This window comes from Corvus moneduloides, chromosome 6 (assembly GCF_009650955.1).
Source record: "Corvus moneduloides isolate bCorMon1 chromosome 6, bCorMon1.pri, whole genome shotgun sequence".
In the NCBI taxonomy this organism is placed as follows: Eukaryota; Metazoa; Chordata; class Aves; order Passeriformes; family Corvidae; genus Corvus; species Corvus moneduloides.
In genome coordinates, this window is record NC_045481.1 from 36040169 (window position 1) to 36315602 (window position 275434).

Consider the following 275434-nt stretch of genomic DNA (forward strand, 5'->3'; position numbering starts at 1 on the left):
TGTGTTTTGCAGATTAGCTTGGTAAGGAGAGTTTTAAATGTCATGTCAAAATAATCATTGTAATAGAATTTGGCATCCTGAACCAAAAATGATGTGTTTGTTCACATGTATCTAGAACTAAAAGAGGCCTTTCTTCTCACCAGATCAAATTTCTCAGTAATTACTGACATCTGCACCACTGCCAGTTTATTTGGTGTAGTCTGGTTACAGGACCGGATTGCATAACCCCAGGTCCTGCAAATAAGCAGTGTGCATCTTTTCTTTTCTTTGAACCAGTATTTCATTTCACGTGTACTGAACAATAGCAACAGTTTGGGAATTTTTACTTGTTTGCTTTCCTGAAGTCTGCATGTTCTGTCAGGATGGACACTTAGTCTTTAGGAAAAAATCACACTACAGAATAAATGAAAGAATGTTTCTAAGATTATTTATTTGCAAATATATATATATATATTTGCTCCTCTGTAAAGATTATGGATAATTGTTTTCTGCTCATTCCCCTCCTTTCCAGCAGCCCTTAATTCAACATGACATGGAAAGATGTATTAGACAAACCATTGACTGTTATGTTGTCATCAGATCTAATTACTCCTCGGGCTGCGTTGCTCGCTTACTTACTGAGACCATCATTTGAATCCTGTGCATTTGATCTGTCCTTGCAGGCTGTGGAGATGCTGGCAGGCCCCAGTCCTTTCTGAGGGACAGGGAAGGTGTTTCGTTCTTCTTTCCCTCTACTTCTCACAGTGTTGACTTCAGGCCTTATGGAGAGGGTGGCCAAGGAGGTTGGTGTGGGGATGAAAGCCTCTTGGACAATCCCCTGTGGTCCCCAGGAGGTGTCCTGTGTATCTCCTCACCAGAAAGCTGGTTAGGTGCGATGGAGGATGTCTTCCCAGCACAACTCCTTGTGTTACTGTCTAGAGGAGCTTCGCAAATTTTCCAGTTTGACACTCTGAACAAAACAGTTTCTTCTTTTAGGAAGAGCTTTTGTTTTGAAACATTCTTAACATTTAAAAGTAGTCATTAATATTTTTCACTCTTTGCTTTAATCTGAAGGATTCATCACTGTCCTGCTTTGGAAATTTTTTCACCTCAAATATTAAATAGTTTTATGACATGTGGGACCTGTTTCTTCCTCTTCTTAGATCATAAAAATCCTAGTAAAGGGTTGGAGGATTTTTTTTTTAAAGTTTGTATAAGCCACCTCTCACTGCTTGGTATTTTTGTTACCCAGTTGATTTCTTAAGGAGAAATCAACCCAGTTTGGGAATAACTCTGTTAAAGGTACCAATTTTTTTTTTTTTTTTACTGAGCTGTATTATGCTAAAGTAATTGTTTTGATCTGGCTGATGAGTAGATGGAGGCAGAATGGAAAAAGGTACCTCTGTATCCATTAATACCTCTCTAGACACCTACACTATTGAGACTATCATTCTTATTTGTGTCAAAAGGATTTTGATCACAATTTTGGTAGGTGTCCTTTTGGTGCAATATTTTAGATCAAAGCCTGTAAATCATGTAGTTTTGTGTGCAGCTAAGCTCAAGTTCTGCCAAATTGCATGAGATATGGCTGATGCTTACAGTAGTGGCAAAAATTAAATCTCATGGTTTAATAGGAGAGCAGATTTTATCAATAGTCTCTAAACTCTGCAGGATGAGATCATCATTACGTCAATGTCTTACACAGTGCTGAGTATTTTGACACTGGAACAATGGTGTTTGTCTTTTATTAGAAACAAATTGAACAGTTGGGGACAAAGGTCTCCCACTCTGGTGCAGGAATGGTCAGTGCCTCCAGGTGCTGCTTGGTCTCTGCGTGGGTTTTTGTGTTGTTTTGGTTTTGTTTTGTTTTTTAAAGTGGTTTTACTATGAATATAGAAATGAGAGCTTTTATACTTCATCTTGTAATGGGTTTGTAAAAAATGCATTTACCCAAGTAGACTTCCTAGATGGTGAAGCACAGAGCTTGCAAATGCCGCACTGGCTGCTAGACACACCACTGGGGAGAAATCAGGGATGAGAGAAAAGGCTGCAAGAAAAAACAGATTGGAGGGCTCTAACACTTTCACTACAGTTAGTGACATACTATATGTCTTTAAAAAAAATTAGTTGTTAAAATAATGGCCATTGTTAGCTGGGGATGATAACCTTAAGCTATCTACTAAGAGACTACAGTGCTGTCTCCCACAACAGTTGTGTGAACGTTGCATTGTACATTTGTGTCTGTGACTGGCAAAACTAGAATTAGATACAGCAATCTAAGTATGCCTGAGAAGATAAGGTATGCGTAGCTTTATTTTGCAGGGTTTGTACCAAGTGGCTTGCTTTTTCAGCCTGAGCAGTTATTTAAAATTCTAGGATAGTGAATTGTCCCTCTTGTGTTGCTGGGAAAACTTCAAAGAGAGAGTGAGGTAGCTTAATGCTTTTTTCCTCAAATGTTCCCAGGGCCCCTGTTAAATACACTAGAAATTGGAATGCCTGTGGTCTGCTTTCAGACAGATACTCAAAGAGTATGATTTTTGTGTCTCCTCCTCAGACTTTTAGAGGTATGAACGTGATGGGGAAACTGCACTTCTGCCTTGTGTGTGCCTCTGGGTGAGAGGAAGGGTTGATTCTCTTTGGCTCAGAGACCTGTGAAGAAGCACAAGTATGTCTCACATGAACTATCCTCAGCTTGGCAGCTTCATACTGTCATTTGCTTCTAGTGCTAAAACCAGCGTAGTTGAGTGTGGTGTTGTAGTTAGATGTTGTAGCTCCCACTCATTGTGGAAAAGCATGAGAAGTTTCACTTCTACCAGTGCCACTTTCTACAATTTTCCTGCCGTCCACAAGAGCAGGAGTGGGTGTTCCCAGTGGTTGCTCCCCTGTTTTGTTCTTAACTAGCTCTGTGTTTCCTTCTTTCATACATCTCAAACCCATATGCATAAAGAATATGCACAAAAGAGCTGATAGATTTGTCAATGGTGTCTCTCAGTGTAGCATGTACCGTAGTGAGAAGTTCAACCCCAATTTTTCCTGATTTAAGATGGCTATGAAATAACCTGAGGGGCACCATTTGGCTAAGAGCACAGAAATCACTGATGTTTTCAAAATTACAATTGCACAGTCAGGCCCTTAGTAATTACAGAAATATTCTTCCAGCTGAGCTGTCTTCCCTAGAACATGCAGAGAACCCGGGCATGATTGCAAAACAGTCCTAGAAATATCTTGCCATGTAGTTTTCAATCCTTCATCTTAAACCTGGTTCATAGAGTTCACATTTTTTGACATCAGCATCTTCTCTGAACACTTGTCTAAGTTTCAAACTCTTTCTTGGCCCCTTTATGACAAATGTCCAGAACAAAACATTGCATTTCCCCTCCAGCAGGGTGGAGGGAGAAGCTAGAGATACCGCATTCCCTCACAGTGCACTGCCTCTATGTAATACATTCTAGCGGTGCTTTATTATTTTCTCTGCTATGTTGTCACTAATTTTTGTCTTAACATGCTATATCCCCAACACTCCTAAGACTGCTGTTTGCTGTGTGTCCACGTGCACTGAATTCTTGTGGTTTGAATTGTTTTTACCAGGTATGCTGGTTCTGCATTTTTCTCCAGCTGAATTCACTCTTGGTGTTTGTCTTCCTCCAGTTTGTCTGCAACAGTGGAGTCCTGCAGTTACTAAAGGTAAGAAACTACAGTTCAAGTTAGTCTTGTTGCAGCAGGTCTAGTGATTTTTGCATCATTCTCCCACTGCAATCTTCATGAGCACACTTTTAACTCTTACTTCATCAAATACTATTTTAAATCAAACCAAGCGTAGTAACGATTCTCATTTCTCTTTGTAGAAACTCCTCTCATGCTACTCCTTGTTTTCATTTTACATTGTTATTTCAGTAGTGTCTTACCCCGTTTCTGTTGCCAAGATTCTGTCTGTATCCAAGGCACCTTAAATAATTTTGAGTAAGACAGTGAGAGATGATGTATCAATTACTAATATCCAAGTAGATGGCCTCTGTGGCACTCCCTTTGTGCATCATTGTAATTCTGCTTGATTTAAACTGTTTGGGTGCAGCGTGTACAGTTGTAGAGATAGGGAAGATTCCTCACTAATGAAGACCTGCTGTTTTGTAATGCTACAGCATGTTCCAGCCTATTCCAGTGCCATGTGCATCACGTGGGATCTGGGCTGACAGCCAGTGCAAATGTTTCTTCAAGGACTTTAGGACATATTCTAATTATGTTTAGATTCTCCCACTCTCTTTTCATCTGAAGGATGTCACTCTGCTCATTTCAAAGTGAGCTGCAAAGTGCTCCATCTGCCAGGATGAGAGGGGTCTGCTGGTGCACTTGTGTGAGAGGCAGTAGGATAGCTGGCTTTGTGAGCAGCTCTTTAACCTCCAGCTGTGAAAAGTCCCAGGCCATTGAACACTGTCAGGGCTTGGCCAGCATCCAGCAGTGTTTTCATCCAGTGCTGGAGGAGATGTAAAATTTCCTGGAAGAAAGAGCTTCATTTCTCTGAGCCTAGCAGGGAAGAAGGGGCAATGAGTTGTGGGATGAAGCATCTGAAAAAAGCAACATTTTGTGGAGAAAAGTGAAGGAAAAATATATTTGGGGGACCTCTGCACATGAACACATGTATTCTCTCTCAATCTGGTATTTAATGTATGTGATGGCACTACAGGATCCTTTTAAGGGGAACTGGAATTGCAAAACAGCATGCAAGAGTAAAGGCCATTGTGCAATACTGTGCACTGAAATGTAATTCTGTGAGGTGAATACACTGAGGACAGATCTACATCTATGTGCTATGTGGCAAATGAGACTCTGCCTTTCTGTGGGCGTGTGGAACAGTCTGAAGGCTTTTGAAAAGGCGCAGACTCCGCCTGAAGGAAATTTTCCTCATGTGGGGAGGAAGCAGAGAGGCACGCTTTTCTGTCCTTAGTTTGCAAGTTCCCCAGGGGCGAGCCTGCATTCTTGTCTCTGCCATGGTGTGTGCCCCCTGGCCAGACAGTCAGCACTAAACAGCATGGGTTCTTTCTTGGGGAGCCACATGCAATATCACCTCAGACAAATTAATTTCTCAAGGGTGATATTGTTACATCAGATACTTGGCTAATTAATGATTCTTATGGTCTAGGCAAGTGCATTAATTAACCGGATACATAAGAAAGTCTGGGTCAAACTTCAGAAAGTCGGCCAGACTCACGTAATCCCTTGTGGCTGCTGGGATCACCCTGCTGTCTGATGTGACCTGAGTAATCAGGGTGTTGAGACTGGCATGTCTCAGTCCTGATTCTCACAAGTTCAGTTGTGCTCAGCAGCCATTTGACGCTGTTGTGAGTGGCAAGTGTGTACAGGAGTAAGTTTTTGTGTGAATTCTGGGACCAGTGTTACTTATGGAGCTGAAGGCAGGGAAGGTAAAGGGTTTAAAATTTCTAGGCTGCATCTCCCTAACAGAACACAAGCCACCTTCAAGTGGTACATGGCCCAGTAACTGTGGTTGCCACTGATTGTGATAGTCATTGTGAATGCTTTCAATAGAAGATGAGGCTGTTGCAGCATTTGTTGTTGGATAGATCTTCTCCTGGAAAAAAACCAGGAATTTTATATTTTGTTCCTTCCATCTTGCTCAAACATAAGATTAGGAGAGAGGAAGAGAAACTGAGTTAGTTCTCTTTGCCTATGCATGATTTGTATTGCTGTTAAGCTTACTTACCTCAATATATGTAAGAAAGTCAGGCTGTGCTCTTGGGACTGGATGCACAGGACTGGAGTAGGCATCTGGCTTGAAGAGGTTTCTTTGTACTTTAATGGGTACTGCACGGGGTTCCCAAGAGAATTCTTCAGATGAAAGCTGTTTTCTGTGGACTCTGTGCACAGAGTCTCATTATTGCTCTGGCTTTTGCTGCACAGCACATATGTTACTGCAGGGCTGTCAGCCCTTCAGTCGATTTCTACAACGCAATAAAAATAAGTAGATTAACCAAGCAAAGAAGATTAGAGACACTTTGGGGAAGGAAAGGGAAGGGAAGAGGATGAGCAGCAGAGAGTATAAAAAGAGAGCACAAGACTGTGATTGCCAGACGTCCTGGTGCATGTTGCCCAGGGTGGCTTTCTTTGTCCCTTTCGGGTTTGGGTTGGGCAGACTGAACAGAACTGATCCTGACACCATGTCCAGAGAGAAACTGGAGTCACTGGTCAAGAACATGGAGATCATGCTCTCTGAGGTAGAGCAGCTGAAGATCCACTGCACCAAGCAGACGGAGGAGGTGAACCAGGTGGTACAGGAACTGCGCCGAGAGAACAGGGAGCTGACGGAGAAGTACGAGCTCATCTGTCAGGACCTGAAGGAGGCCAAGGAGGCCATTGCCCAGCTGCAGGACACCAAGTTTGCCTTTGAGGCAAAGGAGCGGCAAGCACAGAAGCTCAACCGGCAGCTGTGAAGCGGCAGGAAAGAGAAGCAAGAGATTTCTTACCCTGATCTAAGAGTAAACAGAAGCCTTTAACAGCTGCAACTGAAAATCCCTGGATTGGTAAAAGCAACCCTTTCCCTTTCTCCTCAGAAAAAACCTGTGTGCTGGAAAAAAGTCATCTCTGTGGAGGCAAGATCTCAGGCGCAGCTGGAATTCTGCCCCAGAAGGGTCCTTTGTTAATGACTAAAGACCTCATTATGCTGGGAGAGAACTCTAATTCCAGAATCCCTTGTCAGAGATCTGAGCCATAGGCATATGGAAACAGCTGCCAGGATTTGGGCATCTTCTCATGCCCCGTAGGGGTTGCACAAGGACAGAGCCTGGGAAAAGAACTGTCACTGCCTTGAGCCACTGGAGAGAGCTGTGCCACGAGAGTCTGCTGAGATGGAGAGAAGGATCATCGTCTTGACAGCCCCTGTTGCTCTGTTTTGTTGCTAACTTTTCTCTGCTGGGCAGCGAGGCTGTAGTGCTGTCCTTAGTAGGGTGTCAGCTTCCTTGCTGACTGATGCTGGAAGACATCAGCAAGAGCTTATGTCGTGCCTCATGCTTCCAAGTACTTTCTACCAAGGGCATGTTGGTCCAGAGGATCTTTTAATGCTATTACAGTCGGTGTTGTCCTCCTCCAATTCCAAAGTGAAGTATAAGAACTGGAAAGGTTTCTGTCTTGATTTCCATTTCAGTAGTGTTAAATCCTAATGACTCCATGTTTAGTATGCTAGAGTTAAAACCTCTGCTGAATGTAACACTTTTTTAACCAAAGAGCTATGTTTTGGCACCAGATTTACTTTTCTTTAGCGGAAGTAATGTGTATAAATGAACCGGGAATTACGAGGGATAAATGTATGTGGGCATGGGGGTGAGAATTGCTTGTCAGAGGTTTTGCTTTCAACTTTTCTCTCTGCTCCTGTATCTCCTAAGCAGCATTTGGCGTAATCAGTGCCAAGCCCAGCTAAGAGCAGGTGACTTTAGACTCCACAGTGAATAGTGTGAGATCTCTGGGGAGAGTGTGGAAAGAGTGCTGAGAGAAAAAGCCTGAATGTTTAAATGGAGAATAGCTGGAATAGTTCCAGGAGGATCTTTCTTCATGTTGGCTGTGAGGTAGCCAGCTTCTTTCTTCCCTCCAAAGCTTTGCTGTATTGTTATCTCTGCCTGGCAAGCTCCCTATTCCCAGCAAGGGCTGATGTTTGGGAGAAGCAGAGGAGCTGTTTCCATTGCTGACAGCCTCAGGGTATGTGTGGCACCAGGAGCCCAGGTGCACTCTGTGGGGGGAAAGGGAGTCAGCTAAGAGGGAAGGGAAACCTGTCGGCTTTAGTTTCCCTAAAGGTTTGGGCAGGGCAGAATAGTTCAGCAAGACTCAGTCCAGCCATGGTGAAAATAACTGTAGTTTTGTCAATCACTATAAAATACTGAGATCAGGCCTAGAATTGGCTGATTATTGTTCCTTCTTTGCCCTCCTCTCTGCCACATCAGTCTTTGCCTGGTCTAAAGCCTTTGGAAATTCAAATCTTCCCATTAATTTGACTGAGCTCTGGGCAAGACCTTCTGAGCAAAAGGCTGATGTTTGTGTGGCATCCATGGGGAACAGGTTTTTCTGGTTTTGTTTCATGTGATACCATGTTTTGTTAAATTTGTATGATCTAGACTTTTATTTTTTTGCTATTTTGGGTGGAGCAGATTAGATTATCCAGAAAACATTTGGGAGATTGGAGACTGTCCTTTATGTTTTCAAATGTAATCTGAATACAAATAGCCAGCCCTGACCCTTTGCTCCTTGCTCACCAGTGACAGCTTGGGGAGCACAAGAAGTCAACATTAATCACCATATTTGTTTGTCTAAGAACTAAAAATGTTTTCTCTTGAAATCAGTTCTCTAGCTCAAATCTGTTTACCACCTGTGATTTCTTCTACTTTTTATATATCATTAAAATGTAAAACCAAAATAAAAGGAAAACAAACAGCTGAGGGAGTGTCTGTTCTGGATAAGGCATTGCCTCATTTAATGTATGTATATGTTACTTTTTGAGTGTGTGTGTGTGTTTATGCTTGCTGAATATAATTATTCCTGTTTAAATCCTGTGCATCAAGGAATGGGCAAGCAGAGACCCCTCCAGATCTCTCTGTGTTCACAGATTAATCTCTCTAAATGAGATTCTCTGTGTGGCTGCCAAGTTTGCCCTACGCAGTATTTAAATCCATGATACAGAAAAAGAAAATGGGATTGCAGTGTCCTTGTGATCAGTTTCTTAATAATTAGTAGGATTCAAAGTGTCTACTTTTAAGGAAAGCTGTAGGAATGATTTCCTGTAAATAACCCAGGATTTGGGGTGGGACATCAGAAAAACTAGATGTGCTATACAGTGCTAGAAAAAATTAACACCACTTCCCTTCCAATAGACTCAGTTGTGTCCTGGTTTTGCTTACATGACTTAAACTCAAGAGCAGTTGGGCTGGTTTAAAAATAATGTTCATTCCATTACATGTAGTTCCTCTGGTTTTTTACAGGCAAATCTTTGTGTATCCAAGTATAGTCTTAGCAATGGAATAGTGCCTTCACTTGTATCCTGAGGTGCAGTGTATTGGAGTGCCTTTCACAACAAAGTTTGCACAGAATTAGTCACAGCACTTTGAAGTTGTTTTTTGCTTTTTGAACACTGACATTATCATTACATGCTGCTTTTCTTCTTTAAACCGCCTAAGGATGAAGAGCTGAAACTTGGTGTAGCATTATCAACTTGTTTAGAAAGCTGGCCTGAATAAAAGTCTCACCTGATTTGGGTGAGAATCAAAATAAATATGAAGTGACAGGCTTACCATTTCACTCACCTTGGAAATGGATGAAGAGAGGTATCTAATTCTTTGAATATAAAGAGTAAATTTATTTGAAAGCTCTCTTGGAGAGCACAGCACAGGAATTGGCTCAGTTGTTAAGAAGGGACTAGGAGAAGAGAATCCTGCCAGACCAAGTGCCTGTGAGTTGGTCTGTTCCTGAAGCAGATTATAGCAAAATACTGGTGATTGCACTGGTTTCCACAGTTCTGAGCTGCATTATGTGAAAGTGTCCAAGAAGGGAGACTGGGAGCAATGAAGCTGATACCTCTTTACTCTCTTGCATTGCTGACTTCAGTGGCTGCAAGCTGGCAAACCACAATAAAATCAGCTCTGCTTGTAGCTGTATCTGTACAAAAGTTACAAAAGTTGTATGGGTCAGCTCCTCTGCAGCAGTCCTCAGCACCTGAGAGAGTTCATGTGTGGCCTGGCCTCTGGAGCAGATATAAACCAGTGCAAGAGATACTGCAAGAGGATAACAGGCTTTGATGCAGTTAAGTTGTACAGCAGAGCCCACTGGTGTGTAATACACTTTCCACCCTTCCTCTAAGGACTTTGTAATGTCTCCTGAACATGAAATTGAGCTGCTTTTCCTGAAGGGTTGACAGGATTCATTCTGTATACTGAGAAGCTGTCATTCAGAGGACTAAATGACATGCCTATCCTGCAATAGTGAGTGAGAGTCTGGGAAGAATGGAGTTATTGGTGCACTATTCAAGTTTGAAAAAAGCTCAGTTCAGGTTGAATCAAAATATACTGTCATTTCTTTAAAAAGTAATAAGTTAAAAAATCAGTATGTCAAAAGATTCATTGTTTTGGGAGTAAGCTGAAGCTTCCTATTTTCAGACCCTTGTGCAGCTGATGGACAGAGAGACATGCCACAATGTCCCCAGTAGCAGTGGACTTGATTTGGCATCCCAGAGACCCTTATTCCTTTACCTTCTCATTCAGCCATCAACACACTTACCTAGGACGTAAGATTGCTGTTCAGTATTATTCTGTGCTCAGATATATTTGAGCATATCCCCTGGATAAGATGCAAGTAGTAGGCTAAAGTATGTGAATGGCTGTCCATGTCCCTTGATTAGGCCGCTGCTCTTATCTAAGAAACTGGATATTACTCTGAACACAAAGCAAGGCACACATCCCATTTTTAAGCATGTGACCCAACCGTAATCACAACACCCCAGATCCTTGCTCTTTGGCTAAATGACGAAGTGAGCAATCAAGAACACCAGTTTGTAATGTGACTATGCCATGGTTTCCTGATCACTGTAGTCTCCTGGGAGGTTCAGACTTTGAAACCAAACTGAACACAGATTCTTCTCTTCCTTGCATGAATGCTCAAGCTTCTCTTCTGGAAACTTTGTGAGTCTTGCCTGAGTTTTTTGGTTGCTGTTCAGGGGGAGAGGACAGGAGGTAGAAGAGTTAGGTGTTAAGTTCCCCCTGGGGAAGAAGCAGGGTGTTTTGGTTTTATTTCTCAGTAATTAATTTCTCTGAAGTCAAGTCTGTTTTGCCCATGACAGTAACCAGTGAGTAATCTTCCTGTCTTTATCATGTTTGACAAGTTTTTCCGTCAGTTTGTTTTCCTCTGTTGTATTGAGGATGAGGAGTGATAGAGCATCTTGGTGGTTATCTGGCGACCAGCTAAGGTCAACCCTCTACAGTGCTGTAAGTGTTAAGACAGCCATAACTACTTAGACAGGAGCTCTGTCCAGTAGAGCATGCAGATCTTTAGATAGTCTTTGGAAACAGCCTCTGGCAGTAAGGAATCCTGGTAGTTTATTCCCATGAAAGGTATAACAAAAGAGAAAGCAGAAGTCTTGCTACTGACCTCTGGCCATGTAACTGTTGAAATCCCAATGCCACAGCTCCTGTAGAGGTTGCTTCTTGCCAGAGGTACTTCACTGATCAGGCTAGAAAGGATATCATGTTCGGCAGTATCCATTCACCATGCATTCACCTCAACTGTTTCTTCTTGACCTCATCTGGGACACCCAGATGCCAGGCTAGCCGCTGGACTGATCTAGTAGCAAGAGGCAAATGCCTGTGGTCCTGCTGTGTTCATTCCACAGTGACCTGTCAGTGCCTTACCAAGAGATGAGAAAGGTCTTGAATCAGTGGATTATCTTGCTTTCACTAAAGGGTAAGTGATGAAAACAGTTTCAACACAAGGTCATGTCCTTTCTCCCAGAGGAAAGGTACATATGCAAAACTTTCTGTGAAACCATGGGGCAAAGGTTTACTTCATATTTGCATTGCCTTTGCATTGCATTGCCACTAAGCACTGGCCTTGAGCTCAAATCCTACACTAACAGCTTGATTTTGTCACATCTCTGCTGGAACCAGGAAGTATGAGCAGATTATTCTTTCCTTTTTTTTTTTTTTAATAAAAGAAATGTAATTAATGTTTCATGTTGCTTAGTTGTCGGAAAAGTCTGGTCACTTCTTTTTTTTATTTCAGCATCTCAAGAGCTCATCAATTAAGTCTCTATGGGGTTAAAATTAATCCAGATGTGTTTACACAGTATCTGCTTTAATGCAGTAGGCACAGCTGTTTTTTGGATGTATCCTGGCTAGATTCCAACATGAGCAGTCACATTTTCCCTGTCTCTGTACTCCCTTGTAGTTTATCAACAAGAACACAAGAACTACAAGAACATTATTAAGCTTGGTATTTCAAAAAAACGTTAATTGAGGTCCCACTGCCATGAGAGGCATTTTAATGATTGGGTATTTATAAATTCATCTGAAGTTGTGGGGTTTTTTGAACTTTTGGGATTGGATTTCAAGTCTTTTCTTGCCAAGGGGATAAAAGCTTTAAACTGATACGAAAGTTTGGTTTATTCATAGAAGGCCAGGAGTTCAGGTTTTGGTTTGATCAAATACCATGAAGCTTAGGATATAAGGTGACAGCTGGCAGGATGACATTAGCCAATGGCTAATTGAGAGTACAGGTTGAAAAAGGAAAAAGCACATGCTCATGTAACTTCTTCCTGATGGAAAAGGAGGGACCACAGCTTGGCCCAAGGCCCAAATTTATTTTTCTTAAAAGAAAATTTGAATCTAAAGGGGCAGGACAATAATTTCTATATTGTTAATTAGGAATTAACAATATCCAATTTTTGTTTCTCCTGACAAGGATAACAGAGGTAGCCATGCATCTGCACCGCCATTAGATGTTCTTCTGAGGTGTATTGTGTCTTCCAATATCTTGTGGTTCCCTGGTTGCTTGGTGGAGGTGTTGCCATTTTGTGTGGGCTTCCTGTTAGAGCGTATCCTTGATTATTGTTACAGAGTTAGCTTAGACCGGAAAGTACAGGATTGCTTTTGCTTGTGGAAAAGATGTAACTTTTATTTGAACTCTGTTCCCTGTGGGATGTGTAATGGTAGGATTTGAGTACTGTGTACCTTTCATGGCTAGCTGCTAGACAGGGATTGAACAGCAGGGATGAAGCGAGCCGTATCCCTGGAATAAAATTGCTTCTGTGTCACCTGATGCATTTACGAGTCTGCTAGAAACTTCCATTTGGAGCTGCGCACATCTAGGCTTGTCAACAGTTGGCAAGGATATTGTCTCTTTTGATCATCTAAAGCAGCAGCATGGCCAAGAAGACAGTAGTAATACCAGTTCTGGAGATTCCATTGCACATCTTGATGTCTTCCTTGAAAGATCCAACATGTGGAGTTACCTGAAGGTAGAAGCTTCATCTTTCCTTTGGAAAGCAAGGTTCTCTCTCTTATGGTTACAAATGAACTACCAATGTAAAAGGACTCTAAAACTGGAAGGCAAAACATAAAAGATCAACCCAAACTTAAGACTTTAAAGCTATTCTCATAATCTTGGAGACCTCGGTCATTATATTAAATACGGTTAAAATGCTGGTAGCTGTTATAATTGCTGGACCAAAATCTATTTTTCCAGATCTGTGGTCTCTGTATTTCGTTATTTATTTGTTTTATACTAAGCAGAGAACAAAATCAATGGGGGGCAGATTTATCTGTTTGCAAAATAAAACAACAGCAACACATAAGTTGTTATGCAATGTTTTCTCTAGTATCCACATGATTAAAAACACAAGTTTTTCCTTGTAATGCATCCAACTAGATTCCTTTTCCTTTAACAGTTTTTATGTTGTTAAGTTGTCCTTCACAGGAGTTTTCAGGGGGTTTCTGAATGCATGGCATTTGTTAGAGGAAACAAAAATTGAGAAAACTATGCTGCCATTGTCTGGTTAAATTCATGTCTGTATCCGAAGTGCTGCTATTTTCAGATTTTGGAGGTCTGCTTACCTTTGCCTCCACTCCAGTCTAGCTGTGAATTGTATTTAAGTTCAAAGTTTCTTTTGTCAAAAGCATATTTGTGAACTGTGATTCAGGCTGTAGTTTTAAAGTAAATGTAAAGTTAAATATTTTTTTCAGAGTTAAGAACTTACTGAAAATTAATACCGAAGGGATCTATGGATAGCCGTCTCTCTTCTGATGTGATGCCTACAGCTAAAATAAAACTAGTTACAAAGGGCTCCACCCCTGCAACAACTTTAGGCACAGTTTAGAGCTCATGTGTGTGCTCACACACAGACTACAGAAGCTAGAAACAATTCCACGGCAGGCGTGCCTGTGTGCATGCTTACGACTCTGGCTTTCCAAAGCAAAAGTGAAAACTGTTGTGAAGAAACCGAGAGGCTGAAGGGGTTAAATGAAATACAACTCTGCTTTTCCTGTGCGGTAAGGATTAGTAACCAAACAGAAGCAGGAGAGGAGAGCACTGAAGTGCCACTGTTTCAACAAGATCGATTGGAAAGAGGGTTCTGGAGCTTGACTGCAGAGTGTCTCCAACTTTTGTGCTCACCTGTCACAGGCACATGCAGAAGGTAGGAGTTGACTTTGTGTTCTGGGCTGTTTCCTGATCCCTCTACCTGGATATCTATTCTCTATTAGTCTTTTCAGTGCTGTTTGTGCTCTTCAAACTATTTTTCATTTCCCACCTTTTTTCTTTCCTTTCAGTTGAAGGAGTACAGGGGAGAGGAGAGACCAGAGTCCTTATGAGTGCAAAATTTTATTTCTTAGGAGGGAGGGAAGCAGATGCTCTATGTGTTCGGTGAACACGCATACCTTTGACACGCATTTACTCACAGTGGGACCTCATGTGCGCGCAGCTGCTGTTCCCGGTGTTGCGGCTGGGGGGAGCAGGGAGTGCCCGGGAAGGCCCTGTCTGTGTGACACGGTGCCGGGCGAGTCCCGTGGGGTCAGACGCACATGCTCTGTCAGCGCGCAGGGTGCGAGGCAAATGGAGCGGGGCTATCGACTGGAGAATCGGAGCTTTTGCACGCGGGCACAAAGGCTGTGTGGGCGCTACGGCCCTTGCAGCCCCTCGCTGTGCTCCCTGGAGAGCTCCGGTGCCAGCAGGTGCTGAGGGGCACCGGGCCGGTGCTGCTTTAGCTGCGTGAGGGGAGCCGTGAGGGAGGCCCGGCCAAACGATGCCGTCAGAGCCAACAGACCTGTTTGTGAAAGGGAGGTTTTCAGCACCGGGTCTCCCATCCCTGAGGGAGCCTGACATGTGAGGCAGGCCAAGGCAGCAGCTGCAGGGACCTGTCCTGGCATGGAGGAGGTGTAATGGTCTGGAAGCAGTGTGGAAGTGCAGTAGATATGCCTGGTAGACTGGATGTTCCTTGTAGGTGGATGGTCACATGGAAGTAGAGGAGCAGTTTGAAAATCAGTCTCAAGGCCTTGGTGGGGGTAATATTAGCTTTGAATGGAGACCCTAAGACTAGGAATAACTAGTATTAGTACAGGAGTTTAGTAAGAGGGTATGTTTCTTTAGGTCTGCCTGTAGAAACCTTAAAGTGACTTTGTAAACACCTTTGTTTGTTACTTTGGAAAGTGTCTACACAAACACAGGTTTACCCTTCCTGCATTGTACTTCCAAGGCCCTTCAACAGCTTCTTTGTAAACTGGCTTGCAGCCTGTATGTTTTTATCCCACCTTCTCAGAGATGTACCACACACTTTGATGCCAGAGCATCCTCAGTCTCTGTAGACAGAGCAGCCATGAAAATCCATTGTTTCTGAGGTGCAGTGTGAGGATGAGCCAAAGTGCTACACAGCCATGTGTGTATTGGACAGCTTCACTCTGGGCTTCCAGGACAAATGCTCTGCTCTTACAGGGAGCAAAGGGAGGTGTTTGTGATGAGGAACAAGGGTAGGTAAAGTCACACGTCTTTGGTATGGCACTAACTAAAACTAATATTTATTCATGTCAGTGAATTAAATGATTGATAAAATGAAAAAAATTAAAACAGAGCAAATTTGCTGTCTCTGGAAGTTTTGATGCTTTTTTTCTGTCCAGTGTGAGATAACTGAGACTTCTTTTTCGGGCCTATTTTCAGATTCTTATACAATGTGAAGTGTCCTGACACCTTAAAGGTGTTTGGTTTTGAAATATTGTGCACTATGAGTGTAAGTGCTTGATGGCATTACAGAAATGCTGGGTTTGGGGTAGTGTCTTTGTAGCATTTGCCTAATCCAAATCTGTTCACTAGTAAACAGTCTGAAGGTAGCATTTGATAGAAGGTGTGTGATGAGTGATTTGAGGTGATTTTCAAGCAAGGATGTAGAGCTGTGTTTGGTGGTTTCTGTACGTATGTTTAAAAGAATATTAGGTAAAAACCAAAATTGTCTCAATTTTAAGGGAAAGTAGCCACCACTGTGCTGTAAAGAACTTAGAGAATGGATGATCTGAAATGTTGCTGTTCAGTAAGTGTAAGTAACTTCTGATGCAGATCACTTCACTTAGGCTTTGGGATGGACTCTCTCAGATCCAGCTGCTTACCAGCTTGGTAAAGGAGAATGCAGGTAGATCTCACCTAATCTAGCTGCTTCAGGGATTAATTGCCTCTCAAAATTCTTTTGGAGTCTAGGAGAATGGCCGTGTCCAGACTTGCTAAAAGGAAACAGGAAAGCAGTTACGTTGTTGCAACTGGCTTTCTTGGTAGTACTTTGAGTCAAAGGTGCAAAGTTTATTCTTTTTGTTCTGTTAAAATAGGAAACCTGGGAGAAAAAACCCACCCCTCTGATCTTGATTGTGGACCGCTTCTTCTGAATATAATGCAAATCAGGCAAAATACTGTTCTGTGCCTCAGGACAGATTGAGCTTAGGCTACCAGAAGGCTTTCTCTTTGTTCTCTGGGGACCTTAAATGTTAATAAAATGTTTACCATTTTATTCGTTCACGTATGTGCCTAGTGACTTATAATACACAGCAAACAAATAGGTTTTTTTTAAGAGGATGGGAGCTGCTGTTTTGCATGAGAACAGCACCTAGAATACACAGGATGCAATTACAGTAGTCCTCACAATTAGCATTATAGGCTCATCCTTAGCTGAGTGAAGGGGAAGATGTTTTCCTGGTGGCATATTGATGCTCAGTGAACACCAGAGGAAACAGGTTGCTTTGCTGTTGGGTCTGTGGGAAGGATGATACAAAAGTGATGTAAGCCCCACAATGTACCTGGCATAGCTGCTGAGCCCAGGCAGTGACGGATGACTGCTTGGATTCAGGACAGTCATTTGCAGTTATGCCCATTGTATGATGGACTTGTCAAAAGGACTTATTTCTCTCAAAATGATAGTCTGCTGGATACAGCTTCACAGTCTCATTTTTTATCACTCCTGGATCTGAACTGCGATTTGTTGTGGTCCAGTCTTGTCTTGGACAAGGAATAATAAGGGCTGCTAGACGTTTGGGAAGGGATTTTTATATTGAAGTACTTGAGTGGGTGTCTACTCATATGCATAGCCTATGATCAAATCATTTGTTTATGCTTTCTCACACAATAACAAGCTCACCTTCCTGACATGCAGACATGATGTATAGAAAACAAGTGCCATCCACAGATTGTTTATTTTTCTGCCTAGCCCTTAAAGCAGTAATTGGAGGCTCTGGTTTGGGCATCTGTGGGAGAAACCAGCTTCAGAGCAAAGAACCAATTTATTTTTAGATCACACCGTTGTCATTTTGCTGTGATCACACCGTCGAGCATGTGCTTCCTTTGAGAGCTCTCCAGGCACTGCAGTGTGATCACACCCTCCTCAGATCATTTTTTATGAAGTTAATTTTTAGTGACAGATGAAAGATGCTAGGGCCAGTATTCTTAGAGACAGCAGCCCCAATTCCACTAGCACATATTCTCCCTCCTAAGTTTGTTAGTCTAAAGTTCTGGTTTAGGTTGTGATTTTGTTCCATTTTTGTTTCTTTTAGTTCACCTCATGTTACTCATCTTTCCCTTGCACAGTAATGTAAGCCCACAGACTTCTCTGGGGGAATTTCTGCCTCATACCACTGAAGGTGTGTCTGCATCACAGTCAGTAGGGGTGATTCCTTAGGGAAGAGATGTACCTGTACAAGCGTGGTGTGTTTGACATGTTTACACATATATATATATATATATATAAAAGACTGAGTTAACTTTAGATGAAATAAGCTATCTTAGGTTCCAGAAACAATGCAGAGGCAGCAGCAATCAAAACCCACATGAGGTTCAGGGTAAATAGTCTCATGTTTTCCTGTCTATTATTAGTCCCCAAGCAAATTTATTTAAAGGTTTTACAGGTGTTCCTTCTGCATATATACTACAAGCATACTGTTGAATGTAGTGCTAACATCCTCTCAGTGAACAGAGATGTAAATCTTGCAAAGAGAGGCAGAGAAAAATTTACATTGTTTTAAAATCTCCTCTTGAGATAACTCTAGGTTTTTATTTTTATTTTTTAACCCATTGCACAGCACAGAAATTGACATGTTTATATTTAGGATGGAATGAAGTCAAATAAATTTGAAGCCATCTTCTAGCATGAAAATCCTTTAATCCTTTATTTTCCTAAAGAATTCTCAAAAATTTGAATTGTAAGGGATTAGTCTCAGCTGGGTAACATGGTTAGGTAGGGGTTGGAGAGTGAAGTCCCTCCCACTGTAAGTGAAGAGCAGGTTTGAGACCACCTCAGGAAAGAGAATAGGCACAAGTTTGTGGGGCCTGATGAGATGCATCCCAAGGTCCTGAGGGAACTGACTGATGTGGTTGACAAGCCACTCTCCATGATATTTGAAAAGTCATGGCAGTCAGGCAAACTCCCCAGTGACTGGAAAAAGGGAAACATTTTTCCTATTTTTAAAAAGAGAAGAAAGGAAGACCCAGCAAACTAAAGACTTGTGAGCCTCCCTTCTGTGCCTGGGAAGATCGTGGAGCAGATCCTCCTGGAAGCAATGCTAAGATGCATGTTAGGAGACGTGGGAGAGGAGGGGACAAGACAAGGAGGGGATCCAAGAGAGGCCAGCATGCTTCACTAAAAGCAAATCCTGCCTGCCTAGCCTGGTGCCCTTCTGTGGTGGAGTGACTGCAGTGGTTGACAAGGGAGGACTGACTGATGTCATCTACCTAGAATTCTGTAAGGCTTCTGACATGGTCCATATGAAGGACTTGGCAGTTCTCATGGATGTAAAGCTGGACATGAACTGACAGTATGTGCTCATAGCCCAGAAAACCAACCACATCCTGGGCTGCACCCAAAGCAGCGTGGCCAGCAGGGCAAGGGAGGGGATTCTCCTGTTCTACCCTTGTGAGACCCCGCCTGGAATACTGTGTCCAGGTCTGGTGTCCTCAGACCTGCTGGAGCAAGTCTAGAAGAGGCCACAAGATGTTCAGAGGGCTGGAGCACCTCTTCTATGAAGAAAGGCTGAGACAGCTGGGATTGCTCAGCCTGGAGAAGAGAAGGCTCCAGAGACACCTTATTGCTGCCTTTTGGTATTTAAAAGGAACTTAAAAAAAGATGGTGAGTGACATTTTATGTTGGCAGATAGTGATAGCACAAGGGGTAATGGTGCTAAACAAAAAGAGGGGAGATTTAGATTAGATATTAGGAGGAAATTCTTTACTCAGAAAGTTGTGAGGCACTGAACAGATTTCCCAGAAAAACTGGGAATGTCCCATCCCTGGAAGTTCAAGGCCGGGTCAGATGGTGCTTTGAACAACCTGGTCTAGTGAAAGGTGTCCCTGCCCATGGCAGGGGGGTTGAACTAAATGATCTTTAATGTCCCTTCCAACCCAATCCATTCTATTATTTATAAACAGCAGCAGTGCTCAGTGTCAGTTAATATTTCAGGTCAGGCTAAATAACTCATAGAAATGAAGCTTAAGCTGTGACAGGGCAGTCACAGCTTAATATAAATATAATATAAAGACTGTTAGCCATTCCTCTTCAATTTGTGTTTGGGGTATTTTATCCTTGTCATGTATTTTCCATAGGCAGTGTGTGGCTTCTTTTTGCAGTGTCTAAATCAGTCTGTGTGCTTGTCATTATCCCTACATGCTCCCAGATTTAATTAACAGCTAAGCACAGTGAGACTACCAAAATAGAAAGCAGAATCCTATCTTTACTCCTTATAATAAATCTCTGGCTGCAAATCTAATAGTGGGAGGCTAGTTGCATAAAATTGAGTCTGAGCTGATATTAATAGGTAGACAGAAAATTGCCCTCATGAAATACTCCATTAGCTCCTGCAAAGGGCTGGCATAGTGATTAGATTTGCTTGGAAGACGCTGCTTCACTGCCCTAAGCCTGAGATACATCATTGTGGATTTTGGAGAGCAAGAATAAGGCAGGTCTGCATCTTCCCCACCCACTGATAGGGTATGGTGTGAGGCCTTACTAGAATCTGTGTGCTGATCTTGCTCTTGAGCCTGATGATTTTTCAGCTACTATTTTGTGTGATTTCAGTATTCAGAGGCTGCTGTGGCTTCCCCAGGTGTTGCTGAATCTTGCTTTGCTGTAGAAGTCCTCTGTAGAAAACAGTCAGTCTGTGTCAGCCACGTGAAGTGATGGCCTAGTGCAGATTAATGTGCCTGTTAGGAATCAGGCTGAAGACTGAGTTGAAAACCATTGATAAAGCAGGCTTGAAGATGCTTCTGTGTTACCACTACTCAGTTCTCCAGCCAGCTGGTGCTCTGCTGCTGTGCTTGTTAGTAAGTTTTTCTAACTTTTTTTTTCTTTTCATTTAACAAGGTGAATTTTAAAGTTATTCTAGCTGAAAGTTTGTCTGTCATAATATGCCTAACATGGCTGAAAGTATATCTCACTGGGATAACTTTCTTGATGAGGATTCTTCAACTTCTAACGTATTTAGAATGAATAAGTAAATCTGGATACCAATGGTAAAGACACTGCCGTAAAACGTCTGCTCAGACAATTTGTGCTTTCTTTATTTTCTCTCCTTTCCCATTAAGCCCTTTCAGCCAGTCTTGTGCTTAAACTCATTTATAAACATTTACCCCTTGCTTTGTATACAAACAGCTCTTTATGAATGTGGTTCATTGCATGGTCAAGACAAAGGCACTTCAGCATTCTTCTGTTTTAACGGGCACATGGACATTATTTAGCTTATCTGCCCCAACCCAAGGACATAAGGCCCAGGATCTTCTTTGAAAAATTGTCCAAAAAAGGATGGCTTACTGTGGTTGGGGAAGAAAACAGGCATGTTAAGAAGTATCTTGAATGTGATATCATCTGCTTAAAGTGGTGATTTGTTTCCTGGTTCCTCTAGGCTGTATGATGTCATCCTTCTGCTCTCCCCACTCAGCTCACATCCTAAGCAAAGGGAGGTTTTTCCCTGTCCTTGATCCCTGCTCCATAGAGCCCCTTTCTGTCCCAATCTTCATCTCAGCTTCTTTCTGTGCGGGTATGTTTTCCCTTTTTAATTCTTCCAGCAAAAACTTAAAAGGTGCTTCTCAGTTGTCAAGACAAACAAAAGCACGCTGGAACAAAGATATGCTGGATGTTTTTTAAAGCAAAGAAAAAATCATAATGTCTTTAGAAAATGTAGTGAATGTAAAAGCTCAAAGACTTTGCTCTGAGTCAATGACTCAAAAAATTTATGTCAGTGAATAACCAGGCAACATATCATCATCCTTTCTGGCTTCCCACCTCCTTCAACCAAATTTCTAAAAATAAAACATCAAAGTGAGATCTGATCTGTTAAAGGGGAGTGGAGGAAAGGGAAGGAATTTCTGAAAAGGTGTGAGTAGTAGGATCCCTGTGGCAACATTTGCTTTAGTGCTGGATGTGCTAAACTTTACAATAAGCCATTTCTGTTGATATTGCAACAGGTAAATATTTATTGCCAGGATGGCCAACCTGTATCTCACAAGCTGTGCATGCAAAGGCAGCTTTCTGTGTCAGGGTTACTTCAAAGGGAATGATAGATCCATACTGGGTAATTCAAATTCCCATCAGGGAGATGAAATGGCTTCTAAGGACCTGCCAAAGTCAGTAATGCTGGGTGGCTTTGCCACTTTCCCTGCATGTCCAGATAAATCTCATCTAGATTAGGCAAGTGGAACCCTGAAGGGGTCTTCTGCCTATGAACCACTCCTAGAACAATCCCTGACCCACACCTGTGATATGTGTCTTTGGCCAAAGATGATTTAGAAATGTAGTTCACAGGCCAAAGAAGGCTGGTCTGCCTTTTGTGCTAAACAGAAAAGAACCACGTAACACTGGCTGTCCAATTATTTTCAAAAAGAACAGAGAAAACCTGATAAATGTGTAAGTAATGGAACTCATGAAACTTGTTTTATTCTGACTTTGTGATCTGATTCTGTAGTGCCTAAACAGCTTAAGTTCTTGCTTACACACGGCTGAGTTATTCATAACATTACTTTTAAGTTTGGATTTCCTTCCTGTTGAAAAGAAAAACTCATCATCTAAATGGATTAAAAGTTCAACACATCTCTTCATCCTGGTCCAGTATCTTTTACCTCAAAATGTAACTTTATTGCTTTTGAGACCCTGAAATTAGACAACTGATTCAAAGTTGTTTTTTCATATATATATACAGGCAACGTAGGTCTTGTTTCCCCAGGGACATGGATGTTAAGAGGTTGTTTGGAAAAGTGGCCAAGTTTAAGTAAGCAATCTTATTTGTGCATTGGAAGGCAGGGTTTACACACGTGAAGTAAACATAGGAGTCATTAAAACTATCCTTGATTCTAAAACATACTCCTGGTCTCCATGAAGATTTGACTGATCTTGCTAAGTCTGGCTGGACCTGGACAAGAGTTTCTAACTAAATAAAATATTTTTACAGCAGCTCACTGCTGGCTCCACTATAGAGAAGTGTCCAAGTCTGCCTATTTTCTAGAACTTCTGTTTATAAAGGCAAAAACTTCTTTCCTAAGTGGGTTCAGCGTCAAGCCCTGAAAATAAGGGTGCTTATCCCAGTTTCCAGTGGTAGTGGAGTTCTTGTGTTCTGTTCAGTTAGGAAATTGCAGCTACGCCCTCTGTAGTCCTTTCACCCTCCCACCCTCCTGTTTTGGAATAGAAGGTTCCCAAGTTGCTAAAGTTAGATTCCAGTTTGAACTTCTTCAGTGTTTGGAGAAGCTTGGGTCAGCATCTTTTATAGAAAACAGTCCAGAGCTGAACTCTGAAGCCAGTTCTTTTTGACCAAGCTCACAGATGGCTGGAACCACTCCTCACTTTTTAAGTCTTTTATTCATCTCACACGAGCAGTTAATGCCAGATGTGACTGTCTAGACAATTTGAATCTCTTCTGGTGTATGAGCAGAGATTTCAGCTGGGCATACTTCTATTTTTGGTTAAAGATTCTGGTTGCTCCTTACTTGTGAACTCATAAACCCTCTCCCTGAGATAACTTCATATTTTAGCACTATGGCAGGAATTCCTCCTTGTGAGCTTTCCAGCAGCTGTTCCATAGCTTGAGCATAAAGTCACCATTTCCCCTCAGGCCCTGCTGCTGTTTCTGGGTGGAGGAGGGGTGGAGATGCTGTTCTAGCACACAGTGGGAAAAGGAAGCTGGGGAGGGTTGAAGAAAACTGGAGATGGGCAGGAGGTTCAGGGAGCAGCAGCTGCTGTTGTTACAAGTGAAAGCACAGTAAAACACTGTCCTTCTCATTTCTTCCCCCCGCATGTCCAGCCTGCAGTGAGAAGAATGGCAAACAAGCAGAATAAACATGTGCTGCTGTACCCCAGGTCCTACAAGGACTTAAAAGGCCATTAAATCCAGAAACAGAACTTGACCCTTTTTTTAAGGTTTCAGACAGATTCTTCAGTCCCATCTGTTGTGGTTGAAACTAAGGTGAAAGGAATCAATGCTGAATTCTACATCTGAGGAGGATTTTAAAATAACAAGTTTGTTGATGTTCAGATAATCAAATACAATATTTGTTTTCCAGTGGGGATTTTCATAGGATACAGACAGCCCTGTTCTTCCTTCTGATGATGCTTCCTGGAATCTCTTGACTAGTTTAATAGGGCTGGATGGTCTAAACATTTTAATGCTAAATTTGGGACATATGATAGCAATCTCCATGCAAGTGCAATGGCACGAAAGTACAAGCAAGCACCAGAGCTATAACCTCTTGCTGCTTTGATGCACGGGGTTGCCCCATACATTGGATTCTGACTATGGTTGTCTACTCAGAGAATCTTTTTGTCCTAACTGGCTAAAAACGTCCAAGATACTAACTACCTGGGGAATGGGAGCCCCAGTGACATGCTCCTGTAGCCTCTTCTCCAGAAGCCTTGTGTGGTTTGGTCCCAGCTCCCTGCCTGCCTCTTGGTTCAGATGCTAGAAATAGCTAGCAGACAGTTCATTAGCAGCAGAACAAGGTTTAGATTTTCAAGGCCATATCCGTGGACCTGAGAGGTGCCTGGAAATGGAATATGTGAGAGAGGAGAGCTGGGGAGGAGATTTTTCTTTTTCCTCTGAGTAGTAGGAACAGGAGCTGATCTCAAATATTTACCTCTGATACCAACACCATTCAAGGAAGATGCTGCTTTCACAATGCCTTTTCCTAGTGCTGTGGGCACATTATAATGTCATTCAGGAGAACCTGGCTGTTTGTGTGTGTGGATCTTGTAGCAAAAGGATCTCTTCTTGCCTGTGCTTCCCCTGAGAAAGGATATGACGCTTGGTAGGGTGTGACACAGATCCAGCCTGATTTGGTCATTGGCCTCTAGCCTCTACAGTACAGAGAGCATTCTTTACCTCTTCTGGAGGGTATCCCCAGGTTGTTTCTTCTTTGATTTGAATAGGAAGAGTAGTAGCACATGTGGGTGATAGAGGGTACATAGTCTTCCCTCAGTTTCCTAAAAATGATTAACTGAAATTAATGAAAGTCTTTTTATATAAAAAGCTCCTATATTTTCATTTTCTTATGAATCTTATGATTGGCACTCAGTATTTAGGGAGAGAAGTTTATCTGTGCTTGTTTTCCCAATTCTGTTTCCCCTGTTCATTGCTAATTTGCACACAGAATTTGATGCAACTGAACTTTTTTAGTAGCTTTTACATCTGAAAGAGAAAGTCTTTAGGAACAAGCTTTTTATTCTCAGCATGCTGAATGTTGGGAGAGTTAAAATCCATGGTATATATGGACTTGGAGAGTTGTAGTAAGATCTGTTCATTGAGGCCTAGGACTGTAAGAAAAATGGCTGCCCATCATAAAGTAACCTGAAATACTCAAACACCAGATGGAGTAAGTTTCATTTTGGTTATTTCTTGGTTGTGATGTCATTTTCTTTCAATGTTATAATTGTTAATAGTGATACACATTCTGTATTTTATCTGGATTTAATAGGCCAGGCTAAAGGAGCTATATATGAAGTTTTAATATTAAAACAGATGTTACAAGGACTGATGAAATAAACATTTCTTCCTTGATGCTTCTGTGTGCTGTGAAAGGAAAATTTCTCCTTTTACCTTTCCTTTCCAAGTTAGAAAGAATCTCAAACTAGATAAAACTGTGCTAGAGATATCCAGTCCATCTCTTTTTTTTTTTTTCCTGGGCTTAACTGGTCACAGGACCATGAGGAATGGTGATGAGAAAGAGTCAGTCTGTAGTGGCTGAAGTGTCCCTGCACAGCTGTGAACACTGGTGAGTGGTGGTTGGTGTGGGCTGCAACTCAAAAGAGGAAAGATTAAGTAGAAACAGGGAGTACCAGCAAAATATTGTGGTCCCATAATGCCCCAAATTTAAGAACAGTTGTATTCTGCCTTACCAGCCTACATGACCTGATCTCCTCTCTAGCTCTGCAAAGGGGATATAACTATTCATGGTGAAATCTAGCTATGGCTGTCCATGATGCATTGTTGGATTTTAAACAAGCACAACCACACAAGATGAATGTAGGGTACAGAAATGTTAATTGTGGAATTTTTTACCCTGGGTTGGTTGAAGTCATTGCAATCTTCAAGTGTTTTATCAGGTGTATACATAAAGGAGTGGGAGGGCAGACATGCAACAGCATGCACCTTCCACTGTGCCTGGGGATGGTGTTCTCATAATACCAGAGGAAAGTTCAGGGAAATATTTACTCTCAGTAATTATATCCTGGCTTTCTGTGCAGGGTAATTTCAGTCTTTGCAGATGCCTTCATCTATCCAGGGAGTGTAGTGATAAAACTGCTTTTCTTCTCTCCCTTTTATTTTACTTCCACCTCCATTTTTACTGCATGGTATGGTAGCTTTTCCACTAGCAGCAAAGAAGCAAGCAATCCTGATGAGTAATTTTTCTGTTCCCACAGGCAGAGATGAAGAACTTATTCCTTCTGCTCATGCTAACAACGATGTCACCTTCCGCATTTTCAGTAAGTAAATGCTCTTCTGAACACTGTTACAAGAAATGAAAGATACTTCTGTTAAGAATTGTGAACATCTGTAATTCAAGTGCTTTGTAGAAAGTATTTCTGAAAGAGCTAATAGGTTCAAGTCATCAGGCCTATTGTGGTACATCTTATGAAAAGTCTAACATGGCAATTAAATAATAGAATTCTGGTAGTGCCTTTAGTTCCAGGGATGTTATCTGCAAAGCAGTAATTGCTGTCCCCTGCTTCAAAGCTAGAGAGAGCTATCACTTGAAATAAAGAGAATGGATTTTTGGTTAGCTCGTTTTTCTCTTTTCTTTGGACTTAGAAGTATTAGCCATGTGGTTTAGCTTTACTGGGAGAGGTTACTTTATGTTAAGCCAATTTGATATTATCAGAAAAAGAATGCAGCTATTAAGAACTGGGATTCCTCTTCCTTTCTGAGTAAGAAGCAGGATCTTTCTGAAGTAAATGCAGCTTGAGAACAGTTTTTCCCTGACTTGAAGTTAAACTTTGGACATCTAAGGTAAAAGATGACCTGCAGAGTAGAGTGGAAGTGTTAGCAAAGGAAGATATTACATGTTTGTTAGGTGTAAAGGAACAGAGAGTGCAGGGAAGAAAGAGGCAATTATCACTTGGAGTAAGTGTTTTGCTTTCTAGGCCACCTTTGAAGATAAGGGATGAGAGATCAGAAATCAAGCAGAGTTAGTTGCCGTATTTTCTCTTACAGATGGAAATATGCTTAAATGAGTGTTAGCTATCTCACATCTAATAAAAAAATCATACTGTATGTTAAAAGAAACAGAAATGGAATATATTACATTCTGTTCATCTGTTCACCTGCCTATCTCCAATTTGGAGATTTTGGTGATTTTTTTAGAAGGGATATGTCTGAAATACCCTGAGACTATGAAGGCTGACATTTCTCTGTAGCATTAGACTCCACCCCCTGCATGCAATCAATAGTTCCTCTTGAAGCCGTGCTGAATGAAAGGAGAAGCTTTTGCTTGGCCACCACTTAAGTTCAGTTTCCCTGACATTCTGGATCTGTCCAAATCATGAGGAAGCAGGAAGATCCAGCAGTACTGAGGCACTCTGCTGTAGTAATTCTCCATTTTGTTTCTAGTAGAGAAGTGAGAAATGGTGTTTGTTTCATGTGGGCCATTCCTTACCAGATGCTAATGCAATCAGGCTGAACCATAGCACGAGATGGTCCACTTGCAAGAGCTGGAAATGTCAGGACTGATTGTAGTGATGGAACTCAGGTTTGTACTAGATCAAGCTGGGCACCAAAAGAATGGTGGGGTTCCCTGAACTCCCCCAGATGGGACAGCTCTGAAAAAGCAGTGCCTGTTTCACCTTTTATGATCTTTAGGCATTAGATCATGTCCAATACTTACATTTGATCCTAGATTGTACTGCCAGTGTGCTAAAGTGAAGGCTGGCTTGAGGCTTGGCTGAAATTCATACTCAAATACATTTCCTCTGAACACCATTTCTTTCTATGGATCTGCATTTCTAGGTTGAAATGCTGGATTTCAATTTATTGTAAATAAATCAACATTGTTATTGTTTAAGGTGTTAATCTATTGAATAAACTTTTAGATGCCTTAACCAGGTTTGACACAAAGGGCAGAAGGTGCATGAGGACATCAAAGTTAAGGTCCTACAGAAACAGTATAAATTACTGTGAGGACAGAGAAAGAGGAGATTTTACTAATATTCCTATGGAGGGAAAGGTAGAAAACATGCACAAGACTAATTGTACCGGGTAGGACCACTTTATTTTGCCCTGTATCCTCTCTCCAGCTATGTCACAAAATGTGTCTAGAAAAAAAACATTAAAAGATAGGCAAGTACAGTTTCCCCCAATACACTTCCAGTTTATGAACCCTTTGAGCTTGAGATGTCGCTTTCTCTTCCCTGAATTTGGTCAATGCCTCCTTGAAGCCATAACACCAAGATCCTACTCTTGAGAGCTAAATATCAACTCCCATGTAGTGATTTATTAATGTTAATTAATAATTAATAAATAATAGCAATTTGGGATAGGATTTGTGTTTTCTCCTGTGCATCACTTAAGTTGCCTATATGAAATCTCCACTGTCATTTTAGTGATAAATCACTTATACTATGTTTTTCCATAGTTCTTTGCAGTATGTCTCTGGGTTTCTGTTGTCCTTTATTACCCTGTATATTACCCTTATCATCTGCTTTCATTACTTCAGTGGTTTTGGCATAACTAATAAATGTGTTGAGGCATTCAGGCTCCTTATGGAATTCTGCTGCTAATGTCAGTTCTTGCAGTGGAGGAAGATTTTACTCCTGCTTTTGTCTTTGGGCCACCTGCTCATTATCCATTGAAGAGCTGTCCTTCTGACTACTTAACTTCTTCAAAGCTTTATTTGAAGGATTGTTTTGAAAGTTCATTGGAAATCTGAGCGTATCTGGCATGTTACCCTTGTTGACATGTTTGTGAATTGAAGAACTGCAATATGCTTAGAAGGATTTGCCTTTAAAAGCCCTATTGACTTTTTCCCAAACATCCTGTATTTATGCAGGTGCCTGCTAGTTCTGTTCTTTGTTATAAGTTCTATTAATTTATCAGCTGACGTCAGTTTTACGCTCTGTGAATGTACAGTTCTATGGGTTCCCCTGGGATCATTTTGTAAACTGGTGTCAGATTTTCCACTTTCCAATAATCACATGTTGAAGTGGATTTAGCTGAGAGGGTTGTCTGCTAGTATTAACAGTTTATCCATTTCAACCTTGAGTTCCTGTTAGGCCCCTTGGATAAACAACTTCTGGTGACTTCATACTGTGTGTTTTGTCCACTTTTCCAAACAAGTTTGGGGTCATAAAGTTAACTTACAATCATCCTCTTTGTAGAATTTTCTGAATGTGCTCCATTTCTTCCACAAGGATTCCAAGAATTAATTTCACTTCTCTGCAATGGCTGTATCTTTTCAGAGTTCTTTAAATTCTCTCATCATCTCCAGGCCACCCAGAGTTTGTGGAAGTCTTTCCACTTCTGAAAAGTCACTGGTTCCTGCTCTGCCTGCTACCCAGCAAGCCAGCACAGTTCTGTAGGGCAGCACACCCCGAGCTGTGCAGTGCACCAGCCATGCACCATATCCTGCCCAGCTGACAGGAAATCAGTCGGTGTGGAAGAAGCCAGCTTTAGGGTGGGACAGCCCAAAGAGAGGTAGCACAGTGAGGAGTGTTGAAGAGTTGAACAGGGAACATGGAAAAGAACTGTGAATCATGAGGGAGCGGGTTCAATGGTGTAGGGAGAATCTGAAGTGTTTTGAGAAAATTAAGATGTCAGGGAACTGCTGGATTTTCCTGGATTTGTTAGAGGGGATATGCTAATGAGCCATGGCTAGGGTGAGAGGAGGATGAAAGGAAATGTACATAGTGAGTGTAAACCACAAGCCATTAAAACTGATGAAGACTGGATTTTTTTTCCTTGTCTTCGTAAAGCAGCTTGTCTTAATAAGATACTCAGTTCTTCTGCACCACTTTGTATTTTACTTCCTGCTGACACCATCTTTTTCACTTTCATTCTTGTTTTTCTAGTTTTACTCAAATACAATTCTTTGATTGCTTATTCATTATTCATAAAAATGATACTTGGCATTATTCACCTTCAAAGCTCTTTGCAGGCCTGCTGTGTCTGAGCCAAGATCAATGGTTAAGACAGAATTATAAAAAAATGCTTTGCTGATGTGGTTTGGATTAATTAGCTTATTTTTGGTAACATTTTTGGCTAAAATCCTAGCCGGTTGCAGATGGAGTCATCTTGAAAATGCATATTGGCATAGCAGCAGATATCTAAATTATAAACACGTAAGATATACTGAATATTTCAGCTCCCTTTCAATTAAGTTTGAGGGTTGGATACCACATGTGCAGAGCTTAGCTATGTGGAAATATATTAGAGGTGGTCATCACTGTAGTACTGGGTAGTTCTTCTGGATATAGAAAGGAGAAGAAAATGGTTCATATCCCAAAGAGCACATGGTCTAAGAATACGCTCCATGTGGGTTGTTTTTGTTAGGGCCCTGAGGACACTACTAGGCTTTACTGGCCCTGACTGGACTCTCCACACCCAGCCCATTGCCCAGGACCCCCTCGTAGCCTCCTGGGGCTGCTGGCTCCTGCCCCAGTGATGCTGCAGTGAGGATCTGCACAACTCTACCTGGCCAGCCATGGACCCTGATGAGCCAGGCCCACCTGCATTCCCATCTCCCAGCCTGTTTTCAGGTGGAGGTGCCCAATTCCTAGGGCTGGGGCTGTGCCCTGGCTTATGCTGCTCCCTGTCTTGCAGTGCTGTCCTGGGAGAGCATCCCACTACTGGCCCCTAGCCAAAAGAGAGCAGCCAACCTTTGGGGCACCTTGACAATTTTCTTTCTTTTTCCCTTTCTGTTATTAACTTTTCTCTCAGCAATTAACTTTTCCCTAAGCACTTTTTATTCAAAGTTAGCAAAGCTGCATTTTTTCACTGGAGACTTCTTACTTGCCAAGACTTTGGCAATGAAACCATTACAGAAGTGATAGTGGTGATAGTTTTCTTTTGTAATGTTGGTTTTCACCCTTCTTTCCTACATGTTTCCTAAATTAGGCTATGGTTCAGGGTGTGTCAAAATAAATATTAACCATATTTCAGAAATGATAAACACCAGAAAGTAGATATTTATTAAATAAAATGATGCAGTGTTATTTCAAAAATACTAAGGTTAAAGAGAGAGAGTCTGGTTTTGACTGTAGTTTTAAGCCGTGGAAACACTACATAATGTAACTGTAACAGCATACTACTCATTTTATCATTGTGAACAATATCTGTTTTCTGTGGGTAACAGCTGTACAGGGCCTTGTCGTCAGCCTCTATTTCCCGCCATGTTCTCCCTGGCAGCACTGAGATTTGTATCTGACCCCAGTGGAACCTAGCAAGCATGTGAAGCTGCCCCAGAAGTCACAGTAACAACGTTTCGGTGTCCAAAATGATGCTTTAGTTGCATCTCAGTGGGCCAAAGTTATGCAGCCTGCTGGGCTAAAGGTTGCAGTGGCCTTGTCCGAAACCTCTTGGGCATGGCGTGGTTATAAGTAACCAAGTGCTTTGAGAAGCGACTGTTGGAGTGGTGTAACAGGATGTTTTGTTGCTGCTCGTCAGTCTGGAAAAGCAGCACCAAAAAAAAAATCACAAAATAATTCAGGTTGACTATCTCTGAGTCCTGAAAGGTGCCCAAGGAGCAAGAGTAAGAATTTGCCTGAGATGTAGGTTGTCTGGACGTGTGACTGCAGAACTTCACTGCTCACTTGGGACTGGATAGCAAATTGATATTTGCTTTGATAGCTTGCTAGTATTTGAGTTGCAACAAGGCACTAGGAAATTATTCCCACTGAATCACTTGTCCACAGTTGGTGATATGAACTTTGTGGATCACTGCATGCCTGCAATGCATTTGTCTGGGAAGCACAGTCCTCTTCCCATGCATAGTTTCCTATCCATCTCATCAAAGTGACTGGAAAGTTTTTCAAGGGCCCCTTTTAAACTGTTCCTACATAGAGACAGCATTTTCTGTCTTTCTGAGTCAAGTCCCATTCATAGCTTCTCTTCCAGTGCATGTTTCATACACAAAAATAAGCACTGAATGGTATATAATAAGCTATCTAAGACATTTTTTCAGAATTCTTTTGTTTGCATGTGATGCATACTGGGATTGTCTTTGTAGATGAGGTCTGGAGGTCTAATGACTCAGAGGCGTAGCTTTTTATGTGCTGATGATATCAGATACAGTTGGCCTGGTAACAGCAGATGCTGCAACTACATCAGCAGTTTGTCTGTCTAGAAACTGATGAAAGCAATGCAGTGTTCATAAAAATGAAATCCCTGGCCTTCTAAACTTCTATACCACAGCAGCCTGTATGCAAATGAGCCCTGAGAGCATGCAGTGCCAGAGTCATGGGCAATATCAATATTCCCAGAAAGGATGCATTGCTGGTGTCTTAACTGGCCATAAAGCTGGACAGAGCAGTTGGGCATTAACTGACTGCTCTTTCGTGTGTTTTTAGAAGTCAGGGAAGATGGTTGTATGCATTTTCTTATTTCTCTTGAAACAATAAAATATATATTTAATGCAGATAAAGAAACTACATTCTTGTATGCATGTTAGGCTGAAGCAAGGGAAGAATGGAACCAAATGAATTTGTAACAGTGATGAAGATTGTAGATTTTTCATTCTGAAATCCATGAGGAAATGGAATTCAGTTGTCCTGGCTGACATGAGATAAAAGCATTCCAGAGTCTGAAGAAAGCAGAAAGAGGCTTTTGGAACAGAAACTGGCTGACAGCATCTAAAAATGTCGTGTTATAAGGTTATGTAATAATATATCTATTATTTATTATAAATATGCAGCTTTATATTTGCCTGTACACATGTGTGCAGTTACTGAAGCAATGAGGACCGTACACAGATTTGCAAATATGTGAGTTGGGCCCCTATTAAAATGTTTCTCTGGCACTGTACAGCTTTGGGAGGATTCTTTCATCTGATGTTCCTTTCGGGGTGTACATAAATGGAGTGATACTGAGAAAAATGATTGTTCCTGCATTCTGTGGATGCATAAGCCTTACAACAAAGAGTCGCTGCAGATTTTACTCTCTATAGAAGGAATAAATAATGCTGGTTCTGTAGGAGAGATATTGGAATATTTATCAGGGTGGTGTGTGTGTGTCAAGGAAGGGTTTTCTATCCTAATTGCCTTCCAGTAATCTGACTTTCAAATGCTCCTCCTTTGGATTTTTATCTACATGTTTCCTTCTCCCTTATGCTGACTGAAAGGTCCCTTGTTTCCAGGGTGAGCTAATACTGCTCCTAAATCAGTCAGTTGATACAGAGGAATAAGACTGCCAAGAAACAGTGGTGGCATATTTTATTCTTTTGAGGGTAAGGGAGGAGGGATTACAGGGGGAGGAATTAGGTGTCTGAAAGCAAAACTTGGGAAAATAAGATTGCTGAAAAAACCTTGCTGAAAGCTAAAACTCTATTGCTGGGATTATGCCCAGAAAGGCAAATGAGAATGCGGAAGACAAACAGTGAGCTCAGTATCTGGAATGAAAGAATGGGAGAAGGGTTTGGCACAGGGTCAGGGAGATGTTGACTTGGCCAAGAGGAGGTATGTAGAAGTGGCTGTAACCTGAGTAGTGCCATTGAATGAACGGGGCGAACACAGAGTTAGTCTGAACCAGAAGTATTAGAAAAAATTGCACAGAACTTGTGTGAAGGAAAGTAAGTAGCTGGGCTAGGAAGAAAGTGTTTCACATTAGAGGAATATAGGTAATAGTTTGGGGTGACTCTGCAGCTAGATCGTTGTGGGTAATTTGGTAGTAAATGCATAAATATGATTGGCTAATATTTCTGACAGTTGCTCTGCCAAAAGCAGGGAATTATTCCTTAAAAGAGGGTGAAGTAAAGAAACAAGACTGTAACTTGGACATACAGTAAGGCAGGGAGTGTGTGTGTAAAATTATAAAACCTGTCCAAATGACAAGGGAGGGTTAACCCATGCATCTTGCCTGAGATGGACTCACTGGATGATTTATTAGACTAGCTCCTATTTCTAGCAGAGACTTGGATGTTTGTGTGTGGAGGCTAATTAGATCACATCACAATAATTTTTTACCTTTTTTTTCTCTGCCTGCCCACACTTCACTACCACAAATGTCTCAGTGCCCAAATGGCATGCACTGCCTTCTCAGCTGTACAGTTGTATACATAAACTGCCCTACAGGTGCAGCTGCACAGCAAACCCTGTTTTTACAGTGTCACTCACCATGTAACCCTGCACCTACTTTCTTTTTTCAAGCAGAATTAATCCTGCTGCATCTTGCAAATATAAATTTTTTCCTTAGGATATTGCCATTCTTCCCACTAACCACACATGCCCTGCTGTATGTGGATCCCATCAGCTGCAGTAGGCCTTTTTCCCCTGAAAATATGATATTTTTATATTTCTAAGACAATGTATTTTGGTTGGTTCCATCACACTTGTAAATTTTTGTTTGTATTATGGTTATTTCTCTTAATGTTGGTATCCAGCTTTCTAAATACAAGATTAATTAAGGCTGTAGCTAATGATGGCCCAGACCTTGACATCATCACTGGACACAGTTGGGTAAGGGGAAAAAAGGTCCATATATGGAATTTTGTTGCAGTAAAAAGTTTGTGCTGGGGCTTTTCTTTCTGCTTCCTTTACTTCTCTTAAGTAGTGGACTTAGAGCCAAGGATTTGGGTTTAAGTGGCTCTATTGATCTGGTGTGCAGTGACAGTGCTCGTAGTCCCTGAAGTAATGATTTGCCTTTGCTGCCTTGCTGAGAGGAAGATGTTATCCTCTTAGATCATTATTCAAAAGTGCTGAGATTCTATGAATAGACAAACAGTAGCAGTTAAGGGAGATTATGAAGCTGGATGTGCTATATGGCTTCAGGGAGCTAATATTCCTAGATACTAGAGGCCTGGTCTTTCTGATGTTTTACTCTGCGCTACTTTTCATGTTAGGAATACAGAACAGCAAGACAGCCTTTTTGCAAGAGAGCACATAGGATCTCTGCTTCATTTCCCTTTTTTTTTTCTTTTTTCCTGCATTGCCATGTCTTTTTTCTATGTCTGTGGGGTTTTTTATTTACAGGGCCGCCGGATGAAACGGCAGTTTGATGTCTGGGGGAGCTGGGGTGAATGGGGCAAGTGCAGTCGGAGCTGCGGCGGTGGAGTCAGCTTTCGGCACCGGCGCTGCTATTCCCAAAGGTGAGGGCTACCCTCCTTTTCTTTCTTTTCTTTCTTTTCTTTCTTTTCTTTCTTTTCTTTCTTTTCTTTAAATGTGTTGTACTGTTACTGAGCTCCTGCAGATATGTTCCAATATACATCCAGAAAAAAAAAGACTTAGTGTTTGATCCCAGGGGAATGAGTCCACTTTGAGATGAACCTCAGTTTCAGTCTTGTCACTGCTGTTTTGAGTAGTGCCCTCTTCAACACATGCTTGCTTGGCTCCTTTGATAGAGCACAGCAGTTTCTGTGTGAGATTTGAGGCTGTGCAATCAGGGGATCGGCATGGTAGCAGCTGTTCAATCAGGTCTAGTGTGGCAAGCCTTGAGGGAGATGGAGAACAGACCAGAGCAGTTGGTTTCTCTCCTGAGAGGTGGTGACAGTGCTGAGGTTTCCTCAGGTTTATGACTCCCAGGATGGTAAATTGCCCTGGAAGAAACGAAAGAGTGAATTTGGCTCAAGCAGCGTTAGCACTGTGCCACCTCATTTGCAGCTGGGTTAGCTGCATCCTAATGAGGATGATGACTGGTACTGCACCTGTTAGGAATGATGGACCTTAGAGATCCTGTTGTGGGTGAAAACAAAGCAAAGGAGGAAAAAAAAGCCAGACTCTCAATAATATCCTGAAAAAAAAGCCTCTTGCTGTTTGGAGAAATGAGAGGAGGTTTTGTAATAGAAGAAGCCAGAGTTATTAAGCACTGCTGCTTCCCACACAGAATAAAGAAAGGTCTCTTTTGAAGGCTGCCCATTGTGGTTTATACTTGCCAGAATCTCTGGAGGTCTGTCTCTCCATTTTAGGAACACTGAGGTGTTAGGCATTGATTGACTTTTTAGATCAATTTCCTTCATAATTGTTACTCTCCATAATTCTCAGCTAGGATCATTTTCTTTCTGCTTCCTTTACTTCTCTTAAGTACTGGACTTAGAGGCAAGGATTTGCATTTGAAATATTTGAAATATTTGGGAATAAGGGTGTTGCACACTTTCCAAAGGCATGTTTAGCTCTTCCTAGTAAGGGGCCTATTGTGCACAAAAAAATCAAGATAGATGATGCACAAAGATATTCTGAATTGGCCACTATCTTCCTGCTGCTCATAACATGTTTCTCTTTCTTGTATGGACACCTCGACCCTTTGCTGGTGGACAGTGGACTAAAATCTCAGCTTCCATTATTTAGTTGAAACATGGCCCTGAAGAGATGTGCTGCAGTTGTTCATGGTGTGTGTCTCATTCATGCCAGAACATGAACCATAGCATAAAATACCACTAGAAAATGCCAGCTTGCTTTAGTGGTGAAGAAGTGCATTTTGGTTATTTTGCCGTTTCAGGGAATTCTGTGAGGGTGATATGCTTGGTGTGAAGGTGATTTGTAACGTCTGCCATGAGATGACTTTTTGCTTGTGTATTCTTCAGAGAGCTCCATGTATTTTCTCTGTCTTCCAGGACAGAAGGTCCTTCCAGTTGTGTTGGACCGTCACGAAGCTATCGGTCATGTAATGTTCAGGTATAGTGCTCTGGTTTTGGGTTTTCTTGCCTGTTGCTTCTTTTCCCTACACAAACATCATTCTTATTTCTGACGTTTCCCCACACAAACATCAGAAAGAAGATGTGATCATTAGTTCCTGTTTCTCTGATGTCACTGGTGGATGCAGTTCATTAACAGTACCCCTTCAAAAGTACACTGAATTATGCCCCAATTTAAATGGGAGGAATAAGAATAAACCCCAAATTTTTATTGTATATTTTATTTTCCTCCTTTTTTATAATAGTCCAATGCAAACATTTTCTCTTCCAAACAGAACTGCCCAGAAGGCTCCCGGGATTTCCGGGCAGAGCAGTGTGCAGAGTTTGATGGGACAGAATTCCAAGGCAAGAAATATAAGTGGCTTCCATATTATGGAGGTAATGATAAACATGTGGGGTTACACTTCATTGATACCTATCAACAGTATGTTTTGAAGTGACTAATGTTTTTACTGTAGTATCCCTGCAGGGTACTTCCTTAGTGGGAGTGGGGGGCAGGAGTTGGCATGGAAAAAATCCTTTTGCCAGCTGCAAAGCATTGCTGTCCTGAAGACACTGGATGCATGGGCCAAGAGACAGCATTGCAGCAATACGTACTTGTCTCTTGTAACAGCCACTCCTTCAGAAACATTGCTCAAGGAAATCTGGAATTGATTGCAGCTAGGTTCTGAAGTATTAGAGGAGCAGAAGTTCTGCTGTATTTTCCAATATTGGCAAAAGAACATTAGCAGGGAACAAGAGAAGCAAATGTATATAATTAATGAGTGCTTCAGAAAATGTGACATCTCTTCAATCGGCCCATGCTTTCTTGAGGAACCAGCTCAGAAGGCAGGTGTGGGAACCAGGGGTCCTTGCTCTGAGCTTTGATATGGTATCATTCAGAGTTGGTTAGCAAATTATAAGGGATTTAAAGATGGATTTAAAGGGTTTTTTGTTGATTGTTAAAATAACAATTCTGTATCAACACTTGTTCTGACTCTTGAAAGCCCTGTACTCCAAGGGAGTAGAAGAGCAATGCTACTAAAGAATAACCAAATATCCACTTAGACCAATGTCCCCTGAGGAAATATATGCATACAGTGAGGCTTTACCAGGGTATTTTTCCAGCCTCCAGCAGTTTGTGACTCAGAAATTCGTTCAATATCTGCCACTTAGAATCAGTCCACCCCTCTGTCTCTGCTCCTGTGATCTAGAACTAGGCTCCTGGTGCAGTATCAAACTATTATATAGTGTTTCTTTTTTCTCTCCTGCCAGCACCTAATAAGTGTGAGTTAAACTGTATTCCCAAGGGAGAAAACTTCTACTACAGGCACAAGGAAGCAGTGGTAGATGGGACTACCTGTGAACCTGGCAAGCGAGATATCTGTGTAGCGGGAGTTTGTCAGGTTAGTCATCTTGTTACTTCCTTCATTCATCACTGGGTCTGTCAATCTTTCTGTTGCCTCCCTTTGTTCTACTTGACCTTACATAATAGCATCAGGAAAGGTGAATCGTTCAGTTTCAAGGTGCTGAGGAGCATGTGGACAGCATGTATCTGGCTCTGGATGCGAAATAGCAGATTTCAGCTTTGTTGTTTCTCTGTCTACTCCTCTGCCCTATCCTGGCTTTCCAGGCTCCCTAGATTTAGGCTTTCTCAATAGATGTGTTCAGCATTTGGCCTGTTTTTTTTCCTCTGTCATTACAGTTTATTCCTATTAATGCTCCTGTGCTCTGACAGGCTGTTGGCTGTGATAATATGCTGGAATCTGCCAAGAAGGAGGACAAGTGCCTGCAGTGTGGAGGAGATGGCAGCACCTGCTATGGTGTGAAGGGCACTTTTGATGTGGCCAGCCTCCCCAAAGGTACAGATGATCCTAGGTAGTTTGGGCAGGTGAGAAGGAGAGAGTTAAACCAAAAATCAACTGCTACAAGGGCTGGTGGGGACACCTGCTCATGCGATTGTTATAGGCATGCTTGGATGTTCACTTGAAATATGTGTATGGTGTGTGACCTTAACATCAGAAAAGGTACTGTTGGCTTTATCCTGGGAATCGCTTCCTTAATCTGTGTCCATACTGAAGTACTTGCTGTGATGCTGGTGTCTTTCCCTGCTCCCTCTCCAGCAGGTGCTATAAATGCACCATAATGACATCACCATACACCGCCTTTGTGAGGCTGTCCAGTGTCTTGATAGCCCTACCAGGACACATACAGGGCTAGAAATGGGACTGCATCTTCTGCATTTGGCCAATTTTGAAAAAATTAAAGATGTCAACTGCACTTGTGGTCACATGTCTCTATGTTGAACTCCAATATGATTCTTGCTGAAATTCCAAAGATTTTAAAATGTAGAAACCAGACTTTTCTGAGGTGTCATTGGAGTTTTTTACACATGGACTGATCTGTGGATAATGTAGGCTGAGGCTATTCAGCATGCAGTTAAAGTGACAATGGAAATGCTTCATGTCACCAACAAAAAGTTCATCTAGTTGTTCAGGCACCAATGAAACCATGAGCATCTTTGGCACAGAAGGGTGCTGTGTGCCATCCACAGTCAGATATTGAATAATCCCCCTTTTTTTTCAGGTTACAATCAAATCTTTATTATCCCTATGGGAGCCACAAGCATCCAAATTAAGGAGGTTATGCCCAGCAGGAACTTCCTAGGTATGATTGATGTCAGAATCTGTGTGTCAGTCCATTTGGATTCCAGCCATTATGCTAAAATCTGGTTTTCAGGTATGGGGTTTGGGATGTTTACCTTGAGGGCTTGATATGGCAGAGTGAAAAACTGAATATCAGGATCTAAATGTTGAGCATCCTTGAAATGTGAGTGATGCACAGCTCTGGGCTTCACATTTACCTCATTTTTTCGCCTGTGGAGATCTTGCTGTTGAGTGGGGAATAAAAGTACCCAAACCACATCGAGACTTCCTGCCTGTAACTTAAAAGGAGTCTAGTTGATATAGCAAAATTTGGCTATGACTTCAGTTGTTTGGTAAATGCAAACCCTACCTACTCCTGCCATCTAGAAGTCTGGGGTGGGCTTCTTTTCCCCATAGATTACTTATGGGTATTTGTACAGCCTCAAACTCTGGTCATTCTGCAGAGGGTGAAAAGGAGGGAGAAAAGGCCTTGCCTAGCTTTCTGGGCAGGGCTGAGGAAATTCCAGTGGAGAAAGAAGATACTCTTCTGCTTTCTGAGTGTTCCATCACTCAGCTCTTAGGACAGATCAGTCTGGTGATGTTTTCCTTTGTAGAAAACTGGATTCAGCACACATCTTGCTTTCTGAATAGAGTATCTGATGAACCAGATAGTGGTGTAAAGGCATTGGAGTGTGAATCCCACATCTTAATGGCAAGCAGGACGAAAGCTGACATCAGCTGTGCCCCAGCAACTAACAGTGGGGAATGCAGAGGAAGGGCAGGAATATGCTGGAGGCATTTGGCTGTGCAGCAAAAAAGCGCTTGATCTGCAGCAAAGCTGGCAAGAACCACTGTTTGAATGTGGAGCAGCTTCTGATAAAAAAGCCATCCAGGAAGGGAAGGTCAGCATTGATGGAGGATGATGGTCACCCTCATTTGCTTGTGGCACAGTACTGATTGGAAACAGGAGCAACCCTGTGGAGTTATGATCCTCTTTCTCTGGCATGTGGGTTTGTCCAGCCGTCAAGAATGTGCGAGGGGAGTATTACCTGAACGGGCACTGGACAATCGACTTCAGCCGGGCGCTGCAGGTGGCCAGCACGGTGCTGCACTATGACCGTGGCTCGGAGGGTGATGTGGCACCAGAGCTCCTCCATGCCCGGGGTCCCACCACAGAACCTCTTGTCATTGAGGTGAGCAGCTGTGCCTTCCCCTGCTGACACTCTGCTCTCGCTTTGCGCAGTGGGAATGCGCTGGTGGGTACCACTCGGGAAAAACTGAAGATGTAACAGGGCCCTCAGGAATCTTACAAGGCTGTGGGCCTTCAAGCTAGAACAAGGTGGTTTTTTGCAGAAATAGCACTTATTGCTGGTCTCGTTCTAGTGCCCAGAAATGAGCAGTGCAAGGCTCGATGTTGGTTTCCTGCCTATTCCTTTGGGCTCTGACTTTAAGGCAGGCAAGAGTCAGCACCAAATGGTGTTGGGGCAGGGACAGGCTCCAGGACACTGCTTGTTATACTGTGCTGTAGGGCAGGAAAGATATTTCCTGTGCCAGGAGCAGCTGGAACTTCTAAAGCCAAGAGGGATTAATGTTCCCTTCTCTGAAAAATAATGCTCTCCACATTATGATAGAAGGCAAGGAGAAAATACAGTGCAGAGAATTGGTGCTTCTCGAAAGGGAGGGGTGCAAGTCAGCTCAAACCCTCAGACATGGTGGGAAAATGCTATGAAAAGTGTAATTTCCCTGATTTCCTCCCATGCTTTTGCAGCTCATCAGCCAGGAGCCAAACACAGGGGTACAGTATGAGTATTACCTGCCTCTGCAAGGACAGGCCTCGGGTTACAGCTGGAGCTACAGTTCCTGGAGTGAGTGCAGCTCCGAATGTGGAGGAGGTAAGGTGAGAGGACCTGATCCATGGTGGCTGGTGTGGGGTTTATAGCCACACCCTGCAGGCAGTGTGACAGTGTGCTGCCCTCTGCAGCAGCTTCCCAGCAGTCTTCTGCTGGAAGGCAGCAGAGGTATCTGCAGTGTATTGCTAAGGTTTTGTCAAGGGAGGGCCATGCATCACAATCACAACAGGATTGTGCCCCATTCCTTGTTCTGTCTTATTTTCCATTCCCTAGTCCTCAAACATATTACTAGGACCTGTTAAGAATCTTCATAGATAGCCTTTGTTTTGTTTTGCTTCAGGTCTTCATAGTCTTTTCAACCACTTGAGAGCTCCTCTCCAAAGAGACCTGGCCTACATTAGTGAATCACATCATTCTCCTCTGCTACAGCCTGGAAGATTCCCTCTCTCCAAGAGGACTGTCAGATCTCCTGGGGTGTCCCATCATATTCAGTTTACAGATTCCTCCATGAGCAACATCATGGATTTTAAGCTTAAAAGAAAAACAAACCAAAAAACTTCAGTCAAACAAACAAAAAAACCCTCTCCAGCTGATTAGTATATAGAGTTCTTATCAGCCTCTTCTGGGCTTCTGTTCTAATGGCCATTTTGGCAGCTTTTGCCATACTGACATTGTAGGTGCTAAAATTGTCTTTGTCTAGGCACTCAAACCCTGTAGGAAGAATGAAGAGTTGCAAGTTTTGCTCCCATATCCAGTCTTCACAAGACTGACCTTTAAAGTCTAACAGGAGACCCCCCCAGCTCTGCTGCACACTGCACACATCTTGCAGGGCTCCTTCATGAGCAGCTTATGGGTAGGGCACTTCCCTTGTGGGCCCCAATCCATAATATAACAGGAAAATTCCCCTCAGCTACACAGAACTATGCTGTCTCCCTTGCTCTTCCCGTAGGATCCTATACTGTGGGAAGGCATCATTTGTCCATATAGTGAGAGACAGAGAACTGCACCTGTCTCTTCTCCAGAATGGCTGGGACAGATGTGGGTTCTACATGACTTTAGAAACTTGTCTTGCCAGCCCCAGTGCATTGCAGACCTAGTCCTGGGTAGCTTGTGTTGATCAGATACTCTCTTGCTTGTCCTCTAGGTTTCCAGTACCGCTTGGTGTTTTGTACCATAGACAATGAAATTTATCCGGACTATATGTGCAGGAATAAACCACAACCAGACAATAACCGGACGTGCGGTCATCAGCCTTGTCCCCAGACAAAACGGTACAATTTCTTTCCTTCTTCTGGACTCTGATTTCTTCTCGAGGTGCTTTTGGAACCGAGAAAAAGAGTGACCCTCTCACTTCTGCCCTCCAGCATGGTTCTCTCCGAGGAGGTACTTCACTTCTTAGAGAAAGCCAAAGACAAAAGATGGGGATAATAACACAGTGAGGAGCATGTCTGTATGCACAAGGAAAGGGCTTAATACGTCCTGTGTTCATTCTGTAGACCAATTGAATTTGCCTTCCAAAACAGGATTGTGGAAGACAGTTGTCTAGCCCATGTAGGAGATACGAAACAGATTCTCTGGCTTTTCTTCTCTTGAGCTGGAGCCTACAAAGATAGAGTAGAAGGTCTGAGCTGGTGCCATTTTATGTCATTTCTGCATTCCCAGTGTCCTTTCTGTTAGAAAGGGATGAATCCTGGAGTCTTTTCATTCTCTGGCATTTTCAAACTGTTTCACCCAGCCATTTCCACCTTGTCCCTCACAGCTGGCTTCACTTGGCTCTTAATGCACATCCAGAGCTGTAACATGAGCATTAGCTGCGTATCTGTGTATCAGTGGAGGCCTCTGAGAGTGCTGGTGTGTGTGAGAGGGCACCTGGGAGCATTTCTGAATACGTTAGCCTGTAGCTACTTGTTTTAAGTTCTTTAAAACCTTTGTTCTATATATAAAGGACTTCTTACATCTACCTGCCGCAAGCCTGGAGTCACAGCAGCGCTCGGAGCTCTCAGATGAAGAGGTAACGAGGAGAAGGAAGTTACAGAAAGCACAGGGAGGCAGTGGCTCTCTTCTGCTCTCCACCTAGTTGCCCGCTGAAGTCCGTGGGGGCTTTCCTCTTTGGCACTGGTGGTAGAAGTGGGTGTTGCTTTGCTTTTGATTCTTGCCAGTGAAAGTGGTGGTGGAGGGTGCTGGCTGGCAGCTTTGCTTCGGTGGCTGCACGTGCCTCTGGAAACTTGATTCTTAGTGGACTGAGAAGGGGACAATTTCTTCATAGCTTCTGGCTGCTTATTCTCACGTTTTCTCTGGAATCAGGGTAAAGAAGTCCTGGAAGATTTTTTAAAAATAAATTTACTTATCAAGATATATAATAGAACATAAATGAAAAGAGAGCATGATCGATTGGGCAATTGTAACATTGGCCAGCATGCTGTAGCGAAAGCCTTAGGGTTTCTTAAAAGCTCTTCTTTCTTTGGCATGGGCCCTATAGCAGGCAGAAAAGAGCCTGTAAGGTGTGATGAGTACAAGGATGCGACAGATACAATAATGTACACTGAGATATGAGAAGTTAAAAGTATCAAAAGCAAAACACTTGTCCACCAGCAAGCTGTTAATAGCTTAGGACTGGCAATTTTTGCCCTCTGATGAGGGTCCCAGCCTTATGGTTGACCTTGTCTTACAAAGGAAATGAAACAAGCGTCAGAGATGTCTTGACTCGCAATTGAAGGAAGCTGTAGGTGATGATCCCATCTGGTTGATACAACCTTTCCAAAACTGTATATTTGCTTTATAGGAGGCAGAATACAGGTGTTGGGGGGAGTTGTTCCCACTGGAGCTTTTGAAAAAACTTGACCAATTAATTTGTTATAAGCCCTGCAACCACATCATTGTAAATGGCTTCTACTGAATGTATTTGTTCCCTTTCCAAAGGAAACATTTTATAGTGAAGGCCATTCAGTTTTGGGTTGACATTTGCATCTTTAGCAATAAAGAAGGGTGTGTTTAGGAGCTGACCATGGCAGAGTCTGCTGTGGAATTCCTGTTAGGATGTGAATGTGAATTGGCTGGCTGAAACTCGGTTAAGGGGTGGTTAAGGACCAGACTAGGGAAGTAGCTGGAATGCTGGGGAAGAAAACATGAACTAGCTTCACTCCCTGGCTTGGCCTTACCTGGCTGCAAGGGGACATAGCAGCTGGCAAAGCAGATCACCATGATGCTACCCCTCCACAACCAGTGCCTTTGGACTGCACTACATGCTGGATTTGGGGATGAAACATCATATTATCCCTGAAGCCAGGCCATGCAAGCTGTGCTTCCAGCTACCTGGCTAGCTCTGAGAAGCTGGAGTGGCCATGGGCAGAGATTTTAGCATCTAAACAGATTGTTTTGTGGACATTCCTCTTGTTAGCAAGTGCGTATCATTTCTGCAGCAGCTTCAGCAACCAAAGACAGGACAAAATCTATTTACATTTTTGTGGGCTTTTTGTATGCATGCCACAGTTAGAGAATTTGACTGATGGGAGGAATAAACCAGCTTTCTACTGGCTGTCAGTGAAAAGTTAAGAACTTCTGAGAGTGTCTGGCATGGTTTGCAGGCAGAGTGAGGACTTGGCTTGGTTTTACTGTTTCGGATAATGTCTGGAGTGTATAGTGTGGGGTTTTAGGCTGTTGTGGTAGCTTTTCTTTTAGCTGATCTGGATTGTTTACTTTGAACTTTTTCTTACTTTTTCTTTGATATTCTATTCCAGGCATAACATTTTTGCAGACATCAGGAGACCAAAACCCATGGAGAGAGATCTTCCCCTTCTGGGAGAGAGCTCTGCATTTCCAGAGAAACAAGTGTTTTGTAGATGGATTCTCTGGAGTGGGACTAATGCTCTGCATTGCCAATTAAGCTGGGCACGCTTGGTCAAATGGGAACTCGCCTCCGATTCTATTCTGCAAAGGGGCATCATCCCTGTTTGATTTCTATAGGAATGTGGCACTGACTCTTCTGTGCCCCCTGGCAGTTTGGCTGGGCTTACTTTTTTTTTTGGCTGATTCTGTGACCTGCAGGTGGAAAACGGGAGAGTGGGGATCCTGCTCAGCTACCTGTGGCGGGGGCACCCAGACTCGCTCCGTGTACTGCGTGGCCTTTGATGGGCAGAGCTCGCAGGGGGTGGTGGATGACGCCGAGTGCATGGCCTTCGCCCAGCAGCCGCGCCGCAGCCAGCCCTGCAACGTCAGGCAGTGTGCCAGCTGGAGCACGGGGCCCTGGTCCGAGGTCAGTGCCCCCGGGCAGGTAACAGCCTCTCGGCACCTATTGGAGGCGGATCTGCCAAAGCCTGGGGAGAAAGAGACAGGCTCCTATTCTGGGACTACAGAAAGCACATGTCCCTGGATAGGTGGTGTACAGAGAACTTGCCCCTGCAGCCTCTGATGCCCTCCTATGAACACATCCCTGTTCCTCAAAACTGTGCATGCTCCTGCACCTCTGCTCTTCTCGTTGCATATTCTCTCTTCTCTGCTCTGCCAATCATTCCTCACTGCTGTGTTTTTATCAGACCCCCCCACACCTGGCACTGGCTTGGTTTCTGAGCCAGGCCTGGCAAAGGTGGAGGGTGGGCAGGAGAGCTGCTGTCCATCAACTGAGGATGTGCAGTAGCACACCCTGCTCTGTGAAACAGGAGCTCATGGCTTCTGCCTGTGCTGATTATTTCCATGCATTTTGCTGCCTCAGCATCGCCAGCCCAGGACAGCAATACCACCATCACAACCCCAAGATACTCTCGAAACACTGGTGACCTGCTGTTTGCTGTGTGTCTGCACAGGGCTTCTCCAAACACAGCCATATGGTGCATTTTTGATGCTTGTGTGCATTTATATCTGCAGGAGAGGAAACGGCTCAAACTGTGTGTGCTCAGTGCAGCCAGATAGGCTTTTAGAAGGCATCTTACATTCCAAGGGCTTAGAAAGTAAAGAGAAAGTCTACTCAGTCCCTGAAGTACAGGTGAATTTTCCTCTTTTAGAAGAGGTACATGCATGCTTGCAACATTTGACTTGCAATTTTGTGGTTGTACTTAGACTGTCTGAGTTGCGCAACAGCACAAAATGCAACTTCGAGACATGATCACCTAGACTGGAAAGTCCTTCCACCCCCTCTTTTCCCCCACCTTGTGAGATGTAAGGTGTGACTTTGGGGTTGTGGAGTAAGAGCACTATTTGGGGAAGGCACCAAGAGTCATGTTCTTACAAACTGATTCCCAAGTGATTCATTCCAGGATTCTCAGAAGTGACTGTGTTTCGCATACTCTCAGAGTTAAAAGGTTGCTCTGGTAAATGAATGGTTGAAACTCAGCTGGGAAGCTCATCTGAAGTGATTCAGACTGTCCCCAAGTTAATGCTCTCTGTAAGATACCTTAGTAATTCATGTAGGAGTAGGTTGGATTCCAGGAAACACTGCTGTGAATTTAAGAGGGCATTGAAAATGTCACAAACTAGTATAGAAGTTGTCACAGCTCCATGCTGTAAAAATAGAGCACAAGGTCTTCAGGCAAAAGACATAAGTAATATGAGAACCTAACCTTTTACCTTCCCTAAAATTCTTTACCTTGGATTGATTTTAATCAGATGCAAATAACATGAGTTTCCAGATATTTTCAACCATTTTTTGTTCTTGGGGTATTCTGCAGTGTTGATATCTTTCTAAATTCATCCTCCACATCTCCTTTGGGAAGAGATCAAGAGTAATTATATGACTAGTCCAAAATCATCCAGTGAGCTCCAGATCTCCCAGACCCTATCCCATGCTCCCATGCCTTATTGTCTCCTCTACAGTATAAACACCTACTCTGCTAACTCCCACCCCAGAAAATTATTTTAATGATAGCTGGTTGTTTCAGGCAGTCCCAAAATGGTGCTCTGCTCTAATGACAGGGAGCCCAGCCTGGAACTGCAAGAGGAAACCAGGTGCTTCTTTGTAATTGTTGGGCCCCTCTCTGCAGTGCTCAGCCAGCTGTGGGGAAGGAGTCCAGACCCGGACTGTCACCTGCAGGACGCAGCAGGGCTCTCAGGCTCAGGACTTCGCTTGTCTAATGGAGCCAAAGCCATCAGCCACCCAGCCCTGCCTTAAGGAGAACTGCATCCAGGAAATCGGCTGGCACGTTGGAGACTGGGGTCTGGTGAGCACCTCACTGTCATGGCTCAGAAATTACTGATTGTGTTGCTATGCTCCTCACAAACAAGCTTTGATCCGTGCAGTCTGCACTCTGGCTGAGGCTGGGAGCAAGTACTGCTTCATTACCAGCCCCTTGGCTCACAGTTGTGTTGTAACTGGCAGTGGTAATGCTCCAGTTAATCTGATGCCTGCTTTGTATGCAGCTGCTACAAAAATAAATCCTTCTGAGGGGAGATTATCGTTTCAGTGACAGTGGCAAAATGCAGCCAATAAGCTCAAACAATCCATTCTTGCTGCTTACTCCCAATTCTTTGCTCCATCGCTGTGGGCAGCAGAACAGCTCTCTGGCCAAATGTGGCTTAGAGCTCTAGGCTTCAGGACTGGTCATTGCACTTGGTGATATGCTTTAAAATACATTTTTGTAATTATTCAGATAAACTGTGCTTCAGATGGATTAATCTTGTTTTTGTGGTGGAAGCCAGACTCTGTTCAACCTGGGAAAAGTGTTGGGGGGTACAGATACAGGTAGATCCAATGCATCAGGTGACTTCCAAACACACTTTTTCACTTCTGTGCTAGCCAGACCAGCTTGTTCTGAGCTAAAACATGTTACATCTGCTTCTTCATGAGATGTGGGCCAAGTTTTAGTTACAGCTAGAGAAGTTTCATCTCTTAATCTGATCTTTCTCCTGACTTTCTGATATCAGCAAAGCTCCTATCTGCCTCTCTGAGTTAGAGAAATACTCTCCCAATGTTTATAGAGCTTGCCATGAGCCATGTGGGTTACACAGACACCTCATGCTATGCCCTCCTCTGAGTCACTGCTCTTTGCTCCCTCTCATCCACAGCTTCCAGCGAGACAAACTCCAGTTAGCTGCTTACAAGAAAGCCACTCATTGGCTTTCCAGTTGTAATTTGTTGCTCTTGAATGCAAACTGACCCACTCATAGCTGGTGGATCCCCAGAGAACTGAGGTGCCTTCAGGCTGAAATGATTCTCTCCAGCTGCCTGACACACCACTGTGGGTAACAGCAGCTCATCTGGATGTTACAGGCTGAGTGTGGCACAGAGCCTAATGCTTCAGGGCTGGGTGGAACATGTGGTAAAATGGTTTAAAGTATGGTTTTCTAATTGTTCAGATGATTCCAGCTGAAATACTGTTTGCTTTGTCTTGGTGGAGGAAGCTGTGCTCAGCCTGCAGCTAATCATGCAGCTGTTCCCCACTTCTGGTCTGTGGGGTTTCTGCATTCAGCCTTTGCTGCCTGCTCACTGCCTTGTGTCTGTGCCCAAGTGTTCCAAGAGCTGCGATTCAGGCATCCGGACACGCCAGGTCATCTGTGCTGACGGCGACTCCAAATTCTACAGTCCTGAGACATGCAAAGCAATCCAGCCACAGAAACCAGCCACCCTGGGTAGCTGCAACACACAGCCCTGCTACCTGCCACAGCGTGAGTGGTATTGCTGCACATCCTCTTCTCCCAACATGCTTTTGCTTAGGAGTAGAAATTCCCAGCTCTGCAGCAGCTTATGTTCTCAGCATTTTGCCTGCCTGTCTCCATCCTGTGAGTTTGCCATGGTTATGAGCACAAAGCATCTTCAGAGTCCCAGTACCTGCGCTGTTTAAAATGTATGCAACAGGCTTGGGAACAACACTGGTGTGTGTCCATTTTGAATCCAGTATTCTGTGATGGCTCATCCAGTGTGTGCTGCAGACTGATCTCAGGACTCCCAGTCCAGAAGGAAGGTAACTTGGGCAGGCTCAGTAGCTAAAAACTATAGCCAGCTCTCATCCCTCTGTGTACTGGCTCTAAAGGAGTCACAACTCTTCAGAACATTTTGCTTCTTGTCTGTGTCTATTCTTCATGTCAGAGCTGCATTGCTGACTTCTGTCTGCCTGCCCATTGTAGGTTGCTTGTCCTGACAATTCAGTCGAATCCAATTGCTGCTTAGCAGCTATTCCACAAGAGGAACATTTTCATCAGCTGTTATCTCCTGCTGACTCCTGGATGTATTTGCAGTTATTAGAGCATAGGGCTGGACTAACTGCACTCCTGTTGTGTATGTCTCTCTTTGCAGAGGTCCCCAGTATGCAGGACACTACGGGATACAATGTCACTCGCCAGTCCTTGCTGACACGTTACTACCCAAACAGCCCTGCCCCAGGTTTGGAAGAATTTTTTTAATCTGGGGGTTTGATGATGGGTACTTGGAATAGGGTGTGGTAGGGAAAGGGATTGTTCTTTTTTTCATTTCTCTCATTTTTTTTCATGGGCTCCTAGAAATTCCAGAAGTCAGGAACAAAATTCTTTGTCAAAATTCTTTCTAGATTCTTTTACACCAATAGTAAGCAGTATTTGAATCTATCCATGCAGAAGACTCTGTACAGTATATGGATCCCAGGTTCTGTCAGCATGACTTAAGTGCTGGCTGGAAGAATTGATGTCCAAAGCAGATCATAGGAACACGAAAGGGTGATTGTGAAGGGACCTCAGCAATGTGACAGGTGGTTTCTCATGGAACAGCAGAAAGAATGGTCAGGGCAATGAGCAAAGTACCTCAGCCAGATCGGGAAGGATGGGCCAGAAGACACCCTTAGAGGTGATGCAGAAAATCCTGCTGGTAGCCTTGGACAGGTGAAAGAGAGAAGAGAGGAGGAAAACTGACCAGATTTTGATGCTCACCTGCATACTTTAAGGAGTTCTCTCCCCAGATTCTGATGAGGGAAGGATGCTCCCTGGGAACACCATGATCCATAGTACCTCAGGGAATCAGCACATTCCATCCACCAAAGACCACGGCATCAACTTGTTTCCTGTCCACTGGGAGCCCCAGTCACACTCATCACGTTCCTATCGGCTCAGCTTCTCTCAGGACCCCCCTGCAGGGGTCAGCTCCCAGGACTGCCACCAGAGCCCGCACGGCTGCTGTCCAGATGGGCACACTCCGGCATCGGGCCCTTTGGGGAGAGGTTGTCCTTTCAGCACCTGCCACCAAAGCAGGTAGCTGGAAGTAGATAGGCCTGAGCAGGGAGGCACTGCCTTTCCTGGGGGCTTCCTGAAACTTGTAGCCCATGCCTGTTGACTGGGCAGGCCAGGTATTACTGCAGCCCTTCTGTCTGTAGGTACGGCTGCTGCCCTGACAGACTATCGGCTGCCCAGGGCCCAAACAACATGGGATGCCCACAATATTACCGTGACATTCAAACGAGACAAAATCATCCTACTGTGACCACTCCAGCAGTAAGTACAAAAGCTCTTTGCATTTTAGGCGTTATCAGATATGAAGATTCAGATTTGACCCTGCTGATTCACATTGTGGATTCTGTTGGGCTTCATCTCTGCCAGTAATGCTGAGGAACCAATGCTCTAGGCATGGCATCAAGCGCTTTGGCCCACCTTGCTCCTGTTCAGTCTGGAGTATCCACCTGCAGTCCTCTATAAGCAGGGTACAGAGCAGGTGGTGGGGAGATGTCTGAGAAGTAGAAGGCCATCCTATGTAGAGCTGATTGAATAATCCTGAGTAATGAAATTTCTGCTGGTCGGAAAACTGCTATCCAATTTCTAGGAAAAAAAAAATGGAAAAAACATGGCTTCTATTAATTGCTTTTGTTTGTCAACTCTGCAGATTAATTCAAGGCAGGGAGGTGATCCCTCCCATAGCTTGGGGTGCTTGTTGGTGCTAGCAATAAGAACTGGCCTGCTACTGGGCTGTTTAGGTGTGTCTTGCAGAGAAGTGCAGCCCTGGTTCCGTGGCTGACAACCAGGTTTCCCACCCCTTCCCAGCACAAAAGCCTCTAGGAGGCAACAAGCAAACAGCGGTGCCTCTAACAGTGGGCTGTGTGCAGCCAATGCCTTGCACACAGTGTCTTGCCTGTGCTGCTGTCCTCATGTGTGAGGATAACTCTTGGCTTTCCATTCCTGTCTCCAAGGCAAGCCAAGCCTTGTCCCAGCAGCATCCCTCGGGCGAGTGCCGCGGCTCCGTGTACGGCTGCTGTTTTGACAACGTCGCCTCGGCCTCAGGTCCTCAAGGGGAAGGATGTCTCAATAGGCCCAACTACCGTAAGTGATGCTTTGGCTTCTTAGTCCAGAAACACAGAAAGAGTCCGGTAGCATATAGAAGCTTCCTGTGTAGAAGCTCTGCTCTCTGTGAAATGTAGTAAATTATCTCTCTGAAGAGAGTTTCTACCTGGTGGTTGGGGCAGCAGAAGCTTGGAGGGAGTGTAGAAAAGCAGCCTGAGGATTCAGGTCTGTCACCTGCCACAGAAATTCTTATTGTTCTCTGCTGATAGTTGGACAGAAGTGTTTGTGTGATCTCAGTCTGTAGGACTACTTGGGAGCTGTTTGTCCCTGAGAATACACTCTGATGCAGCCTGGAGTGCTCCAAATTAATTACCCAGGTTTAGGAGGAGTAGGGATCCCCTGAGGAATCAGGGCAGTGCTCAGCCTTCAGACAGCCTGTGGACAGGGGAGGAATGAGAACTACATGGGGAAGGAGGGGTTGCTCAGGGCTGCATGGATGCCCTCAGCCAGCAAAGTTTAATCCAGTGCCTGCTGTGCTATGAGGACATGAGAGCTGTTGGGCAAAACATCTCTGCTCCTTTAGTGCCTAGCTGTACCCTCGGTAGACACATTGCTGCTGCAGTGCCTTGCCCTCCTACTGCAGCACAGAGATTGCTCAGTGGCCATCCCTGCAGTGCAGCCTTGGGGAAGGCTCTCTGGATCTTCTCTGCTGAGCCACAGCTTGACAAAGCACCTCGCAGCCAGAGCCCTGCATCCAGTGTTTGTCAGCATGTGGCTGTGATACCTGTGGCTCTGGGTTTGTAGACACCTTGGGCCATGCTCCTCTTTACTTCAGTGTGTAGGGGTATTCTGTGATGCACGAGTCTTCTCCACAGCTGGGTCTAAGCCACTTGCTTTGTGGGCTGGAAATGTGCAAATGTGTTCCTTGCAGGAGAGGAAGCCCCAGAGCCTGCCTTGCAGTTGCATAGTTCTCCAAGCAAGGCTATAAAGCATCTGTCTAGTATCTAGATTCAGAAATGTCTCCAAGGATGGTTTTTCCATCAGAGGCCAAACTGAGGCAAAAAAAAAACCAAACATGTGAGAAGTTTCTCAGTTTCAAAGCACAGCTGGGAAGGACACCCAGGTGTCCTACTTTCCCACCTGCCCTCTGCCCACAGAGCCATCAGATGGATCACCTAGGCAGGTGGCTTGAAGCCCCTGGACCTTTGTGCTTTGTGACCCTCACATCTCCCTCTGTTCCACTCTTTTTGGTAGCATACCCTGTCATGTGCCTGCTGCCCAGTGCCCATGGCCCCTGCACCAACTGGACCACTCGCTGGTACTTTGTGGGAGTTGTTGGCAAGTGCAACCGGTTTTGGTATGGCGGCTGTCAGGGCAACAAAAACAGCTTTGCCTCGGAGGAGGAGTGCATGAGAGTGTGCCACAGCTCTGTGGGGGTCAGTCATCTGGAGCACCAGCCCTCTCCTGGCACAGGAGCCCTGCAACACCAGCAGACTGGCTCCAATTCTCATACAGGACGTGCTCAGGGTCAGCAGCAATCACCCACAAGAGAGACTGCAAGTCACAGCCAAGAAGGAAGAACCTATGGGGCTTCACACCCCACACAATACAGCCACAGACAGGACAGCTGGAGAAGGGACATGCTGCCAGAGTCCTTGCCAAGGACTGGTGTGCTGGAGAGCCAGCGCTGGGGCACCCAGCGAAGCAGACTAGACATCCTGGGCCAGCTGCGCCCCTGGGAAACAGCAGTGCCTGGGCCCTCGGACAGGCAGAGCAGCAGTGGCCAGCAGGTGCTGCCCCGGGAAGGCAAGCAGTGGCGTGAAGTTTTTGGAGCAGATGTTTCCATGACAGAGGGATTTGGGCACCGGGAGTCTGCAGACTTGTTCCCAGCACAATCTCTGCACAGGTGATGATTTCCACCCACCCCCTCCCCTGTTCTGCCAGCTCATTGTGAAGCATCAGTGTAGCTTTCTCTGGAGCGAAAATGTTGTCCCAGCTGGGACCAGCTAACTGGGAATACCATGTGATGGATTAAGTACACATGTGGCCCCTTGGTAAATCAAGTCATTGTTATTCATGCCCTGATGTTACCTACCATCTCTTTCCTTGCATGCTCCCTAGTCTCTGACTGCACTGAAGTATGATGTGTGAAAAGACTGCAGAATCCTGGGGTCTCTGTCTGGGAGGCCTTCTTACACTGTAAATGAGAATTGATAGGTGTTTTTCTTGTTCTGGCCAACAGATTAAGCTGACTCTCTGACTTCAGAGCCTTTATCTCAGCACTGCATAGAGCAGCAATGAGGTGTTCTAGGAAAGACTTTCAAGATGTAGGGTTTGAGTCAAGATCCAGACAGTGTTACCCTGAAAATCAGGAGTGTGTAGAGCTAGATCTAAACATGTCTGCACTGGATCTGTGTCTGTCTGCTGAGCTGAATCTCGTTCCTTCAGAAGAGAGGGGTTACAGGCCTTTCTTCCAGGAAATATTGTAGCATTCAGTCTGTCCAGAGCAGTCTTTGCTCTCTTAGGAGGGGGCTCCCCATGTTGCCCGGTGCGTCTGCTCAGAGCTGAATGGACAGCTGGTCGTGCTTTGCCTTGTGGTTGTAGAGTCACATGAGAGGACACAGAGGTGAGGAGGGCAGCAGAAGTGCCTATGGAATCACTTTCTCTCTCAGAACAATCCTGGAGGAAGCCAAGCCCTCTCTTGTGACAGCAGTTGTGGGACAAAACATCCAGCTGGTCTGCAAGACAGGCATGTCTCCCCTCTCCAGAGTGGAGTGGATGAAGAACAGCCGCCCGGTCTCCTCTGACAGGTGAGCTTAGCTCCCTTCACTGTAGAGCAGATGGGCTCCTTGCTGGGCAGAGTGCCAAATACACAGTCCAAAAAGGACTGTCATGGTTTCACCCCTGCTGGCAACTCAGCCCCTCAGAGCCGCTCACTCACCCCTGGTGGGATGGGAGAGAGAATCAGAAGGGAAAAACTGAGAAAACCCATGGACTGAGATAAAGACACCTTAAAAGATACAACAAAAGCCATGGGTGGAAGCAAAGCAAAACAAGAATTCATTCACCACTTCCCACAGGCAGGCAGGTGTTCAGCTGTCTCCAGAAGAGCAGGGCCCCATCACACATAACAGTGACTTGGGAAGACAAACGGCATCACTCTGAACTCCCCCTGCTCCTCCTCCTTTCCCCAGCTTTACATGCTGAGCATGGTGCCATATGGTATGGAATATCCATATGGTCTGTCAGGGTCAGCTGTCCCAGCTGTGTCCCCTCCCAGCTTCTTGTGCACCCTCGGCCCACTGGCAGGTGGGGTGAGAAGCAGAAAAGGCCTTGACTTGGTGTAAACACTTCTCAGCAGTAGTGAAAACATCAACACTGTTTTCAGCACAAATACAAAACACAGCCACATACCAGCTACTGTGAAGAAAATTAACACCATACCAGCCACAACCAGCACACTTTTTTTTTTTAAGAAATAAAGAAGCCCACATATTCATCTAAGGGCATGAACTGTCCACCTGCTCTGTGCATAGCAGAAACAGAAACAGTCTGCAGCAGTAATGAGGTGTTGGCTAGAGTTATGGGGCAGAGCAAGTGCTGTCCCATAACACTGGTGGAAGGCACTGATGGAAGCTGACGTGGGTAGTGAGACAGAAAAATGTTGCTTCTCTTGGGTTCATCTTGGGGCAGCACTAAGCCAATAGTTGGGGGTGAAACTTGCAGCCTAATAACCCAGAGTTCCTCTGGCTAGAAATCTCTGGCACGGTTTTTTTTTTTAACTACTTTTAAACCTGTTTTTCCTGGGAAGTCTCTTTCCAGCAAGAGTCTGGAGCCAGTCAGTCCCTTTGTGTTATGAAAATCACAGTTAAGAAAAGCCCAGTTATGCTTTTCTGTTTGCAGTTGACTGCTGGGACTCAAGCTCCTCCCTAGAAGGGCTGTTTGCCTCCTCATGGGAGAGGGTCACTGAAAGCAGTTCCCTGTTTTCCATCTAGTTTTTCCTCTCTGTTCCTGACCTCCTTTCTGCTGCAGTTGTTTTCCCGGCCTGTGACTGCTGTCTGTGGTCAGCAGGGCTTTGTTGTTATCCAAGCCAGGGAGGGAACTACATGGGAATGGTTTGCATAACATCAGCCGCTGTGCCCTGGCCGGTTGCTGTGGGTGGCCAGGCAGGGGCAGCGCTCCCCACACCTGTTGCAGGCACACCTTCCAGTCCGACAGCTCCCTGGTGATCAGCCACGTCAAACCCGAGGACGCTGGGACCTACACGTGCCTCACTTCTGACGGGAGGATGGAGAGCCGACAGATTCAGCTACAGATCACAGGTGAATTATCTTCTGCTCAGGACCGGAGAGGTAGCTCAGGGCAATTAATGGTTATTGGCCACAGGCTCGATAAAGCCAGCTGCAGGAGCAAACTTCCTCTGCTGCCAAGAGGGAATGTGGAGGCAGTAGGGTGCCTTTTGGTGTTGCCTCATGATAAAGCCTTAGGCCTAAAATACTTCCTTCCCTGCAGGGCCACCCCATAGCTGGAGCTGTGGCTTGCCTGTAACCCGCTCAGCGAGTATGTCTTCCTCCCTGACAGCCATCAGCTGCCTCCTGATCCAAAACATAACTGCTGGTGCATTTATGTTTTGTGTTTTGCCCAAACAGGTCCTGCTGGGTAACAAATGATTCTCTGTTCTGAAAAATGTGCCTTATTTCAGAAACAAAACCAAAAAAATATGAAAGACTAGTCTCAAAAGATGTAGCCTTCAATCTCTGAAGTGTGCTTTGTCACAGCAATGGCACATGGGGCAGAAGGCACTATGGCCTAAGGGATGTTGCAACATATTCACTGACAGAGAAGAAAAAGGAGTCTAAAATTGCTGGCCTGCAGGTCTGTGACTCTCATTAGTACACAGTGCAGGTTTACTGCACTAGCCAGCCAGAAAGCAGATGGCTGAAGGGCTCTTTGGCTCCAGTTCAGCAAGCTCTCCCAAGCTCACAGAAACCCTATGCAAGAGGTCACATTTTATTCACATATGGCATTTTGTTTTGAATAGAGCACCAGAGCACTGTTCTGGCAGAGGGTGAGAGAGGTCGGGTCCTTCACAAGGCAGATCAACAGTACCGAGGGTTATCCAGAGGCAGGCAGGCTGTGCAGGCATCCAGCTCCTCTGTGCATCAGCAGCTCACGTACAGGTAAGTTCACGTACAGCAACAGTTTGTCCACCGTGCCCAGATGATGAACCATATGGCATCTCTTCATGTAGAAAAGCTGAAGATTGGAAAGGTCCTGGGTCAGCTGTTCTGGGGCACGGTTGGGAAGCAAGCAGTACTGAACTGCTGACAACGGGAACGGGAGAAGATCCCAGCTGCAAGCTGTCTTCTGCCCTCCCCAAGGGTCTCTTGAAAGAAGCATACTCTGAGCAAAGATGCACAGGAAGCTGGCAGCAAAGGAGCTGGGTTCAAACAAAAGAAGTATCAGGGCAACATCAGCTGCTCATGTTAGTGTAGGCAGAAAGAGAAACCTGTTCTGAAAAAAAACAAAGCAAATAGGAGCTGTTTAACTAGCACAAAATAGATGTATGTATATTGAAAAAAACTTCAGTTACTTCAGCCTCCACTAATTAATTTCAAATATTTTGTGAACAAACCGGCTTGACTCAAAACTGTCTCCTCATGTAGTGCATATTTTGTAGCTTCTTTTGTGGTTTTTTATTGCTTCTAGACCCCACAGAAATAAAAGCGGACAAATTATTTTTGCCTTAAATGCAGCATGTTGGGATTCCAGATTAAATAGGGCCATTATCTGATCCCTCTCTTTTTTTGAGTTTACAACCTAAAAGCCAGTCAATTTGCTGCAGTCTGCAGCGATCTCCTTAGATCTGCTTCTGCCTAAAAGCCGTAATAAGTGATTCATTGAATTAAGAACACTGAATTAAGGCTCTTTAGTTTTGTGTTTTGAAATCAAGAATTCAGGTCAAAGAATGGGGGTAGGGGAGATGACATCTTATTTAAGTGTGGGAACATCGTGGTTTAGTTCCCTTCTAAGACAGTGTTTAGCTGGAGTTATAAGACAGCAAAGAACATGAGGAGACGAGTGATGAGAACCTGGCCTCAACATTTCTGCTGCATGAAGTGGACAACCAACTCCCGGACCTTGCGTGCAGTCAGGTGATTGCAATAGGCTCTTCACACCCTAAAAAGGCTCATTTTTGTGTGCCAGATAAGCACCTAGAGGGAAGCTTGCTCAGTGCCCTATTTAGGACTTTGTACTGTTTGCCATGTGTTCACGTTGTTAATGCTCCCTCAGCTGTTATCCAGAGGGTTGCTGTAAGAACCAGAGGGTTGCTGTCTGTAATGGGTTAAGCTGGCTGACAGGAGTGCAGCACCATGCTGTGCTGAACTGGAGCAGGATTTCATGGAGGCTGCTCTTCTCTGAATATTGGGAACGAATGCTGGTAATGGCAAGCATCAGAGCTCTGATGGGAGTGCAGAGACCTCCCTTTGCTGTTGGAGGCAAAAAGTAAGGCTTGTGATTAAAAAAGCCTTGTGCTGAAGGTCACATGCTGAGCAAGGAAGTTTCTACATCTTTTGCTGTGCTTGTGAACTTTGCAGGTTGAAAATGAATAAGAGCGAGCCCACAGTAGTGGAGGCCAATGTTGGGGAGAGAGTCAGACTGCCCTGCACAGCAGAAGCATCACCAGCTCTCACCATCGAGTGGCAGAAAGATGGGCAGCCCCTCTCCTCTCCCAGGTGAGCTCCCAGGTGGCTCCGACTGTTCACGAGAAGAGCCTCCTCCTTGCTTTTCCTTCCCTGTCTCCTCCCTGAGAGAACAGAGCTGTTGGCCATGCAGCAAGGGTCTGTCTGGCTTTATGCTGTGTAGCTTCTTCCATCAGGGCCAGGCTGTACTGCTGGACTGCCCTGTCCTCCCTCCCTCACAGATGGAAGTTTGAATGTTGAACCCTGGAGGGAACAGCTGTGACACAGGGTCCACAAATGAGCCAGGGCTCAAATTTATTCAGCTACAAGGTTAGCAGAAAAAGAACACATGGCAAGCAAATTTGCCAGAAACCAGCTGGTCAGTGAGCAAGGGCAGAGGTTCACAGCAGAGAGAGATCAGGGCATCTGCAACAAACTTCCACAGCTACTGGTGCTGCTCTCCCCTCACTCTGCTCCCAGAAATCTGCTCTAGCAGCAAGTTTTTCCAGAGTCTACAGCATCAGTGCTGGGACTTGAGGACTAAGGGTTGCACTACAACCCCTGCAGCATTTGTGTTGCTAAACCTTTGCTGAGTGGTACTACAAAGTTGTGCACGAGCCTTAGCTTCGTCTCTGCTGGCTGGAGTCCCATCCTGCCCCAAGCACAGGCTTGGGGACATTCTGGGTTTGCTCCCCAGGCACAGGCAGCAGTCGGACGGGGCCCTGGTGATCAGCCGGGTCAGCTCTGAAGACATCGGCTTCTTCACCTGCATCGCCTCCAACGGACGCGACCGGGACCAGCGCCAGGTCCTGCTTCGACCTCTAGGTACTGGATGGGTGGAAGCACGGCACACGTGCACAGGAGTGGGAAACGGGGAAGGCTGTGCAGGGACAGCGTGGATTCCTTCTCTGGCCATGCCTCTTTGCTTCACACTTAATGTCTAATAGGCATCTCCAGGGCAAGGGAGGAGTGAGTTGTTTTACCCAATGGTCATCTGCCTGTGTCCAGCATATCGTGGTGCTCCAGGCAGCTGGGAAAAGGGAGTGATGGCACAGTAAGAGTGGCTCTCAGGACCTTGTTTCTGGGACACTACTGTGGAGTGAATATAAAAGCAAGAGAAACTAAGGAGATGGTTCTTCTGTGCATGTGTCCAGCTGGAGGAAAAAGCTCTTGGAAGCCTCTGCTACTTGTCCTTTCTTGGGCCAAAGTCCTAGGAAATCCACATTCCTCAAAGCAGCAACAGCCCAGCTTCAAACATGCTGCTTCAAGGCCCAGGGGCTTGTAGCTCATCATGGGATGTGTTGGACTTTTCCCATGAGGGAATGCTCCTACTCCCAGGGGGAGCATGGCATTGTCTTCCTGCTAGTGATGATTTCCCTTCTGGTCTAGGAGAGCTGAGGATCACTGGTCTTCTGCCAAGCATCACGGTACCTGAGGGAGGGACTGCTCATCTTCATTGTACAGTGACTGGCAACAATGTGAATATAAGGTGGTCAAGGTGAGCAAAAATGAGGCGGAACTTCCTTTTCCTTCTCTTCCCAAACCTCATCATTTATCCTCTGAATACTAATGCAGGGTGCCTGCCAGGAATGGCAGAGACCACAGTTATCAGCCACAACTAGTATCACCTACCCTTTCTTAAAACAACTTGGATGTTACCCAAAAATCCTGGGCAAGATCCCTGTGGGGTGTGGGGGTCATCAAGTTCATGTTCCAGCCAAATAAGGAGGAAAGTAGACGTTAAACTAAGATTTCGTGGAGTTCAGAAAGACACTGTGCTGGAAAACTAGCAACATGAAAGTAACAAGAACTAAAATGAGCAACCAGCTGAAAATCTTTAGTTGCTTTTTATAAAGCCCTCTCTGCCTAATCCTCACAGACATTATAGGCCCTCTTCTCCTAGCTTCCTGTTGCAACAGTTATCTCTGTTTACTGTCAAGTAGGAGCAAAGGAGATTTAGAAGCGTTTTAAAGTGAAAAGCTGTGTCCTCTTATCTTGATAGTTTTCTGGGAAACTCTGAATTTGTGCACATGTTTGGTGAAGGTTGTTTTTCCTGTTTGAAAATAATCAGTTCTGCTTTGGAGCCTTCTTACAAACTATCCAGAGATATGGACTGGTTAAGTGTTGAAATTCCAAGGGTTAGGACTGAAGCGGGCCATCTCATACCAAGAGCTTTTCTTCCATACATAAGTTTGGCATTTGAGCTAACAAAATGATGCATGTTTCAGAGCTTAAAGGGAGAGAAGAGAGGGTGCATTGTTCACTACCCCATATGCTCATCAAGCAATATGTGCTGCTATCAATGCCAGCCAAACAAGTACTGCCAGACCACAACCTGGAGAGAGGGAAAGGCACATTGGATTTGTGCTAAGATCCTCAAACCTCAAGAATGTACGCTAGCAGAAAGGGCAAACACAGACACAGCTACCTCCCACACAGACACTGGGCAACGGATGCAGACTTGCTCAGGCTCATGTTACCACCCAGTTGTAGGGCCAGTTTGTGCAAAAGATTTCTTCCTTCCTGCTGACCTTGTAAAAATTCACCCATTTCACAGAACATCATTTTCCAAAGAGCACAGGAAGCTCCTTTAGCCCCCATGGGTGGCAATAGTGAAACATTTTGTTTTTCACCACAGGAACGGAGTTCCCATGCGGGGGGATGGCCGCCACATCCACCTGTCCCAGGATGGAAGCCTGGCTATAAGCAACGTCCAGGAGGCTGACGAGGGATCCTACACATGCAGTGCCTACAGCAGCAGCAGCTCTGTCAGTGCCAGCACGGAGGTGAAGGTGCTGAGGAGCAGGCCTAGCAGTGAGTACAGCGCGGCTGTCCTGCTTCTCCCGGCACAGTGCCCAGCCCTCAGCCACTGTCGCACCCATTGTGTGTGCCAGTCCAGCACCAGCCTCAGGCTTTGGGGAGCAGCAGGAGCCTCTGGGTCGTGCTACCTCAGGAGCCCTGCTTCCTATGGACAGAAAAGCAGGATGCTGGAAACACCCCCTGACCAGGGCACTGGGAGCCTGTTTAACTTCCTGAGGCCAAAATGCCATAGTTGGTTGACCACATAGCTGGTTGCATGATTTGTAGTTGGACTTCAGACACCCTCCAGCTGTCGTTACATAGAGGGTAGGTAGAGTAATCTCTCCTCTCCCTGGAACCTGCATTCTCTTCCTGTATCTCACCAGAGGTGTCTGTTTCATCTTGAAACTCATCTCCTTGATGTTGGACTAAATTTTGAACTGGTGGGGTGGAAGAAGCAGGAATGTGCTGTGTCTTTTGGGAGGGAATAGCAGTCTGAGGATAGATTTACAGCTGGTTCACCTTTTGCTTGGCTGCAGCTACTGTGAGTCATGTTGTGGACCTGAGCAGAGAGTGCGTGGACCAGCCCCACCTTGCCAACTGTGACCTGATCCTGCAGGCCCAGCTCTGTGGTAACGAGTACTATTCCAGCTTCTGCTGTGCCAGCTGCGCTCGCCACCGCCCGCAGGGCAGCCCCCCACACCCCCGTGGGTGACAGCCACCGCCACGGAGACCCATGACAAGACTGGAGGTCTCAACTCTGTTCTTTTACTGTATGGGACTGTTCTAGGAACTCTGCCCTGCTGGAAAGCTCAAGAGGGTGAATTGAACAGCGTGTATTGGGCGTAAATGCTCAGAGGTGGGAAACCCACCACCCTCAGGCTTATTGTAAACTCCTTTTCCCCCCTGTATGCCTTGCTGTACCTAATCCATCTCTTAGGGGTAGTTGCTGTCATTCACAGAATCAGATGATGCAATGATGATGTGACTAGAGAAGGCAGATGACCAGCATGAAAGAGGGAGAGACCAATTCTTCATACAAGCAAGAGAGAGAAGTGCTCTTAAAAACATGATCTCTGAAGTGTTTAAAGATGGGCCTCAACCATTCCAACCAAAGCCCTAATGAGTGATGAACATTTGTTCCTCCAATGAGCATTGCTGAACAAGTGCTCCTGGGGAGCACTTTCCATCTAAATGCAGAGGACTGGCCACGATAAACAGCTTGATGCATATAAAATTAGTGTTCAGGTCCTAGGAGATTACTGGCTCTAGGGATGCAGCTGTAATGTCATGTTACCGTAGCCATTTTCTTCCAGCAGACCTTAGACAAATTTCTAGTAGGGTCAGTTTGGTTTCTACTTGACTGCAATCAGCTTTGGAGTGAAATGCAGAAGCAATGCTTCACAGAAAGCTTAAGACAAAATAGAAAACTACTTTTAGCCCTTCTGAATGTTTGGGGTAATTTAGGTGAATATACCAACACCGTTACCTGTTCTGAGATGCTGCAGTTTAAATAGCACTCATTCTAGGAAGGCTCAGCAGGTTTTTTCCCCTGAGCCAGAACTGGGCTGTTCTGATGTTGTGCTGAGTTTGGGCAGGGGCTAATAATAAACACACAGAAATATGCATGTAGGGGCATTTCACTTGCCAGAATAAACCTCCCAAGGACCTGCTCTAGTCTGTTAAATCCAGGAAAGCCTGGCTTTGCATGTGCCCTGGGCTGACGCCTGCTGCTATGGGCTAACAGGTTAGGACTTCCAGATGCAGAGCAGCTGTAGCTGAAAAGCATCCTTCTTTTCAAGACCAACACAGAGTGGCAGCAAGCATGCGTCTGGGGCTCTGAAAATCTCAGGCATTAGGGGTGGGGAGCTGAGATTATATCATTATTATATCATGTTAAACCAGGAAAGGCCCTTGGGTATCTTCAGTATCTCAAAATTGAATTACTTCTGAGCAAAAGGATTCTTTCACAGCGTCCACACTATTGTTCTACCCTAGCATCAGCCCCCACCGTCCCCTTCTCCCTCATTCTAGACTTGGATGGGTTGATCGTAATTACTAGCACCACTACCCATGTGTTATTTGCATAGATGCAGCTATAAACTGGTGTGTAGATGTTGATATTTTGGTTGGGGGGATGGAGGATTGGGGTTTTTTTTATTTTTGTCTTCTACTTGTGTTACTTTAAGTCTTAAATGCAGCTAATTCAGGACTGCTCCCTCTCCTCTCCTCTCCTCTCCTCTCCTCTCCTCTCCTCTCCTCTCCTCTCCTCTCCTCTCCTCTCCTCTCCTCTCCTCTCCCCTCTCCCCTCTCCCCTCTCCCCTCTCCCCTCTCCCCTCTCCCCTCTCCCCTCTCCCCTCCCCCAGTCCTGACTCAGGACCCATCAGAGCAGCAGCAATACATAGGTGTAAATCGCCAGGGTTGGCAGCCTAGAGCTGGTTTGTGCTCTAAACCCAGTAAATCAGTTCAGAGGGACCTAAAACTAAGAATCACTGACCTAATGACGGCACTCTCATCAGCACAGGTATGGTTCAGGACTGGACACACTGCTTTAGGATGTGAACAAACTGAGAAGTCTAGAAGCAATCCAGTACAGGAGAGAGAGGTGACACTCACAGAGCTATTTGGGGCTGGGTCCTTCTGTGGTCTGATAGACTGTTTGCTAGGAAAGACAAAAATACTTATTTTGCATTTAAGACTCTTTCGTTTGATTAGGGGAAATTTCCTCTGCTGGAATGCAGGGCAGGCATTACAGTATAAGGTTTGAAATGGAAAGCACTGGATATTTAGGAACAATGAGATGGTCCTGAAAACATCCACGTGCATTTGTACATATTTTTGCATTTAACATCTCAGACCAGCACCTTTTTCTCTGTGTGTATAGGATATGTTACCATTTTAGTATATAGTATGATTTTTACCTTTTGAGACCAAGGACTAATCAGAGAGTATGTAAATTCCAGTCAGATTGAAGCCCTCACCATTCCATATGTGGCATCAAGGGGTAGTCAGGGTCTGCTGCTGTGCTCAGGAGCACAGTTATAAGGGAATTGGATGTATCAGACCCTTTTGTCCCAGAGAAAGTAGCCAGTTCTATAAAATCCCTTTCTACGATGTCAGAGGCTCTATTTTTAGAATATTTAAATATTCTATGCAGTCAGCTGTCATTTAAACTCTATGGTTATATAAATGGGGCCAGGAAGTGCTTTCTCCAGATGCAGGAGGGCTGTAACAGCCCCCTGCCTCCTGGTGGGCAGGACTTTAACACTGGAAGTGCTTTGGCTAGTGGAGACTTTATTCTGACCTCCTTTCAGATGCACAGCTGTGGCAGTAAGGGCGGGATGGACAGCCATGCAGTTCCCTGCTGCAAATCCATGCCATCAAGGTAACTAAAGGATCTTTACATTTCCTCTGAAAAGATCAGCTTCTCCCTCTCTGCAGTACCACTGAATCACCTACCCAAGGTTTACTTTTTTTTAATGTGAGGCTCAAGATGTTCATTTTCTTCCCTCAACAATGGGTTGTAGGAAGTGCTTAGCTCCAGGGCAGGTGAAGGGTGTAGCTATTCTGGGCTATTATCAGCTTGATCTTGGGGCTCTTACTGTGAAAGATGCATAACTAACTGCTTTGTTTCCTACTATAAATGTCTATAAATACTTGTTTGCTTTTTGAAAGCTGAAAAAAGCATTGACAGCAACTCAAATCCCACAGGGAGCGTTTGTATTACTATCCACATCATACTGAACATAGGTAAGAATCTGTAATGTCAAAAGTTGTAGTTCTAGACTGTCACTGTAAGACTCACTGTACTCGCCTGGAAATGGGAACTGCTGGCAAGCTCAAATCCTAGGGCCAACAAAGGGAGCGTTTCTTCCCCTTCAGGTTAGGGAGTCTGACTTTTTTCCTTGTGTCTAAACTGATGTGGTGCCTGTAAGAATGCAGTAAGAACCAGTCACAGCAACAGGGTAGATACCAGCTCACTGGAAGAACAGAAAAGAAGTGAAAATACATCATCTCATATGGCTCCTCTTACTAGGGGAAAGAAAGTTTTCCTTTTTGCCCTTACTGAATGTTACTGTCCCCATCTTTGTCTCTTTGTAAATATTCAGTGGTAGAAAATACAGCCATGCAAACCCAGAATCTGATGTTTTCAGTAGAGGCCTCTATTTTAGAGCTTTAAGTGTTTATGCGTCACAAGGATATTTTGAAATTCAGTCTTAAAGTTCAAGGCAACTTAACAGGTTGTAGAAAATGAGAGGTGTTCATATATTATTCTTAAGGTGCTAGTTTGGCAAGCAGGGCTCATCCACATTCACCTTTACAAGACAGAAGTCACCCAGAAGGGCAAATGCTGAAAACTGAATTGAGGTGGGAAATAAAGCTCTCACAGACAGTGCTTCTACCACCAACATTTATTTCTGTTAAAGCAGATTATAAATCATCAGTACAAATATATATAACTTACATTTGCTTGTAAGGCCAAAGTTTAAAAGTAAAGTTAAAATGAGATGGTTTTCACAAGTCACCAGAGGCAGAACCTGGACCAGCTGCAGCCTTAACCACAAGGTTTCACAAATCAGTGGGAAAAAATAAAACCAAAGTTAAAAACCTCTAAGAACTATTGACAGACAAACATAAAATGGTTTCCCAGGGAGTCCCAGGATGTAGATATGATGACAGTAAGTTGTCACAGTAGTGTTAGAACCAATAGATTAAGACAAAGAAACTGCAGCAATATATGAAAGGAAAAAAAAATCCATACTATATAGAATATGTAGATTGATTCCAATAAAAAACAGTAAATTCTCCCCATGGTTTTCAAACCATGACAATACTGTTCTTTAATTTTCTTTATTTAAAACTACGATATAATGACTTATTGGTTGTGATTGTTGTTGCAATATGCTACTTACAATGAACAGATACAAGAACAAGCTAGAGCCCCTTTTTCCACCCCCCAATATTACTTACAATAAGAATCAGCGATAAATCAATCTTATGTACAATTTCTTACATCCAACCCCCCTTTTTTTTTAACCTTTGGCAAGATTACTTACAACTCATACAGCTTTTAATATCCAACTATTTAAAATATTCTAAATGCATAAAAATAAAGATTTTGGCTTTACTTTATTCTTTACATATAATATTCACTTTGTTACTCAAAATGGAAGCTCAACTTTTTCCACAAACCTAGCTTTTGCTAAGGTGACAACATCCCACCCATATCCACCCCCCACCCTACCCAATTCTTCCCTGAGGGGGAACATCCAGGACTTTCAGGGCATCAGGAGGACACAGGTACAAACATCTGCCTTCCTTTCTGTGAGATGATTGATGTTTCTGCAGAACAGGCTTTGGGACTGGGTGCCTTTCTTTGCTTCATTTGACTTCCAGCTTTCCAAGTGAGGAGGGAATGCAGACTGGGGTGGCTCCAGGACTCCTTTTAAGAACTGCACATTAAATTGTCTGTGTGTTTCCATCCTCCCCATAATTGCTCTCTCTTTCTAACCCATTTTTGTTTGAAGGGACCTTTGGGATTATCAAAGCAAACTGATCAGAAAGAGTCCCCTCTGCTCCCTTTATCCCTCTATCCTAATGTACAATTTATCCGCCCCCCACAGGACCGCTTAAAGTTCAATCTCGAATGTCTTCTGTAGGTCACTGGAGAAGGGGTTGGTGGGGGAGGGGTTGGTGCGCTGCTTTGCCTTGCCCTCCAGAGCTGCCCACTGCGCCTCGAAGGGGTCGACCTGCGGGGCGGGCGCGGGGGGCTGCGAATGCTTGTCCTCGGCAGCCCACTTGCCCCCCTCCACGCCGTTGAAGGCGGCGGAGCCGTTGTGCTGCGCGGGCGGGTGGAAGAAGGGGCTGGCGGTGGCGCTGCTGCTGCTGCTGTCGTACTGAGGGACCGGCTGCTGCTTCACCAGACTGGGGGACTGATGCGGGTGGGCCGCTGGAGTGTGGCTGGCAGTACCAAAGACGTTGGCTACCATCTGGGAAGGTGTGATTCCAACCACAGGGACGCTTGGGGCTGCATAGGTCATCCCATTTGCTACAGCATAGGGCTGAGCCGGAATAAATGCCGGCTGCATGGGCGGTACCACACCCACCGGCACAGGCTGAGGCGCAATGAAGGTGCTGACTGGGAAGGCTGGTGCTGACTGGGAGGCTGGAGCTGCTGGAGGAGGCTGGAGCAGTGGCTGGGGGGCTGGGGCTGAGGTTGGCTGCTGTTGGGCTCTGACAGTCTTTGAGACCTCTTCCAACCAGCGGTCTGCCTCCGAGGGAGTGCGTCTGTGATTTCCTTGGAAGAGACTTGGTGAGGCCGCACCTGAGGAGGTGCTGCTCCATTCAGTGCCTGGGAAGGAAAGCATGGGCAAGTCACAAACGTTTCCATTCCTCAGCCTTTGATTGGTTAGAAAGACTGGAGGGTGTACACAAGAACACACAGGCCTCCTCCCACCATGACTGAAAGATGCTCCCAACACTGGAAGCATCTTTATGCATTCACTATACTGTTCTGTTCTAGGAAGACATTCGTCAAGATGAGGTAGGTAAGAGCTGCTTCACTAAAATGCAGATTTATGGGGTTTTTTCTTCATAGCACACATCTGAGACTTTAGGGTACACAGGAAAGCTGCTGCCTGCACTCACAACTTGGTGGCAGTGATCTAGTCCACAACCACTAATCCCCCTAACTGGGAAGTATCAGTTTCTGAAGGTACAGCTCAGGACTGGCGGACTTGGAACACAAAGGTCTAAGAAACTGTTTTAAAGACAAAATCTTACAAGGCCAAGCAGAACCTACTATTTCACTAGCAAAGTTTCTCTCGTGGAGTGGTGCTTACACCATGAAATAAAATAACTTAGACTGCAGCCTTCTAGCACATGTGCCCACATGGGTGACAGCCATTTCACCTTATACAGTGCAGGCAAGGCCTGGAGGGACAGACTAAGCTTACTAAACAGAAGAAATGAACCTCTAAAGCCTTTAAGCAACCAATTTAATCCCTCCTTATGTACGTTAGTGAAAAGAACACCCAAAAATTATTTTGGGTACACACAGATTCTTTCCCTTTTATACACACAAACTCGCATACAATTTCATTACTTCCTTTTTAAGCACTGATTTTATAAAATGCTGCCAAAATAAGAATCAGTCCAGGTTACAGACCCAGAACCAACAAGATCATCGCTTCCCTCCATCCACTCGTGCAAAACGCTACTACTTCCGGCTTTTGTTCCTGTTCCTTCCACTTGCCATTAAGTGGCACTGACAATTGTCTCAGGGGCTCAATTATGCTTTTGATCCAAGTTCTTATAGCAATGCACCGGATCTACTTCCAGTCTTACCAGCGACCACGGCTGCAGCTCCAGTATTAGCAGCAGGAGCATGAGCCCAAGGATTGGTTTCACGAACTGGCATAGCTGTGGACACTACAGCAGCTTGGGATGGTTTAGCAGCAAGCACACAGAAGGCAGAGGCAGTGCCATTAACTAAAATGGGAGCAGACAACATCAGTGCGATTAATTCATGCAAGGCATGCATGTGACTGGAGTATTAGTGGGCCAGGTCAGACATATCAACATACAACAATTTTAGACACTTCCACATGACAGGAGTTTGTGTAATTAGCCAAACTGGACTGACAGTCAATAAAGGTAGTAAATTTCATTTCACCAAGCCAACACTTGTTAAGAGAATCATGGGATGGTGGATTTTGATATACTTTTAGGAGGCCTTGAGTCCTGATGACTGACTGAAGTTAAATTTGTTGTTTCTATAAGGAAGAAACATGGCTCACCAGTAGTTATTGTACAGTTAATTTTAGATTCAAAAGAAGAACATATTGTAGATACAAAGTTACAATAACTACATTTAACATGGAGAAGTTCTTTTTTCACACAACTTTTATAAAAGCATAGCAGTGGAATGAATATTAATGCCTGCTATGAGTTCTATAGCTGGCATTTTTCCACAACTTATCTAAGAATTTGTGTAAAAAACAGTAATCGTAGTGGCACAAAATCCCTTCCCTTGTGAGATCTGGTTCCTATGACACACTCCTGTGGAGTTCAGGTGGCAGAATGTTAAAACAGCCATTACCTCAATGCCAGTCCCTTTTATAGGTAACTATCGTGTGGTAGGTGCATGGACTTATTGTTAAAAACAAAACCACAGAAAAATTAAACAGACGAGATGAATAAAGCAGGATGCATTCACCCAAAATATTGGTAACAGGACTTGCACAAGAAATGAAGACCATGTGTTACTGGAAAGCAACATTATGTGCATTCAAGCCTCATCCAGCACCCAAAGAAATCACAAACCTTGAAAGGCAGGAGACTGTGGTGCAACTACTGTCACTGGTTTTGTCATGGGGGCCGAAGAGAAAGGATCTTCTGATGGTGTGCTGAAAGCACTGGTGATCTGAGAGCACAGGGCACTAATGCTGTCTGTTTCCCCTTCTACCTCTGGGACTAAAATGTAAACAGAATTCATTAAATTGAAAGTTTAAAGGATACAGAAACAATTTACAACTACCAATGTGAAACTGAAATATAATTAGTTCCCTTAATGTCCTACATGTTATTGCGACTGATTTGCATGACAGCTTTTTTTTTTTTTTTACATTAGTGTTGAAGATCTGGCCTGAAATAGAACACCACATTAATGTATTTTGTGATTAAGTCAAGAGGGCAAGGAGATCACTGTTCCAGATTTAAAGGATGCTTGTATCAGAAAATAAAAAGAGTTTTCTACAGTAACAAAGTGCTAAACTTCTCAAGAGTTTGGCTCTAAGATTTGGCATTCTGTGAAATAAAAATACTTATCATAGATTTAAGTGTTCCAACAACATACTTGTACAGTAACTATGTGAACTTTAAATGTACTGACAGCAACGCACAGCGGCAAGTTCAGTCTAGAGTTAGTGTTGATTGTTCCAGTTCAGTGGTAGCTGAAATCCCCAGTTCCTGTGCTAGAATCATAAAAGCAAAAGCTGAATGCTCAGATAAAATGGATGTTCAGTTTTAAACGAAGCATCAGTATCATGTGGATAATGTAACATCTGGAGTAAAGCTGCCAGCTTACCAGATGTTCTCATTATTGCTAACGGCAGTGTTTTCCAAAAGTACCGATCATCAGTCCGTCATTGCACAGAACTGACATGAGCAGGCATAATCAAGCACAAAATAGTGTAAGAAACATAAAATATCTGCACACAACATGCACCAGATCTAAAATTCACAGGGAGGCATGCCCAAAAATTGATTCTTTGAGGGATATTCCAATACAGTGCATGCAGTGGGACAATAAGCAGCACTGGCAGTGGCATATATGGGAACATGCATCAGAAATGTTCTGAATCATGAAAAATTGAGACTGTGGCGTGCTCAGTGACTCACTACTGAGCAGTGCACTATTACTGTAAAACTGATTGGCTCAATGCTGGTCTTAAATCACAGGTCACTAAACAAGGATTATGAAAGAAGTCAGACTAAGTATTTTTGTTGGGTTTGCCTTTGCCACAGTCATTTTTACTTCCAAGCTTAGAACCCCAAAACCAGCTCTGTTGCCAAGTGAGAGTACAGCTGGCCTGAAGGATAACACCTAGCTAAGGGAACTCTAGGACATTATGCAAGGTAATGAGCACCTCAGGAGTTTATGTTGGGATGACTCTTAGAAAACCCCGCTAGCATCATGTGAAAACTGTACCACGTAATACTGATACAGCCAGTTGTGCCACCTGAACAGGTTGGTTCTCTTAATACAACGTGAAAAGCAATTTCATTGCTCTCAAAAAGAATTCAGACAGGTAGAAGGACAGACTGCAGAAGAGCATCACATGATCCCAAGACAAGTGGTTAAGACCTTGAAGGGATTTGTGTCTCAGGATGCCCTGACAGTAAGTGGAAGAACTGGTTCAGTGACTCAGAGGGAAGAGCCAAAACCTAATTCACCAACACCCATTCCTGGAACACTTCAAGCTGTGCTCCAGTACTTCAGATAGCAATTACAACTGTCTTCTGCACGTGAACCCTGCATTTGAAATTCTTGCCTATTCCCAAAGCAGAAATTCTCTGACATTGTGATGTTTGTTCATGATAAATGATCAACATGAGGCAGGAAGAAGGATTTACTAGAAAATAAGGAGTTACTTGAAGCCAAAGAAAAGGAGGAAGAGACAATTTAAGGCAATGTTTCACTGGAACCATTTGGTTTTACCTGAGTTTTTCATGGGGAAATCAGTCTTCCTTTGCACTGTTGAAGGCAGCTCATTTATTCGCAAAGACAACTGGCGTTTAAACGGAGACATCTTTTGGCTAAGGGCGGGGAAGCCCCTGAAAGACCCTTGCCTGGCAAGCTGTTCTATAGGGGCATGCCGCCGTGGGATAGCGTGAGGGTTGCTCATTTCTTTATCCAGAGAGGCAGCAACTTCAGCAGTAGGAGAGGTTGGTGAGCCAGAAGAGGGGGCAGTATTGTTTGGTGCAGCACCTGGTGTTACTGTTTTCACTTCTGTTTCAACTGCTGGAGGAAACAGGGTGAGGTTAGAAAAGTAAAGCAAAATACTGTTCAACTGCCTACCTGTACTCCCATTTGTTTTGAAAAGAGAAATTGCAGGAATCTGCATAACTAGTACTCTTGCAAATGTTTCTAATAGCACAGCAGAAACACAATTTCTGTCTACCTTCATTGTTTTCACCATGTCACCTGACATACACCCAAGCCCCACAGCTTTATAAGGCAAGCCACTTCCTAGAAATGCCAGCCTTTCATATGTTTTCTTTCTAGCTGTTCCTGAGATCCCAGCTCTAGAAGTACCTGCAATTAAGGTTTAAGACTGAAAAATGTATTGTATATTTGAGACCTTTACTTTGCCTCACACAGAACCATGGACAAAATATTACTATACAAACTGTATTAAGTGACTTAGGGCAGCACAACTCAGCAGCAGCAGGGAACAGAACACAGCTCTAGGACCCTCTTTTAAAAACCACCCTTCCAGCCCTGCAGAATCAGCAGCAGCAGCCAAACACACTGCACAAGCTTTAGCAGGCCAAAGGTAGCAGCAGCAGCAGGTTGGGCTGCAGCTCCCAGCTCCTCCAGGAAATACATTACAGGTAGAGGGAAACGTGCTGCAAGGTAGATCCAGCCTCTGAGCTGACACATTTGCAAGGAGTTCCTGTGTCACTTCTGTACTGATTTTAGCTGCTATGTTACCACCCAATCATGAGTTATTTGCACTGGAAGCTCCTCCAACTTAAAGACGGCTGCTTCATTTTGCATGGCTTTGCGTAGCACCACAATGCTCCTGTCAGACAGGCCTAATGGTACAAATGTAGGATTAAACTTGGTATAAATGATGAATCTTATAATTAGAATAGCAATGGGGATTTTTCCACCTCTAGGAAAACTCTTTTTCACTCAAAAATGAATTGGCTTTGGGGGCAATAAACACAGCTGATCAACACAGAAGGACAAAAGAAAATCTCACTATCCTGGTATGAACTCTCATTTTACCCATACTGTTTTCCAAACGTCTTAGAAAAAGCAATGACTTTTTTTTGACACACCAGCAGAATAACTAAAAGTCTGGTAAAGAGAGGAGTCAGACTAGAGATTTCTGAGGAGCTGGAATGGTAGCAGGAACTAATTACATTGTCTTGCAAGCTTCAGTACCCATAAGTTGCAGCTGCTCATTCAAGTGAAACTTTTCTAATCAGTCTTTCTTGGAAAGGATTTCACACACCTTCACTGAGTCAAGACTTTGACTCATGCCCTCAAGTAACAAAGGCCTTGTGTTTGAGCTTCATTTAGCACATTCTAAAACTAATGTATGGAAACAAGCAGATGGATGATGAAAACGAAGATTAAAGTTTTGCAATGAAGGGGCAGCATAAAACTTGCTGTGGAATCCTCTGAAACAAAAGCCAGACTTCACTGTGAAGCAGGTTATGAACAGTATTTATAATACTTATTTTTTGTTAGCTGTAGAACTGTAATAAAGCTGTAGGCTTTGTAATAAAACTTGAGTAAGAAGTTCTACTTTCACTTAATTTCGGAACACTATCTCATTCTCAAATCAGTTAGTTACTAATTTTGAACATAATTAATAATCAAAAAGCTGTGTTTTACGAGGAGGGAGTGGTTATTGTGGATTTTTTTTGGAAAGCACTCTGTGATTATCTGTTCTTCCCTCATGCAGTACAACTCTATACATACACTCTGTAACCTGCCTTAAAAATCAAAATAAAAATACATTCTTTTCTAAGAAAAACACATATAATTTTCTGTTCATTTACCACAAGCATAAGACTGCATAAATGATTACTTTGTGTCTGGCAGGCTTGTTGTTTCTTTTTAACAATTTTCTAACAAGGCCTTTTATTATGGTACCTACAAGTGTTCTCTGCCATAAAGCAGGCTGACAAAACAACGCAGAAGCAGCTTTTACATATGAAGCCACTTGCACCTTTTCTAGAAGACATGGGAAAATGCTGAGTGAATTTGGGAGCATTTTTCATCTTGTGAACTGACAAGGGTCTGGGAATATGATTTGAACATAGTAAGGCTCAAGAGGGGGAATGCTGTAAGGACATTAAGCTTCAATCCCTGCAGAGGCCTCAGTGCTGGTTCTGCTCGCTACAGATGATTGTTTAAATTGCATCCCGTACCTTTAGCATCCGGCATCTGTCTCATAATCTCCTCTCTCTCTGCTTGTTCAGTAGCTGTAGTGACCCTGAATGACCCCTCTCTAGTGAATGTGGTTCTGCTGGCATCAAACGTGGCAGTCACTCCACACTCCTTCTCTCGCTTCTGCTTTCGCTCCAGGCATGCTGCAAATGCACAGCCCACGGCGTGACTCAACCTTTCCCCCTGCACAAGACAACATTGCATCACACAGTGACTGGAACAGAAACATACACGTGCTTCAAGCATCACAAACTGATAACCTGCCTTTACAAGATGAATCTAATTAAGGCATTAAAGAAAACTATTTTAATTGTATTTTAGCCTTAAACCTGGTACATCAATACTCCCAACTACTAATGCACAAGCCATGTTCAAGAAAGCCACCCAGGAATGAATAAGATTGTTGGATGATCTGTTTAGTTCAACTGCTACTAAGATGCCAGAGCAATAACGTGCCTGCACTGATCCCTTGCCTCTAGATACATCTGTGCACAAAGAAACTCTCATGAAGCTGTCTTAAGGTGTAAGTCCTGAAGGACAGGTAAGTGCTATTCTTGGAGAAAGTTTACAGAGGGCTCAGGGCAACACTACCCTTGTGTGCATCTGTGAAAGTTAAAAGTACAGTGTGACTACTCACACCTCAATGGTCCTGACCAAATGCACCAGTTAGAGTTAGGAGTGCCTAATGAAAAGCACTTCCATTATTCACCAGGTCAAAAGAATCCACTATCCAATAACTGTAAAAAGGAAATTCAAGTCAGAGAAGTCCAGCAACCCAGCTGATACAGCTGCTACAGCTGAATCAGAGGCACTATTGCTACCAGTAGCTCAACTCATCTATCATAATCAGTAGGTGAATTGACCTGTTATTCATAGATGAAAACAGAAATGTTCCAGCTCTAACATAATTTTAGTGGGAATTTCTTGTTGGAGAGGGGCCCCAACAATTTCTGACTTCATTGTTTAAAGAAAAATGATAAATTACCAAGCACCATTTCTCTGAACATGCAACAATGGGGAGTTCATGCAGTGAATTTGCATGAGGTTTCAAGCACTTTGTATAATATAGGCAGGATTCAACTATTAGCAGAGAGAAGAAAAGGCCAGATCAGGGAGTTAAAAAACTTACCTAAGTCTACACAGCAAGAAACTGATTTTAAACCTACTCAAAACATTTTTGTCACTCAAAAGCAAATAGAATGCTAATTTAATTCAGTTTAGCTCCATCTCTTAACATTCAGATGACTTTTCCTTCAAGATAGCATTTGCGTACAAGTTGCTGCATTCATAACCAGTCTGTATTTACTCACTATGATTTTATCCTGGAAAAACTGTCATTGCTGTTTCAGTTTTTGGCTGTAAACATTTTCAGATGAGAAAATTTTCTGTCTATTCTTAGAAGAGTAGTTCCCTTCTGCTGGAGATTATCTGAGGCTGACTGCACTCCTTTCACACACAGGCTTAGCAGCATTTCTCTCCGTAAGACAGCACCACAGAGGGATGGCAAATAATTCAGATACAGGGAATTAGAATTAAAATAATTTTCAAGGATTAAGTAATATCTGGAGTCAAAACATACTGCAGTATTCCAGGTACTCAATTTTTCTGCCCTTTGCTTCTAGCTAAGAGCTGGGAGAGCTGGACACACACCATACTAAGCTTACCGTGTCCTTCACAGCCATAAAGCAGTGGCAGATCCAGCGTCTCGTTGTGCCATCTCGGCAGATGTATGAGAACGCCCGGTCAAAGTTCCTGTCTGGTGCGCAGAAAGAAACCTTCTCTATTGTCTGATCAACTATAAGATCCTAGAGGGAAGAAATCCCCCCCACAATAAAAGAATGTGAGGAAATACACTTGAACAAGTCATTGTCAGTAGTAATTGCACAAAAATGAGTTATACTAAAAAGGGGATAACCTGATGTGGCTGTAATTATCTGTCATCAGTCACCATTCAGAATCTGTTCCCAGTATGAAACAAAATGAAGAGATGACATTCTCCACCAGCCATCTTTGCCAGAGTTGTGCCAAGGCACCACTTAAGAATTTAGGGACCCAATGAATTCCTATGATCTCTCCTCTAGACTATGGAGGCACACGTTATTTTATTTGTACAGCAGCTCTGTATTCTTGCAACCAGAAAGTCTTCACTGTGGTTAAAACACAATGCTGACACTTAGGGGAGAGGTCTGCAAGTATGAAAAGGTCTAGCAGCTGCTACATAAAGAGCAAAAACTCATCTTCCAGTCAGCTAAGCAGGGATGCAAGAGAAAAGCACCAGCAGCATTGGTAGTACCAAACACTCCCTATTTAATCCCACAGATGGGAGAAGTATTTCTAAAAAGGAGATAGTACAGTTTAAGATTATGCCATCCTCATTAAAAATTAGTTTTTCAATATTTTTTCCAAATTGCTTCATTTGGTTGGTGCCTAGCACTTGGCACCTCTGCTGATGTATTCAGCCACCAGGAGGCAATAGTTTATTTTCTTTTTAAATCCTATACTTTTAATTACCTCCAGAGTCTGCACAACTTATTAAAATTCCATTTGAAAATACTGCATATGTGCAGCAACATTTCTAAAAATAATACATGTATTATTACTTTTAAATGAGGCAATCAGTAGACTGAATTCATTCACACCAGTATGTTTGTATTAGAAACTGAATTCTTGAAAGATAGCAACTTTAGCTCTGATGAACCATACCACTACAGCAGCCCTGGAGAAGTCTAACCACAAGCAGATATTTGACAGGCAGTTGCACTCCAGAGGGATATGAATTACCTCTGCCTGTCAGTGTTAGCTTGGTGAAATCATCTTTTAGGTTGAAAAAAGTAAATGTTAATTGATATGAATATAAAACAAACTATTTCAGACTGACAAGAGTTAAAACTGTTCTCATAGCCATGCCATCTTTTAAAATACTAGTGCACTTGTAGTGGTAAGCCTAAAGCTCTTATTTCTAATTGCCTACATCTACATAAAACCAAGAATCATTTGCTCTTACTTGGACACAGGTGCCTTGGTGGTACACAATGTGCTAATTCATAATAAAAAATTGTAATTTCACAATTAAAAAAAACCTGTAAAACAATCTAGAATCATGCCTCAAACATAGTAGTTTTCCACTTCAGACCAACATCTTAGATATTAAAGATTATTGAATTTGATATATGCAGTTACTATTTAGTTTGAGTCTGAAGGTACAATCTCCCTATTTAATTTACTCTGCATTTAATTTAATTTACTCCCATTTAATTTACATTGCATTTTGGAAGCTCTTGTTCATTCAGATCCATTCTAGGATTTGGATGCACTGAAAATTATATATATATGATTTATATATATATATATAGTATTGATTAATGTGAGTTTGCCTATATATTACTATTGCAACCTTTTGCAGTGGTGCAGAACAAAGTCCAGGGACTCTTCAAGTCCACTATCAACAGAAGTTATCAGGAAAACAACAGTAAATGCAACAAAAAATATTCCAAGCTTGTGCTACACCTGCTACATTTTATAAAATGTGTCTTGAGAGTAGTGTAGAATTAACTGGGGAAAAAAATTAGCAGGTGTACATATGTTTACAAAACAATAAATTATTAAACTAAACTACACACTTCAGTCTTCCTTTCAAATACCAACATTCACAGTAACATAAAGATTGGCGTCCATTTAAAGATATAGCACATACATTATTAGAGAGGGATTTAAAACTTTTGCCCAGGGAAATCTAACCTTTGTTTTCTCATCTACAACTCTGAGTCCATCCGCCGAAACCCACAGGACTGCTTTGACGGCTTTCTTCCCAGACTTTCAAGAAGAGGAAAAAAAAAGGAAAGAAAAAAACAAAACAAAACAGTTTTACACCAACAGCTGATTGCTTCCCGCTTCCCCTCTCCAAGAACTATAACACTGAGTGTAGATGAAGTCCATGGTCAGTAGGGTGCCCAAAGCTCAATCCAAGTTGCAAAACATTAAGAGAACCAAGCCAAAGCCAGTATTTCAGAAACAGCACGTCGTGGGGATGGGGAGAGGGCACAGGACAGGTGAGGCAAAAATAAGGTGTACATCCACTGACAGTAAAGAATTCAAGACTGACCAAGTGGGTGAAGAATTCCACTAGTCAGAAGACACTCATTCATAAGGAGTTACACCACAGGTAGCTTCTTCAGCACAAGTTTAAACATAGGAAAATTCTTACCTGATATTTCCACCAGCCCTACCCTCTGCCCCAATAGTCACATGGCAGAATCATAGCATCACCTTAAACCAGTGTTAAAAGCATCCCAAAATCATCAGTTACAGTGTAGTTTATTAAGCTCATAAGCTTAATGCTAAGATCAATCACCCAAATATGTTTCACTAATTTATTAAGAGCTAAATGTCTAATCTTGGGAGAGAGGTATAAAAATAGGATTTCTTAACCCTTTGGTGTGTATCTTGAAAAGCAGTGGTGTGTGGCAGGCAGATGCAGCGGAGAGCAGTCTGGCTTTTAGCCAAAACCTGACTGTGGGAACTTTCAGCCACCGCAACCAGAGGCTAAGTAAAAGTGGGAAATACAGGAAGGCTTCAGGAGCCACTTAAACTACAGATTCTTTCTAGGCTGTTTACTTTTCAAGGGAAAGTTACAGAAAACAGTATAAACACAATAGTCTTCTGAAGCTAATTCATTGAAAATAAAACAAGTCAACAATTTTACTGGTTGTTACAGAGAACTACTACTAGAAAAATAGTACCTTTTTTTGAGCATGTCACTTTAATTCACAATCCCCCTACTTCAGCCAGTTATTAAAATATTCTCTCCATGTGTTTTGAAGCACTGGGTTTACACAGTTTGTGGCTGCTAATGGCACCCACCAGAAACCACTGCAGGGAGTGAAGAAAGCAACAGGGGAAAGAAAAAAGGTGAAGGGATTTCAGGTAGTGGCTTCAAGCTAGAATTGCAACTATTTTATAATTTTTTAATAGTTTACTGTAGATGTATATACTCTATATTCTTACAGCAAGTAACAGAACAAGAATACATTCTGGCATAAGTTCCAAGTCTGCAATTTTAACACTGTAAGAATGAAATATCTTGGAGTGAAAAGTCTCCAATTATATCACATTGGTTTCATTCTCCAGAGAAAGCAGCAAGTGTGAAGAAAAAGATGCTGGCAGAACTTCTGTTTGTTTTTTGGGGAGGAACTATCTGTCCCGATTTCGGAAGCAGCAATGACATCCTGAGCATTTTCAAAAAGCTTGGTGAGAACAGAGAATGGCACTGACTTGCACAGAAGAGCATTTAAAGAAAAAAAGAGAGAAAATAAGCACAGCATGAAAGCAAGCTACAGAGATGTGCTTGCAGAAGCAAGTTTCTAAATGACCATCCAGCCTGTTGGATACCCCAGAGAATGTTTAATTTAGATTCTGGAATGCCTAATGGAAAGAGTGCAATTCACAACAGAAAATATACTTAAATTTACCGTTATATGTGTAAGAAAATATTGCAGCATGTAAAAGTCACTTCTAATATTTTGTTTAAAAGGCAGTTAAGTATCAATACCCACAAAACATAGTCTGTATTTTCAATGCTCAGCTAGCTCCCACAGCCTGAAAGTACCTATTTTCCAAGACAAATGGTTTGTAGAGGTCTGTCTCCTTGAACTGTTTTAAAAAGAGTATTGGTTTTTTATAAGCTGTAAGTATTAAAAATCTTTATTTCAAGCAAATACAAACAATCAAGTGAAGAAAATGCCTGCAGGGAACTGTTTGGTCTAGATTGCCATCATTAGATTGAGAGATACACATCTTTCCCCAGCAAACAATAAAAACCTTGTCCCTACAGAAACTGTGAACAGTTCCTGAAGTTTGTATTAAAGCCAAGTTTAACTGAGCTGGGTACTTCACAAAGCAATGCTGATCCTTCACAGAGCTACTCACTCGCTATTTTACCAAATGAGGATTTAGAAATAGCTAACACATGGAACTCCATGTTTCTCAGAATAAAATGAAAAGGCTGAAGAGCTTTCTAAGCCCTCTTTTCCCACTGAAACATTAAGTTCCACGTGCAAGATAACCAAAGATGGGTTCGCTACACTAAGAGAAAAAGAAAACTCACTTTCATCTCCCAATTCCTTCTTCTAGATTTATGGTGGATGCAGTGCTTTGAAGGGGCTTATGCTTATAGTTTATACCCCAAACCCACTGCTACTACTGCTGGACAATTAATTATTTTTACATTTACTGAATTCTCAGCTTATCTGTGCCTACTAGTGATATATAAAGGAACACACTGGTCCAAATGAGTTTCTATTGGATATACAAATCAAAGTACCATTCCCTTATGGGCGGGACATTGCCAAGTAAACAGTGATTACGGAGTAGATAGGAGCATTTGCACTATTGGCACATACTGGACAAAGATCAGACCAGCTGCAAGATACTGCACGGGAAGTGAACTCCAACGCAGGATCACAGCTTGTGTAACAAATACTGGAAGGTACAGGCAACTCCAAACAGAACAATTTAAAGCAAGAAGCCAATACCCACTGGAACAGGATGGTCTGAAATGTTGCTACCAAGAGACTCATCTAGATATCCAGATCAGTAGCTTGTCTTGATATTCTAGGGCTTTTAAATGACAGCACTGCCTGAGGAGAGCCATGTGTGGCATCGACTCCCAGGAGCCTCATTTGTCAGTGCTGAGTCAGCACCGACTGACACCTCACTGCTCAGCACTTCTGGGGAGGTCAGTTATCTGCTCCAGCACAAGATTCATTACCTGGACTCATTTCAGAGTCCTCAGACATCTCCAGGGTGGGCACTCATCCTAACACACAACAAGGCCGGAGGACAAAGCAGGTCCATGGCAGGTTGGGCACAATGGAAACCTCACTGACCAACTGGCAATGTCCCAGAGATGGGCATCCACCAAACAAAAAGTAGCTGCTTTGATACCTTACTATATTGCAAGGTGGAAAACAAAGTATTAAGGATGCCAGAACAGAAGTGGCCCAAAATGCATTTTTAAATACTTTTACTTTGTTTCTAGTATTTCTGCGTATTATATTTTATTCTATCCTGAGACTTAGACATGGCTCTAAGAGGCACCTGGAGTCTGAGGTATATATAAAGAAAATTCTTCATTTCAGACTCTGTATAAACCACTGTGTGATGAGAAATACACATGCTCCGTGGAGGCAAAACATGAGAAAGATCACAAAATCTGTCCTACTACCCACTACCACAGAAAAGCTTTAGTTTTAAAAGGAGCTGCCTAAAAAGGCAGCTTATTTGATAACTGCAAAAGCCTAACCTGGAGCTATCAAGAGACATCTCATTTTCATTTAAAGCTGAAAAAAAGCATTTTCAATACTAACCACTTGAACATTTCCAGACACAAATCCATCATATTTACCTTTTACAAGGAGAACAATATGGACAGGGAAAGCAGCAAACATGTCTAGACTGACTTTTTGAAAGCTGCTAGTGTGTTTTAAACAGCTCTGCAGTTTGGAATATTACACTAATCCCAATGCAAGGCAATTGGACAGAAATTATAGATGAGACAGCTATTAGAGTTATTAATAATTGAGAAATATTAATAAGAGAACAGCTGTCCCATTTTCTGCAGATTTCCCTAGATGTGAGCTCCTGTTGTAGGCCAAAGCTGTAATACAGGTACTGCCATACTGGAGCTGTGGGGATATCTAAACACTATGGATTTAAGTGGTTTCAGTGCTAATTAATGAAATTCACAGGCTGAAGTAGAAGTAGGTCCTTCTTTGTCAAAATATTATAATACAAGAGAAAGGAAATCTAAAATGCTGTGGCAAAGTACTAGACTTCATTAAATATCAACCAAGATGTAATAGGGAAGATAGCATATTTAATAATTTAAAAAGTCAAAGACAGATTTTTACCTAAGTGCTATGCAAATACCTTTCCTTTTACATCTTTGCTTTCATATGTATCCTAACATAAGTTACTACCAACAAGCAGAGAGAACATATCTAATCAGGTTGAGGTGGGGGGCTGTTTGTTTTCAGTTTAGCACTTTGGGTCCGGTCTTTCTAAATTTCAGCTCTAAGATTTGATTTGCACACAGGACTGTTCTCATTAATCTGACCAATCTGCCATCTACTGTACTTTAGCCCCTCACCATCACTACACTTTGGATGTGTGCTTTCCCAGATCATAGGAAGAAACCAGAATTGGAGAAACAGATGTCCCTATGTGACATGCATCACTATCTGATTGAATGGTGAAAAAGGATCAGCTGAAAAAACATTACTTGCTCTCCAAGCAAAGTCAAAACCAATCCATGACCAGAGAATAATCTGCTTCAAAAGACACCAGCATGTATGAAAGTCACAAACCTGTTAGTTTCTATTTAAGCAAAGTTTCATTTTATAACAAGATACTTCAGAAGCCATTATCTTAGATAACTCCATATGAAAGCTGGATTTAAAGGTTTTACAGAAATTTTAAACACAGAGGTAGGAAACAGATGAGAGGTAAAAGAGAGAGAGATCTTTCTGCCTTGCAGAAAGGTAGACAGCAGGAATAAAACCTCCCAGCCACCAGTGCAGCACATTCTTAATAAGGACAAAGAGTTGCTTCTCTTCTTATCTAAGACATGGTCCTTGTGAAAACAAGAGCAACGACAGAAACTGTAGATTGAGCTGAAATTAGGTAAACATAGTAGGTGAAAGCCTGATCTCATCTTCATATATCTTTGAATCAGGACTGTGCTCAAAAAAGGAAGGTTTAAGAGATGGCACCAATGCTAATATTTGGGGACCAATTCATGCTGCCAGGCAGCTGAGCATGAAGCACTTACAAGGCACAGACCTCAACTGTTCTGTAGGTATTTGCTCAGGTGATGTAGGTTGGTATAAGCTTAAGGGTTAAAAAAGAAAATTTTATTTTTTCAGCAACACCAAATCACTTCAGAACACTGGATTTCTGATACAGTCCACAGATACTTAAGTTTCTGTTTCAGGTTACTTTTGAAACCACATTCTTTCTTTGATCAAAATATTTCCAAGTCTGGTTTAGAAGCAAACATTCTGAAATGGATTAAGGAACCCTCAACACCCTGATTTTATGGCAGTGCTATACCAGGGATGTAACTCCTTATAGTGCAAGCACAAACAAGGCATTAAACTTACTTTTCCAAAGAAGCCTTTGAAGAACTTCCTTTCCTGGAGGAACAGGGGGGACAAGTCGAGCGCTATTACTGTAGGTAGCTAAAATGTCCCAGGGTTTTCAAACCAACAAGCACACACAAGAATAGGGTTTGGAGGGAAAGGAAGGGGGTTTTAGAGTTATCCATGAGAAGGTGCGACAGGCAAATGTGAAAATAATCCCATGAAAATGCAGATCAAAGGGCACACACACAATTCTAATGAGCTACTGCCCTGAAATTGGTGGAAAGAAGAAAACCTCAGCCCCAATTTCATGCAAAGTGGTTACTTTATTTTTACTCTCCCTTGTTTAGTCCCTTTTGGTTAGGTTACAAACCAAACTTGGCAGCAGACATGGTGGTTAAACAAGTAAAATACTGTACAGGCTCTTGTGAAATGCAAAGTTTTAACTCCAGAATTGCAGTCAAGTTTGCTCTGTACTGATCACTCTTCCCCAAAGCAAATGTTCTGTATGTTGGAGAAGCATGTATGGTTGATATAAAGCAGGGGTAAGTACTGCTGCATTTTATGCCATTTGTTTGTTGCCCTGGTTTACATCCTACTTTTATGCTTCACATCTTACGCAGTCTTCTCTGAAGAGCAAGGAATTTCATCTTAATCTTGTGGTGAAACTAAAATACAAATGAGACCTCTTTCTCTAAAGCCTTCCAAGGCTTTATGCAATATTTATACAAATACTAGTTATTCATCCTACAACTCTGAACTGATTGGTAGAACAGCCTTTAAAATCAGCTCAGGCAGGCAGAGACAGTTAGGCAAGTGCAAAGATACCAAAAGCTGAACTACAGCTTCCTAAATTTCTTCAGGAAAGCGATTATACTGATTGCCCAATCCACATTAAGAAAATGCCAGCACACAATTTTAAGCATATTTGCATGCAGTTTAGTTTACTAGCTTTATTTTGTTACCAGACTATGGAAAGTAAACTACATGAGAGAACACTTCATCAGGCCTGGTGCTCTGCGAGCACAGCCATATGCTGCTCCGCGTTTGAGGGAAGCCAGTGTGAAGCATAGACCTGTTCCTGCTATCTTTCCAAATTGCTTCACTTGTAAGAAAGCTCTGCTATAGCAGTAATGAGGAGGAGGTGGAGAATTGCAGAACAGACAGGGAGTGTCTCTGTGACGGCCCCTGACCCCATATTTACACTGTGCAATCCCAACGTGTTCATCACTGATACTATTATATTAAAAGTATTGCCACAAATATCCTGAGGCAGTGTCAGGAGAACTGATTGATAAACAAGGTTACATTTAAATCAAAGCTATGGTTCTGACACAAGCCAACAAAATCCAGGAAACACCAAGTTAAGGAGGGAGTGTCAGTCTCAACTTCACGTTTCCTGGCCCTGCTGGTGTGTCCCTCTCTGCCCAATGTCCTTCCACAGAACATTTTACCAAGCATCTGTAACATATTTATGTCAACTCAGACACTGTATAAAGAACATCTCCAAGCTCAGTCAGCTGAAAAGCTTAAGAATTTTTGGAGGCAGGAACAGTTATGTATTTGGACAGGATATGCTGAACACTAGGAGGGGAACTAATGAATTAATCACAATGTAGTGTACATAATGAGAAGGGGTTGGATGCTGCTGCCAAGTTGAGCAATGACTATTGCATTACACTAAAAAACAGCTTTTTAAAGACAGCAAAAGCTAAAGAGATTCACCAGAAGCTACCTCATTTTTAGGTAATGGTTAATTTTGCTCTCAGAAAAATGGTTGTTAAACAAGATTATTTTTTAAAATAAACTAGACAAGGTTAATGGAAAAGGCATCATGCAAAATGGGTTTTAAACAACACTAAGTTAATGTAGTTTAGAGATAACTAATGCACTTTTTAAAATATTAAATTATGTCTCTTTACCTGCTAAAACAAGAACATATATTAAAACAAATGCATAATTTAAAACAAAAAGTGGCAAGTTAGAAACCAATACTATAAGCTAAAGCTGATTTAAAATCAAAATATGACATGAGAGAGTACACTTTTTTTCATATGATGTTCCCACACCTGAGTAAAATGCACTTAAGGCCCTTAAAGTTACTTTCCAGTTGGCACTAAATATTTGTAATTTGGTGAAATGGCTCTGAAGAAACCATTTAGAGCTTCATGTCCATCTACAAGAATCTTATTAGATATTAAATGTATACAAAGATAGCAATATACCTCTACTAAGGCAATAATGTAAGTTCCATTGGTAATATTCTTTTAAGGAAACATGCGAGTTCTGTTGATAATATAAACCCATGTTAATAATAGACTAATAGCTGAATACATGGGTTTCTGATCTATTAATGAGACTGTGATGCCATTTCATCAGACAGAAAATTACAGTATTGTTGGTGTGCAGTTTCAGAGCTCGAAAACTGTAACAACAGAGTACAGTGTGGGTGAGGGATTCTTGAGCTAGAAGTGGCTTCTTGTACTCAGCTGTCAATTAAGCAACATCTGAATAAAATGCTCACCATCAATTGTTTGCAAGTTCTGCAAGATGCAGTGCTCAAAAAGCAATTACACCACATTAAAGGAGCAGGTAATAAAAAAATCCCTGAAAGGTTATTTCCCACAATAAAGAGACAGAGATATTTTTTGCATCTTTTCTTTCAAAAAGCAAAGCAGTAATTAAGCTATTCCTAAAGTCAAGATTAACACGGTTCTGTATTCTTCTTCGCAAATTCCATAAAATGTTTTAAAATCCAGTAATCAGTCCTATAAAAGAAAAGTCTTCAGGTCCCAAAATGAATTGCCAACTGCTCTACAACAAGAATTAAGAGGCAAAAATGTATCTATTAAAATAAGAAAAGACAGAGAGAACTTAATTTTTGGAAGCTACAGGATACAAATATTTCAACAATTCTAATTTTTAATGACTGGATTTATAAAACCTACACCTTACTTGCAGAGAATAAAGTTTAAAATAGACCACATACACTTCAATGTCATTTAACCACTTTAAAAGTGAAGTCCAATTTCCCTTAAGCTAGTCTTCCAGTTTGAGCACTGCAGCTCAAGCTTGTAATTCTTTCAAAACCAAGAGAAAGCCCATCAAAATAACTACATAATATGAAAGCAAGAGACTACCTGAAGAACAAACTGTTTTCTTACCACATTCCTCACATGCTGAAATATCACCCAGTGTTTGGCTTCTGCTAAATTAAGAGAGTGTCTCATACAGAAAAGAGCCTCCAGGAATGGTGATGTCCTAAAGAAATGCCCCTGGTTTAAAACCCATGTGCTGGGGGTGAGGGGCAGGGCTTGAATTGCAGTGAGCAGCTCCAAATTAACCTTGGATCTGATGGAGTCTAACAACTAAAGCACACAAAGTAGTTTCAGTAATCTGAATCTTCCTCTTGGGGCCCAAAGAGAATTTCACCTCTACTTCTCAACTTCCAACACTGACAAAGGAGACAAATAGCAATTGTAAGAGATGCACACCTGTATCTGGTGTACATACACACATCAAACAGCAGAAGAAATCAAAATTATCTAAAGAAAAATGTTAATTTAAGAGAATGGGTAAATTCATGCCATCCACAATTTGGAATAATGACATAACATGGAATAGGGAAACTTTACTATTTACTTTCAGAAAATGCTGACCAACTGTAAAAATTAGATATCCAAGTCTGACGCTCGAATCAATCATTCAGGTGATCAAGAATCACAGTCCTGGAAATCCAGATTCCAGAAGAAACTGGGTGCTATGCTCTTACTATGTCTCATTAATTATAGGCTTAGCTACACTTAGCTGGCTTGTGGACTTGTAAGATTTTTATAAACTAGAGAACAGCTACTTCATAGCATAGCTCCACAGGGGAGAGAATGAGTGAAGTTGCATGAAGTAGATATTGCAGTGCCATTTGGTGTGCTAACAGAAAGTATTCTGAGAGAATAAAAATCAGAAAGAGACAAAAATGGATGCAATTGATTATGCGGTCAGTACTTGCACTTTTAGGTATGTAAACTAAATCCACAGGACAAAGAAACTAATTTTTATTTTGTGTGGCCCTTTTTAATAAAAATCAATCACTAATCACTGTGGACTGAATGGGAACAGATGGGATGTGGCTTTAACAGGTTACTATACATTAGCTAAGAAAAGAATGAAAAGACTTGATTTTAATCAGAGCACTAAACCAATTCAAACACTTTACAGCACAACAGAAGGCAGAAAAGATAACCTATAACCCTCTGCTGTGTGGTAGGAAGAAGGGATAAACAGGTTTAGATGGAAGCCATTTGAGCTCTCAGACCTGGTGAGGAAAGACAAGGGATGTCCAGTGGCACATATTTTAAGTCAGTAGAAGTGCAGAAGAAGGGTTTGACAGACTTGTAGTAATCTCGTTGAGCTGCAAGGATACAAAGGTTTCTTCTACTAAATGCATACTGAAGAATGTAGATAGATAAAACATACAAGAGAAGTGATGACAAGGCTTGCAGTTCTCCATCTCTATTCAAAATTCAAGTTTTTCATGTCCTTTCTCCTGTTCTTTTCAATGACGTTAAAGCCTCAGTTCCTTGACAGACTGATCACTGCCTTTCTGGAGTTTGCTATTTCCGCAGGATTTTGTGGTAGTATTACTGCAGGAAAGAGATGACGACCTCTTCAAATGAGCCACAGAAATACAAAGAGCTTTGAACGAGTGCCATTTACAGGAGCAAACGTTCACAGAAGCCAAACTAAGAGCAGCCCACTTCATGACATACCAGAATTAGACAGCCTTCAGGCCACTTTGAGCAGATGCAAGCCAGATTATTTCATGCATGACTACAATGTTGCAGTGCATTAGAAAAAAAAGCATCCTAAAACAAGTAATATTTTTTATAATAATGGTGAATTAAGTCACTATTAAAGTGGCAAGCAACATAGGGAAAGAGAGAGAGGGGGAGAAGAAAAGAGAGAGAGGGAGAAGCTGTTAAAAACCAATGGTTGAAGTCCCATGTGGGTACCAACTTAGCCTGAAAGGTCACAGAGAATTTTTACACATTTGTTTTGCAAATAGTTTCTGCAAGTAGAAAGAACAGTTGTAACTCTCCCTCTCATCATCAGATTAGCATGTCCCCCCAAGAGCAGCAGTGCTCTCAAACTGGCCAACTGTTACTCCTAACATGGGTCAAAAGTTCAGTCTTTAGCTGGAGCACTGCTGCCGAACGGACCTTTCCAGTAACGCTCACAGCCCCAGTGCCAACCTTTTCATTAAGCAAATATACATACAGATTTCAGCCTCTTCACAGCATCTTCACAGATATGCATTCCTCTGGATTCATCCACTTCGACGTGTCCCAAGTACTGCAGGAAAAAGTATGGGGAGAAAAGCTTAATAGCAGCTCCTTAAACTCCCTGGGTTTTGATGAATCCAAGCTCTGAATTCATCTCAGTACAGCTGATGTGATAGACATTACCAGCACTTTGCCAGCCTTCTTTTGAACATGCATTTGAAGGTTTGACTGTGTACATATATGGGGGCACCAGCATCAGGAGAACAGTGTAATACAACTAGAAATTTTGAGGGAAAGACAGACTTTCCTTCCTTAGGGGAAAACACGTAATTGAAAAGTATTAAAAACTGTATTTTCCTGCTTATTCATCATGAGCTTTAGTAATTTTTTTTACTAGCATAACATGAAAACCTTACATCAATATAGAGATGATGGTGAATAAATTATTTTTTAATAATGATAAATATATTTAGTATTGAAAACCGAATTACACTACACAGTAAGATGACAAAATATTTTTGAATGTTAATGTCCAAATATGAGAAATTTGCCCACTACCTCCTTTTTTAAAATTGTAAACCAAAATTGTTTATCTTCATTACAACAACAGGCTGTTATGTGGACACTGAGACATTCATCATTCTTAAAAAGAGGGGGGTAAAAAAAAAAAACAAAACCAAAAACCAACAAAACCAAACGTGTTTTCTACGTATTCATCTTACCAAGCACTACTTAAAAAAAAAAACCCTAGCTACACATCAGTGAATAGAAACTTCCAAGTTTCAAAGCTTTTAAATTTACAACCCAGAATATTAGTCTAGAGAGAAAGCAATTACAAGAAATATGTCAGAGTGTAGTGTTCAGGGTACTATGGATAGTTTAATTTCACACTCTACCTTTTAGCTTTAATTTTTCCAATTTCCCTGCCTTTTCCAATCATAGTTCTTTTTGATAGTGAAAGGAAGTGTTCTCTCAGAAAAATTCATATCCTTATTCAAAATACTTAACTCTTGAAGAAAACGAGAGAAACTATCAAAACCTTTCTGAAGTTTTGTAATCAGAGCTACAGGTGAAACAAACTTTCCCCAATTTACCTGCCATTATAAGAGTTGTATGCAATTTGGCATTTAGATTCTAGGCTAGCTAGAGAGTGAATAAGTGGTTTTAAAATATCAGAATCAAGGCTTATGTAATTTAATGTAATAGTAAACCCAAGTTTAATAACCTATTAAGAAGTTGCACTCTATAACAGACTATTCTGTCATGAGTCATTTCAAATCTCTTAGATTTTCTTTCATTAACTAGGATACTAGACTTAGCTAGATAGACAAAAAAACCACTTCACTCACAGCACCATATTGAAGCACCCTTAGATGAACAGATTCAACTATATGGAGAAAATCAAGACCATTTCAAGGATTTAAAAGAAATTGGAAAGTTGAGGTTTTTTTATGCAAGGCAAGGTGCTCCAGAAGAGGAGCAGATATCATTACACTGCTGAAAGATTTAAAATATCTTAAGTGACAGAGAGCTTCAGCATTAAATCTCACTATGCGGCATTTTTTTTTAAACAGAGTTAAATGTGGATGAAACAATTCTGGAAGAATTTCATTTAAATCAGCCCTCACAGCTGGAGAACAGCTTGAAAAATAAATTGCACTGAAACTAGAAGGTAAATAAAAGAGATCTGACTCTTTAGAGCTTTTTCAAAATGAGCTCTGTGAGGCTGAGGCTTTATAATTGAATGCTGGAGCTGCCAAAACCGCAACTGTACTCCCTCAGTTGAGCTTGCTGAACACTTGTGCAACATCTTCATTTCTCCAGAACACAAAGTGGAACATTTTAATCCTAAAAAGACACAAACAGTAACAACTAAAGATGCAATTACTATGTGTCTGGAAGTACATATGTACATCAACGACTACTCAGTTGTGCCATGACTTCTCTGGGAGAAGTTCCAGAGATGCAGAAATTCTGTTGTACATATTTGTCATGAGAAAGTTTTGGGTTTGGTAACTTCTCTTTAAGAAGAGAGTGATATAGACAGGAGCAAGACTGAGGTCTATACTGGACAGGAAAAAAAATATGTGTAAGGAATGAACCATCTAGTTTGCATGACCATTTGTATCATCCATGTAAGAAGGCAACTTTCAGATTTCCTGACCTATCTGCACATCTCATTTACTCCAGTGTAGCCAAAATGTTTCCAGCTGAAAATTCAAACCATTCAGCCCCTGTACTTGGCAACCTGCCTTTTGCTTGGAAAAGGCAGAAACAGAGCAGGGTAAATATTGCCTCAAGTCACACTTCAAAACAGACAACCATTCTCCCCTGTGTTGCCAAACCTCTATTCAAGTCCCATGCTCCAACTTCCAGCAATCAGCCATGCCACTGCTGCTGGAGATGGCAAGTTTAGCTGCAGTTGTCAATACTGCTTCCACTCCTGTGAATGGAGACATTATTACACATATCAAGTGCATCTATCCACACCAAAAGGGTACAATCCACAGACCTCACTGACATTAATCAATTCTGAATTATAAAATAAATTACACTGTCACACAATACTTCTTTATGATACAGAGGACAAAAGGTGCTTTGTTTGCATTTACATGTTACACTTTTAGCCCTTCATAAAAAATGAAAAAAACCTTGTTCTTGCCACTGCACCAGAAGCTGATCATTTTCACTGGTGTTGAACATTTTACAGGCAATTTCAAAATTCCTCTTGCTTTGGTTTTTTCTTTTTCTGGGATGGAGTGGTGGTGTGCTAATTCCTTATATGTGCCAATATACTTTTCTTTCTTGTAAACATAAATTTTAAGTCTATAACCAGAAGCCTTCAAGCTTCTTTCTAAAAAATTTTTCCCCATCAGTCTGAGAGCAGATATACATGGCTCCTGTATTTAACCGGTGCTACAATATTTATCTGGCTTTTAATGGATTGTAATCAAAGAAAAAATATTTTCTCAAGAAAATTGGCAAAAAACTCTGTCAAAGACTGACCTCTTCTAGTGTTTATATTTTAAAAACAAGTGTTAAATCGTAAATATATCTCAACTTAGCCTTAAATTTGAAACATTGGCTCAACTTACTAGTGCAGCAGAATTTTATGAGTGACATTTCAAAATTTAATAAAGGAAATGCAGCTACTAGTTAGAGCCTGAAACAAAAGTTAAACACCAGAATTCAGGACTTAAGAAAAATAAACTATTGTTAAACTCTGTCATTAAATCGCCGGAAAGACATTACACGGAAACCACTTTAAAAAGCAGATACACAAATCCCACACTTCTATACACAACCTTTAAGGATCTTTGAAAGGAACTTCCCTTTCAAACTAAAGGAGAAGAAACATACTGTTGAAGTGCCTGGGCAGCAACTGTCCTATATAAGTAAAATCTCATGCAAATCCACGACAGCACATTACCGCAAACACACTCAAGGACTGGGACACGTAAGTACTGGGTATACACAGAAATCCATGTGAACTGCCTAAGTCATGCTGTGGTGGATGATGACTTTGAGAACTGTAAGGAAAGGAGTACTCATGACATATTTGCAAAGAGCATTTCTTGTCACAAGGGATTGTTGCAGCTTGCATTCCTGGAGAAAGTGAGTACTTTTCCATCAGGAAAATGCACATAGCAGGAATGCAGTATTAATATTGAATGCACTCCTACTTAATTTCCATAGCAACCAGTGAATGATAGTCATGACATCAGCAATTCTCGGACATAAGATGTTCTGTAAGAGATTTAATCGTTATACCAGAAATTAACCGCCAGTGCTTTTACAGAAAGCTAAAATCCATGTGGACAGAGTCCACATACAGAGTAACATAACATAAAAGCTCGAATCCAAATAAAATTCTTTCAGAGGCTGTTGGAGAAAGTCCCTAATGTAAACATTATTAAATAGAAGCACTGCTTATATTAACATTTTTAGCCAAAAGAAGATGAGATTATGGTACAGCCAATTAAACAAAAACCAAAAAACTTCCTCTCTTCATCACTTATTTTTATGTTCTCTTTTGCTGATGGTGGTGTTTGGTATCAATCTCAAGCCAAACATAAAGCAGTCGACACAGGAACGAGTTAAACTGGCACACAGCAAAGCATCCTTAGAATTCGAAAAGTGCTTGAGAAACTTTATTCTTTTTCAACATTTTAACCTTTTCCCAACTTCATCTAAAAACCAACAACTCAAGTTACCATATCAAGTGTTTCTGGTGAAGTTTTCCTACTGTCTTCTCCCAAATACATGCTATTGAAATTGCTCCTACTGAAACATCAAGGGCTGATGTATCAGGTCAGAAATAAAAGGACACCATCTGTGTCCTAGTACAAAAGCAATACTGCCCTGATCTTCTTGTTTTCATTTCTCTCCCAAATACTTGGCTGACTCAGTTTCCAAAGTTTCAAAGTTCAACAATAACAGCCGGCAAAAAGAAGATCTTTCACCAGAGCTCCTTCAACCTGGACAACTCACTCAAGCCAGTTCTGTTTGTTCATGTCTGGTGATATGCTTTTACAGCCTCTCTTTGAAACAGACTCAGCTACACAAATAATTGAGTATCAGCAGATATTCAAATGCACTGTTTTATTTGCAGTAACAGATTAGGTTCTTTGGATTACATTTGAAACTACACGGACACAGGAAATGAGGTTACTTGAAGTCTTGGCCAAGGTGTCCTGTGCTGGGAAATGAGCTGCCACAAAGAGAAGCACACCAGCATTTCTTGGTATTTTTCCTAGAGGCAACAACATTCTTCTTTCTTCCTCTGTGTAAGTTCTGGGGTATTATTTGCAACAGTAAGACTGACTACTTGACATCTGCACATGCTGATATGCTTCTAGAATTGGCATTGCTCAAGAATTAAAGCCTGAGCTCCAAAGTTTAAAAGTGAAATGCTGTCTTGCAAGTAGACGTAAGTTTAAATCCAGAAATCCTGGATACGTCTTAACGCTGAGCTATTTCCACTGACTTCTAAGATTTACATTCCAATGTTCAATACTTTATTTCTCTCCTCTCAAACTCATGCTCCTGCTTTCTAAATTTATCAGTTTGAAACAGATTTTGCTCAGTTTGCTCAGACAGAGCTACAGAAGCACAGACAACAGAAACTCTATGATTAAGCATCAACAAAGCTTAATTTTGCTTAGTCAAAGCTATAGGTTAGTTAGGATGCTACACATGTAACCAGGAATCAAAATGTCTCATCAACCTGTTAAATCCCCAAAAACAGGAATTGTAGAGGAGATCAAAAGAATCTAAAGCAGTATCTGTATCAATAGTTCTCCTTATTTTTTACATCACACCCACCTAAGAGCCACACTGTGCATTTCACATACTGGTTCTCACATGGCCTTTATCATTGTCAACAGAAACAACACTGTGAGGGAATAGCAAACATTTCCAGTTAGGAATATTGAAGATGAAGTAGAGAAGCTCAATACAGGATACACAAATGCTATGTTCTTAATTTTCTTACAAATCCCTAAAATGAGGCAGAGAGGGAACTCAGAAGGTTATGTAGGACAGCACTTGCTTCAGGGCAGGATCTACTTCCACATCTACATCAGAGAAGTCAGCCTTGAAGTATTATGACATTTCTGTAACTGGAGATCAGTAAGCTAGACCTTCTACCCAGTAGTTTACACGTCTCACTGTAGAAAGGGATGTTATTTTGCTGAATTGTTATTGCTAATGCATATCCTAAATTTCCCTTGATGAGGCTTAAACACACTATTTCTCCTAGTCCCCTCACAGTTGCACATATGTACTGTCAGACTTTGGTTTTCAATTATATGCTCTGATGTGCAATTCCTATCTTTCCAGGAATTCAGCATTATTTAACAAATTTCAAACTTTCTTTTAAAAAAGGAAAAGAAAAAATAGAGGAAAATCTAGTGTTGATGCCACCAAGTTTTTTACACACACTGCACAGGTGCACACTCTACCTTTTCAATTCCTGCAAAAAATTTGGTTTCCATGTATGACACTGGATATCTCCTAATTTTAAAAAACAGAATTAAGAGGTATAACCCAATAAGAACTTTTTGATTTCCAACAGCTAAATTACATTTAAAATAAATATTTCTGCAAGGCCGTTCAAACCATTTTAATTGTCCTATCTTTAAAACAATGTGAAGTTTATTAAACTATTTAAGAATTTCACCTTTGCCAAAGACAGGAGGTTTTTAAAACTCAGCAAGAAGCTTCATTTAAAACTTCTTGTCTGCAAGGCTATTCAAACAAAACTAAGGGTTGAACACAAGGGTGAAAAGTTTAAAGATTAGGGATTGCCTTACATTCCTTCTGCCATGACAAAAATGTATAGGAATATATTGGTGGTAAGCTTCACACCTTCCATTATAATCACCATCTTTTATAATTAGCTGTCTTCCAGCCTTTTTCCTGTGATGTTAAATGCTGCAGGATTTTTAAAATGTACCATTGCTTGCTGAGGGTTAGCATTCAATAGGAATGGTTACTGTTCATTGCTAACATCAGGCCTTCAAAGGTAGAGATTTCTAGTGTTTAATGTGTAAGGCTGTGCAACATTTCAGAAATCAGCAGATTTGTCACATTAACTTCTTAAAAATACTTAACATAGTTTCCAAAGACCATTTAAGGACCTCAAGCTTCACAGTGAAAAATATCACATGCTTAACTTAAAGGCACTTCAGCATCACGCCGGTAAATTCTTTCACAGCTATTATTTCAAACTAGAAGTACATTTAAGACATAAAATAAAAGCCACAGTTACCTGTGCTGGTACCAGTCTTTCTGACCTGGAGAAACAGAATGTCATACAAGCTGTATTTATGAACTTATTAAAAAGAAGAAGTTATTTTTAATATGAGATTTATAAATTTGACATTAAGCAATACAGTTCAATATGCAAATTCCAAAACTAAAGAGGACAACTGGGCAGCCACAAGTGGTGTAAGAGCACAAAGCAAAGTGACCGAAACGGCCTATCTCCTACTGATGGTGATTTCAGCAGTACCATGTACAGCTCAACAACCCAAACACAGGGACCCCAGGGATGAGAACTGACATTCACAGGTCCCAGTGAGGATACACTACAGGGCTTGTGCCAGTAGCTCCCTTTCCTTCTGTCTCTTCTTGAATATAAAGTAATACAGTGTCTTCCAAACATCTCCCATCAAAGCAAGGGTTAGATAGGAAACAGTTCAAGAGACTTGTTCTGAAAAGTCAATTCTTTTATACACGAAAGTACAACTGTATCCATACAACCGTTATTTGTTAACACTAACACAGAAATCAAATTCAGCAGAAAGGCTAACTCCAATGACACCAGGTACTCAGCAGCAAACCCTGGATGCCAGAGATAGAAATGTGGTTTGTTACTCTTCCACACCAGCTTTTTCACCGACATCTTCAGTCTTCCAGGTGGAATAAAAAAATGCATGTAAACTTGCAGGTGATATGCAATAGTAGCCTTAGATGCCTTAACGTTAAAAGAGACTGACTACCAAAAACATGGAAGTGACAGAACAAAAATTATCCAAGATACACAACTGCTGTATCTTCTAGAAGAACAGGTAGCAACCAGCTGTTAATATTCTGTTTAACACATCCTTTTGGTCAGAACCACCAAGAACTGGAAAATGTTTGGCTTGTTTAGCTCTCTAAGGTAAAAGGAAATGACCTAATTTTTCTGATATAAATTTCACAGGCCAGTTATTCCAAAGTGCATTTGTATGAATGAAAACCACTTACCCAGAGGGACACTCGAAAAGGCTTTTCAGACAAAAGAAGCCCTAGTGTCAAATATTTTAGTCATTATACCGCAGAACAGCTGCATGTTTTCAGTGAGGTAGTGTCTGAGCAAGAAAGCAAGTTTGAAAATGGGTATGTCAATGAACTTCATTTGTTGCAGTTATAATGTATAAAATTGTGTATAAATAAATTACAGCACTGATAAGCACAGCTGTAATGGCTGTTAGAATATCCAGCTTCTGAATAGTTTTAAATACAATCACTTCATCTCAGGCCCCTATGTATTGCATGTATCTGGCACAGTTTTTCTCTCAGAGGAAGGATTCACTACTGAAACACAGTATTTACTTTTCAGTTTGTTAGGACAGAGGAAAAGAATTTTTCCCTGAAAATAGACTTCTGCACAGACTTTCCAGCACATGTACCAGTGCCACATTTAATAATGGGGCAACTCTTGTCAAACATCTATAAAACATGCAAGGTATTATGCCTCCACGCCACCAAAGTTAGGAGAGCAACATCATTTATATTTCCAATGGAATAGCAAAAGTGTGCAAGTCACTTTTCTAAACACAAGTTTAACATCCTTTTCATACCTTTGCTAACAGACAGGACCTGTCTCTCCTTGGCTCTTCTTTCAATCTAACTTCAGTGGATTCAAAGCAGTTTACATAGGAGAGCAGTACAGCAAAGTCAGTAGCCATCGCATGGCCCTGTCTTTGAGTGTCAGGTTACCACATCAAGTGTGGTTAGATTTCCAACACAGAGAAGAACTATCTGTAATTACATCTATACACACTAAGATGACTGAGAAAATATGATCAATAGCTGGCTACATGCAGCACAGCCTCACCAACCAGTTGAAGAACAGACTGTTAAAACAAAAAAGAGTGCTATTCACTAAAAGGAACAGTATGCATCCATGATTATTACCACCTCCAAATTCATGAGCACAGCACTGGAGAGAACCAACTGTGGATCGAATCTACTTCCCTGAATTTTAAAGCAACATAAAGGAACATAACAGGAATTTTGCCCTACTTTCCACAGAGTATCTTCTCTCCCAAAGAGAAGATGAACCATAGATGTATCAGATTTGCTCAAAATCCAACAGAACACTTAAGGACTTTAAAAATAGGGATCAGCTGTGGACATAGCACAGGAAGAGCTTCTAGAAACACGTCAACAGAGAAAACCTTTCAGTAACATTAAATCTGTTTGCAGTACAGCATCCTCCAAACACAATGAATGAGCAGCTACTGGAATCCCTGTCCAACACTAACAGAATGAAGCCTGAAGGCAGGATGAAATCCTACTTGCAACATGACTTTCAAAGTGCTTCCACATGCTCTGTAATGTCTAAAAAAGGATAAATCTGTGGTAGCACTCTACAAACACCCAACCTCTGGGCAAAATATAAATGCCCAAAGGCAAGAAGTTAAAAACCACACCAATTTAAGAGATCTTTTCTTTACAAGAGAAACCAAGGGCAAACGTTCCTTTACGTGTTTGCACTAGTCTTCTCTTGATCTCAAAAAAAAAAGGGTATTAGAGTCTTACCTAAATAAAATAGCAAGCATTAGAAGAAACAAAGCCCACAACCTGGCTGCTACTACACCAGTCTATTTTACTTTCAAACAGAAAATCTTACAGACAGCTGCAGCAACATTTGTCAAGAATTCTCAGGTCTTCACTAAATACAGGTGAAGTCTTCACCACCCCTGTGAAAGCCAGATTCTGGTCTTGCTACTCAGTTACGCTTTGAGCTCCTACAGACAATGATTTTTAGAGAGTGGGCAAGGCAAACTATAATAAGTAAGAACAGGCTAACCCCTGCCCCCCAACATATTAAGAGCTGCTACACTACAGACAATGGACCACTTTGTAATTCCCATTGCAAAACTTAAAGGAAAATTAAGGTATATTCATTATCTTTCAGATTTGAATGCATTCCTATTCATTAACCATTCTTCCCAAAATATCTCACTTTGTTCTGCTCCACTGAGGAGCATCAGGAAGAAAAGTCACCTCATCAGATATTTAAGGACATAGGAGACTGCATACTTTTCCTGGAATATATGAATTTCCAAAAAATACCCATAACAGGATACTCTCCTTCAATAGCACAAAGTTCTTTCTGTGAGCAAAATACAGTACCACCCACTAAAGCGATGACTCCACATCTGGTTTATCTCGTTCCCTCACAATGGCATACTTCCTGTCTCTATCTATTAAACACCAGTTAACACCCACTCTGCATCTCAAGCCTTATAAAAATTTCCACTTTGTCCATACCAAGACATACTATTTTGGACAATAATTCTAAACAAATAAGATAAAACGCCTCTTACTATCAAATTGTTCTGAATTTACATTTTCACCTAATTGCAAGTTCTTTAAATATTAATAGTCTACCATTCTGACCAAATTAAGAAACGTACCTTATGTTTACCTTAAGAGCATTTTTTTCCAAAGAACAAATTAAATTAATTCCAGCAAATTAAAAGCAGACTACTGAGTGCACATAAGTTCCATTATGATGACAGGATGCAAAGATTCATCCATTTCTACACCTTTTCACCACAGAATAGGCCAAAACCTTTTTTGACTTTGGGTACATGTGCCCAGAATAGATGAATGCTTCATTTAAATACAGGAAGTACTTGTCATTAGAAGTGCAAGTCCTGACTGAGAGTTTTAAAAAAGTCAGTCTTTGAACAGTGAGAAGTGGTTCACACCCTTTGTGTTCAGTAAAGGATTGAAAAAGTTTGACTAAAACTAAATGCCTAGAAATTGAGCACTTTGCTTTTCAACCTGTGTAATACCTAAATTATGAAAAAATAATCAGACTCAAACTTACAACTCTGTTCTCTCCTAGACAGTGTTAAACCTTAATCTAAGTTTGAGCTTTCACAGAGCAATTACTTTCAAAGCTTTGGCAAAACACCATCTCTGTTTAGTACTGAATTACAGTTCCTTCCTCTTAGCAGAAAAATAGCACAAGACAAAAATAAGCAAGCAGCCATGAACTAGAAATGTTGTATATACTTGAGTATATGTAAAAGCACACATAAGCAACTCTAGTAGGGTAAAGCAGGGCATTAACCTTGTGTGAAAGTTATCTCATACTTACCACATATCTACACCAATCCACAACTTCACAAAAATACGAAACAGTTCAGAGAATTCCACCTAGCAACATCACATGTTTAACTATCAGACAGAATTACTTTAAGTACAATACAGAGAAAAACTAATGAAAACTTAGGTGTCAGAACCATAGACTGTGTTCCTTGTACATAGATATTTAACTCATTAGCTTTCCCCAAGCGTCATCTGCTTCTAATGTATTGTAGATCTACTATTAGTGTACCCTGAGGAAGAAAGGGGAGCATATGCAACAAGCCACCCTAAATTTTATATTTCTTTTTATTCTGGTATTTATTAAGTATTAATATTAAATACTATTCTAAAATATTAAAATATTGTTTCTTATATAAAGAGGAAGGAGAATTGGACACAAAAAAGAAAATACCTATTTGTAATATCTGATAATCTGGAATGAGTTATCAGAATTTTAAAAGGTAATTTCAGTTTCATATGCATTAATAGTCTGTAATACACACACACAAAATCACAGCACAGAGGCATTCCCAGAAGTTAGCAAGTGCTTCTAACCTCATGCACTGGTCAAAATCTCAGGTGTTACTTGACAATATTTTCAATTATCAAGAGGGAGGAAGGATTGCTTTCCAAGCACAGCCCACCACTTACCTTACAAGTCAAACTGTAACCACAACTACACTTTTAATAGAGAGAACTGAGTACCTTTCCATGCAATCCAAGAGGCCTATCATTTCTGACCTTCCAGAAAAATGAAGACAAATATTGTATTACTCCTCTACCTAGCTACATGATTTATTTCAACTAGATAATAATGTAGGATATCTCAGACTGATTTTCCAAGGCATTTGTTATGTGAGTCATCTGGTTTTAAGAAAAAAGCCACATCCTTTGCAATGAGAGCTGACTGTAAAATAGGTCTGTGTGTAATGAAGCATGTCTCTGGCTTATGCTTGCCAAAACTCCCCAAATAATAATTCATGGCAAGAGTACCTCATGGATATCCAAAAGAAAGGCAGAAACTCTTACCTTAACAGGAAAGCTACACTTGCCAGTACGAACGCCTTCTTCGTCAGTCTGCCACTGATGAGGCCTGCTGGCCTCTGGCACATAGACATCTTTCTTTCTCCTAAAGCTTTGCCGTAATTTGTTCATTTCTCAGATTTTCACGTCCTAGAAGAAGAAAAAAAGAATACTGCTAATAGGGACCAAACACGCATTTAGCCACTTCGGGTCAACCACTATCATGACAAATGATCCTGAGCTTTTTCAAAGATGAATGGAAGGACCTGTGAAAGAAAAATATTTTGGACACAGATTCAGAGAAAGATGGATATTCACTTCAAAATGGAAAACACAAATCCACATTACTTGCTTAACATCCTTCCACAGCAACTGAAGCATTAGACCCAGTAATAACTATTACTGGGAGCATAAGGTTTCCTAAAATAGCAGACAGAGAGCTTTGAAGAGTGATGCACATGAAATCCTGCCTCCCCAAATTTAAACACCCACCTAAAGCAACCAAGTAGGAAACCAATAGCAAAAGCTTCCAAGGCACTCACACAAGGCAAGGATTCATAGCTCTAAAACTGCTCCTAAAAGCAGGTGCTTGCGCTGTTCATTAAGTACAAGAGATAGGTTCACGCTTTGACTGAGGGGAACAGTCCAGCCCGTGCTTAGTCTACTGGCAGAATTCTTATGCTTAACTGAGAAACGCACTTCTTCAAAAGGGGAAGACAGCGCTGCAAATACACTTCTAAAGCCTAGAACTCAAAACTTTGTATACACTTGCCTTTATGTATCAACTTCTAATTACAACCCAATCTACACTTTAGACACGCTCACCTTTACTAGATTCAAACTACAATTAGCCAAGAAGCTATTAGAGAAATTACTACTAATAAAAATACTTGATATTCACCTAGAGAAGTAAAATCATAAGGGATACAAAGTGGGGAATATCGAAGACATACTGAAAGGCTTCTTAAGATTTGGTCATCTTTCCTGAAAAAGAAGCCTTCTTACAACCATGACATCTCATTTTGATTGAAAAAAAAATGCTGCAGAATGCAAGGCAAAATCTAATTCGATTATATATGCTTATTTCCCATTAGATTGCATAAACTAGAGAATATAGATATTTACTATACAGTCAATAGCTGGCCTTTGAGCGAAAGCTGCTTTAGAAGCAGTTGGAACACCATTTTAAACCTTGAAAAGAGCTGGTATCTTCCAGTCAAAACTATTTGACATAAGTAAGAAAAATCGACCCATTCAAGTTTGTGATATCTGACATTAAGAAATTTAAAGTCAAAATGCAGCTATTTCAAAGCTGGACACAAAAGTCAGAAACTAAAAGCACTATAGAAAATCACTGCCCACCACTAATTACAAATACTAAATTGTTTTGTATCTCATAGCACACTTTAGCCATTCAAAATAACAAAAAGGTGTGAGTTTTGTTACTGATTCCCTACTACTTCCTTCAGCAACTGTTACTTTCTTCCTCAAGCAGCATATAATTGAACAAGTCAGTTCCCACTGTATCTTAGGGGCATGATACTGGCTAATTTCTCTAGAATCTTCCACCTTTTCATTATCTATTAAAAGAAATATTTTAAGAGAAGTAACAATTCAAAGATATACCCATGGATAAAGAAAATACCACTATATCACTAGGACTGGGAAATTTAAGTGTGGTGACGTTAATTGTTTAAGGGCAAATAAGCACGATAGTCACACGCACAAGTTCACTGGCATTTGAATTCCATTATTCATGGGTCTTGCAGCATTCTGAAGCATTCTTTCAGCGTATAGGATAATTCCTTAAGTATTTCTACATTAGGAAACAGCCACACTAAACACCATTTTACAGCAAACACTGTGCTCAAAGTTGCTTGATGAGCATTTGAAAACAGGAAGGTGTGACACTCCAAGCAACCCAAATCCAAATGCAAATTAAGTGAAGGGTTGGGATGTACAGCAAAGGCTATAGGCAACTGACCCTAGCAGGTACCTAGAACAGCCATGAGGTATAGCAATCAGTCTAAGTGCAGGGATGGGAAGTTGCTGAAGGATTCTTAATCACAATTATCTAGTTATAAAGAAGTGTTAACTTCAGTCCTTCATAGCTACAAAATGCTTGTCATAACTAGTAACATAAAATATTTTCTTGAATTTACTTGAGCGGATTTAGAGATTAGAACATATGTGCAAAATAAAAAGCATGCACATTTCTTTCCACTCAATAAGCTGAAGCAGCTCTGTTTTGCTTTCAGCTGGGACAGAGCTAATTTTCTTCCCAGTAGCTGGTACAGTGCTGTGTTTTGGATTTAGGCTGAGAAAAATGTTGATAACACATTGGTTTAGTTGTTGCTAAGGGGTGTTTAAACTAAGTCAAGGTCTTTTCTGCTTCTCGCCCCACCCTACCATTGAGTTGGCTGCGGGGCACAAAACGTTGTGAGGGGACACAGCTGGGAGAGCTGAGCCCAACTGACCACAGGCATATCCCACAGGATGTGGCACCATGTGCAGCATGTAAAGCTGGGGGAAGAAAGAAGGAAGGAAGGGGGTACATTCAGAGTGACGGTGTCTGTCCTCCCAAGTAACCACTGCGTGTGATGGAGCCCTGCTCTCCTGGGGATGGGCAAACACCTGCCTGCCCACGGGAACTAATTTCTTGCTTTGCTTGACTATGTGGCTTTTGTTTTACGTATTAAAATGTCTTTATCTCAACCCATGAAGTTCTCACTTTTACTCTTCTGATTCTCTCACCCATCCCACTGGGAAGAGTGAGCAAGTGGCTGGATGGGGCTTAGCTGCCACCTGGGGCTAAGCCACAACACTCTTCTATAAACATGGTTTGTTTATTTTACAAGCTATAAGCCATTTTAAAATCTCTGAATGTGCAAAGGCAATTCTCAAAGTTTTAAGAAGAGTTGCAAAGCTTCTATTCTCTGTCAAGGCTTAGAGAGGCATTACAGCAATATCAGTTATGTATTCTGTTTTACAAACTGCAGACAGAGGACTCTATGCATCAGTCTAAAGGAATCAAAATTTCAAGGGAGGCCATTCAATCACCTTGGGCAGGTGAGACACACTGCAGCAAATCTCTGCATGGCACCTCAGCTCATAAGGACAGACACCCACTCTTGTCCCTGCTGCAGACTGGCAGCGCCACAGCACGATGAGCAAAACCACTGCTCCAGCTGCTTCAGTGAAAAGCACAGGAATCTGGTCAGCACATGACTTACAGCCCGGCTGCCCGACCTTGCACTCCAGTGAGAGACAAATGGGCATAGACACTCCACTCTGCCAAAAGAGGCAACAGACTCTTAAGCAGATACAATTAGATGCAGTAAGGCTCATGTGTCAGTTTTGAAGATCTCAAGGTAACTCCGAATCTCAAAAACTTCAGTGAATAGCAAAGCAAGGACTGAGGACCACACACAAACACTGTACCACTTGTGAAAAACAGCAGTCTAATTGCCTTATCATAACATTTGCTTATGCGAGCATTCTGTTGGACTTCTCCCTCCCAGGCATTACTGTTGCCCATGAGACTGGTGCCTTATCAGACATTTATTCTGACCAGGAATCTCAATCCCCAGGGAAGATAAGAATAGGATTTCCTCAACTACATTTTGTATGAGAGGCTGAAGTGGCATTTTGCCCAAACTATTTCCTTTTCACCAAAAACCAAACCCAGTTTCCTACATGTTCTAATTTTGAGGTCATGTTGGCAACAAACAGTTTAAAAATAGCTTATTCTATCTGATAGAAATGCTGACAAATAGCAAAATTAATTTCTGGTCAGGCAACCAGCAAGCTCTCTCCAATGGCCACACTTGGGTTTTCTGAAATGTCAGACTTATGAGTAGGTTGCAAAACAGTCTGTCCTATAAAAACCTAATTTGCTGGTAACATGCCTGTCAGGACAACATAACTAGAGCTATCACCTGATGGGAAAGTGTTAAATAGAACAATTCACATGGGCTGCATATTCGAGGATTCAGGAGAGAAGCACATGAATTGCTACAATTAAGTGCTGAAAATTTAACTAATTTTGTCTTGAACTCAAAATCTCTGCACAGAAGCTCTAAAGAGAGATGAGTGAGCATTTTCTACTTGAATTCTTTGTAGGGCACTTCACATTTCCATGCAAACCCCGTGTGCTTGCCAACACAACAGACACCAGCCTAGGCTGCAATAAGCTATCAGGGTATTTTCTACTAAACTGACAGCATGACTGGTACTGTAAAAAGTATGATACTATGTTTCGGGATTATGTAAGATGAAAGTTATCAGACTTCGATTTTTTTTATTTAGCAACTTATTTTTGTCATGTAATTAGAAGTATTTTAAAACCACCCAAGAGACAAACCAAAACACCAAAACCTCTATTTCCTTTTCACTTTTACAAATCCAGCTGGGACCCAGAGAAGGAGGACAACTGAGACTATGAAGACAAACCTGGTGAAAAGCCAAGATAGGAAACTCAAAATCTAATTAAATCACAAAACATAACACTACATCAGAGACAAACTGCCAACAAAGGCTGAAAGCACTGAGCCTTCTAGAGAAATGAGGAAAAAGAGCCACTTTGGGTCCCAGTACATTTCAAGGTTATCTTACTGCAGACAGCTGAGCATCTGAATGGTCATGACCACTGGAGAAAAAGAACCAAGCAAAACAAACCCCAACAAAACAAAACAAAACCACTCACCCAACACGAAAATCTCCACCACTTTTGTAATTCAAGAGATTACAACATGAGACTAGACATTAGACCATTTCCCAAAGCATCTACCTACAAAAGGTATCAAAAAGACAAAGGAGTTTTAAAATTTATGTTGCCATTTATTTTTATGCAAATTTAGATATTTTGGAAACAGAGCTCCAAAGGCAATTTAAGGAGAGCTTCAGCACCATTATTCTTCTGACCAACAGAAAAACTACCATTTACACCTCTATCAGTCCACTGACAGCTCAGGGGCAGAGTTGTCAGAACCAACAGAGACAGAAACAACACTGTCACGGGTAAAAGTGCATGTTGAAGCACTCTTGGCTTCACTGCCTTGTGCATCATCAGGTTATGGCTGCAGAACAAATTACTGCAAGATAAACCAGCATGTTAATTCATGTCTTGTTAGCTGCTCTGCTGTACAAGTGTGTTCACTTTTACCCTTCAGTGAGCACAAGCCAGCAATTTACTCTTCAGTGAGAGAGGGGTAAGCTTTCATATTAACTGAAGTTAGATCAGGAGGAAGCTGCTGATGATGCAAATTTGGAGCTTAGCTTTGCAAGAGTTTACCCATGCAGCCATACCTTTAGATAAGCAACTCGTTTACACTGTGCATAGGTGCTTCTTGAAGAGCAAAAACTGCTACAGGACAATCCAAACTACAGAATCTGCAGGGCAGAAGGACAATATGGGCACCTGGGTACCTGACCTGCAGTTCAAGCGGTCAGATTTTAAGCTAGGATGTACTACATATTTCACACTAAGCAACCACTTACAGTTTCAACACTGAGGAAAAAGAAACAGCACAAACATTTTTTTATCTTTCTCCTGAACACTAGCCTTCACAAAGGTTATTTAATCTGCATTCAATAATCTGTTACCGTTTCTGTTTACAATGAAAAAGGATTAAAACAGGTATTGAGTCTTCAGTCAGTGTTTTAAAACCATTCAGCAGGTTTGGGATTACTTTCTATTTTCTTTCAGAATTTAATACTGTTTCCTATTTACCTATTTAGAAAAAAGATAGTCATGGGTCAAACAAGGGCAAAGTACTCTCTGTAGCCTGCAACAAATAGAGAGTACCCAGGGGCAGGAGGGAACACCCTCCTTCTCCCCCACCCTGCATACACCCACATGCACTCCGGGTGCCATCCTCCTGATTTGTAGTACAGAGTCCTCCTACAAGCCTGAATCACCAGGAGTAGTATTAATACATGAACAAAATTCCTTGAAGCATGCACTTCAAAAAGCATGGAAATACACTTTTAAGAACAATGTGGAATCATTCTAAAATGTACAAGCCTCCATATACAACTAATTCAATTAACTTGATATTATCAGATTAAGTAATTTAAAAGAAAAAAAAAAAGGTCTCATTCATACCTGTATTGCCTGCTGGCCACACACAGGTGAGGGCCAAGCAGCTGCACAACCATCTGCTAGCTATGTGCTCTTCCCCAGTGAAATTTGCTGAAGGGCCAAGCCAAAAAGAGGCTGAAACCCAGAGCAAAAACCTCATCCATCTCTAATACGTTTTTCTCACATTTCTTGACATCAAAGCTTTCTGAATCAGGATGCATTCTTCCTGTCAAAGGTACCTGATATTTCAGACTTAAGAGGAAATGCAAATAATCTTAATCTCGTTGGAAAAAATGTGTTTACCTAACCTACTTACTAGGAAAACACTCCAAAAACATTCCTCTGCATATTGTGAAGATCTGTATCCTTAGAAAGCACTGAGTTCTTGTGCAAGTACAACCTGGTCACATCTGTCCACAGATTAATGTTTAACAGCTATCTTTTGAATACTATGAAAACCTGAACCTTATTATGAAATCCACAATGGCCTGCACCAGCAAATGTTAATAGCCCACACTTCCATATTCTAGAAGAGTAATTCACATTGCTTTTTCCAATAAAATATAGTTCACTGCTGGCACTTCAACATTATAGTAAATCTTGGCTATAACCAGGACACGAGGATATCAACAAGGAAATATGCTAGTTTCAAGCCATTTTCTTGAGATGAGATTTGGGTTTGGCAGGCTGACCTGCAATACAAAGACAAATAAAAGCAGTTCAAAACATTTTAGATCTCTTTTGCTCTCTAATGTACAATTTGAGTCCCTAAACTTAAGATGACAAAGAACATTTCATTTATAGAAAAAGAGGCAAGCTAGGAAAGCAAGTTGATTCCTTCCAAGGTAAATAGTCTGTCCTTGTCTATTATGAAGCTGCCAGGATGGAGTTTACTTCTCTGAAAAATCCTTATTAAGCATTGCTGCTAAGCAAACACTCTCCCCTCCTCTCCCACTTACACAGTACAAAAACATGTAATGTCCTATCTCTCCAAGCCTACTGTAAAGGTTAGCCAAAACTTGCTGCAATTGCCCTGCAACAGCTTCTCTGCAATTATTCACCAGCACAAGAACACAGAGTACCCTCATCTTCTAAGGAAGAAAAGGTCACCCCATGTGTCAGATTCTGAATGCAGAACTTTGAGCCTTTTTGTAAGTTTAGATCCCATAAAATCTAATTAAATCCAGCACTGTCACACTGAAGCAAATGAAGGCATGTAACCGTATGAGCATGCTCACTAAAACCTTAACAGCCCTGTTTCGCAATACAGGCTGACTAACCACATTATTCACCACATGCCTTTCCAAGCCATTCACCCTTTCATTACTCAATTAACATCTAATAATACAATACTACAAGTAAGCATTCTAAGACATCAAAATACACATAAAGGCGAAGCATTTCTTCATTTGTTCAGCCAGCAAATACATTTTGTTGTTGTTATTATTATTATTTAGAGTTCCAATTAAGGAGATTTTCCTTGTTGAAGATCAATTATTGGATACATAACTAAAAGTCTACTGAAGCAAGCATACCATCTATAGAAAACTCACCTTCCAACAGTGAAAGTAATATTTAGATCATACTTTGAAAATACTGCAGAAATGACAACCTTAAACTCTTTATGTAAGAGCAAAGAGATCAGAGCTGTGACAATAATGTCTCTGACAGCATTCTTAGAAATCGTGATGCATTGCTATCATGTGCGGTACAAGACATCCTCTCAAATCCATCAGATTTCTTGCAGTCTTATACCTGAACTAAGGTTATCATGTAAGCACTTCACAACTCTTTCCAGAGCACTTGACAATTGTATTTGCACCATGGATGAGGGTGGAAGAAGGGGAAAAAACAATGCTATGACAACAACATCTTACTGGCACAAGACAGAGTTAAAAATTGCAAACAGCTTATGAAATATCAGGAAATTAAATAATGAACTGTACTCCAACACACTGTTAACAATTATGTGGCTAAAACGTTCAGCTACCAGAGGCCCTGTCCTAAAGCTTAGAATTTTGTAAAATACACTTTTCAAATATAAATACCCCCAGACTGCAGCAATTAAATACAGTACTCAGTATTCCACAACGTTATGTAACAGAAGCATCACCAAAGTTAACATTAAGACTCCTAAACTGTCACAAAAATACAAGTTTGATCATTGCAAGACAGAAGTTATTCCTAAAGATATGCAATGCTCTTTCTAGCAGATGTAAGATAAATCATTTGCCTTTCACAAACCTGTGAAATTCAGCAAATAAAAGAAAGCAAGCCTCATTTTCTCCATCAATAACTATTCTAAAGCAAATATCCCAATTCAACAGACACCACAGCAACTGCAAACTCTGACTATGGTACTATACAATATGCTAAGAGGCTTAAGAGCAGAGATATAAGGCAGTAATCCCCTTGTTTTGTAGGCTCACTCTAAAAATACCCTGCAGACTGTCAGCCACTAGTGGAAAGCAGGTCTCCTAAACACTTTATGTGATACAAAGTGCATTGAATTATATCATCTATAATAACTGAAAATAAGCAAAAGTTTAGTAAAGAAACACTAGCTATGCCTTGTGGAAAGCAGTCAAAGTAATTCTGCTTTGCAGCTCATCTGCACACATGTGAATAATTTTAACTAACCAAGCCATGTCATCTCCAAGTGCATCATTGACATTTAGGGCAGCTAAATATGAGACAACTCAACAGTTTTCAAACACGAACATCTCAGTTTAAAAGGTATCTTTACAAATACATGCTGAATTTCAAAATGAAATTAGATATAAAAGAAAGTACAGAAAGGGCTGAAACAGACAAAAAGTATGTTTTTTAATCACTCAATTCCACAAATTGCAGTTTGAAGTTATAAATGTCAAATCCCATGAAAATAAATGCATTTTCAAAATTAAAAAAAAAAAAACTTGACAAGTAAAATAAGCAACTTTTACTGGTAGATCAATCACAAATCTTAGGTTTTTACACTGCACTTCAGTAGGACCTATGAGTATTTTATAAGCAAATAATCAGAGTTGACTAGACAAGACCAAACATCTGCTGCTTAGTATCAGACAGGGTCGAATATAAATCAGTCAATCATACCTTTGTGCTGTTGACCTGATCACTACCTACTGACTGGGAGTTCAGAAACATACGAACACTCATAGTATTTTTGGTTCCAGCTCTTGGGTGAGAGCAGAAAGAGTAGATGAAGTAAGCTACAGATCCAGAGCATGCATTTCAGGAACCAACTGCACTCTAAACTAGATTACAAGGAGGATATACTTCAGCAAGATTTAAAAATATATACTTGTACTCATAGTGAAGCTTTACCCTTGGTTCATATACAATGTTTCACAAAAGTGAAAGCCACTGCATTTTGGACAACTGATCCTGCAACACTGATCTACACCAGCCCACAGCATGGTCCAGTCCAGCAGTCCACGTAGCCAACATTCCAGAAACATTTGGAGCAACAAACCATAAATTCGGATCAGCTTTATGAGAAGTCTTCAGTGGGAATGAATAGTAGTGCTGCTGAGTCTGTCAGCAAGTAGGATTCAGGTACAGAGAAACCAGGTAAATCCACATGATCAGATACAAAACAGGGAGGTAAAAAGGGCTCTCCACCACAGCCAGCAATGTTTCATTCATTCATTCATATATGCTCCCAAAAGAAAATAGTTCAGCAACAGTTTACAGGTGATGCAAAATGTTCTGAAGTAGGTTAAATTGATTTTGAAAAGACAAGATCATCTCACAAGAAGAAATTCTTCTGTAAGAAAACAGCAGAGAAAAGCACATGGAAGAAAGGTAAAAAAGCCACCTTAATTATTAATAGCAATGAATACAAATTCAGCTATTACCACTGTCTAGGAAAGGACTCACGTTTAGTCCTCTAAAAATTTAATTGTCAAATAAGCAAACAGTAGTAAGAATTATTATGAAAGGAGCACAGCAAAGCCAGTATGATGCCGCAGCATAAGATCAGACTGCACTCAGCTTCAATACCACATAGTTCTTGTACTTAATATACCCTCACTGAAATGAAACTGAAAGGTGCAGGAAAGTGGCAAGGATAAGGAGGATAGCAAGGACTACTTAACACCTTCTGCTCAAGGACAGATTAGATACATCAAAGGTCTTCACCTCAGAAAAGCAATTTTCTAGTGGGGAAGGCTACAAAAATTACAGTATCAAAATGTTAGCAAATGAAAAGGGAATGATGATTTTTCAATTCTTATGTTGCAGAAACTGTGGAAAAACAACAGAATTCTCCAGCAGTCCAGGTGTCAATAAAAGAGTATTTCTCTTCATGATACAAAATTAACTAGGACAATTCCTAGCTCTGGGAAAGTTTAAAAACTAAAAATAAAAAAGAATTTTAAAAATTTTAAATAATAATTAAAAAAATAAAACAAACAAACAAAATACCAACAACAGCAACAAACCCCCAAACCACACAGATTAATTATTGGATCAAAACTTCCAAAGGTTATTTGAACCTATAGTGGAGATGCAGCCTTCCATTTAGAAAATCACCCAGTCCAATCTGACCAGCTGGGAAGTCTTCCTTCGTGTCTTAATCTTCTATTCTTCCCCAGGATCCAACACTGACTGTGTCAGAGAGAATTACTGTGCTATGGAGCCTTTGTTGTGAAGCAGCACAACTCACAAGCTGGTGTCTCTTCAGGGCCAGTCCAGCTGGCCACACCTCCGCGTTGCAGCTGTCACAGCACCACAGCAGAGTTGTTCACACCCAACTGCCCCAGCACCACCACGAGCTGCCTCGCTACAGTGGTAAGGATCTCCCTTTCCCAAACACACAGAAGCAGAGGTTTCTACAGCTCAAGACATTTAAATGAAATGAATTTGTATATTCCAGATAGCTCACAAAATTTGAATTATTGCGGCAACAACCCATGGGTGCACTAGTCACTCTCAATTACGAAATGAGAATTAGCTTAAACTGCCACAAAGTGTGTCATTCACAGGGTGACAGATGACTCCTTGTTATACCAATACTGCACTGGGCCCAAGCACCCCAGTCAGTCACAGCCTGGCAGCTGTTACATGGCAGTTCAAGACACTTCAGTCGCTCTCATCCTCCACAGCTAAATATAATTAAGGCCCTCTTATCTGTGGGTTTTCTTCAGCTTGTTCACGCTAAATCAACCACACTTTTGACTGCAGCTAATGCAAAGAAGGAGGAGGGCAAGTGACACAAAAGGCATTTTTAATATTCATTTATAACTCAAAGTGAAATTGTGAAGCTTTCTATCAAGCTTTTGTGAAAAATGGCAGGTTTTAATAATAAAAATGAGCCGAGAGAAAAGATACAGTAATTTCTTCTGGCTGTCAGAATATCAGAAAATCATTTGATCATCCCTCATTAAGCCTCATAACAGAAAAACTTCACATTCATGTAAAAGATAGGCAGAATGTTCTTAGGAACTCGCTCTGGTGTCCAGCATAGCAACTGTGGTTGACTTCTAAGAACGTGATTTTTTCTTTACACAAATCCTACTTATTATAGTAGGAATTACTTTTGTACACCTGTCCAGTGCAAGCTTTGAGTTGTTCCATAACGCTTTTCTCACAATAACTCTTTACAAAACACTACAAGGAACTAACAGAATTATTTCCCAAATCCATTTGCTTTACACAAATGTAATCAAATCGGAAGCTAGCTTAACAAAGTCAGATAACAAGCTATAAATTCTTTTAAGCACACAGAATGCAATGCTTTCTGAATTCCCTCACCAGTTAAATACCTTTAAAAATATTTTGCATCTTCTCTAGATGCTAATACAAACCACATGTTTCATTACCCACAGAAGAACCCACAAAACATTTATGGAATCTGTCACCATAGCCCCTATGAGAGGTGTCTAAACAGAGAATTCCAACACAATTCCACCTTTCTGGTACCATTTTGTATACAGACAACTAGCATTCCTTACGATAACCCAGCATGTAAAACCTCACTTTGTGCCTAATGTTTCCCATGCCTGCTTACTGCAAAGCCTTAAGATCTAAGCACAATTTCAGTGATTTTGAAAATTATATATAGCAACATAACTAAAGAAATATCTTTTATAAGCATTTACCTTCATAATATCCTGATGTACGTAATTTTGTGAAAAAACATTCCCCAAACCCAAGTGTAGTAGAATCAGTTACCAGAACGATGTTCATAGGACAGAAGAAAGAATATCTTCATTGATGACTTACTTCTTTTTTCCCCCCCTCAGATTCTGCCATAGTACTTTTCTTAAAAATTCCTCTTTCTTGAAACTACAACCATGACTCCATGGATATTTTTTAAAAAATGAACCTATGGGCTGAAATAAAGGAGAGATGATAAAGTCCAATATGGGCTACAAAAGGTTTAATATGGGAACTTACGTCATTTCCTCCCTGTACCTCACAAGACAATGTTTTTTAAGATAATTTTAAGTGTTTCTTTTAAAGAACAACCTCACAATCTGGAATTATTACACCATTATACCAATTTGCCACAACTCCAGTCAAGGCTGGATTTTTCTTTCTTCATGGCAACAGACCTGAAGCTTCTCAGACTGATGCCAAAACCTTTCATCTTACTAATTTCAATGTTTGCATATTTTCATTTGTGTACAAGGGGAGAAGAGGTGATCTCTATGAAATTAAGTGATAAAAGGATAAATCAATCCATCTGCATTAAAGGTTTGAGGTTTTTCGGAAGAACTCCAAGTCAAGTTTTTCATATCTGCTCTTATAAACAGATGCATACTTCCCTTCCCCACTCCCTCTTCCTATCACTTGGCATTTAGAGCCTTTTGCTTATAGGGATAGTAATGTTGGCCTTTATGGAGGCTGTAGATAGGAATTCAACTGCTATTGCTACAAAATCTCACCAGCACTGTTTTTTTAAACACTGATAATAATCTCTTAGACATTTCCTTCTGTGAAGTTACCAGATTTCATGACGGTCATTAAAATTAGTAACACATTATTTTTGACCAGCAATAATGTATTATGAATCCACAACTACATGCTCAGTGAGAATTATCACATAAAGCTTGAGACATCAGTAAATCCAGGGGTTCCTCTCCAGACCGTTTTTCTTTACTCCCATTAAACTTAGTGAAGAGAAAGAAAAGCTCAGTTATACAAACTCACTTTCAGTATACCTAACAATGAAAATATATTTCTCTAAATAAATAACTCTGTATACATCCAAAGAGATGGTTTCTACCCTTTTCACATAAAATCAAATTAATAATTACAAAATTCCTTCATGATAATGAAGATTTTTTTAACACAAACTTTTATCAAGAAATGGAAGCAATATGCTCATTTCTCTAGCAATCTAGTCAAAATACTTGGTCTTTCCAAGACCACAATAAGATTTTAATTCCAGCCTTCAATATTTAAACCAGTTCATCTAATATAACATTGGGGGAGGGGGGGGAAGGTATATATGTGAATCTAATGTTACTATCTGAGACAGACTGCTCCAAACTTGTAAAACTGCCTTACCTACTAAATGAACTGCAAGAACTCACATCAGCATTTTACCTTCTAGTCAAAATTAAGTCTATGGTAATTCAGAAGGTCAAGTCTTAGAATATAATGGACTAGAATATAATGGTTTCAGACTTACTGTACCACCTTCCTGGTGATAAAATACTGGCATCTTAATTCAACTTTTTCTGTTAGCTTTCTCTTCCCCATATCAATTCTGTTAGCATACAGGTTTTATTATCTCTTTCAAGATCAGCACAGAATTTCTGCTACAAAAACCAAACATGCATTAAAAGCCAGAATGAACCTTTGCATGTGTGCTTTCTTCACAAGCTGTACTCACATCTCAAAATGAATACTAAGGCCAGGACGTGCATTCTAACGCAGACAGTTTAAAATAACCTTCACATAATAATGAAAAACCTCCACTGAACTTCTCTGAAGAATCTAGAAATTAAGATCAAAAGTGTTCCCATACTCTTAGTGCAGTAAGACACAGAACACTTAGTGAGATGAAGTTTAACCAACCACTTTAACAGTTAACCAATCATACATTAAAAGACAAAGTTAAAATATGCATCTCAAAATGCCAGTGCTGCCTTTCAGGGTCCCAGTTTATCTATATAAGGAGCTAAGACTATCACCCTCTTTCATGAATACCAAAATCCCATAAATATTCACAAAACTGTCTCACCATTCCTCATTAACAGTTCTCCCACCTAATGATTTTAAATTATTGTGTTTATTTTAGCCCCAACCTGTAAATAAATGGACAATTTAACATTAAGATCATGAAAAGATCATGAAAAAGTGTTTTTATTTCAAAAGCTTCAAATGAAAATATAATCACAAGCAATATATACTGAATTAAGTCAGAAACGTCTCAAGCCATCAGTAAAACATTTTGTCAGCTAGGGCTGTTAAGAACTACAGAAATATTGCATATTGTACTTCAATTGAGCACCTATTGACTCTCCTTAAAATAAGCTGCCATCTGAGACATGGACAAAAAGACAAAGATGTTCATTATTCAAACAAATTGAGCTTTTGGCCATCTTGTTACAATTGTTCAAACCCAGGAAAAAAGTTCAATATTAACATCACCCTGAACTAGAGAAGTAAGTAGTTTTGCTACTGGTACCGAAATCACCTTCCTCACCCCTGTCATGATCTTAAGCAAAGCAGGATGCTGTCTATCATATATGGGCTCACACTTCCGTCTCCTTCTTCTCCTTCTGAAGGTTAGTTAAGTGAATTCCACAGCTACGTAGCAGGCCATGCTCTCCCAGAGGGAGATCAGGCTGCCCAGAAGTCAGTGCAGGACTACAGGCAGGGCTGCCAGCAACAGTGGCAACTCAGGAGCTCCAGTGAAGCCAAACAGTCCTCACGAACACACCAGTCTGACTGAATGACCTCAGCTAGGCTGGAACTGTGAAACCCACAGATGTCTCTCACCTTTCTAAATCCCGTGTTGCTCACTACAGTAAAACAGCTACAATGATCTGCTGCAACACACAGAGTGTGGTGGCAAAATAGAGAGAGTCCCAAATAGTGCACTGCCCATAAGTAACTCATGGCTGCAACAGCCTCTTGAATCATACATTAGCTGTCATCTTCCCAACTTTAAACTGCCTGGCAAAAGAACAAGAAAAGTCAAACAGGAAATAATGAGGAAAATTTGTCTTCATTCTCAAGTCCATCAGAGCAATCAATGAAGCTTCAAGCTCAGCAAAGACAGAAATATCACCTGGCGACCCTGAAATCCTTCACCCAAAGGCAGCCTTCCCACATCTGCAGCACAGTGCACTGCTACCAGTCACTCCTCAAAAACCAGACACAGTACAGGGCAAGAGGCAGAAGGTAACCAAGGCTTCACTCACATGAGTTTTCCCTGAATAATTCAGATTCTACCATTGCCATATTTTGCATTGCCTGCTGATGAATGGCCACAGTGGAAAGCAACAAATTTCACTCCTGGTATGAATGAGTTTGACATAAAAGCAGTATGAGCTCTACAGTTAGGGCAAGTAGGAAATCGTGCTGCTGCTGCTGCCCAGGCTGACAGATGAAATCATGTGCCCTGGGGTGCCATCTTCCTATGGAGAGCATCACCTTACTTCCATAAAAGACAGCTGCTTCCTGGGGTGGCAACTGAGCTGGGCATCAGAAGACAGGATGAAGAGGAAGGCAGTCTAAAAATGCCTGCAATGGAACAGCTGGCACCCAGCAGCAAGGCAGGCATGATAGGGACTCAGTGAAAAGGACACTGGATATTGTGCTGCCAGATTCACACAACCATAAAAATCACAACTGTGTTATGTTCACCAGCGACTGGTCACAGAGTCCACTGATTTGAACAGCACCTTGAATAAACTCCATTATTCTGGCAGGTGATTGCAGCACAACTACTCCATTCATAGATCATCATTCTTAACAGCATCCTCTGCCTTCCCTTTCTAAGTCCAGAAAATTTTAAAGTAAATCCTTACAGAATGTGCAGAATTCTCTTATACAACAGGCAGCATATATGACATTGACAATATAGGTAACACCATTCAGAATGCCAATAAAATTAGATGGAAGACAACACCACCTTCCTTCACAAGGAATCAATTATACATTCCTCAGTTACAATTCCTCTACATATATTAAACTCCACCTTATTTACTACTTTCACAGGAACGAAGTTACGAGCAGGGAATGCAAATAGTGACTTGGTGACATAGGTACTGAACTGAGGCAGAAAGTGAGCTTATTCTGCTCTAGGAAAATCAGATCTCCTAAGAAGTTGGCATAATGTGCCACTGAGGAGCTCAGTTGGTTGGAGCATGGTACTAATAACGCCCAAGGTTGTGGGTTTGATCTCCATATGGGCCATTCACTTAATAGCTGGTCTTGATGATCCTTGTAGGCTCCTTTCAACTCAGAGTATCTTGTGACAATCCCTTCTTGCTGGGAAGTTCTGTATAAGAGTCTTTACCACAACCCCTGGAGGACCAAGCATCACCTTATGTCCCTTTGAGATTAGCAAAGGCACGCATTTCACTTAGCCAGAAAACATTGGTGCGCATGGCAAGACTTAGAAAATCCACTCAAACTGTACTGTTCTTCCAGCAGCTTTAGCAATCTTCACCCTTGGTTAACCAATGACAACTGGTGTCTTGCAAAAATACATCAACAAAGCTCTAGCAAGCCAAAGGCTGTCTACAGCAGAATGGCTAAGGTCTCCCTACTCACATTATCAAGCACTTGCTAGTACCTCACATTACTTCTTAAAGGTCAGATTTAATTCCAAAGGCTGATTGTCCATAAGGTGCACTTCAATTATCTATATTACAGAGCCACCCTTCTACTCTGCCTATGGTTTGCACTGCATCTTCCCAGCTCAAACTCCACCTCCTGAGATCATCTTACCTGCAGCTCTCTTTAAGCTGCACACATCGCATCAAACAAACAGCAGGTCTAAAGGCAGTGGTCTCCTCCAGTGGTATTACTTTCTGGAAAAGGAAAGGGTTCTCAAACAAGAACTACAAAACTCTTCATTTCTCTATAAGAGATTTTTTTCAATATCATAGCAGTCTAACCACTGTAAATAAGAAATGCCGAAAGCATTTATATAAAGCCTTCCCTTCTAAATACAAGCATAAAGACACAGCTTTGCCAGCACTGAGACTTGAGAAGTTGGATTCCTATATCACAGAACTTTCTATAAAGTAGGAGCAGAAAAAGCCAAGTAGATATTACATATGCTTCTCTGACCAATTTAGTCTCGTAACAGTAAAATTATGCAAGTGTCTACAAGCATTTGAATCACATGCCTCAAAAAGTATTGTTGGAAGCCACAAACACCTTTTCCTCAAATTTCACACTAACCATATTTAAGAGTAACGCCAAATTGGTATTTTGCAGTGGTCAGGCAAAGTTGATGAACTCACAAGCCTCACCCAAGATCAATCATGAATGCAATAACATGTTCTTCAGCTATTTACACTCAATATTTTACATAAACAAGGCTTCTTCAATGAAATCTGTCAATTTGCAAACGTAGTAACTATTTTCAAGGGCAGCCTACTTTAGTCACTCCTTTTTTATTGAGGATAAATTAACTATTTAACGAGTTCAGAGTTCTTATATTGTTCCCTCACTCTCTGTAAGAAAATACTCTACAAAGGAAGGGGCCACATTTGCAAAAATCAGGTTCTCCTTTTCTACCTCTCTCTATTGTGAAATGCACCCACTGGAAGTTGACCACCAGCACTGTTTCACTGTTTACACAGGGATTATACAGAAACATCTTCATAAAGTAAACAGTGTTTGGCTACAAAAACCGACAGAACTTCCTTAGCCCCTCCAAGTTTTGAGTCTGAGCGATGACAACACCATCAAGTGACAACAGTTTCCAGTACACTCAGATTCACATTGCCTATTGGAAGTTCCTTATCACCAGAAAGGGTTGCAGTCCATGCATCATGTCTGACAGCTACAGTGGTTTTTTCCATGTTCAGTCATGGTTTTCTTTCCTGTACTTGGTCCTTCTGTTTTCAAGTTTAACTCAAGGCTGAGTCCTGTTTTTGTCCATCAACTTGCATTTTAGAAGCTTCTCAAGATTAAACACTACAGTCATTCTGACTGGGAGTAGACTTACTGGTGTTACAAGATGAAACCCTGAAACTGTAGCAGAAGAAAAGGATGAAATTCAGAGTGCCCTGGATTCTAAAGCCCAAAGCTGACAAGCAATCACAACTACATAAATTTTAAAATACCAAGTTAGTGATCTACACAGGCCTTTTTTATTCCTTATATAATGCCTCTCTTCCTAAATGCTTACAAAAAAGGACTAAAGATGAAGGTGACATAGTAATTTCAGAGTCTGGAATTAAATGCTTTTCATAGCCTCTAACATGAACTTCTAAAATGCAACAGGCTGCTGTAGCAAAGCCAAGATAACTGAGGTTATCTTGGATTGTCCTACAACCACACCCAGGAATGCAATGCATGCCAAGACTCCACAGTTGGTCACAGACATGGGCGCAGGAGGAATCACAATGTGCAACTCAGTCAGTTTCTCACCGCTGGAATAAAGCTTTTAGGCGGGCTTGCTATAAATATCCAGTGCTGGAGATACAGGAGGAGATTGGAGCTGTATGTGGGAGACCAAAATACTAATTAGACACCGAGCAAAGTTCCAGCTACACAAAATTAAGGAATAAGAGGAGATTCAGGAAATGGCCTACTTTAAGGCATACAGCCTGCATGTTCTGAACTCTCACAAAAACAGAGCAACTGAGAAATAAGGCTGGGAAAGAAATCACAAGCTTGGGCTACAAAAAATTCCCCTTGTATATTACATACCAGTGCATACAATTGCGTTACTGAATTTATCTTTTCTACATAAAACAAGTAAAATTTGTGTGAAAAAACAGATTAACTAGTAAGGCAAAAAACCCAAAAGATCTGACTGACCACATAAGCTAACTTCACAGAACATACCTAAAATTTGCCTAAGCTTAAGATCATAGCTGAACATACATATTATCTGCTCCAGCTTTTACAATTAAATGGTCTTACTCCTATTTTTTTCATTGTTTTTTTGTTTGATGGGGAGGGGAGAGTGTTGTTCTACTAAGAACATTTTTACTTTTCAAAATATCTCTATAGGTAAGTGTCTTTTCTACTAAAAAGGATTTTGTAAATTTTGCTACTGCTACACTCCCCTTCTAGAAGCCACTCTGGATTTACAAAACAATGAATACCTGAATAGAATTTCTAAAATTATCTTACATTTCACAAGAGTGAAGACACCTAAAGCAAACTTGTAAATTTTTTTCCTAAAGGGATAGAGGATGGTGCAGAACAGGACTATTTGACATACTTATTTCCCTGATGCTAGAAAGAAGGTTAGAAAGCATTCCTAAAATATTTGATAGTCTTGAGATTCACAGTAGGAGACTGTATTTCCTGCTGGATAATAGTATTATGTTACACATAAAAATGGCTATGTCAGTAAAATTAAAACAGCTACAACATTTGAAGCTCTCAGCTTCTGTTTGAAGGGAGACTCCAGAAGGGACCAAAGGAACTGCAATACACCAGGAAGAGGGATGACTGAACACCTCTGTAAAACCTAAGTATCCCAGGTTGATGACCATCATATGAAGTTAATCTATGCTCACTATGGTACAAAATCAGAACCTAGACCTCTGACTCTGATTCTTCTTTATAAATTATTTTGGGAATGGGAAAGAAAAGAATCAATGTGCTTTTTGTAGGTACAGTTACCCAGAGATTATGGGAGCAGGCAATGTGGCAACGTGTGTCAGTATTACTGACTAAGCATTATGTCCCAGGTCTGAGAAGAAAAAAAACTACGGACATAACAACTAAAACATGAATAAAAAGAATTTACTTCATCATTGGCACAGCTATTGCTAAATGACATCTTATCTAGCTTTTATAGTGACGAATTATTGACTGGCATCACAGAGGAAATAGATTTTGACAAGTCTGAATATTAATAGCATCAGCTTAATGAGTATGATGTTTAAATCCAAGCAAGACTTAAGTCTTCAAACTACAGAAACATTTAAATTTATCTACTAAATACACTGTAAGAACACCCAGTGTTTATTTACATTTATATTATATTACATTTCAAAGGTTCAAACTTTCAACATGTCATTAACTAGTAACCTTTTCTGAATTTCTTTTAAGTGGTTAAAGATTCTCCTATGGGTACAATTAGAAGGACTTTTCAAAGATCTCACTGAAGTTAAAGGTTTAAGTTGATATGAGTTCAGAGAACATAAAAAGCACTTCTACACGAGGTTCTCAGCTATTTTAGAATACACATTTAAAAAAGGAAAAAACTTCCTGAGGATGCCCCGCAATTAATTTATAATCTTCCACAGAATCTCTCAAATTTAAAGCTCACAAAAAATTAAGACAAAAAGATGTGGTATTCAGTTTTTAAGAAATGATGGGGAAATTCACAAGCTTAGTTCAGGGAATAAACAGATTACACAACCAGTCAAAGAAAGGAGAACTGACAGAGTGCATTGTTGTACCTACTTCAAACAAGTGCTAACAAATACCTCCTTCAATAATTTGAATCCAGTCCACCTAGGATGTGAAAACTACAAAACATTCACTTTTACCTATAGTATTAAGTTGTTGGTTTCCATAGCACTTTACTTACCATTTGAAAAAAAAAAGTCTGCTGTTTTAAGGACTCCACAGATTATTACCCATACAGACTTGGTCAGTTACACTACAGACAAATAAATCCAGATGATAGAGTTCTCCAAAATTCAGAGCATGAAAAGGTAAAGTTCTGCAAGAGACAGAAGGTAAGGCAAGAATGTACATGTGACACAGGCTTCGTTGGACAGGCTGCCCTGAGACACTCCCTGCAAATTCTCTTCACCACCCACACTCCCTCACATTAGGCATCCAGACGTGACATGCAACAGGAAGGGCCTGGACAGCCTTCATCGTGGGTCAGGTACACTGAAACACTTTGGGAAACCTAAACCTCAGGTACACTGAAACACTTTGGGAAACAACCTAAACCAACTGCACATGGCCTCAAAGGCTACATCCAGGATACCTAACTTGGGTCTGTGAAACAGTACACAAACCAAAGCCACCTTCAGCTGCCTTGTTTTGTACAGGTTCTGGTAGTACCTGCATCAGTTCTGAGACTCCAAAGCAAACATTTTCTAGCAGACTACTACAGTCGTAATACCTTAGGACAACTCAACCAAAAGCAGTAACTATATCCTGCTATAGATACTAGCACAGCTTTATGTGACCGTCATTTATTACATTCCACCAGAGCAGCAACTGACACATCTACATAAAATTAAAAATAAAATCTACTGGAGCCCTTTTTTTTTTTTCCCCCCTGCAGTTAACGTGCTCACGAAGTCCATCCTTCTGTGACAGAGAATGAAAACCAGTGGGTTTTAGCAGGCAACAACTTGGGTACAATAACTTCAGTGAAACCTTCAGCAACACCCTGCCTTTTCTGCAAAGCCTGAGCAATTGCATCAGTGGGACAGGCCACTGGAGATGCCTCATTTCCTCTGCATCTTCAAGGCTTACACAAGGTTTTGCCAGCTCCAGCTGTGCTTGCTGATAACATAAGAAAACTTGTAAGAACAACTGAGAAGGAGCAGGGTAAGGTCCAGAGTGAAACATTTGGGTATGTACAGCGTGTAGTAAACCAAATTGAGTCTTATTCATGAATACTGCTTTTACTCATGGCAGTCAAGTTTGTCCTTTGTGACTGATGGAGCTACTTTACCCTTCAGCACACACCTATAAAAATAACTGTGCAGAGAGAGGATCCCAAGGTGTACTAATAAGACAGTTACAAGCCTAGACATCAGCAAGTTTCAGCCTATTCCAAAGGAGCTTAATACTTAATGGAAGCATAGAGGACTACAAATACATAGCTAAGTCCCAATATATGTTTTTTCACAAGATTACAGCTGGAAAAATTCACCTGTCCTGAGAAGGAAAGAAGCCAAAAGGTAGAAGAGAGATAGAACCAGCCAGGAAGACATTCTCAGAATTTCTCCCTTCAGCCTTGAATTACAGAAGTCACTGGTGGTTTTTAACCCCCCCTCGACTCCCACAATATATTCAGTCAACATGGTTTACCTAGCCAGTAAAGACTAGAGCAAACATCCAGAACAAGTATCTCTGGAAAGGGGGTCTTACTAATACCTAGAAATACTTTTTTTTTAATGTCAGAAAATACCTCTCCTCTTCCCCCCCCCCAATTTGGTTATATATACTATGGTTGTTTGATAGTGCTGTATGTTAATGTCTGGATTTTTGTCCATTTTTCTTAAACAAACTTACTTATTTCTATTGTGCCAAGTACAGACTAATGCTTGTACACTGGACTAAAAGCAGAGAATCATCACTCCCATTCAGAAAGTAGAAGGGAACTTGATTAACCTGAAAAGATGCAGTTTGAATCCCAACCTGAAGTATACTGCAAAATTCACATAGATGGCAACTGCGGTTGCCAAGGACAGGGAGGGAGAGAAGTACTAAGTATTCTTTCATTTGAGAATGCAAAATTCCTGCAGTTACAAAATTTTAGTCAACTTTTAGGCAACACTGTCCAACCACTTCCTAAAACTTGGGGCACCAGAGGTAGTGACTTCAAGATGACATATTTATAGCACACGGAACCCACATACAACCACTAATACTATAATTAAGCACTAAAACAAGATGCTATTATAAACACAACGTCTCTGGCAACGTACCACATTCAGATGGACACTGAAATATCTTTTAGATAACTGACTCAATCTAATCTGGAGTTGGTGTTTCCTGGCCAATGATGACTAACTCTTCTAAAGCATCATTAAGTAACAGGAAATACCCACCCCCAACATCAATCACTATCTAAACATACACCAAAGTATCATGTTTTGAACATCGTCACTCATAGATAAATACCCTATAGGCAAAAGTGAGGGGAAGAAAAACCCTTTCCACCAGTCTTCAAGTAACCAAAATACAAAATCAAGTCCTAATATTAATAACAACATGTGAGTTAGGGCCAGACTTCCAGCTCACTTGTACAGCTTCACAAGATAACACTGGGCTCTTCCACAGTTACCGCACTCCCTTCATTCACACATAAAAATGCTACCAGAATTAAACTGATCCAAACCACTACTATGCTTGGGATGATGGGTCAGGAAGAGCTTGGACCTTAGTACTCTGTACTTTGTACAGCGAGGACACCAGTCTTGGGCAGCTCTGCTGTGGCCTTCCCTCTCAGCTTCCCAGGTGCACTGCCCTGCTGCCCTGACTGATTCCAGTCCTCAGCAACCCACACAAAGAAGAGAAACAGACCAAAGAGCCTCTGTGCAAACTCCAGCCTAAAGGAGAAGCCATGCCTTTTCATCTCCATTTTCTGTTCCATTAAAAACAGCAGAGGAAAGAAAGCACTTCTTAGCTAAAAACAAACAAAGACAGAAAAAGAACCCATGGTAAGTGAAAGACAACATCACATTTATATTCAGGAAGGCTCAGGAGTGGACAATTGTCCTCTTCATTTCTGTAGAAACCAAAATTAAAGGCTCTCAGTAGGAAAGTCACAGTTCTAATCCCCTCTTCCCCATCTCCCTGAAGATACTAATAGAAAGTTTTCATCACAGCAGTCAACACATCACTATGTTTGTGAATATTAAATCTAACCCAAAGAGACTGCCATGATTTCCTCTCCTAATCCTTTTTCCACCTTTTTTTCCCCCTTTAAAGGCAAAGTATTTGCTTTACAACTGCCATGAGTGCACCAAAACTATTTCTAATTTACTTAGAATTACAAAATAATTTAATCCCTGATGAAATTGCTAGTTGCTCTTAATTACACTACTATTTTTCTGTTAGAATTCTACATATTTAAGTTGGCATGTGGTTTTCTGCAAGTCAAACACTTCCTAATTAAATCCTAAAGTCCTATCAAATATCAATACTTACAACTACTACCTCGAAGCAAATCTACAGCTTGTGTATCAAGAATGCATTTGTTTCAACCATTATTCTGGTGAGTAGAGTCTACTGCCTGAATAAAGCAGCTTTTTTTTTTAATTTGAACATGAAAAATCAAACCTCTTACGAAAATTGATATTCATTCTCAACCCTCCTCCCAGAAGAGCTAACCACTTATCAAACCACTACAGTAGATCTTCTGGCAGCTCTTTGAGCTGTAATCAGAGATCAGACTTACATTCAGATCTTTGGGGGGAAAAAACTACCACCACCACAACACAGAGTACACACACAGAGTCCCCTTCATCATTTAATTTTAATTTACAAAGACGGCTCCTTTGCACTCATCTGAAAACATGTTACATATCAGCAGCAAAACGGAATTCAGTTTTTTTGGAGAACACTTTAAGGGCAGATTTTTTGGACCAACACCCCCACAAGCAAAGTGCTACACCTGGGAAAACACATTAAACTGCTGGTTCCGAATTCAGTTTGCAGGCTGGTGAGCAAATAAGCCCCATCTGCATTAGCTGGCATGATACCTCTTTGCATTCTTTGTGTCAAGTAGTTCTTGAAATGTTACATCCCTGCCACTGAAATTACACTAGTGACATTTTTTTCAAACTGGGAAGCTTACATAATGATCAGCAATAGCACAAGTAATCCAGAAGTAGCACTCACTTAACACCAACTCACAGCACCATAAGGACAGAAATGAGTTGCTACACAGAAAAAAGTTCACAAGAAAACTTCCAGCAGAAAACAGCTTTAAAAACAATACCAAAAAAAATCCCTACCAACCCAGCCCTCTAATTCTGCTATATAAAGGTGTCTAAGTCAGTCTACATAGATGTGAAGGATGTAAATTAAAAGTCATGATTTGCAAAAAAGTCATTTTTGGGAAAAAAAAATTAAAGGAAACAGGAAAAGAAAAACAAACCCAAACATTATCAAAAAACCCCCTCAGGACTGATCTTGCTATTTCAAACAGCTGTGTCACATGGAGTAAAGCAGCCCACTAAACTATATCTACAAAGCAAGGGTAGAGTTTTAAACTAATTAGTACAAAGGTCTTCAAGAAATTGAGTTCTCATAAATTACAGCTTTGCACACAGTTCAGTTTACAATGTGGACTTTGTAAAGATTTGAGACTTTCCTAGTGACGTGCTTCTGAGTACACAACAATATGAGGAAGTGCTGTAGCTAATACCCCTCTTCTCTGCAGACAATCACATATCAAAGGTGCATCATTGTTTAAAATGGCTCCAGTTCCAAAGGGTGAAGATCTACTCCCTGTCCTGTCTTGACCTTAAGGGAGGGACACACTGTCCACCAAAACATCCTGTCAGGAAAGCAGTAAGAAGCGTGCAAATTTGGAGATTAGGATAATAAATACACTTTGCTGGTTACTTATTTTGGCTTTCAAAAAAAACTCTTGTCGAAGAACACAGAGGCTTTTCTAACCAAGCCTTGTCCACGCCAGAAATCCTGGTGAACATGTCCACTTAGCAGCTGCAGGGAACTAGGAAGAATGTATTTGTGAGGCTCCCTGTGTGGTAGTCTTGAGTGAAAGTTTTCATTGTTACATCCATTCTCTTTTGAAGTTACATGTTTCCTGAAACCGGTTTAGCAGAAAAAAACTATTAATTATTTGCTACTTCTTCCAATATAGATATTTGGAATTTATGTGAACATAGTCCAAGTCTGTTCACTAAGTAAAGTGTATGCACCTATTTAGGAAAAAAATGGGATGTTTACTGCTTTGGGACTTTTTTCTGTGTTTCGTTTTTTAGGACTTGCATTCCCAAACCTCTGAGGAGCATCCCATGACATAACGAACAAGGTCAACAAGTATTTTAATCAGGTTCGTTTTCAATATTTGTTAGGACTGGCACCAAGTCCTTACAGAACAAGTTGTTTAGGTCAATAATAAACTGCAGGGCTCCTAACTGGTATTTTACCTATTTCTATCCTAAGTAAAATTACTGGTTTTTACTGGTCAAAAGGTCTTATCTTCTCAAGCACAAAATTAACAAGAAGACTGGCCCAGATTACGCGAATGACTACTTTAAATGTGGTTTTACTGTGTTTTTATTATCAGACCTTTATATTTAGCTACCAGTTCTCCCAAAATGAACAGTGATCTCTGCATTTTTCTTGAAGTTTATGCAAGTGGAGAGCATTGATCAAATAAGCAACATTATTTCAATCTTTTTTTATTAAAATGTCTACAGAAAACTACATAAAAGCTTAATTCAGGTTAGTGTTATAAACCCTAACATTGTTTACTTGAGTGAAACAGTTGGGCAAGCCTGCTCTCACTATTTAGTTCAATCAAATAAGTGTAAGCAATTAGTTTGCATCTCTAGACACTTGCACTTGAAACCAGTATGTGGAAGAAAATAAACCTGGCAGATGAGATCTCAAACACTTGGTATTTTTTCCAGCTCAAGCTTTTCATACCTTAGATAAAATGCATTACCTAATTTTTTAATATCAGGTTACGGTTAACAGCTAAGAATTTTTGAGAGAGAGAATGTAATTTTATCAAATAGCAAAGAGAATTGTGCAAGCAACACACATCAAAACACAAAGCCAAGTCACAAAGTCAAGGAGCTGCAAAAGCTCAAAGAATCAAATTTGAGCTTGCATATATTAAAACCTAGTTCAAACAGTGAAGCTCACTTTCATACTGTACTTTTTAACACAATGACAAAGCAAATCACACAATCCAGGCCGAATAGACCAGATGTTATGATTTACAGCCTCTAGTCACATTCCTTACAATGTATACACATCATTTTCTATAAAGTAAAGCAAGACTGAGATCTCCTTTTCTCAGGAACTGGAAGTATTGCTAAATTCACAGATTGCCATTTTAAATATAAAGAAATACATTAGTACATGGAAAAGAGTCATAAACATATCTTTTAGAAAGCGTCGCTACATTATGAGCTGCTACTTGGGCTTTCTACAAACTTGCAGGAGAAAAATACCCCTTTTTCAAAGAGTTGTTACAGAATTGTTTTGTTTTCACTATATTTTTACTGTTCTGCTTCAACTGCATTGAGCAACCTCTAAGTGCAAAAGTTAATTTTTGAGGTCAAATTTCAGACTGAGCAAAGTCTATCAAAAGATTTTCATGAAGTCCTGGATTGCTCACCTGCCTGTAATGCTATGGTTCTCATATTACACCGCACCATAATCACCTCTATTTAAAATGAGAAACCAATTCTCTTTAAATACTTATTGTCACTTTAAGATCTTCAACAACCTACACTACTACTGCTACTGTACACATCAGGGATCTGACTACCATCTCTTTAAAAAAGGAAATCAACTCCATTTAATTCCTGCTTGGATCTAGACATCTGGAATCAAGTATATACATGAGGAAGAACCACAGAGCTGCAACTGTATAAATATTTTTCTTACCAATTCCCTGCCAAGAGCATCACAAAATTATAAGATCAATTTCACAGACAAGAAATAAAACTAAGGTCACACAGGCAGAAAGGCTTTTAGAATTTGGGTACTAATATTTGGCGTGAGAGGTATTCCAGGGCCGACATAGAGTCTCATCTTAGATCACATTTTCCAGATTTTGCTTCCTATGAACTTCTGGGGTGGAGCTGGGTGTCTCCTTAAACTGGCATAATGATTATCGCTGATTTTATCATAAGATTTCTGGCATCCACTTCAAATAACAATCCAGCAGACACACACATTCCAGCTTGCATTATTAGGATTAAAACAGGAACCCCTTTCTATTGATATATTCCTTCCACCAAAGGTTATCTAAGCAATTGCCAAACTGATTGCAGTTGATTACACTATGATGATGCATAAGCACTTAGGTGTATTTGTTAGCTGAAAATGCTGCAGCAAACGTAAATTTTCAGGTTTGATTTATAAATAAGCTTGAGAATGCCCCTTTGATATAACACAGTACCTTGGAACCCATAAAGCATCTGGAACAGTATTCTAGATTCAGAACACTAGGAGAGGTTATTTTTTTTGTTCACCTCCAGCCAAACAAACTGCATTCTCCCTTCTCATAACAAACTCAGATACCTGTGCGACTTCATTATCGAAATTAATATATATGGCCATCTATCACTGATGCACTAACAAAATCTGTTCTTTGCTCTGACACACCTGCCAAGCCAACATAAGAAAAGTACCACAGAAGCCTGCAAAGGTATTGTGTCTATAGATGAACATCTACATCAAGTATTAGTGGCAGCAATTCTTTGGCACTTATTCTTCGCATAATCACATTAATCGAAGTTTTGGGCTTGGTTTGGTTTTGTAGTGTGGCTAAACAACATTGATAAGTATCACCATTCCAGAGGCTGCCCATAATTTAGAAGCTTGCGATGGCTTTTCCACTCATACACCACCATTCATGAAAGAACAAAGCCATGGAAGGATGTCACAGTCTCAAACCACAGCAAAGACACACTACAGCAGACCAGCCCAAACCTTAGGTAACAGAAATTTATACACTGGGCTGTTTAGCAGGGAAGAGCATAATTTGTAGCATATAATGATTCCAAGCTTTCCTCCTGAAATTTGTGAACTATTACGTTTTTCACACCGAGCACTGATGCTACAAAGCTGTTGCTTTTCGCTCCTTTCAAACAACCGTAGTCACATTAGAGTTTCATTTATACAGTTTATGAAAACCTTCCGGAATTCACACACCCCTACCTACTGTGCAAGTTTGGCCACCACAATCGATATGGGTCATCTTTATCAAGTCCTTCTTTTGGATTCCAATTTCTTGTATCAAATGCTTTATAAGGCATCACATGAGATGCTTAACATACACACCAACACTTCTATTAAAGCTATTTTTGGTCACCCGTAAACACAGACAACTTTCTGTGTTCTTCTGTGCTCTGTGTTAGGAACAGAGTCTGTTCCTAATCTTCATCCTCAAAGGTTTTGCCTCTTCACAACCCACTTCTTTGCAACCGTTAACTACAGCAAAAATATTTCAAAATATGAGAACTGTGAACAAAATCTTGGAAGAGAGGTGCTTAAGCAAACAATAATGTGAAGTGACAATCTTCGTTCTGAAGACTTAGGGACAGATGGACAAGATGTTGCATTTTCATGAGGAAATAACTTATAAACCACATGCAACTTGTGGCAGCAGGGATGACTGTACAGACTGTGGGTTCAGCAACAGAGGGCTAGACAGTAGGAACACTGCAAATTTTCAAGGGGCAAACCATGATATAAGCTGTGATTAAAACTACTTTCACATTCCTTGCTTCACTGAACTCTGACATCAAGTAACATTTAAAAAATGGTCCAGAGCTGTGAAAATCACCTCGTCAACACTTGAAGTATCCTTAAAATAAATGTTTTAGTTTTGTTATCACAGTCTTCTCTAGGACTTTGATAGTTCTCTCCAAACAGTTTTTGCATATTTTAGTCTAAATCACCACAAGTAAATAGCAGTAAGCTGCTCGAGGCAGAGTACAAAGCAGTCCTGCCAGCAAGCTGGCAATGGTGAGAGCAGTGAAGTACAGGGATGATGATGCTGGAACGCAGACACCCTTCCAGCAGATTTGCCTGCTGAACCTTTTTGAACAAGAGATTCATGTCTTTAGTTTGTCAAAGGTCCCCCTGAACGGCAGCACAGCTGTCTGTTGTGTCATCCACTCCTCCCGATTTTGAATCATCTGTGAACTTGCTGAGGGTGCACACTGTCTAATCGTTCAGGTATTAATACAATAAACAGCCCAGGCCCTACTATCAACCACTAGGGCACACCACTACTAATTGGCCTACAGCTGGACTTTGTGTCACCACTCACACCCCTTTGAGCCCAAGCATTTCAGCCAGTCTGCAATCCCTTTCCCTCCTCTATTTTAGCGAGACCAGATGGCATCAGCTAGATAGTCAACAAGGGTTAAGAGAGAAATGACAAAAAGCACTGTTAAAGTCAAACAGTACAAACTTCCTCTTTTTCTCCTCTACCAACCCAGTCATTTTGTCACAGAGGGCTGACAGGTTGCTCAAGCACATTTCCCTTCTTAAAGCTACAATAAGTATTGCTAATAAATTTTCTTGTCCTTCTTATGTTTGGAAATGGTTTCACAGGAGAATTTGCTCCCATCATCTTCCCAGGGGTCTAGGTGAGGCTGAGCAGTCTTCAAACCCCCAGACTCTCCTGTCCTTCTTGGAGGCAAAAGCAACACTTGCTTTCCTTGCTTCCAGTCCTCAAGAACAGTCTTCTATTATCTCAATCTTTCAAAAATAATTCAGAGTGGTTTTGCTATGGTAATCAGCTCTCTCACCACTCATGGTGCATTCCATCAGTTCCCATGGACTTCCTTATAGTGAACTTTTAAAAATGTTCCTTACTTGGTCCTTCTCTACTGGGGCTAAATCTTCATTGTGGCCAGACTTCCCCACTAGTCTCCAAGGCCTAGGACTCCAGACGACAAATCCTACCAATAAAGACCAAGGTAAAAAAAGGCATCTAGTACCTCAGCTTTTTCCATGGTTTTCCTTAATCTCCCTCTGACTGCTGATACACTTAGAGAAGTCCTTCCTGTTGTCCTTCAGGTCCCTAAACACTTACCTGAAAACTGAGGTCCAAAGCCAATCCCAGTCATACCTTTTCTACATTCCATTCCTCATGCACACACAAGCAGGAGGTGCAGTGAAGTTCAGATTCAAAAAAGGGCAAAATAAGGGGAAAGGCACTTCTTGAAAAACTTCTTACTGGGCTTATTCTAACTTAACCATTTCAGTATGATACAAACAAAACAAGGAAACCATAACCAAATCAAATTGCCTCTCTACTCTGTTTAACTTTATGCCACAAGTATCATGCTAATGATGGCTAAGTTTGCTCCTGTGGTCAAAAATAGAGCCTGACAGATGTGATATATACTGGAATGAGCGTGATAAGGCAGCAACACAGCTGATTTCTCAACAATAGCAGAACCTCCCTGTTTATAACTGTGATGAAAGTGAATTGTTACTTTCAGGAAACCTAAATGATGCATCCCGGTGGTTATATATTCTGTTTTACATTATACAGCTCTTTCATCTTATGTATTAACTCATGCCTTACGGCCTGCCCTGCATTTCTAGGGCAAGGCAACGTCATACAGATGTCAAGAGGTGAAGTGTTTATAAACCAACAATTTAAACAACTCACTAGTTCTGGACAGTTGCATTAAGGATCTCTGACTGTACATCGCAAATGACTGAGCTACCGACAAGCACATACTAAACCAGCTTTATGCCACGGGATAGTGAATGCTGTCACTCACATGCAAAGGGTGATAAAAGCCATTCTGAGAATTGGGAACTGTACTTTAGAGCAATAGGCTGTTTAAACAAGGTGTCCAAAGCAAACAGCAGCAGTAAAAGCTATAGAGAAGTAGAGACTAGCTGATATTAACAGCTTGACATGTGTCAAGACAAAAAATGAGATCATCTTTACACTTAAAAAAAGCAATGTATTCCCAAACTTCAGTGTGTTATAAAATAATAAATTATTTCAAACCTAAGGCTAGGTTAGCAACTAAGGAGGGATAAACAAAATCCAATTTTGCAGAAGTCCAGATATACTTTAGTATAGTCCAGCTAGAGGCATTCCAGCCACTCTACCACTGTGTGATATGAGGCAGACTCTTAAAGGCACAAGGAGTCTGAACATCTGTAGAAACACCAAACAAGCAAAGAAAAGCAGAGGAAACCAACAGTATGTCCTTAACCAGTTCCCTCTAAAATCAGCGGCTCCCTAAACCGATTTAACAGGTTTTTTAAAAGCCTTTGAACAAAACTTTAATTAAATCTATTCCAGAAAACAAGCACCCATTTTGGCTCAGTGCTCTAGGTAAAACTCCAGTGCATTTACAAGTATAATCAGTTCAGCACAGTTCTCCCTCTTTACTCTATAAAAACAGCTATTTATGTTTGACCCCAACCCACACTAAAACTCAAACACCCAGCATGCAGCTCTTTCATCTACTTCTTTTTCACAACCTGATCAACAGAAGTAGAATGGCAGATGAAGAAATGTTGGGTGTTATACCTTCAGAAACAGAAGGGTTTTTTCTCTGTCTGAGTGGGGTAGTGAATACAAAGATCTGCCTGAGCAAGATCTTTATTACTAAAAATGCATCATACCTGCACAAAAAAATACTATTTTCACAGAATCATAGAATAGTTTGGGCTGGAAGAGAGCTTTTGAAGTTCATTTAGTCCAATGCCCCCCTGCAATGAGCAAGGATATCTTCAACTAGATCAGGTTGTTCAGAGCCTCATCCAACCAGACCTTGAACACTTTCAGAGATGGGGCATCTAACACCTCTCTGGGCAACCTGTTCCAGTGTTTCACCACTCTCACTGTAAAACATTTCTTCCATGTGTCTAATCTAAATAGACTCCTTCAGCTTCACGTCATTACACCCTTGTCCTTTTGCAACAGACTTTGCTATTCTGATAGCCCCCTTTGAGTACTGCAATAAGATCTACCCGGAGCCTTCTCCTAGCTGAGCAATCCCAATTCTTTCAGCCTTTCCTTACAGAAGAGGTGCTCCAGCCCTCTAAACATCTTCATGGCCCTCCTCCAGACTCACTCCAAGAGGTCTGTATCCTTCCTGTGCTGGGGACCCAAGAGCTGGATGCGGCACTGTGGGTGGGGTCTCACCAGAGCAGAGGGGGGTGTCATCGGCAAATTTGCTGAGGGGGCATCTGGTCCCTTTGTCTACGGCATTAATGAAGACATTAAATAGCACAGACACCTGAGGGATGCCATTTGTCACCAACGTCCTTTGGGACACTGAGCTGTTGGCTGCATCCAGAGAATAGTGATCAATGGCTTAGTGTCCCAATGGACATTGGTGACAGGCGGTTTAACCCATCAGATTCAAAACTCAATGGAACAGGTACCAAAACAAATTAATAAAGAAGAAAACCAAGATACTATCAAAATTGGTGTTATTTATTTAAATGTAACTCATTTTCTAGTTACTATTAACACCCATCCATTCAAAAAGCAAAACTGTATCACTTTTCAATACATTAAGTGAAAATCCAGGTATTAACATGAGACCTGTAACATGTCAAGCAATCCTAAAGGCCAAGCCGTGTCCATATTGACACAATTCTGACCAAGCATTTGAAAGCCTGTCTTGAAACAGCACTATGGGTCACACCACTCAGCATTTCACACGTGTAAAGAGGCATCTGAGCATGGAAAGCAGAGGCCGCTTGCATCTCTACAAGTTACTTCTGCACACACCAAGGAAAAAGTGCAATCAACTGACAAGAAGCAATTTTATTAAAAGATTTTAAAATAATTATTTTTGTCCAGAAATTGATGGCATTCACTAATTAGCAGATACACAGGTCTGTTAGAGTCACAGTATTTAGGTTTTTAGCAAAACATGCACTCAGAAAAAAGCTCCAGCAAAGCAAAAACCTCATTGGTGATCCACAGGTCACACACAGCTCATCAGAGAACTCCACTTTAGAGTGGACCAGACAATGCTCCTTTACTACTCTGACTTCTAAAGAAATGGAATCTAGTTTACAAAACTGAGAAATTTAGATTAACTATTCTAAATTATCATTTCAATACTGTGGACCATTTAATAATATTGCTTCCCATTCATAAAGAGAATTTCTGTGTTTTTTAATCAGATCTCACCCTATTCAATGGCCACTGCTAACAATCTTCAACCAAAACAAAATTTGCTGTACAATACATATCTGTACGCTATATGAGTCTAGGGGAGAAGAAAAAAAAACTTAAGGAAAAAAAAAATCAACTACCTTTAATATGGGGAATGTTTTCCTGCTACTTGTTTTTTTAATTCCAGTATGCTCAAAATTGAATGAAATGGCAATAGTTTCTTATTCTATTGTACAGATTTCCCTATATATTAAGGAGAGGAAACATGCCCTTAATAAGGAGTTTCTCCCAGGGCTATATCTATCATAGGTCAGTCTTCAATTTGAAAGCCAGCAACAAGCTCATCAAACCCTTCCTGAGCACTAATGGCAAGACTAACAGAGAGCACTGCTAGGCCAAATTTCTCAAAGAATGCGCTCAAATGACATCCATTTTCAGAAATACGATATGACTAGGGACCATGCTACTAGATATTACAATTAATGTCCCCACCAGGTCACCTGTCTGCATTAACTGCACCTAAGCATACTGTGACATCTGTACCACCTTGCTAAGAAAACAACCTGCGCTAAACTTTCATAAAGGAAAGGCCAAAATAGAAGGCCTTCGGTGCTGAATAATGGAATCTTCTGATAGCTTTCCAAAGCATATTGCTGTTTCATTACAGTTTCAGAATTTGAAATTTCAAGATCAATATAAGCAGCATAGAAAAACTTAAAACAATCCTCCCAAAAGATTTGAAATGAAACAAATAAAACTATGACCCAAATACACATATTTTACATTATGCTTAGTTACCACTGAACGAGAAAAACTGGTTTGCCCACATGGACAAAAGGAACAGTATTACTCACCCACTAACGTTTCCCTAATTCAACTTCACTAAAATGAACATGCTCTTTAGTCTGTTTCTTGAGGAAAAACTCTGTGACTGTACAAAGTGGTCCTACAGTTTCATTATGAATATGCAAAGGGCAGAAAATGGCAACAAGAGTCAGGCAGCGTACACCAGGATGATGTATGAGCTAAAAAAGCCATAATGCCACCATATCACTAAGGATTTGTACTTAACACGAGGAAAGGTTTGTGTGATAGCTGAATAGTTGAGAACTTTGGACCTCACCAACACTTTTGGGAACAAGAGCTATGAAGATGCAACACTGCACCAGTTAAACAGAGCTCCACCTTCTTAAGCATCTCTGAACTTCCATGACAATCTCCTAGACAAGATATTTATTTAGATACTTCCCCGTCACTTTTTAAAGTATTTACCACACTTGAAAAGCTTTGTCTGGAAGCAACCAGATGTCTTCCACTATCAAATTACTAGCTGTTCTGTTTTTTTCCGAAATTTCATATAATAATTATAATTTTGTGGTGGGCTGACCTTCGCTGGACACCAGGTGCCCACCAAAGACATTCCCATCATTCCTGCTCCTCAACTGGACAGGACAGAGAAAATACAATGAAAGGCTCTTGGGTCAAGGTAAGGACAGGGTCATCACTCACCAATTACTGTCATGGGCAAAACAATCTTGACTCCCAAGACAAGTTTGCTTATAATTTCATTTATAACCAATCAAATCAGAGTAGGACAATGAGAAACAACTCTTTCCCTGCTTCAGCATGGGGTCTCTCCCATGGAAGGCAGTCCTCCATGAACTTTTCCAACCTGAGTCCTTTCCATGGGCTGCAATTAATGAACCCACTGCTTCAGCATAGGTCCCATCCACAGGGTACAGTCCTTTAGGAACAGACTGCTCCAGCAGGAGTCCCCTGTGGGGTCACACGTCCTGGCAGCAGACATGCTTCAGCCTGGGCTTTTCTCTCCATGGTCCACAGGTCCTGCCAGCAGCATCCTCCAGCACAGGCTTCCTATAGGGTCACAGTCTCCTTTGGGCATCCGCCTGCTTCGGCACGGCAGTCTCCAGGGGCTCCAAGTGGGTGTCTGTTTCACCTTGGACCTCCATGGACTACAGGGGCACAGCCTGTCTCACCAGGGTCTTCTCCATGGGCTACCGGGGAATCTCTGCTCCAGTACATGGGACCTCTCCTGCCCCTCCCTTCATGACCTTGCTGACTGCAGAGCTGTTTCTCTCATATGCTCACTCCTGTCTGTCTGCAATTGTTCCCACACAGAAACGTTTTTTCTCCTCCTTAAATCTGTTATCCCACCACTGCATGGGCCCAGCCTAGACCAGCAGCACCTCTGCCTTGGAGCCATCTGGCATTGCCTATGTCAGACCTGAGGGGAGCTTCTGGCAGCTTCTCACAAGCCACCCCTGAGCCCTTCCTGCTACCAAAACATTTCCATGCAAGCCTAATATATTATTGCATAAAATTTGATGAAGACCTAAAAAGAAAAATTAGTATTAGTATTTATGCTCCATTTTTAGATATCCTTAGCTATGAAGAGTCAGCTTTAGCCCCCTCTCCCCTGTCTCCTCTCCTTGCATCTCAGGAACATAATTCTTCAGCCTTAGATGTAAAACATCATAATGAAATATCTTTAAAGCTAAATATTACTAGCTTTACAAAAAATACTTATTTATATAAATATTAGTCCTAAACTACTTCATTACCATTTAAAGATGAGCATTACTTTTTATAGACTTTTTTATTTCAATAAATTAAATAAATAAAAAGCCGCCTGCAGATGAATCAAGCTTTTTAATTCATCTGTGTCTATATATAAACAGAGGCAGAGGGGAAGAGTTACTATCTGTTTGTTTTAGAAACAACCACATATGTAGCATTCCAAGGCTGTTCATAAAAGATCTTGTGTGCGTGCAGTGTATGGAGCCACCTTTGAACCTTGCTAATGGGGTTTTGCATACAACAGGCTTAAAAGAATCCTCCCAGGTATCACCTCATGGCAAGCAGCTATTTTCAGGTACAGTTCATGGGATATTCAATAGGTTTGATGATGAAAAGTTCTTACCATCCTAACAAAAAAATTATGGGTAGCACTGCTCTTCCCCAAATTAATCCAGTAGAGACCAAGATTTCTCAGCAAAACCACAGACCAAGTTCATACTTGCTAAAAATAGAACATGACAGTAGTTGGCATCATACTATCGTACACTTCTTGTGACGACAAGTGTTGGGTTTTTCTTATATTTAACTCACTGTCATCTTTCATAATAGACTTCTCTCTAGGGAGAAAAGATGATACACGCACATGGAGAAGGCATGATAACCTTAAACAATAGGCATTTCTCAGCTCTGTCAGGTATTAGCTAGAAAAGTCAGGCTGTTAATTCCCTACTGCCTGATACTGTATATCAGTCTATATTTGACTTTATTTAAATAAGTAAACCAATCTTTTTAGCTTCCTATATTTCTGTTATCTGAATTTACAGTAACAGTTTAGCTTTATATCAAATCCAAACTCGAGTTACAGTTCCAGAGGTCTTTATGCATACCACATTTCTCTCTTCAAAAAGCAGATAGAAAAGACAAAAGCTCTTGAGTGGGAGGAAGCAACGGAGAAAGAGAGGAATGTATCAGCTTGCCAAAAATGTGCCACAGCCTCAACAATACAATGTTAATAATTCTGCCTAATGCGAATGCAATAAAGCTCAGCGTTTCAGATCCAGAGTCAATCCTTGTCCCATTTTCCTGGATAAAATACACTATAAACGTTTTTTTTTTTGTTTTAAGAATGAACTCATTTTAACTATTCCTTTAAAATTGAAGGTTGCCATCTGAGGTTCCAACATTTTTTCAAAACTGCTTTCACATGTATGGAACAGAATATTATTTTAAAGACTCTGGACTGCTGTTCCTGGCTTTATTTCCAAAAGTTTTGACATAATTTTGCACCAAAAAAAGCAGTGAAGTACAGTAGCTTTTTCAATTTCTTCAGAAAAATGAGCATAATACAATACTAAACTCCATCCTCCTGAGAGCCACTTTGAGAGAAGCTCATCTAAACAACTTAGAATAGGCTAATCTGAAGCATATTCTATGCACTATTTGGAGTGCATATAAACAAAGTTCATACCTGGTAAAGAGAAAAGGACAGGTTTTCAACTTGTGCAATTCAGCCATAACCACACTGTAGAAATATTTGATTTCATATCCTGCTTTTTACACTGTAAGAACTTTTACGTGCAGAAAATAGAAAACTTTTAGAAGGAACACTCCACACATTCAAATGTTTGCTTCACATCTTGGAAGCTCTTGTAATGTCCATACTAGCTATTCAGCAAATAATGGAAGGGCTGCTAAACTCATTTGCAACCCATGGTTTCTTACATTACTAATTTGAGAATTAATCAGATCATATAATAAAGTAACGAAATCTTTCTTTTCTCTCTACTCAGATGACTCCAGACCTCCATAATACAAATATTTGACAAATAATGAAGTGCAATCACAGTATTTCTCTCGTAAGTTCTGAGCTTCTGTTCCAAGAACCACCATAATCACAAACTAACCTCTACTATCATGGTTTCAGAGAGTTAAATAAAGGCATATAAATCCCATAAAATGTAGCTGCATAATCTTAATTTCAGTGGGGTTAAATTGTTGACCTATGTGATCAATTAATTGGATTAACAGGTAAATAGGAAGTCCACAAGAGAAAGAAGAAGGTGCTTCTATTTCTATTGTGTCCAGCAGAGATTAGTGTTATGCTTAATACTGTTCGTATTGTACTTACATCTGTGAAGAAGAATATTTGACAGCATAATCTGTCAGTATCAAAAACTGACAAATTCAGAGGAAGCAATAAAGAACTAGTTATGGTGACAAATTCCTTTCAACAGTAAATTTATTTCAATATGGATTACGAAAAGTCAAACATAAGATCATGTATACACGAAAAAGAATATAGACTAAACTAGAGACTATCGTGGATTCTAGTTATGCCAGTAAGAAAATGGGGATGAGGTGAGTATTTGATGCTGCAGAGACAGAATAAATTACTTCGAAACACAGGCAGAAAAAGCCCATTGACAGGCCTCCTTCGTCTTCATCCCCAACTGGTACCTACAGTTCAGATGCCCACATTTTAAGAGAAGCTCATCCCACTCCCACACGTACATGAAAAGTGAGTTCCTACATTTTGCTTAACTGACTTCTGAAATAGAAAATAAAGCAACAACTAGGTCATAATCTAAATGACAAAGACTTCAAACTTCTTTTCATCTTTTGTTTTTTTCCTACTAGATCAAGCACCTGGCGTTTGCTATTAGATGAACATTTGTAGCTTACTCTTAGACACTGGAATAATTTGCCAAGGTATATAAGAAGAATCCAACATTTGAAGTCTAAGAAAAATGTAGGGTGTGATTTACATCAAAAGCTATAGTTCAAACAAAACACAGACTTGCTACTTTAGGTGAAATTGTATTGCATCTAATTTTAACTATAAAATAATTTGACCTAGTAGAAGATTTGCCACTAGCCTATATTGGTATAGTTCAAAATGGTGCACCAAGGGAAAAAAACAAGCAAAATAAGAATAGAGAGATTCAATGTATGTTACCTAAACACCAGGAAGTTAAACATGGAGAGAGTGGGTATCTGCATGCCAGAGACAAGACTGGCTGCATTTTACAGCTGACACCTTTCTCATAAAAAAGAGGGAGCTGCTGGGGTGGTGAGCACACAGAGAGACTCAGGCAGAGAGAGACCAGTCACTAATGCCTCTAAGCTCAATGAGCTCACCATGGTATGCTTTTATATAAGCTCACACATATTATCTAAAGATAAGAATACTGTTAAAGAAGTGCTTAGAGAAAGTAAGAGTTAGACAAAAATTTCAGTACTACTATGGGCCAAGTTCATTAATGACATCTACCCAAACACACTTGGACTGCCTACATAAGCCCATGTACGTAATAGGGTATCAGAGTCCTTATATCAGACAAAGAGGGAACTCTGTACTTTACTATCCTGACAAGGAATTTCATAAAGGCCAACAGTTGGGGTGTGCTTGGCACAAGCAAAGGCCAAACATGTACCTAGCTCAATATCTGTACTCCAAGCTGAATCACAAACTATAGAGAACAGGGTCAGTTAGACAATACTTTGACAGAACAGTATTCCAGACCCCACACTAATTTAAACAGAACTCTGCCTGTGACTCAAACCCTAGGCAAAGACATTCTTCACTAAGCTTTTGTCTTTGCTGTTGTTTTGGGTTTTCATCTTCTTTTGTTTTTTTAGTTACTCAGAATATACTTGGAACAGATCAATTTGGAGATGTGGTAAAACATATTCCACACCACTGAGTTTTATAGAGCTATGGGAATGAAAGCTGTGTCCTGCTGATAAAGAAATATTACTCTTTTTAACTCTATTAGGATTAAGAAGAGATACCACAGGGCAAAGTTTGGTTTTCTTTTCCTCAAGAGACAGAAAAAAAGTTACAGCAGCTGCACTATCTAAAAGTGGACAAGTCTAAACTTGGGACCCAATTTTGCACAGCCCCACCATTTGCAGTCTGAATCAATACACAGAGACAGACTCTCATTACCCAAGATAAAGGCAAGCTGAGCTATAGTATACATACTGTCCTCTGCAACAAAGCCTGGGACCCACCCAAGCAGAGTCAGCCCAAGTCCACAACTCACACCCTGAAGAGCTACCTCACACCCTACCTCTTACTTGTAGCCAGACCAGGTGCAGCACCAGCCCCACACCAACTCCCCAGCACTGGAACCACTTTGGGAAGTGCTTCAAAGTATGGCAGCCACTAATGGCTCAACCTAGCAGGACTGAGTTCACAGTAACCTGTAGCTGATCTTTTCAGAAAGTACAACCTACTACCTGCAAGTTCAACCTTTTACTCCATCTGCACCAACAACATCCTTGATAGGGCATAATTTTTTTTTTTAAAGGCTTTTTACAATTTTTCAGTGTCAACAAAATCTCTTCCACTCGGAACTTCATGGTTAAGTATAATTAAGGTACTGTAACACAAACTATTGAGAGGAAGTAAACTGCAATCTTGCCAGTGAAAGCAATTGTTTCAGTACAGCTACATAAACTTTTGGGAGTTAAATGGTAAATGCTAAATAAAGCCTGTCTTTGCTTTTCTACTTTGTGACTTTATTAACACCAATAGCTTTCCCTAATACCAACAGTTTTTCTACTAGGTAGACTTCAGGGACTAAATTTAAAACACATTGCACTGATTACTAAACTGCATTTCACAATTTCCTTTGGATTTCGGCAACATTCTCTCCCAGTTATTAGAGCAAATCTTTCAAAAACTCAATCCATTATACTGAGAGTTTCAAAGAAATTGATGTCTGCCATCATCCAAACAACTAAAGAAGAAAGCAGACAAGATTGCTTTAATGCACATGTTAGAGAACACTTGTATGTAACTGGAACTTGGTACTTTCTACTGTTAACAATTAGTAGACCTTATTTTAGTCCTGCTTCATTTGAATATACATTTTTAAGAACACCCAGTTTAACAAAGTGAAGGAAACATATGAGAGTTTCAGCCTTTTCAGTTCTCAACACCTAAACTGACTTCAAGTTTGAGAGCACAGCAGAAGAGATCATGAATAAATACAATCACTTTCCCACCTTTCTTGTCCAGTATGTCTTGGCTACCTGTACAGATTACCCTTCCATGAAGGACAAACTGCCTTCACAACCAGTTACTCCAAAAGGAAAACCTACTTTCCAAGTCTGCATGTTTTAGACTCAAATTCTACTGACAAACTTACTGTTTGCAGAATTTCTTTTTCCAAGTGTCAGATGTAAGGATACCAAATACCAAACTGTTTCAGTATCAGCACATTACCCAGTTTCCAGACACACTCTTTTTTTTCACCATATAGCTATTATTTTTGAATTCTATTTTGTGACTGAAAGCTGTACTAAGAACAACACAGAAGACTAATACAAAGCTTATCTAAAGATAGAGACTTCATGTTTGTTTGGTAGCAGTTTTAAGACAGTGACCTCTAAAATCATCTTACTCATCTAAAAACCAAGCCCTTTTCTTAAAAGTTCATGTTACAAGCTGCTAAAAGGCTAACTCTTTCTTGGTGCTTCTAATACTTTTTTTGGCTAGCATTAGCTTGCTTTCAGCCTCCTATAGTCAGAATTTAAAAAACCACCAAATACCCTCTAGGAATTGTCAATAGGCACTCATGGTTCACACTGCCATCATCCTAGTAGGGTCAAGGCTCAGGGGACAAACTGAAAATGGCCATTTTTGCATCTCTACGGCTACCAACTGACCCAAGATTCTCTCTTAGCAACCAGGATGAAACTGTCTTTAAAGGAAGGATTCCTACAGAAAAGTCTTCATATTTTGAGTCCTGTTAGTTGAAGAAAATTACCTATTCTCAGTCATAGTTATTTTCCATCTTACCCAGCACTTGAGAATGATGTTGTCTGCTTCAGTGAATGTCTTTGCTTTCAGTAAAGCAAATCCAAGAGGATTTCTGTGTGTTTATCTATTTTAACATAAATTCTAATTGTTATATTAATCATGAACAGTACTGAATTTGTAAGCATGAAAAGCTTCAGTTGGCACAACTGAACTAATTGAAAAATGAAATTACAGACTTGTGACTTTTCATAACTGTGAGATCCTTCCCTCACTTTTGTATCCAGAGTTGATTTTAAAAGAATCATAGTAGATGATTTTGTGGCTCCAGCACCCACAAAAAAAAAAAAAACAAAAAAAACAAAACAAAAAACAAAAACCAAACAAACCAACAAAAAACACACAAGCTTTGCAAGTCATCTTCATTTAAATAGATAGTCCTCACTGTGTATTTAAAACCTCTAATTACCTAATTTCTTGTATTTCTGTTCTCTCCTTAAGTATCTTTTGAACACACCCTTTTTGTCTTCAGGAACTACTGTATTTTTTAACTCCTAAAAATGAGAAAAAAAAAAAAAAGAAAAAAAAATCAAACTTAAAATAAGACTGTGGGAGGAAGAAAAGACTTGTTCTACACCTGCCTCACCCAGGATCATTGCTTTCATTAACATAGCATGGGACCTGAGAGCCACAAGGCAGAACCTACCTTGAACAGCAAGAATTTTAAAGCAACCATACCTTGCTCATTATCTGAGTAATTCTTAGGTGCAGACACCATTATCTCTGTGCTAATAAAACAAGCCACCTCAGTGGAAAACAACTGTGGCACTGACCTTCTCCAGGTACTTCTGAAGGAAGATCTTCACTTGCACAATTTAGTCAGCCTGTAGGTTAGCAATTGCTCTGAAACCAGAACCTGATCTTGACGTACAGCAGCAACAGGCAGCAAAGCCCTGCTGAAAACACTCATGGATTTAGAAGAATAGTGCTCATCTAAAGGCACAAGAACTGGAAACCATACCCAGGTAAAAGCTTCCTCTAAAGCTCTGCCTTCTTTGAGCAAGCAATGCCACATGTAGAAAGAAGCAGGAAATGTTGGTTTATCTTCTCAACATGAAAATGTGCCTGTCCAGGATAGGATCTGGTGCTGTCAAGTTTCCTACAAGTGTTAAGCTCTTCCCACTTGAAGAATAATGGAAAGCCAGGTTGGACAAGAAGGAAAATTAATTTTATTCATGATCAAGTTTTATGAAGTAGTAAAAAAAAACCCTTTAAATATCAATTATAAAAAGGTGGACTTCACCACAGCCTAGTTCAGAATCAACCGAAAGCTGCTCTCCAAAAGCCTCATACAGTGTTTCCACTAATATGCATTCTCCACTTTGAACTCTCAGAGCCCTTTTCCCACTTCAAATTTCTGTTCAAACTCTTCACTTTGAGCAAAACCTGTTCATATTTATAGTGAATAGCTTCTTCTTAGGGAAGCTGCATCGGAACAGTTGCAAAGTCAGAACCTGAAAAAACTACTAGTCAGGAATTAAACCACAAAACTAGCTAGAATGAAGGCAACTCATCAAAGACAAATTCATTCTCACTACACTAATTTAAGAAAATCAAATGACCTACATAAGTAATCCTTTTAGGAGGGAGGATGTCAGCTAATAACTCGGATTATCAATCACTTTCATTACCCTAACAACTCCTTTGTATTAAATAGTGGCTCAAAGGCATCCATTATTTATAGATCTCCTCAGGCTCAGACTTCTCTGCAGCTCTCTTCTTAAGCTGTATCTGTAGGACTGTCTCCACACCTAAGCACAAGTCTCACACTTCATTTCATCCAGGCCACTCTGACACCTGTCAGCAGCACACCAGTGCCCATGTACAAGGTATTTCACAAAGATGAAGGCATCAAGGAAGTAAAAAAAAAAAGATTAATAAAAAATAACATGTTCAGAAAACAACGCAAGAGTTGCTTGCCAAATTCAGAAGGATTTTGATCTTAGGCCCCAACAGAACAAGGACAAAATACGTGATTCTGCTTTCCTTGAGCATAGGTAAGGCTCCGATTTGAAAAAAACCTGATGCTGTCCATACATAGAGATTTACAAATTACTAGAACAACTGGTAAAGGCTCTCTGTAAGTACAGAGCAGACATTTTTGAAGACACTGTAATAAAAGTAACCCCTCATTTCTTTAGGTATAAAAATAAGAGTTGTCCAACACACAGAGAGCTTATTGGATCAGCTTTAGAACATTAACATGCAGGAGACCTGACAACTCCATTTGGCAGAAAGAGTCAAATCACAGCTGTGCCCCAGCAGGTAAGTTACCAATTTAGTGTCACACACCAGAATGAAGAGGATAAGGAGAAAAGTACACACTCACTTCTCACAATTGACCATTCCTACTACAATTTATGCACAACTAACATCTCATCAGTAAATTACAAATACTATCAAATGTAGAGGCTTTTAAAACAAAGAGTAGGAATAGATTACAGGGTTCAAATCGCAAAAGCACCTGAGCTTTCTAACCGCACACAGTTCTGCGGTTTATCCACAATAAAACAGAATTCACAACAGTTATGGTGGGAAGTTTGGGGCAAAATTAATTTTAATAAAATCAAACCATACATAATCCCATTAAGATTTTTGTAGATCAGATGTCCACATCACAGAACTAAAACTGGGAAGCAACATGTTTCAAACTCTGTTATTTCACTGCCTATTTAAAGTCAGACTTGCACACAGAAAAGTTCAATCACCATTCTTTAGAAAAACAGGAGAATTCAGACTAAGAGAGTCAGAAAATTCCATAGAAATGGTAAGCATCAAGTACTGAAGCACACCTGAATAAACACAGCAGGCATCTTTACCAGGAAAGCAGATCAAAGTGTACTTAATATTCAGTTTCTTCTCCCAGGTTATATAGAACATGCAAGTTTACTTCAAAATAACTTTTAAAAACAGTGATTACTTGGCATTTAGCATCATGGAGCATTACAGAAAAGTCAGCTGGAGCAAACTGAAATTAAACACTTCCCTCCTACCCAAATAAAGTTTCCTCTGAGTCTATAATTCACGGCAGCATTTCTTTCATGGCTAAAATTCTTTAGCTCTTCCATAAATACAAGGTGTTTACCTCCCTAATAACTGGTCCATGTGATGAATTTTCCAACTTAATTAAACGCACTTATACTTCAGGTTTCATTTAGAAAGGCTATTTAGAGTTAACAATTTTTTTCGTAAAAAACACTGTATTCTTGGCAGACTTGGGGACTAACAGCCTGACAATCAGCTACAATGTTCCCAGTCCAGATGTGGGTACCTGGTAGTGTTACAGACTTTTGCTACAAAAGTAAGCGGTAGTTAATGTTCAAAGGTACTGACTTGATGCTTCACTTACACAGAACACAGTAACAGCGTGACCACGTCCCAGCTACCGCCTGTAACATGTTAGATACAGTGAATAGTTCTACATCTTTAGTACAGTTGATGGTTCTACATCTTTAACAAGTGAAAGATGGAATTTTACAGATTGTACTGAACAGTTGAGGCAAGTAACTCCCTGATGCCTCAGGGTTTCAATGAAAGAAATACAACACAGCCTTTCTGAAAGCAAGAGCTGATTAAATGAAGACATTTTGGAAACTAACATATAAATGCTTATTTCCATTAGAGCATCTGTCTCAAAAAATCAATGCTCAGAGCGCTCTGTAAGAGGTGGCTCCTGAAATAAACAAGGTTTTGTAGGCAGACTACACAGACAAAAGCAGCTTCTTCCTTCCCCTGAGAGGCAGAAAGGGCAGTCAGCAATGGGGTGAGATGAAAACACACATTAAGGGACCAAACGCAATAACCTCCTTCCTCTCACAGCCTAAACTTTGCCATGGCTCAAGGTTCTGTGTAAGCGAAGTTCCCTAAGGGACCTGTTCTCATGCAAGCCCAGCACTTGTTCCCTCTAATCATGGCTGTGCAGTTCACCGCTACCCACATAACACCAACCTACTGCCACTTGACCAAGCAATCCCTGTTTAAAGCAAAAACACACACACCAAGAGTGTTACATCCACACACGAAAGAGGGGAGAAAAAAGTCCCCAAGTCAGTCACCATAACTTCCACCAATCTCACCTCCTTGAGAAGGGGCCCTCACAACTGGCACACAGAAGGCTATGCTTGCCCTAAGCCCAACTCTCTAGTCCAGTGCATTCTTTATTACTTTCTTTTTGGAATGAGGAACACCTTCAAAGTAATGACATAAAACACTTTTCCCTCAAAAAAAGTTGAAACACTGTACTTTTTCAAGGGTCGCTCCTTTATTGTTTACTACATTGTGCAATCTGCCCTCTCAAAGCACACAATCGACTTCCTTTGCTCTCCCATCCTCTCAAAAATCATCAGCATGCTACTTCCAGGTAGAAATTGAAGTACATTAAACTATCTGTAAATTATTTTCTCTATTCCCTGCACTGGAAAACTTAAATTATGGCTCGTTCACATTTAAAACCAGTTTGCAGGAGGCTATACCAACCCAACTGCTCGGTGCTCCACCTAGTTCCCGTTCCTCCTTAGACAGCATTTGCCAGACCACTTGGAGACAATCCAGCTCACCACAGCAGCAGCAAATACCTTGTGCTGAATTGACTGATTATGGTTTATGAGAAAGTCAAATACAAAAGGCACAGCAGAAGCACACAATGGACAGTCAGAACAGTTCTTCCAGTGGCAGCAGTCGGGTTAAGAATTCATGAGATATCCCGAGTCATCCTTAGACATCCCTACAAGCATCATTGACAGGATCAAAAATACTTGGTAGTGAACAGGACTTGCTTGGGAAACACATTTTTGAGCTAACAGCTCATACCCTTGTCTGTTTCTCTGAATACCATAACCCTGTCTAGAGGCACATCTATCAGACATGTTAGAAGGAATAACCCATTAACCAAAGAAATGTTTTAAACTTCCAAAGAGACTTGTAACTATAAATCCCAAGGGTTGTAAGGCAGAAAGTTAAGAGGACTTCAGCCTTAAGTCTGTGTCTTATTTTCTACACTGAACAGTAAATACCCTTTCATTTCAATAAGATTCTTCCATTTCTAACTTTCCACCATACACACGAGAACTAAAACATGATTCACTTGGAGTTTGGCATCGAAAGAACCTAAATGTTAATACTGAAAAATTTAAGTCTTCTGGATTTATCCACAAATAACCTATCAGCAACTAGATCTGTAAAATAAAATACAAATTAAGCCAGATCTCACAAGTTGGCCTTTCACTACTAGAACCTGCACCTTTTGGCTTGACGTTTCTATGGAAAGAGGTTAAGGAGAATTGAAAAATAAAAAAACAAAAAGGAAAAGAAAAAAGCAGAGGATCCATGAACCAGCTGCCTTCTCAAAATCCTCTGCTGCACCATGAATCATTTTAGTTTGCAAAATTAGCAATTTTCTTCAACATCCTTTACCTCCTGTGTACCACAAGAATTCTATTTTGAACAAGTCTTTCACCTTGGATTTACTTCACTGATTTCACAGAATCACACAATCTGCTACTGCCCTGCCTCCTCCCCTTTCTGATAATCTGAATTTCTGATATTCAGATGTTCCATTAGTCTCAGTTAGAAGAAATGTTCTGGTACTTGCTTAAAGACCACTGCACAGTGATCTACACTTACTACAGAATAAAGGTGAATTTTAAGCACATTAAAATATTCTGATCACCTTTCAGATGAACCCCGAGTGATATTTCTACTCCCAAATAGATGAGTCATAAAAACCTTAAATGGATGAGAAGAACTTCCCTAATTTTGCTCTGGACAAGTCTGAGAATAATGAAATATGTTACAATCTAAAGAGTAACCACCTCACACATTTTACATGCATCTGAACTTAAATGATCTCAACTCCTATAGGAAATTATAATACATATAATGTCAGAAATAATATATATAAATGACAGTTTTCTTGGTTAAGTTCTTTACAAACATTATTGGGACTAAAGGCCTGTGGGGAACACAATTTCCTACCTTCAGAAAAATAAAAACAACTTCTAAATTGCATGAAAGAATTAGGATTAAAACCCAGGAACTTCTGTAAGCCAGTTCCAAATTTAAAACAGCAGATAATGAAGTACCCAAAGTAAACACAGAATTATGCCATACCTAATTTAATACAGTAATGCCGGCTTGCGTTAGCACCCAGTGCATAAATGATGTTGATCTCCATACACTCCATACCAGGATTACTGGGGGAAACATATACCTGTTAAACAGCATATTGAAGCTAAATAAGTACTCGTTACTGACACCTGACACATCAAGACAAACTATGGGTTTGTGTTTAAAAGATGAAAACACCGAATGTGGTGCTTCTGGGAAAAAAAGCTTAAAAAAAACCCCAAGACTATCCTTGCTACATCACTAAACTAATCACTGTCTTCAGTAACGATGAGGTGCCTAAAAGAAGTAAGAGCTAAGAATTACCAGAATTCAATGCACTCATTGCTTAGATCTCAAGGGCTATTAAGTCCTGAGTAGAAAGGCTATTCACAGTTCCACGTAAACAGCTGTGGAGAGAAGCAACTCCCAGCGTATTTCACACTGGTATCATCCCCAATTTTATGAAATGAGAATATCCCAACAATTAGGCCTGCAGCTTTAAGCCAGTATTGTTTAGCACCCTGACAGCCATACATACCTTACAAATGCGGCACCACATGGAAAACTAAGGAAAGTGCAGTGTAAAACCATGATTTTTGGTCATGAACTGCAGGCATTATCTACAAATGCCCCAAAGTATATCTGAAATCAAGTCCTGGAAGATGGAATTAATTCTGACCTGAATTTCAAAATATAACAGCTATGTGACAGCATTTTACACCTATGAAAGAACAGCAGTCCTCATTATTTGGGAGTGATACAACTCAAAATTGGCAGATGCCAGTCCCTTTCCACTGAAGAAACTGGGACAACTCACAGTAGATTGATCTGGTATCTCTGTACAGAACTAGACCAGATGCCATGCCATCTCAGATGAGTCAACAAATCATTAGCTATTTCATGATAGCAGCTATTTCAGCTGCAACTGATCAGTTTTTATACATGTAATGTGTCTCACAGCAAAGATGCACAATAGAAAGTTGAAAGACTGTCTCTGAAAGAGGAAAAGAAGCTCATGCAGCATTTACCTAGACCAAACACTGAAACAGTGAACTGAACAATAAGCAATCATTTACAGTGTAAAAGCCACATTAAGACTGAAGTAAGCATGTTTGTATATTTCTAAATGTAACTGGAGCCAGAAACAATGTGTGAAGGGCAACAAAAAAACAAGTCCCATAGCTTAGCTCTGTAAAAGAAGTATTTCCCATTCTTTGTAGAAAATATGAAGGAAGGAAGATTTTGGGACTGCTCTTTTCTTCCCTAAGGTAACATTAACATTAGCAAGGTAAACCATGTCTTCATCACCACATTAATAGTTTTAGCATTTGCCTACAATTCTGAATCACACCAGGTTACATTTCTCACTTGATCTAATTCCATGAGGAACAAAGACATCCATTTAGTTACTACTCTTTACTTGTGGTCAGATGGCTGCACAGCCTTTACTTTCAGAAACCCCTTCTTCTAGGGCCATTATGCAAGGGGACAGAAATAATTCTGGCCGCTAGACTGTGACAAACTATGTGAGAAGCAAGAGCCAAGGCAGTGAGTAGGACCCAGTTGGTTTAAACCAAATCTTGGTATCTGCTAGAAGCAGATACCAAAACAATATGACAGTACCTGGAGATGTACCGTCACTGATGGATCTGACATGTGTTCCCATCTCTGAAACCTGGGTCCTGTAACACGACGATCAGCAGTTGGCCGCTCACATAATCAGACTTACAGATGCTTCTCTACTGAAAAAGGACAGAGCCATCCCTACTTGGGCCACAGAAATCACTTATGCATCTAGAAGAAGCTCCAGGAAAGAGCTCCTGAAGCCATAATCTTCATCTCAGGTGGGATCTTTGGAGGGTGAGGGAGGCAGGCGGGCAGAACCATTTCCAAAATGTACTACATCATAGTTACATTAGCTGTATGCACCGGATCCATGTCACTTCCTTTTAGCAACAGCACAGCCCCTCTGTTTGTTCTCCCCCACCCAAAGCTCCGGGGCTAGTGCTTGCAGAAATGAAAACAGGGACTGATCCTGCTAAAAACAAACCCGGAAAAAGGAAATAGTTTATCATTTATTCAATTCAAGAAAGGAATATACAATCAAACAGTCCTGGGATTTTGAACTGCAATTCAGAAGTGCAAGAAGTTTAGCTGTCATCAGGCAAGACTGGAGGTAAGTCATGATCCAGCATCTCAAAAATTCCAGGATGTGTCACATTCCAAAAAAGTTTCTTACCTCTGAATACATAATTCATTTTTTACTTTTTTTTTTTTTTTTTTGTCTGAAATGCAGGAGATGAAAGACAGCAATACACTATCAAATTAACCAAATTCCTGCAAGTGAGAGAAAATATCCAACAGGAGAAGGCACACCATAACCAAGTTATAATAACATAACCAAGTTATGATATTCATAGCAAAACACTGCAGTACATTATTAAGAAATTAAAGCAGAAAATTGAGGGAATAAGGAAATCAAGACAGAATCATAAAGATTTTCATCCTGGACTTCCTCAAAAATAATTATTATTATCATCTCCTTCTTTATCTTCCCTAGGATTTCCAAAACAAGAATAAAATTTCCACAGTTCACACGACCTCACTGTATTTGGTGTATCTGTGTTCCTACCTCAGCACAGCCTGACTCAGAAGAAAGGAAGAACTATGTCTACAGCACTAGAATAACAATTTAACAGTAGTTAAATCAGTATATGGTAGAGCTGATTTTTTTATCTGCTTGAACGATAAATATTCTTTACACTGTATGATTTTCAGAATTGGGTCCTTATCTTCAAGTCAACAAATACTGTAGGCAGACAAACCACATTGCCTTTTCCAGTCACAGTTATGTTCCTGGTCTGTGTATGGAGCAGATGCTGAACACTGTGGATATGACTACTTTGAGAACAAACTCTAACGGGCAAAGTAAATGATGCCCAAAGCAAGAGTTAACTACACAGAGAATAACTTATTTCAACTGAAAATAAAATTTAAGTATGGGACCATATCTGAAATGTGAGGTAATAGACATGAATCTCTATTATGTCATATAGGTCAATAAAGGTCATGTCTGAGAAACAAATTCTGTACTTTCAAGAGCGAGGAGAACTTTTAGACAGCACTAAGCATATACCTCTTTAAAGGGGTATACCCTACCCCACCTGACAGCAAAGAAATATTCATATATTTTGGCTGTTAAAGTTTGGGTCAAGCATGATGCACCTACCCAAAACACATGCAGACAGTTTGACAAAGCATTCAATGACAGTCTTCTATTTGCCAGCTGCATACGGTAAATCCAAGCCATAGCTTAGATTTTATACATAAAATCAGCTACATAAAGGTTGTTAAAAAATCAACTATTTTATAGACACTTTAAGAAAATATCCTAGCAAAAAAGATACAGGCCAACTGAATTGCAGTCCTTCATTCCCTTGCAGGAGGCTGGCTTCCTGCTACCAAGCTAAGAGAAATACACAGCACTGCCCAGTTGCTCAAAGACTGAGTGGCTTTTTACAGGCTGCTTACTCAACATAGGAAAATCCCTGCATGGCACAGTTGAGAGGCACTTTAAACTAGCAAATGGCCTCTGACAAATTCATGTCATTTAAAATAATAGCAAGAAATCCTCATGTGTAAATAAATATACATACAAATGCCATGACACTCTTTCAAAGCTACCCTGTGCAAATCCAGCTAAAGAAAGAGCACATTACATAAGAGATGCTTCTCACACAGACACTGTAACCTACACAGAAATGCTAAACTTTACAGACACAAGCAAAATTGGACATCAATATTAAACTCTGATAATGTTCAAGGTCTGTTAATATGAGAGCACACAATTAATCCTATTAACTAGCTTACTGATAATTCAACTGGAAGGCGGGGGGAGAGGAAAGAAACCCCAAAAAGCTCTATCAGTAGGTATGTGCTAAAATACAAAAAGCAAAACCAACATCACAGCCACTGAATCCTGTAAAGTTGGGTTTATGCAAGACCTTAAACTAGACGAGCTAATTCTCATACACAGATTTTCAGACTGGGTTAGGGAACTTGATGCACAGGTGATGTACATTTCAACCTGAAATGCGACAACTCAACATTGATCAGACTCTGCATTGATCAGAACTACAAGGAAGAACTTGCACAAGAACCCCAGCCCAAAGCACTAAACCTTGACTAGTACCACACTAATGATGGGTAAATTCTTTCTTGGACTTTTTAGACCACATTAAGCCTTTTGGCTTTTTGGAAACAGTGTCACATCTCACTCTTTTAAATCAAAAGTAGTCAGCAGAAATACCATGTTAAGCAGACTCTGACAATAAAAAGTAAAGTATATGCCAAAGGCATAGTAGTAAAGCACAGGAAAAGGTTGGAAAATTCACTTGTCCCACTGATGAGACGTGAGGCAGCCACAACCCTCAAAGCATAACCTATACAGCTCTATAGTCCTGCAGTTACAGCAGCCTGTACAAAGCAAATTAATAACAACTGTCTTTTTGTAACAAAAAGCACCCACTGTTTTTTTTCTTCCCCACAGAATTTAGATTAATTTGAGTAAGAAACAAGTATTAGAGAAAAAAACCCCAGCAATTAAGTTTCCTGGGACTATGGTATTTGGCTCTTTGCTTCACGTAAACTGGTCTAGTGCTACTGAGTTTCAGAAAAAACCACCCAAGAACAAAATTAGAAGTTTACTGTTAAACACATTTGGAAGGCAGGAACATACTTGCTTTTCCTGCATACTGTGGGAAAAATATAAATCCAACACTTTTATCATTAGTTACTAAACAAAAGCTACACCCAGCCTATGTTAACTGTGAACCAAATTTCTATTTATGTCATTCCTCCGTATGGGGAACAAATTCCTTCACATGTCTCCACAGATTTTTACTACAGCAGTTGATGAACTAATGCCTTTGAAAGAAGACTATCCTCACTCAAAATCTTAAGTCAACACACAAAGATATCAGCTAACTAAAGACCCAAGCATTTACCAGCCACTCAGCACTACAAGGCACACTGAATAGCGAGGAGTTTGGCACTTACAAGCTCAGTGGTGCACTTACAAGCTCAGTGGTGCCCATCAGCAAACTGCACAGCCCTGGAAATGCCAAGGTATCTCTAGTCCTGGTGGATTACAGAAATAAGCTTTTTAACAGTCTAAAATCAGTTCACCACTGAGAGTGGAGCCTCAACACAGGCTTGAATTGCATTAATGAAGTTTAAACAACATTAAAAGTACAAGGAAAGAGACATCATTGATGTTTGGAGTTTTTGCCCCAGAAAAATAAACTGATTAAGAGTGGTCACATCCAAATTTAGAACAGCTAGCACACAGTAAGAGTGGTTCTGGCCAAGTACATGTTTTTTCTTTGCCTCAGTAACACTTGTAGCTCTTAGATCAGTGAAGAAGCCCAGGCCAATGTCTAAGTACACACCTAAAGAAGGCAGTTCTGAAGAGCAAACTCTCTAGGTATACCTACAGTACTGCTTATAATCCAATTCACTGGGAAGTTCCAGTGTGTTGTTTCCCAGAAAAGGAAAAGTCATCAGAAAAAGATTCCAAACAGTTTGGTCCAAGTCATAACACACTGTACTTGAAATCACAGTTTCACTCAGAAGGGTAACAACTTTGGTTCTGGCTTCGGTATCAAAACGCACCAGCAAAATCTCAAAAATCCTACAGATTCAGCACTCAAAGAAGCCAAGAGCTTCTTTCAGATCCCCAGACTCTGAAATTAATGGCTTCACATTTTCCTCAAGAGCACCTTTACATTTGGGCATACATATTTTCAAGCAATTTCTCACACGCAAATTAATTTGTCCTGACACACTTTCAGTCACAACTCTGCAGAAACACAAGTTAGTGTTCAGAATCATCTTTAAGCCATCACATCTGGTAATTACTACTACAGAACACCAGGACTCCACAAAAAATTACTATGTAAGACAAATGCCAAACAAAGCAATTCACATTTTCAGAGCTATCTCCTAACCACACACTTCAAAGGAGTCTGGATGAATGTCTAACTGCAGTTACATATGACATGATGCCATTTATACTTCCGAACTGGTGTCTGCCAGTTGCAAGTCTTGGTCAATAAAAATGAAGGAAAATAAAAAAAAACCAAGAAAAAACAAAACAAAATAAAAAAATCCTCAACAACAACAAAAACCACGTCCTGCACAGTGGAACAGAACAGTCTTCCTGATCTTGCTTGTTATTAAAATTTTGTTCTTTCTGATGCAACATCTGCTTTAACTATACACCATAAAGAACATGAGTTCAAAATGAGTATTTGATGGATCCCACCCGTAGAATGAGAACAAACCCTCTTCCAGACACAGCTGTGTCAGTCTGAGGTTACTGAGCACATCCCTAGTTCCACATCCTCCACTCATTACTGTTACCACCCACATCAACATGCCAGCTGAGAGAAATGGAAGAACACTCTCCAATTTATTGTGATTTTTATCTGCCAAGCCAGCTTAAACAGTTTGCTATAGGTCCTTGTTTAACCCAGGTCATGCTGATGGAAATGTATGGTTCCAGACAAGCTCAAAGAAATTTCAATCAGAACTACCACAGCCCCATCACAAACCCCACTTCAACAGTAAGTCCCATTTCCACCCCCTGACCTGGATGGTCAGCCAGTTCAGATACATGATCCAACCAAAATTCAACAAAACAAAAAAAAGCAATTTACTACTAGCTTGATTAACTCCCGGACTTTGCTTAACTCACAGCCACAAAGGCTTCCTTGCCAGCAGCTGAAGATGCACAGCCAAGAAGGAGACATGACCACCAGAGCTTCCATTTAAGCTGCCAAGTCTATTGACAAGCTTAGGCAAAACTAAAATAGAGCTGCTTCAGCAAAGAGTGGTCACAGCCTCCTCCTCCTCCTATGCAAGCAATAACATTTGTATAGACATGAAGTCAGTTCAGGCAGTTGATCCAACTGAAGCTTAGCATTTTTCTGTACGACCATTTTCAGCTGGATCAGCAAAGAAAGACTAAAAGGGAAAAACATCCTTTTGGCAAAAGCTTTGGCAGACAAATCAAGGCTGCTCTGGTGGTAATGCAATAGTATGACTGTGGAGGACATGCTAAGTCTTAGGCTGATTGAATTTATGCTTGGTATTCTGCAGAAAAAGAAATGCAATATGCTCCAATCTCACTTATTAAAATTGCGAGATCAACCGAAACTGAACAAGAAATCTGTAATTTTAATATATGTTCACTGATCAAAGTAAACTCCAAAAACAAGACTAAGGACATGATTTCACATTAGTTTAAACCAAGCTTGCTTGATAAGCTGGCAAAACAAATAAAAATATAAGTAAACTTTGACCCTCCCCTAAAGAAAAGGACAAAGTCAGCAGAGTGTCAGATGAGTAGATGAGTGCAGTAAGTAGGATACAACCCCAAAGTCATCAGTTACACCAGCTTAGGCTGCCAATCTCTTACTTGATAGATTCTGTAAAACATATTTTCTAGAGGGCAGAAGATTTAATTTCTATAGCATTAGAGCAATTAATTTTTTTCCCAATGTTATGCAGCTCCATCAATATCACTAGTGGAATAAAATTCTGCTATAGGCAGAATTCAAGGATCCTGCACAGTGCTGTAATAAGCTCTCACAAACACACAATAAAATATCTGCTATAACATGTTTTTCCCAATAGCTTCTATTCCTGGGGAGGGAAGCACTTTTGTAAAGGCTTTCACTACAATTTCAGAAAGTTTTTATCCCATCACATCCATTATGGTGGGAAAGAAAATTACTTACAGAGCATTCTGACACCACGCAGCTCTATCAAACTACAAAATGTAAGACTTAAAAGTCTGGCAAGTTTTAAGAGCCCAACGTGGCTTGCTGGTTTGGGTTCTTTCTTCCTAAATGCATAATGCTGTCAAGCTACTAACACAAAATCAGAAGGTTTCACAACACTAGGTTGAGAAGATAAACAAACTTGTCTGCTCTGTCTAGTTTACATGCGCCTTCAGTTTCCACACATTTAAGCTAAATAATAAATTCAGGAATGCAATTCCCAGGATGAAAAATACATTTTCTGCTAGTAAGCATTTACATGGCTGATTTGAATTGCATTTCACATGTATACTTTAGGAAAAAATAATCTTTGATGTGTTATGTTTAGAGTTCTGTAAATCTGTATTTTTACTGAGGCTTAAAACCAACACTTTATGCAATTACAGATTAAAAAGATTTTACTGTAGGATAACTCGGGGTACCAAGAGTCTTAGAATCACAGGCAAGGATAAACACATCTGAAATTCATTGTTTTGGACTTCGTTCACATTTTTATTTCTTCTGTAAGACTTTTGCGAAGGAAAAAAAACAGCACTTCCACAGAGAATTGCCAAGAGATGAAGAAATGGAAAAAATTCACTGATGAACAGAAAAACAATACTGTTTCTCTATGGTAACTATTAACTTCTGCATAATCATAAAGACCATTTTAGCAGTAACCATAGATCAATAAGTCAAATAGAACTGAGTCAGAAATCCATTTAAATATTTACATTTTTTGTTACAAGTCATACCTAAAGTATTACTATAGCCAAAGAGAATGACTGTGCCTTCCATTTTACTCCCTCTCCTCATTCAGGAGCCTATCCCGAAATGCAGAATGATCAAAATACAAAACAAGAGAGCAAAACAAAATCCCTTAAATGGTACAAATAGACACTGTTGACAGCTATAAGCTTCCCCTACTCCAGACAGCTGAATTAGGAAATATTGACAACAACACAGAAAACACAGCAGCACACAGAAAAGCTCCCTTATCATTTCATAAACCATTAATGAGCAGGTTACATAAATCTACTGGACCGAAGGAGTTGTACACTGGAGCTGCTGCAAGACATTAACTCTCCTGTGAGAGATGCATCATTTCATTCTTGAAGACTGTTCATCTCCGTGAGCGCAATAAAAGGAGTTAAGGGCATTCCGAACGGGAGCTGCATTTTAACCCTTCGTGACCCACCGAGCACGGAGCGAGGCGATGCTCCCCGGGCCCGCGGCAGCCCCCGCCCCGCCCGCTGTTGCTCATACATCCCTCTTGCGCCCGCAGGACGGGCCGAACCCAGCCGGCTGTTCCTTTGTGCAGCCTGGCGAGCTGCCGCACACGCACTGAGGCACCGGCCAAGCCACGAACCGGGTGAAAAGAGACGAGCCCCGCTGCTCACAGGGGCCCTTTCCCCTACAACTCCCGCTGCCAGACTGGGTCGTCAGCGCCATCGCCTCAAAGCCTCGTCCCGACGCCTCCTGAACTTCACAGCGCCCCAGCCCCAGCTGAGACGGGGCGGCGGGTTTCGGGGAAGCCCCTACTTTCCGGAGCCCCCACTCGCTCCCACGGCCGCGCAGGGGCGGCAAGCGATACAAAGCGCCCGGGAGCGGCCGCGCCGGAGGGACCCTCTGACGGAAACCTGGCCGGGATTCAAGGCCTAGGAGAGACCGCAGGCACTGGAGGCAGCCCCGGGAGAGCCCCATGAAGCGGCGCCGCCCCGGGGGTCGCTCCCTCGGGCCAGCGGCTTGGTGCTCGCCGCAGGGCCCTTCGGTGCCGCGGCCGCCCCCCGCAGGCTCCACCTGCGCCGGGCCCCCGCTCCACCGCACCCCGGGGATCGCGCCCCACCCCACCGCCCCCCGCCGGGGCGGGGACCGGAGGGCGCTCCCACATCGCCCCCGGCCTCCGCACGCACTTTCCCGGGGTACCCCTGGCCCCCTTCATCCCCTCCGGCCCCTCAGGCTTCCCCGCCTCCAGCGCCCCCCCCGCCGCCGGACCCACCCGCGCCCCGCGGGGCTCGGCACGGCCCCGTCACGCCCGCCCGCGGCTCCGGCCGCCGCGGCGAAGGCCCTTCCCCACATCGCGGCCCGGCCGTGCTCACCTGCTGCCCGCAGCCGCCTCCCTCCGGCGCCTCCTCCGCCGCCCGTCGCCACCGAGCAGCGCCGCCACCGCCGCCGCTCCGCCCCCGCCCCCCGGCCGCCGCTCCCGCCCCCGCCGCCAGCCACGCCTACTCCGGCGGCCCATTGGCCACCCGCCCCGAAGTCCGCCCTTCGGATTGGTGCGAGAAGCCGTCCATCAAAGCCTCGGCCCCGCCCATCCCCGCCCCACAGGTCCCGGGTGTTTTATTCACGCCGGGGCTCTGGCGCCCCCAATCTCTCGCTGTCGGTTCTGATTGGCTGACGCGGTGGGAACGGCGTGCCAGGATTGGCTGCCCGAGGTGCCACTGCGGCGCTGGGCCCACCCCCCCAGTGGGGCTGGGCGGCGCGGTGCGGTGGGAAGGCGGCGGCCGCTGCCGTGCCGGGGTCAGGGCCGGGGCCCGGTGGCTCTCGGGGACCCCCGGCCGGCGTCCCGCTGATGCGCCAAGGCGGGATGTGCCTTCCACCGCCCGTCTCCGGTTCGGTTCAGCCGTGGCTCTTGTCTCCTCACAGCTGCGGCAGTGGTGGCACCAGGATGAGGATGGCTCTCGCAGCCCCAGTGCCACGTTGGTTTCCCCCCGATAAACTGTATTTGGTGACTGACGCCTTCCCTCGGGGCTGCAGTGAGACGTGCTGCTAGTGCCAGCTCTCCAGAAACCGTAGTATCCTACATCAGCCAGAGGCCAGGCTTGCAGGAAAAACGCAAGCAGGCTCCTTTAACCTCCAAGATTAAGACTTTCTGAGAACCAGAATATTCTCGGCATATCCTTCCTTCGGTCCAAGAAATACTAGCATGCCTCCACGTTCGAGGTGCAGACAGTACCAGGCACTGAATTCAGCAGGGAGGCTGCCTTTCAAAGGGAAGTTACCCAGGGGAATCGAATCCTCTGGGGAGCAGCACGCTTGCGACTGCACATACGGGGCTTGGCCTGAACGCGTTATCCGGAATGCGTATTTCCAATAGCTGCCTCCTCTCAGCAGACTTTCAAGCAGCTACTTCATCCAAAATGCAAGCCAGAACAGTTGCCGGTGCATTCAGCTGGGGGGGGGGGGGTGGAAATCAGGTAATTGAAATGCAAAGATTACATGATGTTTCTCTGCATTATTATGTTCTCCCTGCATACGCCATCTCCCTTATTCCTCTTTGTTTCTGAATCAAGCAAAGAAACACAGCAACAAAGAACACGGGCCTTAATGCTGGCTGGCAAACATCCAGGAAACAAAGCAACCGAAATAACTGGGAATTTCAGAGCATCGCGCAAAAATCATTTACCAAGTTTACATAGGAAGTGCTCAGGCAGAAGTATGAGTATGGCACTGACTCTGAGTTTCAGACTGATGCTCTGACCCCCAAGTCATCCCTTGTTCAGAAATTAAACTGAGAAGATGCAGGAGTTTTCCTTACATCTTTTTGCATATACCTTTGCTTTCCAAGAAAAGACAAATCAAGGCAGAGAGCTGCCTTCCCTCTCAAATATTCAAAAATGACTAGAGGATAAGACATTTCTACCAGTTCTAAGTTTTCTTCTGATTTTATGAAAACATTCCTGACTTAACGTAGTTCTTAAAATACTGTATTCCCAGTACCTTCATCTTATTCATAGCCTCTGGATTTTTGACAGAAATTTTTATAAAACATGGTGCCCTAAACCTTAATTCCTAATGAACAATTCCCATATTATCGAGAAGCTCTACTTCCAAATGAAGTACAAAGGAAAAGGCCAGGACATGCTATTGTAAATAAAATCTAATGTATGCTTCAGCTATTTATAGCTTTTACAAATATTTATTAGATAGCTAAATTCATTTGTTGCCATTACTGCTTTCTCTGCTCAGCTGATAACTTGACCTCCCCATATGGCCATTGGTGACGGAAGGGAAAGGGGCTGTGGTGGGAAAGGAAAGGAAGATGACCCTAGAGGTCACTTAGCTGGACAAGCTGAGCATCCAGCATAGCAAGCTGCACATTCACAGTGCTGTGCTGAGGGTCCAAGGCACATTCTGTGTACTCAGTCTTCCAGTCTTCCCACAGCGTTTCTGTGGGAGGGGGGGAAATTAATTCTCCAAGGTCTGATACTGGAAGCAACGCTTCAAATGCTTTGATCCTTATGGATAACAAAGAATTGGAAGATAGTTCATAGCATTGACAAGAAAACAAACCCAATTTGCCCCTTATCACCTTTCCTTTAAGACCGAGACAGGGCTCCCTGTGTAATACACAAGATTAATGGACTTGACTGTTCCTGTCATGCCCACTGACTCCTGTCAGCTGTGCCTTTCTAGCCAAGACCTTTCCTGGACTCAGTGGGACAGCAGGATAGTACGCTATCCCCTAAGGATCTGAGAATATATTACACACACATTCATGACAATGCAAACTCCTTTATCCCCATTGCAGATACCCAGAGGCTTAACATTGTTCCTCCCTATTGGTTATCTAAAATAACGTCAGTGATTAAATCTCCCTTCTCTAATCACACCATAATATTATCCCTTCTAGGAACAAGCCATACCAGTATAAATACTACCACATACGCATTTTTATGCTCACCAAGAGGAATTCCATCTTTTTGGCAGTATATATAAAACAATAGGAGCTTGTGTGTGTGGATGAGCACTAGAAATGTTCACCTTCTGTAAGGTGCCATATTGGCTAGTAGCAACACAAATCTACTATGGGAAGCAAATAAGCAAGTACTACAGGGACTTTTTCCTATTGTGCTCTGAGCAGATCTCAACAATATGGTTGCTAAACCAAGGCATTCTGTTTGCATAATATTTTCATCTTGGTAGTGCTGCACCCGAGGTGAGCAAGCAATTTCAGAATACTTCAGAAAAACTTCAGTATAGGAAACAAAAGGTAAAGTCTTTTTACAAGGCTTCTGACTAGGAGAAGCTTACAGGAGAAGCAAATGTTGAATAGTCCTGCCCTATGTTAGCATAGCTATATGTTAATCTTGAAATAGTAGGCATAAATGTATTTAATGAGCAAAGCTATGCAGTTGCCATCATTAGTACAGAAGGGATATGAAGAGCAAGAATCCTTTAAAACCTGTCTTCCGTGGAAAAGCATCAGCCAAACAGGTTGTCAAGAGCCATGATCTGTGCATATCAAAAGGATATTCTCTAGCACAAGATATGTGATTTATGCAGGAAGAGTTTGACTGTACTTTCTGTCTTGGTTCTTTAGATGTGGTTAATCCCACAGGGCAAATATTTCATTCAGGTTCTCTCTTCCTTCATTTTAGGATGGGGACTTTCTCGTCATGGCCATTTATTTCTCTCCTTCTGCTGGAGCCTTGGAGTCTGCTGCTTTGTGTTTAATCACTGCCTATGGAGTCACTGCAGATGGTATCTCCTCAATGCTACCAAATGCTAGATGGCATCTAATAAAAGCACAAAAACCTTCATTAAATTATTTCAAAATTTTCAAGTACATGTGCCCTGTCAAGGGGGTGAGTAAACTCAGTCAAGGATCCTACTTTAATACATTATTTTAATTCAGCTTTAATTCCAATGTATCTATTTTAGTGTCACATGGTACAAAAGAAAACGTCTGTGCTTCTAAACCCCTCCAAAAAGATCATTTCATAGGGAGGACAGGACCTTCTAATTACAATTTTTACAAATGTGCTTTAATTTGGCTGTTCCATGGCAGGGAAGGCTTCTTTTCTCAGTGGGGCTCCTTGTACAAGATAACCAGGATTAAAGACTACAACCAGTCACTGAAGAAAATCCCTGAGAAGACAGAAACAGCTGGAGGGAGGCCAAAGTCGCTGCCAAAAGATGCTTCAGTGAGTGAGTGCATTCACTCTGATGAGGGAGGCCAGAGGATAGCTCTTGAGAAACAGTTCCTGAATTAGCTTTCAGTCTTGTTATCTGGCAGTGAACTTTATAGCTTTCACAACAAGGAGCAGGCTTCACAATCCAGCCCAGTGTCCTTCCAGTGATGACATAGTGGATGTAGCTAGGCTGTGTGAGAAAGACTTTCAGCAAAGCAAACCTATTAGTGAAGGCTTGAAATGTTCCTTATCCTTACTAGGTATTAGTTTTGGCATGAGAACAAAAATGATGGTGCAAAAGGAAGGTTGCCAGCAAAGTAATAATGAGAAAAAGGATTAAACTGGTCTTAGCTTTCTAAAAGTGACTGGTTTACATTAATGGTTCACCGGGAACACAGAGAAAGTTTGCATGGTGGTGAACAACTGAGTATCAAACACACAGGAAACAGCAAAGAATTTTGCCCTTTCCACTCATTAAAGAAGACTGCTCATAGCTTTGCAGGATCAGGCCTTACCCAAACTGCTGTTTAAATCTGAGACTTCCCTTATTTGAATGGCATAATAAAATACTACATGAACCCTACATCTCTTTAAGGTGCCATTTACTTACTTCTTTTGAAGTCACTTGTGACTCTCTAATAGATTGTACTCACCACATTATATGTCCTCTTAAATAAAACATGTGTGACTCTTGGCAATGCAGCTTATATGTTCATAAAATCCAAGTAACTTTGTGCTAAATTCTAATTAAGAAATTTAATTGAGCCTCCAGTTGCTATTCTGTGTGAGCAGCAGCAAGGGATCACCTAATCATTCCGAAATCTGTATTACTTTCCTTTTGTTTATTTAAAGAACTGTAAATGACACTTCTTTCTTTAGACAAATTCCCTTGAAATTTTGGACAATGAATGCAAATCGCACGTAAACTCCTAAACAACCATATGATTACTCTGTAAGTGATACTGAAGCTCTCTCTTTTTGCCCTAGGTCAAAACCCTTTCGTGTGTCACACAGAAAAATAGCAACGTTTTTTATTCTTGAAAGCATTTATTATTAGAAAGACTAAATTGTTGAAAGAAATGTTTTCTTGTTATAGAGATTTCACCACTATTATTTTCTACTGTGTCCTTCACTCAGAGACTTTGTTATACATCAAAAAAAAATCCATTGTCAATCAACTGTCTCTCAGCAGTAGAAAGTGACATCCCTATGAAGATCTGGGCCCTCAAATGAGACTTTGAACCCCCTGTACTGGTAAACATCCAGAGCAGCTTTGCTGCTGTCATTACAGATATTCTGGTGTAACTCAGGTCAGGCTCTGTGTACAGTGCCTGGCTTCTTCTCAGAAGGATCAGTTGCACTCCAGTAAATTAGGCAGTAACACAAATAACAATCCAGATGCCCAGGTTTTTCAAGTGTCTTTCCCCTCCCAAGCCTCTTTAGCCATGCTTAGGTATAACTAAAGCATACAACGCCTAACTTTTACCATATTTCATGCGCTTGCATCTCGATTTTGTTAAGGGTCCAGTTCTGTTGAAATGGTTTCAGCTGATAAGATTATTCTGGTAAGCAGGGCTTAACCTTGGGGAAACAAAGAGTGGACTGAAATAGAGTTCACCCTTCCCTTCTCTTCCAGTCTACACATGCACGCACAGGCTGCGTGCACTCCCCTCCCGCTGTAAACCCCATGCACGCGGGTCACCTTGCCAGGCAGATGCGGTGTCCCCTCGGCGCGTTCCCAGCGCAAGGGTGCAGAGCGCCGGTCGGCCTCTGCCACCTGCTGGCAAAGCCGGAAACGGTCCAGGCGTGAAATCCGAGGCTGAAGTGTTGCCTGTGCACGCCTAAAATCAGTCTCCATTAACTAAAATCGTCGTGGCACAAACAGGACAGTCTTCTACTGCCGTTGCTCTTCACGCAGCTTTGGCCACGAAGGCTGTGCCCGAAGAACTCAGTCAGAAAAATATCTCCAAAATTAAAATGGTTGCTATTGCATATATACAAAAAAGGCCTTCATTGCTTAGTCCACACTGGTGGACTCTGAGACTGATTTGTGTTGGTTTTAAGGCAATTCAAACAACCTTAAATGTTTAAGATATCTGCATCTATTCTAGAACTGAGACTTAACAGCTGAACTTATCCTCATTAACCCTAACTGATTCCTGCTCCTAAGTTGTGGTAAAATTGAAATGTAAGTCTGAGTTGAAACCTGGCAAGAGGTGAAAATTCTCTTTTCAGCTTTATATCCTATGCCTGATACACTAAGTAGCTCATGCAGCAGATCTGCACATACCTTGTGAATGTTAGCTGTTTAACATATTGTGTGCAGCTGATATTCATATCTGTGAGAGGTTAATAACATGCCGTGAACCAGAGGGTTCCTGGGCACACTTGGGTAATTGCTGCAGTTATGTGCTTTAGACTCACAGCAGCCTCTGGAGATGAAATTCTCATGCAAAATTCATTCCCATGAATTACTGCAGTTCATCAAAGATTCTTCTCACGAAAGTACTGCATATTGAATTTCTTGAGCTGAAGCTTGTTCTTGGTCAGAAACATAGTCTGGCGATACAAACCCCTACAGTTTTTCACCTTTGCCTCAAGCACAGTCTTGCTCTACCCCTCCAGCAAAGCTTCCTATGCTGAAGCTGCAGTCTCTGGAAGCACAGAGCAGCCCTCAGGCTGCCCAGCATCACTAACGCTGGCCTTCTGGGAAGCCTCGGGCCTAGGAGAGAGATGGAGAGGAAACAAAGGTCTTGCCAGGTTATTAGGCAGCAAGTGGATTTGGGAAAAAAAAGAAAAAAACCCCAAACCACTGTGTGACATGACAGCCTTTTGGGTTTATGGGATCCTTTTGAGACGATATAGCCTTTCAGCTGCCATCACCATTAGAAGCACAAGAAGAAAAGGGGACGGGGGATGGCACACTAGAATTGGCTCCATTGGGTTTCTATTTCTTGTGCAACAGGACCTTATGAAATAAGTGTTACCTCATCTCACCTCATTAGGTCGCAAAATAGTTCCACGCTGTCTAAAAGCGTATCCTTATGGTATGCCTTCAGAAAAAAAAAAAAACTTTCTTAACGTGTTTAGAGCACACTTCCAGAACGAAGCTTCCCAGCCAAAGAACAGACCTGCCTACATCTTACCAAGGGGAATCGCCTCTCCTCTTCTGCGGGGCGGGGGAAGCAAATACACCCAGCACATTTTAAGCGGAGGCGATGACAAAACATAAGGCATTCTGCTCCATACCGCACCACACGCACACATGGAACACGCCCTTCCGGGGCAGACGCGCGGGCTCCATCCCGTGCGCGGGGCGCTCCCGGCGGAAGCGGCGGGGTGGGGCGTGGCGGCCATGGCGGCGGAGCAGCGGCGGGAGCTGGGGCGACTCTCGGCACTCGCCGTGTACCGCCGGGTGGCGGGGCGCGGGCGGATGGAGCGGCGCCGCCGCGGGGCGCCGCTGCCCGCCGGCCGCAAGCGGGCCAAGGCCCGCCCGAGGCGCGACCGGGCGGGAGGAGGCGGCTCGGAGCCGGAGACGCCGCCGCAGCAGCCGCCGCCCGCCGCGCTCCCGAGCCGCGTGGAGCTCCCTGCGGAGGCCCCCGTGGAGCTCCGGCCCGGGGCGGCGGCTGCCGGGCCTGACGCGAAGCCGCGGGGTGGTCCCGCGGCGATGCCGGGCGGCCCGCGGCAGGCGGGGGGGGACGGCGGTGGCGTGTCGGAGCTGCTGCGGCGGCTGGCGCGGCTGGAGGACAGCCGGCAGCGGGCGGCCGAGCTCTTCCGCTGGCTGCTGGCCCCAGTGGCGCCGGCGGAGTTCCTGGGGCGGCACTGGGAGCGGGCGCCGCTGCTGGTGCGGCGGGGCGACCCCGGCTACTACGCGGGGCTCTTCTCCACGGCCGACTTCGACGCCGCCCTGCGACGCGGAGAGGTTCACTTCGGCACCCACCTAGATGTGACCAGCTATGCCGAGGGGATGCGGGAGACACACAACCCCTCCGGCAGAGCCCTGCCCGCCGTCGTGTGGGACTTCTACCAGAATGGCTGCTCCCTGCGCCTCCTCTGCCCGCAGGCCTTCTCCCCCACCGTCTGGCACTTCCTCTCCATCCTGCAGGAGCAGTTTGGCAGCATGGCAGGGGCCAACACCTACCTCACACCCCCGAATACGCAGGGCTTTGCCCCCCACTATGATGACATCGAGGCCTTTGTGCTGCAGCTGGAGGGGAAGAAGCACTGGCGTGTCTACAGCCCCCGGACAGATGCCGAGGTGCTGCCCCAGTTCTCCAGCGCAAATCTCACGCAGGCTGAACTTGGTGAGCCCGTGCTGGAGACAGTGTTAGAGGCCGGGGACCTGCTGTACTTCCCCCGTGGCTTTATCCACCAGGGCAATTGTCTCCCTGATGCGCATTCGCTCCACATCACTGTGTCTTCCTACCAGAGGAATTCCTGGGGGGACTTTCTGGAGAAGCTACTCCCAGCTGCCCTGCAGATGGCCCTGGAGGAAGACGTGGAGTTCCGACGAGGGCTTCCCATGGACTACCTGCGGTATATGGGGGTGGCTAACTCAGACACAGTCGATGCTCGCCGAACAGCCTTTGTGGAGAAGGTGCAGAGCCTGATAAAGAAACTTGTTGACTATGCACCCATCGACGCTGCTGTGGATCAGAGAGCCAAGTCGTTTCTTCATGACTGTCTCCCTCCAGTGCTCACACAAAGTGAAAAGGTGCAGAGTGTCTATGGCTTCCCAGCACGGTGGCAAGATGGAGGCCCATGCAATGTTGATATCCTGATAACAAAAGACACCGAAGTACGCCTGCTCCGTCATGGCATTGTTAGACTGTGTAATGAAGAATCCGGTGTGATGCTGTACTACACAACAGAAAACTCAAGAGTGTATCATAAGGAAGAACCCAAGTTCTTTGAGCTAGATCCCGAGTATACAGACAGTATCGAATTTCTCCTGTCTTCCTATCCAAATCACGTCAGTGTGGATAACCTTCCATGTGAAACCTTGGAGGAAAAGATTTCTCTAGCTACACTTCTGTTTGAGAAGGGTATTCTGATTACAAAGAAGCCTCTGGCACAAGTCTAACTCTTACTTCTTCACAAAATAAACATACACTTGTTTAGAAAGTGTTCTGTCTTGGTCTTGCCTTATGCCTACTAGATGTGAATCAGCAGTTCAGGTCTCAGCATTTCATCTGGGTGGAGAAATGAAATGTTCTGATTACAATAAATATTTGCTCTAGGAGCAATTCTGCATGGCTGAGTGCCTAGAGAAGGGAGTTGGTTATCTTCTGTTCACCAGCCGTGTTACTACACCCTAGGTAATTTCAGGAAGGTAGTGAACTTTCTTGCAGTCTTGTAAATCACTGTCATGTTTTCACAGTATTTTAAGGCAGCCTGCTCTGCTGCAGGAAATACTATTCATAGGCATATTTGGTGATGATCACCATTCTCTGTGCTTTTGCTGCATATATGGTGTGGCCTTCAGGCCCGTGCTGTGTTGTGAGGATCGCTTGGTCACATGTTTGCTCTTTGTAAAAGTGGAGCCTTCAGGCAGCTGCCACTCAGTTTAAGCAATTACACCCACCTATGTGGCCCTGCCCTTATTGAATGGTGCAGCAAGATTTTCTCAGGCAAACATGATCTGCTGCATTTGAAATGCTTCAGGCTCACTTGCTTCCTTTTCAGTCCATTAATGTAGGTAAAATATCCTCCCCCACTGGTTTTCCCACAGCAGCCCCTAGCAATGAAATTATTGGTCCTTTCAAGGCAAATGGGGCACCCTTCAATATGGGGGTTTTTTTCTGCTGGATGAAGAAAGTTTCATTTTAGGACCTATCAAGTTAATTGAATACATGCCTGGATGTGTGGCCAATTCCCATAAATACTGGCAAACCTCTGAAACACTTTTCCACAATGCTATTTTATCATAGCAGTCAGCAGGTGAGGGATATTCTGTCTTTAAAGCCTCTTGAAGCTATATTCACAATGAGCAGGGTGCATTACTCTGTGCTCTCTGAGCTGTTGGGTTATCCAGGTTTTGCATAGATGGCACCCATGCACTCTTAACTGTTTGGGATTTAAGTATACGCTGTGTCCTCCAAGATCCTAATATAAACAAAATTGCCGAATCAAAATTAATAAAAAAATGACATTTATTATGCGACTGAAATACCGGTTTCAAGATGGAGAAAAACAGCACCGAGCCCGGGGTCAGAGCTGGGTGAACACGCATAGATCTGATCTCTATCGCATCAGATCTCCCAAGTTCACAAGTGCTGCTTTGGCTGGTTCCTTCTTATACAGTTTTTGGGTAGAGTCCGAATTAATGCTATTCTTCTCGTATTCATGAAGTTTTCTTGTCCCGGAGTTGGGCCGCACAAAGTCTTTCCTGGGTCTGATGAATTGTCTGTCTTGGGTGATGAGTGGGCCATTTCTGCTGATGGATGGGCCATCTCTGGTTCCCGGAACAGTTATTTTTAGTTCCCGGAATGTCCGATTCCTTATCAGATGCGATGTAGATATCAGAGTGTGGTGATCAAGTCGTCATGGTGCAAATGTCCCGGTGATAAGATCCAACCCCACCTAGGTGGAATCCTCACTTATTGTGAAAGAAATACTTTTAGTGTTGTGAAATTTTTCTCTCAGCCAGGCTGGTGCAGGGATTTAGAAACTCTGGTCTCTGTAGGGTCTAATTACATTTCAGTTTTATATATAATAGCACGAATTACATATTTTATTTATAACAATCCCATACTTGAAACAGTGCCAACCTTTCCTTCCTCTTTTGCCTGTATGCTTTTGCTAAATCTTGAAACTTGGGCTGTGTAAAATTGTACTACACAAGAATATGCTGAGGTGCCCTTGGGGCCTCTTGGCTCTGTGAAGCACTAGTGGCTGGACAGAAATGCTGTTGCCACACTCATCCTCTGACCCCTCTGTCTATTCATCTTCACCAGAGGGTCAGCCATCCTTGCCCCACCATTTATGCCCCTGGTAAATATCCCGTGTCTCAGTGGTGCCCTTCCTGGGCTGCTCTGTGTGCTCTCCATGGAACCACAGGCACCAGCACTGCAGCTTTGCTGTTTGGGGGCTGTGGTGCAGAGCTGCACCAGGAGCCCTTTCTGTGATGGCTGCAAGCACCTCCGTGTCTGTTTTGAGCACTTTATTAACAACCAAAGATAGCACAAAATCTCCTTAGCTTTTCCTTTCCCTGGACTCTGTTCTGTTGGGGTGGGGCATTTTGGTAATTCCTCCTCAGCTTTTAATTCCGCCAGGGAAACTGCCTGGGCTAGACACCTTACACATACTCCTCACAGATTTATGCAGGACTAGCCAGGCACAGAGTTTCTCTTTTCTTCATTGTTCTTTCTGCAGAAAGGTATTTCTTGCTGAGACCTGTAGAGTATACCAATTTTTTTGAACTAGAAGGTGGTGGCCCATTATGATCCCAGTAAGAAAAGCACTCATATTTTATAAGGTATCTAAAAATGCTGTTTATTAGAGCTAGCACTAATCTTACATCCCTTTAGATGCTGAGAACCCCAAGCAATGAAGCATTTCCCTGTGTCATGCAGACATGTTTCATAAAAGAGATTGTCCCCTTTCAGTCTTTCAAGGTACTGTAAGATTCTTGTATAAGGAAGCAGCTCTATTTACAGTATCTACAGTCAAACAGAAACAGTGTTCGCAAGGGAATGTCTTTCTGCACTGCTGGGTAAGGGCAGGGCCACATAGGTCATGTTACCTCAGGTCCTGGGTGGGAGCTGCCTGTGTAAGGAAGAGCTGGCTGAGTTTCCTATAGGGCTTGGGATCTGTGCAGGACAGCACAGGCCTGAAGACCACGTTGTACAGGCAGCACAGCACAGGCACCAAAGGCATTGGAGGGGAATGTTCTGCATGCTGTAAGGCAAGGACCATGCTGAGGGTTCCTTCATATGCTTCCAAGCAGTGCAGAAACACAAATGAAGGTACAGGGAGCACATCCACCAGTTTTTGCAAGAGGAGATGCACAGGACCAGGAGAGTTTTGAGAGAGTAGGTCTTTATTTGCTCTCATAATCGGACCCTTGGGCCATAGGAACTGCATCTTTTTAAAGGATACAAAGATCATTGAGTTTCACAACAACTACACGGGGCACAAAAAGTGGGAGGGGAGTTGGCAGTCCCACACGTGACTGTCACTTTGCCACTTTAGAGAAAGCTGCAGAAATACTCATCTGGCTTAGCTAGGATCTGCCAGAATGCTCATGTATGCACTGGAAGGGCAGAGAATGGGAACTATTCAGATACCATCATCTCAGAGTGACTGAGACATAACAAGATGAGGAGGTTGTGGAGAGAAGACACCTGCATTTTTTGAAGCAGCTTTCATGAATTGTCACCACATGCCCACATGTGAACCCTTAGTGTAGAAAATATAAAGAAAAAAGCCTTTACTGGTAGCTAACTGTGGTGGGTTGACCTTGGCTGGCTGTTGGATACCTACCAAACCCCTTTAGCAACAGGAGAGGTGAAGAAACTCAGAGAAACCTTACAGGCATAAAGACAGGGAATAATTCATCAACTAACATCACGGGCAAAACAGACTTGACTTAAGATTAATTTAATTTATTGCCAGTAAATAACAGAGTAGACAGTGAGATATAAAAACAAAATAAAAAACACCTCCCCCTCATCTTTGGGCAGCATCAGGTACATCTCTGAGCAGGTTGAAACTATCTCTGTCCAATATGGGTGAGTCCCGGTCCCTTCTTACAGCCTCCCATTACCAAACTTTTCCACGCTAGCTCTAAATAATCTTACTTTTCTCTTGCAACCAGAGCTCAACTGGTGTCATTGTGCTTGCTCTCTCTTGGCTATCATAAGGGAACATTTTGCATGGGAGTAGAAAAAATTTGTGTGTAGGATGTTCCTGTCACTTGTCCAGAAGAAAAAGTAAATATTGCCATCACTTTCTTCATGTGGTTTTGCAAACTCTCAGCATTAGACAATGTTACCTCCATGAATCTTTTCAACTCAGCGCTGATGAGCATTTCCTCCCATCTCCCAGGTGAAGGGTCCAGGGGTTGGCCTGCTCGGTTTCTCCAAAGGGGGTGAAGTGTCCCTTGCCATGGCTGCCTTCCTGAAGAACATCATGGCTGTTGTTTCCCTCAATGGCCCTGTTGCTGCTACATGTATTCCTCTCTGTTACAAGGATAAAACAATCCCCACTTTGACCTTATATGTGCACAAAGCTAAGGCCACCAATTCCAAAATTCTTGATTATTCTGATGTCCTTGATGATCCCTTTCAAGCTCCTGGCAACCAAAGCCTGATCCCACTGGAGAAAGCTGAGGCACAGTTCCTATTCATTGTGGGACAAGATGACCGCGTAGTCAAAAGTGAGTATTATGCTACTGAAGTCTGCAAGCTTCTGCAGGCTCAAGGGAAGGAAAATTTTCAGATTCTCTCCTACCCTGGAACAGGGCACTGCATAGACCCTCCCTTTTTCCCTCTGTACCCCATAGGAAGCCACCCTGTTTTTCACAAGCGGGCAGTCCTGGGTGGGGAGCTCAGGGCTTATTCTAAAGCTCAGGTTCATGCTTGGTCACAGATCCAGGCTTTTTTCAAAAAGTATTTAATTGTCAAATAATGTGCAAGCAACACTCAACTTTGAACAACCAGATCTGATAAATTCTGCTACATTTATCAGGTCAAACCTTGTCACAGCTGTACCAGTACAACTACAGTATCTTCTACGACTTTGCACATCCATAACACAGAAAATAAATGGGTTTGCCTTTTCTGTTCTCCCATCAACCTTTTTGCTCAAGTGTCAAGAAAAGGAGTGGTGTTTTTTGCATTAGTCTTTGATAAAACAGGCCATGTGCAAAATGCACAGTTACATTTCTTGGGTGGTTTCTATTCTTCTAATACTTGACAGTGTTTTCCATGTCACTGTGGTCTCTACATGCATATGCTATCCTCAGGGCATGCTGAGCTCCCAAATGACCATTTTGGAGCAGGGATTTCACTGCTCTTACGGTGAATGTCTCATTGCAAATGGAAACATCTCTGACCTCTGTGCTGCTGGAAGTGTGTAAGAATGGCTGCTATAGCCAGGATGCTGGGCTGTCTCTGGTTAAGCCTTGGGAAAGATCGTTTACCTTCTTTGTTATTTGGATGAAAATTGTAATAAAGAGACTGAGATTTTAAAGTCTTAGAGTCATTTGTTGTGCTTTGGTTAGAACCAGGGTTTGCAACTTGACTACTTTCTCATCCCAGGGTGGAAGCTTGGGACTGCAGAAACTTGGGATCAAAGGCTGCCCAGGTGGGAACAGGAGAGCACAGAAGATGGACACATGAGTCCCCTTACCTTCACTCTCTTCTACTGCTCTTGCATCACCAAGCATGGAGGAGAAGGACTGTTGCTGAAGCTTCCAGGACCCTTTCCCTTAGCATCTCCTCCCACATATGGTCAAGCCCATGATCAAATCCAGTAGTGTAAGCCAAGGAATGTTGTTTCAACAGCAGGAGTAGTTGCCACTACTACTTCAACAGCAGGAGTAGTTGCCATTCAGTGCTGGACACCAGACGACACACCCAGATGCTAGATCACAGAGCACCTCACCTGTTTGCAGAGAAAGGGTAATCTCCATGGTGAATGAAAGATTGCTGAGACTCTGCCCGGTATCTCTGACCACTTAATATTTCCAGCTAGGACAATGCTTGGAATTCCCTCTGATGCTTCCATCTCTTTCACATCTCTAAGTCAGACAGGAGGAGATCGGAGCATGAGGCACTGCTACCTGCATCTCCCAGGAAGAGTCTGGGAGCTTAAGGAAAGGGCTCTCCCTCTGCAGTTCCTTTTGGATCAGAAGATACATCTCTGCATAAGATGGACTGAATGACCTTCTTTTTTAAATCCTTGCACAATCCATTACTAGAAGAGCCAGATGTTTCCTGACCTACCTAAAGAGTCTTGTGAAACTGCTCCTCCCTTATTGCTCCTCCATCCCTGACCACCCTGACCATCCTTCCCAATACACCTGGCTGTGCGGAGACACAACCCACCTTGCCCATGCCTTGGGGTAACCAAGAGAGAAGCAGAGCCGGCAAGGAGACAAGAAGCGATGGCGAGCTAGTGCTGGTGTGGGTTCTCCCCGCTGGGGCTGGCCCTCTCAGCGGTCCCTAGGCTGAGCGGCACAGCACAGCTCGGCCCTGCTGTGCAGAGCTGTCCAATCTCTGTGCGGTCTGTCCCACACCGGCCCTTCCCTGTCCAGTGAATTCTGACTGCGATTCTGCTCGGTGGCTCGTCAGCATATCTGCTCGTCCTCTCCACATATCCCCTTCCTGCAGCCACCCCCCGGCCCGGGAGAGCTCGGGGGGACACCGAGGAGCTCGCCGAGGCCAGAAAAGTTTCAAGGACTCGGTAGCCTTTGGAAGAACCCTCCCACAGCCGGGGAAGGCAGCGGGGAGAAGACAGAAGAGAAAAAGAGGAGGCAGGCAGGCACGGAAGTAGGAAGGCAGGGAAATTGGCTGGCAGGCACGCAGGAGGGAAGTAGGCGGGCAGGACAAAGGAGCTGCCGCCCCGCTCCTCCTTGCCGGGGCGTGCCAGCGGCGCTTCAGGCCCGAGCCCGGCCCTGGTCCCGCGAGGATCTGCCCTAGAATCCGCCCCTGGCGGGGAGCGACCCGGAGCCATGTGGCAGGTCAGTGCCCGCTGCGTGTGCCGGGCCAGCTCCCGCGCCTGCCAGAGGCGGCTGCCCTGGCCCGGCCCCGCGCCTGCAGCCCCACGGAGCCGCAGCCCCGCGTGGAGCCTCGGGACAGCCCCCGCCCACGGACTCTCCTCCATGGCCGCCTCCATCCGCCTGTCGCCCGCCGCCCGCAGCCTCTTCGATGAGCCGCTGGCCATCGCTGTGCAGGGGCTCGGCCCGCGGCAGCAGGTCACGCTGCGAACGTCCTTGCGGGACGAGACGGGACAGCTCTTCCAGGCCAGTGCCCGCTACCAGGCGGGGGACGACGGGGAGCTGGACCTCACCCGCTGTCCTGCGCTGCCGGGAGGCAGCTTCTCCGGCCTGGAGCCCATGGGGCTGCTCTGGGCTTTGCAGCCCCAGAAGCCTTTCTGGCGGCTGGTGAAGCGGGACGTGCAGAGCCCCTTCCTCCTGCAACTGGAGGTGTTTGAAGGCCACGGGGAGCTCCCCGGGCGGCTCCTGGCCCAGGAACAGCACGAGCGGGTGTTCCTGCGGGACGGGGTGCGGAGAGTCCCGGTGCGACAGGGGAGGATCCGGGCGACGCTTTTCCTGCCTCCCGGTGAGTACCGGCCGTGCCGGGCTCCTTCTCCCACGGTGCTGCCTCTACTTCTGGCGCCGCACTCCCAGGCCCGGAGCCAGACCGCCTCCAGGCTCCCCTGGAGCTCCGTACCAAGCAGAGGACAAGGGGGAGCTGAGTCTTGCCAGCAGGCACTGGACACTCCTCAAGGAGTGGCCTGATCAGCTCAACCAGCTTTGATCTGCTGGCCGTACTCCTCACATAGAGCAGCTGCATGTGGTGAAGCACATATGTGTTTGTTTAATTGACTTCTATTGGACACGAAGACATTGATCACAGTACACTCCTAGTTCGCAAATGCCATGGGAGGTGGAGCCAGCCAGTCTTCAAGGTACCTTTCCTCTACCTGGCTGTTTTCCAGGAAATTCAGATGGTAATTCTTTTGAGTAAGTGGAGGGTTGCTCTCCTAAACTGTAGAGTTTAAGCCTGTTGCTTCCCTTTCCAGCCTCTCCACAGCTCCTGAACTTAGTAATGTCCTAATTGCTGTAGCCCAAGTTGCCTTTTGCTGCCACACTTGTCCCCAGTTCTTCCCTGTTTGTGAGCAGAAGGTCAAGGAAAGCATTGGACAGACTTGCCCTAGCAGTACTTTTGTCAGAAAATAATGAAAAGGGTCTGTGAGGTTTTCAGATTGCCTGACAAATGCTGTTTTGTCCTTCCAGCAGCTGTCCAGATTTCTGCTAGTTGTCTGTAGGAAACCTCATCTATTGCATTCCCTTGGTTCTGTAATAGCCACACCCCCACCACATCCCGCGTTTCCTTCCCCGTATGATACAGACGTTTTCACCAAGTGTGTCTCTGGAACCCCATGTACTCAAGGAGCTCTTCTATGTATCACGTGCCTTCCCCTCTCCCCTTTCTTCCCTGCCTGTCTGTCCCAGATAACTCTTCCATGACAATGCTAAAATCATACATGCTGTCCCAGCCAGTGCTGGGACACCCTGGGCTCTGACTGCTCTGACTTCATCTGTCTCTTTGAGGCTGGAGGTAAATTTCTAGTTCTTGCTTGTTGCCCATGTTTGACGTGCAGACACCTGAGGGAAGCCTCACCTTCCCTCCTGAGCAGGAATGGAAGTCTCCCTCTTGGCCTCCTCCTTTCCATACCTTGTTAGCAGTTTGCAGCAATGCCTCTCAGCTCTGGACTTCAGTCCCCGTCCCCTGATGAACCTAATGTAATGCTTCCCTTACCAGTTAAGCAAGGATGGTTTCAAACACTTTCTTCTCTTAATCCCAGAATAAATGATGAAGGTACATTTACACTGAAATTGAGAAGCTGGGACCATCAGAAGATGAGATTTTTTGATCAGCCTTCTGAAAAATGCACTAAGGAGAAGCCTTCTGGGTATTTTTGAAGCAGAGCTTGATACCTTTTCAGTGAATTTACATGATACAGAGAACTAGTTGTGACTGTCAAAAGATCCCTTCTCTTCCAGCTGCCTGTTCCCTGATGTTAGCTAAAACATTAGCAGGCCTGCTAATTTGTGCTAGTTTGTTTGATCTTGAAGCAATGTAGTCACTTCATTAAAACTGTCACAGTAATTTTGGACCCTTAAGACCATTCTGCTGCTCTAATTTTTTTCTTTTTTTTTAAGACACATTCCCAGGCTTATGAATTTGGAATATAAATTAGAAATTGTGGGTTCATGTGCTCTGTTATGTGGTCTCTCTTAGGAAATGGCCCCTTTCCAGGAATTATTGACTTGTATGGAACTGGAGGAGGACTCCCTGAATATAGGGCATGCCTGCTGGCCAACTATGGCTTTGCCGTGCTGGCTCTGGCATTCTACGGCTATGAAGATCTCCCCAAAGAGATGAAGGAATTCCACCTGGAATACTTTGAGGAAGCTGTAAACTATATGTTACAACACGCCCAGGTTGGTTTGTTCATTGACTCTCACTACAGTGAACTCTCATTAGTTAGGTCCTGTCAGAGTGAAGATGGGGCAGAGCTGCTGTACTTAAAATAGCATCACTGTTGAGTTGGCTGTAATTTATTTGTTTTATATCTTTAACTCCCATTACCATGGCTCTCTGGCAGATTATTCCAACTCTTCCTTTTGAACTGGACAGGTGAAACAGTGACACATTGGTCACATACTGGTAATTTTTACTCCATTCAACCCAGTGTCATAACTAGGGTGCTAGTTGCCTGGAGGCTTACTGGACTTCCAGTGGGGATTTTAAATTTATGCTCTGTAGAATGTCCTTCAGAACTAAATGTCCTTTTTGGCTGTGGAGCACATGATAACCTTCTGTGATCCAGGTCTCAGAGAAACCAAGGAAGCTCAAGGAATTCCACCAATACACATTTGTTGCTGTGAATTTTATAAGCTGTTAAAATCACTCCAAATGTTGGTATTTGATAAGTGTGGGTTTTAGTAGCTAGTTGTGCACTTAGGGATCCTTCTAATTCAGCACCTCTCAGAAAAGAACCCTGCTCAGTTCTGCATCTCCTTATAAGTAGCTGTTCATGACAGTAGAAACACTTAGTTTCTCTGGAGAATGAAAACAAATACCTTCCTCAACCTCAGAAAGATGAGTAGTTGTTAAAGGTCTTGGCTGCTTTTTAGTCACCTTACCCTTAACTGCTCATGCCACCTCTCTGCCCAAAAAAATCTGAAAATTGCTTCCCCCTGCGGGTTTTGGATTTTTTTCCCAGAGAGCAGTGCAGTACCATTGTCTCCCATTAACACCTCCACTACTATTCTCACCATGTTTTTAATGTGTTGCAAAGTTTTCAGCCGTATTTTCTAATTTCCCCCTTCCCATGTTTCAGAGTCAGTGGGTTTGAAGCCTGTTTCACTGGTGATAAGATACAGAAGGTATTCAATTTTGATATTGTCTCAGAGCCTATTTGCCCCGAGAGTCTTTGAATATTCAAGCAGTTGTGGCATTAGCTAACCTTCTTCCAATATCCTTAGAGGATTTCAGCACCCAGTAAGGTCATTTAACTTTCCTATTCTAGTTAATTTGCCTTGTGTGAAAGAAAATGAAGGTAACCTCTTCTAGATTGACTCCAGAGGACTACAATTCTTTTAGAAAAACTGTTTTAATAGGTTTTATTTTTAAGATAAAGAGTAAGCTACCTCAGACTACTTCCTGTGGGTTAGACACCAAGCATTCTAGAGAAGCAGGAGAGCAGCTCATGTGGAGCCTGCTACCCCACATTAGCTTCTTAATAGGGGAACCTTGAATATAAGAAATACATTAACATAAGTGATGACAGTATCATATTCATTGCTGACTTTGTGCATTTTGCACTGAAAGAAAGCAATTGTAGAGGAGGCCTCTGGGACTGCACATTTGCAAGCACAGCTGTACTCTGCTTCAGCACTGAACCTTGTAGCTTTGTTAGGATGATGCTGCAGTCTCAGTAGGGCTTAGGATCATAAATCAAGCACAGAACAGTGCCCAGGATCCCTCAGACATGGGCCCTGCACACAGGACCTCAGATGCCTATACTTGGGGTCCAAATTTGGGACAGACACAGCTGCAAATGCGGCAACATTTTAAAGAAGTGGCATGCTTGGTTCATTGCTTGATGTTTCTCTTCTCTCACCTCCAGGTTAAAGGTCCAGGAATTGGTTTGCTTGGACACTCGAAGGGGGGTGACCTGTGCATCTCCATGGCCTCCTTCCTGAAGGGCATCGCAGCCACTGCCCTTATCAACGGCTCAGTGGCAAATGTGGGTGCAGTGCTCCGCTATAAGGACATCACCATTCCACCCCTTGGTGCCAATCTAAAACGCATCAAGGTCAGCAAGTCTGGGATTGCTGATATTATTGATGTATTGAACAACCCACTAGAAGGGCCTGACCAGCAAAGCTTTATCCCTTTGGAGAAGGCCGAGTGTTGCTTCTTGTTCATTGTTGGCCAGGATGATCACAACTGGAAAAGTGAATTCTTTGCAGTTGAGGGGAGCAAACGTTTGCAAGCTCATGGGAAGGAAAAGCCTGAGATACTCTGTTATCCTGGAGCAGGGCACTACATCGAACCTCCCTTTTTCCCGATGTGTGCAGCTTCAATGCACCTGCTATTTGGCAAGCCTGTGATATGGGGAGGGGAGCCCAAGGCACACTGCAAGGCACAGATAGATGCTTGGCAGCATATCCAAGCTTTCTTTCATAAACACCTCACAGGCAAGCCATCTGGAACATCTAGTAAGCTCTGATATGAATTAGGTTACTTTACAGATGAAGATGCTGGTGTTTCAAGTTTGTTTTGTTAAATGGCTCAGAATGAGAACAAGGAACACCAGAGAATAAGCTATTAGATTTCTTGGAGGATGATGGTGGGTGAAAGTAAGAAAGCTGCTTCCTTTTTACACCCTCTTCTAATCTTGGTTAGAGGTCTTGGCCTCCCGTTTCGTGTAGTATGGGGTTACAGGCTATGGAAAACAAATGGTGGTTGGTAAGGCTGTGTGCGCTTTGACTGTGAATTGAAGTGGTAGGTTGTAGATACAAAAATGCTGCTAGCGAGCATTTTCTTGCTATTTTCTAAGTCCGTGAGAGACTTTTCTCTCTCACAGAAGAGGTAGCAGAGTATGTGAGCAACCAAGCCACCTGCAACCTTGAAAAGTCTTGTTTATGGTATAGTAGAAAAATATTTTGGCAATGGATGCTTTAGGATTTTAGCCAATCACCCCAAGGGGTGGCTGATCCTTTGTCCAATTAGACTATGAAGAAAAAAGTCTATAAAAGAGTTTGTAAAATAATTCAATCAATCAATCTTGCTGCACAATTCCTGCCTGCTGGATCTTCTCTCCTCCTCCTCCCTATGGCTGCGGGACACGGTGATATACCCTAGGGCCCAGGCCTGCGGTAACAGTAGGTAACTCATCCAAGCTGAGAACCGGGATGAAAATGTGCCTTGACCTTCTCAGAGGAAACGTATCCCATTACCCAGCTTTGTGTTCTAGTTCCAGTATTCTAGTTTTTCTGGAAGCAGCAGTTCTCTCTTCCTGCCTCCAGTAGTCTTTCTGTTCTCCCTGTGCACTTCTCCCTCCTTTGTCGCTCCTTCCCCTTCTCCCACACCAGTAAAATGCATTTGCCTTAACAATATCGAATATTTTGCTTACCAAAAGCAGCAATACTGTGCCAGCACCCTCAGGTAACACTTCACATTTATAGGCAACAAACAGCCCATAGCTTGATGTGACATTCTGAGCACATGCAGTAGAAATGAGGCATTTAAACAGTCTGTGGAAGTTCATAAGCGTGAAGAAACAACAGAACGGGTGCTGTTAGTCATCATCCCGGAGCTGCTAATGGGTGTCTCCTCAGCATGGCTGGGTATCTCTGTGGAGGTCCGCAGCACTGTGGGAGCTCCCTGCCCATACATTCCCTAAATGCCTTCTCAGCTGCCTGCTCGTAAGGGCTGCTGAGAACAGCCCGGCTGCGGGGCTGGCACGGTGGCTCCGTGAGGCCGAGTGCTGTGCGGCCTGAGGCGGGCTGGAAGGGGCGGTGAGGCGGCCGGCCTGCTGTGGCGGAGCGGGGCTCCGGCTGCACGCCCGCTGCTCTCTGAGCGGGGTGAGCGCTCAGTCCCGCCGGGGATCGTCAGAAACGTTTGACACCCAAGCGTGGGGTTGAAAGGAAAGACGATAGGTGTTGCCGGCGTATTTGCACTATGTCCGAACACGTACCCGCCAGGGTCTGCAGCCCGCATCCAGCCTCGGCTGCTGCCCGTGCGTCAGGCCCATTCGTGCGTTTTGTATCCACTGTGCTTGCAATGGATTAAAGTGAAACTTTAACCGCTGCCCCCGGGTCGCTGCTCCAGTCGGTAGGATGGTTTGGGGGAGGCGGGAGCGGCCCCGGGCTGGCGGCTTTTCCAGTGTTCGCTGCTCCAGTCGGTTGGACGGCTTGAGGGAGGCAGAAGCGGCCCGGGGCGGACGGCCTTTCCGGGGCTGGGGGGTGGGGAGGGGCTCTGCTCTCGATTGGGGCCGCCTGGAGGGGGCGGCGGCCGCGGTACCGATATTGCGGGCGGCACGGCCACACCGCGCACCCGTCACTGCCGCCGCCATGTGGAGAGCGCTGGCCGCCGCTGCCCCGGCGCGGGCCCTGCTGCGTGCCCCGCCGGCCCGGCGGGCTGCCAGCCTGGCCGTGTCCCCCGCCGCCGGGCCGGCCGACGAGCGGGTGGAGACGCGGGTGGCGGGGCTGAGCCCGGGGCAGCCGGTGACCCTGCGGGCGGTGGCGGCCGATGACCGCGGCTGCCTCTTCCAGTCGTGCGCTCACTACCGGGCGGACAGCCGCGGGGAGCTGCACCTGGGCACGGACGCCTCCCACGGCGGGGACTACACCGGCGTGGAGCCCATGGGGCTCTTTTGGAGCCTCGCCCCCGCCGGCATGGAGAAGCCGTACCAGCGGTTCGTTCCCCGCAGCACCGGCGCCCCGATGAAGGTGGAGGTGTTGGTCCACCAGGGCCACAGCCCGCCCGGCGCCATGCCCGGGCCCGTGGTGGCCAAGGCCGAGGTGCAGCGGTTGTTCACGGCCCCCGGCGTGCGGAGGATCCGGCTGAAGGAAGGAGTCGTAAGAGGCTCCCTTTTCCTGCCGCCGGGTGAGTGTCCCGTCCCGAGACCTTCGCTCTGGGGCCGGCGGGACCCCCCGGCTTCTTTGACCAGAGCAAGGAAGGTCTCGTAAAACAAACCCATGCAGAGGCTATCACCCGGGGAATCCGCATTCCCCAACAGCAGAACGCCGCCCTGCAGACAGGTGGCCCTGAACTCTTTGAAGATAGCTCAAGTGCTTGTCGCGACAGGGCCCGGCTTATGCATGGCCGCCCCGCCTGGTCCTTCTCGGCGGCACCGAGCAGGGCGGGCACGGGCAGGCGGCTCTTGCGGGACGGGCCGCAGCTGAAGGAGAACAGGGGGCTGTAGCGTTTATTTCATTGCTGGGCTCGGCCTGTGGTTTTTCAGTAGGTTCGCTCTGGAGTACCAGAATCTAACATCCAGAAAAGCTGATGCGCTTCATTGTGTGAGCCTGTGCTGAATTTCCCAAGGATTTTATCCTAAGTAGGATTGAATTTAAAAAGTATTCTTCTTCCCTGTGAAACACTAGCCAGGAAGCAGAGCATCAGAAGAGATTCGAGAAAATGCATGTATTCCACCTCTATTACACTGGAGCCAAAGCTAAGTTAGTAGTTAGGTTACTTTTGTGGCATAAAGACAGAATAGATTTATGAGCAAGTTCTGCCTGTTCTGCTTATGAGATGGTTGTGCTTTATGAGGTTTGATATTCTGTGAGTGGTGTTGGGAAACGAAACCTTACACCAGTGATTGTGTTTTACACTTGAGCTATGAGTTAAACGTCTTGTAGTTCCCTGAGCGTTGTGGTACTGGAACTGCCCTCCACATTACCTCTAATGTAAAACTACTTCGTTCAGCAACTCCTGTAAGTATCGCTACAGTTGTTAAGTATTTAAGTATTTTCATTGAATGATTTCCAAAGCAATGATTTTTAAAATCCATTTAGATACGGATCCAAAGTCCACTGAAGAAAAAAACAACAGAGATTGAACTTTGAATTTCAGATGTTTAGTCAGCATGCTGGATTTTCCATCCCTGAGACATTGTTTTGATCTATCCTGCCTTCGAGGATGAGTTCGATTTCTGCTGAGCTCAGTGGGAATCCGGAGATCTGCAAGATAAAACTGCATTTTCCCCTTTAGAAAGTCTGGCATTGTAATAGTGTGGAAAAGTCTGGAATAATTGCTTAAATGATATTGGCATCCCTCATGATGGAGGATCCAGTTACAGAATTACTACCATACCCCTCTTTGCTAAAGGGACAAAAAAATGTTAATATTTTTAGGATAGGAATCTTAAATGCAAACCATTCTTGATAAAAGTTAGAGGACATGAATGGGCTCACACTGTAATTTTAATATGAAAGTGATTTCTTAATTCAGGCATAAGAGTTACAGATGTGGAGGTTTGTTTGTTTTTAAATGTTAGTAAAGTTGTCTAGCCTATTTTATCCTGCTTTTTAGTGAGCTCTGCAGGAACCATATACTTGGGCATGTGTAGGCACTCAAGAGAGGCAGTCCAGGATCCTTGTGCAAGTTAAAGGTTATCTTCATGAGAGAGAAACACATTCGTGTATGACTGTGTTCTGATTACATGCTCTTGCTAGAAGGCTTTCCAGATGGGGTGGTGAATGAATAGGTATTTTCTTGCCACCTGCACTGGCTGCTGCTAACTAAAGGTTTCTGCTGATCATGGAATTATAACAAGTTTATCCTGACATATTTTCTCTCAAGTAGAATATTGAACTTCAGTGGAAAAAAAGATCAGAACTGAAAGAGTAAGAATCCAAAAGCATTTCTGACTTCTTACTGCTTTAATTTAGGAGCTTTCCACCTAAGACATTTAGCATGCCTTATATAAAACCTCCTTTTCTCTAGTGTGTTAAAATGCCAGAGACCTTTCCTTTAGCACATACGTACAAGTAGCGTCAGAGAGTTAACATAACACACTTTTGCAACAAGTGTGTCCTGTTTGTGCTGAGACAGTGGTAGTGAGCTGGATTGGGACACATCAGAGATGACATCTGGTGGCCAGGGGAAAAAAAAAAAAGAAAAAATTTGCTTGTCTGGGGTCTTTAAAGTTCCACTAAGTAGCATCTTTAGCCTTTTAACCTAAGATCTCCTGGCTTGGCAAACAAACACGACCTTGGCTGCAAAAGCATGGCTGTTTAAAATTGTGGTTCTGATTATTTCTGTTGTTGGTGGGACAGACTGTACGCAGGTATGTGCATGTTTATCTGTACATCAGTCATGCACACACAGCCGCACCCAAACAGCTCTCAGTTCTACCTTCTGTCTTGTCACATCTGTAGGAGCAGTTCTCCTGCCAAGTCTTAAAGTGCTGATGTTGAGACAGAGCTAATAAATCCAGTTGATTTTAACAATGGGTTATCTTGTTGTGCTTTGCTCAATGCAGTTTATTCCAGAATTTACGTCAGTTTTGTAGAATTTACTTCAAGGGCTCAGTGCTCTTGCCTCATTACTCATGAGCTTGCACTTTGCTAATTAAGATGTGACTTTGTGGGAAAATAGCTGACTTGGTGTATGATTGGCCTGAGGGCAGGAGGTTAAGACCCTTGAAAATACATTTATAACAGTTGTTTTTTTTTAAAAAAGCAAAATCTCTAACTTCACATATTTTTACAGGAATGTAAGGACCTATTCTTAGTTTGAAATAGCTGAAGTGGGATACAGCACTGGTTCTCCTAATCTCTGCTGTGCAAATGGAAAAGTAATGACTATTAATAGCAAATGTGTTAAGCATTCTGTATTTTGTTGTTCACTCTTCACCAGATAGTTTTTAGTGTCCCATTTGATAACTTTTCCTCTGGACCTGTTCTCTTTTAATACAGGGGATGGCCCTTTTCCAGGAGTGATTGACATGTATGGTGATGAAGGAGGCTTGATTGAATTTAGATCCAGTCTCCTGGCTACCCATGGTTTTGCTGCTCTTTCTCTGCCATATTTTGACTTTGAAGATCTTCCTAGGGTCATGAAAGAATTAAAACTTGAGTACTTTGAGGAGGCAGCAAGGTTCCTACAGCGTCACCCAAAGGTGAGTGTAATGAGAGATCTCTTGGGACTAGGGAGTATTCAGCAGTTATGCCTTAGTGGGGGTGATGATTTTTTTTTTTTTATATTTGAGTATCAGTTTCTGCTGGGCAAGTTTAGGCCCAATAGTGGCTTATGCATATGACTGGGGAGAGTGAATTTCTTCCAGCACAAACTGTCTGTTAAATAAATCAAGCTGGAGCTAGAAGATTGCTGATCAGTAGGATAGTGAATGCTGGAGTATCCTCCAAACAGGACCAGTGGTGATAAAAATGTGTTTGTTTGGGGTTGGTTTTTTTTACATGACAGCAATTAGTTTTAAGAGAGGAGGATATGACACTGCTCAATAGTAGTTGAAAAAATGGATTTGATTATGTGAGATGTTGCTTTCAGTTTTACTTTCCAGGCTAGAAAAAGACAAGACGAATGCTACTTATCTAATCCTTCAGGTGTAATTTGTGAGGTTACTTTATTTTCCTGAGACATATAAAACCATAGACTGTGCTTGAATTCCCGGAAATGTTTTAGGAAAATGAGAAAAAATTTGCATTAATATATGCAGTAGGGACCAGGTAAGGATCGAGTTATGGTATGTCTTGTGCCTGTCTGTGCATTTTTTTGGGGGTTTGATAGCTCTTGGTGTCTCTGGAAAATAAGACTGTAAATGGAAGGAGGAGCCTGGGTCCAGACTGTCACTTTCCAACAGGTCACATCAATAATTAACCTAACCTTTATTTTTAATAAAACAACTACAAAGTCATTTAATGACTAATCCCATTATAATGCATGCTTCCTTTATTCCTTTCTTCCTCTCTTCTCCACCCCCTATCTTATCTGAAGGTGAAAGGACCCGGAGTTGGAGTGATTGGGACTGGGAAAGGGGCAGAATTAGCACTCTCCATGATCACCTTCCTGCCAGAAGTAGTGGCTGCTGTCTCTATCTCCGGCTGTAGTTCAAACACAGTTGCAGACCTCCATTATGGTGAGATGACTCTGCCTGGGCTGCGTTTTGATATGAACAAAGTCAGTGTCTCTGACACTGGTGTCTTTGACATTTTTGAAGCTCTGGATGATCCAACAAATCCTGCTAATTCTCCTTGCGTGATCCCCATTGAAAAAGCAGAAGGTCACTTTCTCTTAGTGGTAGGGGAAGATGATCGGATGTGGAAGAGCTCCTTATATGCTGAGCTGGCAATCAGGCGTCTACGCCAGCACGGGAAAGAGAACTTTGAGCTCCTGAGTTATCCAGGAGCAGGTCACCGAATTGATCCTCCTTCTACTCCATTTTGTCAGGTAGCTACGGATCGTGTTTTGGGGGTGCCTGTTCTGGGGGGTGGAGAGAGCAAAGCACATGCCCATGCACAGGAACACTCCTGGGGAAAGATTCAGGAGTTTCTGCACTTGCACTTGGGATGAACACATAAGCACATGCAAGCTGTTGCAGACCTGCAAGGACTGAACTTGAGCCACCAAAATGACAGGTGATCACTGGTGAATTGAAGGGATTGACTGAGACAAGCCTTGAAATATAAAAATAACCAAATGACTACTTAGTTACAAGTATAAATCCAAAAAGAAAGGGATTTATTTGGAGCAGCCTAAGTTAACCAGGTAAACAGAGGAGATGTGAAACAATAAGCAGGCTGCACTGTGGGACAAATTTGACAGCTCAAAGTGGTCATGATATGAAGAAACAAGTACCTGAGGAGAGAAGTAGGTACTTCCTTGCTTGCAGTACTTACAACTCAGAGAATGTTAACAGGCAGCCTGCACCCTCAGCAGTGACAGACAGGATCACACCTCGGCAGTGATGGATTATAAACGTAGACATCCAAATCATGAATGACTCCGGCTTGGAGTCCTAAGCTACCTTAGCCCAGAATTCTCAAAGGTACAACCATATACATTTTGGAAATGTTTTCCATTTACATGAAGCTGGAGATACCTACTTGAAATGAGGCTCATATACTTAGCATTGTGGTCTTCTGGTGACACAGTCTGTTTCTTTCCAACAAGCCCTATATGCTGAATGGGAAAATGAAGAGTACTTTTCCTTGTCATCCAAGGAGAATGGTGGCATTAGCACTGTCTTGTATTGGGGATGTACCTGTCTGTTCATGTAATGTCTTGGATTGGCATTTGACACTCGGTATTAAGATTCTGTTGGATAGGTTAGAGCATGTCCAAATGCAGTTAGGGATTAATTACTTGTGGAACTCTTTAGTAATGATGTCAACAGATGCTGACAGCTGTTCTTAGGGAGGAAACAGAGTTGGGAGACAGAAAACCTAGCCTGTAGATTTAAACTGACTGTAAACAGCTGTCACCTTACAGTGGTGATTAACTCAGAATCCAAAACAAAAAAGCACCCAAAGCCAAATCTAGGATAGCTTTTCCATGACTGCCTGACATTTTTCTTTTTTTTTTCCATCCAAGTTAATTTTTGGCTAGTGCCTTCTCTTTCCTCACCATTCAGGTAGAACTTCTTCCCAAATGAGTTGATCTCTCAAGAGGGTCTTGCTGAAAGGGTGCCAGTGCTGAAGGCCTGTTTAATGAGGGCCTCTATCAACAAAATTGCTCCTTCCAAAGTCATTTTGTCAGACCACTTTGAGAGCTGCCCAGGAAGATACAAAACTTTCATTAGTGGTACTCAGTTTTGCTTTGCTCTCAGGGATCTCTCTCCAGTTAACTGTCACTATGCTGCTGCTCAGTCTCACTAGCTTTCTGCAACTCTTATTATTCCTTTACATTTGATAAAAGTCACATGTTCTTCACACACAATCAACGCCAACTGAACAATTTATCCATCCGTTCTTTACAAGAGAAGCTCCACCCTGCTAACTCCACACAAGATCTCTTTGTGCCTGGTCTCTAAACTCCCTCACCAGCTGAAGAGGCTTTTGCCAAGTCATATCTGGTGCTTGAACCTCTGCTAACATGAGCAGCCCCAGAAGTCCAGGACCAGAGCCTGCTGTGATTTGCTCCTTGGTGTCACCCATACCTGGCACCCTGCCTTTTTTTACAAACTTATTCCAAGTGGCAACTGTAGAAGAAAGGGTTCTGTTTGTTGGTCTGCCTCATCCTGGGCCTCTTCAGCAGTTGGAGCTGTTACGTGCAAGAGCAGCACCTCCCCTATCCCTGTTCTGTCACTCTCCCAGTGCCAATACCTATGTCTCCACACTGCAGTCCTACCTCAGCATATGCAGTGGTATGCAAGATTGCAATTTGGAGGTTCATAAAGTAAGTTGTAAATAAAACAAAAACCAGGTAGGTTAAGAGTTCTCAGACTTAATTTCTAAAGCACAAGCTTTTAAAATAATTCAGTGTTAGATTTTGTCATATATATGGAATTTGAAAGAGAAGTAAAACACTTCCTTTGTTAAAAAGCAACCATGTATAAGAATTTGATGTTACATATTTGTTTGGAAAAGTGAATGATACTTTGTTTAAAAAGGAGGAAAAATAAAAAGAATGTAATTTTACTGTGAAGAGCTTTTTATTAATGAGTCTGGGTTTCCTGGACAAAAAAAATAATAGAAGGACCCGTTGAAAACCAGACACCCTTTGCACTAGCATTTTGTATATTTACAATGCTACCTGGGGACTCGATATGCATTGCAGGCACTGTGCAGAATGTGTAGCTATTTCCCGAAGTGTACATTAAACTTGAGTGCCTAATTATGGCCTTAGTTACAGCTACATTACTTATATTGGTTTACATTCACAGGATTGTTAGGGTTGGAAGAGACCTCTGGAGATCACCTAGTCTAAGCCCTCTGCCTAAGGCAGGGTCACCTAGAGCAAGTTACACAGGAATGTGTCCAGGTGGATTTGGACTGTCTCCAGAGGGAGATTCCATGGCCTCCCTGGGCAGCCTATTCCAGTGTTTGCCACCCTCAATATAAAGCAGTTCTTCTTCATGTTGAGGTAGAACTTCTTGTGTTTCAGCTTAAGGCCATTTCTCCTTGTCCTGTCGCTGGGCACCCCTGTGAAGAGTCTGGCACCATCCTCTTCACACCCACCTTTGAGATATTTGTATGTATTAGTGACATCTCATCTCCCATAGATGAAACACGCCAAGGTCCCGCAGTCTCTCCTCACAAGAGGGAGGCTGCAGACCCGTCGTCATCTTCGTGGCCCTCCACTGGCCCCTCTCCAGTAGCTCCTCTTGTACTGAGGAGCCTGGAACCGGCCACAGTAATTCTGTGCCAGGCCAAACTCCCACCACATTCCACTACGATGAGTGCTCGGGGGGCTGGATGAGCTGCACCGGCCACAGCTGCGGGCCCTCGGAGCTGCCCGTGGGGTTCCACAACGCCCCGCGTGGGCCGTGAGCCCCGTGCCGGGCGCGCACAAGGCCAGGGCCAGCCCCGCCACGTCCCACAAGGCGCCGCGGGCTGCCGCCCGCTACGCGAGTTCCGGGCGGGGCGTTCCCCGCGCCCGTAGCAACCGGAGCGTTCGCGGTAGCAACGGCACCATGGTGAGTCCTGCGGCCGGGCGGCGGCGGGGGCTGCGGCGGGGGCCTGAGCGGGCCCCGGGCCGGCGGCGGTGCTGAGGGGCGGCGCGGAGCCCCCCGCGGGCTGGGCCCCGCCGAGCAGCGCGGGCTCGGCGAGAGCCGTCCGGGAGGCAGCGCGGGGTCGGGGCGGCGGCTGAGCGGGGGACGGTAGCCTGCTGCTGTGCCTTGGGAAAGGGGGTTTCGGGGATAAGCGACGGAGGAGGGGAGTCTCACAAACCTCAGTTAGTACGTGGCTTTAAGGCGGCAGTATCGGCCATCCCTACAGTGATTAGCTTGGTATCTGTTGCTGTGCAATTCCGATTTCATCTATTTAACATACAAATAAATGTCTGCAAATAAAGGCGAAGTGTTGCTATTTTGCTTTGCCCTGGGGGGATCTAAATTTTGGAAATACTCTGTGTCCAACTGCCATGTTTTGGGGGGGGGGGGGGAAATACATCTTTTGTTACAACTATTACTAGTACAAATATGGTTATTTTTTCCCCTTAAGAGATTCTGTTTCTTGTTCCTGCCATGTTGATGCTGACCATTGGTCACCCTGGAATTTTGAGTATCTTAAGTATTATGACTTTCTTTAGTCTAAATGCCTGTAGAAAATTGTTCAATAAGCAGGTAGAAGAACCCTGCAGATAAGCTTCTTGGAGAGAAGTTTCTCTTAAGTAACCTCCCGTGGCAGAAGATACTCTGATTTACCAGCAGAAATTTTAAGTGCGCCTCAAAGAAAATGAAGTCCCTGATATGTGCTCTCCAGATAACCCACTGTGCTGGTGTCCGTGTTTCCATCAAAACGGCAGAGATAAGTCAACAGAGGTCAGGGAAGAAGCTGCTCCTTGTGCTCACATGGATCAATAGCTTTAAAGTCCAAACTGGTTTTAGGCATGACTTTGAAACAGCAGCAGGCACTGGTCTTATAAATGCATTTCTGCCTTCAACATGAGTGACTGAGATCACATACCCAAGTGCTGTGGTGATTGGCTGCCATAAGTATGAAAAAGACAATTAAGTTCCTGCCCAAAAAACCCCAATTAACTGGAAGACAGCTGTTTTTGCTGGCACAGTGGTAGCTGTTAATAGGCTTGAATGAGGCTTTTGTAGTGGGAACTTAGGGATGTGATCTTCTGAAACAGAGGAGGTCATGCAGATGTTCATCTTTGGCAGGCACTGGGGAGCTACTGAGGTGGCACAAGTTTGCAGGTCATGTCCAATGGGATTTAGAGCTGGCTATCACTTGGTATAGACCAGATTGAAATGAATGCCTGTCAATGGGCAGAAACAGCTGGGACATCTGAGGATGTCTAAATGGAGGTGCATGTTGATGTTTGAGATGCACACTCAGGCACCCTGATGTTGCTGGCTCTTAGGCTGTTGCTGGGTATTCAGTGGCTGTGGCCATTTTTTATATGCAGCTGCCTTGGCTGTTGCCTTTTACTGGTGGGACCAGAGTTTCCTGTGGTCAAGAGTAAAGTACCCAACACTAAAGCTCTGTGACTGAGGTGGCTGCCTGTAAGGCGTTTGGTGGAACTTAGTTTGTTGGCTTTAACTTTTATAGTGTGTGGGGGTTATATATCTGATTACCTGACAGGCTGCTTTTATCCACATGTACTGCTACACTTAAGAGCAACAGAGATGCCAGAACTAGAGTCCTCCTGTATTTGTAGAAAGAAGGCTGTTGATCAGTTGATCAACAAAAGGTTGATCTCTGAAACCTTTTTAGTCCAAAAGACATCTTGGAATATGTTTAATGTTTAGAGAAGCATTAAACATGTTGTTTATATATTATTGTTTTGGATATCTTTATGTGGTTTCACTAAGACTCTGATGTGAGGCAGAAAAGTATGAGCTAGTGACTACAGAAAGAGGGTCAGTCCTTAAAAAGCCTTCAAAAGCAGCTCTCAGGTTTTCCCAAACTGATTAATATACATGTTTTCACATCGCATGGTGTAACTCAATGCAAAACAATTGGAAAGAAACCCCAAATATATACAATCCAGATTGCTCTTGAGTTTTGGCAAGGTGTACCTCATTTTCTTCAGTGAATTTTAAGAGGCTGTATCATTGTCTGGTCACAGACTTGCTTTCAGACAGGAAGTTGCTAATGTGCGATAGAAAGTGTGAGGGTTTAAGAGCATTAGACTGCAATTTTCAGTGCAGTAACTTCTTATGCTTTTGAATTGAATTTCACCATAAAAGCTGATAAACAGTGTGCCGTGGGGCAGAAAGTAAGATCAGGAAGGTAATGTCCTGACATTAAGCCCAACGTTTGCTTCTGAAAATGCAGCAAAGTACCCCAGAAAACAAAACTATGGGGTACTGGGGGTTTCCAACTTCTTTGACTTGGCTGACCCAAGATAATACAGGAGAGTGGTGGAAGGGGGGCAAACAAGCAGGATAGGGAGAGGGAAGGGAGAGGAAATAGATTTGCAGTGAACAAGCCACTTAAAAATTTCAGTGAATATTCACTTAAATTTGTTTCATTTTTAGGCAAAAGCAACGACCATCAAAGAAGCTCTAGCCAGATGGGTAAGTACTAGAACAGTGTCTAGTGGTGTAGGGTTTGACTGTATTCAGCTAAATTTGTTTTTCAAACGTTTTAAGAAATGTTTGCTTGAAACATCTGCGTTAAGAAGTTTCACAAAGTAAAATGATGATTACTGTTGCTGTTGTATAGTACATTCTGTTGGACTTTCTATATGTTCCTGTTAAATTGATACAACTGGTAAAGATTAGTCTGTTTTGCCCTCCTGCCTTGTTCTTCTGAATGTGCATTGGCCTGAAGCCACAAAGAGATTCAGAGCTGGGAAGGTATTATGTTTTAACTATGCTCTGTTCACTTTACCTAAGTGCAGTCCTTCCCACAGAATAAACAAGTATGAAATTCTCACCGTACTGAATTCAGTGAAACTTCTACATGTGTTTTGACATATGGTGCCTCATGTTGTGCAAAGCTTAACTCAGAATGAATTTCTTGGGGTTTTTTTCTTCTTAAAGTAACTGTGTTAATGCAGAAGCTCATTTGTCTGGTGGTGGCTGACCTGGTGTTCCAGAAAGCTGTGTGTTGGCAAGGATGCAGATGTAATTTCAAATGATGAGGCAGGATGCTCTAGGGTCAGGTTCATTGTCCAGTAAAACCAGTGAAAATCTTTCCCCAGTCTCTGAATTTTAGATAAAGGCACAGATGTGCTGTCTGGTGTACATGTGCTTCCCTGCTAATTCTGGCCAGCTGCTAGAGCAAGGATTTATAAATGTTTTGGTCTCTAGAAGATCTGGATGTGAGAGTGTGGGCAGGTACACTTGAAAGCCAGAAGCTCACGGTACTAGCCTGTGACTGAAGATTGTTTCCGTTTTGAGTTTTATCATTGTTTAGTACCTTCAGTATTTCAGGGGTTTTCCAGTTATGTTGGTATATCCCACAAACTTCACTCCTGCTCTCCTAGTAAGAACTAGAATGCAACGACTTGCAGACATTAGCATTACTAGAGGTATGAACTGTATATTAAAAGTTTTCTTTTCCTCCCTCACTCTTTCTGCCTTCCAGAACTTCAGCTCCATGTTTCCTATGACAGATTTATTTTTCATTTGCTCCTCTGTCACATGTCTCTTAGACAGAATCACCCTGTGTCAGTGAGTTTCCATCAAAGTTAGGCATGAAGTGCTGAATTTGCTTTTCTGTTCAAATTATTGGGGGTGGGTCTAAATCTTCTTTTTACTCTTCCTAATCTGGGTCCATGTGACTTGTACAACTGGATTCGGTGTTGTGTTGCATTCTGAATTTTTTGCTTCCCTTTGCCATAAGGGTTTACCTATGCCCTACAGTCAGGATGACATTAGTTGAATCAAAGCAACTTGAAATCAAAGCAGCTTCAACTTGGCAAACATGTAACCTGTTCTTAAATATGTCTGTTCTACCTATACTTTCTCTGTGGCATATTGTGGTTATGCAGCTGCTTACAGAAGTACTTGGCAATCAGGATGAATTTTCTTCCTGCAGGTGCTCACTGCTGGCCACAGTCTGTGTTGGAAGCTCTCTCCCTTTCATGTTTTTAAGGAAAAATGTATTTTTATTGGTTGGTATAAGCGGATAGATTACAAACTGAGTGTAAATACAAATAGATACAGTGCTGTTCTTAGAAAAGAAAATGGAAGTTTCCCATTGATATAGTTACTTTGTTTGAACATGTATAGGCATATTCCAGCATAACATCTGACATGCTTATTTGCTAAATTGCTAATTATGAGTATAATACTGTCACACTGAATTTGGACAGAAACTGGAATATAAATAAATGTACAAGACAACATTTTTTTTTATTACATTAGGTTTTCTGAAGTATTTTGGGTGCATAAGAGGAAAAATAATGTTATGAAAACCTGATGTTCTGCAGTGGGATACTAAAAGACTTACAGGATATGATTAATTTAATTACAAAGTAGCCATATAAACTGGGGCACACTCAGCTCTCTCTCTTTTCAGTAGATGCATGAAATGGGGGAGAAAACAAGAGTCCTTGTTTCTAAAGCGCCAGGATTTCTCCTTTGTTAATGGACCTCCAGTCCCTGCACTGAACACTGAGTGAACTGACAAAATGCTCCCTTTGTGCTGTCAGGGAGGCAGCTGTCAAAACTGCTGCTACTCTCTAAACAGATACTTGTTCCAAGTGTTTAGTCAATAATTGCCATCACTTCCGAATTTTAAAAACTTTAATAGACTGTATTTTTAATAAACCTAAATGCTGAAGTTACGTCCATTTTTCTAAGGCTCTGAATTATCAATCTAGGTTGTCAATAGGAAATTTGTCTTTTTCTGTATTCTCTAAAGTGTGACATCTTCCCCCACTCTTGCTTAATGGCTAATTAGAATTTTTTTGGGGGGGATTCTTAACACTGTGAATCTGTTGAGGTTCTCCCCCAAAAGATACTACCCTGTGTTCAGTTTGTGTTGTGAGTTAGGCATGAATTCTGAGACTTCTGGGTGAAGTGGGAAGGAAACTTTTCTGTCAGAACTTTTAAAATCTGCTTCTGCTGTAGATTGGCCCTAGCTGAGATTTCTCTATGTCAGTCTCCATGGAAATACCTTAATTCAAAATTTTAGCCTTCCATCTGTTCTCCATTCTCTATGGCAGATGACTACTTGATTAAATTGCTCAACTGTTACACAACTTTTAAAAACCAGCATATGTAATGTATAAGTTCTTTTGATATCTTGAAAATAAGCTAGCCTTACCCTTTTTATGCTACACCAGCAGGAATCTTGGTAACAGTCCTCAAAATGCTTTCTCTTTCCAGTAGTATATTGGAGTTACTTCTATAGTAATCACTTTTAGAGTAATTTTTTTAGTATAGTAGTTTTTGGTAATTGCATGTAGCAGTGAGTGTCTTCCTCACCTTCTCTTTTCTTTAGGAAGAAAAAAGTGGCCAGAAGGCTTCAGAGGCAAAGGAAGTGAAACTGTACGGGCAGGTTCCTCCTGTGGAGAAGATGGATGGTGCTCTTTCTGCTCTTGTTAACTGCGAGTAAGTTCAATGAAAAACCTGTTGGAAACAAAATATTCTCCTCTCTTTGTTTCAGTTTCTCTGCTGTCCACTGCAAATATGTATTTACTATGTTCAAGTAGTAAATGGTATTTAAAATCGATGTCAAGTCAATGGTCTTCAAAGCAGCAGCTTCCTCTTCTTTTTCCTAACTGAGCTTTTCTTTCTACATATAGTTGCCCTTTTTAATTCAAAGGCCCCTGTAACTTAACTCAGAAGGTGTTAGGATAGATTCTGTATTAATATTTGTCCCCAGAAAAAATATATATTATGTATCAGTATATAATTACAGATCTGCGTTTGGAGTCTGTCAGCTAACTGGCACATTTATGATCCACTCCAAAATTCATGGAAAAAAAAGAGGCAATTTGAGCAGGACTTTCAGAAAGAGATTAGAGTAATTTCAGAAATAAACATCCATGCATTTGCTAAAGCTAGGCATCAAAAGATAATCCAGTATGTCATGTAAGTAACTCATGGTACTTTCCCTGAAGCTAAATAAAGTTGAAGAAATCTTGATGGTTTGAGGATATTTTGAGTCTGTTTACACATCCAGTTAGTTCACCATCTAATGAGACAAGAACATAAAATTATTTCTAATGCAGTGGTGTTTGGACATGGAACTCTTCCAATGTAGTGATCCCTTATATACTGTGAATTGATTATTCTTGCTTTTAAAGGAAACTATCGCTGTCTACAAACTGCATTGATAGAATCGCCAACTTGAACAACCTAAGTAAGTGACAAGCCAGCTGTCCGTTGTGTTTCTTTTCTAGTTGCCTGGTTAGGATATATACCATCATTTGTTGTATGTGTCCAGCTTTATTTATACCTATTATTATCCTTTTTTATTTCCTCCTCACAGAACATTACAAGTGACCTTTAAAATGATCAGTCTTAGTGGAGAATGCATGCTGAGCAGCAGTGGTGTATTGAAGCAGGTATCCCTGCACTGGCCTTGACAGTTGTCTCACAGTGCAACAAACAAAAAATTCCCCTCAGTAAGCACTTCAGTACCCTCCAGTGGGCCTTGCTGTGGAATTCAACACCTAATCAGTTCTAGAGTGATGTCAAGACCATTTTCCATGCTCCCGATGGAGACAGTCTGCTGTTCAACAACTCTGCAAATGCATTATTGGTTGCAGTGAGGTTGGAGTGTTGTAGACCTGGATGGAAAAATGTCATTCCACTTTGCAGAGGATTGGATATACTTGGTTTCATTTTGTTCATACTTTATAAATGGATGTGCCACCTGTCTAGAAGTTGAGCTTCTCTTTCTTAGACAGCTTTCTTTGAAACTCTTACGTTACTGACTTTGGAGCACAAGTCTTAATGGTCTGTCCTGAGGACTTGGACTGTGGCATGAGGCTGGAAAAGGGCTTCAGGTTTTGAAGTGGAGCTTCCAGGCTTTTCTGTTGCCATTAAAATGTCAGCTGGATAGATAAGGAACTTGGAATCTCATCCTTTCCAACTGCACACCAAGAGATCTGTCAAAGAGCTTGATGAACTTATTTCTTTTCATAATAAACTCAAACTTCAAAAGATTTGGAAGTACTGTTTTTTTCAGGGAAAAAATATTCCAGTAGTCTTTCCAAATAACTATTCTGTAATACTTCAATTGAGTAACTATCATGAGAAAAAAGAATTAGGTAGTTATACATAGAAGTGAAACCAATGAAATTTTTTAGTGGGATAAAACATTAAAAGCCTTTAAAGTATGTTAAATATTTATATTAATGTAGATTCAAAACATCCAGTCTATACAATTATTTGATGCTAAAGCCAGACAAACTAGAACTAAGTTGAATGTCTCTCATCAGGCATCTGTAAGGCAGCTTTATATGCTGCCTCTAGTATAGAAACCAAATCTGCTGCCTTAAAATACGATCAGAACCACTTCTGCTTGGAGAAGAAGAGAGATGAATTACGTAAGATCAAAAGAAGCAGGTCAGCAATTAGAGTTCAGGTGCAAGATAAAATAATAATTTTTATTCAGTATTTATCAGGACTGAATTTCAACTAGGTAACCTACACATGAGCAGCTTTGTATTCATGAGTGTATTTCTCAGCTTTCCCCTACATCCATTCCTGCTGATCTGTTTAGGTCAGGAGGTTTTGTTTCTGTTAGGCCATTCTTTCTTAAGGCAGCCTGTTCGGAGTGCAGTTTGTAAGCAGAATATGGTGTTTTACCTGACTTACAGCATCTTCTTATTGAAAAAAACCCCTGTTTATTAACAAGATTTTTTTTTAAATTTATTACAGAAAAATTGAGGATTCTGTCTTTGGGAAGAAATAACATAAAGAATTTGAATGGATTGGTATGTGCTTTTTAGTATCAATCCTTCACTAACAAAATAGAATGTGGGGTAATTCCCCTGTGTTTATACAAGTCTTTGCTGAATTTAATAAAATTAATTGAATAAAAGGTTAGGCACTAACCTTTTATATTCTCCTTTTGCTATCCTCTGTTCACTCTTACGCATTGCTTCTGAATTTTCAGACAATCATTCACTTTTTTTTTGGTTCAAATTCTCTTCATGTTTGGAAATTCTGCTACACTAATTTACTACACAGAAAAATTTTAGAAAGAGAGATTTTGTTGTCTTTAATGAAGATGATCAGAACTTTTATTTGAAAACTGCCATCTATCTGTAAAGCCATTTAGATCTACTGGCTTTACATGAGTATAATTCCTACAGACTTTTTGCATGTGGAATTTTCTATCTGAAGGTTCTTAGGCTGTGCTTCTTTAATACCAATATTGGCTGTCCTATAAACATGCACTTCCTGAGAGTCAGTCCCTTTTATGTTAACTGGTACCTGGAGCAATATGGCTTTAGAGAGGATGGTGGCAGGACTGAGTCTACCTAGTAGGGCAAAATTTGTTGAGGAAAAAATTGGATCAATTTTGTTACATTTGAATTCAGGCCAGAAGAATATTTTTTCAATCAGTATTTTTTTAATGAACATATAAATTATTTTCTTTCTCAAGAGACACTTTCTCTTCAAAGCTGCTCTCACCTTCAGAGTTGCGATATCTCTTAAGTGTGAAATGCAGAGTTAGTGTGTAATGACTGGTTTTAACAAACCTGTCTTTTGAGAGGGTTATGAATGTGATTTCTGGCCAGCAGGTACAAACATACCAGAATGTACCAGAATAAATAATGCTCTCACACTGTATAACATCCCTTCCAAAGCACTTGTTGAATTGCATTCTCTTCATATATGCTTGCAGTGCACAAGTAGGGAGATTTGTCTCCTCTGCCCCTAAGCCTTAAGAACTACTCCAGCCACCTATGTCTTGTTTTATTCTAATATAGTGATTTCTGTCCTCCTTACATATATTTGCATATATAATTTTGCTTTTAATTCCCATGAGTATTTGCCATGCATAATAATTCAGGATCTGCTTAAAAGGAAATGAGGACCAACATACCTCAGTATTTTCTCACATGAGGTCACCTGTAGAAGGTGAAGAAAGAGTATGAATAATAAGGAAGATGTACTTCTGCTTATCTGAGTAGTCCTGTCATTTTCCAGGAGGCAGTCGCTGATACTTTAGAGGAGCTATGGATCTCATACAACTTAATTGAGAAACTGCGGGGTATCCGTGTAATGAAGAAACTGAAGATTCTTTATATGTCAAATAATTTGGTGAAAGACTGGGGTAAGCCATGCATCTCTATTCCATAGGGACTTCTCCTGTAGTATGGTAAATGCATAAGTTCAAGTCACCAAGTGAAAAGTAGTGCTGTATCTCATGGAGCTTTGATTCTAACTGACAAGCCTACAGACACGTGCAAAATCCCTAAACATCCACTCATGCAAGAGAGTAAAAATAGTTAGAATATTGAATTTAACTTCTAAGTCCAATTAAGTTCATGCTTTGAATCATCTTTCTCCAACGTCTTTTAAAACGCATCCCTGTTCTTTAACCTGACACCAGTTAGAGCCCAAGCAGTCCCTCTCCTGTCGTGTCCCATGCTCTTCATGTTTGCACTGAGTTTGAAAGGAATGTGTGGTGCAGATGTGCTTTCCATGTTCCACATCTGGTTGGTGTTTTCACCTTTGTGGTTGCAGCAGAGTTTGTGAGACTGGCAGAGCTGCCGTTACTAGAGGAGCTGGTGTTTGTAGGAAATCCACTACAAGAGAAATTTGCCACTGATCAGAACAGTTGGATTGAAGAAGCAACCAAACGGGTACCCAATCTGAAAAAGCTGGATGGTGAGTTTGGGGCACGAGGCAGTTGGGGTGAGGTAAAAGCTTAACAGAAAGACAACCACAGGGAAATGAATTATAACCTCAAGAGATTCATTTGTGTGCCCATAAAACTAATATTCCTCCCTCCTCTTTGGAGTTATTCAGAAGTAGTTACTGAGATCCTGGCCACAGTGTTTGATGGATTATGGAGTGTTAAATCCAAGTGGTCTTGCAACCTACAGTTGGGCATTATTCTGTAGTTACCTAAGTAGTTTTATCAAATACCTAATAAGGGAACCGAAAGATTTAGCATTAAATAAGTTAACAAGGCTTTCATCTGCCAAATTGAATTACAGTTTTCCCAACAAAAGAGGTGACATGAGAGAATGGGGATAGACAGGGATATGCTCTGGCTCACTTTTGATGCAAGAGCAAATTTTCAAAACTGCATGCAAATTTCCTAAACGCCTGAATATCCCCCTCCATTACTGCAGTAAGCCTCAATTTGTGATCTGTCGTCTCCTATTTAAGACACTGGTATGAAAAGATATTCAACTGTTTAGACACTAAAAATTAGATAATGTTGAAATCTATTTTTAAATATGTTAATTCCTGTCAATGGAGATGTTAGCTGTTCACTATTATCCCCTGTTTACTAAAGCAGCAAAGGGGAGAGCAGGACTGGTAACACTAAGAAAGAGTCAGAAGAGCAGCAGGGAAGGGAAGAGTGTAGGGATGTCAACAAGAGGAGACAGCTTCATTACAGGGAGCAGTGGATGGGAAATCTACTACCAGATTCTATCTGAAACCAGATCAACTGCAGTAAAAAAAAATATTAGAAAGTGGAAGCCTGATGAGAGAATTGCACTGCTAGGAAGGCTGGCCTGCAGTGGTCCATTTGCTGTGGTAGTAGGAGAAGTTTTGAATGTAAAACATAAAATGGAATAGGGCACATATTTGTGGGCAAAAAGTACCCTTGGGTAGTACAATGTTAGACTTACTAACCACACTAAAACTTGGGCATGTATGTCCTGGAAAAGGCAGCACAAAGTAGGGGCTCCACAAGAGAAGTGGGATGTGCTGGTTGGTTGTTAGCAGTTGAACTGACTTGGTGCATCTCCCAAAGACCAAGTGAGGCTGATTTTGCAGACCATGCATTAGTACCTTTTTATTCCCTGTTACCCAAGAAGGTGGAAAAACATCCCAACAGAGGAGCTCATCAGTTGGAAGGCTTTTCTAGTTAAGACCAGTTCAGGTATGCAGAAGTTCATGTTGGTTAGAAACAGGCAGGAAATACAAGTCTTGACTCTTTCCAACAGGACAGATAAGCTTTCAGGTAGATCATCATTAACTATGTCTTCCTTTTTTTTTTCCTCCTAGGTACCTTAGTTGTTAAAGAAGAAGAGGAAGAAGGAGGGGAAGGAGGGGAAGGAGCAGAAGGAGCAAACTGATGGCACTTTCTTGTTGGGTATTAAATTATTAAAGTAATTCCAGATAGCTTGGCACATAAACTTTTATAAAGTATTTGTTTGAAAAAAGTCTTCGGGCAGTTTTTAAAAGACCAGCTTATTTCCACAGTCTCTCACCCAAAGAATTAGTTACCAAAAATTGATCACACTGGTTTTGTCAAGCTTATGACACCTTCTGTAGAGACTAGTGGAGCTGAGTTTACCTGCTGTTTGGCTAGCAAGAGATCTTTATTTAAATTGATACATAGCTGGTTTTAATTCCTGATTAGTGGTGCTTGTTGTTCACTCTTGGGTTATCAGAGAACCATTTTAGCTTGTTTTGTGCCAGCTTTGCTGCTGGCCAACATTGAATTGGAACACTGAGACCAAAAGAACAATGTTGTGGTTTAGAGACACCTGACAAGCTTTGTTGTGTTCAATTTTGTCATGGGTCTTTCTCAGTATTTTTAATATACGAGTTTGCCTTTTCATTCCTTGAAGTGTTATGCCAAACAGGCGCAGTAGTTGCAGACATACGCACAAAAAGGTATCGGTCTGATGATTGCTTGTTCCTGGCTTTAAGTCTTGAAATGGGCTTCTCACATTGGAACTCAACTGCGTTGCTTAGAAGGCCATGTATAACTTATATATTTATTTATTTTTAGGAGGCAATGGGAATTCTTTGCATGGTTTCAGTAAGACTAAAATACCTGCTAACTTTGGGTTTTGTCTCTCACTAGTGGCCTATTAGCCTACAGCTGGTTTCTGGCTTTGGACTGGGTCACTGGTGGACATAATCCTTCTCAGCTCTGGAATCTTCCTACAGCTAGGTAGGCTGATAGTAACAGAGAAACAAACAGCGAACAGAAGACTGGGGCTCAACAGAAAATTTTGGTTTTGAGGATACTAATTTTTTGTGAAAGCACAGGTATAAGCAGTGAGAGAAAGTATATGTAGTTAGTGGGGAAGGTGAGATGATAAGATGAGGATGAGATGAGATGAGATGAGATGAGGGCACTGGTAAAAAAAGTATTGAAGAGGTACTGTATGTGCTATATTGCAGGGTAACCAGTTTTAGTAAAGCCCCCTTATGTGGCCATTTCTAGTGAAAAGCATTAAACAATGAAGACATACCTGATTGCACTGTGGGATGCCAGTAGTACGGTTTTTCTTCTTCTCTTTGAAGAATAGATCGAGTCACCTGAGTAGATTTTTCTGCAGTTCCTTTTTGGTTTTTTAACAAGCTTTTCTTCTAATTTGTGGTACCATCTTTTTTTAAATTGAAGTGGCAACAAGTGTATCTGCTGGTTCCAGCCCAAGCATAGAAGGGATGGGCGCAGAATGCCACTCTTAATTATTTTGTTTGTGAAGATGTGGCAGGAGTTGAAATCTTGGAAGTCAAGCTCAGAGATAAAATGGTAGAATTGGCCCAGGCAACAGTGGTACTGATCTCAAGCTCCAGGTATAATTGTAGTAGAAGATTCTTCTAATCAGTTTCTAAGTGAACACTGTGAAGTAGATGATTACAAGACAATCACAGTTTAGTTTCAATATATTGCTACTTAATTTGTGATTATTAAGAGGAATTCTAAAGCATTCCAATTTAAATTGGCAATTGCTGAAGAGTTTTGAGTTTGATTTGGATCCGTTACTAAAAATAAGGTCAAGAGCACAATGGCAAAAACTGGGAACATTCTTCACCCAGCACAAACTTATTTCCAGGCAGCTGTTCTCTTTACCTGAAACTAGTTCCTTAGTTCACTGGATTTAGACAACTTCATTTTAGTTTGTCATTTCTTTAGAAGTATTCTCCTAGCTTTATCATAAGTAAAGGCAGCACTGACCAAGAAGCACCATGGAGGAGAGTGTCTATAGTCAGCAGCCATTTCATATGGGCGTCATTTGAAGCCAAGCCACTGTTCACTTGCAGCCAACCACTCTTGGCAATGTGGGTGTGCTTGGGCAGTACAGAGCCCGTGGCACACTCAGGTCCTACTGGCCCCAGCTGCTGGGGGAGGGCCCACAGGAGACTGGCTGTGCCCTTGACAACTGTAGTTACAGTGTGGGTAATGTGAGCCAGAGCTTGACTGACTCAAAACTTGCCTTCTGAATGTTCCCAACAAGGGGAGATGCCAAATTCATCTCTGTGTTTGGAGATACTTTCAGAATAGACCATGTGGTGCTCTTCTCCTAGTGCTTGGCCACAAAGAAAAGTGGTTGAAGCTCTGGACCTGGTCTCTCCCAGCACATCTGGAAGAGTGGTGTGTATGGCTGGGTTAGCTCCATACATGAATGGGACAGGAGAAAAAGGGAGTGACAAGCACAGTCCAATGCCAAGTGATCCTACTGGTTGATTCTTTAATATCTAAATATGGCCTAAGTCTGTACATTTCTGAAGGTTGTGTTAGATACAGCAAATACTCTACGCTTTGGCTATTTTGGGGCATTCTGAGAGCAAAATAGAAACTTCGTGTTCTGACTATGTTGTGATGATTGAAATGAAACACAGCTCCATTGACATGTTGTGAGGGATAAGAGCAGTTCCTGGCTCTTGTAAGTGATCAATAGAGGCTATACCTATGGGAATCAGTCCAAAAAGTACTGTAGATGGTGGTAGAGCTGGGTGTATTGTGTGGCCCACTGGCACTGGTGCTTTCCACGGATTGAACAGCACAAATTCACTAGCTCTTTGGGGGCTGCATTACAAATACCACCAAAAAAGGAAAAAAAATCATTCTTGAAGGAAGGAAGCATCCAGTCTTAGCATATAATTTAAAACCCTTCTGATAAAAACCATGTGCCAGTCGCATTGAAACAATACAGTAAGAAAAGAATAAACTGTGGCTCTTGTTTGTCAGGAGATGCTTTGTCTCAAAGCTGGAAGCTTCACTTAACCTTGCTTTGCCTAATGAGCCATGATTACTCACAAGAACAAATCAACCCCCCCAAACTTTTACTCCTCTAAAGTAATGTTTCCCTAAAATTTTAAATTTGCACTTTAAAACTATGCACTGGATGTGGTGGAAAACATAGAGAGGTGGCAGAATTATAACAGCTGGTTTGCATATTGCTGGTGCTACACGATGTCATGTGTAAAGTGACAGTGACAGTGGGCCTGTGTGCCCACAGGGACATTGGAGTGAGATGCTGGGAGGCCTGGCTTTCACTTGTACACTTTGCTCTTCCTATCACACCACATCCAGTGAAGTAGTAAGCACACTCTTACTCATGGATGAAAAGAGCACCCATGTAAAATGTGCAAGCCATGTGGAATTCTGCTTTTCCCAGTGAAATTATGGAGGACTAGCATCCACTTTACTCTTTAGAGAAATATCCTAAGATTAAATAAGTGGTAGGAACTAGCTAGGTTTATGCTTGCTTGTTGGCACACTCACCTGTCTTCAAAGAGCTGATGCATGTCGTGATTATTGAGAACTGAGGAAAAATGACAGAAGAGACCTGAGAACCAGCAGATGACTCGGGTGTAGGCTCATCTAGAAAAACCTTCAAGCAAGAGAAGCACTTTTAACATCCCCTTTGGCTATCTTTTGTATACAAAAATTTTGTAGCACAAAAAGCTGTTAAATTTGCTGTGTTTAAATTATTTAGGCCTATGTTTATAAATGTTATTCTGTGAAACTTGTTCAAAAATAATATAACCTTATTTTATACAAATGTCTTTGGCTGATGTGTAACGAAATAGTTCAGCTTGTGAAGAGTATTTGGAAACTAAATTCTGTTCTCATTAAACTTTCCTAGCTGCTCAGGGTGCAATGTATTTATAGTATGATAGCATGTAAATGCTGTTCCTTATTGCCTCTATATTTTAGAATAGAAAATAACTTAAGGCTTTTAAAATGCTGATATATTGTGTTTGTTGTCATCTGATACATAAATATTTTTCAATCTTTTAAGACATCGGTTGTCAGAATTTATTCTTAGGTCCTCAGAGAAAAGTCTACTGCTGCTATATGGGGAAAAAAATCCAAGTAAGGTTGAGAAATGGCTGATCTTTCTTCAGTACAGAATTACTAATTCACTTTGAATTTAAATTCTGCTAACAGTAATATACAATCAGTTCCATTAAACCCAGATGGGGGAAGGCTAATTGATTCATAAGCCTCTCTAATAAAACTCTAGCCTTCGGTAGACCATGTCACTGAAATGTAATTTCAAAACTCTGATATAAAGAAAACTCTTTCTACCCCACAGCAGCTGGTCGCAATAATGTCAAGAGCAGCATCCCACAGTGATGCCTGTAATGCTATTTAGAAAACATACAGGGAGTTACTGCAGAATTCCTCACAATACCACTAACTCGAAACTTACTAATCACTAAAATGCTTTATAAGGTTTCTTTCAGTAGCTGAAATAACTTCCAGAAGCTTGGGCTTAGATCCAGCAGTAAAAAAAGATAGAACCCAAAATGCTCAAAATGTGTGGGTTTTTTCATTGTCTAAGGTTTGTTTGCACAGCCTCAGTTTTTATGCAAAGTACTAAACTTCAGCACTTTTGCCAGCTGGCTTTGACAGGGATGCAAATGCATTACTTAAAGCCTGAAAGTCCTGGTCTGTTACCTCAAGTGAAGGCTTTGGTGTTCCCTGTCTCTTCTGCACACCAGGCAAAATACCATTTTTTTCTCCAAACACTACTGCTGATCAACTGCCACAGGCACAGGACTAAACTAAAGCAAGGACTTCTACACTAAGCTGAAAAAATTAGTGTTTTCATGTCTTGGGCTGAGTCTTTCTCCTGCCAGCTTTGCCAAGAATATTGAAAAGGTCAGTGTAAATTAACAGGTATGCTGCCTTAGATCCTAGGTGCAATCTCACAGAAGACCAGTCAGGCATTGATACACATTTCTGCCACCTGCTTTATGTAGCATTTGTAGCTTTTAAAGACATCATGCCCATAGCTGTGAGAACACCTGTGTAGCCTAGTTAACTAAAAGGTTAAGTACCAAAACAGAAGGACTCGTGACAGCCTCCTGTGCACCACAGCCCGCACAAACCCCCAGCCACTCCCTCACACCATCAAAAAACTCAGCTAAGAAACTATTTTTTAAACCTCATTTAATAAAAGGTTTTTTAGATATATAGAGGATATTAAGTAAATAAGTTACATAGTACATTACAATCACATCAGCAAGATTTCCTTTAGTGTATTAATATTTTATAAAAAAGCACACAAAAAATAAATTCAGTCCAGTCTATCACAACTGTACAGCAACAGGTAAATATATTTATATATATGTACATTTTAAACATGTAACAGTCTTTTAAAAGGTGCCCTAGGCAGCAGACACACAAAAGGAAGTGTCTGCTCACTTATTAAAATAAAAGTAATATACTTTATTATAAAGCATTTATACAGTAATTACAAAGGCTGACTGCTCCTGTACAGTACACCAAAGCTTTGACTACAAATTTAAAAACAGAACATAAAAAGAATGAACACACAAAAAAGTTTATATCAAATCTGAACTACAAGGGGAAAAATACATGTGGAGAAGCTGCAGGAAACTTTTTTAAAATACACAGTTACATTTCTATAAAAATATATGTTGTCTTCTAATCTGGAGAAATTAAGGGTTTTTTTAGGCTCAGCTGTCAGTGGAATCTTAGTCTTGGAAAGAAAGATCCTTAGACAGCTTGGGATTCAAAGTTTGTGTCTTCTTAACATATGACACAGGAGAGAAGGAGGGAAAGTAAAGCAGCTGAACCCAAGTGATGAATTTACATAGAAACTCACCCCCACCCCCCAAAATCAAACATGATTGGTAGACTTGCTTCTCTGTTTCTTTAAAGCTTTATAAACTTCCAGACATACAGCAGAAGATAAAGCAAGGAGAAAGTTTGTGTGGGAAAATGGGATCAGAATAAGGTTTCTTGTAAGCACTGGACTAAATGTGCCATTGTATGAAAGCAGACAAGATTCCTATGGCTATCGTCCTTCCTACTCCTATTTCTTTAAAATACAGTATGTATCTGGAGGAACCTTCTAGTCCACTGCCTGAAAGAGAATTAAGAAGTGTGTAACTGCTGAGAATGAGAAACCACATTTGTGGTTAAGGAAACACTTTTTTTGAATGTTGATTTTAATCTAAGATTGCTGTAATGATAAAAATGACCAAACGCCTCAGTTTGATAAATCAGAGAGTATTTTTAGTTAATTTGGACTTTGTCTACAATGGATTTAACAGATGAGTTACCTTTGAGCTTCTGAATTTCTATCTTTGCCCTGCCTTTAAGCAGCTACATCCCCACCTGTTTCTAGCCAGCAAAATTCCATGGTCCTGCACAGCTGAGTGAAATTCTGTAGGCCTTCAACTTACACAGCCAAGTTCTCTCTGATACCATCACCTGTATCAGTAAATGAACAAACATCAAATAAATTAAAATGCAGAGTGGTTCTTGCAGCTAGACTGCAAAACACCTGCAGCTATATCAGATATGCATCACAAGTGCATGCATCTATCTAGTAATTACATACACACAGAGTCTTACAAAACTCAGATGCTATCCCATGCAATCACAAACCTGAAAGACTGAATCTCTCTGTAAAGGGCAGGCAGAAGCACAGGCAGAAGTACATGATCAGGCCACAACGTGACCTGTTGCTGCATCTCTGTGATGCCCTATGCTGGCATCAAGACTCAAGTAGGTAATGGTTTTGAAACAGCCATCTGACTATATGACCACCTGAAGCCTGATCTTGCACTGTAAAAGGCAAGTCTATTAGTACACATTTACAGAATTGCAGTCTATAAATCTTATTTTTGTTCCCATATAAAAGAGCTAAAGCAAAGAGACACCTCGTTCAAACCAGTGACTTTTTACTGCCTGTTTTCTAAATTAGCAGCAAACCCTTACACTAAATGGGGATCAATCAACGGGCCTTTAAACGATGGAAAATAATGAGCATGGAGTTTTAAAACAGACATATCAACAGAACATTGACAAGAATTTTGTTTGTTTGAAGTGGGTTTTTTTAAATATTAACTGGAATAACACAAACTTAAATTAACACTGCGCTGCAGTAAAGAGCCTCTCAAGTTATTTTTCCCCCACTAAGAGTAGGACATAACTCATTCCAGATTAGATAAATTCCATTCAAATGCTTTGTCCACAGAATATGGGAGTTGGTTGTTTGGGTTTTGGTTTTGTTCTTTATTTAAAAAACAATTCCCTGCCAACTTTTGCTAGTAGGCAGGATGTAATTCAAATGCAGGATAAATTCCAAACTCCTACCATAAGCCAGTGGGCAGCAGGCTTGGCTTGCCTGTTTGTTTTTTAAGATGACACTTGGAGGAGCTGTTTTCCTTACTACCATGCCAGAAAAGAAGTCTTCTGGTGGCTACTAGCAATTCAAAAATATGCTCAGAAACATTCCAACTTGATGCCACTTACTTGGCACATTTACCTGATTGTGGTCAGCCCTGCTAACCCACAGCTGTTGTAGAGGTTAGCCTCAGAAAAAGCCCTTTCCTGATTTTCTTCCAGTGACAGACTGTGTCCAGGTTTCCTGTTCTCTTCTACCTTATACTACAGCCAGGTGGGAGAGGAACAACCAGTACTGGAATCAGTACATAATATACACAACATTTTTCTGCAAATAAAGAAAATCTCTGATTTGTTCTAATCAGCACCTCAATGGCTTGTCCTTGATGAGAGGAAAAATTATATCAGTTTCCTAAAATAGGGAGAAATCAATGAAAGATGTGGCCTTTGGAAGACTGTAATGATGCTTGCAGTTGTTTTACCTACTGTCCCTCCAGACACAGTGTGCCAAAGCTTCTGTTGTCTGCAAGGGCCCTACAATAATGGTAGACAAGCATTTTCTCCAATTTATAGAAGAAAAAAAGATAACAATCAACACTGAAACCCTTAATAGGAAGACTGATTTGCTTAAGCTTCTTTTTAAAGAAGCAGCTTTTAGTTCTTTGCAGTTTTTGAATGATTTTAACAGTTCATGATGTGCCATCTGCTTCCACAGCCTGGTTAGTCAATAAGACCCATACACATGGAACATGGAACAGTCATCCAAATACTGACATAAAACCCAGTTCTGATAGGAATGAAAAATACAATCTTGACAGAAAATTGAACACTTACAGGTGAAAGTGTCAACTTTGCAAAAAGTGCAGTCCTTAATGGTACTCCTCCTGATTTTGCAAGAGTATTAACTCTTTCCGCTATTCAGAAAAAGGATTCTATGCAAAGGCATAGATACATCAAAGCAAACATTGTACAATACAGTCTCCCAAACACGAGAGCGAAGCCATCATAGTTGCATAAAACTACAGGGCAAGAAGAGTGACAGATGACATGCTGGAGGTTAGAGCCTCTTTCTATAGTTAACCAGGAATTTATCTAGCAGCTGGAAGGGTCAAGATTAAAAAAAAAAAAAATCTGCCAATCAGGTACACTCTGTAGTTCACATACAACATCATCTCCTGGATCCTTGCTGGGGAAGGCAGGAGCAATCAGCTCCTTCAGTACAGGTCTGGTCTGACACAGTGCCAGCACCCAAGAAGCTGGGGATCAGTGCTGCTCCTAAGGACTGGATGGAGGGAGGGAACTGGGCAGCTAGGCTACAGGCTGGGACCAGCTGCCCACGAAGCACAAGGGATTCTCTGCATCCTTACAAAAGAATGATAAATGTGGGCTATAAAGATGTACAGAACAATCCTGTGTGAATCTAACATCTGTCACCTGAGCCACTTCTTCTTAACTCTTTCACGAGGAGCTTTTGGTGGCTAGACTTTTTGGGCTACTAGCTTGTGTCAGTTCTGAAAGAAGAATCAGCCTTTCAGCAAAGAGCACTGCTCACACCAGGACAACCCAGCAGGCAGCACTGCCCAGCCCACTGGTGTGCAAATAGGTGACAAGCTTCTCCTCCATGTACATACTGTCTGACAGCAACTATCAGGGAAACGAGGGCCCCGCCATAAAAGCTTGATGATGGCAATTTCAAGGAGTAAATGAGGGCTGCTACAGGACAGAAGAGGATATTGAGAGGTAAAAACGTTCACAGAGGGATCACTGCTGGAGATGAGTCCATTCCTCCCATTTCTGAGGTGCACACAATCCCGCACACAAGAAGATCTGGGTTCATTTTCACTAAACAAACTTGCTCCCATTTATGCAAATTCAAATCCAGCAGTTTTCATTTCAAATTGCACTTGTGAAGCCCAGACTTCTTTAAGTTAATCAAAGGCTGACTATTTTGTCTTCCAAGATGAGACAACCTGCAAAGCCTGTGGCTACTCTAATCCCACAGGATATTTTTATATTCATTGCTACATTCTTAATGCCACAAGATAAATGACCTTAGGCTTCCATTTGAAAAATAAACTTCCTCTCAAAAGGAAGAAGACTGTCTTGCTCATCCCACTTTTCATTTTTGTGAAACAGAGGTCAAAAGTGCACACCATCTTTCCACAAAACTTGTTGTCTGCCTGAATAACTGCTCAGAAAGAAAGGCAGGAAAGCATAAAAAGAAGAACTTGCTGAGAAAGGAAACAACTAGAAATCACAAGTGTCACAGTAACTGGATACACTTAGCTCAGAGCAGAGCTTCATTTTCTTGCTCCAGTCTGGAAACCTTTATATCCAAGAGTCCCACTACCATGATTCCTGACAAGAACAAAAAGAAAGGTCTGACTGACCTGAGAGAACTTACTTCCACTGCAGGTGACATTGTTCTATTATGTACCTCGGATATCATTATAAATAGAATAGAAATCTTATTAGTCTTAAAAAAAAAATCCAAGTTTAAACAAATCTTGTTATCCACCGTTCTGGCTTGGTCAGTACTGGCAAGGTGAAGTGGAACATGTGACATGAGGAAATGGCAGCACTGAAACCGAGACCTGATGGTTCAGGTAAGAAAAGTGCAAGCAAAAAAACGTGAGACCGCCAAGAGGGAGGTTGGGTCCAGCCTTGCTACTCCCTCCACTTCTGGTCTGCTGCTATATTTCTCCGTCCTCATCTGAGCTGGCGCTGCTGCTCCCGCTGCTGCTGCTCCCACTGTCACTGCTCTCTTCCTGCTGGGCCTGGCTGCGGGCTGCTGCTGCCGCCGCCGCTGCCTCCTTCTCTTGCTGCTTCAGCGCCGCCGCCTTCTTCTCCTGCTCTGCATGGCTCTTCATGTGAGCACTGCGGCTCTTCACCTTGTAGAACACCCTGAGGAAGGCACACATGTACATTAGCACTGGCCCCTCCTATGGCCTCTTTCATCACTTCTCCAAAAGAGCTTCTGCTGCTCCAGCCTCGAGTTCGTGAGCTTCAGCTCCAGAACTCCCGCTGGCTCTGAGATAGAGCACCTACAGCAAACACCACTCGGTGTGTGGCAGCACAAGGTGCAATGCTAGCAGGAGATCCTGAGCACCCTCAAACCACTTGCTGTATTTCTTACTGTGGCCATTTCTCATTCAGCTCTGAATTCAGAGGGGCAGTATCTGAATTATGCACATGCTGCTTAACACAATGGGACCCTAGTTTTCAGGTGTACCCCTGTGCTGCAACAGTACCATAAGCATGGAGGCAAATGACAGCCCAATGCCACTCCGGAGCCTTGTCCACACAGCTTGAAATGCTTGAGCTTTTTCCTTCTGACTTCACATTTCTGTGATCTATTCCTCCATCTTCCACCATTAACTATTTGGACTTTGCATCAAATGGCACAAGTGAAGTTCAGACACCATTAAGAATCCTTGTCTGCTTGTCCTGTGTCAGAGGCCAAGACCAAATCCTAACTGCCTGACCTCTCACAGCACTGCCCTTTCCAATGCCACATGCTCCCCATGGGCAGAGACAGGGTGCCTTCAGCAAAGTTCCAGCATCACAGGAATTTGTCACATCCCTGGTGATGTAACTGGACACAGATTGCATGTTTTTGCCATCCCCCAGCTCAGTATCTTTTTAAATAAAGGGATAACCAGTGGTATTACAAGACTGTTGTTTTAAGAGTAAGCAACTTATGTATGGAACTGAATTTTCTTGGCAGTTATTATTCTGTTGGCAACACACCTACAAAAACTACTAAAGCTGTGTGAGGAAATACAAATATATTTGACATCCACCAAAGACAGCTGCAAATGTAACCAGGGGAACTATGTACCTACTGGCATAATAGCTGCTGCTATAACCATGCTAGTGTCTTGTGTTTCTACACCACTGTTCTTAAGTCTACACCACGTTCTTAATATGTGATCTAGCAAATACATAGAAACTTCTTGTTACAAAAATGTAAGCATTACAGAGGGCCAATACATCAGCTGCTTGAACGTGCAGCTTAACACCAAATACTGTACACAGTTGAAATGCAGGTGGTGTCTCATGCCATTTGAGGAAAAACAACCCTTAATTTGCAAGTATTAGTGGGGAAATGTCATTAAAATTATTGCCAATGTCTACGGCCTAAATAGAAAGACTGAAAGCTCATTTGAGAAAAAACTTCTACAGGAGATGCCCTACTGTGATTCTGTGACTGTTGCTGGAAGCAGAGTTGGTCTTACCTGCCGCATTTTTTACATGGAAATGTGTTTTCTGTGTTTTGTGTTTTACTGGTAGCATCTGATTTTATCTTCTGTTTCCTCTTCTTTCTCTGCACTGGAGCAGTAATAGGCTTTCGAGGCTTCACTGTTGTCTCCCTTGGCTTCCTCCCAATTCTGCTCATGACAGTTGCCTCTTGACGCCTCATATTGGTGTCATTGGCCTTTGCAAAGAGGAGAGGAGTTGAGGCAAAGTGACACTTAAACCCAGCATCAGAAAGAAGACAGTGGCTGAGCTCCAGTGCTTCACTTATTCCAGACAAAGGTTTTATTTAATGAGAAAGTCTTCAGGCTATTTTAAGGACATTTCTCATCATGGCCCTCTGTGTGCACCAGCCACAAAGAATACATTGCATTTTTCCACCTTACACATCCCAGTTCTCCCATGACAGCACACAGTCTGGTTGATAGTAACACTCTGAGCTACCTCAGCTCAATCTCTTGCTCCAGAAAAAGTTAGAGATGGAAACTTTTTGCATCTGGAACTGCCCACCTGTTTTCTAAACTATTTGCAGAGTGAAGGTGGCATAGAAAGCACAGCATGCACAATGCACCACTTACTATTACACCATCTTGTAGTGTCTGTTCATCTTTCAGAGCATCTGCGCTCCTCTTTCTGTTATCCAACCCTTCCTCTGCCTCCTCTTCTTCCTCCTCTTCCTCCTCCTCCTCCAAATGCCCCTGTTCGTCACTGAAGATGTCCCTTCTGAGAGGAAGAACACGTGCAAACCTATGGGAACTCTTCACCAGAAGATAAAGGAACTGTTAATTTTGATGTCTGTAAGTAAATGTCATTATGTGACACAGGACACAAGTTTGTGAGTCTGGACTCCTGTGGAGAAGCCAGATTGCTTGTGCTTTTGATATTACCGGTAAATGAGATAACACACAAGACTTCACACCACAGTCCAAAAGAGGTGAGAGAAATTTAGGAAATTACTTACCTTTATGTCAACTTCAGCTTCATCTTTCATAGATCTCTCATTAGCACCATCAATGTCCCCAAAGATTAAGGTCCCATTCCGACCAATTTTCACCTGTTTCTTGTATGTGTAGTAGAATTCCACACACTGAGCCACTGTTTTGGTTTTTATCTGTTGTTTAAAAAACATGAAAGTCCAATGGATTACATGATTTTAAGACGACTTATAATTACTAGGAGTGCAATAAATACACTTTGTGTTTTCTTTCCTTAGTAGTCTCCACTCCACCACAGCTGCTGTTCAAGTCTCCTTTTCTGTGTCATATTTGCCTGTCTGACTCATCCCACAGCCCATCCCCTATTCCCATTGTTATTCACTGAGAACTACAGGACAAACTTTCCAAAGAAAAGCTGGTTAATGTAAAAGTGACAGAACCTGGACCTTTGTAAGCTTACTGCACCTCTTAGCCTCTGAAATGTTCCAATTGAGCTATCAGGCTTGACAGCAGCCTCTCAGTTTTATGGGGGAGCTTTATTTTCCAGCAGCCCGTCAGAGAAGACCAGACCAGAATACTGACCCAAAAATGGAAGTGAAGGTTTGCAGCCCTTTCCTGTTTTGGCCATGTGCATTTCATAGGCATATGATGGTAGACAATTATCAGCACAGACTTGTGACCATCTACGTATTCTGTATCAGTGATTTTTCTGAGAGTTTTGGAATATATTCTTAGCTTCTGAGCTTTTGCAACTTAAATGCTCTGGGGGAATTTATTCAGTAAATATGTATGCAGCTCCTGATTTTGCACTCTCCTTCGGTGATTTCCCCCTTGCTGACATGCCATACCTCATCAAAATATGGGAGTGATCATTTTTACTATCATTGTCACAAAACTGGAAAGAGAGAGCTAAAGGATGCATCATTCACATATCCTTCTTTGCTCCTCTCCATCAGTGGCAAAGATGTGTTTCTTTTTAATTTTATCAGCAAGCCATCTAAGCCAAACACTACCAGTGCTCTATAAATGTGCTCTGCAGAGGAGATATCTGCAGCATGGACTAATGAAAGTAAGGCACTTTAAGTACCAGGGCTAAGTAAACAAGAACAGCAAAAAAACATTATTGTTCTAGCTTTCTGATGAGATTTTATGCTGCGCTAGATGCTGACATTTCTCTGAAATCTTTTGAGTGCAGGACCTAATGCTTAAAACTGAGGTTTCAGAAAAATCAGGATTGAACTTTCTGTATTAAATGTTCAACAAACATGTAAAAATGTATCACTGCTGTAATGAAAAAAAAAAAAAAGTAACTTACAAGCTTTTGGACCAAGAAAAAGTCTTTCTTGTAGATTGCAATGCCTTTGTTGAATAGCTTTTTTTCAGCAACTTTCCACTTGTCTGATCCTGTAGGTAAAAATAAGTTGTAAGGAAGCCCATACAATTTCAAATGTTTTCTCTTCTATGTACATTTTCTTCATGTTCATCTTAAATAAGACCAGTACACACTTGTAAGGGTGCAGTCTCTCCTCGAACCTACTACAGCAAAACTGCAGACTGCTGTTAACTCCTCCCTTACTGCTCCACCTCAGCTCTCCTCTCAACACTTCCTTTGTGTTAGATCTAGTGCTCATCACCACAGGTTAACTCAGCTCAGCTTGCAAAAACCACTCAATTAGATGAACTAAGATGTTGCCCAAGCAAGGTGAAGTGACACACTTTGTGGTGGCCCAGTCATAAGATTTTATAGTAGGGAAATGGTGGGGCAGGAGAACAGGATCTTCTCTTTCAGCAGCAATCTGTACTTGAAGATTTACTACGTCTCCAGTATTCCTCAAATATTCTTTGCCTCTAATAATAAACACATTTCTGAATCCCCTCCTTCCTCATAGATGGTATTCAAGTAATATTTGCCAATAACTACAGTAGGCATGTGTAGTAATGAAGAGATGTAATTTGTATGCTTTGTGGCACCAGCTATTAGATGTCTCGCTACTGCTTTACATCAGGTCTTTCAGGTGGCTTGGGTCACCCTAGATCACTGAAGTCAGTGTCACATGGCTGACTATTTTCTAATTAGCTGCAAGACTAATAAATTTTGAAGAAACACTGACAGGTACCCATAGCTGGCTGAGGCTTCTTCAGCAAGCTTGGAAACTATTCCCCATAAAACCCCTGCTTAACTCCACCCTGGAAAATCATGCCAGAGAGGCTGTGATTCTAAGGCTACCACAGTCTTTCTTGTACATACTGGCTATCCTTCTGCATTCTCTGTGGCTTAGTGCCAAGGGACTGCCTTCCCTTTTCCCTATAAAGGAAATCAGAACTCATGCATATGCCAATACACATGCACATGTTCAGGAGGACGCAGTGTTTCTTACGTTTTAAGTGTCATAATTTGCACAAGCAAAATTTCTGGCAAGCCATCACTTGAGTTATGAGAGAGGATTGGCCTTTTAATCTTCTTGTAATGTAACAGAGTGATGCCTTAGGTTTTAACTTTTGTATTTTTCAAATTCTGTACTGCTTAGTGTGTAACTCTGAAGTTTCTTGTAGCCTGTTAATTTCTGCTCTCTCATGCTAGGTAGACATAACAAAGCCTCTCCAGGCCTGCTCTCCAAGGAAAAAGTATAAACCAAAGAGCCTCTAAGGGGGGCAAGTGAGGGGAATTACACCATTAAACTGAAGCTTTAACTGGAGAATTAACCCTGATATGCAAATGAACCAAACCTATCAAGGTGTGAAGAACTTGTAACCTGGGGTTCGTCTTGGGGTCCATCTTGGCAACAGCCTCTGGCTCCCCAGGGGTACCTTTGAAGGCCTTTCAAATAAATACCTACCTTTATTCCCTTACTCCTGTCTGGTCTCTGTTTCTAGGAGGCCTCTTAAGGCATCAAGAGTACCCCAAAAAATCAGAAAAGGATAGAAAAATTCCTAGTTAACAAACCTGTGTAGTGATAATCTGCCAAAGGGTGGGTAGGTGGTCGCACTGGATTCTTCAACAGCAGTTTGGTCAGAGCTCCCTTAGATAAACACAAGTAAAATAATTAATTTAATGTTTGGGGTATTAAAAACAAAGATCAGGCAATTGTTAATCCTCTCCTTTCTGTGGCAAGCTAACAGAAAAGAACCAGAGCACAGTTTACCACTTGGGACAACTTTCAAAATCACATTCTTGACTATCCACCTAATCTTGGGTACCACAGGCAAGTGGTACATTCTGGGCACCTCTTCATATCTGTGAATTGACACAACCACCAGGGTATTGGGAGAGAGCCAATTCCATAGACAGAGACCTTGCATCACATTAACCAAAGGCCTATTACACACACATCCAAAAATGCTGCGCCCTAAACGATACCTGTCTTACACACGCAGTCACTGCAATCTGATCTCACTTGACTAAGCAATATTTCAAAATAAAACAGCAGTCATGTGACTGAAAGATTATACACACAAAAACCCCACCTCTCAAGCTACTTTTTAGTTTTCATATAAACCAGAAACGTTTTCAAATTTTGTAGGAAGGAGACAATGGAATCATACTGCCACTGGCAGTTTAAACCACCTGAACAATGAGCTCCTGCTGCCAGAGGCAGTCCTGCTCCTCCCTAATGCCAACAACAGCATTCACAACGATGGGCTGGCAGAAACCTAACACATACACACAAAAACTTTCTGTTTGATCTCTTCTCCAATGCAAGTCCATGCAGTCTCACAAGTGTCAGTGCCAGGAGATGGGAAACAAGCAGCCAGACAAAAGTGTGAGATACTCCTGACCACAGGACTGATTTATGCCAGTTTAAATCTGTCACAGAACTATAAAAGGATGACAAAGCTTTGCTCTTTGCTCGGCTATTTGATATTACCTCCCACGGGTGTGAAAGGGCAATAATGGAAGTGTATCATGTCTTACAATACTGACATAAAATTAGCAGCACAGTTGTTCTATAGACAGAGACCAGAGAAGTCAAATGGATCTACCAAAACAAAGAGGTACAAGACACTGCACTCTTGACTCAGCCTTCAACCCTAGCCTCTTATTTTGCCTTTCAACATGGTAATCTTCCCAGAAGACAACACCTAAGATTCATTTAGCAGACTTGGCTCACTTGCCCTGATAGACTGTCAGCGTGTCTGTTAAAAAGCCAAACATGTCCAAGTTGGAAATATAAAAGATAGCAAGAGCATATGGCACTGTACATCGGTGAGAACCCACTTTAGGGACATACAAGGGACACCAAACAATGGGAACCAGATGCATTGAAAGGAAAGTGCAAGGCTCTCCTCTCAGGAATGAGAGGTTACCTGACCTTCCTTAACATCTCTGACCACACTGAGGTGAACAGCCGGGCAGACTCACCAGAATGCTTCCCTTTTCTTCATGTAAGAAATGCAATGCCAGCTCCTGGTTGGTTCCAGCCCCAGGAAAAATGCTTGAACAGGCAGCAGATAGCAGGTTTTCCACTGTTTCCACAGGGGTACCAAAAAAATTCAGAAAAGAAGATTAAAATGAAGTTTCCTACAGGATTTGCATGATTAATTACTCTTTTGAAGGAGAACTAGACATAACAGAAAGTAGAACTCAGAGAAGCTGAATGTCCTTGCAAATTTATATGGGTCAAATTTGGACCCCATTATTCATTAGACTGCAAGGTCATACAGCACTATTTACACATGGAGTTTCTTGCAAACCTCCTCCCTCCTATAATGTCTTCCCACCTCCCTTCACCTCAGACATTTCTTGAATCCGCCCTTATACTGTGAATTTCCATTTCACAAGACCCTTTTTTTCTCTCTCACTAGAAATATTTCTTCCAAGCTTGCCCACCTCCTCTCCCCTTCAGGATTTATACAGGCCACAACCCATGTGCAACAAAAGCAGACAGCTTCCCAAGTCTGCTACCAGCCGCCACAACTCCTGCTTCCTCATCCTGACCTCTGTCTACAACTTGATTTTTTCAAAATACTATTACGTCTAGAACTTCCCTCAAAAACAAAGGATTTGAGTGTATGTGGCTTTCAAATGTTAACAAAACCAAGGAAGCTTCACTGAGCAAAAGGCTGCTCTTGGCCTGATAGAAACAATGGTCCCAGTTTTCTCACAATTAAAAGAACCAATCCTACCAACCTCTCCCTGCCCCATGCATGCAATCCAATAAACAAGTTTTGCTCCTAAAACTGTTTTCAAGACCACTCAAACACGTCACTTGACTGGCAGCTCGAAAAGATTTTAAATTATGCCTACAGTAGATATGTGGTTACCCCTACAATCACTGTGACAACTCTGTCCTACCAGCCTTCCACCTTCTTACCATTCTCTTGTGTGACTTTGTTGGTTTCCAAGTCACCCCATGGCTGCCACACCAGCTCTGCTTTATGTTCATCAGCTTCTGCCAGAGCTCTGTCTTGGAGTGATGGGATTTCTGCTTGAAAGCGAGTTCCTACATTTATTCGCCTGCAGAGAAGGAAAAACATTACAGTCAGGCCCTCTTTACAATATCCAGGAAGTCTCCATCTCTGCTAGAAACACTAATGAAGAAACAAATGAAGAAACAATTGCAGCAGGCTCTTGCATATAACACCAACAGTGTTGTAGGTTACATAAATAACTCAGAAGTTGAGAGGTTTTACATCCATTACCAGCTTCCATTGTTTTATCAGCATAGGTTGAAACTGTATTTAAATTAGCATCTCCTAATAGCTGCTCAAAGAACAGTTATTAGCTTCCAAAAATCATCACTTTTTGAGAGGCTCTCATACAGGGTCCTCTTAAGGCAAGCTTGCTCCTCAGACATAAGATAGGTGAGCTTGTTTTAGTATTAGCATTTTGTCAGCCAACAACTGAACCAGAGTCTCCAAAAGTCCTTTTCAACCTAAACATTGCCATCTGGTCCAACTCCCCATTCAAAGCAGGATCAAAATTCAGTCCTTTATGATCTTGATACAAGCTGGTGTCTTCCAGGTACTCTTCCTAACAACTGAAACCAAAAATATAAAACAATGAAACCTGTATTGCTCCTTTTGTACCAAACCCAAATCCCATCCTTTTAGCAGCAATGTTGTACTTTTACATCTGAATTAGCAGACACATTTTTCACTACAAGCAACCCACAGAGCACTACACTTGCTTTAAGTCAAGTGACCATCCGCAGAGATTCTACTCTGTACTAGGAAATGTGGCTGTGTGCACAGAGATGGGTAAGAACCCCCACTGAAAGACTGTTCTGCTATATACTTAATGTAAAAGTGTTCCTCATGCAGATGTCAGTCAACTAGCACCACACTGGTAGCTCTTGACATACTAAAGTATAGAGAAAGAAGCTCTTCTTTGGAGAGAGCAGATCAGGCAGTGCCCATGAGATGATAAAATTCTGGAGTTGCTTCACTAGAAAAAAGTAGAACTCCCTGCCCAGGGCAAGATTAGCTATAATTCTCAAGTCTTGGCTTGGTGCCCCCCACCCCACTCCCCCCCCCCCCCCCAGTTACCAGAGAAAAAGCATGATCTAGTGCAATAAGGAATAATAACAAAAACTTCTGAGAAATGCCAACCTCCAGACTTTTCTTGTCCTCTGAAATGACACACACGTGTCTATTATGAAAAGGAGTTTGGAAGAGGTGTGGGGAGGCCTTGAAACAATACACAACCTGCACAAAAATCCAGTGAGATACTAGCAAGTGTTTCAATAGGGTGTTTTGAAGTCCTAAGAGGCTGTGGTATCAAGGGGAAGAAATGGGTATGGAAGGAGAAGGGAACACCCTAATTCCCTCTTTTACACCCAATTCCTTATTTTGATATTGTCATGAAGCACCTGCATCATAAGATGTCATGTGTTGGAAAAGCCCGTGTTCAAAAAAATGACTGACTTCAACACATACAGAGATTTTGCAAACCATTTCTTTTGCATCTATAGCAGATCCAGATCTACTTAAGGGGAACAGTTTACAGTTCATGTGTAAACAAAGTGATGCAGAAGTTAACTACCCTATACACTTGTTCTAATTTCATCACCCATTCAGCAGCAGCTTCACACAAGTGGGGTGGGATTCTTTTTGAATTCCTTCCTTCACAATCTGCTAGATGCATAGACTGATGCTAACTTCCTCTCAGTAGGTGATGGCAAGATGACATCAAGCATGATAGATGTAGGCAGGGAAGTTTTAGGCAGGTCTGCCATATACTATCTGTCTTTTTCCCCAAAACTACTATTTCCAACACCTGCTGAAGGTAAAGCAATAGGGACATTACACGTCTCAAATCACAGCCATGGGCAGGGAAGAATTAAAGCAGTTGAAAATGTCGCATCTCAGATGCCCCTTGTTGTAACTGTTTCCATTCTGCTTCCCAAAAGTAATTTTGTTTCAATGCACTAAGGTGGAACATGCATGAAGAACAAAGAACCCCAAGAAAACACTAAAGTCTGTTTGTAACACTGTATAGTTTTCAATTTTTCCTTTACTTGTCCTCTTCATCTTGGACAGAAAAAGCACAATCCAGACTAAAAATGAAAAGCAAGAGATTTCATGCAAGACTGAGAAGACCTTGCTAAAAAAGGCAAAGCAAAACAACCACCCTGGTATGCCAGCTCTCCTTTCAGCACACTGGGATGGACTGCAGTGAGGTTCACGTGGAGTCTTCTGCTCACTGTGATTAGTCTTGCTTACTGTTATGGCATGCAGTTTCACACAGAGGAGGAAAGGGTTAAGGACTATAATCTGCCCTAGAAGGGATAACTGCTCAAAACTGACACTTTGCTGCCACCTGGAAACAGATAAAAAGGTGGTTTTGCAGTAAAAACTGCACTGGGAAATTTGGGAGATTTTGTGTCTTAAGACACAGACTCCTCTGACTTCACTTCTGAGAAGGAAAGAGACAACTGGAAAATCTGGAGGGAAAGAATGTGGGGCTTCTTGAAAGTTGCTTTTCCTTTTTAAACAGAACTTGGAATATGACATCTCTGGGCTAGAAAAACTATGAATTACACTTCATACCTGCAACGTCCAAATAAAACCGGAATTCTGCTGCAAGAGTTGACCTGGGTAACCTAAATTTCGCCTGCTCTGAGCAGGGACTTGGACCAGATGATCTCCAGAGATCCATTCAAGTTATATTATTCCACTGTTCCTTAACTGATGAAGCCCCCATTTCAGTACAACAGGAGCTCTTGCCTGTAAGCATCAGTGGTGCTCCTGGGATGCCATGGGAGCCGAGTGTGACAACATTCAGAAATGAGGCCGTGCACTGGGAAGGAAGTTCACAGCTGATGCACCACAGGTATATTTAAGGCTGCCTAGTTGAGGTGTGATGACTTTGATGCAACTGAACTACAAAACCAGTAGGACACAAGGATCTGTGACAACAGCTGCCTATTGTACCACTTCACAAAGAATTAAGCTTCATTATCACATTTCCTATTCCAAATCACTGCAATTAAATAACCTTTTGAGAAGCATTAACAGAAGGTTTGGCAAAGCACAAGCAATTAGGAACACTATATTGGGTAATCACAAGTTAGAGTCGACTTCTGACAAGACTACAAAGCAAATTAAACATTTTTTCTTTCAAAAAAAAAGTGCTTCCTGCCATATTTCCTTTAAGAAAGATATGTCTACATAACTGACCACAGCAGTGCTGCCAAACACAGAATGACACCGGGTTATTAATTTATTGTGATTAAAAGTTAAAAGCTATCTACCTGCATAAGCACCTGTTCAGTAAGACTTAAGATGACAGTAAGACAACTCTGCACGTAACTCCCTTTTGACAAAAGGAAATGAACTTGCACTACTAAGTTACCATGATTTGAAATTTCCAGCAACAAATTAAAAAATCTTCACACACAACTAAAATTACAACTAACTTTATGTCATTAACTTCAGCAATTTAAGCCATTAGACACAACAAAGACAACTGCACCACAGAGAGGTCAAAGACCAAGACCTGGGAGGGACACAAAAAATATCTGTTCAAGAAGTTCCCCTGGATTAATGTGAAATGAACCAACAGGAGAAAAATGAATTAGGCAATATCCAAAATAAATTTATACAACGATGAATGTTCTTATTTCAATGAACAGGCTCAGTCTAGAGGAGGTCTGCAAAGGTGACAAGAAAAATCTGTGTTCATTCACAATTGCAACATTTGCTCAGGCTGCTGCCACAGGTGTAGAAAATTGAGCTTCAAACAGGAAGGCAGATTGGGAAAAGGGCAAGAAAAAATAAAATTGCCAGCAAATGCTCCAGTCCCTTTTCAAAATATAAACCATTTTGGATAAAAGCAAAAGAAGCCTTGTATTTATTTGGGGAAAGTTTGAGTTAAATATCTCAAATGTTACAGGATATGCTGCAGAGTTAGAGCAGAGATTGCTGACTGCACAATCAGATGCAGAGCCACGTGGGTGTTTTTATGCCACATGGGTGCTTCCATGCCATGCATCTCAATGATTAGACTTTGCAGAAGTTCATTAACTAGGTACAATAATGAACTGGAACTATGTTGATGAAGTTCTGCAGCACTGAGCTTGTACTGGTAACACTCCCAGAGCATCTGTGAAGGCTGTGCAGAGACATTTGCAACTTCACTCAGATTTAGCGGGACTGGCATGAAGCCTAAGCTCACAATTCCAGCTTCAGCATCTTCAGACTGTGTTCCCTAGTGCTGCTGTGTCCACATATGTCTGAAGTTTCCCAGCACACAGCCAGCTAAAGATTAATGAGGCTGACTAGCTCAGGGCACACACCCCATATGCCACTGGCTGTAGGGCTTTCAGGCTGAGCTCGCCCGGGGGGAACGAGGTGCTCACAGCTGTGCTGCAGACACAACGCACCTGCGATCTGACCCACCCATGTGAGAGCTAACTCCAGTTTTCCATGCTACATTCTGTCCTTCCTCTAAAGGACCATCTTCCCACCCTAAAACAAGCATACAGCGTACAAAGAAGTGCTCATATACAACAACACAGGATAGATTCACCTTTAGGTAATTAACAGTATTTCAGCCCAGAGACAGCTAAGCAGTAATACAAAGCAGTTAGTATCACCAGAATTCCATTTGCCCAAACAAACACTATTTATCGTATGGAGTAATTTTTAATCAAGACAACTTATATTTTGAACCACCAGTAAGAATAGTTTTAATGCTTCTAAGAGATACATCAGTTGTACAGGGAGCAGCTTGAAGGTTTAGGAGGAAGGAAGGAAGCACTTTTACTAAGAGACTATGAACCTACTGGCTACTTACGGTTCAATGCTGACCGGGGTGGCTTCCCCCACCACTGTAAGAATTGGAGGGGTAACTTCTGAACTATCTGCAACAAGAAGAAAGAACTGCTCAGCTTCACATCTGAGATTTGCTTTTCACACAGCTTGCAAATCTAATCAGAGCTGTCCGTCTCTCAAAAAAGGTACCCTCAGGCTAAATAATGGAGTTTCAGATGACCGGGAATTTGCCTTCCTCCCCTCAGTTCAAGATACGAGGAACTGACTTTTCCATTCCCAAGAGCGTCAGCAGGGGGTGTTGCAGGTTGCCTGTGAACGCATCTTAACACCAGTTCCCAGATGTACCAACACTGCATTTCCTCTATTCCAGCTCCCTAAACAGTCATGAAGAAGCCCCAGTTTCACACCACCACACCTTCTAAGGGCATGATCTTCCTCCTAATGCTCTGCATTTCCTAATCATAAACTAGGCAAGAAAGGAAGGTTAAAGTGAAACTTACTTGATCTAAGCAGAGTTCTGTGACCACTTTTGGGAGTCATTGGAGGTGGAACCGAATGACCACTTGAAGAGAGGATAGCGTTAAAATATAGCCCAGATCCTTCTCTCACTGGACTAAGGATTGGTGGAGGAGTGTAAGGAGGTAGCTCAAAGTTCCTATCTGAAGGATGGTCTGCCAGACGGACAGGTGACCGTAAGTGGCTCTGATATGGAGTAATGTTGGAATAAACAGGTGGTGCAATAAAAGTGCCAGCTTTTGGTGGTATGAAGAGTGGCTCGGGTCTTGGCCGCTGCTTTGGTTTTCGGGTAAAGCCCTCTGCTTCATCCTTTGGAACAGCATCTTCATGCTATTAGAAAAGAAAATTACATATTTAATTTAGTTTAAAAACCTCAGGTTCTTTGACAAACTTGAGTGAAATGACAACATTTTTTAATGGCAGCTCAAAATCTGGATAGGACAGTTGGAGGATGTCTCAACAATTAGCAGAAGAGGGAAGTGAGAGGAAGAAGACAGGGAATGGAATGGAATGGACAGAGGAACTATTAGGTAGCAGCTCTAACTCATGATTATGCAGTTATATTTTACAAGAATGTACATCTGGTCCAACCTTCATGGCAGCTTTAAAAGAGAACAAAAAAGCACAGCAGAACCCTGGTATAGATACACCAGAACCATGATACAGATACACGGTGACACCAGATAGTGGTAAGAGAACAGAAGATAATATAACGTGGTCAAGCATTTAAATGCAGAGAAACCTCCCCACATGCCTACCATTTCTCTGGTATCTGAAGATTCTGTTGTACTTCTGAATAGAAGAGAGGAAAAATAAAAAAATCTACACACCCACTCATCACTACCATGCTGCAGGGGAGCAATCAAGTACTGACCTTCAGAACTCAGTAAAAGGTTTCAATTCCATGAGAATAAATCTTCACTTTGGATTTTATTCACATTGAGAGATACGTACAGTACTTGGAATTTATTAGTATCTATGTATGTACAAAGAAAGCACTCTTTACACAAACACACTATTAATTCTAGCCTTATTACCCATCTGGCTTTATTCACTATTTAGTGAATTCAGTGAGGCATTGCTTGGCTGTACTAGCATTAGCTGTAGGTCATGAAAAGCCAGCAATGCCCAAATATATGGCAGTATTATGATTAAAAAAATCCCCAGACTACATACATTCCAAGTTCAAGCCTTGAGATAGAACTACTTTAATAGGAAAGTTCATGGCTAAAAACCGTGAGATTAAATCTAACAGATCTGGCTCATCTTTGGTGTCTTAGTCCTTCCGTACCTGACTCGAGGTGTCCATGTTAGTGTTACGATTAGATCGCCTCCGAGTGACTATCACAGAAGGCTTCCGTTCACAAGGAGCTCGATCGTTCGTTTGGCCTCTCTGGAGCTTTCCATCCTCAGACTTTTCCTTTTCAAGGCTCTGCAAGTCAATTTTTCTCACTGGCACGGACACAGGAATGATAAGAGGCACAAGGCTGTTATCCTCCCGGGCTTTTTTGGGAGCTGGTGAAGAACTGGCAAATTCCACGACACTTTTTGAAGCTGCAGTAGGTCCTGGAGCTGTTACCAGCACACTCTTCTTCTCCTCTGAATTATCCAGCTCCTGAGAAGAGAAACAGATTCCTAAAAAGTTCTGTATTACTTACATAATAAATCAGATACCATCTCACTTTCAGTGTATATCAAGTCTCTCAATATACACTTGCAATTTGCAAGCTGAAATGGATTTGGAAGTGTTACTGGACGAAAAAGAATATTTCACAGTGTTACTAAATTTCATAGAATTACCTGAGGATTGCCTGTAGTCTCAACTGCTGGAATACTTATATATGTCGTTCTTAAGAACTGTTTCACTACCTAGGTTTTCACATTTTATTTTCTATATGAATTTGTATCCTGCTTTATAACTTTCAACAAAGGTTCTTCAGTTTTAGTAAAGATCAAAAGCTGAAGGTTATTAATTTCAAATACTGGATTTCTGCTCCAGGGAAGACTGAACCATGATAATATCTTAATTAAATCTCTCACACACAAAAAAACCCAAACCCAGAGCTAGCTTTCGCTTCATCTTTTTTTTCTGATTTATAGGACAAAAGGATCTTTCATTATTATAACTGGAGACTCTGAGTTCTGTTGTCTAACCAGGCCTGAGCCTGAAGTGCTTTTGCTCAACAGAATCAACAAGATATTATCTGCAAGCCAGCACTTTTTGCACTGATATTACAGCTTCCATGTCTGTTTTACTTATGGAAGTCCTAGAAAATTGAGCTCCAAGGAGATGGGAATGGGGGATGGATAAACACATGGATCCTGTAATATCTAATGGCTTCAGGTACTGCTAGCAATCAAGGATTTCTACTCCTTCAAATTACTATCCAAATGTTCATTCCACTCTCAATTCACAGATTCTCACTTAGAAGCCAGATACTAATTAGAACTTTCAAAAACACCTCTCTCCAGGGATGTAAAAGGCCCTCTTGAGCTCTGATGAAGTGCAGTGTAGAAGCTGTAGAAGATGCTCCTTTTGGTGTTTCAAATATCTCCCCAGCTTTGAGCTCTGTGTGGAAAGCCTTTGGACAGGATTAGGTATGCAAAGTCACCCTCTGTCAGAGCCAGAGTCTACTGAGGAACCTACCTGTGTTTTTTAGGTAAAATCTAAGGTACGTAACCTCTCAGGTATAACAAGAGGTCTCCAACCTGGACTTTCAAAATGTTGCAGAGATTTACTGAAGCCCTCAAACAGAATCTATTGTTTGACATTACAAGTCCCTAATCCTGATTTAAAAGCCAGCATGAGCAGGTTCTGTCATAAGGGCTCAGACACACTGCAGTCACCTCACTGGGTGATCAAGAAAGCCCTTCAGCTTCACTGATGAGTGAGAATCCCACTCTGACGCTCTATTTATAGAGGGAACCACAAGTGTATTGTCACAACATGCATCAACCAGAGCCTGGGGTTAGTGCTCGGGCCTCTGTCCAAATGAGAGACCTGATAATTTCTGTTGGTTTTAAAAGCAAACAGGTCTACTCTGGAAAACATTAAGCCTTCAATATAAGCCAGGTAACAAGATTAAGCACACAAAATCTACCATATCAAGAAGATTCAGGACAGTCTCCTTTCAAGACCTTTTATTAGAGCTGGGCTAAATGTGCACAGAAAGGTTTATCTTATAACTGACCCTGCAGCTTACAAGTCTGACTGCTTCTTCACGGAGACTGCAGATGTCCACCCCCACCACACAGTGATGGAATGCACAATTGTAAAGTCACAAGTGGCATCCATTGTCCCAGAATATGCCTCAGGAGAAATCATTGAGCTCTGAGAACCTGCTGACAGGCACCTGTACTTCCCCATAAAACTACCAATTTTGGATTTGGAGGGCATCCATCATGTTCATCATGCTGACAGACATCACTAGAGTTCACTACCTCTAGATAGCAAGGAGTTCTTGAAAATTTTTGTAGCCTCCCTCCACCACTTTCTGGGTACATCAATAAAACATGTAATGTCAACGTGAATAAGTGAACAAGCACCAATTCTGATCAATCTAGAAATGTCAGGTACTTCCTGTGCGCTACACAGACCTCTGTAGGTCAAGAGACATGAACTAATTTGCTAACTACAAGGAGGAAATTAGCTAGTCACACAAAAGTGTCACTTCCCTCTGGCTTTATGATCAGTTAACCATGCTCCTTTTATTTTCAAGACTGGGGGGCAATCAGCAATGATGGAAGAGATGACCCTTCTGAGACAAAAGAAGAAGAGGAGACCTGAATAGTAGTACAGATAGAAAAAAGACACCAGTGAGAACTTAATATAGTTGAGACATCCTTAAAAATGTTCTGGTCCACATCATAGCTTTCCTGATCACAAAAGTTCACACATACCTAAGGTTAACTAAGAGGGGATATGACTAATTTTGCTTTTTGCTTCAGATCCCTAAGCCTTTTGCTTCAGATCCCTAAATAGTTTCTCAACTGTTTGATTATTCTCAGAGGTAAGCAGAAAAGAGTCTCCGAATAAGGAACGGGACTTTCATTTGTAGACCTGCTAGGGGATTTTTGGCTACCTTTGCATCCCTGTTGCAGAATTTGGGGTAGGAGAGCTGCTGGATAACTGCTGCAAGTGCAACATGTGGCACTTTCATTTAGACTCTTGCATAAATACTGAGGGATGAGCTAGTCATCTAGAGTCCTCCCGGAAATCCATAGAAACCCATCAGACGTTCCAGCATTGATCCTGTCTATCCCTCAAGCTGTTTCCAAAAAACTTAGAATTCTCAGAAAAACCCAACTACAACAGCTGGAACAACTGTTCCAAGGCCAGTTCTGTGATCAGATAAGAAACCATAACAGCCTTTTAAAAACACCTGCCCACAGAGTGCTTTCTGCCACCATTTGGCATCATCTGCAGGAAGGAGAGGCAGCTTCTGACTGCAGCCAAACCAAAGCTTGTCCATGAAGGAGGCGAGTCCAGAACTACAATTCTGCAAACAAAACTTTTTTTCTTCCTTTTGCTTGTGGCAGCTGGTGCCCTGCCCTGTGCCAGGGGAAAGCAGCCAGGTAACCAAAACCTGTCTTCCTTCCATAAAGGAATACTTAAATTCAGACACCCTTTAAGACAACCATTCAGATTTGAAAAAAGTTTTCTGTACTTTTAGAAGACAACAAATCACACTGAAAACATTAAACTAAAAGTTGAGAATTTACTGCAGCCTGTAGGTAGCCATAAGCTTGCACCACCTGAAAAAAAGGCAGCCACAGGCAGCTTTGGCGCAAAGCATCAGTTGTGACACTGCATGTAGACAGATACTGCTGTCCAGAATACTATTTCTGCATAAGGTACACATACCTAGACTGGGATGTTCAAACAACTGGTTCAAATTACAAATATTGCCTTCTTTAATCCACAATTTAACTCTACGGCCTTCTTCACACTCTTCAGATAACCTATGCAGAGAAGGCTTCTAGGTCATTTTTAACAGAAAGACACTCATATGAGAAGCAGACCACTCTCATTCAGCAAACGCATTTTCTTTTTCTCCCTCACACAATATTCAACACTTTAAAGATGTAAAATCCATCACAGCTCTGGTAAGAATGTTATCATCTTTCAAAACCTCATTCTGAAAGCCTGAAGAGATCTAAACATAAAGAGTTCTTCTGCTAGTGCCATTATGGAAGCTGCTTGCATAACTGCAAAGAATAAAAGAGCATCTGTCAAAACACTTCTCTGGGCTTTACATTATGAATCAGACTGCAAGCAGACGTGCCTCCAAACAGCCAATTTCTTGCTTCATCTCTCAGGGGCTTTTCCTAGATGCTCTATTTGCTTCTTCTTGACACTCTCTTAGTGATCCAAGCGCAATGTGAATTGCGGGCCTTCTGCAATGTAACCACAAAATGGCTGGCAAAGTATACCATGCTACTATGTACTACCAGTTCTTTATCAAATCTGCTTATTCAGCTAGAGTTAGAGCACAAAGGATTGAAGACAGCATCAACCAAGTCACTGTTTGCCTTCTGCTGTCCAAGAGATGGAGTAGGCTATGGATATTCACCTTATTGTTTATTAGTTCAGTTCTTTCACTCAAACAGCACATTCCTCTAAGGAAGAGATGGGAAAAAACAGTGACAGACAGACTAGGAAAAAAAGAATGATGAGAACAAAACAGGGAATAAAATGTCCTTCCCTTTGTTGTCTCTACAGCAACTCAAGTGTCAAAACTATAGGTAAAAGTAGCTCATGCAACATCTGCATTTCATCAGCCTTTGGCAACAAAACTTCCAAGGAAAAGTGTGCCTCATAAGAAGCACTCAGTGAAAGATTAGTCAAACCACAACTCTACGAAAACCTTCAAAAACAATCCCTCATGAAACCCCCACCCAACTCCAAAAATCCCATCACTTGTCTCCCAATAGGCTAGTTAATTTTGAACTCTATCAGCTTGCTATATAGAATATATACTGTACAGTTTAGACTGATGGGATATCAAAAGGTTAGGAGTAGTGAACTACCAAATCAGTCAGCACTAAATTTCTTCCCCATTAAGTCCTACATGAGGTCTACATGCAGACATGTCATTCTACAGCCCTCAGGTCATTCTCAGAAACAGAATGCTGCATGAGACAGACTTTTGTCATGCCTGGTAGGTTCTTCATATAAGTGAAGCTTTCTTAGACTTTTAATATCTGTGAAATATTGAACATGTAAATTGCATTATATAATTTTTAGATAGCACATTTTAGAAACCCTTCAACTGCTCAAACTGAAAAACTGGCAGGTAAGCTGTCTTTTAACAGAAAGAAAGATAATGTTAAATTGGTAAAAAGACAACAAGTAAACTGCTTATACTTGCCTCTCAAAATTCCTGATCACCTTGAGACCTAAGCATATTTTGAGATCATGGGCTAAAATAACATTTGATGCTAGTGAAATAAAACTGTCCCTTAGTGGTTTCACTATGCTACATCTCTGTTCTCCCACATCTATGAATTACAGTAGATGAACTTACATGCCTCCACTTCCAGAGCTGCCCTTGCTGCATACTTCAAGACACCATCCTATCCTGCATATATAAATAAACTTCTTTCATTTCAGTCCTATTTTGTAGTCTAAACCATGATATATTGGTTAGGGTCTATACCTTACCTTTACATTCTGAAGAGAAGCCAGCTCAACAGCTTTTTGGGCCAAAGTCAGCAAATTGGCTTCTTGAGAGACACGTCGTCTCCGTCGGGTACTCTGGATTACACCACCTCTGACAGCCTGAAAATCATTAGCTCTCTGAGTGTTTTCTTCAGGTGCTGCTGCCTGTTTCTCCTCATCTCTACCATTCTGGGCTGCAGCTTGCCTGTCTGTTTCCATCTGGCACTGCTCACTACTGACCAGGACATCCTTCTGCCCCAGATCCAACCTTTTGGGGTGCAAATAGCTACTTTTACTGTGGGCCAGTGACTCAGGTGGCTGCTGTAATGGGACCTCTTGCTGATGTGTTTGCCAGTGATGCAGAAATAAATTGCTAGGTTGCTCTTCTGCCTGCTTAGAAGTCAACACTTCTCCTGCAGATGTCAGCAGGACACCTTCTTTGGAGAGTCTCCGTGATCTCCTTGGAAAGGGAATCTGGGTCTGAGGTAGCACAGTCTGTTGGTTCTGCTCCGTTAATGCCTTGAATAGCTCCTGGTTCCTCTCTGCTTGCTGAAACTGGTGTGGCATCATGTGATGTTGAGGTGCTGCAGCTGCCACATGAGGCTGCGTTATGGAAGTTGTTTGCTGCAGACCGAAGGCTTGTGTGGCAGCCTGTTGCTGCTGCTGCTGAGGATAGAAATTTTCAAAGAGCTGTAGCTGGGGAAGAGCTTGCTGTTTTTGTTGCGCAGTAAATGCTGGACTGGAAGAAGTTGGGGCTTCTTGAAAGACATGTAACAACTCAGGAAGACCTTGCTTTTGGCCTTGGTGCCCAAATGCAAGCTGGAAAGGCTGCAATGGCAGACTTTGATTCTGCTGCTGCTGTTTCTGCATTTGATGAAAAGAATTCATTTGAGCTTGTTGTCTAACCAGGGCTTGCTGTTCCAGCTGAGCCTTCTGGGACATCATCTGCTGGACAGCATCTCCATATAAATCCAGCTGTGACACAAACACTCCTTTCTCTTGATTTCTTTTAAGGGCTTCTGGGTGGCCATAGAAGCCTGGGGCACCAGCGTTGGAGTGGGGTCCTTTTGGGTTGCCCCCAAAAACCATACTGTGGTTCCACATTGAAGGTGGAGACTGCCAGTGGCTGTCACCCCTCTCTGGCAACCGGTTTCCCATTAGTGAATTCTGCCATTTGACAGCTGTTACTGACTGGGGCATCATCACTGATTCTCCCCTATCTTGATTGTAAACAGAGTTCATCAAAGCAACATTGTTGGGTGCACTTGTTAATCCTCCTGCATGAGAAATCTCCATAGTTTGGGAGACTGGTATATTCCCTCCATGACCATAGTACTGTCCTTCCTTAAGCTGCTGCTGTGGTTCTTTTGATGGCACAGCTATGTCCTGCTCATTAAAATAGGCAACTCGTTTCCCAGTCCTTTTGCTTGAAGACTTCTGCTGAGCCTGAAGATTCATGGTTCAGTCTGTTCTCCCAGCCACGCACACAGTATTTATAATCCACCCATCCCTGAGGTTGGGGGAGGAAAGGCACAGCTGTCTTTATTTTCCATTCAGCTCTAGTAATAAAGGGCAGGAAAGAAGTCCAGATGAAAGTGCATTCACTTCCCTTTTCTTTGTGTGCTTCTCCCACTTCTTTTCACTCTTACATTTGTGGTTCAGAGGCCAGTAGGGTCCACTTAGTTACAGGTCCTGAAATAGAGAAGCAATTGCAATGAATCATCAAGAGACATAACTGGCCTAAGAACGTTCATGTGATAAGCAATAATGTGTATGTCTGTCCCATTTCCCATGGAACTGAAGACCAGGATTATAAATGGAAGAAACAACAGATCTGACCTGCTAGAAGAATGCAAAACAAAACAACTTAGTTTTACAGACCAGATATCTCACTGTACTTGCATGATGCAACTCCCAATTGCACACAGAATTCTTACTAATCCCTTAAGTTCATCCTGAAAAGTTTTACTCTTAAACCACCTCTGATCTGGCCAATTACTTCCATGTCTTCCTGTAGCCAGAATAACCTGGTTTTAATCTCAATTCAAAACCACAAAACAAAAAACCCTCATGGCTTGCCAAAAGGCCACATTTCCCAAAGACCTTTAAAAGACACACACGTACATGAAGCCAAACATGCAGCAAGATGCTCAATTCAGAATTTGGAAGGAAAGGATCAGGCAACAGCCAATCAGTCACACACATACACCACCAATGACTACAAATGCTTTCCAGTTAAGAACTGCCCACCCAGCATCCAAGTACTGGAGACAGGGCCTGCTCAACTTGTTGCTCTCTCAGATGTTTTTTTCAAAAGCTGAAAGCAACTGCTCAGGTCACACTGAAAGGTAGTTCAGGCAGCTGCTGTTGCTGCAGCTGCTCCCAGACATCAGCAAATATCTGTTCGTGTAAAGCTACAAACGTAATAGGAGAAAGCCTTTCCAGAACAGGTACTCTACGACAATTCTACCATCCTACCCTCTTCTTCCATGAGGAAAAGCTATCCACAAATTCTAAGAGGCTAGCTTGCAGAATTAAGGTCTAATGTGTGAACACATACACTAGTATTTCTATTTGGACACCTAAAACCTTTTTAGATGTTTAGTTTTAAATTCAATTATATTCTTAGATGACTACTACTAACATTCTAGTGTAAGTCTCTATTCCCATCCTTTTCAGTGTGCACTCTGTTCCACTTTAAATCACATTGCCAATATATTCCAGGAAAATTTTAACAAATTGTTAAAAACCTATTCTTACTACATCCCTTCTGTTACATAATCAAGTTTCTCTTGAATGGAGCAGGTAAGACCAACACACACATGCCCTCCAATGAAACCTGCAATCTATTTATCCCTCTTTCTAAAATGAAAAATAATAAACCAAAATTATATAGCACACTGAAGTCCTGTAACCTGAGCTTCCTCAGACGGATATGGGTACAGTGCAGGTTTTAATACTGAGGTGGGGTTGGGAACATGACGAGGAGGAAAAGACAAAGAGTTTTAATTAACTTACGCAACTTCCACCTCAGAGGCCAAGCTTGGCTTCAGTGCTACTGGAACCATGGGACTGTGTTTCAGAGTGAAGTGACTCACTTCCTCAGGCTGTTACATAGCTGTTCCCCCACACTGCCTCCCCTTCGCCTTGGCTACAAATCATGGACCTCTGCCACCCTGCATCACGGAGCCAGGGCATTCCTCCCTCCTCTAAGCACAACGTCTCAGCTTATTTTCCAAGACTATCACAACAGGACAAAAATAAGTCGAGGAGAAATTATGGACACGTGAGATGGAAAATTCTTTCTAAACTGCAACTAGTACACAAACGAAGATTTCATAGAGTAAGTTTTTCCTACTTCAAAACTTCACTAGGAGAGGAAAAAACATCTTACAGCAGGAAACGGAATCTCTGGTAGCAAAAATGTAGAGGTAGAAAAGTTGCTATATGCCTCTGAGAAGCATTAATGCTATCTTATCCTGTCACCTTGCTTTCTGCAGCATTGCAAATGTATCAGAGGTAACAGCTAAACCTCCATACCTTAGGTAATGCACTAAGAGTGGTTTCTAACAGTCTTACCTTGTGGAATAATCACAAGCTATTTTTCTCTCCAAACTAGGCAACTTCTTCCTTCTACTGATGCTTCTACATGCTTTTGTATTGATCAGCCACATAATTCTGATAAAAAGAATGCAAGGTTTCTGTGTATTAGAAGACATTACCACTAGATCAAGTTTTAACCTGCCAGACAGCTTTCTAAAATTCTGCTGTGGATCTTCTACACTTTGAAGAAAAATTCAGCAATAACTGTCAAAAAGATGGCATTCAACTTTCAACTTCAAGAGTCCTTGTTTTCAACCAAAGAAAGAAAGAAAGAAAGAGTGAGCCCCGTTGATGCTGTTCTTAGTAGTCGTGGCTGGGATTTGCAGCTACCACCCAGGAAAGTACCCAGAAGACCTTTAGTAAGAGGACTCTCACATTAGTAGGAAAGCACTGCATTAGCACAACTTTCCAAACCTACATTTGTGTGGACTTTGGTTCTGCTTTTTCTATTACTAGATAAGAAGACACCAGCATCACAAGGTCTAACTCAGACCAGTTTAGAACTGCAACAATCCGGGAAAGAGATCTAACAAAACTATTAAGATGCAAAGTGTAAAAAGGAGTAAGCTCAGAGATAACCTTAATGAGGAAAAGGAAGATGTACAACTGAAGTTGCTCTTCAGCACAAAACCCAGGATAGTGAAAAGGACATTACCAGGAAGAAAAGAGACTTAAGGTACTTTGAACAAAACATGCTTACTGAACATGCCAGTTCTCCCAGTTACATGCAAAAATAACTATATCCTAAGAGATCACCAAGATAAAAGAGGATTTGTTGCATCCAGTATTTAATGGTAAAAGAAAATATCACAAAATTAGCTTTTTAGTAGTTCTTTCTATATAGAAAAACTGCATAAAAATATCTTCTATGTCATCCTAATAATAACAGTCCATAGTTTAAGCTGCAGTGATAAATGTTCAAGTTGCAGCATGACTATGCTTCAGGAAAGCTCATGCTTGGCAGCTTCACTGCATGAGCACTGTTGGCTCTCTGACTAAACAGGCTTCCCTCCCTGAGGTTGGGGGAATGAGCTCACACAATCATCATCCTAGCTAATTACCAGCTTTGGGGTTTTTTGGTTTGTTTTGTTTTGCTTTAATTTCAGCACAAGAGTCAGCCTGCAGCAGCACAGTAAAATGGCAACACAATTCCAGGCTTAAGTGCTTTGGAGCAGTACACCCCGGACCATTCCTTACCTTTGAATAAAGCACACAGCCAGTTCAAATACTGTAATTCCCAGAAGATACTGTGTCTTGCCTCCAAATATACTGAAGTGTTATGATACTTAGCATTGCTTTTACACTGCACAGAGAAAAAGCAGAACCTAGCATCAGTATATTTTGATTTAATAACTCTAAGATTTGGCAGGCAACATCATCAGTTATTTTCACTTCCAGGAGCTTCTGACATTCAAGAACTTCTGAACTTTCTCCAGATGAACACAAATTGTACATCACCTCCTTTGATACCACAAATATTTTCAGACTTCTAAGGAATTTTTCATATTGTGAGGCTTTCTATTCTACACCTAAAAACAATGTCAAATTAGTTATACATATACCCAGTGGATGCATATGCAGTATTTTCTGGAATGAAAAATACATAAGGAAAGTAACCCATGGCACCTTACTGGGAAAAGTTAGCGTTACCATTTTTAGCTAAAAACCTCTCTAGTGTATCTGCACTAACGCATTAAAGAAAATCATAAACACATATAAAACACCATATGAGCTACATTTAGCCTAAGAATGCTGAAGGACTTCCTGAAGTATACAACAGGACTATGGAGGTCTCTGCCTGCATTCAGGATTCTGTTCTGAAATTATGAAGTCCTTTCTATCAGAGCCACTCACTAGGCGGTTACCAGCCCAGACCACCCATCAGCAGATTCTATTCAATCCAAAGCAGAATCACTGAGACATCCCTATCCAGTGCAACTATCTTGTCAGAGTTTATTATTAGCCTGGAGAGTTTGCTATAAAACCTTAACAAAAGTTAAAGGTTATTTGATTTAGGGGACAAATTTAAAACACTCAGTGGTAAGCATTTAATGTAAAATATCTCTATCTCTCTTTAAAACTTGTTGCCTGTGTATTTAATAACCATCCACCATTATTCCATTTCTGTAAATATTCTCTTAACTAAGGATATGTATATTTGTACAGTTTCACACAACAAGTGAGGTCACATCATGACCTCACACACTGTAGTAACCTTAAACTTTACTCTTTGGCTCACTTTTGCGCTCTCCTGTGCTTTGCTTAGTCCATTTGCTACATCACCTATATCAGGCATGATAAGCAAGTTTAAATTGTTCACATTCCTCACCCTCCTCTGAGATCATTTGCAAACATTTCTCCCTGACAGAATGCTGCAGAAATGACTCAGGAAAGACTAACTTCTCCTCAAACTTCAGCAAAATTAAGGATGCTGAGAATAATAACATGTTGTAGTTGGAGGTGTAGACCATCTTTTCCAGCATCTTAGCTTTTAAATTCCTCTATTTTAGGGTTTTTTTCATGTAAAATAAAGTGTTCCTCTGTTCTAGCTAATGTACATTCTCAGCCTTAATTGCAACAATACTGTCACAGCTCCTTACAGGAAATCTGTCAGATTGGAGTGATGACAATCATTTCTCACTAAGTCCTTCTGCTGCCAACTGAAATTATGGTTCTCCCCTGTAAGCAGCTTGATCACTTTTAATGATGATGATGAACAGATTCCAAGAACAATTGTTACATTTAAGACAAATGCAGCAAGCTATACCATGTCCTTCTGAGACAGAGCAATCAAACTTTCCTTCTCCAATTTGCTCATTATTACGGTCAAATCCCACATTTACGAAACATGTAAAGAATTACAACGCACATTTTACTAATGAGGAAGAGAAACACAGGAACTAACTCACTTCTAAGATCACACAACAAGCAAGGTCAAAAATTAAGCAATATGTAACACACTAGCTACCAGCTCCTTTTCAAACCTGCAAGAAAACACAGGTTTAATTAAATCTACCTGTGGAAGATAAAAATTGGACGTGCTAGTCACACGTGTGAAGAAAGGGCAAAAAAGTTTTAATTCCTTCAGTGCAATAAGAGGACAGAGGAGGCTCAACAGGGTAGGGTTTGTTTCTGGCTTTCGTGGTTTGCATTTTTGAAAACGACTGGAGACTTAACAGGGCATCACAAACAAGAAACTTGCTCCAGCTAGCAGAAATCTGCCTCTGTGAAACCACCAGCACCATTTGCAACAGTCTTGAGTAAGAACAGAGAAAAGAACAAAAGCATGGATCCATTCTCGTGTTTGTAAAAGACTTGCAAAGCTTATTGCACATAGTCTATGCTTACCCTACTGTATACAGAAACAGCTTCAATCCTTCCTTCCAAAGCCTCTCCCGCACACTTACTTTGTCACATTTTCTTCCAGACAGTTAGCTACATCAAAATTCCTACAGATTGTTTGCAACCTCCCACTCACCACTTTCAGACACCTTGAACAGGAAGGATAACAGCAGAGCACAGAAAATAAACCATGTTTGTAAATTCTATACAGCAAAGCACAGCAATCTATGTCCAGAAGAAAGGCAGGGGAAAACTCAAAGCAACTACAAAACACAACAGTCTGCAAGAAAGCCAAAAACATAAATGGAAGATGCTGGTTTTATGTTCCTGTCACTTTATCCCAAATGGTATGGCATTTTCCAGACATCTAGAATGCCTGTCTCTACAGCAAAAGGAATTTATTCCAGGAGTGTGGCACTACAGAAGAGCAACAGCTGAAGCCCAAAGCAAACAAGCAAAACCGACCAACTGAACAGTCCACAGTTTAAAAAAAGCCCACTACAAAAGAATGTAAGTAGGTATCAATCATCTCCCCTAACACCTCCAAGTATGAAACTAATCTAGGGAACTTATCAGATTCAAGTTCTAGAATCAATAAAGCCTATGAAATGGGGAAGAATTACTTGATGCGTAGCACTCACAGCAAAAAAAAAGGAATCCTACAGCAGGCCTGTAATAAAGACAAAGAGATGAAAGGAAAGCTGCTTCACAGACAGACAACAAAAGGGAAAACACAGCATCCAGGAAGTTTGGCAACTTCCACTGTTTCCTGAAGGTGCCTGCCTGGGGCTAACAAACACATACCTAAATAAGTAGTATGCGTGGCAGACGTTTATGACCTACCCAAATTTTCATATGATTGGCCCATTTCTATTGCAGAGAAAGACTGAAGCTATGACTGACTACAAGGGCGCCCCTGCCCTGAGGACACTGTTAAAACCACTTTGCTGCCACTTTCACTTTCCCATTTTCGGAGGCTGGGAATTAATAAAGCTTTACTAAATCACTGTACTATCCAGAGACTCAAAGTGAAACTCATCAGCTCTGTGAGGTGAAACATAGGAGAAAATGGTCATGCTGTGAAGGACTATGTGCCAGCAAAATCAGGTAGCTTGTATTGCACCACCAGATTCCACGAACTACTGCTCCAATCGAGACCCTTCCTGATATTCAGCACCAGAGGCTAATTACCCACAGCAAGCAAAATAACACAAAGCGTAGAACTACCATATTGTTTGGGGAAAAAATACATACCCAAAGGGAAATATATGAACTACACTTCACGAAGTAATCAATCCAAGGAGAAATACAAAACCTCCTTCAAGAAAATATTTTGGTTTATGGTAAAGGATGTAATAAAGGTGAGACAGTGAAAATGACGCCCTACAAACATTATTTAATTAGGTACATTTCTGTTCCAATGGTCTTCAAATTCACCAAAGCATGCATTCTGATTCTATTTGGACCTACTACATACATTCATGGATGTGGTTTTATTTATCCCCATCACCACAATTGTTCTACACTCCATCTAAACACACAGATCGATCCTAGTATGAGGATTTTGGAGAAGGATTTTGGTGTTTTGAATTACGGGGTCTGAAGCATCACAGATGCGCCTCAAAGGGAAGTTTTCAGGCAACAGTTCTATGAGAGGAAAATCATATACTGTTGAAGAACACTCAAAAAATAACCTATTTTTTGAGGTTGTCTTCCTCAATTCAAGCTGGAAACTTGATTACAAGTATTTGCTTTTCAAAACACACCTAGGATTTTCCACATAATTTTATTCTAAAGGATGAGGAAGAGACAAGAAGTTGCTAAAAAGAAAATGCCCATCAAGCGCTGATCAGTCTTATCTTTATAACAACCAAGCCAGACAAAACCTGGCTTACAAAAACAGCTCCACCAGAAGAAAACCCACATGGATGAGGAAGAAAAACTACTAAAAAGACAAACTAAAATTTTAAAACTTAGCAGATAATTAAACAAACAACAAAAGGGGAAAAAAAAGCCACAACCTGGTTTTTCTTAAAGGAACTGACAATGTTGTTTCTACCAGCTATTGAAGGGGAATGTAAGATCTTCAAGTTCATTTATTTTCAAGCAAAACTTTGAATAGTGTTTCCAAAATAATCGAAATTTCATGCCAACCTCATAATATAAAAACAAATGATTCATGATTTGCACCAGACTAGTCCTTTGTCTTGCACTACGAGAGAGGCAGCTCCACAATCCAGCCTCTTGTAAACACATACACAGGAAAGCCCTTCTTTACAAACGGCTTCGCAACACAGACCAAGCTTAGCCTTTAATAAAATAGGTACATTTCTTATACTGGTTAATGTTTATAAACTGTACTGAAATTAGGAATATTTGTTATTATAATCTGTCATAATGATAAATGCTGATCTGAAGAGGCTTGGGCAGCCTTAGAGTGCAGAAGGAGCACAGTAATTACGGAGTATGAAATGCTGCTTTCAGGCTTTGTAAAGTTACATGAACAGAATTCTTTCCCACTGGAAATGGGTTAACAGTTCTAATTGTAAGCCCTTAGACAGTTATTTTAAGCTTTTTTTGTTTGGAGCTGTCTGGGAAGGCAGTTGTTAGCAACAGAGAGACCAACATGCAGGAATCACAGCAGGCTCCCAAGTCAGAATGGCAAAGAGCAGGCCAAAAGCTTTTCCCTGCCCTCGCATTCACATACCTGACATGACCACAACATGTACTTCAGTCCAAATGCCTCTCTTGCCACAAACACACCAACTGCAGAATTGCATGGACACCCCATGTCATGAGACAGACCAAATCTTTCTGCATTTTAGCCCTGAGAAGAAAACACATCTGAATGCACTGGGCTGCAACGGGGAAGATTGCTACAGGTTCAGCTGTTCCCATCTCAACCTCTTCAGCACTCCAGAACAAAACCAGGCTTGCACAGACGTCCAGTGTAAGGAACAACAAAGGCTGAGTGTTTTACAGATCCCTCTGAGGCTTTGCAAGAGGTAACGGGCAACAAATAAGGGAAGAGAATGGTCAAAGTTCATAGAGACAGCGATACTTGCCATTCCCGGGGGTTTCTTCACGAGAAACATAAATGTACTCAGTACCTCAGCCTGAGCCCTCGGCACAGACATTCTTAAGACCATCAAGCAGGCATTATCACTTGCCCAAGTCTGGCTGGACAATAGATGAGACTACACATACAGGCAGGACCCCTGGGATCTGGGATCAGCTTCCAGCTCTGCTACAGACATGCATCTTAAGCAAGTCACTTCAAATTGTTTCATAAAATGAGAATAATACTTGAAACCCAATACATTGATATTAATGAAATGTTTTGAGGTCATAAAAGTTGTATTATCTTTAACATTAGCTACTAACAGTCTAGATGGGGATTCTTCCACAAAGAGCTTAGAAGTCTAATTTCAGACACGACGCAATCAAGGTAGTGATAACCAAAGAAGAGGGAGTAAGCCAAAACGTGAAGGAAAAAGGTCACACAACAGCATAGTTGTTCTTTTGTCACATGCCTGCCTCTATCTCACTTGACCCAGAAATATCTCTGTTTATCAGCAGTTATCTAAGCTGAAGCAGTGCTGACCTTGGTTTGCCCACATCCACACACTTGCAGCAAACAGATGACAGTATTGACTGAGTGCAGTCAGTCTTTAACAGCACTGACAGGGCTCTAGTTCAAATTTCTAAAATTATGTCTTTTAAGAATTCCTGCAGTCACTGTTGACTATAAAAGGGTCTCTTTACTGTGCTGGTCTGTTACAAGGTACAGTAAGCTCTCGGCCATGACTGGGGCTGTCAGGCATTACAACAATGCAGCTAAGCAAATGCACACTAGTACTGGGAGTAGGAACACTGAAAGATGTGGGCAAGCAGGATCATCACACAGTGGAAAACAGCAAGGTTTTAAGACTTCAGGGGCTCAGAGAGCACTCTGATTTCTTAATCTTTAATTAAAAAATCAAAGCACTCTCCAGGCCTCTGGATTCAGAGTTCCCTGACAGTTACCTGCCAGACACCTGCCCAATCTCTTCCTTTTAGCCACAGGGATTTCAGTGGAGGAAGGAAAAAGCAGATGGTTGGCACCAATACTGGATCAAATACAAAGCGCTTCCTGTAGTGGCTTATTTGTATCCTTACTATGATTATAAAGCACTTCCACTATGGGGCATAAGTGACATCAGCTTCATATGTAACCAGAGCAAAGTCAGAAACTTCCTAAAGATTCAGCTCAAGAAGCCTACCTGAAACCTACCTTTCTAACTAGAAAGAAGTCATTCAAAAACAGCATGAGGAGAAGTATTCTCTATTAAAAACCCTTACAAAGCTATTTTGAACTGAGCACAAGACTCAATTGTTAGTAAAACACAAAATTAAGGTCACGATGATTAAGTTGAATACTATGGAAAAAACTAAAGTTTATGAATTAATCCACCTGTACATGGAATTCTGTGAGTGGTAAACTGATCAGAAGTATCCGGCACTTGCACAGTTTGTTCTGCGAGTCCTGGAATATAAATACACTTTAATTGAAGTAATAACATTTTGGTTCAATAATCCCACATTACACTTTGAGCAGCTGTATTAGCTAAAGATACAGACTATGTGATTGCTATTAACAGGAAGAGTAAGTCCTCGCAAATTGTGGAAAAAAAAAACAGGACATAAATAATTGGAAGATCAGAGACTTACTAGAGAAGCTGTTAAGATCATCTGCACTAAACACTTGACCATCTACAAAAGAAATCACTAAGCACTAAGGAAAAAGAAAAGTTCCTTTACATAATATAGTTCTCACTTTGGAATGAAGGGCTAATGAATTAATCACATCTTCAGGTATACGGATTCCATTAACCTGATCCTCTCACACCAAAGAAATTCTGAGACTGATGTTCCTTTACAATCCAGAATGCATCTAGTCATCTAGTTCTAGGCCAGTCTGGATGGGGCTCTGAGCAACCTGTCTAGTGCAAGATGGCCCAGCCCTTGTCGGGGGGGTGGAATGAGATGATCTTTAAGGTCCCTCCCAAAGCAAACCGTTCTGTGATAGTGGATTCTAAAGGATTTTTTCAAACCAGCTAGATAGCACTCTCTTATTTCAAGTAGGTTACTAGTTCAGCTTATGTCCCACGGCATCTGAGGACATTGCTATTTTCAACAAATCTCCAAACAATAAGAATGAACATCCAATCTCTCATCAGCAGGCTGACATTCGTTACACAGTTCTTCCCCATTTGGAAAAGATCTATGAATCCACCAAGGCAGAAAAACATTCTACCAGTTGTTATACCACAGACAAATTTCTCTTGGGGAAAGTAGTTGAAGGAACTTGTCCATAAACAAACTTCATGTTATTGGAATACTCACCATTTATGCAATACTTTGCAACTGTTAAAGCAATATATTAACACCAATTCATTCAACTTCACAATATGTGTCGTGTGCAACTTTCTGTATTTCTAACAGGTAAACAAAGACAAAGCTGCCTGTTTTGCACTAAAAACCAAAGAGGTACCCAACATGAGGTTTTTCTTTTCTATTTCCTTGATCTCAGTTTTGTCCACAGACTGCATTTGCAAGATGTTGGGTAAAGCATCTTCATTTTGAACAGTTATACCAAATCCAGAAAATACTACAGAACACTACTTTTTAAGTATGCCATAGAACTCCCCCCACCCTGAGGTAAATTTTAAGGCTATTTTGATAAAAAAGTCACAACGTATTCTAAAGCACATGAAAATTCACCTGTGGAAAAGCTCTAACATTAAAATACACATCAGTGTCATAGTAGAGATCTCTTAACTGATAGTCCACAGATGCAGTGTTCTACAACGCCCTTGCACTCTCCACAAGCTCTGCTTGGAGCTGCAGGCTAAGGGGAAGGGCTCTTGCACTTGCATGATCTGTATTGGTTGGGGTTTTAGACTTTCTTGTTTTTTTAAGAAAATGACAACACTAGCCAGAGGTACTCCCCTTATTGTCCATAGCTTCATTTCCTGCACTATAGTACAGAAACTGAATTACAGCAATTTCTATTTTACATGGTTGCATGGCCTCATAATCACAGTATAACAGCACTAAAGAGTACATAAAGAATATACTCTGGCAATGCTTCTTTAAGGGATTGAACTACTATTATTCCCTTTTTACTGAAGACAGCTATGTCTGGGAGAGGGAGATTTTAAAATTACTTGCCTTAAGAGGTCTGTGTCAGAGGAGATAACCTAACTCAGTGTCAGGTTAGTGCCCTACCCTTTCTATCGTATTTAGTCTCTTACTCAGTTTGAAATCCCATCCTAAGGTTGGCTAAAGTGCACATGAAACCTCTCCAAAACATTTCTTCCTATTTCAGCCCGCCCACGAGACTATATGCCATGAATAATAATAAACTCAAGATAAGCATATACCAGTCAATGCAGGTTTATTGTGGATCTAAAAATATCATGCTAGCTTTTACTAGAGTTGTCACCTATAAGACATATGTGCATATATGCTAGCCTTGGCTGTGGTGGTGTCCAGGGGACACAGAGCAATTCAAGACACTAGGCAGACCTATCCAGGTGCAATCATGACATTGTTACTAATTTTGCCTAGGAATTAGATGACAGTGCTGAAGAATCTCACCCAATTCCTTCCCTGCATGCAATTACAAAATCATATAAAGAAAGAAGGGAAGGAATTTATTTATCTATATCTGTAAGTAGGCTAACGTCGATACAAGTTTTCTTCTGTTTACATCACTTACTATCACCATAAGCATAAAAGCACAATTTGGAATCAGAGAATAAAAAAAGGGAGCTCTTAAATCCTGTAAGACACTGCTTTTAGCAGCTACCATGATATATATATTCCTCCCATCTTTGCACCACCTTCCCACTCCAAGGGAAAAGAATTTTTGTTCTTTTCCCACAACTGCAACATCTGAGATACCACAAATAAGAAGCAGCTTTCAGGCCCACAAGGAACGGCTGCATTGGAACTGCATGTTTTCAGAGCTCACTTGTGCAGGGACAAGCTTACACATCTTCCACCCCTTGAACTCTCTGACTGAATGTTCTGTTTTACCCGGACAAGTTAAGAGCAATGTGAACTGATTTTTAGCGGAAGACAGCACACATCACAGCAGCTGGAGTACAGGAACAAAGTTTCTTTCAGCAGACTGTGGAAAGGGCTCTGCCACTGCTCCCACTGCCCCTTCTGAGGGCCCCAGAAGTCAAGGAGCACCATGGTCCTTGGCTACTGTTTTGACCTGCAGCAACAAATGTCAGATTTCTGTCATTGAAGGGGTGAGAGGGGGAAGGGAGGGTCAGAACCATCACACATTTGGTTGTGAAATATAGCCAGGTTTCACAGAAAAAAAATAAAAGAGGGCCCAGAATTTTTAAAATGCAAACAGTACAGATGAAACTGGAAGTCTCATTTTTCCCCTTTACACAAAAAGATATGTACCTATCACAGCTATTTACTGGGGGGGAAAACCGACAAAAATACAGCAACACAACCAAGCCTTGAGAGTTATGCATGAGAAATGCTGTCACAGTATTGCTTAGAAAGAAAGAACAAGTACTAATTTGCACATAACTGATGACATTTGCCTACTACAGTAGGCGAAGTCGTTAAGTCAATGTTCTTCTTAAGTCTTGCACCACTTGTATTTGTGGTTTTGTTCTCTCTCTGCCCTACTGAAAATCTTGAACATTGCACAAAAGATTCCTTTGCAGACAAAATCTGACAAATCAGAGTCACAAAAGTACTGTCAGAGCCACAAAAATGAACCAAAAAGCAGAAGAAAATTCACGCTCATTGCTAGCTGCACATCAGACCATCAGGGGAAAAAGTTTAGATAAAGGAATGGCTTCTATATGTACATAGTTCCTGCAGGTAGCAAGCTAAGTTTGTATTACCGCAAATGTTTCTAAACTCAGCAGCTCAGCTTAAGCAAAGTTTCCACACTCTCCAGCTGTCTTCAGCTCACCTTCTGCAAGACTTGTGACCCTGGTGTTGGTGTAAAGCTTCACAGTAGCATCAGTGCAGAGACAGGGATTCCTCCCCCCAGCAGCACTTTAAGAGGCCCAGTGCTGAAGATTCACACTTTGAATTTCAGACTGAGGTCAAGTACAATGGTTGGCTACCATTCGTGTTGCAACACGCAGGAAGCTAACACGTGAGAAAAGGCTGAGATGACAAAAAAACTAGCAGAAAGAAGAAAATCTCTCCCTCCTCAAACCACAAGTGTATCAGTCCCTCCAGATGCCTTTCCTCTTGCTCCTACATTTCCAGTACATCTCGTCCATTTTCTAGATTATGATGCCTTCCAGTTAAACATATTTAGTTCCACAAAGACATAATGGCAGTTCAAACTGTTTCAAAAGACATGAACCAACCACCCAATTAAACCACAATAATAACTTCTTAGTGTGTCCCCCTCTTTTTTTTTTTTAAGGTGGCTTTTTAGAACTTATACCTTACCTGGAAATAATAAGATGGATTTGGACATATAAAAAGCTACACCAAATAAAAAGAAGATGTTTATCATTTTTGTTATAATTCTCAGCTTCTTTCCTTGAATAAATAAAAGGTTTTCTAAAACATTTTGCTTGTTAATATATATCTTTTAATTTTATGCACAGATATTTGCATGACAAAGAGGAATTAGCAATTTTTGGTTATATATGGAAAAATGTTGTGTGCCGATTTTCTCAACATCATCGGAAAAACTGCTTATAGTTTCAAATATTACAAATTGTTCAAAATAATTTGAAAAATTTCATACACAAAGCAGTAGACATTGGATTTAAAAGTTCAAGTTTGTAAAAGCAGCAGCTGAAAAAATACCACCTGTCAGTTCCTCAGCTCCCAGTATCATTTCACTAGCTCTCTAGTCAAATTCTAAAGTATATCTGCAGCTCTAGTGTTAAAAAGGGAAATTCCCTTCCACACTCCCATTTTTTTAGCTTCTTATGCCTTAAGTAGGTAAAATGACACTTCTGGTGGTCTTCAAAAAAAATGGTTTAAAATAAAGTCCATAGCAATAAATATACTTTGCTTGCCTAGCTGCATCAGTAAAAATTTCCTCAGCTGAGCATGGACATATTCTTTTCCTGTTCCTTGTGGAGAACTAATCCTTCAGTAACAAAATAGAAGTCCTGTGTGTTTCTTGCTCATAATCTGTGTACTTACAACAGTCTCTACTATTGAGAATGACTTAGCTGTTAAACTAAACTAGCCTAGGAATATTTTCCACCATCATTCTGGGAAAGAATGAGGGGAGATGTATACTTGTAAATGGTTAACACTCTCTTCCCTCTCCCTCCAAGCAAATAGCACACACATACACACACACACACACAAGGCAAGGGAAACAATTAACCTTCCAACTCCTGAATTTTGGGTTCAATTCCCTAAAGTAGCTTCATGCACAAAATCGACATGTGGAAAGAATAATCCACGGTGACCAACTTTGCTGAGGCTTGTGGAAAACTGGCCTGTGCAGCACAGCAAGCTCTTGCCAGAGATCTGCTGCCGCACAGACCTCAGCGAACGTGCACCACAGAAGCAGCACCATGTCCTTCCCAGGCATTCTGGAAAACCTCAGTGTTTAAAAGCAATCACTGACCGCCTCTCCACCTCTTCCCTCCCACACTAAACTTTACCAACCCTTTTTTTTTTTTTCCCCAAGAAAAAAAAACCACAGACATACAATTACAAATGTATGCACTAACTTTAAGTCACGTTTTACTCTTTAAGGCATGCAACTTCATCACATGGCCCCAAGGCCTCCTCTGGATTACTGGCACCATGTCTGTCAGGAGATACCATCAATTTATTTTAAGACACACAGGTTGGTGTTTAAATCTACCAATTTGCTTTCCGTTTGAAGCTGCTGTTTTAAAGCAAAATCCCACCAGTAACAATTCCCTCTTCATTAAATAGCTTAGAATTTGAAAATTAAATGATGGACAGTACTTAATTGAAGTATTTATTAAAGGACTCCCTCATTCATGAATAAAAAAAAGAAAATAAACCTGGAATGAACTTTCCCTGATCCACTATTTTACAATCATAATTCCTTCCTGAAGCAGCAACTCTCATAAGTGCTGTCTGCATATAATTTTAGCTCAGTGCTTTGCTCTATTATTATAAAATATTTTAGGACATGTATCTGTAATTGCTAAATATGTTCCAAATTTGCAATTTGTTTTAGTATCTTATTTTCCTGCATTTTGGACGTAGCAAAACACTGAGTTTCCCCCTGACAGGAGTGCTATGCTCCCTGCTCTCTCCGAGCATACTGAGTACCTCTGGCACACAGAACCCTGTTACCCAGGCCCACTCACACTGCTGTAAAAGAACTGCTCCCAGACACTTTTGTAGGCATCTGGGCACCAATAAATTTTAATGTACATTGCTGTTGTAGCTCATGGCTGGTGTCTCCCTAGCTCACCTAGTTTTTCTAATTCCCTGAGATGCTCATCTCATTCCCACTAGGCAGGAGTAGTGTTCTCTAATCGCTGCTAGAAGAAGCTGGTATAAGCACAAATTTCCATTTATAGATCTCTATTAAAAGGTTTTCTCTCTTGCTCAGGCAAACACTAGGCTTAGTATGATTACAATCCATCTGTGCATGTATCTGTTAGAAAAGTTATTTCCTCTTACAGAGGGTTATATTTATTTAGCTGCTCCAGTACAGCTGTTCCAAAGCCACTTGGAGTCTAAAAGCATGCTTTTCTAATGTTGCATTTCCCAATGAAATGCTTCAGCTGCTGAGCAAGAGCCCGAGTGATGGCCTGAAGAAACATTATCTCTCAAAGAGTTTGCGTCCACCGCACAGCTGAGCTTCCCGTTCTGTGAGTCTCGAAGCACAGGCTGCCCGCCCAAAGAGGCACCTGGCAGCTCCCCCTGCCCTCGCAGGCAGCCTGGCGTGCCTCGACCTGTGGCTGCTGGGACACCCAGGCCCCACTTCCATTAATTCTGTCCCCCCCGCCAGGGCCAGACAGGCACTGAACACCCCTGCAAAGGCAGGCGAGGCTAGAGGTGCTTGCATCACAAGCACAGAGTCCTGCACAGAAAGGAGTTCTGGAATGCACTCATTTCATTTAGGTCTTGAATTAGGATTTTTCTTTTTTTATTTATTTTTTTCAATATACAGCCTCTCCTGTTGTTTATACTACTTATTTGGCATTTCTACAAGCTATGAATATACATTTTCAACTTCTGCATTGGAAGGAAAGCAAAGTCCCAAAATGATTAGTTCTATAACTTTACAACAAAGTGATAAATTTATTAAAATAAGTTGAAAAGTAGCACTGATAGGACTGAGGAAAAAAAAAAAGAACTGTTTGAAACTAATGTCCAATACACACTCCAGGAAAAAAACCTGTCAAAAATAAAATAACATTCCTGCCTCAAGGCACATTTTTCCAGCAATTGTATTTAATAATAGTAAGGGACTGGGACTGTTGCTGAACAGATAAGCTGACATTGTTCCGGACACATGAGTTTTCCAGATCTTCCTTTTCATATTAAAAAAAAAAAAACACCACAAAAAACCCCCCACCACAAGTAAGTCTAGGTACTTACTTTAAAAAAACAAAAGAAAAGGATGGTGGAGAAGACACCTTTAAAGCAAAGTGGTCTCAGTGAGTCTGGTCAGCTTGCCAAGTGTTAACATGTGCTTTATTTTATTTCTTCACCTGTTGGGTTTCTTTTAAATTTTGCTTGTGTAACACACAAAAGTCATATCAGTGGTTCTTTTCCTTCGAAGTGATTGGTAACTCATCTGTTTTCACAATTCAGCATTTGGAAGAAATCTTGCAATGCTGGTGTGAGACTACAAGTTAATTGTGTGAATGAATAAAGGGATATGGAATAATTAAGAGTTACAAACAAAACTTTAACTTTTCAGTAAGATAACTGTAAGTATCATCAAGCAAAATGCTTTGAAGTTGGTTATTTCCAGCAATGAAGTTGTTTTCAAATAAACTGACAAAGCAGTTGAGAACTTCTGATGGTGTCAGAATACTGAACATTGAAAGCCGAAAACCAAACTTCTTCCATGACAAACTCCCTATTTACTCCATGGAACCTTGCACCAGCTCTCCAAATCAGGACTGTAAGTAGTAGCTACAAGAACACTACAAGAAAGACATCCTGTTTTTACTTTCTTATGCACAGTGGGTAATAGTTTTGTGTAAATTAATCACAAGCAGAAAATCTATAATAGGAAGAGCAAAGTTTACGCTTTGCAGTTGTTACTGTCAGTTTTTGTTTCTGTCTCCTGGGTCTCTCTAGTCACACAGAGCAAAAGCAGTATCAGTTTCACAAAAAACACAGCTGTGTTTTTGAACATAAATAAAACTTCTCTCAGTTCCTTACTTCCTCACTATCCAATATTACCTGTGTGCAAGACTGCTTTGTCTTTCCTACATTGTAGCCTTTTGTGTCCAGGACCAATTGTGAATCCAACCTGTAGCCATTTCAAGTGAAGGTTGAATATTACAAAGGGTTATCAACAAGCAATCTGTCACCAAATATTTTTCCCCCTTTTTCAAGCAACAAAACCTCATACTCTTCAAATCTGTCATAGGATGCATTGAGCCATTTTGTCTTGACAGACTAGTATTAGATTTTCATTAAAATATAACAACAATATGCAAAAATGTTCAGGGGGGAAAGCAAAGAGTTAAAACCTCCATGACAGCTGCTGCAAAGAAATAGTAGCAAGTAACTTGACAAAATATTCACTAAGTCTCCTGCATTCAAAGTCATTATGCTTTTCCCCTCCAGACAGGGTCAGTATGTTCTGCCAACTCACGAGCTCCCAAAAATAAACCAGTTGAGTAACTAAAGATGTCAATAGATTTTCACATTGCCTCCACACATCCAAACTGTATGGCTTAGATGGTTACTTGTAAACAGCCAGGCATCCTACACTGAACCTAGAGCACTTTCCCAAGCAAATTCTGTCACAATTATTCTGTTAGAGCTGTCACTGAACAGAGAATATCTTTCCACCTCCAAACTGTACTTCTCTCATAAATCAAGTCACTCAGAGAGAACTGTCTTTTTAAAATGCTTTATAGCACATAGCAAAATGGAGTAGTTCTATTCATCTTCACAATAAAAAACCCCACAACAGAGCAGCTGAGAAATGTAAAAAATGTCCTGAACCCATGCTACAAGGGAGAATGTTGATCCACCACTTTTTCTTCCATCTTTGACCTTTTTAATGACACTACCAAAGTTAGCCAACTGAGAAACAGAAAAGTATGAAATAACTGCATAAGAGGCAGACTGAAATCACCTAAGTGCACAGAACAAGGGAGATAATAATTTTGTTCACTGACATGATTGAGAACCAAGTAAGTAACCTGGCTAGGGAAACTACTCAATCTGCTCCATGCAGAAGTTGGAGCATTCATTTCTATGCATGCATTTCTAGCGTGCAATCCAGAAGCTTCTGTTACACATCATAGATTTCTTGAACAAACATGAGAGGATTAAGCAGAGAACCAAAATTCAGGCTTTTAATCACAAAGTCCAGGAAAAAGCCAGTCAAAAGGGCCCACAGCAGACGAATATAGCCAAACATGTATCTGCAATTCAATGAAAAAGTTGCTATTTCACCCAAGGCTTAAGTGCTCTATCTGCTGGAAGTTCACAGAGGGTGCCAGCAACCATTTCTGAACAGCAATGTCAGCTCCTTCTCAAGGAGGTGTGAGAGAGCCTGGGCTCCTCTACAAAGCCTGCTGACAAAACACTCACTCAGCCATGGAGATGCAAATTCAGGCACACATACCGCACCTTCCCCTATCAAGAGCCCCCATCAATCAACTCCTCTGTGTGGGGCAAAATCTCCATTTCTACTCACATGATGCCACTGAGTGTTCAGTCAGAATATGGTTTTGTAGCCTCTTGGTTGAAGACGACTTCCTCACCTTAAACCGAGGATGATAACACGGCACACGCGATGTAAATTACTTGTCAGCAGTGAGCTTGCAAGAAAGGGGGAAGACTGGAAACATTTTGTTGTTGTATGTCCTACGGCATCAAACACCAAATGCTTCCTGAATTGCATTTTGTTGTCTTCTCTTTCAGGTCCGCCTGTCTTTAGTCCTACTTCTCCTATAATCGTCTAACAGTTTGTAGATGCAAGTGTAGACTCATGTATTAGGTACAGGAAGTTCCATGACTGGAAGACAAAATGCTCTTCTGCATGAGGGCAAAGAGCATGACTCGTTCTAAGCTCAGGCTACCTGTTCCTTATTGCTGACCATTTTAGTTTCAGTATAAGCAGCTTGTTGTGTCTAAGTATGAATAAAAGGCTCAATGACATCATAAATCACCACTTCCCTTTAAGGGTGGGACGCCACAGAAAGAACAATAAAAGCACTTCAGGCTACTAAAAAAGTTTAAGACCAAGATTTTATTTAAGATTTTAAAAGGCTACACAAAGCCATTGCCTTCTTGGGAAGAGTATGACTGTGACATCTTAAATATTTTAACCCAATTAATATGTTAGAAAACTCCCTCTAGCTTCAATTTCCAGGCTATATTCCTGAAACAGATCTCCATAAGAACTGCTGGTAGATGCCCTATCACAGCAATGCAACCTCCACTAGCAAATGAGATCCTCTAATTTGCTTTTGACAAAAGGGACACCTATGGATTGCTTAGCTTTCCAAAGGCCTAAGTGTATCCTGCACCTTTGTAACATATTATTCAAACTAAAATGGTAAAAACCTGCAGAAAAACCATAATGCCTCAGAAAATGAAACTAAAACTGTAGGCTTATCTATGCAGCCTGAGACCAGTTGCAGTTCTTTTTTATTAATGATCATGATGTGAAGATGTCCAGTTCCAGCCAGGACAGGGTTAATTTTTGTGGTAGCCATGAGGGACATGGCTAGGACATGGAGGTTACTCTACACCATCTCATGTCATTGCTGGGATGGAGGGAAGGGACTCTCTTCCAGAGAAAAGGGGTTCCTTCCTGTGAGAAAATGTGGTAGAGGGAGCCATTGGGAGCCACTGGCTTACTTTGTTGATCTTACTGCTCCTTTTATCTCATTGCTGCGTCCAGTAAATTGCACTGATCTCAAGCCATGATTTTTGCCCTTTGTGCCTCCAATTCTCCTCTTCAGCCCATCAGTGGGAGAAGAGGGGAAAAAGAGAGAACTGGTGTGTGGTTTGGAGAGTGGGGGCACTGAACTGGGGAGTACCATTTGTAAACCTTGACAGAAGAGCAGAAGCAAAACATCTTATGCAGGTTTGAATTACACTCAACATCCCTCTTCAGATCTCAAACTCAAGAGAATATAGAAAACTGGATTTTCTTGTTTCATAAGAAATTATCTTTCTGTATTTGACACCAAAGGGTTGCTGCAAACATTAGTGCCATCTCTGCTCTTTAGCTGAGTAACATGTGAACCAGTTCAGATACTGAGTTTTCTTCTTTGCTTTTTGTCACATGGTCCTTGGAGTGTGCTATTATGGTAGTATACAGGCTGAAGTAAGCATTTACAATTTGAGGTCAAAATTCCAAATATAGTTTAAATACCAATATCTCTCATGAAGGAAGCGCTAAGAATTTCTAAATCTAAGTATCTTCCTATCTTGGCACTTACTTATTTTGTGTGAGCATGAGAATGCTTGCTTGTTTGTGGGTTGTCTTTTAAAAACAAGAAGTTTTGCCCTTTCATCTAAATGTCATTCTTCCACAAATATCAACAGTAACTTGATAGTACTACAACAATAGAATATTGCTGATCAGGATTGGAACAGATTATTGATTTATCACCACTGGGGTAAAAGAAACACTTCTGTTAAGAAAAAAGCAAAAGCCATTTCAACATCACTTCAGGCAGCACAGAAGCAGCAGCATCTTGCCAACATGGGTGTTTTAACATTAACTTCAAGTGTCAAATACACTGGCCCTTTAACAAAATATCCACGTACACATGGATATTCAAGCAATTGCTGTGTTGACAAGTATTTGGGCCACTGCCCTTGGTCTCATACTTGCCTAATGATACCTCTGACAGAGATGCCTAGTGGACAAACCCATAAAGTCGCTAAAAAGCAGCAGTGCAAGCTGGAGGCCAGTGAAGGGTCTCTAGCCTTGCTCTGCCACCTCTGTGTTGGAAATGCCTTTGCTTTATGACCAGTCCATCCAAGCTTCATCTGTCTCCTGTGCTTAAGAATTCAGCAAATATATGTTCATGTCACTCTTAGACAAACAAAGACCTGCATCATGGCATACATATGTTAACAGGCAGGCTAGTTCATTTTAAAATGCCAGAGGAGATCACTTGAATAAGGAAACTGAATTTTCCAGTGTGCAATTTATATCAGTAGTAATGATTACGATTATTAAAGAGCTCTTCCAGTTGCAGAGAAAAACTTTACAAATCAAGGCTTCAAATCTGCATTTTACTTCTTTTGCTAACAAAGCTCTCTGTATTTTAATTTCCTCTCTAAAGGTAAGGTAACTAGGTTTATTTATATTCCAAATAAAAAAAGCTCAGATAGCTTTGTTCATCTTTTAAATAGAAAAATAATCATCACTGACTTCAACAAAGCTTCTTGCAAGGCAGCCTCTTATTCACTGTTAAAAAGTGCAAACCTCGAGTATAGTATCAGCTATACCAGACTTCACAGGTTTTTAATTCCTCAGTTCTTCAAATGTTTATTCTTTACATCTCATATTCAAAATTAAAATAAATTGTTTATAAGGAGTTTCACATTCTTTTTTTATCTTCTTAGGCAATAAAAGGTCTTTTTATTACGGATCAAATTTTTCTACAGAAATATTTACAGTACATTTACTGTAGAAAGAAAGCTGCAACAGCAAAATAAGTCAGCTAGTAGCATACCTGAAATATTTCACTTTTGCCAAAGACAAAGGACTAAAACAAGGAGGAGTCCCATACTTCAAAAGGAAAGAAATGACTTAAATTTCCTTTTGACTCTTAAATGTATTTAGAAAATCACAATAACAAAAGACCACTTCAATGCTGAAATTAAATTGGAAAAAAGTGAGGCCGATAATCAAATGCAACATTTTGCACAGTTTACTTACAATCACACCCTTTATGTGCAAAGGCTTTCCAGTTATTCAAGGAGGATAGCTTAAGCCCCTAATAACCAGAATGCCTAACAGTTCAGTAATACTTCACTAGTGTGACAAAAGTCCTAGCTTTTGTTTTTAATATATTCCTCTTCTCCTCCAGAGGAATCTCAACATCCCTTAAAACATGTTCATTTAAACAAATACTGTTTGGAAAGACTACATTATTTACTCATATATACTTATATTTTCTAAAAATTTGAAAATATAATAGCCTTCCAATAAAAAATCAAAATGAATTTGTAATATTAATTAAATATTATAAATACTATCATTGTCCCCAATATATAGCATGTCTCATGCAGGATAACATCCAGAGTTTGCCACAAAAGATTCAAAGAGAATAATTCAACTCAGAATTTTCAAAGTCATGAAGTCAAACTAAACCATAGGGGCAGTCAGTCTTCCCTGCCAGTTTCACATATGTGAGTATTTGGTATCCTGAGGTGTCATCATCGGAATCTCCTAAAGCAATCAGAATGTCTTACAGCTGTGGCTCTCTCCTCTCACCTGGAATTTGGCAATGCTGGGATTTTGTTCTCAAATGGTATAAAACTAAATTTAAATAGGAAAATACTTCGCTAAATTCTTCTCCACCCAAGTGCAGTAATTTCCCACAAACACAGCAAGCTCTCCTTCCAGGAAGTGCATGAAAGAATATGTTATGTAGGGAGAAATAAAAGCCTGAAATCAAAACAGTTTAAAATCCCAAGAGTATTGTTACATATGGCACTTCATTTTACTTTATTTTCAGTGTGTCTAAGGGTAATTGTTCAGGACGAAGAATCTGAACAGCTACGGGTATTATAAAACTGGAAGAGTAGTTGACTTGCATTACTATAAAACTGTAAACAATACTGCAATTCATGACAAATTACCAGGTGACATATGCAGGGGCTGAAAAGGAGATGCTCAAGGAATCCCAGATGTACATAGGCATAGCAGATAAGGCCACACCTAAGCATACTTGATTAAGTTTGAAATCACACAACATCCTCATGCAACTTGGGATCCAAACAGAAATGCACTTTTACCTATGGACTACACCATAACAAGGCTATTTGGAGATTATTCAGACTTCTGGGACTAGTTTCAACTTTGGACCTCATCATGATGCACTGTGCAGACAAGGTGACAAGCAGTTCAGCAGGCTGACTGCCCCACAACATGCAGCTCCACAGAACAACAGGTTCTGGTTTATCCATGCTGAAGGGAAGCAGCCACTCTGATAGCTGGAAATCCACCATACAACACTGTACCACAGACAGGCTGCAAAACCAAACCATTATTTCAAAAAGTCCTATCAGTTACAAGCCCTTGGAAAAAACCAACCAACCAACCAACCAACCAAAAAAAAAACCTCCCCCCCCAAAAAAATCAAGAACAAAACTTGCAGTTATAATTCATGCACATTTTGGTCACCATAATTCTAGAAATAACAAAAGCAACATTATCAAAGGCAACAAATTAAGATAAACCCCAAAATACAGAATTATATTCAAGGTTAAAATAACAGTACAAACAGTCAAACAGAAAACTTCATCATGGTTTGTCAAAAAAAAATCCAAACAAAACTTCACAAACAGTACTCTAGCACAACAAGGAAAAGAAACATTTGTTCTTAGGGGAACCGAGTTATAAAATGAGATACATAAGGGTATATAACAGAATAGTGTGTGTACATATAAACATACATACACGTTTAATTTGTCTTCCTAAAATAAATGATAAGAGGATATACCAACATATATCATTGCACTGTAATCTCTCCTATGATGGGGAAAGCCAAGCAACTGAGAATCAATGTGAGAAGAAAGTAAGTGGCAAAAAAACCCCAAAGCATGAATACTGACTTGATTCCTCTTCCTGTCTCTTTACATCCCAACTCTGAACATGTAATGTATCAGTAACATATTCAGTAAAACAGATAGCAGAACTGTTTCTCAGTTTACTACTTCAGGCCCTCAAATTGTTTAAATCCTTACCAATCCTAAAGTCAAACTATATAGAACTTAAACATTAATTTTGACTAATTAAGGGTAAAAAGGAAAGCATTATTCTATGCTTTGCTTTAAGTCTTTCAAAACGCCTTTAAGAAAAAACAAAAAATTAACACACACTGAACACTTTGCCACCCCCTCCCAATCTAGTTTTTCCCAGTTTTCAACTTTTTGATTAACACCAGCTGTCAATTCAACAAGGGACATTAATGTCATTTACTTGTACATAAAAAGAACATTAATTTTGGGATATGTACATTTCAAAGAATATCTGCACATCTTCCATATTATATACAGATTAATGAATTATATTAATTTAAGCCTGGTTATCTGGTGGCTGTCAGTTGCACAAAATACAATAAAAAGCATCAAGAGAGCCTGAAAAGCAAAGAATTAATTACCAATATTGTCCCTGCATCCACATTCGAATGGTTGCTCCTAAATACCTGGACACCGATTCCAGTCAAAATGCATGTACTCGCACTTTTTCCCGGTGTGCAGAGTACAGCTTTCCCTCGTAACTTTTTCAGTCACTGGAGTTGATCAGCAGAGCACTGAGAAGGGCTACAGTTGGAGACCGTTCAGAAACAGAAGTTGTGCAAATCATTGTGAAGCGTTCATTGAGCAGCCTCCTGCTGCAGACACATGCCATTTGTACACTGCGAGCTGCTGGAGCTGCCAAGGAGCTTCCACGTGGAATGCAAGTGGCTGGTATGAAGCTACAAAAACTTATATTATTACTTGACCAGCCACCTCTTTCAGGGACCTCTGTAACACATAACGAGGATTTCTTCGTTTGAATGCTCAAATTACACTAGGGGGAACGTGTGATTCAAAGTACAAGTAACTCCTGTTGGACATAAAGCTCTCTGCCGCACTTGCAATTATTAGGGAAGGTCCTCAGGATATTGCCTTGAATTAGAAGTTCATCCCTCCTATTTACAAATTGCTCAGTGACAAGTCTTCCCTTTGGATGTGACTCACGAGCCTTGGTTTGCCTGTGCCAGAACCTGCAGCTTTTTGGGCATGTGTTGCAAAACCAGAGCTCCTGCCTCCCTCACCTCCCCATTTCACACTATGAATACTCAAAGAAAAGTGGTTTATTTATCACTTCATGTCTCTTAGAATGTAAGTAATCACTCTGCAGACAACATTCATATTTACTACGTTTAATTTTAGCATAAACTGTAATTTACTGCAACCAGTACTAAGATTTCATGTGATGCTTCAGACAAAAAAACCAAAGGGAAAAAAAAATCAGGGTTTTGGTATTTTGGATGTTTTCTTTTTTATTATTGGGGGGGAGGGGGGAGGGTGTTTAGAAAAAGTGAAACAACAAAAAAACCAGCTCTTACCAACATTGTCATTCCACAATTCGATCAGTAGGTTAAAAAAAGTGTTTGCTAAATGTTTACCTAAGCTCAACAGAAAACTAGGTAAGTTTCTTGAGTAGAAATCCTTCAAGAACTGCTAACCATATAGAGAACATATAAACCTTTGCAAACAGGGCCACAGGTTAGACAGACTTCCACTCTGATTCATGGCAGTCCCTCTTGTCTCCTTACATGCCTGGGCACACCTCCACACAGACACTGCTGCTGCCACTGTCACCAAGGTGGCCATTTCCAAAAAAAAAGGCTGCATGTCCTCAGTCAGGGGCAACTTAAGGGATTGATTAGCAGCTTGACAGAAGAGTGTCATGAAAGGGAGACAGGCTTGAAAATCTCTCCTGTGGTTCTGCAGCCACTACTGACAGCTGACCAGAAGAGTGAAAATGCAAAAACATAAACTAACATTTGGAACATTTATGCAGGCTTTTTGAAAAGCTTTCATTGTGCTACAGCCCTCATCATTTCATATCACCACTACTCACATGCACCTGGATGGGTTAAAGGCTAGCACAGCTACACCTTTGTTTTGCTAACATGCACACAAATGTATATATATCTATGACTAATTCCACTGAGAACCACAGGACGACTCAAGGACATGCAAGTTACCAACTTCTTTGTATACAAGTCCAAAAAATCCTGACCTAAAACTCCCTCCTACCACATAGGTTGTGAAAAGCAAAAGACTTAGCATAAGGAATGATTATACTGTATCACTACCACAAATGATTCAAGAAACCTTTAAGAACTACTCCAGCGGTAATTCTTACATTAAAACATCCAGTATAACACAGACTGACAAGTCAATCAAGACATTAAGTACAATTTCAAGAAAAATCTGCAAGTAGAACATCACAGTAATGCACAGATTAGCATATATTTGTTTCATATTTTTTATTAAAACAAAATGCTCCAATAAACTTACAGAAGGATCACTAACATAGTTTGTCAAATGACAAAAAAAAACCCCAAACAAAACACAAAAACACTGTCAGCAGATGACTTCATTCTTTGTTAACAAAGCCACATACATTTTATATGAAGCATTTTCTTGAAAACCTGAGGAAACTACCAATAAGATGATCTGTGTTCAGTTAAAATAAAAATTAAAGCAGCTTTCCATTTTTATAGTACTTTACATTGCAGTGCTCAAAATACTTTACAAGCCTTTGTGGCATTTATTAAGACATCAGCTGTAACAGCTGAAGATAACACTTCTAGAAAATTGTCTCTAATGTTAGAAAGACCAGTTTCTGAGCACTAGATGTGAAATCTTGCAGATCTGATATGTCCTGAATTCCAAGTACTCTCAAAACTAAGCTGATAAAAATAACAGGTAACTAGCATCCCTGAAAAAGAAGTCTAAGGGACGTTAAGTTGTACCCACAAGAACTTTGGCATAATTATGATGTTCTTCAAAGACTTAGTTAAAAGCCTTGCTAATACACTGTCAGTGGCACACTTTCTCAGTGCTTCATACTATCCCTCAGCCAACACTGCCTGCAAGATCACTGAACCAGATGCAACTTTCGAGTTAAAGCTGAAACAGCATGCTCTGAGCGTATCTCTGGTCTGGTAGTTCTCTCAAGCTCCAAGTTTTTGTGGCCTGACACAGAAACTCTCCCCAATGCTCTTCTCTCAATTTCAAAGCAAGCTATCTGAACTGCAGTTGCTTATTTTAACATAGGTCTTTTTCCCACACAAGCACACAAAAAACTAGACCAGAGCAAGAATTACACTAAACGTGCAGGACTGTAGCAAGTCTGCTTGGATTTCACTTGCTATATAATCACTTTAAAAGCATGAACCCGCAGATTCAATGAGCTTTCAATTTCTGTCTGCTGTGATTTCAGAGACTACTAGTGGCATTTCTGCTGAGTATTTCAGATCGTGATTTCTACAATCAGCCTCACTCCACTTCTCCCACCTTCCTCTTCTAATTCCACGACGAAGTAGTCTAAGAGGAATGTGGCAGTTCAATGCACAATACATTCTCTTTTTAGCATTTGCAATGCAAAACTAGGTTTTGTTCGGTACAGAAATCTTGCACAATAGCCTGTGTATACGTATTCGTTCCAACAATGCTGTCCTATGCAATCACTCTGTAATTACACACAAGTCATAAAGCTGCTGCTGTTGCTGCTTGGAACTGCAGTCTCGCCCTCTAAACAACCTAATAGTCTCCGCATTAGGACATTTCTTTTTCTCTCTTCCCCTCCCTTAACTGCTTGCTCCAGTACAGATGGCCTTTACACTAAGCTCAAAACACGTAGTCGGAAGGAAATCAAATTATTATAAAAAAATTAGATTTTTTAAAAGGACGTAAAGTAAATCTCTGCTAAGCTAATAGAATATTTCGCTAATTCTGCAAGCTGCAACCACACAAGACTTTATAAACCAAAAATAAATCCTGCTTACGCCTGTTAAAAAAAACCCCGTAAGTATTATATAAGACTCTCACATACGCGCGTAGGTGTATTGTCAGCTTTTACTGCTAAACTGCAACGAATCGGTCTTTTGCAGTTGCTGCCAGAAAAGAGCTGTACACTTGAGAGCACGGGATTTTTCAAAAATTATTTAACAAATTCCTCCCCACCCCCCTCCACTGCGTAAACCCCAGCAGGGCGATGCGACCCTCTCCACGCAGCGCTCGGGGCCGCCGCACACGCTGGGCTGCCCCGCTCCGCCACGCCGCGAGCAAAGAGAGCCTCCCCCCAGCCCAAACCAACCCCCCAAAATTCCATCCGCAGGCAGCTCACCCGGACACAGACACATCCAGAAAGCGCTGCCGCAGCCAGGCAGCCGCCAAGAAACCCCTCCGGAGCGCCCGTAACAACTCAGGGTACAGCACGAGGCGATGGCTCAGCAGCCGAGCCTGGCCCCCCGCAGCAGGCGGGCCGGGAGTGCCGCTGCCCCGGCCCCGTGGGGCTGCGCGGCCCGGGAGCGGAGCCAGCCGTCTCCGTCACCTCCACAGGTACTTCTGCTCCTCATCCTGCACCCAGCACCCACAAACAAAGCACGCACCACCGCCCCCAAAAGAAAAGCCCCAGGAAAGACACCCCCTCTCCAAAATGGCAGGAAAACGGAAGCAAATCGTGCGAATTAAAAAAAAAAAAAAATAAATAAACGCGCGGAAAACAGGAGAAGGAAGAAAGAGAACGTGCTGGCTCACCTGCGCAGCCAGGCACGGCGGGAGCCGCGGGGGAACGTGGAGCGGCTGTTTGCAGAGGGGGGCGGGAGAGAAGAAGGAAGGGAAAAAAAAAAAAAACAACAAACTTTGTTTCTTTCTCTCCGGGACTCGGAGAAAGCGTCACTTCCTAGTGCGGTAAGCGGGGAGGCTCCCGGGCCCGGGCTCCTCAACTCCTCCTCCTCCCGCCTTCCTCCTCCTTCTCCTCCTCCCTCCGCGGCGCAGCTCCCCGCCGGCCCTCAGCGCCTCATCCCGGCACGGCCCTAAGCCCCCTGCCCTTGTCCACGGATCTCGGCTTGACCTTCTGCGCGTGGCTGTCGCTGCTGTTGGCAAAGAAGGAGAGGAAATCCCCAACGAGTGAGGGGCGGGCAGAGAGTTTGAAGCATTGATTTGAAAGCCAAGCCCTGCAAAATGCTGCCGTGTCCAATACCCGTCGGAAAGCGCCGCTTTGATGCCCCGAGTTCAGAGCCAGCCTCTTCAGCGCGATCAGGCTTTATGTCCTTTCTCGCTAAAGAAAAACAAACAAAGAGCTTTTTGTTTTTAAGGAATCCCCTGGACCAAAGGAAAACATGATTTTCTGTTTCCCCCTTTCAGTCCCTTTTCTCACAGCTTTTTCAGAAGAAAAAGTTAAAAAAGCAGGGAAGGGAGAAAGGATTTTAGTCTAATGCAAATCCTCAGGTCATCTCTATGCTGTTGGCTGTTTTACCAAACAACTGAAATTTACTTTCACAAGAACACATACTTCTGAGGTTTCTAAAAATGTTCAGCTCCTCTTTTGGAAGATGGCTTCCTCTGCTGCCTTGGTCCAAGAATAAAAAACAGAGTGCGCTGACAAATGCAGGCACGCTACTCTACCCTACTAAGGCAGGAAATAAAGAAGCTGCTTTGTCATTGCTCCCTCTGTAGACTGCTCTGCTCCTCGAGTTTGTTAACAAGCAATGAAACTTACAGATTATAAAATAACCTTTAGACAGCATTCATAGATTAGACTCATATTCAGTGAAATGTTGAGCAACAGGAAAATGCCAAACGTTTTTCTCCAATGTGCACGTTGCCACGTGTTTGCCTTCATCCAGGTTCAGATTATTCAGTGCACACAGTAACATTGCTGGGTTTTGGGGTTTTTTTTCCAGACCAGCAGGGCAGTTTCCCTTCCAGCATGCATTGCTTTATAGAGTGAAATATAGAAGTGATTTTTGCACTGCTCACTGTAGTTTGTGTTTCTTTCACAATAGTTCCTTGCAGAACGTTTTACCAGGGAAGCTCAAGATGTGCAGAAACAGGAGCCCACAGAAGTGACTTGCCCATGACTACAGATGCATAACCAGGTTACTCTGATGAGTCCCAGGTCAGCAGTCTAATTACCACACCCAATCTTTTCCTGTCATGGTGCAGAGGATAACAGTGAGACACATGGCGGTGAAGAGCAAAATAGTAGCCACAGGTACTACTGGTAAAGGTTTTTTTTCTTTCACAACCAGCGGTATCATTTGATCCAACACTGTCCCAATAGGACCTTCAAGGAAAATTCTGCTATAGCACCATTAATGCATTTGCTCTTCCAAACTTCTGGTAGACAGGAACAATGGGTCAATAACTATTTAAATCAATACAGAAAGAATATTCCCAGATGTTCACAAATTTCCTAATATGTAAAGCAAACATAAATCATTGAACATATAATAACTAGCTGTAGTCAAAGGCATACAACTCATTAGTTTAATTTGCCCTAATAAAGATTGAAAAGAAAGATTCAATAAACTGGAGTTATTTCCTCTCTCTCATGTTAGGCAATCGGTGCCTCAACTGAAGCACATCAGATATGGATAAGATTAAAAATTACTTATGTCAACTTTCATTGGGGGGAAAAAAAAACCAACCAAAAATAAACCCAAACCCCAGAAGTCTTCTCTGATTTTAAATCATGTTCTAACAGCAAAGTGTATCTCTTTGTTCAAGACAGAACAAATGTATGTTGTACTTCACCTGTTTGGAGGCTGGGAGAAAAATGATGAGCAGCATCTTGTGTTTCACAATACTTAATCACGTAAAAGCAGTAGACAATGACAGAAACGTCATCATCCGGCTACAGAAGCTAACATTGCGCAGAGCAGGGAGTGTGCTTTCTACCCTGCTCTGGGAGACATTTTAACTTGTTGGATTTGATGGTTGCCTCCTAAGTAACGTATCAGGTAGATAGGAATCCTGCTGAGCCAAAGGCAACATAGTAACCACGAAGACAAAGCTGAAACACACTGTAAAATGCAAAATCTTTAGGAAAGAATGATCGTATTTCCTAAACAAACCAAATGGGATAAGAACAAAAACAAGCAAGCAGGTAGGTACACCAACTAGTTTATAGATCTAAAATAGAAGAAACACACTTCAAAGACACCATGGTGTTTATAGAGCTGTATGTTAGTGTTTGTCGTACCGAGCAATAAAAGTTTTATGAAGTGTTTGGTAAGGATTTTACAGTTATACACTCTTCAATTGTTTCTCTGTTCATTACATTACATGGTCCTTACATCTTCTCCAGAACCAGCCATCATAATTTTCTTCCTTTCAGAACAGCTTTTGCTATGCTTTTAAAAAGTTTTTCTTTCTCTTTTCTCAGCATATGCTGAGATTACATGATGGCTGCACTTCTATCAGCTTTACATTAATAAAACTTAATACACACGCGTTCCCTATTACGTCATTATTTTGTTACTACACTGAAGGAGATTGGAAGATTTCCTAGCTATCAGCATCTAAAATCTTAGTTTTCTTTGGCTTGTACAGACACATCTTGCAGTGTAACAACATCGACTCATATCATTAATACACTGGATTGCACTGAGTCAGAATTTGACTGAAAGACTATGCTTTGCACACTTAAGTTTGCAAAACCGAGCCACAGGCTCAGTAGGTGGCACTCTTTCCACCGGGTCAGAGTAGAGCCAAGGCCCCGTCCTCTTCGTAGTTCTCATGAGCTGAACTTGTGCTCCAGCATGATGGGAGAAAATACGGAGCTATTAGTTCTCCCTGAAATTAAGTATAAAATGAAGGTCTTAACCACTGTAGCTAGTGAGAAAGCATTTACACCCTTTGTAATAGGAGTTTCAGATTCTAATAAGCCTAAAGCTTCCACCTTACAATCACACTGAAATTTCCACTAAAATTTCATTAGGATGTGATTTTTATTTAAAAATATTAATGTTGGCATAAACCAGTAATGAATAACTGCAGTGCTTATTCCATAAATGTATTCAATGCTCAGGGGCAGGGCTGCCTCTAGACAAGCCAGAGAATGGACTGACAGGAACCACATGAAGTTCAACACAGACTAATGCAAAGCACTGCACTTTGGTCAGACTGACCTTCTGCCATTGCACAGACTGGGACTGACAGGCCCCTCAGTGCCACTGAATAAGATCTGGGGGTCCTGGTGGACAGTGGGAGAAACACTAGACAGCAGTGAAAGCTCACACCACCCTGGCCTGTATAAAGAAAGTCAGAGCTAGATCAAGGGAAATGACTATTCCTCTTTACTCATCATTTGGTAGCATATATCTGGAATACTGTGTGTAGTTTTGGGCACCCCAATATAAAAAAGATGTTAATAAACTGGAGCCAGTAGAAAATCAAGATGGTCAAGGGCTGGAACAGATGTCCTCTGCAAGGAGAGGCTAATGGAAACAGTGGTCATTTCAACCAGCTAGTGAGGACAGTGAAGCAGTGAAGAACACCACATGATTTCAGTGTTGACCCTGCTTTGAGCAGGAGATTGAACTGGTGACTTCCCAAAATCTCTTCCAACCTGATACTATGATTCAAGAAGCAAATTCCCTTAACTCACATAAGCGGAGACTTAATCAAATGACAGTAAAATAGTTTGAAAATTTCTTATAGGAAATATGAATGATTGTATCTGTTTCAGGTTTGCAGGGCTTTAGTTTTGAGATTGTGAATTTAGAAGACCATCAGCCTAATTACGAAGAAAGCCATTCCCTCATAGTCACCATTTCCCAGCACTACTACAAGAGAAAATGTTTATAAAAATGTTTTTTATACAAGACCAATTACTACAGAGAAATTTTAATTTTGCCAATACTAATTTCTGTCTCCCATCTTTGTCAGAATTAATCACTCAAGTTGCTACATTTGAAATATTATGCTAGGGCACAACTTCTCTTGGGAAACTTGATGCAGACAGATAGAATGCTTGGAAAGAAGGGTTTGGCTTATTTTAAAGAGTTTTCAAAAAGAAAAAAAAAACCCCTCGTACCTGTATTTTACTCTTCATATACAAGTTTAAAATTAAAACACTTCAGTCAAGCAAGATTTGAGCAAGATTCAGCTTCTTTGATCAACCAGGGGAGAAAATACATGTGTTTATTTATAGAGTATGCATTTGTAAATACATATGTATACACACACTCACACAACAGTGTGTCATGACCTGGTTCCCTGAGAACCAGGATGAAACCTTGTTACATGAGGGAAAGGGAGGGACACTGTGGTTTTGAGAAGAAACCACATGTAAAACAAAGTTACTCACTTTGCTTAAACACTACTGAAAGAAGCTCAGACACCATGGTGGGAAAGACAGTGCAGGAATCTATGAAGTACCGAATTATATGGCATGCTGAAAACCAGGACTGTTGAACCTTTCTTCCTAATTTTGCCAGCTTGTGTAGCTTTAAAAAGACTTTGCAGTCTTTCTGCATTTACTATCACTCTTCCCAGAATGCCACATCATTTGTTTGTTTGTTTGTTTTACAAACAATAGCCTGTGGTAACGTTGTTCACTAAAATTGATAAAAATACAATATTTGAAGAAGTTAAGTGGTGGGCTGAAGGCTGCATGGAAGTTCAGTAGCTGAGCTTTGGTTAGCTCCAAATGCTCAAGTCCACATGTAAACTCTTCTGTCACACTATACTTTTTCTGTATTTTAGGAGCTCAGTATGCAGATTGTACTAAACTTCAACATTCCCTGTCACCAAAGTGTCACCAATCTACACATACAATAATAGGACACCAAATGTTCCTTGCTGTTCAATTGACTAAATAGTGACACGAGTCCTTCTGAAAATTAGGTTCAAGTTACCTTAAGGAGAATGATACTTAAAAAAAAACAACAAAAAAGATTTTCTTAAAAAGCTGTCTGTAAGCTATCTCTGATTTTTTCTTAAATGTTTATTGATTACATTTTCTTACATACTGTGTGAGACGAACAGTTAGAAAATGAACTGATGAATATATGTATAGTAGAACTCTGAAAATGTAAGGTACCATAAATTTTTTAGCTCCATTTACCTATTTATCATTATAATTTAGATAACATAAATATAATGCTACTACCTTGGGAAAAGTTCATAGACTAGTGGCTCTCAACAAGATCAAGAATACTTCAGATCAGTGGAAATACTCCTGAAAAACATGGTAGGCAAGAAATATCAAGAACTGGTCGGCATATGCAAATTTTTAATCCTAATACATATTTTTAATGCTATAATCACTAAATGGTTCAATGGCTACAATTGTAACTGGTTTCTTTCTGGAATTTACCTCTCATTATGCATTACAGGAGTGCAGTATCCTTTAAAGGAACACACTCTGCTTCTACCGATGTGTATACGTGTAATTTCCGAAACTTTGGAGTTTTGGAAGTTTGTACACCTGCTCTCAGGAGCCTGCATCAATCCCTGCACCACATTGGTTTCACAGTGAATGTTTTATAAAATATGAGAGTAGTCCCACGGTTTCTGTGAAATATGTGTGCAAGACTACCAAGAAATCAAAAGATAAATATTCTTTTTAGTAGAAGATACTCTGATTAAGACTTAAGTGGATGACTCTCGGGGAGCACCAAGGGGCTGCTCTCCAAGGGCTAGGAGCCAAGGAGATTCTTAAGGTTGGCAGGGCAGGGCCTTTACCAGCTGAGGCTGGTCCCACCACACCCAGTGAGGAAGGAAGGCAGGCCGGGGGGCAGCTCGAAACCCAGGATGTCAGGCACCTCCATGGGATGAAGTCGGGCTGAAGTTAGGGGGGGAAGAAAAGTTCATGGTTTGGGGTCAAGATCAAGTGCTGAGCATAGGCATGACTGCAGCACAGCTGCAACATAGCTCGGCAGGGCCAAGTGCAAGAGCCTCAGCGTAAAGCACCTCCCAAGAAAATGTTGCAGAAGCCCCCGCCCATGAGGCTTGTTTTGGCAGGTGACTTCCACTAGAGCTTCTTCTGTCTCTCCTTCCCCAAGATCACCAGCTGTGCTTTCTTTAAGCTAGCTTCAGGCCCAGGCAGAGAAACCACCTAGAAGCACTCAAGAGTCCGAACAACAACAAATGAACAAGATATACTGACAGCATGTACTGCAAAGTAATATTCACAGCTTGGTTGAATTTAGTGTAATAATATTTAGTGAAATAAAGACTGGAATTTGAAACAATAAGCTGTAATATTTTTCTGTCTTCATAGAACGTTAATGTTATTTACTAAGAATTAGTATTACAGACAATAATCTAGGCTGTTCATTTAATACTCTGAGTAGACCAATTTCTTATTGAAGCATGCAGAAGTTAATGAATTCAATCAATAGGCTAATTAATAATATGAAATTAAGATTCACCCCATTGACATCAAGAAACTAGTCATGATTAACGGTGCATTGTTGTCTTGGTTTGAAGGACAGGTGTCTGCTAAGGAAGGCAGGAGCCTCCCTTGGAATGGCAGATGCGACCCCCCCCTTCCCTCCGAGTTATTATAATTTTGAAATCAAGGGGCTTTTAGGCAAAGATATGGGAAATAGGAATAACAGTTCTTTACTATTATACATCTATAGGTGTATAACCAGTCAAACAAACAGCAATAACTATGGAAGTAACAGCAAACAATCACAAACCCAGTCCCAGCCTTCTCGGCTGTCGGGCCCTTTCCCCTCGGGTGCAGTTCCGCTCGCAGCCGGCAGGGGCGCTGGCGGCTCCCGGTGAGCAGGGCAGGTGCGATGGTTCCCCCGCGGCTGCAGGGGGCGCTCCGGAGCGAGCTCGGGGAGCACGCGGCACCGGTGCCCCGGGATCCCGGGAAGGGATGGGACAAAGGCTCCACAAACCGCTGGGCAGCTGATCCCGGTGTCCGGCCGGACCCTTGGGAACAGCAGGCTGGAATGGCAGGCTGGAGCGGCAGGGACGAGCACAAATCTCGGGTGGCAGACGCGATGTATCCAAACGGGGACCCCCCCGGAGGTCTGGGCAGGCAGGGCGAGCACAGCTACAACGCAGCGAAGGCTCAAAGCAATGGCGGGGGCAGGGCGGCTGTGGCCCGGCTCCCAGCAGGGCAGGGAAGGCGGGCTTGGGATCCCGGGGTTTCTCTGGCAGAAGATAAAAACAGCCGAAGAAGCAGCCTCCCTCTCCGTCCAAACTTCGGAAACTGACTGTCCGCACACCCAAGTGAAACAAAAGAGTAGCCAGATGCACCTCTCCCCCAATGGCTAGGTCTTTTGTTTTTCTTAAATACCCAGCAATTTGTCCCCCTAGCAACACGTATGGGGAAAATTCCTTTAACAGAAAAAAAAACCCAGGAGAACTCCTAAAACCCCAACAATTGTGTATAAATATTTTCAGGATTCTGGAATATTTGCAGGATTCTGGAGTATTTGTGTTATGCATTATTTATATGTGCAAGATATATATATCTGTGTATGTATATGCATATATAGAAGAACATCCTTAAAGTCATCTCTTATGGCGAACATCAACTAGGAACTTCTTCTGAGCTTCAGGAGCTGATATATGACAAGTAGCAATCGCAAAGCCCATTTCAAATCATTTGACACAATAATTCAAGTAACTTTCAGCCCAGCTTTCAGGTTTTAGTGACAATGACTCAGAACCATTGCAATTGAATTGAAACATATGCTGCATAAATCTAGGGGCAGCAGGGGAATCAAAAAGCAAGCACTTGCTAACACCAGGTTCCATCAGTAGCCTGTGGTACTCTCTCATGAGGATTCATCTCTATTCCATCACATAAATAAATTATTGAACAGCAGGGGAACATAAACCACAGTGGGAGACACCAACATGTATAAATAAGACATATGTGACCAGCATGTACCAAATAGAGAGGATAATCGGTACCACATAATTACGCACCTTGATGACCTTATCTGTCCCTCTACTCCTTAATCCTTCTTTACTGTCGCTCCATGATTGCCTGTGCTGGCAGTTTGCATTGGTACAAGCCAGGCTGCAGAGCTTTTTCTGTCATCACCATTACACTGTAGAGTTTTTGGTGAATTGCTGTGCAGTTTTTATTCTTCTCAGACTCACGAGCAAGTTGCATCATACTGATTTGCATGCCTGGACTCCACTAGTATTTTGGCAGTCCTCCAAGATTCCTTTCAATACCAAGCTGTGACCTATCCCAACCAGTTGATCTGTTTATCTCTGTGATCTCTGAATATTTCTTATTTCTCATATAAAGTACAGAGCATATTCTATTATAAGGAAAATTAATTCAGCTACTCTCTTTATGTTTATTAGTGCAAATCTCATGGAGTTCGTTCTTTTTTCCTCCCCTTATCCTTTTTTAATAGAAACTTTATTGTTCTTATTGTTCTTACTGAACCTTATTGAGCTTATTGTTTCAAAAGGCTTGTACTTGTAGTACAATCTACAACGATTTTCTTACATTTCTACATAGGGCATAAAACACAATTTCATACCAACAGCCCTACCTGGAATGTGGTATTCCAAGGCAGGAATGCTTCCCAATTATGGATGTAGTTGTATTATGTATATGGTCCACTGAGCATATGAGCATTACAAATGTTTTTCTGTTAGCCAAGAAACACACACCTTCACGGCTGCCACAAGACTGCCAGCCTGAATGCAGCAATTCCAACAGGAAGCAAGGAAGTTTTTTATCAATGCATCTCAGACATTTTGCAAATACTCTCAAAACCCTCCCCTCCTACATACTAAGGAGGATCTTTCCTCCCTTGCAAATGCATGCTCCTCCCTCATCTCCCCCCACGCCTGCTCCTGCAGAGATTTCTCCAGCTCCTTGAAGCCACAGTGGACTGAGAAAGCAAAGGCTAATATCTGGAGGAGGCTAATGTAACCAAGATCTACTGCAGAAGAGACAGAAATACACATGATCCATGAAGGCAACCATGGAGAAAGAATTCAAATACCAAGCTCGAGTATTCTGTCTCAGCTAGATTTACCATAGTGTCTGTTTGTAGGTACTTGTAAGTTAGTTTCTTTACTCTTTCCTCATATGCATGAGAGAGGCATCCTTCAATATCACTACTGCCTCAAACAATAAAAAAAGCTATCTTGTTCTCAGCAGAATCTCTTCCCCACAAGAAGTGCTCTGAATATGTTGCCTTGGTGGTGCTACTAAAAAGAAACTGCAGAAACCCACTGTGCTCAAGGCAGGGAGTAGCAAATCCACTGTCCACTATCACCATAGAACCATGACTTTGGGCTTCACATATCAAAGTGCATCACAGAAAAGACGGAGAGAACTTACCACTTCTAGAGTTTCTCAAGAATGGGAAGTGGTTCGGGAAATTTGCATCCAAAAACTGCATGGGAAAAAAACTGCACAACTAAGAAAAAGACCAAAAGAACCCTTCCCAAAAAACCACACAGAACACCAACCACACAGACAGCCCTCAAACCTCCTCTTATCTTGAAACTATGAATAGTAAGAAAAGTTATCAAGTTATAGGATCATCGTTCCTAACATCTGTACCACTAAGAAAACAGATGTTACTGCTGTTCAGTTCAGGTGGCTACAACAGTTGGATGTTTGGGGTTTTCTTCCTTTTGGTGAAAGCTTAGTGGAAGCTCTTGAAAGATGTAGGGGGGGCGGAGATGCTTCTCTTGGCTGAGGAGCAGAAGACATCAGAAGTTCAAAGCCACGCAGAGGACAAGAAAGAGAACTTCATAACAACAAAACACTGTCACAATCCATTATGAAAGACGATTTTCTAATTGCAGGGTGGAGCTTTGCTGTGCAGGAAGCACACACAGAAATCAACATGGACATAAAAAATTAGGTAATGGAGTTAAACAGGGACATTTTTTTGGAGAGTATTGTTATTAAAAATTATAACTCTCTCCTACTGCATGCTCTTCAGTCTCAGAGTCATCAGCTGTCATTCAAATATCACCAGCAGACCCTCAGCTACAATTCTTCCATTTTGTTCCAGAGAACAGTATCCAGACTTTATTTCTCTGACATCCAAACAAAATTCTGGCAGGTCGTTTCAGCCTCCAAACTGTAGTGCTGGAAACAGTGAGAAACAGCTATTTGTAGAAATAATGTCTCAAGTTCACTTGGACAAGTTCACCTAACACAAGCTCCTTGATTTGTAGAGCTGGTATGTCCAACTAGTCATGTATTGGTATAATTAAAATATCCAATATTTTTTCCAGAACTAAGATACAGCCTATTTATTCCTGTCAATTAGTATTCATAATTATATTTAAAATTAATGTGATTTGCAGTGTTTGCAAAGCCGGTACCCATTAAGCGACCTAGAGGTGTATACTGTTAGTACTATCTTGCATGGCACACTACAGAAAGCTGCACAAAAACCAGAAAGAAAGGCATCCAAACAAGCTCTCATTTCCTCAGTAGGTGTACAAATGATATCCCCAAAAAGCCTTGGGAGACTGTCATGCAGAAATGGCAGAAAGCCTCTTTACTGCCTACCAGCTATTCTGGGTAGGACACAGCATGCAGTTATAATCTGAAGCCGGTTTTGCTGAGCTGCTTCAGCCCTTCCAGTTACCAGCTGGTGATCATTCTCAAAAGACAATCTTCACAGTTATCCTGCAGCTGTTAGGCAGAGTCAGAACAGTTGTTGTCTAAGTTTCACATGTTCAATAAAACCCTTTATCACCCATGGTAATGAGGGCAAGTACAGTCTCCTAGAATACGGTAACATTAATTCCATCCAGGCCAGTTGTGCTTACTGATCCCTCTTCTTTTCCGTAGAGGAAACAGCTGAATGTCTCTGCAAACGCTCATTTCCAGGCCAGGGGAATACAACAGCTGATTTACTGATATCATAGTCATTAATAATTGACTGATAACAACCAAGTGCTGTAAATTTCCAGCACGTTCACATGCTGAATGGATGAGAAGCTTTCTACTAATATCCAGCAGCTCTGAAACAAGCCCTACACAAAGCTCCAAAAATATGCATTTGGTTATCTTGAGACTTTGCAAATCTACATAGCCCTCTTTGATAAACCAGTACTTGCTTTTCAGAAATAGCACTTCAGAAACATGATGCTAGTACAAGAAAAGTTCCTTCAAAAGCAGCTTCCTTCTCATTAATTTTCCTCCTTGTTTACACCTACTTTTATTCTCCTTTCATCAGCTTTCACCTTTATCTACATCCCAAATATGTTTTTCCACAGTTAGGTTGAAACCCACAACATGGATTTTTCAATTCTATTTGATCAAGGACTAGCATACCAAGGAGTCTTACAAGGAAGCTACACAGCATATATTATGTGTGACTTCCCACAGCCCCATACACATCCCTCATACGAATAATATTTTTCTGCTTCCGGAAGACCCATTTCTTTTTGGGTTTCTATAAGCCATTAGCATTAGTTCCTCTAGCATTAGGGTGCATTAATTAAAAATACAGAGCAGTTTTCCAATGAATTTGAATTTCAGTTATGAAAAATAATAGGAATACTGTGAAGTATTCTATTAATATTAGGATTTCACTATGCAGCACAGTCTGTCACCCACTGCCGCCTCTTGCTCTGATGTAGCAATCAGTAGCATTTTCAACAAATGGTGCTCATATGTTTTCTGTCCTTGATTCAGACAGAAACACTTGTCTTGACCATTTGCTGCCAACAATTTTAAACTAAAGAAACGTATCTTAGCACAGTTCAAGTTTGACTGTACTAGAATCATTTTGTGTTCTGAGTAAGTAATTTGAGCTTTTGTGACCACGTTTCTTCCTTCGCCACTTTTTTCAGGATGGTCTAGTATCCTGGAATCTCACATAATGCAGCTTAGTTTGCAACAATCTCAGTTCTTTATAAATGAAAAATTTAGTTCCCTTTTCAATAAATGTTGCAAATTTCCATGCACGTAAGTTATGAAACCAATAAAAATAAGGGATAACTTGAATTTAATAACTTTTTTTCAAATCTTGCAGTACATTTTAGACAAACTGGGAAAGCCAGCAGTAAGAAGAAATGCTTTCAAGGTTATCACAATTCTTCATGTAAAAACCCTTCAATCTTTCCTGTTTTGAATTACAATTTTGCCCTACAAAGCATATACAACAACTACAGGCTGTAACAATGATTTTTTAACTTTTCTGTGGTGATGCTTTATATTACATTGGGAAAATTCAAGGTCTTTTTGTCATGAAACAGACATATCTGAAGCTTAGAGTATGACAGAAAAACCACAGTTACATTAATACTTCACTGGTTGCAGATTTTGGAAAGAGTACTAATAGAACCTTTTCTTTTTTTTTATGTAACTGGGAGATATCATTAAATGGAAATGGCACACAAGGCAATAAAGAAAGAAACCTCCTACACAGACGTAGGATGCTTATCTAGCAGTGTGGTTCTAAAATAGAAGTTCTTAATTTCCCCAAGTGTTCTGCAGTAAAAAATGAAAGATGTGATCCTGACATGATACTGCACAGCAGCAAGAGCATTTTCATCTATAATATGCTCAGGTCATTTATAAACATTAAATAAGTAGTTATACCAAAATGGATTTAAGAAACTGTCACTAACAAAACAAAGACAACAGGAAGATCATTCTCTGCAACAAGTATTTCAGTATTTTGTTTCCTCTCTTAAGGATGAAGAAAAGGCACAGACCGATAAGGAACCAAAATCATGAATAAAAGTTTATGATGATCAAACAGTAATAATTAGTATCAGATTAAACTGATAACATGTTTTGATCACTTTTTATGGTATTAGAAGGTTTTATAAAATACCAAATGGTTAAAGATCAGGCCCAACATTTATGGGAAAACTTTTGAGCTTGTGTTTTCCTTCCAGAAATCACATATCAAGGTGTGTTATTGTCATATTATATTTTTTTAATTTACAAAAAAAGTTTTTTACCTTAAAATGAATGTGATTCTCCAAGATGTGTCCTACAGATAGTCTTCTGTGTAAATCTATAACAAAACCAGTAGTTTTGACTAGCAAAGTATGTTTATAGAGCAAAGCTTCCTTACAATCACAAAAATTGTTAACAACAGAGCAAATCCAAATCCTACCTATGTCCTTTGGACTGTCAGAACCCAGATGAAGGTTTTGAAATTATGACAAAGAGAGATGGGTCAAGACACTACCAAGCATGAAACATCAGAAAAACAAGTTACCATTAAAACTAGCAATTGTTTCTTATCTGTATACTTACCTGTACAGACAAAGCCCACTTTGTGATTTGGCAGTAATTAGCATCAGAAGACATTAGTCTCATATGACGGCTTAGTGTCACCTGCAAAACTTTCCCACAAATATCCCTGCCCCAAGCTAATGCTCAGTCCATAAGGGATACATTGTGGGGTTTGTTTCTTTTTACAAAAGAGGACCTGCATGAATAAAAATTGCAAAAGCAGAATCAACTCAGAAGTGGATGGCATAGCTTGAGTTGGATGATAACTTGCTTTCCACAGCTATCTACCCTTTCTAACGTCTTCAGCCAACAGGGAGCTGAGCTGCTCACAAATCACCTTTAAATTGGCTCCACAGCATGGAATGTCACTCTGACATGAGGTCAGCTGAATAGCTCAGTTCAACCTCAGCAGCTGTCTCAAGCTAAAATTTTTCTATTCGTATATTGCATTGCTTTGCTGATTCAAAGAGTCACTGCCAACAGCTGTAATGACCTAAGGTGTTACTGTCCTCTGCTGAAGCTACTGCATCCACAGCTTAGCTGCCAGAACAAATCATCTGCAAACTCCTAAAATATTTCATGCAAACGTACGTGGATTAGCTCAAATTACACTCAACAGCACTTCATGCTGTTGGTTGACATTGCATTGTATGAACAAGGGAGGTTTCTCATTGTCTGGCCTCCTAGCTCAGCAACAAGTGCAAGAAACTTAACTGAAGACTAGTAAACGAATACTTTAGAAAACCAGAAACATCAAATATACCAGAGATGACTTTGCAATCATTTTTCTTGCTGCAGCCTGAAACAGTGCTTTAGAATTTGTAGGATAAGCAAACCCAAGAGGGTTTTGTTACCCAAGAACACAGGGTTCACCAAGTTCTTCCACAAGGGCTCTTTATCAGCAGGTATTCTCAAGATACCTCACTTCTCTGAAGAATAAATTAAAAATGTTTCTCTAACTTTCTGTACCCTTAGAAAAATGCTTCCCCACAGCAGATGACACTTTACTTTCCTATCATATGAGAGACATTCTACATCAAAAATAAAGATTTAAATTGTGCTGGATTTGAGTAATCTAACTGAGCATTTCTCTTCACAGATTCCATGAAGGATGTTTCTTGAGAGACCTCATAGACCACTTTGCTCCCTACACATTCAGGCTAAAGAGTCTGCCGTCACTTCGAGCTCATGCATACCCAGGGAGTTTTTATCGCCAAAACACACCTGCACTTCACTTACACAAGCAACATCTGTATTATTCATCTAGACAGATTTAAAGACTACTTATGATAGTGACATTAATTAAAAATAATAAAGAAAAGGCACATATCTGCCAAGAGCGAGCTACCCATGAATGTGGCAATGTGTAAAAGGTGAATTATTATGGCATACACTCATAAATATGACCCATGAGCCCAGAAAATCTTTGAATTTGGATTACTTTGTACTATAAAAACATCTTAGCTTCACAGTGTAGGCAGAATATGTAAGTTTGTTGCTTCTATATTAAGAGCAGGTAAACAGGAACAATAAGGTAATTTGAAGTCAGTCAGTTAATTTTAGAGGAAGGGGAAAAAAAAGAAAGTCTCCAGACTTTGATTTTTGAATTTTATTTTAACTATTGTTTTTGGCTTCTCTGAAATTGATGGCAATATGATTTTAACCACTCTTGACATGACAGCTGTTTCGCTTTTACACGTTGTCCAAGCTTACACATGATTTTGGGAGCTAATGACTTTTTATCCACAAGCCTCTTTTTTGCTCCCTCTTTGTTTTAAGAGGATCAAATGGGAATTTTTTATCCCACCATGTGGTCAAGAAATGTTTTTGCTTTCTCAAATTTGCCTGAAGTTGGTCAGAGGATACCTTGAATATCTGTTCAGTGAAGTAAGGCTTCACAGAGTGACATTCCCTATTTGGGTAGGCAGCAATGGTTTGTTGTCCATGACCACAACCATCTTCCAGCTCAAACACATCCTCCATTTCATCTCTGCCCCATCTCTGACTGACTTTAAAATGATGACATGGATGTTGATTTAGACTTGTCTGTAAGTGGTAGCATAATATCTGTTCTGTAACAATTATTCCACAATGGCCTGCTTGTGTAGACAGTTTTATTTCACATGTGGGGTGACTTTGCAGTTCAGTGTGAGGTGAATCAAGGTAAACCACAAAAAAGCATTTTTAGAGTAGTAGAAGTATCCACAAGGCAAGTCAGTGCAGAATAGCTACTGCACTTTAAATTCACACCTGAGTTTATTTTACAACAGCTTCACTTAAAAAATACTTAACATAGGAGACAAGGCAGGGTGGGGGGGTGTGCATGACCGTAGATGTTTACAGCAAAATACAGATGATTGCTGCAACTATCTCCCAGGATAACCTTGTTTGCAGAGGAAACACAATCACCCTGCACCAGGCAAGAGAAAGTGAGGCTGTACAGAGATTCTAAAATACTATTTAATGTGTTTGGGTTAAGGGTCTGGGAGGTTTTTTGTAACTTTATCAAACACCAGAAGTTGTATTGTCATTATATTATATAATAC

General features: G+C 41.6%; 8 protein-coding genes and 1 long non-coding RNA gene across 29 annotated transcripts; 6 read left to right on the forward strand and 3 right to left on the reverse strand.

Moving 5' to 3' along the window:
• Positions 1 to 405: 405 nt before the first annotated feature.
• Positions 406 to 11407, reverse strand: LOC116445039. Its single transcript, XR_004240628.1, has 3 exons — positions 11113 to 11407; positions 5696 to 5933; positions 406 to 949 (listed from the first exon to the last, which is right to left on the reverse strand). It is a non-coding gene; the product is annotated as an uncharacterized LOC116445039 (long non-coding RNA).
• On the forward strand, positions 8534 to 62499 carry PAPLN (papilin, proteoglycan like sulfated glycoprotein). 7 transcript variants are annotated; one of them, XM_032111060.1, is made up of 28 exons: positions 8534 to 10646; positions 25874 to 25936; positions 34625 to 34740; positions 36202 to 36262; positions 36558 to 36660; positions 37537 to 37667; positions 38000 to 38123; positions 38848 to 38928; positions 39927 to 40099; positions 40675 to 40798; positions 41901 to 42027; positions 42702 to 42767; positions 44801 to 45008; positions 46729 to 46905; positions 48193 to 48349; positions 48978 to 49064; positions 49597 to 49900; positions 50023 to 50140; positions 50830 to 50959; positions 52175 to 52826; positions 53593 to 53730; positions 55118 to 55242; positions 55962 to 56100; positions 57520 to 57657; positions 58301 to 58428; positions 58993 to 59101; positions 60242 to 60417; positions 60942 to 62499. In XM_032111060.1, exons 2-28 carry the CDS (start codon positions 25880 to 25882, stop codon positions 61115 to 61117), a joined length of 4125 nt encoding a protein of 1374 aa, XP_031966951.1. In that variant the 5' UTR covers positions 8534 to 10646; positions 25874 to 25879; the 3' UTR covers positions 61118 to 62499. The 7 variants fall into 7 exon arrangements, with proteins under 7 accessions (XP_031966951.1, XP_031966949.1, XP_031966950.1 ...); XM_032111058.1 differs by lacking the exon at positions 8534 to 10646 and adding an exon at positions 11394 to 14152; XM_032111059.1 differs by lacking the exon at positions 8534 to 10646 and adding an exon at positions 18517 to 19105.
• A 2300-nt stretch (positions 62500 to 64799) lies between these two features.
• Positions 64800 to 157652, reverse strand: NUMB (NUMB endocytic adaptor protein). 13 transcript variants are annotated; one of them, XM_032111066.1, is made up of 11 exons: positions 157579 to 157652; positions 99414 to 99557; positions 87505 to 87579; positions 82252 to 82284; positions 76832 to 76906; positions 74758 to 74898; positions 73075 to 73276; positions 70625 to 70924; positions 68728 to 68877; positions 67750 to 67893; positions 64800 to 66754 (listed from the first exon to the last, which is right to left on the reverse strand). In XM_032111066.1, the coding sequence occupies exons 2-11, from the start codon at positions 99537 to 99539 to the stop codon at positions 66033 to 66035; spliced, it is 1968 nt and encodes a 655-aa protein (XP_031966957.1). In that variant the 5' UTR covers positions 99540 to 99557; positions 157579 to 157652; the 3' UTR covers positions 64800 to 66032. The 13 variants fall into 13 exon arrangements, with proteins under 13 accessions (XP_031966957.1, XP_031966954.1, XP_031966952.1 ...); XM_032111063.1 differs by having other exon boundaries at positions 82252 to 82329; XM_032111061.1 differs by having other exon boundaries at positions 70625 to 70927; positions 82252 to 82329.
• A 6992-nt stretch (positions 157653 to 164644) lies between these two features.
• RIOX1 (ribosomal oxygenase 1) lies at positions 164645 to 166521 on the forward strand. The gene has a single exon (XM_032113075.1). It carries the CDS (start codon positions 164660 to 164662, stop codon positions 166475 to 166477), a length of 1818 nt encoding a protein of 605 aa, XP_031968966.1. The 5' UTR covers positions 164645 to 164659; the 3' UTR covers positions 166478 to 166521.
• A 1030-nt stretch (positions 166522 to 167551) lies between these two features.
• Positions 167552 to 171024, forward strand: LOC116445974 (putative acyl-coenzyme A thioesterase 6). The gene is made up of 2 exons (XM_032113169.1): positions 167552 to 167704; positions 170443 to 171024. The coding sequence occupies exons 1-2, from the start codon at positions 167552 to 167554 to the stop codon at positions 171022 to 171024; spliced, it is 735 nt and encodes a 244-aa protein (XP_031969060.1).
• Positions 171025 to 172968: 1944 nt separating this feature from the next.
• LOC116445829 (acyl-coenzyme A thioesterase 1-like) lies at positions 172969 to 177941 on the forward strand. The gene is made up of 3 exons (XM_032112854.1): positions 172969 to 173681; positions 175368 to 175570; positions 177262 to 177941. Exons 1-3 carry the CDS (start codon positions 173072 to 173074, stop codon positions 177865 to 177867), a joined length of 1419 nt encoding a protein of 472 aa, XP_031968745.1. The 5' UTR covers positions 172969 to 173071; the 3' UTR covers positions 177868 to 177941.
• A 1757-nt stretch (positions 177942 to 179698) lies between these two features.
• On the forward strand, positions 179699 to 186755 carry LOC116445964 (acyl-coenzyme A thioesterase 1-like). The gene is made up of 3 exons (XM_032113153.1): positions 179699 to 180248; positions 183068 to 183270; positions 184107 to 186755. The coding sequence occupies exons 1-3, from the start codon at positions 179714 to 179716 to the stop codon at positions 184680 to 184682; spliced, it is 1314 nt and encodes a 437-aa protein (XP_031969044.1). The 5' UTR covers positions 179699 to 179713; the 3' UTR covers positions 184683 to 186755.
• A 900-nt stretch (positions 186756 to 187655) lies between these two features.
• Positions 187656 to 199447, forward strand: DNAL1 (dynein axonemal light chain 1). Of its 2 annotated transcripts, none has more exons than XM_032113157.1 (8): positions 187656 to 187746; positions 190264 to 190302; positions 193181 to 193290; positions 193989 to 194044; positions 195571 to 195626; positions 196849 to 196975; positions 197392 to 197532; positions 198889 to 199447. In XM_032113157.1, the coding sequence occupies exons 1-8, from the start codon at positions 187744 to 187746 to the stop codon at positions 198957 to 198959; spliced, it is 603 nt and encodes a 200-aa protein (XP_031969048.1). In that variant the 5' UTR covers positions 187656 to 187743; the 3' UTR covers positions 198960 to 199447. The 2 variants fall into 2 exon arrangements, with proteins under 2 accessions (XP_031969048.1, XP_031969045.1); XM_032113154.1 differs by having other exon boundaries at positions 187666 to 187746; positions 197389 to 197532.
• A 4564-nt stretch (positions 199448 to 204011) lies between these two features.
• Positions 204012 to 259640, reverse strand: MIDEAS (mitotic deacetylase associated SANT domain protein). Of its 2 annotated transcripts, none has more exons than XM_032113151.1 (13): positions 259475 to 259640; positions 228824 to 230512; positions 223451 to 223774; positions 222144 to 222489; positions 221666 to 221732; positions 216741 to 216883; positions 215789 to 215892; positions 214373 to 214448; positions 212744 to 212832; positions 211455 to 211604; positions 211072 to 211251; positions 210475 to 210674; positions 204012 to 209140 (listed from the first exon to the last, which is right to left on the reverse strand). In XM_032113151.1, exons 2-13 carry the CDS (start codon positions 230276 to 230278, stop codon positions 208930 to 208932), a joined length of 3345 nt encoding a protein of 1114 aa, XP_031969042.1. In that variant the 5' UTR covers positions 230279 to 230512; positions 259475 to 259640; the 3' UTR covers positions 204012 to 208929. The 2 variants fall into 2 exon arrangements, with proteins under 2 accessions (XP_031969042.1, XP_031969043.1); XM_032113152.1 differs by lacking the exon at positions 259475 to 259640 and adding an exon at positions 259062 to 259370.
• Positions 259641 to 275434: the final 15794 nt, after the last annotated feature.

Excerpts from the sequence above, each read along its gene's own strand:
- PAPLN (XM_032111054.1), top strand. The coding sequence starts at position 20,170 with ATGTGCCTGTTAGGAATCAGGCTGAAGACTGAGTTGAAAACCATTGAT. Across the intron at positions 42,028-42,701 it reads CCTTGTCCCCAGACAAAACG|GACTTCTTACATCTACCTGC; the intron begins GTACAATTTCTT and ends CTATATATAAAG. Across the intron at positions 49,901-50,022 it reads AGCACCTGCCACCAAAGCAG|GTACGGCTGCTGCCCTGACA; the intron begins GTAGCTGGAAGT and ends TTCTGTCTGTAG.
- NUMB (XM_032111061.1), bottom strand. The coding sequence starts at position 99,539 with ATGAACAAATTACGGCAAAGCTTTAGGAGAAAGAAAGATGTCTATGTG. Across the intron at positions 70,928-73,074 it reads ACAGATGCCGGATGCTAAAG|CAGTTGAAACAGAAGTGAAA; the intron begins GTACGGGATGCA and ends TGTTTCCTCCAG. Across the intron at positions 66,755-67,749 it reads AGCTGCAGCCGTGGTCGCTG|GCACTGAATGGAGCAGCACC; the intron begins GTAAGACTGGAA and ends TTTCCTTCCCAG.
- RIOX1 (XM_032113075.1), top strand. The coding sequence starts at position 164,660 with ATGGAACACGCCCTTCCGGGGCAGACGCGCGGGCTCCATCCCGTGCGC.
- LOC116445974 (XM_032113169.1), top strand. The coding sequence starts at position 167,552 with ATGCGACTGAAATACCGGTTTCAAGATGGAGAAAAACAGCACCGAGCC. Across the intron at positions 167,705-170,442 it reads CCTTCTTATACAGTTTTTGG|GTGAAGGGTCCAGGGGTTGG; the intron begins GTAGAGTCCGAA and ends CCCATCTCCCAG.
- LOC116445829 (XM_032112854.1), top strand. The coding sequence starts at position 173,072 with ATGTGGCAGGTCAGTGCCCGCTGCGTGTGCCGGGCCAGCTCCCGCGCC. Across the intron at positions 173,682-175,367 it reads GACGCTTTTCCTGCCTCCCG|GAAATGGCCCCTTTCCAGGA; the intron begins GTGAGTACCGGC and ends GGTCTCTCTTAG. Across the intron at positions 175,571-177,261 it reads ATATGTTACAACACGCCCAG|GTTAAAGGTCCAGGAATTGG; the intron begins GTTGGTTTGTTC and ends TCTCACCTCCAG.
- LOC116445964 (XM_032113153.1), top strand. The coding sequence starts at position 179,714 with ATGTGGAGAGCGCTGGCCGCCGCTGCCCCGGCGCGGGCCCTGCTGCGT. Across the intron at positions 180,249-183,067 it reads CTCCCTTTTCCTGCCGCCGG|GGGATGGCCCTTTTCCAGGA; the intron begins GTGAGTGTCCCG and ends CTTTTAATACAG. Across the intron at positions 183,271-184,106 it reads TCCTACAGCGTCACCCAAAG|GTGAAAGGACCCGGAGTTGG; the intron begins GTGAGTGTAATG and ends TCTTATCTGAAG.
- DNAL1 (XM_032113154.1), top strand. Across the intron at positions 193,291-193,988 it reads TCTGCTCTTGTTAACTGCGA|GAAACTATCGCTGTCTACAA; the intron begins GTAAGTTCAATG and ends TTGCTTTTAAAG. Across the intron at positions 194,045-195,570 it reads CGCCAACTTGAACAACCTAA|AAAAATTGAGGATTCTGTCT; the intron begins GTAAGTGACAAG and ends AATTTATTACAG.
- MIDEAS (XM_032113151.1), bottom strand. The coding sequence starts at position 230,278 with ATGAATCTTCAGGCTCAGCAGAAGTCTTCAAGCAAAAGGACTGGGAAA. Across the intron at positions 223,775-228,823 it reads CTTCTCTTCAGAATGTAAAG|GAGCTGGATAATTCAGAGGA; the intron begins GTAAGGTATAGA and ends TTCTCTTCTCAG. Across the intron at positions 215,893-216,740 it reads CAAAGTCACACAAGAGAATG|TGGAAAACCTGCTATCTGCT; the intron begins GTAAGAAGGTGG and ends CTGTGGAAACAG.